The following is a 236,367-nucleotide window of genomic DNA, read 5'->3' as shown; positions in this document are numbered from 1 at the left end:
TATTACAGAGATGAAAGGATATTGTCCTTTAGAGAGCTTCCTTCGACACATCATCTTGATCCTGAAATAATCAGTAAATTGTTAGGCTGCTGTCTCATCAAATAAGAGTTGCATTGTATATCGGCTCTACTAGTGAATCAAGGGCCAGAATATTGCACAACTAAATGAGCCTTACACCAAATTGTCTTGTTAGACTAATTCTCAACTGTGTTAGAATGTGTTTCTGGATTTCAGGAGGCCTACCTGTTACCGTTGTGGTAACATAACGTAGCAGGCATAAAAGAAACTGGAACATCCGGTTGTTTAGGACATGGCAGAGGCTACCATTGTGGTGTTCTTATCAAACACTTTCATGCAGGAGTCTTGAGTTTCAGAGGTAGCTAAATGATTCCGAGGAGGGAGGGAGGGAAAATTGAGGCTGAATTTCTGGCTCTGGAATGCTGAAGTTGATGTAGTTGCATAGGTCTGTTGCTGTCCTTTTCATAGGAAAGCCTAAGCGAGTGGGAGAAGCACAGAACAGAAACGGACACATTATAACTGACTGAGAAACAGCCAGTTCAACTTATGAAAACGCACTAAAATAGAAAACATTATTATGGACATATTTTATTGAACACTATAGGTAAACAAAAACATCCCAAATAATTTTGAAACAATGTCAGTAGTAGCCTATATGAAAACCACAACAATATAATAGAAAGGCCATACAATTGTTGTCATCGCATGTCCAGGGGGCTTTGTGCTCTCAGCTGTTTCTCTCTTCACAAGGGACCTTCCACGCGCAGCTGGACAATTCCTTGTCAACTTCTCTCATCTCTGTGACTACAGAAGTCTGGGTGTTGAAATATGAGGATGTCTGTTCTGGACCTCCTGCGTAGAATACATGTCATACATGCATAATATCACAAATGCATTGGAGATGTAATGGCCTACTTGGGGGGGAAATGCAGGCACTCACCTTACCATCTTAAAGCCATTTTGTTAGAAATGGAGAGGTCCACATTCGTTTTCACTTCATTTTCATAAAACACATGCAGTTGATCATCGCTCCACTGCAGTGGCATATTAATCATGAAATAGGTGAATTAGTTAATAGGCTCGTACTATAGTCTTGGGTGATTGTTCAGATCAGACATGGTTAGCTAGTTTTCGGAAACAGCAAAAAGCCTGTATGACCTCCCCTACAATGCCTGGGCATGCTCCTGATGAGGTGGCGGATGGTCTCCTGAGGGATCTCCTCCCAGACCTGGACTAAAGCATCCGCCAACTCCTGGACAGTCTGTGGTGCAACGTGGCGTTGATGGATGGAGCGAGACATGATGTTCCAGATGTGCTCAATTGGATTCAAGTCTGGGAAACGGGCGGGCCAGTCCATAGCATCAATGCCTTCCTCTTGCAGGAACTGCTGACACACTCCAGCCACATGAGGTCTAGCATTGTCTTGCATTAGGAGGAACCCAGGGCCAACCGCACCAGCATATGGTCTCACAAGGGGTCTGAGGATCTCATCTCGGTACCTAATGGCAGTCAGGCTACCTCTGGCGAGCACATGGAGGGCTGTGCGGCCCCCCAAAGAAATGCCACCCCACGCCATGACTGACCCACTGCCAAACCGGTCATGCTGGAGGATGTTGCAGGCAGCAGAACGTTCTCCACGGCGTCTCCAGACTGTCACGTCTGTCACATGTGCTCAGTGGGAACCTGCTTTCATCTGTGAAGAGCACAGGGCTCCAGTGGCGACTTTGCCAATCTTGGTGTTCTCTGGCAAATGCCAAACGTCCTGCACAGTGTTGGGCTGTAAGCACAACCCCCACCTGTGGACGTCGGGCCCTCATACCACCCTCATGGAGTCTGTTTCTGACCGTTTGAGCAGACACATGCACATTTGTGGCCTGCTGGAGGTCATTTTGCAGGGCTCTGGCAGTGCTCCTCCTGCTCCTCCTTGCACAAAGGCGGAGGTAGCAGTCCTGCTGCTGGGTTGTTGCCCTCCTACGGCCTCCTCCACGTCTCCTGATGTACTGGCCTGTCTCCTGGTACCGCCTCCATGCTCTGGACACTACGCTGACAGACACAGCAAACCTTCTTGCCACAGCTCGCATTGATGTGCCATCCTGGATGAGCTGCACTACCTGAGCCACTTGTGTGGGTTGTAGACTCCGTCTCATGCTACCACAAGAGTGAAAGCACCGCCAGCATTCAAAAGTGACCAAAACATCAGCCAGGAAGCATAGGAACTGAGAAGTGGTCTGTGGTTATCACCTGCAGAACCACTCCTTTATTGGGGGTGTCTTGCTAATTGCCTATAATTTCCACCTGTTGTCTATTCCATTTGCACATGTGAAATGTATTGTCAATCAGTGTTGCTTCCTAAGTGGACAGTTTGATTTCACAGAAGTGTGATTGACTTGGAGTTACATTGTGTTGTTTAAGTGTTTCCTTTATTTTTTTGAGCAGTGTATATTAGTAAAAAAATATGTTTTATTTTTAAGTAGCGCACTAGGCGTTTACTATTATTAGCAGACCAAGCAGACCAGTCTTTAGCATGGGCCCCAAAACAATTCAGCATTTCTGGTAGTTGTAGAATTAAGAACAGTATCTTACAGGATTCAATAGTTGGAATTGTAAGAGTTGTTGTCCTGTCTCTTTCTCTGTGATGTCATTCTAATGGAATCCAGAAAGAACAAAACCCTGTCCTCAAACATTTACATCAAAATATGCAAAGTTATGGGCAAAGACACAAAACATAAAATAAAAATCTTGATCAAATAACATGGAAAACAACCACTTTCTATACAGTGTTAATTTGCCATCCTTACAAACCACTTAATGTAAATGTACATTACTGTATTGTACATAGGCTGGTCCTCTAGGTTTGTACCTGTAGACTTTCCATCACCATGAAGAAAAACAATGCACAATACAGTAACTGAGTACATTGAGACATCAAGTGGTTTGTTGTGATGTGATGTGATGATGTAGTTCAGTTGGTAGAGCATGGCGCTTGCAATGCTAGGGTTGTTGGTTCGATTCCCTCGGGGGACCAGTATGAAAATGTATGCACTCACTACTGTAAGTTGTTCTGGATAGAAGCATCTACTAAAAGGAAAAGGAATGAATAGACCATTTCAGTATTCACATAGAAATAAGTTGCATTTGCTAAATATTTTTATAGTCCACAAATATTATCAGAATAACTGTTGTGTAGAGATAATTATCAGACTCTGGTTACAAATGCTGGTAAACACTCAAATACATTTAGTTCAAGTTTCACAAAAGTAGTGTACTGGGCCTTTATTAGTCCTGTATTAGCCGACCTATATAGACATCTTCAGCACCGGCAATTATATATTTTTTCCTGCCTCCCCCAGCAAAAAAATCGCAGCACCCCCAACAGCCAAAAACATCGCCGAATACAACAGCTGTAGACCTTTCAGTGAAATGCTTACTTACAAGCCCTTTAACCTAACCTTAACCATTTTAAATGTCAATGGGGTAGCGATGTCCCAAGGATCCCGATAGCACGGACCATAAATGTATCTCTTCAGTGTTTCAATCATTGCGTGTACACTGTGCGACACAATGTATGCAGTTTGTTGATACAATATCTTTGGCCTTGCATCATGATACTGCTGAATCAGGCAGCAGAGGGCAGTAGTGCAAAGGGTTAGAGGTGACCTAAAAAACATGAAAATATAAATAAATGCAATTTAACAGTGGAAAGATAAATAATATTTATTTCAATAATTGATCAGGACCTTTTTGATTCACTGCAATAGATTTTTTAATTTTGATTTTTTGCTGAGATCGTAGTGGTAGCCGAGAGAGAAAGACAGAGAGAGAGATTCCCAAACCTTCCATAACAAAGCCATCACCTACAGACAGATGAACCTAGGGAAGAGTCTCCTAAGCAAGCTGGTCCTGGGGCTCTGTTCACAAACAGACCTCATAGAGCTCCAGGACAGCAACACAATTAGACCCAACCAAATCATGAGAAAACAAAAAGACAATTCCTTGACACATTGGAAAGACTTAACCAAAAAACAGAGTAAACTAGAATGCTATTTGGCCCTAAACAGAGAGTACACAGTGGCAGAATACCTGACCACTGTGACTGACCTAAACTTAAGGAAAGCTTTGACTATGTAGACTCAGGGAGCATAGCCTTGCTATTGAGAAAAGCTGCTCTAGGCAGACCTGGCTCTCAAGAGAAGACAAGCTATGTGTACACCGCCCACAAAATGAGGTGGAAACTGAGCTGTACTTCCTAACCTCCTGACAAATGTATAACCATATTAGAGACACATATTTCCCTTAGATTACACAGACCCACAAAGAATTTGAAAACAAATCCAATTTTGATAAACTCCAATATCTATTGGGTGAAATACCACAGTGTGCCATCACAGCAGCAATATTTGTGACCTGTTGCCACAAGAAAAGGGCAACCAGTGGAGAACAAACACCATTGTAAATACAATCTATATTTAAATATTTTGTGCTTGAACTATTTGCACATCATTACAACACTGTATGTAGGCATAATATGACATTTGAAATGTCAATTGTTTTGGAACGTTTGTGAGTGTAATGTTTACTGTTCATTTTTTATATCTCACTTTTGTTTATTATCTATTTCAGTTGCTTTGGCAGAGAGAGAGAGAGAGAGAGAGAGAGAGAGAGAGAGAGAGAGAGAGAGAGAGAGAGAGAGAGAGAGAGAGAGAGAGAGAGAGAGAGAGAGAGAGAGAGAGAGAGAGAGAGAGAGAGAGAGAGAGAGAGAGAGAGAGAGAGAGAGAGAGAGAGAGAGAGAGAGAGAGAGAGAGAGAGAGAGAGAGAGAGAGAGAGAGAGAGAGAGAGCCAAGGTCTATTAAGAAGGAAATGAGAGTTGACATGGGGGATCTATTCTCAAAACAAATGCCTTCATTTAAAAGGGACAAAGACACATACTGGACATTTTAGTGTCTCAGATTTGAATGTATACTGTAATGTTCAGAATGATGCATGAATGATTGCAAAACCAAAATGATGGCAGTATCCTTTTTGCCCTTGTGAGTGCTAACTGTAGCTCAAACAGAAATAAATAAGCATAGGAAATTACTGAAATAATATGTCACAGGAAATTAAATGTCTGTGAGAGGGACACTATTATATCCTCCATAATTAATAACCTGGAGGGGTTGCTGGGGGTTTGTTTTGGTAGGGGTAGTGGTGTTAATGACAGTGGTAGTAGTGTGACTCCATTTGGTTAACAGCCTTTGGAATGTTATGATAAAGGGACACAAAATCACCTTTGTAAGAAGCACGAGAGAGAGAATGAGAGAGGGAGAGAATGAGAGAGAGAGAGAATGAGAATGAGAGAGGGAGAGAATGAGAGAGGGAGAGAATGAGAGAGAGAGAATGAGAGAGGGAGAGAATGAGAGAGGGAGAGAATTAAAGAGGGAGAGAATGAGAGAGGGAGAGAATGAGAGAGGGAGAGAATTAGAGAGGGAGAGAATTAGAGAGGGAGAGAATTAGAGAGAGAGAGAATGAGAGAGGGAGAGAATGAGAGAGGGAGAGAATGAGAGAGAGAGAGAATGAGAGAGGGAGAGAATGTGAGAGGGAGAGAATGAGAGAGGTGGGGCAGACCACAGGTAAAGAATTCAGAGTGAATTAGCCCTATGTGACCACAAAAAAACAACATGGGAGTATTTTTTATAATATTTTATAATAATATGTCATTTCATAATCAGCATATCTCTATACCACATTCACAGTATTGTACACCCTGACCCATTAGATTCATATAAACACTTTGTTCCTCTGTTTGGTTCCCGGTACTCAAAGAAATAGAAATGTCCTCTCCAGGATCCTCATATACAAATAAATGTACAAGAATAAGAAAAATACTCTCCATATTTTACACATTTATAAAATGTTATTTTACAAAAAATCTCCCAGTTAATCAAAAAATCCCTTGCTTATATGATTTTTAATTTGTATTTATAGTTTCATAATTACATACATGAAAAAATGATTCAGTACAGTATGTGGTAGCTTTTCTGTTATAGATGATAGCAGTTTCCTATAAGTAAATTAAAAGACAATATACTGTATCTGTGAAGACAGGTGATTCTGCTGTATGTTCTACAACAGGGGTGTCAAACTCATTCCATGGAGGGCCTAGTGTCTGAAGGTTTTTGTGTTTTCCTTTAAATTAAGCCCTAGACAACCAGGTGTAGGGAACTCCTTACTAATTAGTGACCTTAATTCATCAACTAAGTACAAGAAAGGAGTGAAAAACATGCAGGCACTCGGCCCTCCTTGGAATGAGTTTGACACCTGTGATCTTATGATGGCCTCTTTCCTCTTTGAATAAATAATTGTCCCTCCCCATATTAAAGTGAGCAACATAATTATCAGGTTAATGAATGTATCATGCTACCTGGATACAACTGCAGCGCTAGTAAAACAATAACAACCAGGCCACAGGAGGTCCTCATGCTCTGCTGGTTTTGCTCTGTCTTATTGGTCAATTCAATAATCTAAGTCAACATTAAGATGGAGAGTTATTGAATGGATGTGTTATTCCAGCTGGTTCCAGAGTGAAAGAGATGACCTACAGCTACATCATGTCCATGTAAAACACAATATTATCTCTCTGTTGTGGTAGGTCATCTGATGCTCCTTCTGTCTCTATGGATCACTCCAGACACAGCCCACCAACCAGCCTGGAGGTCTTGGGCATTGCTAGCTGTGAGGGCCGGCAGCTCTCCCTCCAGTCCAGTACTAACAGAGAGTCAGGGGGCCCTTGTGTTCGGGTGCAGTGAGGGTAAGAAGCAACAACAATAAGCTTGGAGTTTTGAGACTGTCTGCCTCACAGCTCTCACTGCAAGATGATACCCTTGGCCTTCAAATTAAGAGGAAATCTCTCCTCCTTCCCTCGCCATGCCCCTCAGGTGTAGATATCAAGAATGGAGTAAAGTGTATGAACAAGGTCCCAATGTGCAGAGTTGTAGGCTTTTTAAACATGAAAGGAATTTCCTTATTTTACACAACAACATGGCAGTCACAAGTGGGCCTGAAGACAGCTGGGTCTATGAGAGGCCGTGACCTTCTGGAGCAACAGCACTCCATGTTATTTCTGTTGTGTTTACTCTTTGTCAAATTTTCAGGGGAGAGAAACCTTGTCCTGAAGCAAAATGGAATTGGCTTCTTTAAAAGCAAGACAGCAAGTCTGCCAGGGAAATTCTCCCGGGTCTAATGTTTCATCCTGGGACCTCTGTAACTCCAGTCAACCACTGACCTATACGAATATGAAGTCAAACCATCTGACTATGTTTTAGATGAAGAACATGCTTGGTGGCTGTGGAGTACATTAAAGGAGAAAACTGCCCGTGTTGTGATAAAAAGGTGGTGTTCTCTTGAAGATGGTTCCGAGACAGAATCAATTGGATAGATATACTGGTATGACGCAGCCCCATTCCCCACGTCAATGTGTAAATGTAGTTAAACGTAGGCTTCGTTTGTCGCTACTGCATGTAAAAGTCTAATAAATATGATGTACATCGACATGGGGGAGACAGAGGAGCATATATCACTCCTATTTCCTATACTAACACCATGATGATCAACAGTAGTGTTACATATTTTCCTATAGAAGGTTATGATATGCCATAACTGTGTGTATCAAATGAGAGTAAGGATGTTCAAGGGCTGAATAAAATCTTTAGTCCTGTCCTGTTCTGTCCTGTGGAGGTCAGAGGAGGCCCTTGGATCCAAGCACACATATTGTAAAAGCCTCACTTGACTTTGTTGTGTTGTGTGTACAATAATGCCATGACATCTTTGTGGTAACTGAGAAGAGGGAACAGGTAATGTATGTTTCGAGATGTGCTGTATGTGAACACACTTGGACAGAGGAATAAAAGCTATTGTTTGTTAGCTAAGCAGGCTAACAACCGGCTAACAGGCTAACAACCGGCAGTGATTGTCACAGTCCCAGAAGAGAACACACTGCATGGACATTGAAGCATTGCAGAATGCAGGATCAAGTAGGCTAATACCATGTTGTCTCTAACACTGTGTCCACATAGATCACATGTCTCTCACAGACTCTCACAGTGAGATAGAGTGTGAAGTATTGTCTGCTTCTCCTCCTGCCAGTATTCACCTTTTCACTGACACCCAATGACACTGTCTAGAATTGAACAGATGGTCCTGTTAGAAAGTCAAATAAAAGTGATAAATATAAGGCGATTTGAGCGGAAAGCCATAAGGCACATCCAGTATGGTGATGGTGACAGCCATTATCATGTGTGTTGTAGTAAGTAGGCTCTCAGGATTGACACCACACTGTCCACTGAGTTCCTTACATGATGGCTGCTAGTTCCGCTGCGTTTAGTTGCATGGAATACACATCGGATACTTTTAAGGCAAAGTCATCATCATTGCCTGCATGATTGTTGTGTGTTGTTTTCTGTAGTGAGGTAACAATTAAAATTGTTGTTTTGTGGTCTGCTAATGTTCGTCATTTGTCTTGTTTTTCACATGAGACAAACTGTGCATGTTTGGTCTTCTCTTGTTGATGTCTCCTCAACACCTTAGTAAAATTAGTACTATGACAAGGTTTTATGAGACAAACTGTGCATGTTTGGTCTTCTCTTGTTGATGTCTCCTCAACACCTTAGTAAAATTAGTACTATGACAAGGTTTTACATTGTGATGATGTTCCCATCCTCTCTCATGCTCTCCTGGCTGCTGCTGGTCTTGGTGGGGCTGCCGTTGTGAGTAGGAGTGGTCAGGGAGTTCAGAGAGGCCTTGCTGTCTGACAGAGAACCACTACTGGGCAGGAAAATGCTCTGGGGGAGGGGCCGTTTCCCCAGTGACGAGGACAATGGAAACTCCCTGTGGCTGCCATTACCATTGGACACACAGTGGTGGGGCAGGTATGGCAGGATGTCACTCTCAATGATAAGGTCTCCATCCTCGTCGCTGTCGCCCTCCGCCACACTGTTACTGTTGCTATAGTGACTGACACTTTGAGAGGCGGGGCTGGGGGCCAAGTCATGGGAGATGGTGGAGCCTATGGATCCAGAGGAGCTGTTCCCCCCTACCGAGACCTTGCTTCCTCGAAGAACCACGTTATTGCGCTGGTTGGCTGGCTTCACCGTCACGATCAGGTTGTGGCTGTTGGCCACCATCATGTCTGTCACCTGGTCCAGAGACTTGCTGTCCACATCAATGCCGTTGACCTCCAGGATCTCATCGTTAACCCCCAGCAGGCCTGTGCTCTCAGCCAGGCCTCCACGTACCAGCCGGGAGATAAAGACACCAGGCACCTTCTCCACTCCCTGAGGCGTGACCCGCACGCTCACCCCGTCCCGGATATAGAAACCCAGGGGCTTGTGGGTACCGTGCTTGTGCAGGCGGACGCGCCGGTGTGTCTCGGGCAGGATGTCGACATCGATGATGGAGGAGATCTGCCGGAAGTCCTGGGGATGGCCAATCATCAGTCCTGGTTTGGTTTTCTGCTGTGCCGGGCGCAACCCTGCCAGACCCTTTTTCCTCCTCTGCAGGGAGTTGGTGGCAAAGACCACAGGCTCATCCACATCTACAGGACAGAGAAGCCATGTCAGAAATACACATACTGTATGACAAGGCAGCACCAGGGTCTCAGTTCATTCCAAACATGGATAATAAAACACATCAAAATATGTTCTGCCGTGTCATCGTGTCACCTTCTGGTGTCAACAGCTAACCTGAAGGTAAGACATGGATTCAATTGAGTTAGTTTAGAGTGTGAACGGTGGAGAGACATAGCACAGGTTTTAAATCTACTCTAATCTTTTCCAATGCCTCCGTCTGTCTTTCCGTGTGTAAACCGCCAATCTCAAACGCTCAGAGCAGGAAAAAGCTCACCTTTCAACTCTCAAGAAGGAAGTTTAATTTCGCTACTATATAAATACACATATTGATATAGAATGCAGTGGTCTCACTTCATCCTGCTGTATGTTTCTTTTGGCATTTCTGCGAGAGATTCATTAAGATCCAATATTATGTCAACCATAGAGATCCTATGAAGTTATACACTAATTTTTATGATGTCAACAATCTGAGCTGAGTGTAGGATTTCCAAAAACATTGAGTCTCTATTCCACACTGTTTTCATAGTTACGGTTCCCAATGCCCTCTATCCCACTTCTCCTTTTCCACTCCCTACTCTCCACTCCACCTCTATCTACATCTCTCTGTCTGTCTCTCTCACTCACATCTTCCCTGTGATGATTGAGAGCAGAGGTTGCTGGCAACAGGAGAACAGTATTTCAGAACCTGCCCCATAGACAGACGGAGACAGACTGAGTCTGAGAGATGGAGAGATGGAGCAGGGCTGCTGGGGTAGGTGTAAGGACACAGTGAGGATTTCCATAACTCTCTCTCAGCCCCTACTGAGGGGTCAGAGGTTGCGAAACAGATTCAGATTACATAGCAGGCAGATGAATCACAGCTTTAGTACCCACTGTTAAGATGAAATAGACCAGGCAGCCTAGATCCATCATCACACACACCTGACTTATCCACTGGTGACATAGTCATGTTTTTAGTGCTAGCAGGCAGGTAGCAGCATGGGGAGGAACCACTCAGGGTTCAAGTCTAATGACAAGCCATGCTCGCTGCGGAAGAGAGAATATTTTAAGTTATTTTTAAACTGCGGAGAAGGGCGTGCTATGTGAACCTGTTCCTCAGAGAGAGACAGAGATATGTAGGAGAGTTCTAGATGTGGCTCCGGTGGGTGGAGACTAATGCGGGGAGACTTCAAACCGTTCTGCCTCAGTTCTACCAACACGTCTCCTGTGCCACTAGGGGCCCTGATAACTCTAGACCACTTTTATTCATCCCACAGAAACGCATAAAAAGACCTCCCTCACCCTCCCTTAGGCAAATCAGACTATGACTTTATTTTCCTGCTTCCTGTTAACAAACAAAATGTCAAAACAGGAAGTATCAGTGGAGCGCTCAATACAGAAGTGGTCCGATGAAGCTAGTACAGACTGAGATATGTTCCGGGATTCATCCGATAGCATTGATGAGTTTACCACATCAGTCACAGGCTTCATCAATAAGTGCATAGACAACGTCCCCCCCCCCACAGTGGCTATACTATATGTCTTGTAGATATGTGGTAGTAGAATAGGGGCCTAAGGGCACACACTTAATGTGTTGTGAAATCTGTCGTGAATGTATTGTAAATGGTTTTAAAATTGTATAACTGCTTTCAGGAAGAGTATCTGCTGCTAAATACGAACGTATCCAAACCAAAAACCTTGGATAATAGGGAAAATCCTCGCTGGGCTAAAGGCTAGAGCTACCGCTTACAAAGAACGGGACACGGACATGGACACATACAAAAAAGCTCGCTAGGACCTCCGACGAGACATTAAACATGCAAAATTGACAATATAGGAGGAAGGTGGAATCCTATTACACTGCCTCTGACGGATGTTGCAGGGCTTGCAGACGATAACGGATCACAAAGGGAAACCCAGCCTTGAGATGCCCAGTAATGCAAATAACACAACAATTACATACTTAATGATGCTGGGTCATGCAGAAAGACAATCTAAACCACACAAACAAGTCTACATAAAAATAGCTAAAAAGCAACAAATTTGAAGTTTTGTAATAGCCTAGTCAAAGTCCAGACCTAATCCCAATTGAGATTTTGTGGCAGGACGTGAAACGAGCAGTTCATGTTTGAAAACCCACAACTGTCGCTGAGTTAAAGCAGTTCTGCAAGAGTGGGCCAAAGGTCCTCCACGGTGATGTGAGGGACTGATCAACAACTACAGGAAGCTTTTGGTTGGAGTCATTGCAGCTAAAGCTGGCAAAACCAGTTATTGAGTGTAAGGGGGCAATTACCTTTTCACAAAGAGGAATTGAGTGTTGCATAGCTTAAATAATTAAAGTAAGTATTCATTTTTTTTGTTATTTGTAAACGCAGGTTCCCTTTATTTAATATTAGGTTTTGGTTGACGATCTGATAACACTCACTATAAAAATATGCAAAAATCAGAAAGGGGGAAATACTTTTTCACAGCACTATATTTCTGATTTTTGCATATTTTTATAGTGAGTGTTGGAGTTGAAGTCAGAAGTTTACATACACGTTGGAGTCATTAAAACTCATTTTCAACCATTCCACAAATTTCTTGTTAACAAACTATCGTTTTGGCAAGTCGGTTAGGACATCTACTTTGTGCATGACACAAGTCATTTTTACAACAATTGTTTACAGACAGATTATTTCACTTATAATTCACTCTATCACAATTCCAGTGGATCAGATGTTTACATACACTAAGTGGACTGTGCCTTTAAACAGCTTGGAAAATTCCAGAAAATGATGTCATGGCTTTAGAAGCTTCTGATAGGTTAATTGACATAATGTGAGTCAATTGGAGGTGTACCTGTGGATGTATTTCAAGGCCTACCTTCAAACTCCGCGCCTCTTTGCTTGCCATCATGGGGAAATCAAAAGAAATTAGCCAAGACCTCAGAAAATAAATTGTAAACCTCCACAAGTCTGGTTCATCCTTGGGAGCAATTTCCAAATGCCTGATGGTACCACGTTCATCTGTACAAACAATAGTACGCAAGTATAAACACCATGGGACCACGCAGCCATCATACCACTCAGGAAGGAGATGGGTTCTGTCTCCTTGAGATGAACGTACTTTGGTGCGAAAAGTAAAACAAGTCCTATATCGACATAACCTGAAAGGCCGCTCAGCAAGAAGAAGCGACCGCTCCAAAACCGCCATAAAAAAGCCAGACTACGGTTTGCAACTGCACATGGGGACAAAGATCGTACTTTTTGGAGAAATGTCCTCTGGTCTGATGAAACAAAAATATAACTGTTTTGCCATAATGACCACAGTTATGTTAGGAGGAAAAAGGAGGAGGCTTGCAAGCCGATGAACACCATCCCAACCGTGAAGCACGGGGGTGGCAGCATCATGTTGTGGGGGTGCTTTGCTGCAGGAGGGGCTGGTGCACTTCACAAAATAGATGGCATCATGAGGGTGTAAAATTATGTGGATATATTGAAGCAACGTCTCAAGACATCAGTCAGGAAGTTAAAGCTTGGTCGCAAATGGGTCTTCCAAATGGACAATGACCCCAAGCATACTTCCAAAGTTGTGGCAAAATGGCTTAAGGACAACAAAGTCAAGGTATTGGATTGGCCATCACAAAGCCCTCAAAGTATGTAAACTTCCGACTTCAACTGTGTGTGTGTGTGTGTGTGTGTGTGTGTGTGTGTGTGTGTGTGTGTGTGTGTGTGTGTGTGTGTGTGTGTGTGTATATATATATATATATATATATATATATATATATATATATATATATATACAGTGCCTTGCGAAAGTATTCTGCCCCCTTGAACTTTGCGACCTTTTGCCACATTTCAGGCTTCAAACATAAAGATATAAAACTATTTTTTTGTGAAGAATCAACAACAAGCGGGACACAATCATGAAGTGAAACGACATTTATTGGATATTTCAAACTTTTTTAACAAATCAAAAACTGAAAAATTGGGCGTGCAAAATTATTCAGCCCCCTTAAGTTAATACTTTGTAGTGCCACCTTTTGCTGCGATTACAGCTGTAAGTCGCTTGGGGTATGTCTCTATCAGTTTTGCACATCGAGAGACTGACATTTTTTCCCATTCCTCCTTGCAAAACAGCTCGAGCTCAGTGAGGTTGGATGGAGAGCATTTGTGAACAGTAGTTTTCAGTTCTTTCCACATATTCTCGATTGGATTCAGGTATGGACTTTGACTTGGCCATTCTAACACCTGGATATGTTTATTTTTGAACCATTCCATTGTAGATTTTGCTTTATGTTTTGGATCATTGTCTTGTTGGAAGACAAATCTCCGTCCCAGTCTCAGGTCTTTTACAGACTCCATCAGGTTTTCTTCCAGAATGGTCCTGTATTTGGCTCCATCCATCTTCCCATCAATTTTAACCATCTTCCCTGTCCCTGCTGAAGAAAAGCAGGCCCAAACCATGATGCTGCCACCACCATGTTTGACAGTGGGGATGGTGTGTTCAGGGTGATGAGCTGTGTTGCTTTTACGCCAAACATAACGTTTTGCATTGTTGCCAAAAAGTTCAATTTTGGTTTCATCTGACCAGAGCACCTTCTTCCACATGTTTGGTGTGTCTCCCAGGTGGCTTGTGGCAAACTTTAAACAACACTTTTTATGGATATCTTTAAGAAATGGCTTTCTTCTTGCCACTCTTCCATAAAGGCCAGATTTGTGCAATATACGACTGATTGTTGTCCTATGGACAGAGTCTCCCACCTCAGCTGTAGATCTCTGCAGTTCATCCAGAGTGATCATGGGCCTCTTGGCTGCATCTCTGATCAGTCTTCTGCTTGTATGAGCTGAAAGTTTAGAGGGACGGCCAGGTCTTGGTAGATTTGCAGTGGTCTGATACTCCTTCCATTTCAATATTATCGCTTGCACAGTGCTCCTTGGGATGTTTAAAGCTTGGGAAATCTTTTTGTATCCAAATCCGGCTTTAAACTTCTTCACAACAGTATCTCGGACCTGCCTGGTGTGTTCCTTGTTCTTCATGATGCTCTCTGAGCTTTTAACGGACCTCTGAGACTATCACAGTGCAGGTGCATTTATATGGAGACTTGATTACACACAGGTGGATTGTATTTATCATCATTAGTCATTTAGGTCAACATTGGATCATTCAGAGATCCTCACTGAACTTCTGGAGAGAGTTTGCTGCACTGAAAGTAAAGGGGCTGAATAATTTTGCACGCCCAATTTTTTCAGTTTTTGATTTGTTAAAAAAGTTTGAAATTTCCACTTCATGATTGTGTCCCACTTGTTGTTGATTCTTCACAAAAAAATACAGTTTTATATCTTTATGTTTGAAGCCTGAAATTTGGCAAAAGGTAGCAAAGTTCAAGGGGGCCGAATACTTTCGCAAGGCACTGTATATATATATATATATATACATACATACTTTTTTTGTGTGTATAATATGCATATTTATATTGTATTATACAGGGCGCATTTGGAAAAGAGACCTAAGTCTCAATGTCTTCCCTGTTAAAGTAAAGGTTCAATGAAAAAAAATCTTCCAAGATTCTAAATCCCAGTATCTCCCATCGTCTAATTTACATCACTTTGCGTGGCACAACACATTAACACAAAAGGCAGATAACTTCTCACACATTCTTGAATCTTATCACCACACCTCAAAACTGTATGATAGCGTTGCGCTCCTGTGTCGCTCCTCTTTGAACTGATTAACACCATTTCCCTGTAAAAAAGGAATCCAGAGCAGTACAATAAAACATATGAAAATTGGTAACTCTTTATGAACACCTGAAACAATCCAATCCTTCACACCGCCAACGGTGTCCATGCTCCCAGGGTTCTGTGGGAACGTCCCGCCCCGGACAAAGCCACAGATGAGGTGTGTTTGACCTCTGTGATAACCCACAGATGGTCAGCCATCCAAACAATGTCATAAATCGTGATTGAGTCATCATGTGGGCCTCGGCCCTTCATCCCTGGCCTTCATCATCGTTCACATTTGTTAATTCTCTCTATTTTTCAACAACACACACATACTGTACACACACACACTTTCACATACTGCTGCTACTCTGTTCTTCATTACTATCATCACCACCATCATCGTCATTATTATTATCATCATAATCTATTCTGATGCCTAAGGGCAACAGACAGGAAATCGAGAGGAGGAACAACAGACAGACATCTTACAGTGACTGCCTTTATGTATATATCTACCTCAAATACCTCGTACCCCTTCACAATGATCTGCTACCAGATCATATATAGCTGTATATAGCTTAATTCCCTGTATATAGCTTACTTCTTGTGTATTTTATTCCTCGTGCTACCATTAAAACAATTTAACTCTGCATCGTTGGGAAGGGCTCGTAAGAAAGTATTTCACAGTAAAGTTGTATTCAGCCTATGTGAATAATAACATTTGATGTGGTTATGAGGAGCACTGTCTGCTGAGAGGGTGAAAAACAGGAAGTCATCAACACCTCAGTGAGGCCATGGAGAAAGAAAAGAGAGCTTTTCCCACTCTGGCATTCTGATTTTACTGCCTGTTTGGTTATACCTTTGGGAGATCGGTGTACAACCACTATATATCATAAAGGATGCAGTGAATATGATCCTCTTAATACCGTTATAAAGTCACATTCAACACAGTGGCCGCTAGCCTAGCAGGGCCAGTAAGCAAAAGGTTACTGGTTTGAATCCCTGAGCTGACTAGGTGAAAAAACTGCCGATGTGCCCTTCAACAAGGCACTTAACCTTAACACACTGAGCTATAGGCTAGTCACTGCAAAGAGGTTTTACGGATGACAACATAAACTGATTCGACCAAAGCCACAGGCTGTTGTATGGCGGGATAAAAGGGAGATTTGATATATATCCAGGCTCAACTAGAGGGCATGAGACATAATGGGCGGGTGACTGTCTGGCCAGACTAGCGGTGATCCCTGACCTCAACACTATGAAGGGAAAACAATCATCTGCTCACCAACAGAAAATCTCTTCCATCATGGTGACCGAAAACCCACTGCATTCACTGCATGTGCATTAAATAGATATTTATATGTTCCTATACTATATGAATTTCCAGTTATGAAAAGCGGTATAAAAGTGGTATAGTTGACATTTCTTTGTTTGTTTGAGTTCATAACATATATGCTTGAGTGTCTGTCTGTTTGTGTTTGTCTGTCTGTTTGCGAGTGTCTGTCTGTTTGCAAGTGTCTCTGTCACACCCTGACCTTAGAGATCCTTTTAATTCTCTATTTGGTTAGGTCAGGGTGTGACTAGGGTGGGCAATCTATGTTTTCTATTTCTTTGCTGGTCAGGTATGGTTCCCAATCAGAGGCAACTGTCTATCGTTGTCTCTGATTGGGGATCATACTTAGGCAGCCTTTTCCCACCTGTAGTTTGTGGGATCTTGTTTTTGGTACTGTGCTGTTTAGCCCTACTAGACGTTACGTTTCGTATTTGTTGTTTTTTCTGTGTTCATTTAATCAATTAATATGTACGCCTACCACGCTGCACCTTGGTCCGATCCTTCCATCGACGAACGCTACAGTCTGTCTGTTTGTGAGTGTCTGTCTGTTTGTGAGTGTCTGTCTGTTTGTGTGTGTCTGTCTGTTTGTGAGTGCTCCACACAGAGCTGTAGCCTGCCCTGCTTCCCTCCCTGTCACCTCCATTAGGCTTATTGTCTGGACCCCCACAAAGAGCAAAGCAGCCTCTGTTATTAAACCCACTCAGGGGCTGGAGGAGGCGGGCGGGAGGGAGAGCCCATCCAGAGAGCACATGGGGGGAGGACTGGAAATGAACCAGCCAGACTGGCGTGACAGCCAGGCACCCAGGAGGAGGGGTAGGCTGGGGGCCGAGGTTACAGACCAGGGGGTTGGGTCTGCTCAACGATCTAGCTGTCGATTAAAAATATTAAAAAGTCAGCAGATCAGGGAGAACTGCAGTACCTTCTGAATGATGCTTCCTGTCCACATCATCCCCACAGAGAGAATGCCAGAGTTCATTACAATGGTCTGTTAAAGAGTCTGGACAGAACGGCTAACACACAGAGACGTGCAGGTTAACGGAGTAGGTTATTGAGGGCATGACCTTGTCTATAGAGAAAAGAGGGAAACGTCTGAAATGCTACTAGCGATAACCCAGGACATAAAAACAGCTGGAGCTAGACTCATTTCCCTACTAAATCCATTTCCCCCTTTTTCTTATTATCAATCTCTGCTTTGCTTTCCCACTCGGTTCTTCTTTCCCTTGTGTCTCTGTGATTGTATTTGTACACAGTGTAAGCATTGCACGCCCAGGGATCTGTGTGGTCTATGAGCACGTCTACACTGTTCCGAGCAGTATTATTGACCAACTGGGCTATAATGTGGTTTAACGGTGAGTGAGATCAGAGGCTAATGTGCAGAGTGGCTAGCTACAGAGATACTGTCTCCCTAGTGTGTGTGTGTGTGTGTGTGTGTGTGTGTGTGTGTGTGTGTGTGTGTGTGTGTGTGTGTGTGTGTGTGTGCGCGTGCATTAGTGCTGATATAAGAAGGATCCATTGAAACCATCCCTTCCCCCGGTCCTGTCCAATATAAATAACACACACACAAACATGTACACATTTCTAGGTATGCCTGTATGCAGAGCCTGTATTGCACAAAGACAGACTGGAACATCTATAAAGTTGTCCTCTCCCTGCCCTGTCTCCGCCCTCTGGTGAGGGGTTGTCGGATTCTCCAACACATTCTAGAATACACTGCTCTGGTTTCCATAAAGAACAGATGACGAATACCAAATATGCTTCCCTCACTAGATGAAATCAATCAACTACGCTCCTCTCTATATCATGTGATCTCTGTAGGCTACCGCATGAATCACCTGACTCATGTTATACATTACATTAAGTTACTGCAGCACAAGAGCCAGTAAATGCCTGTTAATGAAATGAATAACCAGCATCAGTAGGTCAACTCAGTTCTGAATCACTGCTGACATCTTACATAACCTTGAGCATGTTGAGTTTAATACAATGATGATTTGTAACAATGCTGGTATCATAAGGTGAGATACTGATTCAAAGCCAAGCAGTCATTGGATTGAAACACTGGGAAGAAAGGCTGAGGTGGGAGGGGTCAGCAGCACTGGGCCTCAGGAGAGGACATTGAAATGAAGTCAGCAGTGGAGGGGTGGGCTTTTACAATTAACAAAATTATAAACGCAACATGCAACAATTTCAAAGATTTTACTGAGTTACAGTTCATATACGGAAATCAGTTAATTTAAATAAATGAATGAGGCTAATCTATGGATTTCGCATGACTGGGAATACAGATATGCATTTGTTGGTCACAGATACCTTTTAAAAAAGGTAGGGGCGTGGATCAGAAAACCAGTCAGTATCTGGTGTGACCACCATTTGCCTCATGCAGCACAACACATCTCCTTCGCATAGAGTTTATCAGGCTGTTAATTGTGGCCTGTAGAATGTTGTGCAACTCCAATGGCTGTGCGAAGTTGCTGGATATTGGCGGAAACTGTAGCACGCCAGTTTCTCCGATCAGGAGCATCCCAAACAATCTCAATGGGTGACATGTCTGGTGAGTATGCAGGCCATGGAAGAACTGGGACATTTTCAGCTTCCAGGAATTGTGTACAGATCCTTGTGACATGGGGCAGTGCATTATCATGCTGAAACATGAGGTGATGGCGGCAGGTGAATGGCACGACAATCGGCCTCAGGATCTCATCACAGTGCATTCAAATTGCCATTGTTAAAATTAAATTGTGTTATTTTTCCGTAGCTTATGCCTGCCCATACCATAACCCCCTCTGTTCACAATGTTGACATCAGCAAACAGCTCGCCCACACGACGCCATGCAAGCTGTCTGCCATGTGCCCGGTACAGTTGAAACTGGGATTCAGCCGTGAAATACACACTTCTCCAGCGTGTCAGGTCAAGACCCTGGTGAGGATGACAAGCACACACAGATGAGCTTCCCTGAGGCGGTTTCTGACAGTTTGTGCAGAAATTCTTTGGTTATGCAAAGCCACAGTTTCATCAGCTGTCTGGGAAGCTGGTCTCAGACGGTCCCTCAGGTAAAGAAGCCGGATGTGGAGGTCCTGGGCTGACGTGGTTACACGTGTTCTGCGGTTGTGCCAAATTCTCTGAAACGACGTTGGAAGTAGAGAAATTAACATTAAATTCTCAAGCAACAGCTCTGGTGGACATTCCTGCAGTCAGCATGCCAATTTCACGCTCCCTCAAAACTTGAGACATCTGTGGGATTGTGTTTAGTGACAAAACTGCACATTTTAGAGTGGCCTTTTATTGTTCCCAGCACAAGGTGCACCTGTGTAATGGTTGTGCTATTTAATCAGCTTCTTGATATGCCACACCTGTCAGGTGGATGGATTATCTTGGCAAAGGAGAAATGCTCACTAACAGGGATATAAACAAAATGTGTACATTTGAGAGAAATAAGCCGTTTCTGTGTATGGACAATTTCTGGAATATTTTATTGCATCTCATGAAATATGGGACCAACACTTTATGTGTTGCGTTTATATTTTTGTTCAGTATAGTATTCATGACTCTACCAGAATTGAAAATAACTATAACAGAGCCAGTTGTCTGCAGCCTACAGGCATAGAGCATCTCAGGCCTCTCTCCCACTGGATCCATCAGACATGCTGATTTACCCACTTCCGCAAGCCCCTCTCAGACTCACAAACAGAAGACAAGGAGGAATGGGTATGAGATACAGAGGGAGGGAGGGAGACAGATAGCTTTTCCATCAATTTGCCTCCTGCCCATGTATAGTCTATAATGACAGGTCCGTCTACGCTGCCATTCATGCTAACCTTGGAGGGGGTCCCGAGAGAATTCACTGTTGGTCTGCACAGAGAGGTGTGTGTATTAAGTATCGATGGGTATAGAGTGAACATCTGTCTCTCTGCTCTGCCATAAAGAACCCTCCCCCAACGTGAGCAAGATAAAGAAGCTGATCGTGGACGACAGGATAAGGAGGGCCGAGCACGCCCCCGTTCACATCGACGGGGCTGTAGTGGAGCGGGTCGACAGCTTCAAGTTCCTTGGTGTCCACATCACTAAGGACCTATCATGATCCGAACACACCATCATAGTCATGAAGAGGGCACGACAACGCCTATTCCTCCTCAGGAATATATTTGGCATGGGACCTCAGATCCTCAAAAACAGCTGCACCATTGAGAGTATCCTGACTGGTTGCATCAATGCTTGGTACGGCAACTGTTCGGCCTCTGACCGCAAGGCACTACAGACACATACATACTGACCCCCCCTCAAGTAAAAGTCACCCAGTAAAACACTACTTGAGTAAAAGTATAAAAGTATTTGGTTTTAAATATACTTCAGTATTTAAAAAAAAATCAAATTCCTTATGTTAAGCAAACCAGAGGGCACCATTTTTGTGTTTTGATTTAGGGATATCCAGGGGCATCATTTACAAAACAAAGCATGTGTTTAGTGATTCTGCCAGATCAGAGGCAGTTGACCAGGGATGTTCTCTTGATAAGTTGCGTGAATTAGAACAAATTCCTGTCCTGCTAAGCATTCAAAATGTAATGAGCATTTTTGGGTGTCAGGCAAAATCTATGTAGTAAAAAGTAAATTATTTAGGAATATAGTGAAGTAAAAGTTGTAAAAGGTAAAGGTATTCATAGTAAAGTACAGATACCCCAAAACAACTACTTAAGTAGTACTTTTTACTTAAGTACACCACTGCACATAGACAAACACACACATTCACATTCCTTTTACACCCTTCACATACGCTTCTGCTACTCTCTGTTTATTATCTATGCATAGTCACTTAACCCCACCTACATATTACCTCAATCACAGTACCTCGACAAACCCGTTCCCCTACACATTTTGTATTTTTATTTAACCTCAGCTAAGAACAAATTCTTATTTACAATGACGGCCTACCCTGGCCAAACCCTAATGACGCTGGGCCAATTGTGCGCCGCCCTTTGGGACTCCCAATCAAGGCTGGTTGTGATACAGCCTGGAATCGAACCAGGGTCTGTAGTGACACCTCTAGCACTGAGATGCAGTGCCTTAGACCAACCACTACGCCACTTGGGAGGCCACATTACACCACTGCGCGTGCGCACACACACACACACACACACATTAAAGTAATAACCTCTGCTTCCTGTTGTTGGCCTTCTTATTGGTCTACGATTGGTCATCTCTAGGAGACAGAACGCGTCTCCTTCCTGAGCGGTATGACGGCTGCGTGGTCCCATGGTGTTTATACTTGCATACTATTGTTCGTACAGATGAACGTGGTACCTTCAGGCGTTTGGAAATTGCTCCCAAGGATGAACCAGACTTGTGGAGGTCTACAATTTGTTTTCTGAGGTCTTGGCTGATTTCTTTGGATTTGTCCATGATGTCAAGCAAAGAGGCACTGAGTTTGAAGGTAGGCCTTGAAATACATCCTCAGGTACACCTTCAATTGACTCAAATTATGTAAATGAGCCTGTCAGAAGCTTATAAAGCCATGACATAATTTTATGGAATTTTCCAAGCTGTTTAAGGGCACAGTCAACGTAGTGTATGTAAACTTCTGACCCATAACAATATTCAACAACTGAGACATAAACTGAACAAGTTCCACAGACATGTGACTAACAGAAATTGAATAATTTGTCCCTGAACGAAGGGGGGGTCAAAATCAAAAGTAACAGTCGGTATCTGGTGTGGCCACCAGCTGCATTATGTACTGCATTGCATCTCCTCCTCATGGACAGCACCATATTTGCCAGTTCTTACTGTGAGATGTTACTCCACTCCACTCTTACACCAAGGCACCTGCAAGTTCCCGGACATTTCTAGCCCTCACCCTCCGATCCAACAGGTCCCAGACGTGCTCAATGGGATTGAGATCCGGGCTCTTCGCTTGCCATGGCAGAACACTGACATTCCTGTCTTGCAGGAAATCAAGCAAAGAACGAGCAGTATGGCTGGTGGCATTGTCATGCTGGAGGGTCATGTCAGGATGAGCCTGCAGGAAGGGTACCACATGAGGGAGGAAGATGTGTTCCCTGTAACGCACAGCGTTGAGATTGCCTGCAATGACAACAAGCTCAGTCTGATGATGCTGTGACACACCGCCCCAGACCATGACGGACCCTCAACCTCCAAATCGGTCCCGCTCCAGAGTAGAGGCCTCAGTGTAACGCTCATTCCTTCGACGATAACCGCGAATCCGACCATCACCCCCGGTGAGACGAAACCGCGACATGTCAGTGAAGAGCAATTTTTGCCAGTCCTGTCTGGTTCAGCGACGGTGGGTTTGTGCCCATAGGCGACGTTGTTGTCGGTGATGTCTGGTGAGGACCTGCCTTACAACAGGCCTACAAGCCCTCAGTCCAGACTCTCTCAGCCTATTGAGGACAGTCTGAGCACTGATGGAGGGATTGTGCGTTCCTGGTGTAACTCAGGCAGTTGATGTTGCCATCCTGTATCTGTCCCGCAAGACATTTTTTTTTATTGTAGACCTCCACCGATCAGGAAGGAGGTGCGTTCCGACTCCTTGAGATGAACGTACTTTGATGCGAAAAGTGCAAATAAATCCCAGAACAAGAGCAAAGGACCTTGTGAAGATGCTCGAGGAAACAGGTACAGGAAACAGATATCTATATACATACATACATACACAATGAGTCCTATATCGACATAACCTGAAAGGCCGCTCAGCAAGAAGAAGCCACTGCTCCAAAACCTCCATAAAAAAAGCCAGACTACGGTTTGCAACTGCACATGGGGACAAAGATCGTACTTTTTGGAGAAATGTCCTCTGGTCTGATGAAACAAAAATAGAACTGTTTGGCCATAATGACCCTAGTTATGTTTGGAGGGAAAAGGGGGAGGATTGCAAGCCGAGAACGCCATCCCAACCGTGAAGCACAGGGGTGGCAGCATCATGTTGTGGGGGTGCTTTGCTGCAAGAAGAACTGGTGCACTTCACAAAATAGATGGCATCATGAGGGAGGAAAATGTGGTGGATATATTGAAGCAACATCTCAAGACATCAGTCAGGAAGTTAAAGCTTGGTCGCAAATAGGTCTTCCAAATGGACACTGACCCCAAGCATACTTCAAAAGTTGTGGCAGAATGGTAGTGGAGTGGCCATCACAAAGCCCTGACCTCAATCCTATAGAAAACTTGTGGGCAGAACTGAAAAAGCGTGAGCGAGCAAGGAGGCCTACAAACCTGACTCAGTTATACCAGCAGGAGGAATGGGCCAAAATTCAAAGCTGGGGAAGGCTACTCGAAACGTTTGACCCAAGTTAAAAAATTTAAAGGCAATGCTACCAAATACTAATTGAGTGTATGTAAACTTCTGACCCACTGGGAATGTGATGAAAGAAATAAAAGCTGAAATAAATAATTCTCTCTACTATTATTCTGACACATCACATTCTTAAAATACTTCCGACTTCAACTGTATATATATAATATATATAATATATATATATTGTTGGTTAAGGGCTCGTAAGTAAGCATTCCACGGTAAACCTGTTGTATTCGGGCACGTGACAAATACATTTTGATTTGATTACGCTGCCTTTTCAAATAGAATAGGGTGAAAAGGGCACTTAAACTGGTTAAGTTTGCCTCCATCTTGATACAATATCTTCTTGTCTCTAGTTCAGAAAGACATGCTATTCTAGAGTATGCTAGCTTACTGACAGTGTTACACCTCTGTATGACGTGTTATTGCCGTGTTACAGCTTATTGGCTGTGAGTTTGCACTTCATAATGTTGTGTTATTGCAGAGGGGAACAGCTTATTGACTGTGTATTCATACATCACTATGACAGGTTATTACTGCTGGTGTTATAAGGCTGAAGAAATCTAGTCGCTTATTTCTGACCATATATACAAATACTACAAATGTGATTCCTTTTTCTGCAGAAGTGTGTGGCTTTTTTTTATATTGTTTACAGACAATTTTCACTTCCCACCACAGCTGACACAAGTAGTGTTGTTATGCACTCTATTAGCTGCCTGGGTTCCTTTGAGGATTAGCTGATCCGCTGATTTCACGCTCTAATCAGACAGACAGCAATAGTCCATTGACTACCTGACTGTTCAGTCACATCACATACATCTGACAAGGAGAGTCCTGCCTTAAGGCACACACCGGCACTAATACTGCCATGTGCCCTTACAGCAGCTTTGCTGGTAGGTCATTGAGGAGTAGGTTGTTTTTACTTCACCATCACTGCTCTTGTCTGCCTCATTATTGAGAGTACGAAGATGTTCATCAACCTGCTGGTCACCATGAATATGCTAGTGAGGTCCCTGAAGGGGTCCCACTCTGAGCCCATTGTCAGACCCTTGCTATCAGATGAATTATTCCCCCGTGAAAAGGCCAGGCTGTGGGATGGGAAGCCTGGCCTGGCCTGGCGGCACTAGCACCAGCAAGCCCCTGTCCTCCAGAGTAGATGGATACCTGATGCTGCCAGCGGGAAGCTGATCACAGTGCTGTGGAGGGATCTCTTTGCTACCACAACTCCTGGATCCCCTTACAAGGCTGCAATGTAGTGCTGCTCCAATAACAAACTATTCCTGTCTACAACAGCTGAGCTCTGTTGTCTATCAGTGTTCAGATATGATCCTGTCTTTAAGTATGTGCTCCAAATACAGATCATATATAGGACCCAGGAGTTTTAATTGACCCTCTGATCTAACCAGGAAGAACTCTAGTAGACTATTAAGAGTTATTTCCTTGTCAGGTCATAAGGTCAGGAAAAACTTGCCCTACCCATATAGTGTGACTGACCTCTCCTGACAGGTCTCCATCTGTGTGTGTGTGTGTGTGTGGGTGTGTGTGACCATGCTGTCCCCGTCCTGAGCCTATGATCTCACCCTGTCTGCACTCCAACCATCTGGAGGCTGAACTGAAGCCCTGCCATATGGTCACCACAGCAACCCTTAACGCACCACTGTTTCCAGGAAGAATAGGCTTCAGTTGAACTTCCCTCTGCCATCTACAAAGGGTTCAGCAAAGTCTAGCTAAACTAATTGACAACACATTCAAAACATGTACAGTGCCAACACAGAAGAAAACACTCATTTTCTGATTGAAAGACTCGATGACAACACAGTGTGTTAGTGGAGCAGCAGATCAGATCAACAGCAATGTGCCGCGCGTGAGGTGGGAGCATCAACAGGCCTCGTACCTGTGTGTGTGTATGTGTGTGTGTGTGTGTGTGTGTGTGTCTGGGATTAACCTTTAAGGTTGAGGGCAGCTCTAATCCCATCCCAGGATTATTACTGAGACACAGACACATGAGAGGGACCTGGTCTAACCGCTATTTATTTAAACCCCAACCCCACCCCCACTAACCCTGATCACACTATAAACCTCTGAAAGCTGGAGGATGGAGAACTATAGCTTTAACAAAACAGGCTCACACAGGGCACTGTGAGCCTCATTCATACAGGTACATCCTCTCAACCACCAATTGCTTCCCTGTCCTTGAAGACACAAACACAGGTAAAGGGAAGTTTACAGTGTAAACTTCTCATGTTTTGAGCACAGACTGGAATATGTTCCGGGATTCCTCCGATGGCATTGAGGAGTACACCACATCAGTCATTGGCTTCATCAATAAGTGCATCGATGACGTCGTCCCCACAGTGACCGTACGTACATACCCCAACCAGAAGCAATGGATTACAGGCAGCATCCACACTGAGCTAAAGGCTAGAGTTGCCTCTTTCAAGGAGTGGGACTCTAACCCGGAAGCTGCTATGCCCTCCGACGAACCATCATACAGGCAAAGCATCAATACAGGACTAAGATCGAATCGTACTACACCAGCTTTGACCCTCGTCGGATGTGGCAGGGCTTGCGAACCATTACAGACTACAAAGGGAAGCACAGCGAGAGCTGCACAGTGACAAGCCTACCAGACAAGCTAAACTAATTCTATGCTCGCTTCGAGGCAAATAACTATGAACAGCACCAGCTGTTCCGGAAGGCTGTGTGATCACTCTCTCCGTAGCCAATGTGGGTAAGACCTTTAAACAGGTCAACATTCACAAGGTCGCAGGGCCAGACTGATTACCAGGACGTGTACTGCGAGCATGCGCTGACCAACTGGCAAGTGTCTTCACTTACATTTTCAACCTCTCCCTGTCCAAGTCTGTAACACCAACATGTTTTAAGCAGACCACCATAGTGCCTGTGCTCAAGAACACTAAGGTAACCGGCCTAAATGACTACGGACCCATAGCACTCACGTCTGTAGCCATGAAGTGCTTTGAAAGGCTGGTCACGGCTCACATCAACGCCATACCGCCCCAACATATCCACAGATTATGCAATCTCTATTGCACTCCACACTGCCCTTTCCCACCTGTACAAAAGGAACAGCTTTTTCTACCTATGTGAGAATGCTATTCATTGACTACAGCTCAGCGTTCAACACCATAGTGCCCTCAAAGCTCATCAATAAGCTAAGGACCATGGGACTAAACCCCTCCCTCTGCAACTGGATCCTGGACTTCCTGACAGTCCGCACCCAGGGTAGATAACAACACATCCGCCACGCTGATCCTTAACACAGGGGCCCCTCAGGGGTGTGTGCTCAGTCCCCTCCTGTACTCCCTGTTCACTCATGACTGCACGGCCAGGCACGACTACAACACCATCATTAAATTTGCCAATGACACAACAGTGGTAGGCCTGATCACTGACAACGATGAGAGCCTATAGGGAGGAGGTCAGAGACCTGGCTGTGTGGTGCCAGGACAACAACCTCTCCCTCAATGTGATCAAGACAAAGGAGATGATTGTGGACTACAGGAAAAAGAGGACCGAGCACGCCCCCATTCTCATCATCGGGGCTGCAGTGGAGCAGGTTGGGGGCTTCAAGTTCCTTGGTGTCCACATCACCAACAAACTAGCATAATCCAAGCACACAAAGACAGTCGTGAAGAGGGCACGACAAAACGTATTCCCCCTCAGGAGACTGAAAAGATTTGGCATGGGTCCTCAGATCTTCAAGAGGTTCTACAGCTGACTGGTTGCATCACTGCCAGGTATGGCAACTGCTCGGCCTCCGACCGTTCGGCACTACAGATGGTAGTGCGAACGGCCCAGTACATCACTGGGGCCAAGCTTCCTGCCATCCAGGATATCTATACCAGGCCTTAAAAATGGTCAAAGACTCTAGCCACCCTAGTCATAGACTGTTCTCTCTGCTATCGCACGGCAAGCGGTACCGGAGCGCCAAGTCTTGGACCTGCCAAGACGCTTCTAAACAGCTTCTACCCCCAAGCCATAAGACTCCTGAACATCTAGTCAAATGGCTACCCAGACTATTTGCACCCCCCCCCCCCCCCCCACACCTCTTTACACCACTGCTACTCTCTGTTGTCATCTATGCATAGTCACTTTAATAACTCTACCTACATGTACATACTACCTCAACTGACCGGTGCCACCGCACATGACTCTGTATCAGTACCATGTATATAGTCTCGCTATAGTTGTATACTGTATATAGACTTTCCTTTCTCTACTGTGCCATTGACTTGTTTGTGTTATTGGCTTGTTTGTTTACTCCATGTGTAACTCTGTGTTGTTGTCTGTGTCACACTGCTTTGCTTTATCTTGGCCAGGTCGCAGTTGCAAATGAGAACTTGTTCTAAACTAGCCTACCTGGTTAAATAAAGGTGAAATAAATAAAATAAATTTAAAAAGTTATTTTCCTGCTGCTCTTTAATTACTTGTTACTTTTATCTCTTATTCTCCATATTTTTTTGAAACCGCATTGTTGGTTAGGGGCTCGTAAGTAAGAATTTCACTGTAAGGTGAATACACCTGTTGTATTCGGCGCATGTGACTAATACAATTTCATTTGATTTAGCTGCACCTGCGTTTGTCAATTTGACAAAATTGTATTCTTCTCTTCTGTACCTACTGTTGTATCATTTCATTATGAGCTCCCTTACAGACTGCTGTTTCATGCCTCTGTCTGTCAACACTGCGCTGGATCACAAAACAGTATGACGTCTCCATCAGTATGAGTTGAGTCATCTCCATCGTAGGCGTACTGTAGTGTACATACGTACACATTCCATTCAGAATCCAGAAATGGGCTGTGGACAGCTGCCAATACCAGCAAGAATTCGTGCAAACCCTAAACAACGCCCACATACCCTCTCTGAACTCAGCAGGCAGCAAGCTCACAACTGTCCCTTCAATGTCTCTCTCTTCCTCTTGCCTCTGTTCATGCGTCTGCTCTGTCTTTAACCAGCCATATTGCTCGTTTCTGGACAAACAAACACAACTGAATAGAATAGACCCCTGTGCTGCTGTTCAGTGAACCACTGGGTCTTTGATCAAAGGTTAGATCAAAAATCACATGCAATCTGGGGAAAAGGAATTCCATCCTGTACATCTGAGTGGGAATTCCATCCTGTACATCTGAGTGTGAAACTGGAAATAGAAAACTCTATTTTACTCTTTCACACTACACAGTGGTTTACAGTTTCTCCATCGTTATTTATTTGATGAACTTGGTAACTGCACCTCTATATCAACTAGTCAATACTGCCCAGGTAACTAGTCAATAGCCCTGGATCATACTGCCCTTTATTCACACCACTGACAGCCTATTGATCCTCAGTGGCATGGTCACCCGCAAACCAACCACGCCAACCTGTGGTTGGTAACCTCCTGTTCCCACACCTCCAGTGAACCTGCTGCATGCCAGTACATTTCTCTCACTGCCTACACTCCGCCCTCAGCCAGGCTCTGAGAATGTACCAAACAAGCCATGCACCAGGCTGGCTGTTTCACAGAAACAAGAAATCCCAGCAGTTCTCAGAAGTCTAAGAAGCTGAAAGACATGGAGAAAGACTTGGCTAGAGAAGAAATTCAGAGTCTGCTCTAACAGTGGGTGATCTGTGTTGCCTCAGAGCAGGTGTTTTGTCTCGTGATCTGACATGGCATGCAGTGCTCCGAGGTGAGAGAGAGAACGCTATACAGAACCCTGCCCAACACATACACCTGCACAGCAGATGTTCCTAGCAGTACTCACACTCTGCCTACTTTCCTCATCTCTTTCTCTCTCGCTCCTCTAGCTCTGCAATCCTAATATACGCAACATGACCAAAAGTGTGTGGATTCGGCTATTTCAGCCACACCCTGTGCTGACAGATGTATAAATCGAGCACATAACCATGCAATCTCCATAGACAAAACATTGGCAGTACAATGGCCTTACTGAAGAGCTCAGTGACATTCAATGTGGCACCATCATAGGATGCCACCTTTCAGACAAGTCAGTGTGTCAAATATCTGCCCTGGTCAACTGTAAGTGCTGTTATTGTGAAGTGGAAATGTCTAGGAGCAACAACGGCTCAACCGCGAAGTGGTAGGCCACACAAGCTCACAGAACAGGACTGCTGAAGCGTGTAGCGCGTAAAAATGGTCTGTCTTCAGTTGCAACTCTCACTACCGAGTTTCAAACTGCCTCTGGAAGCAACGTCTGCACAATATCTGTCTGTCGGGAGCTTCATGAAATGGGTTTCCATGGCCGAGCAGCCACAGACACAAACCTAAGATCACGGCGCAATGCCAAGCGTCGGCTGGAGTGGTGTAAAGCTCGCCGCCTGGCAGTCTGACGGAAGAATCTGGGTTTGGTGGACACCAGGAGAACGCTACCTGCACCAATGCATTGTGCCAACTGTAAAGTTTGGTGGGGGAGGAATAATGGTTCGGGCTAAGCCCCTTAGTTCCAGTGAAGATAAATCTTAACACTACAGCATACAATGGCATTCTAGACGATTCTGTGCTTTCAGCTTTGTGGCAACAGTTTGGGGGAGGCCTTTTCCTGTTTCAGCATGACAATGCCCCCATGCACAAAGTGAGGTCCATACAGAAATGGTTTGTCAAGATCAGTGTGTAAGAACTTGACTGGCCTGCACATACCCTGACCTCAACCCCATCGAACACCTTCGGAATGAATTGGAATGCCGACAGCGAGTCAGGCCTAATATCCCAACATCAGTGCCCAACCTCACTAATGCTCTTGTGGCTGAATGGAAGCAGGTCCCCGCAGCAATGTTCCAACATCTAGTGGAAAGCCTTCCCAGAAGAGTGGAGGCTGTTAGAGCAGCAAAGGGGGGACCAACTCCATATTGATGCCCATGATTGTGGAATGAGATGTTAGATGAGAAGGTGTCCACATACACTACATGACCAAAAGTATCTTCCTCCTTTAGTCCACCTATATTAAAAACTCCATAACTATTAATATTTGATTTCACTCTGTCACTAATGACAGTTATTATCCTTGTTTAAATGTATTTTTGATGTATTTAAACAGGGAAATCCCATTGAGACCAAGGCCTCTTTTACATGGGAGCCCTACACACAATCATACAATTAAAAATATTTACAATTCCTATGGCGGGGTAGTACAATATTTACAAGCAGTTAAAAAAATGTTACTTACAAAACACGTTTATGAAAAACAATCACATTCCCCATGAAAAAATAAGCTATTGCCCATAGTAAAGTGTACGCTCTTAAAAAAAAAAATGCTCTGTAGAACCTAAAAGGGTTCTTCGGCTGTCCCCATAGGAGATTCCTTTTTGGCTCCAGGTAGAACCCTTTTTGGTTTCATGTAGAACACTTCCCACAAAGGGTTCTACCTGGAACCAAAAAGGGTTCTACCTGGAACCAAAAAGGGTTCTACCTGGAACCAAAAAGGGTTATCCTATGGGGACAGCCGAAGAACCCTTTTGGAACCCTTTTTCCTAAGAGTGTAGTGTGCTATGAGAAAGTGCGTCCAATGGCACAGTGGCAGTGTACAGTGGCAGCTGCATGGCGATATCACCACAGTCTAAAGCCAGAATGTATGCCGACTGAATGATTTGTTTTCTGCTATTTAACTCAGGCATGCCCTATTCCTAAAAGGAAGCCCATTTTAATTCTTAACTAACGTTAACTCATCAACATGTTTTTGAAAGATAGCTTTTAGTCAATCCAGATAACCACATATTTATAAGCGAGGACACGATCAATGTGGGCACCGTGCAATGTACATCAATCATAAATCATCAGATACATTTGTAAGCATTTGCATTAAGCGTGCAAAGACAGCAGGATTGTGGGGGCATAAATTCACTGTCTCTCTCCCAGTCCTATACATAACACAAATGCATTCCCAGGCACACACAAACTCACACAACAGTACACACAACAGTATACTCAATGTACACACACACACACACACACACACACACACACACACACACACACACACACACACACACACACACACACAGAGTTGCTCCTCGGGGTATTGAGCAGCTGGTGCAGCCTTAGTTGAGCGTGTGCTGGGTGAACACAAGGGAATCTCTCTGACTATGCTAAAAACAGGAGCACAGCCAATGGGCTTTACACCAGCATGCCAACCCACAATAACACCACTAAAACACTACCTAAAGCACTCCTGCATGACTACATCGGAGCACGGTTTGAATTTGCATATTGTTTTGAATGTAGTAGCAGTGTGTGTTTGTGTTTGTGCATGAGTGCGGGTAAGGGAGATGGGGGGGTTGACTTTTAATGTTAGAGGAGATCTTACTGGAGGCGTCTTCAGGTCCCTCTCTGGAGAGTGAGGAGAGAAGAGAAAACCCTTTCTTCCCTCTTTTCCCTTCTCCCTCTGTGTTTCTCTATCTCCCTTTTCCCTCCCTCCTCTCAGCCTTTCTTTCCATGTGAATTCGCTGATTAAACCCCAGCTTATAAAGCAGTTTGCTGAAATAAATCTTCAATGAAGTAGATTGAGCAACCACAAAGAATATATTATTTTCACTAATCTATGCTTCTTGGACTGCCAGCTATAGCCCAGCTAATTCCCCAGACCTTTGCTACTGGCCTCTTGTGACTGTACCGAGAGATTGTGGAGGGATGTGGTAGCTAGCTAGTAGAGAACGGCAAGGATGGGCTAGTGGACTCACTGGGCTGACAGATATCATAGGTGTTTTGTGCTGGGATTATGTACGGGTGAGGATGGAAGCGAGCGTTGGATCATTTCTGTATGGAATCCCATTTGCCAGCCTGTCAATGGCCACTCTGTGTGATGAGCTCATGCTAAAAGCCCCATCAATCTCATCAGTGTTTCGGTGAACCAGCAGCACTCTGTGACATCAATGCCCCATAGAGTGGCAGTGGACAAGGGAGGATCTGGTTAGAGACTTTTAAAAAATGGTTCCACCAGCACAATGTGTCCATCATGCCAGTAATGTGTCAATGGACCAAAGCTCTGTCATGTAGCAGCCTCTGGGGGAGGTTAGATAAGAGTCAATCTCTGGACAGCAGCTTTTTGAGCTTTCAATAGCCAGATGGGCCAGTTGTGCTGGTCAGAGTGGTTGACCAGTTTCCTAGGTGTGGTCCTAGACTAGTATCACCACTACCTACGGTCTGTTAGTATCACTACAACCATTTACATTAAGCTGACAACAGACAGGGACTCCAACCCCCATGTTGACTCTCACCATTTGATATGATTGCCCATAGTCCTCTGAGGTTATGATTCAAATATGTCATGTGTCTGTACTGTATGGCAAGGATGAATAGTCTCTCTGTATAGATGGTCTCTCCAGAGATGAAAGGGAGATGAGAAATAGAATACAAAGAGAGAAAAGCAAGCAAGTAATGTTGAGCGAAATGTGGTTGACTGAATAACGACCGTGTAAAGCAGTTCAAGTGAATGAAGAGCACTGCTCTAATGATTTGCTACTTATTTGCTCTCACAACAAAACTTGTGAGCGTAAAAGCCATTACTGTGGAAAAATGACATTTCTTCCATGGAGAAGATGAAGCTGTAATCACGTAGCGCCAGACCCTGCACGGGTATGTCTGTAACAGCGATAAGCCCTCTCTGGAAATGTGCATTTCTGTTCCCCTCAAAACATGGTTTTATCAAATAGATCCTTTAAGAAAGCTATGCTAGAGAGAGGGAGGGAGAGAGAGAACGAGAGAGAGAACGAGAGAGAGAACGAGAGAGAGAGAGGGAATGAGAGAAATGAGAGAGAAATAAGAGAGAAAAAGAGCTGAGATTGAGGACCAGGGGCTAATCTGCCTTCTTATTCTCCTTTAAATAGAAATACAGGCATAACTCATGAAGATTTCACTAGCCGCATAGTGTAATCTTAAAAAGAAGAAAAAACACTAGCACATGCAGTAGTATTGCAGAGGGTTACCAAATAAAATGAAACTAAATGAAACTGCATTTTGATGAGGGAACAAACATATTTCCTGTTACCATACGGTTAGTAAGTGGAACTATAGCCAGACATTTAGCCCGTTGAAAGGCTGACAGGTGTTCAGCTATCCAGGACACTAAAGAGCATCCCCCATGAGAACAGGAAGTAGCTATGTTGTCAGTCGGTGGCAGCCGAACAGAAAAACTCCTGCTGAGTGAACAAATAGAGCTCAAAGATTCTGATTGCTTTTGTCTCCTGAGCCATTCAAATTAATGATCAGAGTTTTGTCTGTAAAGCGAGGAGGCTTTTTCCAGCTAATGAGTAATTAGCAGGTGTGCTGGATCTCCTGGAGCATACAGGGATGATGGCTTCCTGTTTATACACAGATAAACATTCACTGTGCAAGCTATGGCTTTGTTATTCAACTAGATGCTGTAGATGAGAACAGGTAGCAAACACTGAGATGGATTGTAAAAAGATATCCCTATAGCAGTCTCTTTCTCTCCTTCTCATTATATTTCAATTTCCATTCCTCACTTTTCATCTCCATCTTTGGGTTTTTCTCTTGAAGCCTAATTCTAGGACCACAGGGCCATTCCCATTAGCTACATTCCTCGCTCCCCTGGTCTGTGCTGAACGTAAGGCTCCCTCTGAGCTTCCCTCCCCCAGCCGCCAACCCTCAAAGCCGTACCTCTCAGTGCACCTCACAAATGGCATTTCAATTGCTCTTCCTGAAATGTACTATTCCAGCATGCCACTCTAAGCATCCACGTCATCTTTGTCCAGCCAGTGTTATTGCTCCTAACCACACCCGTGTTGACCTCATCTCAGGCCCCAGCAGGGAGGTTTCTGTGCTCCCCACAATGACAGGCAGAGCAGGGCCCTGGCCCTGGTGCTGATGCAGCAGGAGTCACCCCCACAGAGAGCCATGGACAGAGGCAAAGCTGCACAGCCTCTCTCTTTTCTGACTGACACATAGCACACTAAACCATTAGAGATTCAGCGACCACACAGAGGGGGGTTGAACTACAGGGCACTACAGGGAATCTCCTCTCTACCCACAGCTGAGCACATACCAAAGATGGTTAACTAGAATACCCATCTATACCCACTGGCCTGTATAACATTGTGAGCCTGATGGATAATTATATAAAGTGGTAATTGAATCATGGACTCTATCCTGTAGCAATCACAAAGCAGCTGGACTTGGCTAATAAAGAAGGATAATAATGGGAATTTCATTAAGCTTTTTTTATGTTACAAAATAAAACTGATTATGGAACAGGATGGTCCTCTAAAACTGGGAACAATAGGAGCCATTCTCCAGATTAACATTTCCAAATGAATTATGCAAACAAACAAAACAATAAAACAACATGACATAGAAAGACTGGACTATAAACAATAGGGGAGTGACTTTTAAGAGCATTAATGGGCGATATCCAGAATGCAGAATTGGTTTTGATCAAACTCACTGACCGTGATGGGGCATTAGGAATGGAGGGGTATAGATGGAGATAAAGAGATAGAAACAGAGCGTGGTGGGGAAGAGAGGGGAGCATCCGAGGTATAGTGTGTTTCAGGGCAGGCTGGGTGAGATAAGGGTGAGGAGTCAGCCCCAGACCCAACTCCAGCCCCAACTTCATCCCCAGCTCCATCCCTATCCCCAGCTTCAGCCCCAGTCCCAGCTTCATCTCCAGCTCCATCCCTATCCCCAGCTCCATCTCCTCTCAGCACAGCACTCTGCCTCTGCATTCCTGAGGGCTGGCACAGCACCAGACAGCCCCACCCACTGAGGCAGGCCAGACTGGCAACAATGAGCAGAGCCCCAGACACTCATCCACTCACAATACAAACAACAACGTCATCACCATTGCCATACTGACTGACTCTCATATTTCCATCATCAGTCACAATAAGAAATGCAGCTGTCAACAGCAGAACCCTTTCTGCTAACAATTAGACAACAGCATTGGACATAACACAGTATTTAATCATGAACACACACTACACACTGTACTACTCTAGACTTTTCTGCTAGCTCACCTCAAAACTAATTTCCATGATTGACAACTGATTTAAAAACACATCAACAGCGCTGATAACAAACAAGCATCAACAGTAGCACTGGCAAACAACTCACTTCAACACAACAGTCAACAGCCATTGGAACAAAAACACAGTGACTCCATTTGCAATAAGGTCAACATCAATAGCTGAGAGCTTTAGCCAACAATGTAAGCTAAAAATGAGGTTTCCCCTATAAATAACTCTCCTCTCCTCTCCCACCCCATCCCTCTCTCCCTTCCCTTCCTCCCCTCCCATTCCTCTCTCCATGCCACAGCCTCACCTCTTTTCTGGATGATGATCCTGAGTAGTGGATTGGCTGAGGACAGGGCCTTGTAGAAGTTGTCATCGTTGTTGATTGGCAGCAGGTCACCATAGATGTCCGCATATCCCAGCAGCACCTCCACACTGGGGATGCGGTGAACAGTCTGCAGCAGTCGGTAGAACTCCTGAAAGCCACCTGTGCCGCTCTTCTTCAGAGCGAAACGTCTGTACTCCGCCTCAAACTAGAACACAAAGGTCAGAGAACATTGTGTCATGAAAACAATACTGCAAACTCATAACGAATGGTGCAGAAACAAACCCAAAACAATTGATCTAGACTCCAATAAAAGCCTCGGCCATAACATTGCTCTTCACTAAATAATTTAAAATTCCCCTCTATTGCTTTTCATGAATGCATTCTGGTCCTCATAACATAACATAACCTAGGTATTAATTTGACTAGACATAGAACTAAACCTATAGACATGGTCCAGTATGTAACAACTAGGACCATGTTCTGAGATGTCTCACTAGGTGCGACACGGTGGAGTGTGGGTCAGCTGTGTAGCACAGATACATAAAGATTGTTTAGGGGACAACACAAGCTGTGAGATATGCTTGTCTGTCTGGAGCTGCTGCCCTGCAAGGCCAGTGAATTTATCTCTGTTGCGCGTATCACATGGAAACACACACAGAAGATTGTGTCACTCCTCTCACATAATGTGCAATCCCATCCTTGTCTGGGGCCACAGACTTCCTCAATCACAAAGACAGGGAGACAGATAGAAAACAGATTGGCAGACAGACAGATTACAGAGGGAAGGAAAAACAGGCAGGCAAGCAGAGAGAGGACGGGAAAACAGGGCTAGACAGTCTGGAGTGGACTGAAGAGTACTGGAAGGTGCACCATCAGCTTAAGTCTATTGGGTGTTTTCATAATAGCATGATTGACTGGTTTGTGTGTCCAACCATATTGACAGACTGAAACAAATAATGAGTACTTGAGAAAATGAGTGGTCCAGGGCTTAATCATCTTTTCCTCTCACCACTCTACCTCTGCAGGGGTTTACTACTGAAGAAGAAGAATATATTGCATGCGTTACTGGACAGAAAGGGCGACTGATTATGCCATTTCCACCCATTCACCTATAACACAGCTTCTGAGCTTCAGTCTATTTCACAAAGATCAGAGCAGAGCTGCAGGGGAAATCACCATATTTATAATGACCATCAGAGATACAATGCACACTCTCATCTCAACTCTCAACACATCATCTCTGTTTGCTCTTTATCTCCTCTGATGGTGGTATCTATGGGGACATGGAGTTCTCATTTTGTAACAATATCAAGGAATGCACTCTGGAGAACGAAGTCAAACATTATAGCTTCAATTCCTTAGTTCTCTTCATACCTTAATGAGCCATTTGGGTGGATACAGTAAACTACGTATGGGCATGATGGCTTCTATCAAGTATGATCAACTCTGCCTAAATATCACCTTCATACCAAGTAATCAAGTGAAAGAGTATTTGAGTGTGAGAATATAGAAGGTGACGGTAAATGTGTAAGAAAACAAATCAATGAATGAGTGAGTGCTGGACAAGTTAGTGTAGAAGATTCTACTGTATTCCCAACCGTCCTGGGGCTCCAATGTGCAAAACATCTTTGCTGAGTGAAGAAAGTTCGTATTAGTTAGCCGAGGCCAACCCTCTGGAGAACCGTGTAAAAGGCTGTAGAACAGGGGAGCTAACGATGGGCTAACGATTTGTCTTCAAACCATTTTGAGATGCAGTGCTTCAGCTGAGGCACATAACTGAAATACTAACAGAATTAGAAAGAATCCACTGTCAACAAGTTAAAAATCACTGCTGAGGAGAGCCAGACAGACAGTGAGGCAGTTAGTTGCACATTACACTGCAGAGATATTGCCTGTATAGATTTCCCTATTAGAGTTTAACATCACAATCAGTAGCATATTGTTTGAATTTGATAAACACACATGAACTATGCATTCAGACTAGCGGTCGACCGATTATAATTTTTCAGCGCCGATACCGATTATTGGAGGACCAAAAAAAGCTGATATCGATTAATCGACCAATTATTATATATATATTTGTAATAATGACAATTACAACAATACTGAATTAACACTTATTTTAACTTAATAAAATACATCAATAAAATTAATTTAGTTTCAAATAAATAATGAAACATGTTCAATTTGGTTTAAATAATGCAAAAACACAGTGTTGGAGAAGAAAGTAAAAGTAAGAAAGCTAACGTTTAAGTTCCTTGCTCAGAACATGAGAACATATGAAAGCTGGTGGTTCCTTTTAACATGAGTCTTCAATATTCCCAGGTAAGAAGTTTTAGGTTGTAGTTATTATAGGACTATTTCTCTCTATACCATTTGTATTTCATATACCTTTGACTATTGGATGTTCTCATAGGTACTTTAGTATTACCAGCCTAATCTCGGGAGTTGATAGGCATGAAGTCATAAACAGCGCAATGCTTGAAGCACAGCGAAGAGCTGCTGGCAAATGCAGGAAAGTGCTGTTTGAATTAATGCTTACGAGCCTGCTGCTGCCTACCATCGCTCAGTCAGACTGCTTTATCAAATCATAGACTTAATTATAATATAATAACACACAGAAATAAGAGCCTTAGGTCATTAATATGGTCAAATCCAGAAACTATCATTTCTAAAAACAAAACATTTATTATTTCAGTGAAATACGGAACCGTTCCGTATTTGATCTAACGTGTGGCATCCCTAAGTCTAAATATTGCTGTTACATTGCACAACCATCAATGTTATGTCATAATTATGTACAATTCTGGCAAATGAATTACGGTCTTTGTTAGCAAGAAATGGTCTTCACACACTTCACAACGAGCCAGGCAGCCCAAACTGCTGCATATACCCTGACTCTGCTTGCACAGAACGCAAAAGAAGTGACACAATTTCCCTAGTTAGAAGAAATTCATGTTAGCAGGCAATATTAACTAAATATGCAGGTTTAAAAATATATACTTGTGTATTGATTTTAATAAAGGCATTGATGTTTATGGTTAGGTACATATTGGTGCAACGACAGTGCTTTTTTCGCGAATGCGCTTGTTAAATCACCTGTTTGGAGAAGTAGGCTGTGATTCAATGATAAATTAACAGGCACCGCATCGATTATATGCAACAAGGACAAGCTAGATAAACTAGTAATACCATGAACCATGTGTAGGTAACTAGTGATTATGTTAAGATAGTTTTTTTTATACAGATAAGTTTAATGCTAGCTAGCACCTTTCCTTGGCTCCTTGCTGCACTTGCATGACAGGTAGTCAGCCTGCCACGCAGTCTCTTCGTGGAGTGCAATGTAATCGGCCATAATCGTTGTCCAAAAATGCTGATTACCAATTGTTATGTAAACTTGAAATCGGCCCTAATTACTCAACCATTCCACTTAATCGGTCGACCTCTAATTCAGACCATACTAGATTGTTAAAGGTCCAATGCAGCTGTTTTTATCTTCATATCAAATCATTTCCGGGTAACAATTAAGTACCTTAATGTGATTGTTTTCAATTAAAATGGTCAAATATAAACAAAAATAGCTTCTTAGCGAAGAGCAATTTCTCAAGCAAGAATTTTGCTAGGACTGTCTTCGTGTGGTCTGAGTGGGGAGGGGGAGGAGAAAACTAGCTGTTTTGGGCAGAGAGGTTTGGAACTCTCTTTCTTATTGGTCTATTAACTAATTTACCGCCTGGTGGTTCCATGTGTCAGGCCAAAACTCTATCCCACCAGAACAGGCTGAAGTTTCAGGTGGTCTTTTCAAACAGCTCTTACACTAAAAGGGCATTATCATAATTTTCACAATTTCACAGTATTATTCCAGCTTATAGTGTGGAAATATACATAAAACACAGGTAAATCGTGTTTTTAACTGCACTGGGCCTTTAATGATTTTGACATCAAATCAAATGTTATTTGTCACGTGTCGAATACAACAGATGGACAGTGAAATGCTTACTTACAAGCCTTTAACCAACAATGTATTTTTAAGAAAAATAAGTGTTCAGTAAAAAATAGACAAGTAAAAAAATGTAATTAAATAACTAATAATTAAAGAGCAGCAGTAAAATAACAGTAGAGATCCTATATACTGGTACAGAGTCAATGTGTGTGTCATGTCCTGATCTTAGAGATCCTTATTATTCTCTATGTTTGGTTAGGTCAGGGTGTGACTCGGGTGTGAAAGTCTATGTTTTTCTATTTCTTTGTTTTTGGCCGCGTGTGGTTCCCAATCAGAGGCAGCTGTCTATCGTTGTCTCTGGTTGGGGATCATATATAAGTTTCCTTTTGGGTTTTGTGGGATCTTGTTTTCTGTTTAGTGGTTTTTGCCTGACAGAACTGATCGCTTTAGTTTAGTTTTTTGAATATTAAAATCATGAACACTTTCCACGCTGCGTCTTGGTCCACTTTTCATTCAACAAACGAGAGCCGTTACAGTGTGGGGGCACAGGTTAGTCGAGGTAATTGAGGTAAAATGTACATGTAGGTAGAGTTAAAGTGACAATAAATAGATAATAAACAGAGACTAGCAGCAGTGTAAAAGGGGGGGTGGACAATGCAAAAAGTCAGGGTAGCCATTTGATAAGCTGTTCAGGAGTCTTATGGCTTGGGGGTAGAAGCTGTTAAGGAGCCTTTTGAACCTAGACTTGGTGCTCCGATACTGCTTGCCCGTGCAGTAGCAGAGAGAACAGTCTATGACTAGGGTTGCTGGAGTCTTTGACAATTTTTAGGGCCTTCCTCTGACCGCCTAGTATAGAGGTTCTGGGTGGCAGGAAGCTTGGCCCCAGTGATGTACAGGGCCGTACGCACTACCCTCGGTACTGCCTTGCGGTCAGAGGCCGAGCAATTGCCGTACCAGGCAGTGATACAACCAGTCAGGATGCTCTCGATGGTGCAGCTGTATAACCTTTTTGAGGATCTGAGGACACATGCCAAATATTTTCATTCTCCTGAGGGGGAATAGACTTTGTTGTGCCCTCTTCATGACTGTCTTGGTGTGTTTGGACCATGATAGTTTGTTGGTGATGTGGACACCAAGGAACTTGAAGCTCTCAACCTGCTCCACTACAGCCCCGTTGATGAGAATGGGGGTGTGCTTGGTCCTCCTTTCCTGTAGTCCACAATCATCTCCTTTGTCGGTGATCAGGCTTGCCATTGTTGTGTCATCGGCAAACTTAATGATTGTGTTGGAGTAGTGCCTGGCCAAGTAGTCATGAGTGAACAGGGAGTACAGGAGGGGACTCAGCATGCACCCCTGAGGGGCCCCTGTGTTGAGGATCAGCATGACGGATGTGTTGTTACCTACCCTTACCACCTGGGGGCGGCCCGTCAGGAAGTCCAGGATCCAATTGCAGAGGGAGGTGTTTAGTCCCAGGGTCCTTAGCTTTGTGATGAGCTTAGAGGGCACTATGGTGTTGACTGCTGAGCTGTAGTCAATGAATAGCATTCTCACATAGGTGTTCCTTTTGTCCAGGTGGGAAAGGGCAGTGTGTAGTGCAATAGAGATTACATCATCTGTGAGGCGGTATGCAAATTTGGGTGGGTCTAGGGTGTCTGGGATAATGGTGTTGATGTGAGCCATGACCAGCCTTTCAAAGCACCTAATGGCTACAGATGTGAGGGCTACGGGTCAGTAGTCATTTAGGCAGGTTACCTTAGTGTTCTTGGGCACAAGGTCTTACTCACATCGGCTACAGAGAGCGTGATCACACAGTCATCCAGAACAGCTGATGCGCTCATGCATGCTTCAGTGTTGCTTGCCTCAAAGCGAGCATAGAAGTCATTTAGCTTGTCTGGTAGGCTCTTGTCAGTGGGCAGCTTGTGGCTGTGCTTCCCTTTGTAGTCTGTGATAGTTTGCAAGCCCTGCCATGTCCGACGAGCGTCGGAGCCGATGTAGTACGATTCAAACTTACTCCTGTATTGACACCTTGCCTGTTTGATCGTTCTTCGGAGGACATAGCGGGATTTCTTATAAGCTTCCGGGTTAGAGTCACGCTCCTTGAAAGCGGCAGCTCTACCCTTTAGCACAGTGTGGATGTTGCCTGTAATCCATGGCTTCTGGTTGGGGTATGTACGTACAGTGACTGTGGGGACGACGTCATTGATGCACTTATTGATGACTGACTGTACTCAATGCCATCGGAAGAATCCCAGAACATATTCCAGTCTGTGCTAGCAAAACAGTCCTGTAGCTTAGCATCTGCGTCATTTGACCACTTCTTTATTGGCCGAGTCACTGGTGCTTCCTGCTTTAGTTTTTGCTTGTAAACTGGAATCAGGAGGATAGAATTATGGTCAGATTTGCCAAATGGAGGGTGAGGGAGAGCTTTGTACGTGTCTCTGTGTGCGGAGTAAAGGTGGTCTAGAGTTTTTTTCCTCCTCTGGTTGCACATTTAACATTCTGGTAGAAATTAGGTAAAACGGATTTAAGTAACCATGCACAAGTCCCCGGCCACTGGGGGCATCGCCTCTGGATGAGCATTTTCCTGTTTGCTTATGGCCGGATACAGCTCATTGAGTGCGGTCTTAGTGCCAGCATCGGTTTGTGGTGGTAAATAGACAGCTACGAAGAATATAGATGAAAACTATCTTGGTAAAAAGTGTGGTCTACAGTTTATCATGAGATACTCTACCTCAGGTGAGCAAAACCTCGAGACTTCCTTAATATTAGATTTTGTGCACCAGCTGTTTAAAAATATACACAGACCGCCACCCCTTGTCTTACCAGAGACGGCTGTTCTATCTTGCTGATGCAGGGTAAAACACCGCCAGCTGTATGTTACTCATGTTCAGCCACGAGTCGGTGAAACATAAGATATTACAGTTTTTAATGTCCCGTTGGTAGGATATACGTGATCGTAGTTCTTCTATGTTGTTATCCAATGATTGTACGTTGGCTAAATGGACTGATGGTAAAGGCAGAGTACCCACTCGCCATTGGATCCTTACAAGGCACCCCAACCTATGTCCCCGATATCTCCGTCTCTTTCTCCTGCGAATGACGGGGATGAGGGCCTTGTCGGGTGTCTGAAGTAAATCCTTTGCGTCCGACGCGTTAAATAAAAAATCTTTGTCCAGTACGAGATGAGTAATCGCTGTCCTGATATCTAGAAGCTATTTTTGGTCATAAGAGACAGTGGCAGAAACATTATGTACAAAATAAGTTACAAATAACACAAAAAAACACACACAATACACAATTGGTTAGGAGACCGTAAAACAGCAGCCATCTCCACCGCCGCCATTGTATAGGATCTGAGTAGTGAACAACAACAGTAAAATTGAAAACCACTATTGAATTTGAGCTCTTGTGACAGCTATAATTAGATATTATTTCGCAACAACTTTATTCCTATTGAATATCTAACTCTGAGTACTCTTTATCTTCGGGGGATCCATGGAGCCATTGCAAGTTGTACATTTGCAAAAACATGTGTTGCCAGGACAGACAATGTGTGAAAGAAGTATTGTCCTCACTAATATTTTAATAATAAAGGACACCTTAACCAATATGTCAGAGTATATTTGACAGAAGGTCAATTGGTTTTAAGGTGATACACTGATGAAGATGAGAATGATGATGATAAATGATAATAAATATATAATTTATTATCTTCAATGTTTTTTTTACAGTTAGGCTAAGGTATTGTATTGGCTATTACGGCCTATTCAATTATGGGCAATTCTTAAGCATTGGGGTTCCCGAGTGGCACAGCGGTCCAAGGTACTGCATCTCAGTGCTAGAGGCATCATTACAGACCCTGGTTCGATTCCAGGCTGTATCATAACCGGCCGTGATTGGGAGTCCCATAGCGCAGAGCACAATTGGCAACAAGGCTGGGGTTGGCTGTCATTGTAAATACGAATTTGTTCTTAACTGACTTGCCTAGTTAAATAAAGGTTAAATAATTTTTGCCATATGGTTTGTAGGTTTCATGCATAGCCTAATTAACTAGCCAGGCCCTATATTCTAATTAACCACGTACAGTTACGCTCCATTCTGCACCATTGCAGCGCGCTACAATGCATAACAAAAATCACAGAGCAGAGAGCGACTATGCAAACTGTCATAGCCTCCTAGCGTGCATGGATAGGGTTTCTTTCCACTAGTTACCAAAGCCACAAAGTAAAAATTGGCTATATCGTAAAACTGTATGAAAACAAAAATGATATTTTTTGTCTTAATTTAAGTTTAGGATTAGGTATACTATTAGGTATAAGATTGCCATTGTGGTTAATATTAGGGATAGGTTTAAAATCAGATTTTAAGTAGATACATATTAGAAATAGGCGGGGTTTACGACTTTGTGACTGTAATAAACTAACGACGACCCCCATGGATAGAGACAGACCCGCTCGCGCCCGGAACGTCGTGATGACAAGCATAAATCAAGGACACGAACATCAGTGTTTCGCGCTCAGATATTATTAGTTTAGGGGGATTCAAGAGCGCCGTTGTGACAGGTAGTGCAATACGGACAATCCCATTTATAGGCTACATCCTGATTTTGTTAGCCCTGTGCCTGATACGGTAGCCTACCAACCAATAAACCGCGGTCTACCGGTTCGTTCCACGGTAACCGCATTATGAATGTGAAATGAAATAGCCAGCCACTTACTTTGCTTTTGACCTCGACCACATTGTTCGTGTTTTTCAATGGGGTCCTCTGATGCCTTGACATGTTTGCGCGTTGAACCCCGGTGGATTGAACCATCCACAGGCTTTCCTCTAAGCAGGTTTGAGTAGATAGTCACTTCGTTGTAAACCAATTTTCCCGCAGTAACATGGGGCTAGATAGACGCACAGGTAGGAGTCCTGGTGCTGTAATAGGAATCAGATCTGTATCTGTTCTCCTCACTATGGGCAGAGCAACACCACTGCCTCAATAACAATGACGTCAGCTAGACACGCCGCTTGAAGGCGGGGATAGGGTCGTGCGTGGTGTCAGATGAAATGTTTCAGTTGGTGTTGGTTGCCCTGGAGACCAGGAAGCATAGAGCAGGTGAGACAAGGCCAAAGATGGAGGATAAATGAAGATAGTTAGCGAAGCGACAGGATTTACTCGGCCCAAAATCTGTCAATGAGATAAGCCCTTTTTTGTATGGTCTATGAGAGAGTGAAGTTACGTGAAGCTTATTTGATCGAATATAAGTTTCTTAATGTTTTTTAGGCTGTACAAAATGTACGTATAACAGTTGATGCACGTGGTATTCTGGCAACTTTAAGAAAAAACATATAATGCTTTCAAGTAGGATTTGTTGTATTTTACCTGTTGAAAAAATGGCAATGTTTATATGACCCTACAAACAGGCCCATTTTTACCACATTATTGCCCGCATACACATTTTATGTGCACGCATGCCGAGGAAAAGTGTTGGTAGTGGTGTGCAGATGTGGGTGGGCATCTATTTTAATCAATCAATTGAGAATATACCCCATCAATAAGTAATCCATTATTAATTTATTGAGGCAGGTAATACAATTGTTCAAAATAATAGATTTTATTTTTATTTGACCTTTATTTAACTAGGCAAGTCAGTCAAGAACAATGACGGCCTAGGAACAGTGGGTTAACTGCCTGTTCAGGGGCAGAACAACAGATTTGTACCTTGTCAGCTCAGAATAGCAAAATTTGGTTGAATTAGGCATATGTTATGGGCTGTGCAGCCATGACTGCACCATCCAAATGAAATCAATAGTTTGTTATTTTGTTCATTAACAAGACAAATCTACCCGATCACAGTCAAAACACGTATTTTATTAAAAAAAAGTGATATTTTGAAACAGAGCTTGCTTTTCTTTATGCAGGTTTCATCTCTTTTGTACCCTCAATCCACTTTGTTAGGGAGCATGAATAGGGTCTTACCTTCATCATGACCTTGTGTAATCAGTATCAGTCTGGGCATCTCTGACGAAGGAACGTGGTTTTGGTATGGCATGGACCCTACTAAGTTATGTAAGTGCCTCAAAAGCTTTCCAGATTAGGATACTAAGGATTAGATTGTTCATTTTGTGTTGTTAAATTCACCAACGAGATGTTTGTGATCTCAACCTTCTCTGTTTCACCCCTGTATTTTGTATCATATTTATCTTTATTCACAGTTCAACCTGTTCAGACTGGGACAATGACAACATCCTGACTAACAGCTAAAAACCTAACCAGATCTCTAGAAGCAAATGTATTTAGTGTGGAGGTCCCTCCCGGGGCCCCACAGTGTCTCAGATGATGGAGAGAGCTGGAATGCAGGAATGTGGAGAGATAATCCTGCAACCTCAGTGGATACTGCTCAACGCCTGCCAGTGCTTTGATCTTCACACCGCTGCCAAGGGGGACAAGCAATTTCCTGAGCTCTTCTCAGAGGAAGGTTCCTGTAAATGCATGTTCCATGTCAGCACGCAGGTATCCAAGGAGCCTACCCACATGAACACAAATCTATTTAATTTGGTTAATGCTGCTGATAAACAGATTCTGCTCATAAAACTCCTCCATCACCCGGGAGGAAAGGGTGCATGTCAAAGAAACAGTTTCACCTCTGTAGCCGCACCCTTGAGAGTCACAGGACAACTTCCATCAGAATTTCCACTAGTTGTTGCCTAAGAATGTAAGCTACTGTATGTGAGTCAGCCATGTCAGGTTTCTGAGCAGTAATGTTGATAAGATATATAATGCTCCCACCACTGACTCCCTGTCCTTCTGGCGACTGCCCTGGAAAAACATTCTCATCTATCAGGAATGTAATTCACTCTATAGTGACGGAAAATACTACTAAGACAAGGTTTTCTCTGTGAAATATTAAATTAACTGGTATCCTGAAATGCAATATTTTTCTAGAACAAAGTGATGTATTTGTCTGACGTCTCTAATTTGGGGAAACTACAGTAAACTACTGGGCAAATGTTAGAGTTTCGAGTAGCATATGTCTATCAGAAGCACAAGCACGGAAATCTAAAGCCCTGTGATAGCTGATAGATAGAGGGGTGGGGGGGACAGGTACAGGTGACGACGCTCAAGTGATGTTACCTCTTTGAGATGCCTCTATTCATATCCTGCTACCAAATAAGACAATGGGGGGCGGTTTTCAGTCTCATGTTTGTTATTCCTGTTGCAATATTCAATAGCTGCCACAGTCCCCCTGTTGTGGTACTTACTACCTTTCCACGGCCACCTCTCTGGTTATGCACCTTTTCACGTCCTCTTCGAAGATAACATTTATAAATTAGATGAATCTACTTAATTGCCAACAGTTGTCTCCTCCACACCTTTTCTCTGATAAGATTTTATATGGAAAAAAATATGCTGTACCTTTACTGTAACTTATCTGAGCAATAATACATATTCAAACTTGTACCAATAGTACTGAAGACTTGCCTCGGTTAAAGAATTTAAGAGAGACACCCAATGATAGTGCAACAGAGCAAGCAGCAGATGTTTAAATGATTCATGAGATAGAACTGGCGGCCTTTTTTTTCATTGAATGAAAGGATCTATTAGTACTGTAAATATACATAGGCAAGCCAACCCCCAGTAAACACAACACAGTGTACCCACGGTGGATGATGCAGGTGGAACCTGTGCAGTGCTCTAAATTCTGAAGAAAGTCGTGTGGAATGCTGTAGAAGATTCCTGGGGCGGTTGAGTAATGTTGTCAGACCAGCCTGTCTGCTCTGGGTCATGCATACCCTCAGTTCTATGACTCCCACACCTCAGCAGGTTACCAGGCCCGATCCACTGGCTCAGAGCAGCTTGGCTACCTACCCAGCATTCCTCTGGCTTTAGTCAAAGGATTCCGGCATGGTGCAGGGAAAGTTGCTGTAGAGGTCCCACACGTCTTACTGGAGGATTCAAACATTTCTGAGTCAAGCATCAAAACAAAAAGAGACTTAACTCTGTGAGGAATGTTTCACGGTGATAGGGGACTCTAATATACTTTGAAGGAGACACTAGTGCAGAGACAGTCGTGAGAGAGAACCACTTAATGTTGGCCTACAATCAGCCATGTGCATTCATAGCCCTAAGGAGAAATACAAGCTTGTGCACATTCTTTCTTTAAATGTATTTTTGTCTGGTCGAAATGCCAAGCATGACACATCATATATAAGCTTGTTTAGCTGTTTGTGTCCCTTGAAGATAAAAAGTACCTAGCTTATTTGAATGCTTGTTTTATCTATTTACTCATCCATAAATCCATAACATTTCAGTGTGATTAATCATGACTGTGAGGATTTAAGATTGACATAACTTAAATAAATTAGACTGGTGAAAACAAGTATTATTCTTGAGATTTGAGTACTGTAACTGGAATGTGAAAGGTCACCATGATCACCTGACTGAAACGCATGCTCTTTATTCTCCAGTTGAGAGGAGATACTGTCTGTGTGTGTTCGCGCACGCATAGTGTATTCGTTTTTACAATGGCCTTGTTGTGTTTCAATGAAGTCATGAAAGTTCCTTATCTGATATCAGCACATAACATACCTTTCTGAGACGGCGAGATTGTGAAAGGAAAAAGCATCCATTTATGTCTTGTAGATATCATTGGTCTGTCTTCTCACCAATTCTATTCATCAGTTGTCATGCTTCCCATAGTTCTGCTATTTGTAATGTCCCAAAGCCATTGGTCAAAATAAATGCCAATTCCAGATCCATTTATATATGTCTCTATGTTTATTTTATTACCAGGTGATTGAAGATCAAAATAGTCCATCACATTTCCTATCCACCACATATCCAATGTGTTTTGGGGAATTTTCTGTTGCAAGTGGTCTCACAGCATACCATTGCTCTGAACAATTGGTCACTCATGCCACCTTGTGGACATAATGCATTATCTCCCTTTGGCGAAGTATTTTTTAATTATTTCACAACTAGGGTCTTCTGAGGGTTCCACTGCTTAAATTGTCCATGTATTTTGTCTTCTACTGGTCTTGCCATGAAAAATTTACTGCCCAATTCAGCTACAGATTGCAATACAAAAGCATTAGATAAATGCTAGTCTATATGTTTGCTGAATAGTTAGTAGGCAGGCCAGCCATTGTTGGGGAAAAGGGTTGGTTCTAAGGTGCAGCCCAGGAAGAGTAAACATGAACATAGGTAAAGATGCATGAACTAAAGAGAGCATGAACTATGAATACTGTACTCCTTCACACATACATTATCCATATGTGATCTCTCGGTCCCATCTCCCAAGTCAGTGAGTCAACACAAAGGAGTGTTGGATGATAGTTAATTTATTGCCAAGCTGCAATGATGGGACACAGTATAGATGAATGTTCAGTCTTTAAAGGGTTATTAACAGCACTCCCATACCAATTATCCTTATAGTTGCTGTTTAATATATGTGAGCGGACCAAGTAATTGGGCGTCCCTCTAAAGCGGGAAGGTGGAATAAACGAGTCAGGAGTAGGTTTTCTTGATTGAACACAGTTCTCTATTGAGGGCATTTGGTCAACACAAACACTCCAACATAATCAATGAAAATCTTCCAAGGAAAAACATACATCTTCCCCTCCAGATGAAACAGGAACACAATAGGATTATCTTCAAACTACAACAAAAGTCACAGGATTGTCACTGTCTTAGTGGTTCTTCCTAGATAGCTCCTCTCTCTCGGTGGCCATCTTCCAGAGATAGTTTTTCCTCTCTCTCGGTGGCCATCTTCCAGAGATAGTTTTCCCCCCCTCTCTGCTGGTTCCATTCTCTCTCTTATAGGGGAAGGAGAGTATGTCATTAGTACCGTCAGCTGTGCTTAATTGCCTCTGGTTACCTTGTCTCCCATGCCTTGTTGGGCTACTATCCGTGAGCCCAGCCTGCCCTCTGGTGGTCCTTCCACATATACTAACAAAAAGGACATCTAAATGCCTATAAAAGTTACAGTGATTGTAATAGTGGATTAAACTATTTCTAGTAATTCCTAGTTTACTATAATAAAAACATATACATCATTTTCAAATGTTCTCATGTGTACAACAGAATAAACTACAATCATCCATTTTAGTATACAAAATATATCAAATGGACCTGAAAAGTGACTTAAAGTGACTCTTGTGATGAAGAAATAGAATGCACCACACAGTACTTTCTGGGCTAACAACCAGGCTAACAGGCACAGCTAGCAAGCTAGCTGGTGCTCATGAACTTATAAAAACATTTATACTTCGTACAATCGTCAACAAAATATTACCTGCAATAATGGGACACAGTATATTGATGAATGTTCAGTCATCAAAAGGATATTAACAGCACTCCTAAAGAAGATGCATTTGAGTTACAACGGGGCAAACTTACCTAGCATAAAACCCACATGGGAGAGATTAGATTGTTATGACCTAATGACAACTTTATGACAGTTTCTATCCCTGAGCCATTCAACTTTCAAGTCACCCACAACAAATCTTTATAGACCTGCTGTGGATTACCCAGAATTTGTTTTTTCTTCAATTAGGTTTAATGGTGGTTGGCATCCAATATGTTGCATTACCGCCACCAACTGGTCTGGTGTATAAATCCATTATACTTTGTGACATTAAAAACGCACCACCCTATTCCACTAAATTAACCAACGGCCTAGGAGGACGGGTCAGCACACCCTGTAACTCTTCTGGTACAGCCAAGTCTGGTACACCCAAGTACTTCTCTGCAGCTGCCACCACAACATCTGTTTTCTGTGATTTACTTTCCATTCCTGCGGTATAATTGATATCCATTGCTGTGAACGCTAAGAAGCTCATTGGCCTATCTCTCTGTGCTGGCAGAGATCTACTAGTCACAGGAATCCTGTCAAGATCCCTCACCCTTGACCCATCCTCCTCTACTTTCTTCACTGCTTCAGCATAAGACACCCTCTGCACTACTCTGACCCTGGCCACCTCAACCTGCCTCTCTCGCACCGGACACTTCCGATTCCCAGCAACATGGGCACCCCTAAAGTTGACACCTATAACTTTTCCCACCGAAACTACACATTCATCTATCCCATGCCCTCCTGCACACTTCCCACATCTTGGAACCTCCCTCCTACAAACTGCTGCAACATGATCATAAACATAACACCTGAAACACCACAGTGGGTTCGGCACAAAAGCTCTAACAGCATAACTGATATATCCTAACATGACTTTGTCAGGTAAAGACTCAAAGCTCAAAAGGACAGACTGTGTCACTTCTGTATCACCACGCTCCCCACTGAGTCTGTGTTGCACCAAATGGCGGGCGTCACAAATACCGGTAATTTAAAAAAATTAAGGGGGTAAAAACAATACGATAAAACACCATGAATCTTCAACTTCAATTGCTCCACTGCCACACTTAACTCTTCTCCAGAAATTGCTCCTTTCAATGATGCCCAAAGCAAGAAACAGATGATTGACCCGAGTTGCGTGGCACGGAGTGCCCGCTCCCTTTGGGTGGAAGAACTACAAAAAAACATCACAAGTCCCCTTCAGGTTATTTTCCACCCAACCACCCAACTTGATACCACATACAGATCAGCCAAAAGGTCTGGATCCACTTTCTCCAAAAATCTCACTCCCACTGGGCCAAACTCATCTTTATCATCCTCCCGAGTGGCGCAGCGGGCTATTCTACAAGAAATCTGCCTCCAGAAATAAAGCTTTTCCCAAGCTTCTCACACCTACTCCCATTGTCTGCTGCACTGCTGCTTGGACTCCACCTGGCGATCTCTTCACCGTCAGCCCTGTCTGCTTTCGCTCGCCTCCATCACACAGGCACTGTTGGGGCGAGTGACTCTGATCTTACAATGACTAGTCCCAAGTTGTTATCATTTTATTTTTTTCTTGTGCATTTTGCTATTTGCCTCATGACTCCTGCATGCTTTGTTGACTACGAATTTTCTTTACCCAAACACAGACTGTGTTTGTTCCCACACTTGGGGTTCTGACTCTCTATTGGTTACACAGACTTTTGGACTCCCTTCCCATTCTAACCACCTCTCGCCGGCTTTGTATTCATGTTACCTAATTAAATTGTTGTACAATATGATCTTGTTGCCATCTGATGTGCATTCAGATGTCATAAATCAGCACTGCAGAGTTCTCCCTGTCCTTTGCCATTCCTTGATTGTATTACTAACGATGATATCTGGAAATGTGCATGTACACACTGGCCCATCTACTATTTCTAGCCCCAATTCTGACTTGTGCTCTGTTATCTGCATCACTGATTTATGCTCTTGTAAAAGCCTGGGTTTTCTGAATGTTAACACTAGAAGCTTTTTACCTAAAATGGATGAATTGAAAGTGTTGGTTCACAGCTCCTGTTGTGTTGGTCATTACTGAGATGTGGTTAAGGAAAAGTGTTTTGAATACTGATGTTAATCTTTCTGATTATAACTTTTTTCAGCAACACAGATCTTCCAAAGGTGGGGGAGTGGCAATCTTTACCATGGATCACCTTCAGTGCTCAGTTGTCTCCACCAAGTCTGTCCCCAAACAAATATTAAACTTTCAAATAGCTCTTTGTTGACTGTTGCTGGGTGCTATCGTCCTCCATCAGCACCCTACCTGCTCTAAGCTCTCTCCTGGCCCCTTACACAAACACACTTGCTAGATGACCTAAACTGGGACATGCTTAAACCACCTGACCAAGTCCTAAAGCAATGGGACTCCCTAAATCTTTATCAGATTATTCCCAATCCCACAAGGTATGACTCCAAACACCCAGAAAAGGCTACTCTTCTTGATTTTATCCTCACAAATAATCCTGATAGGTATCAGTCTGCTGTTTTCTGTAATGACCTTAGTGATCACTGTTTTTACATCCTGTGTTTGTAATGGCTGCTCAGTGAAGCAACCTGTCCTGATTTGTCATAGACGCTTGCTAAACAACTTTAATGAGCAAGCCTTTATTCATGAACTGGCTTCTGTAAAACGGTATAGAATCAGCTTGATCCCCTGTGTCGAAGACACTTGGACCTTCTTTTTTGATATTTTCAGTGGTATTGTTAACAAACACGGACCCATAAAGAAAATGAAAATTAAAAACAGGTTCAGCCGCTGGTTTGACCGTGATCTTGCAGAGTTACTCCACCTCAAGAATTTGCATTTGGCGAAATCACACAGCTACAAGAATGCACTTTCATGCTAGTTTTAGGACATCATATTGATGCTTATAGAGACCCCAACTCATGTAACAATCTTAAAATTATCCACTTTGGTTTAAATACAAGCATCATGAAACCTCTAAACACAATAAATTCATTTGACTTGGTGAAAATCTGTTTAGGACCTAACTAGCTCCCCACTTTTTCCATGTGGTTTCTTCCTTCACAGACTCCATGAAATGATTACCTCTTCCTAACTATTTGATCAAATTATTCATTTTGGTAAATAAGGATGGCTCAATTTAGCCCTTTAGCTCAATTTACCGCACTCTCCCTATTTTTTAATCCCATACATTTTCCCTGATATCCAAAAGGACTCGTTACATTTGAAATGCTTAGCATGACAGGAAAATTGTACAATTCAAACACTTTTTAAGAGAACAAGGAGTCATTCCTACTGCCTCTGATCTGGTGGACTCACTAAAAACAGAAATACTGCATTTGTAAAATATGTCTGAGTGTTGGAGTGTGCCCTTGGCTGTCCATAAATAAATTTAAATAAATTAAAAAAATGTGACGTCTGGTTCCTCCTTTAAAAGTTCCTTCCGTGCTGCTGCAGTATTCTGTGGCACGTCATTTAATTCTCTGACAATTTTTCTGTTACTGCAAGTTATTGCTAGTTTGACCACCAAAGGGCATCTGGAAGCATTTGATAATATTGAGAAGCATTTGATAGTATTCAGCATTGGCATTACCAGATAATGTAAAACCTTTTTGTAATAACATAGTATATGGGATTGATTTTAAGAAATTTGGCTTAATTAATTTGATTAATATTATTGTGTTTCTATTCAGAGAAAAATGAAAAACAAATCCCTCAGGGTTTCTATGGCGCTGTGCAACGTGATGTTGGGAGTAGGCTACATGATCGGAGGATTCTAAATTGTTTGCCTTCATTAGACAACTTTGTTCCAATATTTCTGTAAATCAGTGATATTTATTCCCGTAGTAATTTGTTATGGGTCCATAACTAAATCAACATCTGCATTTTGAAAGTGTATTTTTTATCATTATTTTATTAACAAAATGTGTTTGTTTGTTTATTAGGCTACTGTGCAGTCTACAATACATACTGTAGTAAACATGAGAAAGTGCCTAATTCCTTACATAAGGGAGAGCAGGCCATGTCTGTACTACAGAATGCGGGGCAAGTGGAAGACCGGGGTTCAAATCCCCGTTTGGGAGGAAGGAGTAGGCAGTCATTGTAAATAAGAATTTGTTCTTAAAAAGTAACTATATTTTGGAGATCTCGTTTTCATTTAACCTAGAGTGAACGAGAAAAAGGCAAAAAAACAGACATCACTTGCTTCAACACATATCTCAAAAATATGGCATATTTGAACAAGTAATTCGTTGTGGATCCATAACTAAATAAACATCAGCATTTTGAAATATTATTTGTATCATTATTTTTTAAACAAAACATCGCATACAGTACATACTGTAGTAAACATGGGAAAGTCCTTACATAAGGGAGAGCAGGCCATGTCCAGACTTTCTCTGTGAACTCAAGTACTCATTAACTCCGTCTTTCATTATTTTTCGGGTTGCATCAGTCATGGACGGAAACTCCTGAGACATCGTATTAATGATGAACATCCGGAGGTTCACTGGTAAGCCACATTTGCCTCGGGATCCAACCAAGTTTGTATTCTGTGCCCACTTTTGGTATCTCTCTTCGGTTACACATCTCCGCCTGACTCTCCACTAATGAGGAGTGACTCTCCACCAATACCACCTGGCTCTGGACCAATGCATCAGCTTTCGCCCGTATCTCTGCCCTCAGATAATGTTTCTCTTTCTGCTGGTCTCCCTTCAATGACTCGATCTCGGTCTTCAAAGTTTGAATCTCACCCATGAGCACCTTCATCAGATGAGCAGAATGGTACCGCCCTGAGCCCCCATCAATTACAGTGGCCTATGATAGAAACGGTAGATCAATTAAGAATTAAAAGTGACTCCAACACACAAATGCTGCCTACACATTAGGAATCTAGCTTAACTAACCTCTTTCTTGGCAAACATGCGTTTTTTTTCAGTGCGACCCGTTGTCCAGCCCTTTGTCCACTGATCTCCACGGATCGTTGTCGGCATGGTTGAAGCTCTGCAAAAACACATTCACGTTTTTAATACATAATTATCGATTTTATTATACAGTACGCCTACACATTGATAGGCTATATACCTTCTCTTTTTTTATATAAAATGCTCTGAAACCAAAATACCTTTAGTTTTGGTGATCCTCTCAGCTCCGGCTTATTTTCAAGTCCTCTGGTGGTTACAGTTCTAACCCTGGAACGGGTAGCACCATAGAAAGAAGCTGGTGGTTACAGTCCTAACCCTGGAACAGGTAGCGCCATAGAAAGAAGCTGGTGGTTACAGTCCTAACCCTGGAACTGGTAGCACCATAGAAAGAAGCTGGTGGTTACAGTCCTAACCCTGGAACAGGTAGCACCATAGAAAGAAGCTGGTGGTTACAGTCCTAACCCTGGAACGGGTAGCACCATAGAAAGAAGCTGGTGGTTACAGTCCTAACCCTGGGACGGGTAGCACCATAGAAAGAAGCTGGCTTGATGAAAACGATGACCATTCCGTCTGTTCTCTTTGGTCTGATTGTGATTTTTACATTTTTATTTACAACTCGTTTTTGAATAGTAACTGTGTTTAGGGTGTAGTTTTGGGCGGGGTGAGGAAAGGCATGACTTTCAGGTTACAATAGGCTATAAGTATACAGCAGATTGCAGATTGTCCTCACTTTGATTATACTGTAGCACCATGGCCAGGATCTCTTCATTTAAGTGAGCAGATTAGACCTTCAGGAGGAACGGAGAATATACTGGAGACATTTCAAAAATACTGGTAGACTTTGAGATTTTGGTCACGGACAGTGCTTTTCGCAAACACTATCATCAGATGCCTGTTTAGCGCCGAACTCGAAAGCCCAGGAAAATGAACAGGTACAGTAGGCTACGATAATGTAGACATAATAATGCTAAAAATAATGCTTAATTAAATCGTCTACTGGTCTTTACTGTATACTGCACATTTTCACATTTTAAAAAAATTATCAGAACATTAACCATGTGTGTTTGCTTGTTTTGTACTGTTCTGTAGTTTCAACCCAATGATTCGTCTGACAAACATAGAACTTCGCGTCCTGCAGGCCCAGGCATGGATCAAAGCTGAATAAATATTGTACTGCTGTTTTGAGTTAGAAATGTAACACTTTAGAGTACTTAAGCATCGAATACTTTGCAAGTTGGGGGATTTTTCCCAACAGTAGCCGGGTTATAAAAAGTCTATTGTCCTGCTAATAGGAAACATTTGCATGATGGGCTACACCTGCTACAGTTGTGAAAAACAAGTGTTTGAAAACCTGTTTTCAAAATGCCTCCAGTTGTCCATCACTACTGTAAATAAAAACACAGCATCTTGTTTACATTCTTTATTGTGCCACACATCATTTGTATCTACCTTTACAATTACTTTTAGATTTTGGGATTTACAAATGTGCGCTTTTAATTATTAGTTACATTGTTTAGATCTAACATGCAGACTTTTTTTCTTTAAATGATTGTTTTACAATTGGCTCATTCATGCCCCTCCTCTCCCCTGTAACTATTCCCCAGGTCGTTGCTGCAAATGAGAATGTGTTCTCAGTCAATTGACCTGGTAAAATAACGGATACATTTAAAAAATAATAATAATAATTGTAGATTGCTACATTTTTGACCAGTTGCAATTGTAAGGTGGCCTAATAATGCCTCATAGCCTGCCAGTTAAGTTAATTTATATAGGTCTAGGCCCAGAAGAAATAGACTCCAATTAAGCCCACTTGTTGTTTGTAAAGTCAAATTAAAATTAAGATTATGTCACACCTAGCTCGGCTATTAGACAAGTCTTTAGTAAAGGTTGAATAGTCTATTGTTCAGCTAATAGCCCATCTTGCTATGCTTGTGAAAAACTAGTAATAATATTTTTCACCCTTTCCACATGTTAAAGATTCCAATAGATGAAGTGTTTTATCCACAATCGGCCCCAACCCCAATTTTAATACATTTGGGCACAGTTGATAGCGTGCTGGACTTCGGGCTAGAAAGTTGAGTGTTCGAAACCTGCTCCCTGCTTGTTTCATTACATTATTATGCCGGTCTCAGAGCAAATAGCCTGGATTGCTACTCCCATCTCATTCCTCGCTCTCTTCCACGTGTCATTGCAGGATGTACTGTTTTTATTCTGTATCTATGAATTACAAAATAATGTTTATAGTCTATTGCATAGCTTGTCACGCCCTGGTCTAAGTATTTTGTGTTTTTCTTCATGTATTGGGTCAGGCCAGGGTGTGGCATGGGGTTTTTGTATTGTGGTGTGTTTTGTCTTGGGGTGTTGGTGTGTATGTATCGGGATTGTAGCTAGTGGGGTTATCTAGCAAAGTCTATGGCTGTCTGGAGTGGTTCTCAATCAGAGGCAGGTGTTTATCGTTGTCTCTGATTGGGAACCATATTTAGGCAGCCATATTCTTTAAGTTTGTCGTGGGTGATTGTCCTGAGTGTCTTGATGTCCTTGGTTGATGTTAGTTGACACAAGTATAGGCTGTTTTCGGGTTTCGTTTATTGTTTTGTAGTGTTCGTGTTTAGTCGTGTTTACGTTTGTTTAAATAAACATGGATCGCAATCGACACGCTGCAGTTTGGTCCGACTCTCCTTCACTATATGAAAACCGTTACATAGCTACAATGTGTAATCATTGCTGTCCCAGGAGCAGGAGTGGTAAACACTGTTGAAGTGTATAATTGTAATACATACTGTACATGCAGACACAGCATCATTCACAGAATGGAGTTTAATACACCTGGTTTTGGATATGACAGAAGGAAAAACTTGCAAAATAGCGATTTTCGTAAACTAACTTTATGACAAAAAAATATGCACAATCGTTTGTTTCTACATTAACTAACATATTCCTCTCAATTGTAAATTTTTTGCTTGACTTGTTATGACGTTATAACTACTTACATTTGCCACCGCGTAATGTTTTGTCAGCAATCTTTGCTGAAGAAACTCACCAGAGAGGGGGTGGCTCAGTGTCAAATTCGTCATTGGAACCACTCGATATAATTGGTCATATAAAAATCTTGGGACCCAAATGCGTAATGAGCGCTCTAACTCCCCCTTGTGGTGGTCTGGAGCAATGAAGCCGTGACGCTGGGCACCTCTAAGTCCCGCGTTTTAAGTTCGCAACTTTTGTAGGAGGGACCACTGTAGAGGTTGACAAACAATAAAAACACCAGGGTTTCTGTTTTATGTAGCAATATTTGAGTTGAATATAATTTTTTATACGTAGATTCTCATAAAGTACAATAAAATGTTACTAATTCTCAATTATACTGTATGTTGTGAATTTGTATTAGAAAGATACATTAGTACTCTACTTTGTATTTCCATTTAATTATCTCTGGAAATTGCCAGAGTGAATCAGGGTACTGGAATTTAGCCTGCCCTGAACCAACACCTATGTTCCTGCTTCAAGACACTGAAGGAGCTGGCGCAGAGGTATCCACAACTGCTACACTGGCTTTATAAAAACACAAAAAACAATTAAAATGTCCCTCTCTTGCTGTTGCCATGAGCATTTTGTAAAAAAAAAAGCCAAAGGTGAGGCTAGGTTGGTGAGGCTTTTATTTTGCCCATTACTGACCTGCCATGAAAATACACAGAAGCGATGACTTTGTGCAGAAAATGTAATTCTTACAGGGTGACAAGAGCTGAGTGACTTTTTCCTCTTCCTAATCCTCAAAATGTCGATATTTTTGTGTTGACATGTTGCAGACCCAGTCAGTATTTCCGAGGCCTCCAGGGTGGTTGGTCATAAATGGATTGACGGCAGCATGAATCTGATAATTAACAATTACCGTTGTGGTGAACAACAAGAACAATCCCCCAGGCACACTAGCAGTGATGGGCAAGAAGGAGATGGTGGATTTGTTTTTCACCAATGCAGTGGCACCCATGGTCATCGCTAGAGTACATACAGACACTTTCACATGAACTTCTGAAGACTTTTATCTTACGGTTTCATTGTTTACCTACACCCTGCTCAGAAATGTTGTTATAGTGTTCTTCAGTGGAGGCTCCTCAGAGGAGGAAGGGGAGGACCATCCTCCTCAGTGAATTTTATAACAATAAAAATAGTGAAACATTAAAGTTATCCTTTTTAGATAAAACTATACTAAATATATTAATGTCACCAAATAATTTATTAAAACACACTGTTTTCAAATTGTCTACAGTAGTCTTAGCAGCACTCTGTAGGGTAGCACCATGGTATAGCTAGATTCTGTCGTCCTATGGGTACATTGACTTCAAAACAAAACCTAAGTTGGTCTTGGTTCTCACCCCCTTCCTTAGACTTACACAGTAATTATGACAACTTCCGGAGGACGCCCGCCAACCTATCAGAGCTCTTGCAGTGTGAACTGACATGTTGTCCACCCAATCAAAGGATCAGAGAATGAATCTAGCACTGAAAGCATAAGCTACAACTAGCTAACACTGCAGTGCATACAATTTGGTGAGTAGATGACTCAAAGAGAGAGAACGACAGTAGTGGAACAGTTAAGAAATTAACTTCTGAAATGGTTTCTGACAGATTGTGCAGAAATTCTTTGATTGTACAAACCAACAGTTTCAGCAGCTGTCCAGGTGGCTGGTCTCAGACCATCCCGCAGGTGAATGCCGGATGTGGAGGTGGCGTAGTTACATGTGGTCTGCGGTTGTGAGGCCCGGTTGGACGTACTACCAAATTCTCTAAAATGACGTTGGAGGTGGCTTATGGTAGAAACATTTTCATTAAATTATCTGGCAACAGCTGTTATGGACATTCCTGCAGTCAGCATGCCAATTGCATGCTCCCTCAAAACTTGAGACATCTGTGGCATTGTGTTGTGTGACGAAAAAAATTTTAGAGCTACCTTTTAATGTCCCTAGCACAAGGTTTACCTGTGTAATGATCATGCTGTTTAATCAGCTTCTTGATATGCCACACCTGTCAGGTGAATGGATTATCTTGGCAAAGGAGAAATGCTCACTAACAGGGATGTAAACAAATTTGTGCACAACATTAGAAAAATAAGCTTTTTGTGAGTATGGAACATTTCTGAGATCTTTCATTCCAGGTTATGAAACACTCTACATGTTGCATTTATATTTTTGTTCAGTATACTTCCATGCTGAATAATAATAATAATAAGATGTGGATAAAATGTTTGTCCTATTGTCCACTAAGCGGTGCTAAACATGCTGAACACTGTCTTGTGGAGTACTTCAAGTGGTGGTATTCTGGTCATGGCCATCCACCCTGGCTGGGTGAAAACTGGCATGGGAGGCCCACTTATGAGTAATGGAGGCGGGGAGAAAATGACCTGGTTTCATGGATTATATCGAGTGCTATTTGCATGTTTATGTAAAATAAAACTATTGCTTAAGAGCACACAATGGCGTTCTGCACAATGCACTCTACATTACTCTGAAGTAGCAAAACTCATATGATAATTACATATTTGTTTATAAGTGTAGAATAAGGTAGGACTAGAGTCATATGGGATTGGCATAAATCTGGTAACTGTCCGTCTGTCTGTAGTGTGTTTCTGTTCGACAGGTGCCGATGAGGACTGAGGACAGTGCCAAAGTCATGCTGAATGTGATGTCAACCCTCACAGAGAAGCACAATGGCAGCCTTCTGGACTGGGAAGGGAATGGTATCCCATGGTGATGATGTTCCAGGCCAACGGTTCAGTCTCTGGGACCAATAGACTTCTGAGATCAGGGTTCTATGAAAGACTCTCTTAGTACAACAGTACTGAATACTGTTTTGTCTTCTTAAAAGGGAAATCTGGGATTCGAAAAACAACAAAGCGGCACCCCGCTACTTGTTTTGGTTAGCAGCTGAAGGATGGGGCTGGAGAAATGGAACCACTCTCAAATTCAGGCTCAAATCTCAAATCTCTTGACAAGGTCGCAAGTTGTTGTACTCTCTACCGCACCTACTGTCTCTAACTCCTGAATGCTCAACTATGAAAAGCCAACTGACATTTACTCCTGAAGTGCTGACCTGTTGCAACCTCTACAACCACTGTGATTATTATTATTATTTGACCCTGCTGGTCATCTATGAACGTTTGAACATCTTGGCCATATACTGTTATAATCTCAACCTGGCACATCCAGAAGAGGACTGGCCACCCCTCAGAGCCTGGTTCCTCTCTAGGTTTCTTCCAAGGTTCCTGCCTTTCTAGGGAGTTTTTACTAGCCCCCGTGCTTCTTCATCTGTATTGCTTGCTGTTTGGGCTTTTAAGCTGGGTTTCTGTATAGCACTTTGTGACTTCGGCTGATGTAAAAAGGGCTTTAGAAATACATTTGATTGGTAATTTGATAAATAATTTTTATTCGCTCACCTGCCTCCCTTTTCCAAAAATGAAATCCGTTAAACTTTAAATAGAATGTGGATGGCCTAATGGAAACAATCTGCATAATATTTCCACTGTAGGATGTCAAATGTTTCATTCTGATTCAATTGCTGGGAATTTCTTAACTTAATAAACTGGCAGCAACTCTCATGGATAATTTATCATCCTCTAATAACAGCTTATCATTATTATGGACACAAAACAAAATGTGTCAACAGCATATATTGTATTATCTGTTCATACAATAACTTATTCCTTTACTTTGTCCGACTTCCCCAAAAGACAGCTCTAGTTATGACTGTATACAGTGGGGCAAAAAAGTATTTAGTCAGCCACCAATTGTGCAAGTTCTCCCACTTAAAAAGATGAGAGAGGCCTGTAATTTTCATCATAGGTACACTTCAACTATGACAGACAAAATGAGAAAAAATATCCAGAAAATCACATTGTAGGATTTTTTATGAATTTATTTGCAAATTATGGTGGAAAATAAGTATTTGGTCACCTACAAACAAGCAAGATTTCTGGCTCTCACAGACCTGTAACTTCTTCTTTAAGAGGCTCCTCTGTCCTCCACTCGTTACCTGTATTAATGGCACCTGTTTGAACTTGTTATCAGTATAAAAGACACCTGTCCACAACCTCAAACAGTCACACTCCAAACTCCACTATGGCCAAGACCAAAGAGCTGTCAAAGGTCACCAGAAACAAAATTGTAGACCTGCACCAGGCTGGGAAGACTGAATCTGGAATAGGTAAGCAGCTTGGTTTGAAGAAATCAACTGTTTGGAGCAATTATTAGGAAATTGAAGACATACAAGACCACTGATAATTTCCCTCGATCTGGGGCTCCACGCAAGATCTCACCACTGGGATCAAAATGATCACAAGAACGGTGAGCAAAAATCCCAGAACCACACGGGGGGACCTAGTGAATGACCTGCAGAGACCTGGGACCAAAGTAACAAAGTCTACCATCAGTAACACACTACGCCGCCAGGGACTCAAATCATGCAGTGCCAGACGTGTCCCCCTGCTTAAGCCAGTACATGTCCAGGACCGTCTGAAGTTTGCTAGAGAGCATTTGGATGATCCAGAAGAAGATTGGGAGAATGTCATATGGTCAGATGAAACCAAAATATAACTTTTTGGTAAAAACTCAACTCGTCGTGTTTGGAGGACAAAGAATGCTGAGTTGCATCCAAAGAACACCATACCTACTGTGAAGCATGGGGGTGAAAACATCATGCTTTGGGGCTGTTTTTCTGCAAAGGGACCAGGACGACTGATCCGTGTAAAGGAAAGAATGAATGGGGCCATGTATCGTGAGATTTTGAGTGAAAACCTCCTTCCATCAGCAAGGGCATTGAAGATGAAACGTGACTGGGTCTTTCAGCATGACAATGATCCCAAACACACCGCCCGGGCAACGAAGGAGTGGCTTCGTAAGAAGCATTTCAAGGTCCTGGAGTGGCCTAGCCAGTCTCCAGATCTCAACCCCATAGAAAATCTTTGGAGGGAGTTGAAAGTCCGTGTTGCCCAGCAACAGCCCCAAAACATCACTGCTCTAGAGGAGATCTGCATGGAAGAATGGGCCAAAATACCAGCAACAGTGTGTGAAAACCTTGTGAAGACTTACAGAAAACGTTTGACCTCTGTCATTGCCAACAAAGGGTATATAACAAAGTATTGAGATAAACTTTTGTTATTGACCAAATACCTATTTTCCACCATCATTTGCAAATAAATTCATTAAAAACCCTACAATGTGATTTTCTGGATTTTTTTCCCTCATTTTGTCTGTCATAGTTGAAGTGTACCTATGATGAAAATTACAGGCCTCTATCATCTTTTTAAGTGGGAGAACTTGAACAATTGGTGGCTGACTAAATACTTTTTTGCCCCACTGTAAGAACGGTTAAACCAATGGGCAAAAGGAGCCACCCTAAAGTTGTGTTTTCATGCAGCTGTCCCTGTGATGGGCCTCATGCTATCACAGCAGATTAGTGGCAGAACGAAATGGAAAACAGAGTAAAATACGGAAGGAAGGGTGAAAGACAGATGATGGGAACATAAAGAGGACAATGCAGATGGATTCCTATTATAGCTTGTGTAAATTAATCTGGTGTTGATATGTATCGATTGCATTTAGATTACCGTTACAGTGCTGTCTGTGTTGTTAATTGGATTCTTTCGACATTTCTTAATTTCTTTCTTTTTACTTTTTGGATTATGTGTCTATTGTTTTGTTTTACTGCATTGTTGGAGCTAGAAACACAAGCATTTCACTGCACCTGTGATAACACCTACAAATCTGTGTACGTGACTAAAAAACGTTGATTTGGATCACAGGTTTCCGATTTACACCCCTCTATCTCCCCACTCTTACTGAAGGCCAACCTGATCTCCAGGGGCCAAGCGGATGTGCGTGCTGGGGGTCATGACAGGGGAGAAAGCGCTAGTGTTAGAGCAAACAGGAAGTGTGGACTGGTAAAACTGCTGACTGAAGCTTAAAGGCAGATCAAATCCAAGGGGCAGGGGCTGATGGCTTATAAGCACTAACATTTTAAGGGCTTTGCAATATTGCACTCAATAGCAAACATTAAAAACCACAACATTAAATCAGTTTCTTCAACATCACCAATATAGTCATAACCCAGTTGTCATAACCTAATAATTACAGTGTCTGTAGGGTGAGATCAAGTAATGTGTAAGATGACCCTTCCATGGTGACACAGAATATTTTAGAAATGCTGAATGTTACACCAAAGGGACATGTGTTGCCAGTATGGAAATGTTGTTCCTTGTGTTGGTGGTACAAGTTTAGGCACAGCGCTTTTTGGTGTGTGCACCAATTGTAGTGCAGTCACTCACTGTCCATACAGAAAGGTGCGACAGTCTTCTTGTTTGACATGGATAAAGCTATGGGACATCTACTAGGCAGTTGGAGACAACAGAATCGTGTGTGTAAGTGAAGTGAAGTGCGTTTCAATGTCCAGCTGTTAACCCTTAATCACTTTATCGGATTGCAGATATCATGCATTCACATATGGTTTAGTATTGTGTCAACAAATGGTATAGGATTTAGACGAAGGGTTAACTGTCCATCACATGTTGAAATTAACAAAGACAAAACGGGCAGTTGCATTTATCGGGGCAGGTCACTCCTCAACTGTCTGTAAAACAAGCGTGAGAAGGGTAGCCAATAATGCAACTTACGTGGCTCATCAAAAGCGCAAAAGAGGTGGGACATTCAAGGGGAGTTCTGCTGTACCACTTGCATGGGAGTTTGAACTTGAAAGACTTATTTTGTCTCTACTGTGTTGGTGCTACTCATTATTGTTCTTCTGCTTACATTTCGGACTAAAGTCAAGGTAAGGCAGTGCTATTTTTGGGGTTTTGATCAGTATCTGTAACCAGGTTTCCCTTCAACCTTTTCATGCGAGTGAAGTACCCCAATGGGCACAGACATCATCAGTTCAATGTCTAGTTTTGATTTGCATAGTTTAGTTGTCAACTAACGTGAATTCAAGGTGAAATCAACAAAAAATGTCACGATGCCATTGGATTTAAAAAAAAAGCTGCAATATGTAACTTTTTGGGCGACTCGATCAAATTCACACAGAAATGTTTGTTATAGATCTATCATTCTCATTGAAAGCAAGTCTACGAGTAGATATGTTCTATGTGTTTTATTTCTATGCTTCCCGTTCTTAAGTAAACATTTTGCGTCTTTTAATTTCGTTTTTATACGTCAGCTTCAAACATAAATATAAACATTTTTGAAACACATTTTTGTTTATGGAAAATAGATTTCACAGAGGTTTAGATGGTACAATGATTCTCTACACCCCCCATACTCAGTGGACTGCTGACCAGATCCGGACCCAGAACAGGGTCAAGATAGACAGCAGGTCCCGATTAAAATATATATATAATATATATACAAAGACCAGGGAGGTTTGCCATTGCTTCGCAAAGAAAGGCACCTACTGGTAAATTGGTAAAAAAAATAAAAAAGCATACATTGAATATCCCTTTGAGCATGGTGAAGTTATTAATTACATTTTGGATGGTGTACCAGTACATAGAGTCGCTACAGAGATACAGGCATCCTCCCTAACTCAGTTGCCTGAAAGGAAGGAAACTGATCAGCGATTTCACCATGAGGCCAATGGTGACTTCTTTCGATTTATAACACTTATTTTGTGAGAAAACCATCAGTAGAATTGAAAATGCGATGGAAACCCATTTAACTTGAAGTTTGTATTTGGTACATGGGAATTTCACCGCAAAATAAGTTAATTTTATGTGCACGACGTCATCACGCACAGACATTTATCTGCAACAAATCAATTTGATGGAAACACATCTGGTGGGAAAATCCGTATATTGTTTTTATGTGGATTTTAGCATATTTGCGTTCAAATCTATCGCCAATTGGATGGAAACCTAGCTTGTGATGTGCTCCTAAACTTAAGCACACCACTATGTGCCATACAATATCTCTGTGTTGGTTGACAGCTGCTGATTCACAGACAGTTGTACTCTAGTCTAGATACAAGGACTGTCACTCTACATTGTTTGTTTGATGTTTGTAAACAATTAAACCATATTTGGGGTTATGATAGGAAAAAAACGAATTGGGAATTTATTTGTATTCTTCCAAAATGAATGGGTAGGCCTAAATATCAACAATCAAAAATACCATTGAACAGATACCCAGATCCCAAATATAAAGGTATTCTTTGCTACTCAGACATCAAACTCCACAACCTAAACACAGTAGCCTACACTTTTCTTATGGCTTTCCATCTTTTGGTATTTGTTTCATTAATCCATTGTTGATACAGTCCCAAAATGTTTTGCATGTCTGCAATCAAGGTTTCAAGATATAGAAATGTAAAAATACAGAAAGTGTCACAGTATGATGCAAAATATATTTTTAAAGTGGAATTTTCCTTTAACTAACTATGTGGTAACTGAGAAATTGGACTGTTTTTCTGTCCCACAGTCCTGTTGTTTAATCATTAGCTCATTGGTATTGGTTGGTTCTGAGCCAGCCTGGGACATTCCCAGTGGAAGAAGCTGAACTGACAGTGCCCACCTCACCCCTCCCCAGACTTTCGTTGTTGTACACAAGCACTCTCGTTGCCCAGACAACGGATAGCTTTTTGGGGAGGGTTTCTCAATATCAGGAGGGCTTTCATGGAGGAGAAAGGGTGACAGCCTGTCTTCCAGCCTCCCACATGGATAAAATAACATTCAGAAAGTTGTTTTCATCCAGGGAATCTGTGCCGTGTCTAAGGGAATACATGTTGTATCCATGAAAACTGTATCTTACAGTTTTTTTTATTGCTTTGGTGCAATTTTCACAATTATGTGGTCAGTTTTCACAACTCTTAGTACAAAAGTCAAAACGAACTTTAAGCACATTTTCAACTGACTGAGTACATCACACCAATTCACCTTTTCACCAAACGTTTCACATTGCAATAAATGTTCATAGAGTACTTGTTTTTCACAATGTAATGCTCACATTACTTTGATGTGATTGTTTTCTCATGTGTTAACACATTTCACTATTATTTAATCCAACTTCTCTTAATTGATAATCACTTAACCGTTTGGTAAACCTATACATTTTAAACTGGTTTGTTTACTATAGATATTTTGAGACCTGCACAATGAAAATGTATGTTTGTAAAGTATAAAGATATAAAGCATGATTTATACCACAATGTTCTATTATGATGATTACTATTATGATTTTACTTCAGAGTAAAAACAAATAAAATCTGATATTGACAGGAAGAGACATGTACTGCATGTAACAAACGCATCCCTTATACAGTAAGTATGTATCCAAAATGAAGTTGCTGGGGTCTTTTGGCAGCTAGGTTTTCACACTGCTTCACTCATTGCATTGGCCAATTATTCCGTAAATGATTCCATTTACAAAGCAGACACTTTAATCCAAAGCAGTCTAAGGCACTGCTGTGGCCGGGGGTCCCATAGGACGGCGCACAACTGGCCTTGCGTCATATGGGTTAGGGAAGGGTTTGGCCGGTGGGGCTTTACTTGGCTCATCGCAATCTCCAGCGACTCCTTGTAGCGGGCCGGGTGCCTGCGGGCTGATCACGGTCGCCAGTTGAACAGTGTTTCCTCTGACGCGTTAGTGCGGCTGGCTTCCTGGTTAAGCTGGTGGGTGTTAAGGAGCGTGTTTAGGCGGGTCATATTTCGTAGGACACATGACTCCACCTTCACCTCTCCGGAGCCCGTTTGGGAGTTGCAGCGATGAGACAAGATCGGAAATTGGGAAGAAAAACAGGGCGTAAAAAAAAAAAAGATGAGGGAAGATTATTATTTTTTTATGAACATGGCCTTATTTCTATTACATCATATTAGTTGACTGTCATTCATATTCCATTCACCCAGTTCAATGTAACGTCAATAGGTTTAGGCTACTACATGATACTCTAATTTTCCCTGTACCGATTATGAGGTTGCTACAACCTAGCCTATGAATGAAAGTTTAATTCGTAGGTTCATAGGTCGAGAGAAGTTTGAGTAATCAAGGTGACAGACAGTCACACATTCAATAGCGCTTTGCACACTCTTTTCTGCATCTAGTTGATCTAGGGTGCAATCATTAGTCCAACAGTTGCAAGCGAGAGTGTTTCTCTGTTTTGTTCCGTTTGCTTCCGTTTAAGAAACATTTTTCAACAGGATCAGTGCAATGAATACACCCCCGATCACACACAAACAATTCACTTTCCTAGCAGCCACATACAAACAGCTCGTTGTACATATAATTCCTTCTCGCATCCATCTACGCACTCTCTTCCACTCACCTTTTCCATTCGTTTTGTGGACTTCAGTGCACAACACATCAGCTGTCTGTGAACAGGCAATTGTTTTTTATCCAAGCCAAACCAAGCTAACACACAGCCTACATCGTTGCCACATCATAGTCAACATATCTACTAAAACTAACTCGTTAGAAAACCCACTAAAATCATCAATCATGCAGTACAGCAGCAAGCAGTTTAGCAGTTACACCGGTGGGCCCTGGTGGCAGTAAATTAATTAAACCAAAAGAGTACCTTGACTTGGAAGAGTTCTAGTGTTGCATAGCAATAATCAGCTACCTCCCCTTCCCCTTCCTCTCTGTTTGAGCAGGGTGTTTGAGTAGGCTAAACTAGGTAGCTGCATTTGATGCTAGCTAAGTAAGTGAAAATGAAAGTGAAATAAATATATATTACGAAATATAGCTAACTCTCTCTCTCTTTTCTCTCTCTCTCTCTCTTGCTTCTCATTAATTTTGGAAGAAATTCATTTGTTCAAAACTGTTCAACTATTGTCTTTCTCTCTCTTTGAGTCAACTATTCACCACATTTTACGCACTGCAGTGCTAGCTAGCGTTCAGTACTAGATTCATTCTCTGGTCCTTTGATTGAATAGACAACATGTCAGTACATGCTGCAAGAGCTCTGATAGGTTGGAGGGCGTCCTCCGGAAGTTGTCATAATGACTGTGTAAGTCTATGGAAGGCGGTGAGAACCGTGAGCCTCCTACATTTTGGATTGAAGTCAATGTGCCAAGAGGAGGACAGAAGCTAGCTGTCCTCTGGTTAGAATATGGTGCTACCCTAGAGAGTGCTGCTGAGGCTACTGTAGACCTTCATTACAAAATATTGTGTTTTAATCAATCATTGGGTGAGGTGAATATATTATAGTTTTATCTAAGAAGTCTAACTTGTTTTATGTTTCATTATTTACATTTTTCAAAATTCACTGAGGATGGTCCTCCCCTGAAGAGCCTTCACTGAGTGAGTCCATACAAAGTGAGTCCATACATTTTCATATGTGACCACAGTGGGAATCAAACCCACAACCCAGGGCCCAGTTTTTCCAAAGTTATCTATCCGTATTTCGGCTATCAGATAGGATTAAATGCATAAAAATAGAATTAATAGAACATGAGTCCCCGTTCAAGTCAATGATATGTTCGGTCTATTCATTATATTTCTATGCATATAATCCTATCTGATAAGCAAAATAGATAACTTTTGAAAAACTGGGATTGGCAACAACACCTCCACCACACTGACTCTTAACACAGGGGACCCCCAGGGGTGTGTCCTCAGCCCTCTGCTGTACTCCCTGTTCACCCACGACTGTTTGGCTTTGTACAACACCAACTCCATCATCAAATTTGCTGATGACACCAGAGTTGTAGGCCTGATAACCAACAATGACCAGTTAGCCTATAGGAAGGAGGTAAGTGGGGTGGCAGGTAGCCTACTGGTTATAGCGTTGGGCCAGTAACCGAAAGGTTGCTGGATCGAATCCCCATTACCATCGGGCAGGCGATCTGATACCAATTGGCTCAGGGACAGTTTCTATCTACAAGCCATCAGAATGCAGAACAGCGGTAGTGTGGACTGGCCACCTGCTCTGATTCTCCAGACCTTAGCGCACATGCACTCCCTCACGCACACACCAGGGTTGGGGAACACTGCTTTATGCCAATGACAAGGTGGATAGTTAGCCAACAAGCAGAGATCATATGAGGAGCTAAAAACAGGAGATTCAAATAAAAACAGGAGATTAGCCCAAGTTAACTAGCTGGCATAGCCCCCTCAGCCCCCTCGGTTAATACTTGTGAGCCCTCAGTTTTAGGATCCTATATAAAAATGTCAAAAAAGTTAAAATGACTGAGTAATAGGTTGCCGCAAAATCTGTATCGGTTTTCTTCCGTTGAAGGAGAGGACCAACATGCAGCGTGGTTAGAGTTTAATAAAGACCATACACGAGAACACTACAAAATAACACATGTGAAAACCGAAACAGTCCTATCTGGTGCAATGACAGAAGACAACCACCCACAAAGTACCCACAGAATATGGCTGCCTAAATATGGTTCCCAATCAGAGACAACGATAGACAGCTGCCTCTAATTGAGAACCAATCTAGGCAACCATAGACATACAAACTACCTAGAAAGGCCACAGCCCCATAAACATACAAAAACCCCTAGACCAGTCAAAACACATAAATCCCCCATGTCACACCCTGACCTAACCAAAATAATAAAGAAAACAAAGATAACTAAGGCCAGGGTGTGACAGTATCTCTGCTGCACTGTGTCAGCAGCAGTGGTGGAAAAAGTACCCAATTGTCATACTTGAGTAAAAGTAAATATACCTTAAAAGTAAAAGTGAAAGTCACCCAGTAAAACACTACTTGAATAAAAGTCTAAAGTATTTGGTTTTAAATATATTTAAGTATCAATAGTAAATGTAATTACTAAAATTACTAAAAAGTAAAAGTATAAATAATTTCGAATTTCTTATACTATACAGCACCATTTTCTTGTTTTTGTAATTTATGGATAGCCAGGGGCACACTCCAACACTCTGTAACGTTCGAAGAGTGATGGGTGTGGAGTCAGGCTCAGAGAGCAGAGGACTCGGAAAACGCTTTAATGTCCGTACAGGAATAGCGCACAAATGGGTGACTCCGAAAACAGGCGTAAAACACTCTTCCCGAGTACAAACTGGTACATACGCTGGACAGCGACAATCCCAACAAAAAATAGGAACACCTCTTGACATAACAGCAAACAAGCCGGCACAAACACAGGCGGGCTAATAGAACTTAAATAACCCCAACCCAAAAACCCCAACAAGGAACAGGTGAAACCAATTAGACAAAACCAAGCGAAAAGGGGAAAATGGGATCTGTGGCAGCTAGTAGACCGGCGATGACGACTGCCGAGCGCCTCCCGAACGGGAAGGGGAGCCACTTTCGGTGATATTCGAAAACTCACATTTCTCCGCCTTAACGTACAAGTCATGCTCCAGCAGTCGCCCAAGATCCTAGCGCACCAGAGACCCATGCTCGGCGCGTGTGGCGGAGTAGATCTAGATATCGTCAATATACACCACCACATCCTGTCCGTGCAGGTCCCTGAGAATCTCGTCAACGAAGGATTGAAAGATGGCTGGAGCATTCTTTAACCCATACGGCATGACGAGGTACTCATAATGGCCAGATGTGGTACTAAACGTGGTTTTCCACTCATCTCCCTCCCGAATACGCACCAGATTATACGCGCTCCTGAGGTCCAGTTTTGTGAAGAACCACACTCTGTGAAATGATTCCACCGCCGTAGCGACAAGAGGTAGTGGGTAACTAAAACCCACCGTAATGGAATTGAGACCTCGATAATCAATGCACAGACGCAAACCTCCCTCCTTTTCCTTCACAAAAAAGAAACTTGAGGAGACGGGTGACATGGAGGGCCGAATGTACCCCTGTCCCAGAGCTTCCGTGACATATGTCTCCATAGCCAACGTCTCCTCCTGAGACAATAGGTACACTTGATTCCTGGGCAGTGCAGCGTTTACCTGGAGGTTTATCACGCAATCCCCCTGTCGATGAGGTGCTAATTGGGTCGCTAATTGGGATAGCCAAATCGGCATACTCAGCGGGAATGTGCACGGTGGGCACCTGGTCTGGACTCTCCACCGTCGTCGCACCGATGGAAACTCCTACACACCTGCCTGAACACTCATCAGACCACCCCTGGAGAGCTCCCTGTCTCCATGAAATCCTAGGATTGTGACTAGCCAGCCAGGGAACACCCAGCACCACCGGAAACGCAGGTGAATCGATAAGGAACAGACTAATCCGCTCCTTATGATCCCCCCACGTAATCATCTCCAGTGAAACCGTGGCCTCCCTGACCAGCCCTGACCCTAACGGTCGACTATCTAAGGAGTGCACGGGGAGGGGGGGGGGGGGTCTATCTGCACTAATGGAATCCTCAACCTCTGGGCGAGTCCGCAATCTATAAAGTTCCCAGCTGCGTCTGAATCGACTAGCGTTGTGCTGGAGAGAAGGAGAAAACTTGGGGAAACAAATTAATAAAAATATGTGACCAATAGGAAGCTCTGGGTGAGTATGGTGCTGACTCACCTGGGGTGACCGAGAAGTGTTCTGCCTGCCCTCTCGACTCCCAGATGGACTCCTCCAGCACCAACCAGAAGTGTGCCCTCTCCGGCCACAGCTGGTGCAGGAGGAGCCTCTTCCTCCGGTCTCCCTAGATGCAGCCCCCCCTAGCTCCATAGGTATGGGAGCGGGAGGGCCAGGAGGTGGAACAGACAGGACCCTTTCAGAACATCTGTGAGCAGCCAGCAGATTGTCTAGCCGGATCGACAGGTCTATGAGCTGGTCCAGGGTGAGCGTAGTGTCCCGACAAGCCAGCTCCCTGCGGACGTCCTCTCTCAGGCTACACCTGTAATGGTCTATTAGGGCCCTGTTGTTCCACCCCGCCCCAGCGTCCAAGGTCCGGAACTCCGCACGAAGTCCTGCGCGCTCCTCGTCCCCTACCTGAGATGGAATAATATCTCACTCCGGGTAGTGGCCCCTCGCCTAGTCGGGCCCGTTCCAGACGGCATTGGCCCACTCCAGGGCTCTACCCGTCAAGCAAGAGACAAGGACACTCACGCTCTCCTCGTCCGAGGGAGCCGGCCGAACGGTGGCCAGGTAAAGCTCGAGTTGGAGCAGGAATCCCTGGCACCCCGCCGCCGCTCCATCGTACTCCCTCGGAGGCGCAATACGCAGGGCGCTGGTACCGGATACCGCTGGAGGAGGTTGTAGCGTTGCAGGTAGGGGGGTTGGAGGGGAAGTAGGGAGACCACTCCTCTCCCATCGGTCCATCCTCTCCATCATCTGATCCATCGCTGATCCGATGCAATGGAGGATGGACGTGTGATGAAGGACACGCTCCTCCATCGTGGGGAGAGGGGTGGTCGCTGCTCCTGCTGACTCCATTGTAATGGTGCGGGCTTCTGTAACGTTCGAAGAGTGATGGGTGTGGAGTCAGGCGCAGAGAGCAGAGGATTCGGGAAAACGCTTTAATGTCCGTACAGGAATAGCGCACAAACGTGTAAGGGATTTCCTCCTCTTCCTCCGAAGAGGAGAGGCGAAAAGGATCAGAGGACCAATATGCGGCATGGTAAGTGTCCATGGTTCTTTTAATACGAGAATGTACACATGAACAACCGAATACAAAAACAATAAACGTGGAATGAACGAAACCCAAAACAGTACCGTGTGGTGAAAAACATAGAAACAAACACCCACAAACACACAGTGAAACCCAGGCTACCTAAGTATGATTCTCAATCAGAGACAACTAATGACACCTGCCTCTGATTGAGAACCATACTAGGCCAAAACATAGAAATACCCAAATCATAGAAAAACAAACATACTGTAGACTGCCCACCCCAACACGCCCTGACCATACTAAATAACGACAAAACAAAGGAAATAAAGGTCAGAACGTGACAGTACCCCCCCCCCCCCCCCCCCCCCAAAGGTGCGGACTCTGGCCGCAAAACCTTAACCTACAGGGGAGGGTCTGGGTGGGCGTCTGTCCGCGGTGGCGGCTCTGGCGCGGGACGCGGACCCCACTTCACCATCGTCTTAGTCCGCCTTATTGTCCGCCTCCGTGGCTTTCTAACCATGGCCACCCTTCTCAATGACCCCACTGGACAGAGGGGCAGCTCGGGACAGAGTGGCGGAAGCTCTGGACAGAGGGGCGGAAGCTCGGGACAGAGGGGCAGCTCGGGACAGAGGGGCTCTGGCGCCTCAGACTCCGGCAGCGCCGGACAGGCGGGAGACTCCGGCAGCATCGGACAGGCGGGAGACTCCGGCAGCGCCGGACAGGCGGGAGACTCCGGCAGCGCCGGACAGGCGGGAGACTCCGGCAGCGCCGGACAGGCGGGAGACTCTGTAGGGAGGAGACAGAGAGACAGCCTGGTGCGTGGGGCTGCCACAGGAACCACCAGGCTGGGGAGACCTTCAGGAGGCTTGGTGTTAGGAGGAGGCACCTGAAGGACCGGGCTGTGTAGGAGCACTGGAGCTCTGGTGCGCAGCCTTGGCACCACTTCCCCAGGCTGGATCACTACTCTAGCCCGGACCCTCCAGAGTGCAGGCACAGGTTGAACCGGGCTGTGGATACGCACGGGAGATCTAGTGCTTACTACGCGCACCTCTCCCTTAGGTTCCACTCCCACATTTGGCCGGAATGAGCGGAGCGCAGGCAGAGGACGCACTGCACCCTCCCAGCGCCCCGGAGACACAGCACGCAGAGCCGGCGCAGGATACCCTGGACCAAAACTGCGTACCGGCGACCAGACCCGCTGAGCAGGCACCATACGCCCTGGCTCGATGCCCGCACTCGCATGACACTCTCGGGGGGCTGCCCTATAGCGCACCGGGCTATGGGCACGTACTGGCGACACCGTGCGCTTAACCGCATAACACGGTGCCTGACCAGTAACGCGCTGCTTATAATACGCATGAGGAGTGAGCTCAGGTCTGCTACCTGGCTTAGCTTCACACCTCGTGTGCCCCCCCCAAAAAAATTCTGGGGCTGCCTCTCGTACCTGTCGCACTGCCGTGCTGCCTCCTCATATCGCCGCCGCTCAGCCTTCGCTGCCTCCAGCTCTGCTTTGGGGCGGCGATATTCCACAGCCTGTGCCCAGGGTCCCTCTCTGTTCAGTATCTCCTCCCATGTTCAGGAGTCCTGTGATGCTGGCCGCTGTTGTTGCTGCTGCTGTCGTCGCTGTCTTTTACCACGCCGCTTGGTCCTTGGTTGGTGGGTGTTTCTGTAAGGGATTTCCTCCTCTTCCTCCGAAGAGGAGAGGCGAAAAGGATCAGAGGACCAATATGCGGCGTGGTAAGTGTCCATGGTTCTTTTAATACGAGAATGTACACATGAACAACCGAATACAAAAACAATAAACGTGGAATGAACGAAACCCAAAACAGTACCGTGTGGTGAAAAACACAGACACGGAAACAAACACCCACAAACACACAGTGAAACCCAGGCTACCTAAGTATGATTCTCAATCAGAGACAACTAATGACACCTGCCTCTGATTGAGAACCATACTAGGCCAAAACATAGAAATACCCAAATCATAGAAAAACAAACATAGACTGCCCACCCCAACTCACGCCCTGACCATACTAAATAATGACAAAACAAAGGAAATAAAGGTCAGAACGTGACAAAACGGGTGACGCAGAACACAGGTGTAAAACACTCTTCCCGAGTACAAACTGGTACATACGCTGGGCAGCGACAATCCCAACAAAAAACAGGAACACCTCTTGACATAACAGCAAACAAGCCGGCACAAACACAGGCGGGCTAATAGAACTTAAATAACCCCAACCCAAAAACCCCAACAAGGAACAGATGAAACCAATTAGACAAAACCAAACAAAAAGGGTAAAAAGGGATCGGTGGCAGCTAGTAGACCAGCGACGACTACCGCCGAGCGCCGCCCAAATGGGAAATGGAGCCACCTTCGGTGATATTCGTGACACACTCAGACTTAATTTACAAACGAAGCATATGTGTTTAGTGAATCCGTTAGATCAGAGGCAGTAGGGATGACCATGGATGTTTGCTTAATTAGTGTGCGCTTGGACCATTTTCCTGTCATGCTCAGTACTTCTGGGCCTCAGGGAAAATGTATGGAGTAAAAAGTACATTATTTTCTTTAGGAATGAGGTGAAGTAAAAGTTGTCAAAAATATAAATAGTAAAGTACAGATACCCCAAAAACTCCTTAAGTAGTACTTTAAAGTATTTTTACTTAAGTAGTTTACACAATTGACAGAGCGTGCCGCGGTGTGTGTAGGGGGGCTATGGAAAAGCCACTGGGGTGGTTGGGTTTCCATAAAAAGTGGGGAAAAAGTGCTTCTCATCTATGGTAGGCTAAGTGAATAATGTGATACGCCTCCGCCTGTAATATTTGATTTTGATTTATATGGCGGGGTCAAGTTTACTGTTGAAGCTGCTTCACTCAACTCTGCCTCACGCCCCACCACTACACAGATTTGTTCACTTCTTAGCGAGCTGTAAAGAGCGTAGTGTTATTAGCCTTTGCGTATTTAGCTAGCTCGAACCAGCTAATCTGCCACTGCCACGGTGGATATCAGAAATTGGCTTTGCCAAGGTACCCAAACAAAGCCAAAGGAAAATGATAGCAACTAGCAGCAGCAGCAGCAGCAGCATCAAACCATAGAGGCTGCCACCAAGCCCAGCAGCAATGATGCTGCCGAGCTTCAGATAGCTTTGCCTGCAGAGCCTACCCACCCTTCCATAAGTGCCGCCAGGATAATGGCTCCACAGCCCCCTACACCTCCGACTGTTCCTGACGATCTTGGAACAGAGGAAACAGCTCTGGTTAGCCTAGAATCCTACCCTAGCTGCAGGTTTTCTGTCCAATTTGTTTTTACATTTAATAGCACCTGGTTCATAGGAAGAGAGTAGCTGGAATACTCGGTTACTGCAGATTTTGTTTCCCATGTTGAAAGTTCTGAGTTGGGTCCAATGCTAACGCAGACAAGGACTTTACACAAGCTGGGTACTCTAACTGTGTCACGACTTCCGCCGAAGTTGGCTCTCCTGCCTGTTCGGGCGGTGCTCGGCGGTCGTCGTCACCGTCCTACTAGCCACCACCGATCCCTTTTTCGTTTGTCTGTTGGTTTTGTCTTATTAGTTTCACCTGTGTGTATTTTAGTTTAATTAACGTCCTTATATGTAGTAGGTTGTCCCGCCCTTGTTTTGTGCGGGATTGTTTGTATTCATGTATTTGGTGTAGTACGTGTGTGTTATTTCTCCGGTTTATTTTTGATCCTGTGTTGGATTATTCACCCTGTATGTTGGGTTGACCGTGTTTTTTGTGCACCGGAGAATAAACTGTCGAATCACTGAAACCTGCTCTCTGCGCCTGATTCCACCCACCTTGATAATACGTGACAGAATCCCGCACCAGTTGTGGTCGACGAGGGCACACGTCAGACCGGTGCTGGAGGAACTCGTCTGGGAGTCGTGAGGACAGGCGGAGCACTGCTCGATCACCCCAGGTGAGTAAGCACCAGACTCACCCAGAGCTTCCTGTCGGTCATGTGTATGTATCGACTTCTTTCCCTGGGTTTTTTCCCTCTCTACAGCATAAGGCGCTAGTCGATTCAGGCGCAGCTGGGAATTTCATGGATTGTGGGCTTGCGTTAAGGCTAGGGATTCCCCTGGTGTCGTTAGACCTACCTTTCCCTGTGCACTCCTTAGATAGCCGACCATTAGGGTCAGGAATAATTAGGGAGGCTACGGTGCCGCTGGACATGGTAACGCAGGGGGATCATAAGGAGCAGATTAGTCTGTTCCTTATAGATTCACCTGCGTTTCCAGTGGTGTTGGGGGTTCCCTGGTTAGCTCAACACAACCCGGTGATTTCCTGGCGACAGGGGGCTCTTAAGGGGGGGTCAGAGGAGTGTTCAGGTAGGTGTATAGGAGTTGCCATTGGTGCGACTACGGTGGAGAGTCCAGACCAAGTTTCCACCGTGCGCATTCCCTCTGAATATGCCGATTTGGCTATCGCCTTCAGTAAAAAGAAGGCGACCCAATTACCACCTCATCGTCGAGAGGACTGCGTGATAAACCTTCTGGAGAACGCTGCACTTCCTAGGAGTCACGTGTATCCATTGTCTCAGGAGGAGACGGTAGCGATGGAAACATATGTTGCTGAATCGCTGGGACAGGGGTACATTCGGCCCTCCACATCACCCGTCTCCTCTAGCTTCTTTTTTGTGAAGAAGAAGGATTGAGGTCTGCGTCCGTGCATTGATTATAGAGGTCTAAATTCCATCACAGTGGGGTTTAGTTACCCACTACCTCTCATCGCTACGGCGGTGGAATAATTTCACGGGGCGCGCTTCTTCACAAAACTGGACCTGAGGAGCGCGTATAATCTGGTGCGTATCCGGGGAGGAGATGAGTGGAAAACCGCATTTAATACTACATCTGGTCATTATGAGTACCGCGTCATGCCATACGGGTTGAAGAATGCTCCAGCCGTCTTCCAATCCTTCGTAGATGAGATTCTCCGAGACCTGCTCGGGCAGGGAGTGGTAGTGTACATCGATGACATCTTGATCTATTCTGCCACACGCGCGGCGCATGTGTCTCTGGTGCGTAAGGTACTTGGGCGACTGGTGGAGCATGACCTGTATTGCAAGGCGGAGAAATGTGAGTTTTTCAAACAGTCCGTTTCCTTTCTGGGATATCGTATTTCCACCTCCGGGGTGGTGATGGAGGATGACCGCATTACAGCCGTGCGTAATTGGCCGACTCCGACCACGGTGAAAGAGGTGCAGCGGTTTTTAGGGTTTGCCAATTACTACCGGAGGTTTATCCAGGGTTTTGGTCAGGTGGCTGCTCCCATCACCTCACTGCTGACGAGAGGACCGGTGCGCTTGCGCTGGTCAGCAGAGGCGGGCAGAGCCTTCAGTCGTTTGAAGGAGCTGTTCACCAATGCGCCCGTGTTGGTGCATCCGGACCCCTCTTTAGCGTTCATAGTAGAGGTGGATGCGTCCGAGGCTGGGGTCGGAGCCGTGCTGTCCCAACGCTCGGGCGTGCCACCCAAGCTTCGCCCGTGTGCTTTCTTTTCGAGCAAGCTCAGCCCAGCGGAGCGAAACTATGATGTGGGGGACCGGGAGTTGTTAGCTGTAGTCAAGGCTCTGAAGGTGTGGAGACATTGGCTTGAGGGGGCTAAACACCCTTTTCTCATCTGGACTGACCATCGTAATCTCGAGTATATCCGGGCAGCGAAGAGACTAAATCCACGTCAGGCTAGATGGGCCATGTTTTTTTACCAGGTTCCGGTTTACCCTCTCATACCGGCCAGGCTCCCAAAACACCAAAGCCGGTGCGCTGTCCCGCCTCTATGATACCGAGGAGCGGCCCGTTGAGCCAACTCCCATCATTTCACCGTCATGTCTCGTGGCACCGGTGGTATGGGAGGTGGACGCAGAGATAGAGGAGGCCTCACGGTCAGAGCCGGCCCTCCTAACTGTCCAGTGGGGACTCAGTACGTGCCGAGGGGGATCCGGGACAAGCTGATTCGGTGGGCTCATACTCTCCCCTCCTCGGGTCATCCTGGCATCGAGAGGACAGTGCGGAGTCTGAGAGGGAGATACTGGTGGCCCACGCTGGCTAAAGACATGAGATTTTATGTCCCCTCCTGCTCAGTGTGTGCTCAGAGCAAGGCTCCTCGGCACCTGCCTAGAGGGAAATTACAACCCCTCCCCGTTCCACAACGGCCGTGGACACACTTATTGGTGGACTTTCTTACCGACCTTCCCCCGTCCCAGGGAAGTACTACGATCCTGGTCGTTGTGGATCGGTTTTCTAAGTCCTGTCGTCTCATCCCGTTGCTTGTTTCTGATCGGGGTCCCCAATTCACGTCCAGAGTATGGAGGGCGTTTATGGAGAGACTGGGGGTCTCGGTCAGATTAACCTCAGGTTTTCACCCCGAGAGTAATGGGCAGGTGGAGCGCGTAAACCAGGATGTGGGCAAGTTTCTGCGGTCCTATTGCCGGGACCGGCCTGGTGAGTGGGCATGGTATGTTCCCTGGGCTGAACTAGCTCAGAACTCCCTACGCCACTCCTCAACTAACTTGTCCCCTTTTGAGTGTGTGTTAGGTTACCAGCCGGTCCTGGCCCCATGGCATCAGAGCCAGACCGAGGCTCCTGCGGTGGAGGAATGGGTACAGCGCTCCAAGGACACCTGGAAAGCCGTTCAGGACTCACTACGGTTAGCGGGATAACGGCAGAAGAGGAGCGCTGACCAGCACCGCAGTGAGGCCCCCGTGTTTGCACCGGGGGACAGGGTCTGGCTCTCGACCCGAAACCTGTCCCTCCGCCTGCCCTGTCGGAAGCTGGGGCCGCAGTGTGTGGGGCCGTTCAAAGTCCTGAGGAGAATAAACAAGGTGTGTTACAGGTTACAACTTCCTAGGTATTATCCTATTAACCCCTCGTTTCATGTGTCTCTCCTCAGGCCGGTGGTGGCTGGTCCCCTGCAAGAAGGTGAGGTGCCTGAGGTCCCTCCGCCCCCTCTGGACATCGAGGGGTCCCCGGCGTACACAGTTCGGGGCATTCTGGATTCGAGACGCCGGGTGGGGGGCCTACAGTACCTCGTGGACTGGGAGGGGTACGGTCCGGAGGAGAGATGCTGGGTTCCGGTGGGGGACATTTTGGACCCTTCTCTCCTGAGAGATTTCCACCGTCTCCACCCGGATCGCCCAGCACCTCGTCCTCCGGGTCGTCCTCGTGGACGGTGGCGGCAGGGGGGGGGGGGGGGGGGGGTACTGTCACGACTTCCGCCGAAGTTGGCTCTCCTGCCTGTTCGGGCGGTGCTTGGCGGTCGTCGTCACCGTCCTACTAGCCACCACCGATCCCTTTTTCGTTTGTCTGTTGGTTTTGTCTTATTAGTTTCACCTGTGTGTATTTTAGTTTAATTAACGTCCTTATATGTAGTAGGTTGTCCCGCCCTTGTTTTGTGCGGGATTGTTTGTATTCATGTATTTGGTGTAGTACGTGTGTGTTATTTCTCCGGTCTATTTTTGATCCTGTGTTGGATTATTCACCCTGTATGTTGGGTTGACCGTGTTTTTTGTGCGCCGGAGAATAAACTGTCGAATCACTGAAACCTGCTCTCTGCGCCTGATTCCACCTACCTTGATAATACGTGACAAACTGGAAGAATTTTATTGATCGTACCAAAGGATACGCTCGGCATGCATCAAGCAAAGAGCATTTGAAAAACAAGTTTGAAGTCCTATGGGAACATCAGTGTCAACACTTGTTAATGATGGGTGCTGGCAAGAAATCACATGTTTGTCGGCGATTGTGGACATCACTGAATTCCTTGTTTCAAACCAGTAACCACTGAGGGGGACATTGAACACGATAGAGTCAAGAGGGGAGGGAGGCAGTGGATTTTCTCTGTCAATTATGAAATATACTCTCCGAAAAGACAAGGAACTTTCCAAGGTGCTTAGCACAAGGCCACATACATGTCACACAATATTCAAAATGAAATCATAGGGCTCATGAGTGGGGTTTCCACAGCTAAATGCGAGAACTTATTTTCTACTTTGACAAACGTGTTCAGTCAGCACAAAATAAGCATTCTACACCTGAGGAAAGCTCAGCTAATCCAACTGGCATTTGAGGGGTATCTTACAATAAGATTTCAGGAAGAATGGAGTGATCGATTACTCAGGAAGTTCCACAGAGCATCAAGGAGGCTGCAACTCTTCTGAAGAGGTAATAAAAATCTAGCTGGTTGGTTTTTATCACTTATTGGTCAAAAGCACTCAATGGCGTCGGCATTTGAACTTTTATGTTTATTGTGGTATAGTGTAAAATAAGCATAATTCAATATAATTCCAATGCAAGAACCCAAATGATGCCCCTGGGTATAGTTACATATCGGTATGTTTCATCATAGAAATAGATATTATGGTTTTCTTGGTAGGCTATTGGTATTTGTGGTTGTAAATTGAACTGTACTTATTGGAAAAATGTTTATGGTAGGCTGGCATTGCTTAATTGATTACTTGGGTCGAATTTGATCCACGCCGGGTCTGCTACAAACACCACACCCAGCTGCCCTCTGGCGGCCATTTTAAATATTCAATATTAATTTAAATCCTCCTGCTGCAGGATTAGGGGTAAAACCTGTATGCAGATATGAACGTGTTATTTGTTTTGATTTCATGATTTTCATCATGTGTTAATTTAGGGGTTTTCCACTTTTAAAAAAAATGTCTCCTGCATTAACCTTGTTCAAATACATCATATTTCCTGGATCATCCAGTGGGTCAGCTGTAGAATGTTTGTTTTAGGTTACAGCCAGCAACTTTTTTAAATTTTATTTCACCTTTATTTAACCAGGTAGGCAAGTTGAGAACAAGTTCTCATTTACAATTGCGACCTGGCCAAGATAAAGCCGTTCGACACATACAACAACACAGAGTTACACATGGAGTAAAATAAACATACAGTCAATAATACAGTAGAACAATAAGTCTATATACAATGTGAGCAAGTGAGGTGAGATAAGGGAGGTAAAGGCAAAAAAAAGGCCATGGTGGCGAAGTAAATACAATATAGCAAGTAAAATACTGGAATGGTTGATTTGCAGTGGAAGATTGTGCAAAGTAGAGAAAGAAATAATGGGGTGCAAAGGAGGTAAATAAATAAATACAGTAGGGAAAGAGGTAGTTGTTTGGGCTAAATTATAGATGGGCTATGTACAGGTACAGTAAGTTGCTCTGACAGCTGGTGCTTAAAGCTAGTGAGGGAGATAAGTGTTTCCAGTTTCAGAGATTGTTGTAGTTCGTTCCAGTCATTGGCAGCAGAGAACTGGAAGGAGAGGCGGCCAAATTAAGAATTGGTTTTGGGGGTGACCAGAGAGATATACCTGCTGGAGCACGTGCTACAGGTGGGTGCTGCTATGGTGACCAGCGAGCTGAGATAAGGGGGGACTTTACCTAGCAGGGTCTTGTAGATGACCTGGAGCCAGTGGGTTTGGCGACGAGTATGAAGCGAGGGCCAGCCAACGAGAGTGTACAGGTCGCAGTGGTGGATAGTATATGGGACTTTGGTGACAAAACGGATGGCACTGTGATAGACTGCATCCAATTGATTGAGTAGGGTATTGGAGGCTATTTTGTAAATGACATCGCCGAAGTCGAGGATTGGTAGGATGGTCAGTTTTACAAGGGTATGTTTGGCAGCATGAGTGAAGGATGCTTTGTTGCGAAATAGGAAGCCAATTCTAGATTTAACTTTGGATTGGAGATGTTTGATGTGAGTCTGGAAGGAGAGTTTACAGTCTAACCAAACACCTAGGTATTTGTAGTTGTCCACATATTCTAAGTCAGAGCCTTCCAGAGTAGTGATGTTGGACAGGCGGGCAGGTGCAGGCAGCGATCGGTTGAAGAGCATGCATTTAGTTTTACTTGTATTTAAGAGCAATTGGAGGCCACGGAAGGAGAGTTGTGTGGCATTGAAGCTCGCCTGGAGGGTTGTTAACACAGTGTCCAAAAAGGGCCAGATGTATACAGAATGGTGTCGTCTGCGAAGAGGTGGATCAGAGACTCACCAGCAACAAGAGCGACATCATTGATGTATACAGAGAAGAGGGTCGGTCCAAGAATTGAACCCTGTGGCACCCTCATAGAGACTGCCATAGGCCCGGACAACAGACCCTCCAATTTAACACACTGAACTCTATCAGAGAAGTAGTTGGTGAACCAGGCGAGGCAATCATTTGAGAAACCAAGGCTGTTGAGTCTGTCGATAAGGAGGTGGTGATTGACAGAGTCAAAAGCCTTGGCCAGGTCAATGAATACGGCTGCACAGTATTGTTTCTTATCGATGACCAGCTCTGAAACCAGATTGCATAGTGGAGAAGGTATGGTGGGATTCGAAATGGTCGGTAATCTGTTTGTTGACTTGGCTTTCGAAGATCTTAGAAAGGCAGGGTAGGATAGATATAGGTCTGTAGCAGTTTGGGTCTAGAGTGTCTCCCCCTTTGAAGAGGGGGATGACCGCAGCTGCTTTACAATCTTTGGGAATCTCAGACGACATGAAAGAGAGGTTGAACAGGCTAGTAATAGGGTTGGCAACAATTTCGGCAGATCATTTTAGAAAGAAAGGGTCCAGATTGTCTAGCCCGGCTGATTTGTAGGGGTCCAGATTTTGTAGCCCTTTCAGAACATCAGCTGACTGGATTTGGGAGAAGGAGAAATGGGGAAGGCTTGGGCGAGTTGCTGTGGGGGGGTGCAGTGCGGTTGACAGGGGTAGGGGTAGCCAGGTGGAAAGCATGGCCAGCCGTAGAAAAATTCTTATTGAAATTCTCAATTATAGTGGATTTATCAGTGGTGACAGTGTTTCCTATCTTCAGTGCAGTAGGCAGCTGGGAGGAGGTGTTCTTATTCTCCATGGACTTTACAGTGTCCCAGAACTTTTTTGAGTTAGTGTTGCAGGAAGCAAATTTCTGCTTGAAAAAGCTAGCCTTGGCTTTTCTAACTGCCTGTGTATATTGGTTTCTAGCTTTCCGGAAAAGTTGCATATCACGGGGGCTGTTCGATGCTAATGCAGAATGCCATAGGATGTTTTTGTGTTGGTTAAGGGCAGTCAGGTCTGGAGAGAACCAAGGGCTATATCTGTTCCTGGTTCTACATTTATTGAATGGGGCATGCTTATTTATTAAGATGGTGAGGAAGGCATTTAAAAAAAATAACCAGGCATCCTCTACTGACGGGATGAGATCAATATCCTTCCAGGATACCCCGGCCAGGTCAATTAGAAAGGTCTGCTCGCTGAAGTGTTTCAGGGAGCGTTTGACAGTGATGAGTGGAGGTCGTTTGACTGCTGACCCATTACTGATGCAGGCAATGAGGCAGTGATTGCTGAGATCCTGGTTGAAAACAGCAGAGGTGTATTTAGAGGGCATGTTGGTTAGGATGATATCTATGAGGGTGCCCGTGTTTACGGCTTTGTGGTGGAACTTTAGTGTAGAGTTCTCAAAAGGTTATACAGCTGCATCATTGAGAACATTTTGCATTGACTCTTCCATTTTATTTCAATTTTTGCACACTGTCTCTATGCACATTCACACACTCACTCTATGCACATTCTAAACAGTCACTCACACTGACACACCAACACACACACACTCACACAATTAATTTGCTCACTTACACATTTGACCACATATTCATATCGACTCTACCCACACGCACTCACTCACTCATATATGCTGCTGTTATGTCTAGTGACCTTACCTCTATGCTGTACATACAGTGGCAAGAAAAAGTATGTGAACCCTTTGGAATTACCTGGATTTCTGCATAAATTAGTCATAACATTTGATCTGATCTTCATCTTAGTCACAACAATAGACAAGCACAGTGTGATTAAACTAATAACACACAAATTATTGTGTTTTTCTTGTCTATATTGAATACATAATTTAAACATTCACAGTGTAGGTTGGAAAAAGTATGTGAACCACTAGGCTAATGTCTTTTCCAAAAGTTAATTGGAGTCAGGAGTCAGCTAACCTGGAGTCCAATCAATGAGAGGAGATTGGAGATGTTGGTTAAAGCTACCTTGCCCTATAAAACACACGTACAAAATTTGAGTTTGCTATTCACAAGAGGCATTGCCTGATATGAACCATGCCTCGGACAAAAGCGATCTCAGAAGACCTAAGATTAAGAATTGTTGACTTGCATAAAGCTGGAAAGGGTTACAAAAGTATCTCTAAAAGCCTTGATGTTCATCGGTCCACGGTAAGACAAATTGTCTATAAATGGAGAAAGTTCAGCACTGTTGCTACTCTACGTAGGAGTGGCCGTCCTGCAAAGATGACTGCAAGAGCACAGCGCAGAATGCTCAATGAGGTTAAGAAGACTCCTAGAGTGTCAGCTAAAGACTTACAGAAATCTATGGAGCATGCTAACATGTCTGTGGACAAGTCTACGATATGTAAAACACTTAACAAGAGTGGTGTTCATGGGAGTCCTGACCTCAACCTGATTTAAAATGCTGTGTCATGACCTCGAGCTGTTCTCAAAAGACATCCTAAGAATATTGTTGAACTGAAACAGTTCTGTAAAGAGGAATGGTCCCTAATTCCTCCTGACTGTTGTGTAGGTCTGATCCGCAACTACAGAAAACGTTTGGTTGAGATTATTGTTGCCAAAGGAGGGTCAACCAGTTATTAAATCCAATGGTTGACATACTTTTCCCACCCTGCACTGTGAATGTTTACACGGTGTGTTCAATAAAGACATGAAAACGTATAATTGTTTGCGTGTTTAGTTTAAGCAGACTGTGTTTGTCTATTGTGACTTAGAAGAAGATCAGATCCAATTTTATGACCAATTCATGTAGAAATCCAGGTAATTCCAAAGTTTTCACATGACTTTTTCTTGCCACTGTATCTAGCCCTACCACTCCTGTATCCTTGCACATTGTAAATATGGTAATGGCACTGACCCTGGACCTGACCCTGTCTATAGCTTACTTACTTTCTCGTGTTCTTCTTATTTCTATTTCTCCTGTGTTTTTGTTCTACTTAACTTTTATTTATTTTAATTTTATAGTACTACTGATATTGATTACTGCATTGTTGGGAAAGAGCAAGCAAATAAGGCATTTCACTGTACTAGTGCACGTGAGTAAAGACCTTGAACTTTTGTTGTTTTGCAGGTGAAATAGTCTATTGATTCCTAGATCGAATGATAACTGTGTGTTGTGGCCATGCAGCCTTGGACGATGAATAACTTGCCTGAGACTGAGAAAGTCAATTGTCTCTCCTGAATAGGAAGCTAGCTTTTCTTTTTTTGTTTATGTTTACCACCTCCACCCACTGTAGTGTTTGTCCTGGGCCTTTGGGCCCTCCAAGGCTCCAATGAGTTAAACATATAGGGAAAGGTAATTCATTCAGAATCTGTGCTTTCAAAGCCCATACAAACACTGAAATTACAGAATATGTTTTCATGGGTTTTGAATTGAAAACCCTAGACCTTTGCTCATCTGGTACAAAACTCCTAAGAGAACCAGTGGACTGGGACCCAGTGCACCAGTTTAACTATTAAGTACTCTGGTCAGAGGAGTAGTTTTTGCTGCCAGCGGCATTGATTATGTAACAAAGTATTCACCCATCCTGTTAAAAACATTGTTTTGAACCTGCCATCTCTGAGTGGCCTCTGTCTCTCAGTCCCAACCTTTCTCTGTTTTCTGACACATAGTTACTCTGCTCTGTTTTTTACTCACTCACTCACTCACTCACTCACTCACTCACTCACTCACTCACTCACATCGCTCTATTCTCCTCTCTCCCTCTATCTGGGCACAAACACACATACACAAAATAGTCTCAAGGAAAGTTGGCAGAAAAACCTCCATTGTCTGTAAAGAGATACAAATATGCCTATCAAAGGGGAAGTGTTTATTAGTACAGATGTACTTGGTCTGTAATGGAGAGAGAGAAAGTTGTGTTAGGGATGCTGCTTTTCCCATCTGAGAGCTTGCCAAATGGCAAGAATGAGGCATAGGGCATTGAATGTGTCTCATACTCACAAATGTCAGAATGTGTCAAATCAAATCAAATCAAATCAAATTTTATTTGTCACATACACATGGTTAGCAGATGTTAATGCGAGTGTAGCGAAATGCTTGTGCTTCTAGTTCCGACAATGCAGTAATAACCAACAAGTAATCTAACTAACAATTCCAAAACTACTGTCTTGTACACAGTGTGAGGGGATAAAGAATATGTACATAAGGATATATGAATGAGTGATGGTACAGAGCAGCATAGGCAGATACAGTAGATGGTATCGAGTACAGTATATACATATGAGATGAGTATGTAAACAAAGTGGCATAGTTAAAGTGGCTAGTGATACATGTACTACATAAGGATACAGTCGATGATATAGAGTACAGTATATACGTATGCATATGAGATGAATAATGTAGGTTAAGTAACATTATATAAGGTAGCATTGTTTAAAGTGGCTAGTGATATATTTACATCATTTCCCATCAATTCCCATTATTAAAGTGGCTGGAGTTGAGTCAGTGTCAGTGTGTTGGCAGCAGCCTCTCAATGTTAGTGGTGGCTGTTTAACAGTCTGATGGCCTTGAGATAGAAGCTGTTTTTCAGTCTCTCGGTCCCAGCTTTGATGCACCTGTACTGACCTCGCCTTCTGGATGATTGCGGGGTGAACAGGCAGTGGCTCGGATGGTTGATGTCCTTGATGATCTTTATGGCCTTCCTGTGACATCGGGTGGTGTAGGTGTCCTGGAGGGCAGGTAGTTTGCCCCCGGTGATGCGTTGTGCAGACCTCACTACCCTCTGGAGAGCCTTACGGTTGAGGGCGGAGCAGTTGCCGTACCAGGCGGTGATACAGCCCGCCAGGATGCTCTCGATTGTGCATCTGTAGAAGTTTGTGAGTGCTTTTGGTGACAAGCCAAATTTCTTCAGCCTCCTGAGGTTGAAGAGGCGCTGCTGCGCCTTCTTCACAATGCTGTCTGTGTGAGTGGACCAATTCAGTTTGTCTGTGATGTGTATGCCGAGGAACTTAAAACTTGCTACCCTCTCCACTACTGTTCCATCGATGTGGATAGGGGGTGTTCCCTCTGCTGTTTCCTGAAGTCCACAATCATCTCCTTAGTTTTGTTGACGTTGAGTGTGAGGTTATTTTCCTGACACCACACTCCGAGGGCCCTCACCTCCTCCCTGTAGGCCGTCTCGTCGTTGTTGGTAATCAAGCCTACCACTGTTGTGTCGTCCGCAAACTTGATGATTGAGTTGGAGGCGTGCGTGGCCACGCAGTCGTGGGTGAACAGGGAGTACAGGAGAGGGCTCAGAACGCACCCTTGTGGGGCCCCAGTGTTGAGGATCAGCGGGGAGGAGATGTTGTTGCCTACCCTCACCACCTGGGGGCGGCCCGTCAGAAAGTCCAGTACCCAGTTGCACAGGGCGGGGTCGAGACCCAGGGTCTCGAGCTTGATGACGAGCTTGGAGGGTACTATGGTGTTGAATGCCGAGCTGTAGTCAATGAACAGCAGTCTCATATAGGTATTCCTCTTGTCCAGATGGGTTAGGGCAGTGTGCAGTGTGGTTGAGATTGCATCGTCTGTGGACCTATTTGGGCGGTAAGCAAATTGGAGTGGGTCTAGGGTGTCAGGTAGGGTGGAGGTGATATGGTCCTTGACTAGTCTCTCAAAGCACTTCATGATGACGGATGTGAGTGCTACGGGGCGGTAGTCGTTTAGCTCAGTTATCTTAGCTTTCTTGGGAACAGGAACAATGGTGGCCCTCTTGAAGCATGTGTGTGTGTGTGTGTGCGTGCGTGCACTCACTTGTACGTTAAGCAATTCACATTCTTTATCTTGGGACCATATTATGCAATACTGAGTTGAGTTGAATGTTGAGTGCTGCATGCGAAGCCATAGAAACCATGTAGACTACAGGAAGACTATGAATCATACATTCCACTGAGGTTTCTGGGTGGGTTTAAAGTAAAAACCTTTATTGGGTAAGGTGCCTTTCCATGGTCATAAATACTACCCATCGGACACTCAACACATTAACACACACCCTCCTTTATGTTAAATAAGTCCTTTCTGGTGTTTAGTCTTTACGTGTGGTCCGCTCTACTGTTTTCTGCTCAATTCATAGTAAATGTGCACACCAAGGAACTTGAAGCTCTCAACCTGCTCCAGTGCAGCCCCGTCGATGAGAATGGGGGCGTGCTCGGTCCTCCTTTACCTGTAGTCCACAATCATCTCCTTTGTCTTGATCACGTTGAGGGAGAGGTTGTTGTCCTGGCACCAGGGGTCTCTGACCTCCTCCCTATAGGCTGTCTCGTTGTTGTCGGTGATCAGGCCTACCACTATTGTGTGGGAAAGGGCAGTGTGGAGTGCAATAGAGATGACATCATCTGTGGATCTGTTGGTGGCGGTATGCAAATTGGAGTGGGTCTAGGGTTTCTGGGATGATGGTGTTGATGTGCCTTTCAAAACACTTCATGGCTACAGACGTGAGTGCTATGGGTCAGTAGTCATTTAGGCAGGTTACCTTAGTGTTCTTGGGCACAGGGAACATGTACTGCATCCCATGCACTGCTTATCTAAATCATGTCGCTATATTTTAAAAATTAAATCTTAAAATGTGAACTCATTGACTTGACTGTCAATATTAGAGGCTGTTGTATTCGAACCTGTTGGTAGTTCTACTTACCTCACACATCTATTCAGATGGGGCTTTGAGTTACAACATGATCTCACAATCACAGGAAAAGATAGGGGAGGTTATATTGTACACATAAGGACAAATGTTGCCCTTTATATTAATTTTGACACCTACATTTTTTAGGAGAAATGCAAAAATAATCATGTTATCGATGCTCCAGCAAAAACAGGCATTTGGGGTTAATTTTACATACGCGTATTATATTTGATAATCTATTAATTTGAGTTCCTTTACAGTATGATGTTGATAGAGGGTAGGGTTGAAGGGCTGTGATGACAGTACAATCACAGGAAACGAGTGGTCAGTGTTTCCGCTTACTGAACTGCTCTTGAATGTCTGTGTGAGTCTGGCTGGCACTTCCTGGTGAAAAGGCCATTCAGAGCTAGTGTTTTTCCCACCTGGCCACTGGTGTCTGCCCTCTCCATTTAGGGAGTGTTGCAGAATTGAAGAGATTTGCCCCAGGGAACTGTCTGGTCCCCGTCCCTGTAAAATGGTGTGATGAACTCTGATAAAATATTAATCAGAGTCGGGACATCTTGTCTGGAGGACTCTCCACACACTAACATAAATCTCATCATCTGTCTCCAAGCAGAGTAGCTGGTCCTGTCACTAGATGCTTGAAATACAGGGAGAACAAGGATCTTATCTCTTATTTTTTTTACGTTTATTTAACTAGGCAAGTCAGTTAAGAACAAATTCTTATTTTCAATGACGGCCTAGGAACAGTGGGTTAACTGCCTTGTTCAGGAGCAGAACGACAGATTTTTACCTTGTCAGCTCAGGGATTCGATTTTGCAACCTTACGGTTACTAGTCCAACGCTCTAACCACTAGGCTACCTTCCACCCCTATCTGCAAAAGTAGAATCCCTGGATTCTCTGGCTGAACTGATGCGTGGTTGGGGGCTAAATGAAATGGTCCTGATGCGCGACTTAAACTGGGATTGGTTATCTCCAAACTCTGAGGCCATAAGAGGACTATGCAATATATTACATTTTACTCAAATTATAAATGCGGTTACAAGACTCAATCCCAAAGATATCTCTAAATCAACACTCATCGATGTAAATCCAACAAAGAATCTGCATAAATACTCGGCCATTGGGATTTTCGCAAATGATTTAAGTGATCATTGTACAGTTGCTTGCATTAGAGACACCAAAATCCCCAAAGTGCCCTCTCGGTTCATTGTCAAACTAAATTTTAGGCAGTTCTATGAGCAGGCATTCAGGCATGAACTTTATGCATGCAACTGGGATAGGATCACACTTATTCCAGATATCGAAGAGGCATTCTCCTATTTTCATTCAATGTTTTCTACTATCTGTGATAAACACACCCCTCTCAAAAAGTACCTGGTAAGAGTTAGAGACAATCCCTGGTTTACAGGGGAATTATCTGATGGGATCCATAAACGAAATACACAATGGGCCAAAGCCAGAAAGGTGAGGCCAGTTACAGTATTCAGGGCACTGAGAAATAAGTGCACCTTGATAATACGGAAATACAAATCTAGCTTCTATTATGTATCTACCAAGGCAAACCTCAATAACCCGACAAAATTATGGAAAACATAAAATCCATGAATGCTAACACAAACTCCACTGGTCTTCCGTAGAAATGTACCTCAAATTCAATGGATGTGACTGACAAGAATAAACTGCTTGGCATGTTTAATGAGCATTTTGCTAAAGCTGAGCATTTATTAGATAATGAACTCCTTCCAAACATCTCAAATGAGGCTGTGAAGGAAACTGCCACACGCTGGCCTACAGTTCATTTATTTAATTTTACAGAGGTCGAGCTCTCAGAAGTTGTAAAGAAACTCAACTCTATAGATATTAAGAAAGCAACTGGCCTGGATGAATTAAACCCACATTTTCAAAACATTAGGGCAGAGATCATTGCTGCCCCTCTCACTCATATATTAAATATTTCACTGGCGAGTAATACCATTCCAAAAGTCTGGAAAGCAGCCTATGTCATGTCTTTACATAAAGGTGGAGATCCATCCCAGTTGGATAACTATCTAAACGGTCTGCACTGGCAAAAGTTCTGGAAAACCTGGTGAACTCACATGTCAAAGACTTTCTTTATAATAACTCAGTTTTATCTCAATTCCAGTCGGGCTTTAGAGCCAAACATCGTACAATTAATGCTGTAAGTAAGGTTGTAGGTGATATTCTAGATGCTCAGGACAAGAAAAATCACTGTTTCACTTTTTATTGACTTATCAAAGGCCTTCGACACTGTTGACCATACCCTGCTGTTGTATAGACTAAAAAAAGGTTGGTTTGGGTGTTGATGCATTGGAGTGGTTCCAAAACTACCCTAGGGAAGCCTGTTGACTCTGCAAATCTCCATCTGTATGCTGATGACACAATTATTTATTCTAGCATGTCTAATATTGAGAAGGCTTTTCAGGACTTACAGTTGGCCTTTGATGTTATTCAAAGGCAGCTTTTCCAATTGAAACGTGTGCTTAATGAAAGGAAAACAAAGTGTATGGTTTTCTTTGTCCTGAAAGTTAACAGATGGAGTCCCTTTCAGATTTGAACTATAACAGGCCAGCAACTTGATAGGGTCACCTCCTATAAGTATCTTGGGATTTGGTTAGATGAAAAGTCGAGTTTTAAACAGCACATTGATACCTTGACCAAGAAACTGAAGTTGAAATTGGGTTTCTATTACAGGAACAAATGTTGCTTTTCAATGTTAGTCAGAAAAGATCTTGTTCAAAGCACATTTTTTAATCAGTGCCGGATTATGGTGATATTGTCTATATGTCTCAGCAAGTACCTTAAACTCTGGACACAGTGTGTCTTGGTGCTTTTAAATTCATTACAAATGCTAGATTACTTACCCATCACTGTGATTTGTATGCTATAGTGTAATGGGCCTCTCTCTCCACCAGGAGGCTAAAGCACGGGTACACTTTTGTGTACAAAGCATTGATGGGACAAATCCCTTTGTATCTCTGTTCTTTACTGACCTGATCAGTCACTCAATACAGTCTTCATTCACAGTCGCTGCTGTCCTTGTCTGTTCCCAAGGCTAGAACTGAGATGGGGAAAACATGTTTTTCCCATAATGCCCCTTAATCCTGGAACATGCTTCAGAAGATTGTAAAGTTAGGGGAGTTAGTGTCTTTGCCTGTTTTTAAGACTCTGATCAACAACACCGCTTGTGAAAACTGCAGTTGGTTCTATTCTTCAATTGTATATTTAACTTGTGACACTTTGTCTTTTGTGTGTATTCTGTATTTTTCTGTATTGTTTTATGGACACGCTGCTATTTCCCTGTTTTGCCTTCTTGTCAGGTCACTCTCGCAAAATAGGTTTTTAACCTCAATGGGTTTTACCTGGTTAAATAAATAAATAAAAATACCACCTGGGGGCGGCCCTTCAGAAAGTCCAGGATCCAGTTGTAGAGGGAGGTGTTTAGTCCCAGGGTCCTTATCTTAGTGATGAGCTTTGAGGGCACTATGGTGTTGAATGCTGAGCTGTAGTCAATGAATAGCATTCTCACATAGGTGTTCCTTTTGTCCAGGTGGGAAATGGCAGTGTGGATTGCAATAGAGATTGCATAATCAAATTGGAGTGGGTCAAGGGTTTGTGGGATAATGGGGATGATGTGAGCCATGACCAGTCTTTCAAAGCACTTCATGGCTATAGAAGTTGAGTGCTACGGGTCGGTAGTCATTTGGGCAGATTACCTTAGTGTTCTTGGGTACAGGGACTATGGGTGTCTGCTTGAAACATGTTAGTATTACAGACTCAGTCAGGGACAGGTTGAAAATGTCAGTGAAGACACTTGCCAGTTCTTCAGTGCATGCTCGGAGTACACGTCCTGGTAATCCGTCTTGTGAATGTTGACCTGTTTAAAGGTCTTACTCACATCGGCTACGGAGAGTGTGATCACACAGTCGTCTGTTTGATGGTTCGTCGGAGGGCAAAGCAGGATTTCTTATAATCCTTCACTCATACTGTCAAATATACCCTCGTAAAACTGACTATCCTACCGATCCTCGACTTCGGTGATGTCATCTATAAAATAGCCTCTAACACTCTACTCAACAAACTGGATGCAGTCTATCACCGTGCCATCCGTTTTGTCACCAAAGCCCCATACACTACGCACCATTGCGACCTGTACGCTCTCGTTGGTTGGCCCTCGCTACATACTCGTCGCCAAACCCAGGTTATCTACAAGTCTCTGCTAGGTAAAGCCCCGCCTTATCTCAGCTCACTGGTCACCATAGCAGCTCCCACTCGTAGCACACGCTCCAGCAGGTATATCTCACTGGTCACCCCCAAAGCCAATTCCTCCTTTGGTTGTCTTTCCTTCTAGTTCTCTGCTGCCAATGACTGGAACGAACTGCAAAAATCTCTGAAGCTGGAGACTCATATCTCCCTCACTAGCTTTAAGCACCAGCTGTCAGAGCAGCTCACAGATATCTGCACCTGTACATAGCCCATCTGTAAACAGCCCATCTATCTACCTACCTCATCCCCATGCAGTATTTATTTATTTATCTTGCTCCTTTGCACCCCAGTATCTCTACTTGCACATTCATCTTCTGCACATCTACCATTCCAGTGTTTAATTGCTATATTGTAATTACTTCGCCACCATGGCCTATTTATTGCCATAACTCCCTTATCTTACCTCATTTGCACTCACTGTATATATACTTTTTGTTTTCTTTTTTCTACTGTATTATTGTTGACTATGTTTTGTTTATTCCATGTGTAACTCTGTGTTGTTGTATGTGTTGAATTGCTATGCTTTATCTTGGCCAGGTTGCAGTTGCAAATGAGAACTTGTTCTCAACTAGCCTACCTGGTTAAATAAAGGTGAAATAAATAAAACAAAAAATAGCCGTCCTTGAAAGTGGCAGCTCTACCCTTTAGCTCAGTGCCGATGTTGCCTGTAATCCATGGTTTCTGGTTGGGGTATGTATGTACAGTCATTGTGGGGACGACGTCATCGATACACTTATCGATGAAGCCAGTGACTGATATGGTGTACTCCTCAATGCCATCGGAAGAATCCTGGAACATATTCTAGTCTGCTTGTAAGCAGGAATAAGGAGGATAGAATTATGGTCAGATTTGCCAAATGTAGGGCGTGGGAGAGCTTTGTATGTGTCTCTGTGTGCGGAGTAAAGGTGGTCTAGAGTTTTTTTTCCCTCTGGTTGTACATTTAACATGCTGGTAGAAATGAGGTAAAACAGATTTAAGTTTCCCTGCATTAAAGTCGTCGGCCACTAGGAGTGCCGCCTCTGGATGAGAATTGTATTGTTTATGGCCTTATACAGCTCATTGTGCCAGTTTTAGTGCTAGCATTGGTTTGTGGTGGTAATTAGACAGCTATGAAAAATATAGATGAAAACTCTCTTGGTAAATAGTGTGGTCTACAGCTCATCATAAGATACTCTACCTCAGGTGAGCAAAACCTCGAGACTTCCTTGATATTAGATTTTGTGCACCAGCTGTTGTTTACAAACATACACAAACCACCACCCCCTGATTTGATTTGATTTGTCTTACCGGAGGCAGCTGTTCTATCTTGCAGATGCAGCGTAAACTCCGCCATCTGTATGTTATTCATGTCGTCGTTCAGGCACGACTAGGTGAAACATAAAATACTACAGTTTTTAATGTCCCGTTGGTTGGATATTCGTGATCATAGCTTGTCTATTTTGTTATCCAATGACTGTATGTTAGCTAATAGGACTCATGGTAGAGGCAGATTACTTACTCGCCGTCGGCTCCTTACAAGGCACCCCAACCTACGTCCCCGATATCTCTGTCTCTTTGTCATGCAAATCACAGGGATGTGGGCCTTGTCGGGTGTCTGAAGTAAATCCTTTGCGCCCGACTCGTTAAATAAAAAATCTTTGTCCAGTACGAGATGAGTAATCGCTGTCCTGATATCTGGAAGCTCTTTTCAGTCATAAGAGACGGTGGCAGAAACATTATGTACAAAATAAGTTACAAATAAAGCAAAAAAACACACACAATAGCACAATTGGTTAGGAGTCCGTAAAACAGCAGCGATCTCCTCCGGCACCATTCTGACATTCTCACAGGTTCAGGAATGGTTAAAAAATCATAACATTCTCTTAAAATTAACCTTATAAATAGAAATGTCAGGCGACTTGGAAAGTCATAGTCAGTCAATAAATAATATCAAATCAAATTGTATTTGTCATATACACATGGTTAGCAGATGTTAATGCGAGTGAAGTGAAATGCTTGTGCTTCTAGTTCTGACTGCAGTAATATCTAACAAGTATTCTAACAATTCCCTAACAACAACCTAATCTAATGGGGTGAATGAGAATATGCACCTGTACTGACCTGTACAGGCAGTGGCTCGGGTGGTTGATGTCCTTGATGATCTTTTTGGCCTTCCTGTGACATCGGGTGGTGTAGGTGCCTTGCGGTTGAGGGCGGCGCAGTTGTCGTACCAGGCGGCGATACAGCCTGACAGGATGCTCTCGATTGTGCATCTTTAAAAGTTTATTAGGGTTTTGGGTGACAAGCCAAATTTCTTCAGCCTCCTGAGGTTGAAGAGGCTCTGTTGCGCCTTCTTCATCACGCTGTCTGTGTGAGTGGACCATTTCAGTTTGTCTGTGATGTGTACGCCGAGGAACTTAAAACTTTCCACCTTCTCCACTGCTGTGCCTTCGATGTGGATGGGGGGGTGCTCCCTCTGCTGTTTCCTGAAGTCCACAATCATCTCCTTTGTTTTGTTGACATTGAGTGAGAGGTTGTTTGCCTGACATCACACACCGAGTGCCCTCATCTCCTCCCTGTAGGCTGTCTTGTCGTTGTTGGTAATCAAGCATTATATAATAATACTCGTAGGAAAGGTTTTCATCTTTAGCTCACTATCTGTGGATACTATATATGATTAGAAATGTATGTAAAACATCACAGCACAATTGAAAAATATATGGCACATGGTAACCAAACGAGGGTGGTCTATGGTGATAGGTGGGATGGGCTGAGGAGTGGAATTAAAGAGCTTATGTTTGGTAATGAATCATTTTTTTGTAATTGCTTTTTATAAAAGTAGCATGTATGTAAAATGTGTATGCAGAATATGTATGTAAAATGTCTGTGTAAAATGTCTGTGTAAAATGTATGTACTGTATATGTCGCAGAAAAGCTGTAAAAAACAACAACAAAAAAACACCCCTCTCCTCCGAAGAGGGGTGGCGGTGGATGGGTTAATAATGAATCATATATTTTTTAATACATTGAAGTTACAGCTGAAACCCTAACCCTAGATTCGGATTACATTGCATTTACAGCATGAAACCCTAATCCTAACTCGGTAGTCTCTCTAGACAGACGGTTTTCCTCCCACAATGTTACCAATGTTTCTGAGACTACTAGATTAGTACTACAGTACACTTAGAGATGAAACTCTGACCCTGATTTATAGTACTTTTATCCCACTTTTTATCCTACTTTCCTCATTGGGGGTGGGGGGTGGGTTTGCCTGTCTCTATCATTAACCCAAGGTGCAAGAGCCTGGCTCCATATAGCTCCAGCTCAATTTAACCACTAATTATAACATTGATACAATTCTATCCCCGGGTAACATTTATTGTTTGGGAGGCCTTTAAAAAAAAGTCTACTCAGACAGACTCAGGCAGACAAGGAACCCTTTTAAAATCTCTTTATTCATTTACAGTGGATATGCTCTTGTCCAGGCTCACAGTTGATTTAAGGGATGTACAGTATTTTTCTCAGTAACAGGGTTGTAGGCTAGTTTATTATATGAACCAATCATTGCACACCATAACATCTGCCTCTGCCCAGGATGCCAACTGACTTATGTGTCAATGCTTTGTTAAAGAAGCAAAACAACTGACTAAGAATGTTAATATAAGTAACTAACATCTTTTTTTTAAATGATCAAAATGATTTCAGTACCTCGTTTGCTTATATATCAGGGTTGCACAAGATGAACTCCGCTAACCTTGCTAATAGTGTGTAATGTCAGAGTTCATTTGTGGTGCATACATCTACAGTGGACGAGTAGTGAATGACTGGTGATTGGCGCTGTTGTGAATATAGGTTAGTCATCAACCTATGGGAATCCAGTTTAGTAGCCTGTGTGTCTCTCTTACCCTCAGTATGTTTGTATTATTTTTTTCCCACATTTTGTGTCAACATGCAGTGAAGTCGCAGCCCAGTGTCGTTGTTCTACTCTGGTACTGAGCAGGGGGAATAGGGTCAGAGAACAGCCTAAACCAACCTTCCATTATTCCTATGGGTCCATTTTACAGGCTGCAGTGAACTCTGTAGTGACTATTGATGTTTTGTGTTGACTATTGACTATCAACATTTTACTGTAACACAGAGCAAGTGCAGCTCATTGGCATGACATAATCATATACATTAGATCAATGATAAAGGGTCAGAAAAAGTTGGAAAAATTACATTTCATAGCGTCGATTCTATCTGTGCCCAAAGAGAGACCCCTGGTGACCTGTAAATCCAGTGAAACCAGAAAATCACCATTACGGCGTTCTCTGAATAGTGTCACAGTGCCACTCTCCATCCATAGGAGGGCAGTGTTTAACAAGGATAGAGTTTCTGTTAACTGCGTTGACCTGTCTCTCTTTGAGTTTTGGTGAAAATACAGATACATTCCTTTTCTGGAACAATCAAGAAGCTGTTGAGTACATGATTACTACCGATAATGTGGACGCCCCCCGCACCTCTCTGATTCAAAGGGTTTGGGTTAAATGCGCAAAACACATTTCAGGTTGAATACATTCTGTTGTGCAACTGACTAGGTATCCCCCGTTCCCTTTCCGACTGTTTTTTTCTCCATCAACATACCAATGTAATAACATAGCATGTTTACATACATCATGTTTAATCATGTACATCGCTTCACCCAATTCTTAATTATACAGTAGCCTAAATCACATTCAAAGGAGTATGTAGTATTTTTTTTTTATGTCTGTGCTCCAGCTGTAGATGATGTTAGCTGTCTGTCTCTTTTCCTACTTGTCCTCTTTCCCCCATCCTGGTCCTGCGTCAGAGAGTATGGAGGTAATTATCAGGCCTCATCATCAGCGAGCTGTGTGTGGGTGCCACTCCAGCCCTCTCAGCAGAGCAAAGATCACACACATTATTTATATGCTTAAGAGGCGAGAGAGGAGAGGGCCATTCTGTTTGTACCTACAGTAGAACAAATACACATGACTCACATTAAAGAACACATTAACAGCAACAAATTAGACACGGACAGATGGTTGACAGAAGATAAACCTTATACACTGAGTGTACAAAACATTAGGTACACCTGCTCTTTCCGCCAGTATAGACTGACTAGGTGAATCCAGGTGAAAGCTGTTAACCCTTATTCATGTCACCTGTTAAATCCACTTCAATCAGTGTAGATGAAGACAGGTTAAAGAAGGATTTTTAAGCCTTGAGACAATTGAGACATGGATTGTGTACGTATGCCATTCAGAGGGTGAATGGGCAAGACAAAAGATTGAAGTGCCTTTGAACAGGGTATGGTAGTAGGTGCCAGGCGCACAGGTTTGAGTGTGTCAAGAACTGCAACATTGTTGGGTTTTTCACTCTCAACAGCTTCCCATGTCTATAGTATGAAGAATGGTTTTACCACCCAAAGGACATCCAGCCAACTTGACACAACTATGTGAAGCATTGGATCCAATATGAGCCAGCATCCCTGTGGAAAGGTTGACACCTTGTAGAGTCCATGCCCTGAGGAATTGAGGCAGTTCTGAGGGAAAAAGGGGGAACAACTCAATATTAAGAAAATGTTCCTAATGTTTTGTACACTCAGTGCAAATAACATACGGGCTACATTTGCATTCATTGTATCCCCGAAGAGTATCCCAACCATGCCTGGTATATTTGAGAAATGTGGAAGTGGTAACTCTGTTCAGTCAGGAATTACTCTATGTGCCTTTGTGACAAAAGAAACACACTGTATCTATAACTTGCTTGGACAGTTTCCTTCCTTACTGGCGCAGTCCGCCAACATTATAAACATTGTCATATGAGTCTGAATAAGTGCTCTAGATGGGTCAGAATGAGCAGGAAACGACAGCTCCAGGAAACGAGCAAAAACACCAATAGCCTCTTTGTGCAGTCTTCCTTATTTACAGTTGTTTACTGGCCACAACTACATTATCAGCAGTTATTTCTGACCCTTTCACAGGGCCATGTGCTGCAGAAATAAAAATATATATCACAGCCTCTGTGCAGATGAACTAGCCAGACAGACACAGGGTGAGTCTCTAAAGGGAGGAAGGTGGAATTAAATTGGATGCTTTTCTACAAATGCATGAAGTTTTCTTTGTCTCCACTGAATGGTTTGTGTTTTGATTAGATGGTCAGCTGAGGTAAAAGAAACTCTGAGCAATGATCTCATCGCTGGTTGTGTTTGCTGGAATGGAAACCTGGAGCATGTTTAGGCCACAGGAGGTTGGTGGCACCTTAATTGGGGAGGACGGGCACATGGTAACGGCTGGAGTGGAATTAGTGGAATGGTATCAAATACATCAAAACACATGGGCCTTTATTATGAGCCTTCCTCCCTTCAGAAGCCTCCATTGGTTTAGGCATCTTTGACCCCATCTTTTCTCTGTCTACCTCTCTCTTCTTTCTCTCTTTCTTTCTCTCCCCTCAGTGTAACTGACACTCAGCACTCTTCAGTTGCTTGAATGGGATCTTTAAATTGGAGCTTCAGGGAGAGGCCCTTAGCTGGCGTTTAATTACCTCAGGGCTCTGATCAGCTCCATGCGTCTCTTCTCAGGCCCAGCACCATTGAAGAGGTCAGACTGGACAGTACCCAGGCCCAGCACCACTGACCAGGCCACTCAGTGGTGGAACACTGACAAAAACTACCTCAGAATGACAGGTCCACACAGGAATACATCATTAGCATTTTAACCACAATTACATAAGAGGTGGATTGAGGTGACCATATGCTCAGAGAGTGAATACATGCGCCTACCCCTTCATCAAGGCCAACGTAGATGAGATGCCATCTATTCCACCTCCTACCGCAGAGATGCATGGCTTGGGGATAGTGGTAATCAGGAGATCGGTCCTGAACCAACGTGATCCCACCCTACTCTAATGGGTTCAGGTCAGGAGAGCGGAGGAATTTGGGGATGGGAAATAGATTTGCCAGGGTAGTGGGGCAGGGGGATTCTGTACCCGAAGCATGAGTTGGAAGTGTAAAGGGTGACTAGGGTCATCTTGTGGAGATCCTCCAGGCTGCCACTAGCCACTGTCAGCCAGCTGCCCTAGAGCAACTGTCAAAATCGGGGAGAAAGCCCCCTACTGTATGTCAATGTAAAGCGACAGATTGTTACAAATGACGTACAGTCATTTGTAACAAAGTGGTTGTCCTCCATTATGAGTCAGCCCAAGGTACTGTATACATGTCAAGCAGTTGGCCTCAGGAGGATCAAGAGGGAAAATAAAGGAAAAGGGAGTGTTGATGTGCTGGGTTTGGGGAGGAACCATTCCTTCCTATCTACCAATCATACTACTTTCCTTTTGCCAATGTGTTTACCAAATTCATTGACAATGCACATGTTTTAGATGCCTGCTGACAGGAAGTGATCTGCAGCTCCAGGCTTTTAGTGAGGTCTTTCTGTGGTAAAATATGCCCCCCCTGAAGAGAGAACCAAACTTTACACAGTAAACAAACATGTAAATACTGTCTCTGTGTTTCTTTAAATGTTTCGGAATTCCTGCATTTTACCCCCGTTTTACTAAGTGTCATAGAGAGTCTTTGATTTTCTGTTCTTATAAGTGGATAAACATGTATTTAGGCTGTACTGCTCAGGGACAGCTAATTCTCTCCATATGTGTGTTTCTGTGTTTGTGTGTTGCTTTAGGAGATGGTCAACCCATTGGCTTATACTCCTAAATGATTACCATGAAAGACCAGTTTATTGGATCTGCTGATTATCAGTTATATTTCTTTCAATTACGTTGTCTATTCATGTATAGTACCATTTAAGTTTGGACACACCTCCTCATTCAAGGGGTTTTCTTTAGTTTTACTATTTCCTACATTGTAGAATGACAGTGAAGATATCAAAACTATGAAATAACATGTAGTAACCAAAAAAGTGTTAAACAAATCAAAATATATTCTTCAAAGTAGCCACCCTTTGCCTTGATGACAGCTTTGCACACTCTTGGAATTCTCTCAACCAGCTTCACCTGGAATGGTTTTCCAACATTCTTGAAGGAGTTCTCACATATGCTGAGCACTTGTTGGCTGCTTTTCCTTCACTCTACGGTCCAACTCATCCCAAACCATCTCAATTGGGTTGAGGTCGGGTGATTGTGGAGGCCAGGTCATCTGATGCAGCACTCCATCACTCTCATTCTTGGTCAAATAGCCCTTACACAGACTGGAGGTGTGTTGGGTCATTGTCCTGTTGAAAAACAAATGATAGTCCTGCTAGGCGCAAATCAGATGGGATGGCGTATCACTGCAGAATACTTTGGTAGTCATGCTGGTTAAGTGTGCCTTGAAATCTAAATAAATCACAGTGTCACCAGCAAAGCACCCCCCACTATCCCACCTCCTCTTCATGCTTCACGGTGGGAAGCACACATGCGGTGATCATCCGCTCACCTACTCTGCGTCTCAAAGACACGGCAGTTGGATCCAAAAATCTCAAATTTGGACTCATCAGACCAAAGGACAGATTTCCACCGGTCTAGTGTCCATTGCTCGTGTTTCTTGGCCCAAGCAAGTCTCTACTTATTGGTGTCCTTTTGTGGTTTCTTTGCAGCAATTCAACCATGAAGGCCTGATTCAAGCAATCTCCTCTGAACAGTTGATGTTGAGATGTGTATGTTCCTTAAACTCTGAGAAGCACTTATTTGGGCTGCAATTTCTGAGGCTGGTAACTGTGACAATATTGCTTGTACGAACTCGAACCCAGGCGCAGAGAAACACAGCAGAGGTAGGGGTAAATCCAGGAGGAAACAGCACAAGAGCACACTAACAAAACATGAGACCAAAGCAACAATACAGGCCAACTGAGAAACCTAAATAACCAGGCCACCTGGTGAACAGAGAAGGTAATTAAACACAGGTGAAACCAATAAGAAATAAATCAGGGTAACCTGAAAACTAGAAAACAAAGGGTGCCTTCCAGCGGTAACCTAAGGACACACTCAAATAAAACAGAACCTGTGACAGTAACTCTAATGAACTTATCCTCTGCAGCAGAGGTAACTCTGGATTTTCCTTTCCTGTGCCAGTCCTCATGAGAGCCAGTCTCATCATAGCACTTGATGGTTTTTGCAACTGCACTTGAATAAACTTTGAAAGTACTTGAAATGTTCCATATTGACTGACCTTCATGTCTTAAAGTAATGATGGACTGTCGTTTCTCTTTGTTTATTTGAGCTGTTCTTGCCATAATATGGACTTGGTCTTTTACCAAATAGGGCTATCTTCTGTATACCCCCCTACCTTGTCACAACACAACTGATTGGCTCAAACGCATTAAGAAGGAAATTCCACAAATTAACTTTTAACAAGACACTCCTGTTAATTGAAATGTGTTCCAGGTGACTACCTCACGAAGCTGACTGAGAATGCCAGAAGTGTGCAGATGTCATGATCGTCGTAATGAGCGGACCAAGGCGCAGCGTGATTGAAGTTCCACATCTTTATTACGGTGAAACTTTAAACAAAACCAATAACGAACCGTGAAAGTAGTGGTGCACATGCACAAACAATATCCCACAAACACAGGTGGGAAAAATGGCTACCTAAATATGATCCCCAATTAGAGGCAACGATTACCAGCTGCTTCTAATTGGGAACCATACTAAACACCAACATAGAAATATTTAGCTAGAACACCCCCTAGTCACGCCCTGACAAACTACACCATAGAGAACCAAGGGCTCTCTATAGTCAGGACGTGGCTACTTTGAAGAATCTCAAATATAAAATATATTTAGATTGTTTATCACTTTTTTGGTTACTACATGATTCCATATGTGTTATTTCATAGTTTTGATGAATGAGTAGGTGTGTCCAAACTTTTGACTTGTACTATGTGTACAAACTGAGTTCACTTGTCCGTTAATCATATTAGTGTGGTGATTAATAATTGAGAGAGATCTACGTCAGCATAAAATATATGAAACACCCATAATCTGTAACCACAGCAGCCATTTATCACAGGGTCTGTAGAGCCCTGCATGGTGTTCTGGCCGGTTTCAGTTGGGTGAGGCTCCTTTATTCATTAGACATCCTGAATTATTCACAGAGGAGAGAGTGATGAAGCCTATTCCCCCTCCTCTTTTTTAATGTTGTTGTCCTCCTTTTCCTCCTGTCTTTCTCCTCCTCCTCTATCTGCACACCTAGTCCAGTTTAGACTCCTAGGGTCAGGACATTGCCATTGGCAGAGCAGACTCTCAGGATGGTTAATGCTCCGCAAGTCTATTCTCCTTGATATGATTACGGTACACTTATGTAACGTGAGCACTAGAGAATCAAGCACAGCCAGAGCCAAACAGAAGCAGATGAGTCTCCAAGATTTTCCAGAAGGTCAAATGTTGGTTCCTACGGAGAGTATGACAACGTGGGGGTAGAGTGTGCATTTGAATTCCTTCAGACACCTGTCCTCTCATGAGCGAGTATTCTCTGAGACTACATGCACATTCTCCTCCAGTCCTGGAATAAGGGCCCTAGGACTGCTTGGCCCAAATAGGGAGCACCATGCCTCGGGGAGGGTCCCTAACACACAGCTCCCAACTGAGCCAACAAATCAGTGGGATATAGAGGGTATATAGAAAGAGGGACTGTGTGTGTGTGTGTGTGTGTGTGTGTGTGTGTGTGTGTGTGTGTGTGTGTGTGTGTGTGTGTGTGTGTGTGTGTGTGTGTGTGTGTGTGTGTGTGTGTGTGTGTGTGTGTGTGTGTGTGTGTGTGTGTTTTATTATGAACAGTTGGAGCAAACAGGTGGCATATAGTGCATGTAGCGAAGTCTGCCTGTTTTCTCATGTGTATCACCATGTTTCGGTGGGCGTTTGCGTGGACATTCTGTTATTCCAAATGGCCTTCATTTCAAAGGTCTCTGTATACAAATGGATGGCTTACATAATAACTATGAGCTCTCTTTCTCAGAACACTTCATGGATTTATCTTTCTGCTTGTTCTCCGCTGAGTTTTTATGTAACATATCTACAGACTTCTCTCCCAGCCATGCTAATTCCTTCTCCCCTCTCTCTGTTTCTCCAGGCAGGAAAGGAAACAAGGAGAAAGGAGGAGGGAAAATGAGAGGGAGAGAGAGAAAGAGACAGAAAATACACAAGTGGGATAGTAGGAGAGAGAGTGCCTTGCATGTTTATAAATACATTCAGATTCATGGCTTTTCTCTGACACGCCCAGCCAGATTAGAAAAAGGCATGTGGCCCTGTGGAATAGAAACTAGGGCACGTCTTTCACTCAGCGGCATGGGAGGCATGGCAGATCACTTAAACTGACACCCCAGAGAGAGAGAGAAGGGGCTGTGGGTGGGAGCCAGAGATGAGCAGAAAATGGTGATCAAAGAGTCCTTCTAGCCATGGAACCCGGGGTGGGCTGAACCTCCCCCAAGATCCAGAGACAGGACCCAGAGACAGGACCCAGAGACAGGGCTGCACATTCAGGGGTTCAGACAGCAGTAAGGGAGCTTGGAAGACCTGTCAACATGATGCCCAGACAGTCACAGAGTCTAGTTTTACAGTGTGTTTTTTTATAGTGAGTCCTTTGGTTGCTCCCTTGTGGAGGACACAATGAACACATCATCGTGGTTTCACTCAAAAAGAGGGGGGAAGAGAGAGAGATAAAGATATTAGATATTTATGAATTAACATTTTCCTTCATGTTCCCCATCCATACTCCTGTCCTTTTACTTGAATCATTCATTCAGAAACCCATTCATTCAGTTACTCACCATGTTCAATATAAAAACAATGTACCTTTATCATGTCTATTTGAAAATGTCATTTGGAGCTTTTTTATTTAATCTTTATTTAACCAGGAAGGGCTCATTGAGATTTAAAATCTATTTTCCAAGAGTGTCCTGGCCAAGATAGGCAGCACCAAGTCATTACAAAAATTACAGACAGACAACATGAAAAACTACAAGTAATCTAATAAAAACCATTGAATTCACAAGAGTATAACAAAATCAAAAACAGCATATTAAAAACATTGGCAGATCAGGGAATCAGCCTCAAAATCCTTCATCAGTGATTTAAAAACACCAATCGAGACAAGTTCTTCCAGTTTAAAATAATTTTGTAAGGTGTTCCAAGACGATGGCGCAGAGTACATTAAAGCCCTTTTACCAAATTCAGTTTGGACATTTGGAACAGTTAGCAGGATAAAGTCCAGCAAACGAAGAGAGTACCCACCAGATTTCTGAACAATAAAAATGCCCAAATAAAAAGGTAGTAAACCCAAAATGGCTTTGTAAATAAAGTATTCCAGTGACTGAGCCTACGAGTGACTAGAGAAGGCCAGCCAACCCTGGTATACAAAGTGCAGTGGTGCGTAAGGGTTTTGCAGTTTAAAATAAATCTCAAAGTGCCATGGTAAAGAGTGTCAATTGATCTCAAACACTTAGGGCAAGCATTAATATATAAAATATCCCCATAGTCTAGTAAAGGCATAAATGTAGCTGATACTAGCCTCCTTCAGGCGTCAAAAGAAAAATAGGCCTTATTCCTAAAATACAATTTTTTTGTAAGTTGTTGAATATGCAATTTAAAAGAGAGGCCGTCATCAATTAAAATTCCAATATATTTATATGAGGTTACAACCTCAATCTCCTTGCCCTGACAGGTAGGTGAAAGGTTCAGAGGTCTATTTATTGCATTAGAAAACACCATTAGTTTAGTTTTGTCAGTATTGAGAATAAGGATAAACTAAAACACACCAAAGCATATGTCAAATTCACAAATCCTTATATTAAATTAATCTTCATATTAAGACTGAACATACTTTCCTTGGCTTGGACTCAAAAAACTTCATATCATACTATATCTAACTTGAAATAATTTGTAACATTTTAACCCAAAATAAACCACACTATTAAAACCAGATTAGCTCAGGCAGCAGAATACTCCATGATCTCATTACATTGCCTGAATAATTGTCAGCACAGCACTGCATTATGTCCTGCTGTCCAATCCCTTGGACATAAAATAGGTTTGCTGGGATTGCACTGAGGTGGATTAAATGGGGGGTGATGTGGGTTGGAGGGGTCGTGGTGGTGATTGAAGGCGACAGAAGAATTCAGATAACTATAAATGGGCTGGTGGGTTTCAATAGAGGGTGCAGGGAGTGTCGAGGGGTGGCAGGGCATTGTGGTGAATGGCAGACCTCTATTGATCTTTTTTTCCAGTCTTGGCCTATATCACACACGGAGAGGGCCATGCAGACTCACTTTCCAAATGCATGACATCACCCAGGGTTGCCAGGTTAACAACTGCCCAGGGCCTGTGAGAGGAGTCATTCATCTCTACTGGGAGAGCGCAGTCTTTGAGGGCTCGGGGGCTTTTGTCACTGTCATATACACTTACTCTGACAACTCTGTGTGTGTGTGTGTGTGTGTGTGTGTGTGTGTGTGTGTGTGTGTGTGTGTGTGTGTGTGTGTGTGTGTGTGTGTGTGTGTGTGTGTGTGTGTGTGTGTGTGTGTGTGTGTGTGTGTTCCTGCGTGCGTGCGTGCGTGCGTGTGAGAGAGAGAGAAGAGTAGGAGGAGATGCCGGCTCTGAGAAATCTCTTCCCTGGACGGAATTATTTCACACTCAAACTTTTCCTATGCTTTCACTGAGTGTGCTGTTAGCATCTTGGTTCAACTAGTGTTCTGCAATCAGTTGAATAAACTGATTGCAGGCTAAATTGAATGACAACAGAGATAGAATACAATATGTAATTTTATTGAATAGTTTGGGGTAGGCGTAGGCCTCGTCTCAGAGGAATGCTCCTCAGATGCTGGGCAGCTGGCATCGAACCCCCTCACTGGGAGAATGGAGATCCGATGACGGGCCTTCAGTTAGTGGTGGTGGGGAGGTGGAAGGTCGTTGGAAGACTGTTGCTGCAAAACAGAAAGTGGGAGACACAAGGTTTGAGTTGACATACAGTTTCAGTCAAAGGTTTGGACACACATACTCATTCAAGGATTTTTCTTTATTTTGACTATTTTCTACATTGTAGAATAATACTGAAGACATCAAACCTATGAAATAACATATATGGAATCATGTAGTAACATAAAAAGTGTTAAACAAATATATTTTATACTTGAGATTCTTTAAAGTAGCCACCCTTTGCGTTGATGACAGCTTTGCACACTCAACCAGCTTCACTTGGAATGCTTTTCCAACAGTCTTGAAGGAGTTCTCACATATGCTGAGCACTTGTTGGCTACTTTTCCTTCTCTCTACGGTCCAACTCATCCCAAACCATCTCAAATGGGTTGAGGTCGGGTGATTGTAGAGGCCAGGTCATCTGCTGCAGCACTCCATCACTCTCCTTGGCCAAATAACCCTTACACAGACTGGAGGTTTGTTGGGTCATTGTCCTTTTGAGAAACAAATGATAGTCCCACTAGACGCAAACCAGATGGGATGGAGTATCGCTGCAGAATGCTGTGGTAGCCATGCTGGTTAATTAAGTGTGCCTTGAATTCTAAATAAATCACTGACAGTGTCAACAGCAAAGCACCCCCACACCATCACACCTCCTTCTCCATGCTTCATTGTGGGAAGCACACATGCGGAGATCATCCGTTCACCTACTTTGCGTCTTACAAAGACACGGCGGTTGGAGCCAAAAATCGCACATTTGGACTCATCAGACCAAAGGACAGACATGTTTCTTGGCCCAAGCAAATCACTTCTTCTTATTGGTGTCCTTTAGTCGTGGTTTCTTTGCAGCAATTCGACAATAAAGGCCTGATTCACGCAGTCTCCTCTGAACAGTTGATGTTGGGATGTGTCTGTTACTTGAACTCTGAGAAGCATTTATTTGGGCTGCAATTTCTGAGACTGGTAACTCTAATGAACTTATCCTCTGCAGCAGAGGTAACTCTGGGTCTTCCTTTCCTGTGGCGATCTTCATGAGTGCCAGTGTCATCATAGCGCTTGATGATTTTAGCGACTGCACTTGAAGAAACTTTCAAAATTCTTGAAATGTTCAATATTGACTGACCATGTCTTAAAGTCATGATGGTCTGTCATTTCTCTTTGCTTATTTGAGTTGTCATAATATTGAGCTGCCATAATATGAACTTGGTCTTTTACCAAATAGGGCTATCTTCTGTATACCACTCCTACCTTGTCACAACACAACTGATTGGCTAAAACATATTAAGAAGGAAAGAAATTCCACAAATGAACTTTTAACAAGGCACACCTGCTAATTGAAATGCATTCAAGGTGCATGAAGCTGGTTGAGAGAATGCCAAGTTTGTGCAAAGCTGTCATCAAGGCAAAGGTTGGCTACTTTGAAGAATCTCAAATATATTTAGATTTTTTAAACACTTTTTTAGTTACTACATGATTCCATATGTGTTATTCCATGGTTTTGATGTCTTCACTATTATTCTTCAATGTAGAAAATAGTTTAAAAAAAATTGACTGTTACTGTATTAATACTCCCATAGATGCATGGCCAAGGAAAGCATGAGTGAGCCCATAGGTTAATCAGCAATTGTGGTGGAATTGCCTTAGTTTGTCACACTAATATCCTGAGGTTAATAGGTGAATGACATTTTTCACGCTTGCTAATAGTAAAGGAGGAGGAGAGATGTGACGCTATACTGATGAGTTAACATTACAACACTACTCTATAAATAACTGCTATTCTGACGAGGGAACATTGTAGACACTACCATAGACTCCTGCTATGCTTATGAGGTAACATTGTAAATGCTACCATATCAATACCTGCTACAGTATGCTGATAAGTGAGATAGGAAGTAATGTGAATTATATTAGTTTACTAGATGAATGAAAAGTTACGATTCATTCAGACCGGCCTGACTGAACTACATATCTATCTAATGTGCACACGGCTGTATTGGAAACCAGGCTATTCGGTGTACAGTGCAGTATATCAAAAGGCACATGGAGCTAGTTTTATTTGAAGTCTATATTTGATTTGAAAATAAGTGCAAGCATCAAGGAAAATAGAAGATAGGAAAAGCAGGCTGCTGTTGTGCAAATTTTGCACAGGGACACTCAAAGTCAATCTTAAATGAATCATTCTTTACTATCAGCATGCTGGAGAGGTTCCAACCAACTCAATGCACCAAGTACACATGTCGATCAGGAGCTCCAACGGGGCAGTCCCGTTAGATCTCTTAAAATGACGACAATTTATATTTGCCTGATTTAGCTCATTGATCATGCATAATTAATTAATCATTAAGGTTTGTTTCATTCATTTGACCGACCAATATTGGGTCATGCATGTGACAGACCAATACCTCACGAGGCTTCTTCTCTACGCTGAGACCTTGAAACGGATATATTTTAAGTTCTCAAAAAAAGGGTCTGGGTGTATTGCCAAATTGTAGATACTGATAGTGAGGATTCATTCAGTCAGTCACTTACATGAACACATAAATTGGTTATTAGAAAAGCACAAAAATAAAATGTTCCATCACACAGCCTTCACAACACTTTTCATTTTCAGAGGACGTAGTGTTTGAAGAGAAGTACTGTCAGCATCAGAGTAACATGATGTTCTCTTCACTGAAGCAGCTGACTCTTGGGGCAATATCGTCCTCAGATTGCACAAAATAAGAATGTGGAATGTATGTACAAAATGTATGCACTCACTACTGTAATTCGCTCTGGATAAGAGTGTCTGCTAAATTACTAAAATGTCAAATGTCATCATGGTAGCTGTTAGCAACTGCTTTTGGTGGAGATTAAAGTTATCATATGCCATAGGAAGGATCACTCTAGTGGAGTTCTCCCTAGTAACATCAACTCGGAGGACTGTGCAGCTTCATCAGTCTATAATTATTCATGCATATGAGCAAATTATGGTGAGAAATAAACTGTCAAGAAAATGTGGGCAATAGAATACATCTACCGACCTTACCTTGTGGGTCCTGTTGTGGAGATGTGACCAGTTTAGGATATGGCATCAGTTTCTGGGTCCTTAGTTTGAGCAAAGACTACACATTCCCTGTCAACAACTTTATATACTGTGTGTATTTCCAAGTAGAGGTCTTCTTGGGTCCCGGACCCGAGGCCAATCAGACCCAAACCCAAATGGACCCGACGACCACCATACCTCGAACCGACCCGTACCCTAAAGTCTAGACCAGACCTGATTGGACCCGAGTGACAAAAAATGTTTATCAGCCAAGTTATGCTTCTGGTTAACGAATAAGTCTTTATATGTTGGCTAAGTCAATAAATTCAGCTTATTAGCATAAAATAAATATGCTATAGGCTATTCAGAGCTGCGGTCGGGTCCATTCGGGTCTATCAGCTGTGGTTACATAGACCCAAGACCAGATAACAATCAAATAACAACAAACAGGACCCGACTTGGACCTGAGGGAAAATTGAATTTTGGACCTGTCCTGGACCAGCTGAAGTCTCGGGTCGGTTCTCGGGTATTGGGTGGACCCATGAAGACCTCTACTTCCAAGTGCAGTTTGCATGCCAAAGCCCATTTGGGTAAGCGCAGGGGGTAAATGGGAGACGTTTATTTTCCAGCTCACAAGACACAAGAGGCGCACACTGCTGAAAATCCCACGTGTCCTTCCCTCCTTTCTTTCACCAGCACATTGCTGCCATACCCAGAACCTCTTAGTTGAGTGAGTGTATCGGTCTGTGTTTGTGGTTACACCCACGGATAAACTCTCGAGCACTTAACAGGAGTTGGTAGGCTACAAGGCGCAAAACTGTGGCGCCTTGTATGATATTGTTGCCTGTTTTCGCCATTTTTCCAAAAAGCCCCTGAGAAGTCACGGACCCAGGTCTGCTTATGGACGACTTTTTCATCCTCATTGGTTTGTCCACACCCCTTCGGAGATAAGGACAAGAGCAAGCCTTCAGCTTTGCTTGCAGGAGAGGGAGAAAGTGACAATCGAGAAATTGGAGGGCAAATGACAAGGGAGCGTCACAGCATCGCGTGAAGAAGTCTCTTTTAAATTATTTATATTTCTGATGAAGGAACTCGCGGAATTAGTTTCCTTTTTATTGATTTGACATTTTCATTTGAAATTCGGATTCCACGATTTGGAGTGACTGACAAGGCTACCTACCCTGGCGGCAGACATGTATGTTGACTTTGTGTTTATCTTTTAGTTCAATCCTGTGTCCCAAGTATGGCATTTCGGTGTGCATTTAAGAAGTGTGTATCTTTAATTCTATTTTCACACGATTTTTTGCATAGCCTTCTACATAGCCTGGCTACAAGAAGTCATGTGAAGCACCATTTTGAGACCATTTAAGCACACAACGGTCTGTATATAAACTAGAGGCCAGGCTATTTACAGTCAGATGTTATTTTATAGGAAATTGTCTATTTTGTGTTGGTGGAATCTTCCAGCAGATTGTCATGGGTGACGCAGCTGTGATAGACCCATGATTCGTGCAAGGGTATACGGAGAGTGTTTTATAGTTGCTCCGCGTTATGATGACAAAGAGAGCCTTGTCTGTTAACTGGGCTTTGTTTGATATTTGAAATGAATGCGAGATAAATGCCTGGTAAACACGGGTATTAATTACTCAAGCCGCGGGAAAGGCTTTTTTTTATTAAACAGGTTGACATACACATGTCAGTGCACAATTATGTGTTTAATATGTTTATGGATACACCAATACGCTAAAATTTCAAATGTATCCGCTGTCAGTCTACAAGTGCAACGCTTCTGACGCTACAGTGTAACATTTTGTTTCGCGAATTTTCTCTTTGCCTTTAATTCGTTGCTGCTGCTTGCTGATAGCTTCTTATATAGTTAATCTCCTACAATCTAATCCTTCTGACTTGTTTTAACATCCATGCAAGGGAATGTAACCTATCTCTGTCAACGATGAAACCTGCCTTACACTGGCCGCAAATTTCGACATTTTCAATAGCTAGAAAAAGCATCTGGATAAAATGGGCAACGACATTCCGAGTTTGGAGTAGAGCCGTTTTATAGTAAAGGTTCTGCTTGTAAACATAGAAGTTTCCAGAACTAATATTCACTTGATAAATGGTCTCCTTCAATTTAGTGTTCTCTGCAAACTCTGTCTTGTGGGAAGTACCCAGCCAGGGCCACACAATCTGCCCTTTGTGCAAGGGCTCGACCACCATCAGGGGGCCTAATTTAGGTGATGATTCGATCAACAAAAACAATTATGATGAAAAGGATATGCAGAAGGAAGTAGACGAGGAGTCTTTTTCTCTCAGTGGTCTGTACACTCACACACAAGAGGCTGACCAGGCTGGTAGGGCAGTAAAAAAAACGCCCTGAGTTTTTTTTTGTTTTTTTGTGTGTGTGAACATGATAGCATGTAGTGGTTTTGCAGTGACAGGGGTCCGGGGAGGAATGAGAGTGGTGTTATGTTGGGATATGAGGAATGTGTCTGTGTTTCTGTCTTGTCTGGCTACACCATGTGCATGTGCTCGTCAGTGTTGGTCTTGCACAGATATTGAAATGCACATAACATATATCTCTATGGCCTGTTGTAATTCACCCAAGTCATACATGTGCTTGTTTGTTGTGGTAGTCTCACACCCATTGCCCTGTCCAGAGATCGCAGGATCCCTTCCCTGTCTGACCCTGCTTCCCTCTAAAGGTGTCTGCATGCTTCCCAAACAAGAGTTTGTGCATATGTTATGACATTTTGTGACGTTTCTTGTTTTCTGGTGTAGGTATTTTAAGTGAGAATGTGAGCACACTCGGAAATGTTGTTTGTCTTGTACATCTATCGGGAAAATAGCTATGCTTGTGCCCAGGATAGAATAAAGACCAGCTATGCTTCTTCCCTTCAATCTGTGATGCCAACTAGGAACAGAGAACTGTTGATCATGCAACAAAACATTGCATGATCGTGTATATAGACTTTCTGTTTTGTTGGAGATTTGTATGTGGACAAATCAATCCAACTATGTCTTCAGCAATACTCCTATTATGGTATAGTATACATGTACCGTGTTTAATAGGGTCAAGTGGAAACCGTCTAACAGAGCTTAGATGAATCTGAGGTTGTGTAGGAGGAAGAATGATGTTCCAATGTCATGCACCTGGTTTCTGTTTGCTGTATGAGTCGGTAATGAGGAACCAGCCAGACCACTTTAGGGTCCTTCAAATGACCATCCACATACATAAAATACACAGCCCATCTGTCAACCTTAGTAGGGTGCATTTGGCCTAACATTCTTCTCCTCGCCACCAGGACCTCTGCTGTTAATGACTTCCTGTGGGTGACTGTCAGGGCTCTACAGTGTGACAATTTTAATCATATGCGCCTAAATATGAAGGATTCTAGCTTTATTAACTCAAATATTTATCATTGTGCTCCTAAAATGTCTTTGTGTGCCAACATTTTTCAATTTAGGTGCCATGACCTTGTAAAAAAAGGTCAGCGTATAGCCCTGGCTGTGTTCCTGAAGTCGGACATGCAGCCAATTAAATGTCATCGCTCTCTCTTGGTCATACACATACACACTTTTGTTTTACTATCCTTGTGGAGAACAAACAATTGATTCCTATTCAACATCCTATTTTCCCTAATTCAAACCCGTACACTAACCCATCAGCCTAAAATAGCCTTTTTCCTTGTGGGGACCAGCAAAATATCTCTAATTGTCAGAATTTACTGTGTTTTACTATCCTTGTGAGGACTTCTGGTCCCCACAAGTATAGTAAAAACACACACACACACACACACACACACAAACGCACTCAAGCTTGCCCACAGGATAATTGCTTGTGTGCACACAGTCATATCAACCACTTTAATTAAGGACACAATTAGTGTTTGTTGATGTGTTTGGCTCTTGTTGAGTGTTATGAGTTTGGGGGGGGGTGTTGGTTCACTGTCATTCATTACTTCAACACTAATCTCTTTATTATTATTTCATTGGCACAAACCCTTTAGTTCTGAGACATTGGGGGGAACATTGAATACTCTGCTCAGAATGTCATGGAACCCACAGAATTGACAGAGTGCAGGGTAGCCCAGCCCAGTCTATTTCAGAACACTGCGACAATAAGGCAGACAATAGTATTATTCAGAACTCACAGAAAAAAACAAGAGACCACAGTGTAGCTGTCAAGCTCCCTGAGCTTGTACAAACAAGAAGCTGCAGGAATTATCGTTATGTGGTGGCGTTGCGGTGATGTCTATGAAGTATGACAGCTGTATAAAAGCCTGTGCAGCTAACCTGCACTCAGATGCCCTAATTACTGTTCTGTGTGTAGGTGTAGTTGTTTACAGTGTTTCTCTTACTGGGTTTAATTGTTTAGATAATGCAGTAAGTTATATGAGCAGTATCTAATTGTGGGGAGTAAAGAAATGAATGATCAATAATGAATTTACATGATCTATGCTGTGAGTGTAGTTCGAAATACTGTCTTCATTCCGGTAGTAAAACACAGTAAAAAAAAAGAATAGGAGTCGGAAATCAACAATGTAATCCAAATGTTATTTTGAGAAGTTTGAACAGTATGATAATGACATGATCGTGCAGAGAGGTTCAATGACAGGCTATGTCATATGGCTGAACTGCAAGGTATCTACTGGATGAGTACCATTAGGTGTGAGATGTTTTCTGTTTCTCTGCAGTGTATATTTTCTGTGTGATTCAGCAGTCTGTTTCATCTGTGTATTTCTCCAGTGTATCATTACTCTGTGTGGCAAGAGCATGCTATTATAGAGCAACTGCACTAGGTGACTCACTCTGTCCGGGCACAGTTATGATGCAGGCGCAAACCACAAGCAAATATACACTGAACAAAAATATAAACACAACATGTAAAGTGCTGGTCCCATGTTTAATGCGCTGAAATAAAGATCCAAGAAATGTTCCATATGCACAAAGTGGTTATTTTTCTCAAATTTTGTGCACACATTTGTTTACATCCTTGTTAGTGAGCATTCTGTCCTTTGCCAAGATAATACATCCACCTGACAGGTGTGGCATATCAAGAAGCTGATTAAACGGTATGATCATTACATAGGTGGACCTTGTGCTGAGGACAATAAAAGGCTACTCTAAAATGTGCACAAACAACACAATGCCACAGATGTTTCAAGTTTTGAGGGAGTGTGAGGAATGTCCACCAGAGCTGTTGCTGGAGAATTTATGTGTAATAAAGCCCTTAAAGCTCATTCTGATTGGCTGGTCCTGGCTGCCAAGTGGGTAGGCCTATGCCCTCCCAGGCCCACCCACGGCTGTGCCCCTGCCCAGTCATGTGAAATTCATTAGATTAGGGCCTAATTGATTGATTTCTTTACATGAACTGTAACTCAGCAAAATCTTTTAAATTGTTGCATTTATATTTATGTTCTGTATATACAAATACAGACCATCACATTCAATGCTTTGTCCACCCATGGTTATGCTGCACATACGAAGGCTAGATGTGTTCATGAAGTACAACAGAACAAGTGTAAATTTAAACACAGATTAACTAGGTATTGACATTCAGAGTCCAGACAGCTTTAAGTGTGCCACGTTCTCTGATGCCAATGGACAATTCCACAGTAACAGAATGATGCTGAGACTGATTTTTCACTTTAAAATGTATGCGAAACAAATAACGATTGCAAAGTTAAACAAACCATACAACACTATGTACAAGGACTACTTATCAATTCTCCAATATTTTTTGTTACGAAAACACATTTACTTGAAGAGTGCAGATGCAAAGTTTGGTAACAAAATGGTTTTCAGTGGAAATTGTTAACACTAGTCCTTGGGAGTTGTATAGTTTGTTTAACTTTGCAAACATTTTTTTTTTTTTTTTTTTGGCATACATTTTAATGTGAAAAATCTGAGTCTCAGCATCATTCTGTTAGCTTAAAATTGCTACTATGTAGGGCGGCAGGTAACCTAGTTGTTAGACCGTTGGGCCAGTAACCGAAAGGTCGCCAGTTCAAATCCCCAAGCCGACACAGTGAATAATCTGATGTGCCCTTAAGCAGGGTAGTTAACGCTAATTGTTCTAGCTTTGATAATGGCTGGCCGTGACCCCACTCTGAGGGTATCTCAGGGGGAGTTGGGATATGCAAAGAACACATTTCCAATTCACACTTGTAAAATAAACACGTCTTGACATCATGGGAAAATCAAAAGAAATCAGCCAAGACCTCAGAAAAAAAATTATAGACCTCCACAAGTATGGAAATTGCTCCCAAGGATGAACCAAACGCCTGAAGGTACAACTTTCATCTGTACAAACAATAGTACGCAAGTATAAACACCATGGGACCACGCAGCCGCCATACCGCTCAGGAAGGAGACGCTTTCTGTCTCCTTGAGATGAATGTACTTTGATAAAAGTGCAAATCAATTGCAGAACAGCAGCAAAGGACCTTGTGAAGATGCTGGAGGAAACGGTTACAAAAGTATCTATATCCACATAACCTGAAAGGCTGCTCAGCCAGGAAGAAGCCACTGCTCCAAAACCGCCATATAAAATCCAGACTACGGTTTTTCCAAAAAACATACTTTTTGGAGAAATGTCCTCTGGTCTGATGAAACAAAAGTAGAACTGTTTGGCCATAATCACCATAGTTACGTTTGGAGGAAAAAGGGGGAGGCTTGCAAGCCGAGAACGCCATCCCAACCGTGAAGCACGGGGATGGCAGCATCATGTTCTGGGGGTGTTTTGCTGCAAGAAGGACTGGTGCACTTCACAAAATAGATGTCATCATGAGGATGGAAAATGTTGTGGATATATTGAAGCAACATCTCAAGACATCAATCAGGAAGTTAAAGCTTGGTCGCAAATGGGTCTTCCAAATGGACAATGACCCCAAGCATACTTCCAAAGTTGTGGCAAAATGGCGTAAGGACAACAAAGTCATGGTATTGGAGTGGCCATCACAAAGCCCTGACCTCAATCCTATAGACACTTTGTGGGCAGAACTGAAAAAGCGTGAGCGAGCAAGGAGGCCTACAAACCTGACTCAGTTACACCAGCTCAGTCAGGAGGAATGGGCCAAAATTCATCCAACTTATTGTGGGAAGCTTGTGGAAGGCTACCTGAAACGTTTGACCCAAGTTAAACAATGTAAAGGCAATGCTACCAAATACTAAGTTAGTGTATGTCAACTTCTGACTCGCTGGGAATGCGATGAAAGAAATAAATCACTCTCTCTACTATTATTCTGACATTTCACATTCTTAAAATAAAGTGGTGATCCTAACTGACCTAAGACAGGGAATTGTTACTCTGACTAAATGTCAGGAATTGTGAAAAACTGAGTTTAAATATGTTTGGCTCTGGTGTATTTAACTGTAGATACAAATCGAGCTCCGTACTGCATCGCCATGCACCTCCCTTATTTTGTAACTATGTGGAGGGCTGCGTGGGGGTGTTACATCCTGTAGAAAACAAACTCACTTCCTTGACTACCGCTCTGCACTGCTCTGTGAAGCGCAAGAAGTATGAATGCCCTGACTTCTGAGTCCATATCACCATAAATGCTGCATGGTCAATGCAGAAGTCAGATTGACCATGTGCCCAGATGCACAATACACTTCTCTCTCCAGAATGCGCTCTCTCCCTTCCAATTTGCACATTCATTCATAACTTCATTTGTGTGAATTGTTTACGTTTGGATTGTTAGTGTATATCAATTCCCCCTTACATATATCACCAGTAGTACATTTACTGTTAATTACTATAATTTCTAATCTACAGTGTTTGTTACTTTGGTTATGGTAATTTCTGTTTATTCATGCAGTATTATTATTCCACTTTTCCAGTTATCATTGTCGGAGTGGACACAGGTTGTGCACTTTGCAAGCAATGCTATACTTGTGAGAATCAAGTTTTGGTTTATTTCATTACATGAGTTTTGTTAATTTAGTCATTGCCTTTTGTTTGGAGCGCTCCTGCCAATGTTGAGTAAGCATGTGCATGCATAGAAGTAGGCCTATAGGCTACCAGGCCTGTGCACAAATGTAGGCATGTAAATGTGCCCATTTGCGGACCTGATAGTATTTCTGATTGGCTTAACTCCACAGGTCATTAGTGGTGGTGTGTTTTCTTCACCAAGCAAATGGTCTTTTTTTACATCCATTGAGAATTACAACAGTTCCTCAATGTATTTGAGACATCTTTCCAGCTCTCTCCCTTTCGATAACTACTCAGTGTGAAAGGGAAAAATGTCATGCTCTGATCCAGTGGAAATGTCATTAAAATAGGTCTACCTGATTTACTTCTTATCAGTGCTTGACTTGGACTGAAATAGGTTCCGGTACTCATTTTGGGTGCTGGTACTGTTTTTTATATTTAGGTGCAGGATCTCCACAATACTTTTGAGTTAATATTCTACAAGAGGAATAGGAGATCAAGCCGTAGAACATTTGAGGTGCTGGTACTCAGCTCCGGTGAGCTCCTGCCAAATCAAGCACTGCTTCTAATTCCTTGAGCAAAAAACATACAGCAGCGTCTGCCTCGAGCTCACTGGTGCAGGTACTCTGAGGGCCCAGAATATTACATACAATGTTGCAAGTTCGCTAGCTCAATCAAGCTTTGGGCCAGACCCAAGTTAATGGTTTATACAATGTTTAAAGTTTGTTGCAGACAGACCATGTGTCGCCAATGTGATATATCGGATATTTGTTTTTATCATGATATTTTCTACCTGCAGGCTGGAATGTTTTTATTTTTTGGATTTATTTAGGCTATTTTTACATTGTTGGCAATGGCAATAGAAGTTACTTTTTAGGTTTATCATTTTCATTTAGATTTTGATAGAATTTGGATTAACCACATGACATTGACTTTGAGATATGAAAATGTGTATATAAAAACCATAACTGGCACACAGCTCGATAGAAATGGTAAGATAAATTGGCATTCCACATGAGGAAGGTTGCCGACTCCTCGTGTAGCCTATTACCAGCAACTTCAAGAGAGTAATGGCAGAATATGTGAAAGCCAGCAGGAGCGAGATGAGAAAAGTTGGGTCAGGTTAAGATTTTATTCTTCTGGTTATCTATTTCTCTGGTGCCCTCCTTGAGGCATTTTTCTTATTTCATCAAACCATAAGCTTAAAGCATCAGACAAGCTCAATGCATATATTTGATTTGAACACATTGGGTGTGTCTATATATGGAAAAATACATGTTTAAAAATTCTGACCGGCCTCCCGAGTGGCACAGCATCGCAGTGCTTGAGGTGTCACTAGAGACCTGGGTTTGATCCCAGGCTGTTTCACAGCAGGCAGTGACTGGGAGACCCGTGAGACAGTGCACAATTGGCCCAGCGTTGTCCGGATGCTGGCCTTCTAGGCAGAGTTCCTCTGTCCAGTGTCTGTGTTCTTTTCCCCATCTTAATCTTTTCTTTTTTTGGCCAGTCTGAGATATGGCTTTTTCTTTGCAACTCTGGCTAGAAGGCCAGCATCCTGGAGTCGTCTCTTCACTGTTGACGTTGAGACTGGTCTTTTGCGGGTACTATTTAATGAAGCTGCCTGCGTTCCACAGGGATCCTGGCCCATTTTGACTCCAATGCTTCCCAAAGTTGTCCTTTGTGGTGGCCAGTGTCTCATGGAAAGAGCAGGTGTTCATAATGTTTTGTACACTCTGTGTATATTTTATTATTCTATAAAACAGAAACCTGCCTGCATGTCTTGGCAGGTTCTCTCTCGCAGGCAGCATCAGGCAAGGTTGGGTAATCAGCTTACAGTCTCTGTGTAGCGAATAGTTTGACTGTTGAGTGAAGAGGAAGGTGTCCAAGTCACCCTCATCCTCACTGACTGAAATCACATTTTATTAGTCACATGCAGATGTTATTGCGGGTGTAGTAAAATGCTTGTGTTCCTAGCTCCAACAGTGCAGTAGTATCTAAAAGTAAAAGAATGGAGTTACGAAATATATAAATATTAGGATGAGCAATGTCAGAGTGGCATTAACTAAAATGCAGTAGATTAGAATACAGTATATGCATATGAAATGAGTAGAGCAGTATGTAAACATTATAAAGTGACTGCTGTTCCATTATTTAAGTGATCAGTCAATGTAGAGCGTGAAGGCACACAGTAGTCTGTAATTTTACCAGCCTAAGTGCAGGCTTCGACCACAATTTTGATTAGTTCATTACTTTGCTAAAAATGGAACAACTAGATGTTTAGTTTTTTTTTTTTATACAAAAAAAGTATTCTGTTTTCCTCAGCCACTAGCTTAATTCTTGCTGTGTACTCTGCACATTCTGTAGTTCATCTTGGGGTGTGGCAGCAGTGGACTAGGTCAAAACCCCTTGACCACGCCCATCCTGTAATGTTCTTATAGATTTAAGGTTAGTGTTTCAGGTCACATGTCAGGGTCAACAAAATGAGAGGTTGTTGATTGGAACATGACTATCATAACATAAGTAAAGGCTTAGTTTTCTGGATAAACAAATGGAAAAGGGCTCTTTTTTTAAAACATTTACCAGAAAAAGTCTTAAGGTATCAGTCACACAATCATGTTGCCAACTCTTATTTAGGTTTGGGGAAATTGGAGAAATTGTTTACCTTCTGTAAGTTTAAGAAGCATTGCCTTGTACCTTTCCATGATCAAAAACACACATTTTCTAATTTCTCTCACTCATTCACTGAAGTAACAAGTACTAATTAGTTATAGTGATTTTACTGATATAGTCACAAACCACTGGCATACTATTATTATGTTCAGCTCATAACTGTTTTCTTTGTCTTTCTGTTGTCTGGTCGTCAAACAGTCTGCGTCTGGACAAACCCCTCCCTTTCTCTCTACACTTAATGTCACCTCTCCCAGCTCTTACTGACACCTACCTCTCCTTCCATTTACTGTATTTAACTAGGCAAGTCTGTTAAGAACGCATTCATATTTACAATGATGGTACCGGGGAACAGTGGGATAACTGCTTTGTTCAGGGCAGAACAACAGATTTTTACCTTGTCAGCTCGGGATTTGATCAACCTTTCGGTTACTGGCCCGACGCTCTAACCACTAGGCTACCTGCCGCTCCTGTAACCAGCACCGACTGAGCACCTGACGTCCATAGACATTGAAAAGTGCAACCTTGCCTTGATGTTAACATCCACAGACGGACCAGACTGGACAAATCTGAATAGTATTATGTACTGAACTGTACTGGACTCTGCTCTGCTCTTCTGTGCTGTATTGTACTCTGTGCTGCGCTGTCCAAACTTGTAAAACATGAGGTGAATGACATTCATATCCATAATTATGCATTTCTGTGTAGTACAGATCAGGGACCCATGATTTAATTCTGTTACCGTAAGTTCAAAAACTCAAGGTGTCATGTCATAGCTGACACCACCATTATTTTTGCAGAAATTGTTTAATCTTTATTCAGAGCAGATATTTTAAGAGTTTTTGGAAAACGTGGACACAAAAAAACTGAGGGAGATTTTTACTGTATTCCTGTCACCAAAGTTTGCATTTGCACAGTTCTTTCACTAAATTTGTTTTTGTAAATGTTTCTGTGGAAAAAAACTGATTCTGTTACCATGGAATTTTTTGTCAAATTCTGCTGCCATATTTCATATTACTTATTAGATTGACACATCAGTTGAATCTAACAATCTAACAATGTGAATTTATTGTTTGGAGAAATGCCTTACACCACCAGCAGCCTCCTCCAGATTCTTCTTGTGTAAACCTTTACTGACGTGATGAGCAGTGATGTCCAGGTTTATATGCATAGGTTGAAGCCAGTTAAAGGCATAGCCAAGTAATATTATGGTAAAAAATGACAACTAAAAGGGTTGTATGGGATAAGTGTCTGTCTGGGAATCGTAAATGGGCAGTGTTTTCCATTTGATTTCTAATTGACATAGTAAACAGTTCAAGAAAAGAACATGAACAGGTGTAGAGTTAGAGAATGGTGTGTTGATATACTTAGTAATTGGGAAATTAATCAAATTGCATTTGTCACATGCGCTGAATACAACAGGTGTAGGTCTTATAGTGAAATGCTTACTTACAAGCCCTAACCAACAGTGCAGTCTAAAACAAATCAACGAATAAGAAATAAAAGTAACATAATTAAAGAGCAGCAGTAAAATAACAATGGTGAGGCTAAATACAGGGGGTACTGGTACAGAGTCGATGTGCAGGGTTTTGTATGTCCAGGCTGCACATAGGGTAGCAGGACTGTAGTGCTACAGCATTGAGTGACACATAAGCCTCTTAGTGGCCAGCTCGGGATTAAACAGGTCTTGGGTTCAGGGAGGTCCAAGTCTCTCACTGTGCAACGGTCAGCTGCGCTGCTCTACCACGGTCACTGGACGATGGAAATTGTCACTTGACATTCTACAGTCTCACTGGTCCCATACAGTCCCATCCCCCTTTCATGAGCATGTCTATAGCTCTGTTAAGGTGTCCTCATGCATCCCAGCCTAAAACAGTTCGGAAGAGTTTGTGCATATATTATGATATTTTTTTTATATTTTGGACTTTGGTGAGGGTTTTTTCAGCGGTTCGGGCACATTTTTTCTGGAGGCAAGCTGAAATTCAGAGCCGAAGTCTATGCCCCTTCGTCGGTGATTGGCCAACAGTAGGGGTTCATCAATAAAGTCTTCAACAAGAGACGACTCGTTATCATGCAAAAAAAATGTATTAAGAAATACTGCACCAAACATCTTAGTTAGATGTACAATTCTGCGACTAAGTTCTCCTTGGTAAAATCATCAAAACGAATGACAAATTTCTAAATTATCTTTAGATCAATTATGACTATTTTGAAGAAGTGTATACTGGCTACGGCGTCTCAAAATGGACAAACAGTACTATTGCCTCTTCTCGGCTAGACGTCAGCATACTTCTGTTCGGCTGGTGTCTTAAAGCCGGCCATTTCAGGTATCAGCCCAATTATCACATTTTTATTTGTCACATGCTGATTACAGCAGGTGTAGACCTTATTGTGAAATGCTTACTTACGAGCCCTTAACCAACAGAGTTTTTTGATTTTTTTAAGAAAGAAAAATTTGCTAACTAAACTAAAGGGAAAAATAGTAACACAATTAAAAAAAAAATAATAATACAATAACGAGGCTATATGCAAAAGGTACTGGTACTGAGTCAATTAGAAGAAGGGAAGACCAGTGGCTAGTTCTGTCAGTTGGTCTGCGCCAGATTTATTTTGCTAAAGTTACAGTACCTGGAGTTGAGTGAGCTAATACAAATAAGACACTGTTATGTCATTGGATTTGAGTGGATTTTGTTGTCAACTATGAAATCCTTTTGAAGTAGTTGATCCCAATTTAGCTCAGCAGTAACAAGGGAGAAAAGACCTTAGCAAATGAATACAATTGCAAAGCACGGTAAGCTTTTGCCACTCAACACATTTTTAAAGGGTCAGTAAATTAGAGCAGTATTGATGTGTTGGCCCCACTTTCCTGCTCCCTCTCGCCCTTATCAGTCTGGGAGCAGGCTTGGGGAAAAGTATGTTCTGTTGGCAGATCGTTTATTCAGGGACTTTAATGGCCTCGTTAAGAGGGATCAGTCGAATGGCTGGATCCTAAATCTTAAAGTGAGAGACCCTATTGTATCTTCAACGTAATATTAAATATATTTGTATTTAGATACATACCGTAAATGCATTGGTTGATACTTTTCAAGCCAGGTTGGAGAAATTGAATTTACAACTCTTCGGCTAGCAGCCCTACCTACCTGCATCCTGCTAGTTTATAGCTGAAGATAAGCTGGGTTGGGCTTGGATGACCAAGGTCATAATGATGTAGTCATTGCACTTTTTGTCAGGAGTTGACCTCAGTGTCCTGACTAAATTCTAATCCTGGCCCTTCACACTATAATGGCTAGTGAATCATCCCCAAGGTAAATTTAGCCCAGTCACTCCCAACCTCTCCACCATGATAGCTGTGTGACGATGAGCTCTCAGGGCCAAATTGGCTGCTATTCCTCAATGCCGCCTACACACGTTTCTGCTGGATAGGGAGAGTAACATGTACTATATTAATTATGCATTGTCCATTCACATCATATCAGCATAATGTCTGGGCAAAACAAATGAACTGAAACAGTGTTCTCTAGCCTCGTTCACCAGACAATTCCTGCCAAAATAGCCTGGAGACAAGGTTAGCCACACTCTCTCTAGGTGTGTGTGTGTGCAGGTTCAGGTCTACTACACACATGAAGTGATACGGCCCAGCTACACCACGCATGTGAAATCCATGTCCGTGAAACTTTGAGTGAAATGGAGTTGATAGAGTCCTACTGTAGTGAATGTCACCTGCTACATTGTCACGTGTGTAAAGCGTAGATCGTGCGCCGGCTGCTGTAGCAGCAACGTAAAACTAGGTTTGGAGTCTATTTTTCTCAGATCCACTCATTCATTCAAAATGCCTGAAATAATTGGTATAAACTCTTTTTTGACACTTAATCAATAAAATAGCAGTAGGCCTACCTGTATGAAACAAATATATAAACGGAACTGTAGTCTTCCTGGTTCATAATTCAAGGTAGGTTATTATATCTATAGTATCAATGCTTGTTAGATACTTCTTCGCTGATGAAAGGACAGGCAGTTGCAGATGATAGTTTAGCTTGTATTAATGTTTTTGAGGATTCTATAGAGTCGACCCCTTACCCTCCTTGGAAGATATTCCGATTTGACAGGACAAAGTTGGCAAAATGGATGACACCCATTTGATCTTTGAACTAAAAAGCTCACTATGCTGTATGACCCTAGCAACCTCCAATACAAGTACGGTTTGACCAAAGAAAAAGCATGGAATGCTGTATCATCCGTCCTCAGAGATGTCTCTGTGAATGACACCGGTGGAGATCGCTGCCGTTTTACGGGCTCCTAACCAATTGTGCTATTGTGTGGGTTTTGTCACGTTGTTTAACTTTTTTTGTAAATAATGTTTCTGCCATGGGCACAACTTTGGTTTTAGAAGTGGGGGGGGGGGTTACTTATATAAGTGGGGGGTTACTTGTATATATTTTCCTTTATTATCCCTACAGTCATCAAGCTAGGTAAGAGTATTGAATTTGTTTGTGATTGATAAGACTGAACTAGATCCATGATAATGTAATAATCAATATTGTGTTGCACCTTTAACAAATTCCTCATATGTTTGTTATACATGTTTCTGGAAAAGCCTGTATCAACCCTTGATACAGTTTGGAAATCAACTTTGGAGGTTTGTCAGACTGCCTTTAAAATAGCATCTGGCTTATCCAGTGTTTGCTGGACAGAGAGAATAAAATGTTGTATCTGAAAAGATTCACCTCACCTCAGACTGGTCAGACTGGTCTTCCCTGGCCTGCCGGACCCTGCTGAGACCCTTGTCACCATCTGATCCTCGTAAAATGAGGCATGACAAAGAATTTACTTTGGTGAGCATTTATACATTTTATTATCAAAGAATAGATGTTTCAATAATTGAAATAACCATTATTCCCAGATCTCAGACTGTAGCTTTAAGCTTAAGCTGCTGTCATGTCGGTCTACCCATCAATTCAAGATGGAACTTTGTACTTCCCACTCCTAAAAGGTAGGCTATAAAAATAGCTCAAGAGAGAGTGCAGGTCTCTCCAACTATGCTCTCTTCAATCTAGCATATTGGCTCATATAGCCCAGTAATACAATGTAAGGGCCATGTGAGAATCTCCGGTAATTTAACCTATTTAAGAGTGTTTTTGCGCATTTCATATTGCCTATAGGGTGTCAAATTGCTGGGACCATGGCTGGCAAGTGCGCTGCGTCACATACGCCTAAAATAACATTGCAGGACCGCGGTTGGGTTTGGGACCAGTTCTTGTGGTAACGGGTGGGAGTAGGACGAAAAGCCAGTTGGCGGGAGCGCAAACCTCTTCTGTGCACCATGACAGTGAAGCCTTTAACGTTAAAGCTGTTTATTATTGACTGTGTCACTGTAAAAATGAGGGAATTATCTAGGGAGACTGACAGATCAATACAGTTACATTGTCGGACTGACTAATACAACTCGCATTGCACTGAAAAAACCGTCAGAATATCAATCTTCAATCGTTTGGCCGATCGTTTGATTCCGGTCTAGTTTGATTGAGGAAAAATAATAGCTAATATAAGCCAATTTTGGCTGTCTCTCTCTAATGGTATATTAACCGGTGAATGGTATATTAACCGGTGAAAGCTTGCCACGGGACAAAACAAAGGCCACAAAACATTTCCATACAAAAAAACAGCTGTCATCTGAGGTGGCTATTATTACTATCTGACAGATAACTAGAGGCAAGAGCTGACCTGGCTGTGGTAGCTACTCACTAGCGTAGCTTATTCATTCACCTCAGTTGAGAGGGGATGAAACATTAGCTAACGTTACATGTCAGTAACAATACTAATTCAGCCCTGTGAATAAACACCTTATTTATTTTTCTGTTAAGTTAAACAGCAGTTACCTTGTCTGCCACAACAGTCAACTAAAGAGGAGCCAGTTTCTGTTCTGCTACGTTTTGCAACTCGGTGAAAGAGCCCAGCACGTACACACTGTACCATGCTCAACTCTCCCGTGCTTGTCCAGCCAGCCTCCCAGAAGCTTTGCTTTCGCACAGCCTGTCAGCCCGCTCTGTGGTGTCCACGCGGTCCTAAATCCAGTCAAATAAACACTCCAAACAGCCTACCCGACCACTCGGAGGCATCCGCATGGTCCTAAAGCACACAGTTGTCGCGTTTTGTATCACATTCCAATGCTAAAATGGGGGTGGGGACAAAAAAATGCAATTTCAGAATGTGGGGGAACATGACCCCCCGTCCCCAGTGAAAGTTGCGCCCCTGGTTTCTGCCACCAACTCTTATGACCGAAAATAGCCCCTGGACATCAGAACGACTCCTCCCGGACCTGGCCCAAATCCCTATCATTCGCATGAAGAGGAGCTGCATATACAAGGGCCACTTCTCTCAGAATTCGTCAGCGAATGGATAATCCGCCTTTAGCATCCGTCCTGGCGAACATGCATGAATAATATACAGTTGGCTGGGTTTTACGTGCATCGGCAAGACGGAACAGCAACCTCCGGTAAGACGAGGGGTGGTGGTTTGTGTCTATTTGTCAACAACGGCTGGTGCACGATCTCTAATATGAAGGACGTTTGAAGGTTTTGCTTGCTTGGTCATATCAAAATGATTTATATAGCCCTTCGTACATCAGCTGATGTCTCAAAGTGCTGTACAGAAACCCAGCCTAAAACCCCAAACAGCAAGCAATGCAGGTGTTGAAGCACGTTGGCTAGGAAAAACTCCCTAGAAAGGCCAAAACCTAGAGAGGAACCAGACTATGAGGGGTGGCCAGTCCTCTTCTGGCTGTGCCAGGTGGAGATTATAACAGAACATGGCCAAGATGTTCAAATGTTCATAAATGACCAGCATGGTCAAATAATAGGTCTAGGACAGGTAGCACGTCCGGTGAACGGGTTAGGATTCCATAGCCGCAGGCAGAACAGTTGAAACTGGAGCAGCAGCACGGCCAGGTGGACTGGGGACAGCAAGGAGTCATCATGCCAGGTAGTCCTGAGGCATGGTCCTACGGCTCAGGTCCTCTGAGAGAGAACGAAAGAGAGAATTAGAGCGAGCATACTTAAATTCACACAGGACACCAGATAAGACAGGAGAAGTACTCCAGATATAACAAACTGACTCTAGCCCACCGACACAAACTACTGCAGCATAAATACTGAAGGCTGAGACCGGAGGGGTCAGGAGACACTGTGGCCCCATCCGATGATACCCCCGGACAGGGCTAAACAGGAAGGATATAACCCCACCCACTTTGCCAAAGCACAGCCCCCACACCACTAGAGGGATATCTTCAACCACCAACTTACCATCCTGAGACAAGGCTGAGTATAGCCCACAAAGATCTCCGCCACGGCACAACCCAAGGGGGGCGCCAACCCAGACAGGAAGATCACATCAGTGACTCAACCCACTCAAGTGACGCACCCCTCCTAGGGACGGCATGAAAGAGCACCAGTAAGCCAGTGACTCAGCACCTGTAATAGCGTTAGAGGCAGAGAATCCCAGTGGAAAGAGGGGAACCGGCCAGGCAGAGACAGCAAGGGCGGTTTGTTGCTCCAGAGCCTTTCCGTTCACCTTCACACTCCTGGGCCAGACTACACTCAATCATATGACCCACTGAAGAGATTAGTCTTCAGTAAAGACTTAAAGGTTGAGACCGAGTTTGCGTCTCTCACATGGGTAGGCAGACCATTTAATAAAAATGGAGCTCTATAGGAGAAAAGCCCTGCCTCCAGCTGTTTGCTTAGAAATTCTAGGGACAATTAGGAGGCCTGCGTATTGGGACCGTAGCGTACGTGTTGGTATGTACGGCAGGACCAAATCAGAGAGGTAGGTAGTAGCAAGCCCATGTAATGCTTTGTAGGTTAGCAGTAAAACCTTGAAATCAGTCCTTGCCTTGACAGGAAGCCAGTGTAGGGAGGCTAGCACTGGAGTAATATGATCATTTTTGGGGGTTCTAGTCAGGATTCTAGCAGCAGTATTTAGCACAAACTTAAGTTAATTTAGTGCTTTTTCCGGGTGCTGGAAAGTAGAGCATTGCAGTAGTCTAACCTAGAAGTAACAAAAGCATGGATGAATTTTTCTGCATCATTTTTAGACAAAGTTTCTGATTTTTGCAATGTTACGTAGACGTTAAACAGTCTTGATATGTTCGTCAAAAGAGAGATCAGGGTCCAGAGTAACGCCGAGGTCCTTCACAGTTTTATTTGAGACGACTGTACAACCATTAAGAGTAATTGTCAGATTCAACAGAAGATCTCTTTGTTTCTTGGGACCTAGAACAAGCATCTCTGTTTTGTCCGAGTTTAAAAGTAGAAAGCCATCCACTTCCTTATGTCTGAAACACAGGCTTCTAGCGAGGGCAATTTTGGGGCTTCACCATGTTTCATGGAAATGTACAGCTGTTTGTCATCTGCTTTGCAGTGAAAGTTAACATTATGTTTTCGAATGACATCCCCAAGAGGTAAAATATATAGTGAAAACAATAGTGGTCCTAAAACGGAAACTTGAGGAACACCGAAATTTACAGTTGATTTGTCAGAGTACAAACCATTCACAGAGACAAACTGATATCTTTCTGACAGATAAGATCTAAACCAGGCCAGAACTTGTCCGTGTAGACCAATTTGGGTTTCCAATCTCTCCAAAAGAATGTGGTGATCAATGGTATCAAAAGCAGCACTAAGGTCTAGGAGCACGAGGACAGATGCAGAGCCCCGGTCTGATGCCATTAAAAGGTAATTTACCAACTTCACAAGTGCAGTCTGAGTGCTATGATGGAGTCTAAAACCAGACTGAAGCATTTCGTATACATTGTCTTCAGGAAGGCAGTGAGTTGCTGCGCAACAGCCTTTTCTAAATTTTTTGCGAGGAATGGAAGATTCGATTTAGGCCGATAGTTTTTTATATTTTCTGGGTCAAGGTTTGGCTTTTTCAAGAGAGGCTTTATTACTGCCACTTTTAGTGAGTTTGGTACACATCCAGTGGATAAAGAGCCGTTTATTATGTTCAACATAGGATGGCCAAACACAGGAAGTAGCTCTTTCAGTAGGTTAGTTGGAATAGGGTCCAGAATGCAGCTTGAAGGTTTAGAGGCCATGATTATTTTCATCATTGTATCAAGAGATATAGTACTGAAACACTTGAATGTCTCTCTTGATCCTAGGTCCTGGCAGAGTTGTGCAGACTCAGGGCAACTGAGCTTTGAAGGAATACGCAGATTTATAGAGGAGTCTGTAATTTGCTTTCTAATAATCATGATCTTTTCCTCAAAGAAGTTCATTAATTTATTACTGCTGAAGTGAAAGCCATCGTCACTTGGGGAATGCTGCTTTTTAGTTAGCTTTGCGACAGTATCAAAAATAAATGTTGGATTGTTCTTATTTTCCTCAATTAAGTTGGAAAAATAGGATTATTGAGCAGCAGTAAGGGCTCTTCGATACTGCAGAGTCTTTCCAAGCTAGTCGGAAGACTTCCAGTTTGGTGTGGCGCCATTTCCGTTCCAATTTTCTGGAAGCTGTTTCAGAGCTCGGGTATTTTCTGTATACCAGGGAGCTAGTTTCTTATGATAAATGTTTTTAGGGGTGCAACTGCATCTAGGGTATAGCGCAAGGTTAAATTGAGTTCCTCAGTTAGGTGGTTAACTGATTTTTGTCCTCTGACGTCCTTGGGTAGGCAGAGGGAATCTGGAAAGGCATCAAGGAATCTTTGTGTTGTCTGTGAATTTATAGCACGACTTTTGATGCTCCTTGGTTGGGGTCTGAGCAGATTATTTGTTGCAGTTGCAAACATAATAAAATGGTGGTCAATTTTCCAGGATTTTGAGGAAAAACATTAAGATCCACAACATTTATGCACGGGGGATATGGTCACTAGTGTAACCAGAAGGCCTCATTTAACACAGTAAATCATCAGGCTTAAGTCATGTTTCAGTCAGGCCAATCACATCAAGATTATGTTCAGTGATTAGTTCATTGACTATAATTGCCTTTGAAGTAAGGGATCTAACATTAAGTAGCCCTATTTTGAGATGTGAGGTATCACGATCTCATTCAATAATGACAGGAATGGAGGAGGTCTTTATCCTAGTGAGATTGCTAAGGCGAACACCGCCATGTTTAGTTTTGCCCAACCCAGGTCGAGGCACAGACACGGTCTCAACGGGGATCGCTGAGCTGACTACAATGACTGTGCTAGTGGCAGATTCCACTAAGCTGGCAGGATGGCTAACAGCCTGCTGCCTGGCCTAACAGCCTGCTGGGTGAGTCCCAGAAAGAGGGCCAATTATCTACAAATTCTATCTTTTGGGATGGGCAGAAAACAGTTTTTAATCAGCGATTGAGTTGTGAGACTCTGCTGTAGAGCTCATCACTCCCCCCTAACTGAGAGGGGGCCAGTTAGGGAGGGGGCCAGATGTAGACTACCTCATGATAAGCTGTAGACCACACTATTTACCAAGAGTTTCATAGTTTTTGAGGCTGTCTATTTACCACCACAAACCTATGCAGGCACTAAGACCGCACTCAACGAGCTGTATAAGGCCATGAACAAACAAGCGAATGCTCACCCAGAAACGGTGCTCCTAGTAGCCTGGGACTTTAATGCAGGAAAACTTCAATCTGTTTCTACCTAATTTCCTCCAGCATTTCACTTGCAACCAGAGGGGAAAAAAACTCTAGACCACCTTTACTCCACATACAGAGATGCTCTCCCTCGCCCTCCATTTGGCCAATCTGACCACAATTCTATCCTCCTGATTCCAGCTTACAACCAAAAACTCAAGCAGGGAGACTCGCTCAGTATGGAGGTGGTCAGATGACGTGGATGCTAATCTTCAGGACTGTTTTGCTAGCACAGACTGGAATTTGTTCTGGGATTCATCCAATTACATTGAGGAGTATACCACATCAGTCAACAAGTGCATTGACGATGTTGTCCCCAAAGTGAATGTACGTACATATGCCAATCAAAGCTATGGATTATAGGCAACATCCGCACTGAGCTAAAGGCTACAGCTGCCACTTTCAAGGAACGTCACACTAATCCGGACACTATAAAAAATTTAAAACCATGCAAAGCGTCAATACAGAACTATTACGGATTACAAAGGGAAACCCAGCCGCAAGCTGCCCAGTGACGCGAGCCTACCAGATGAGCTAAATGCCTTCAATGCTTAGGCAAGCAACACAGAGCCATGCATGAGAGCACCAGCTGTTCCGGTGATCACTGTGATCACACTCTCCGCAGCCTATGTGAGTAAAAGTTTAAAAAAGGTCAACATTCACTGATTACTAGGATGCGTACTCTGAGCATGCACTGACCAACTGGCAAGTGTCTTCACTGCCATTTTCAACCTCTCCCTGACCGAGTCTGTAACACCTACTCTACCATTCAAAAGTTTGGGGTCACTTAGAAATGTCCTTGTTTTTAAAGAAAAGCTTTTTTTTGTCCATTTTAAAATCATTTTAAAAGGCTAAATTATTATTTAGAAAACCCTTTTGCAATTATGTTAGCACACCTGAAAACTGTTGTTCTGATTTGAAAAAAGCAATAAAACTGGCCTTCTTTTCAACTAGTTGAGTATCTGGAGCATCAGCATTTGTGGGTTCGATTACAGGCTCAAAATGGCCAGAAACAAAGACTTTCTTCTGAAACTCATCAGTCTATTCTTGTTCTGAGAAAGGAAGGCTATTCCATGCGAGAAATTGCCAAGAAACTGAAGATCTCGCATAACACTGTGTACTACTCCCTTCACAGAACAGAGCAAACTGGCCCTAACCAGAATAGCAAGAGTGGGAGGCCCCGGTGCACAACTGAGCAAGAGGACAAGTACATTAGTGTCTAGTTTGAGAAACTGGCAGCTTCATTAAATAGTACCTGCAAAACACCAGGCTCAACGTCAACAGTGAAGAGGCGACTCTGAGATGCTGGCCTAACATACAAATATGTGGACCCTTCCTCAATGTTCTTGTCAACAAAAATAACTTGATGTGCATTTGTTCTGGCCTGCAAAATACTGCCAGCCAGCTGCCGTTCTATTGTTAATTAATGAACAAGGTTTTTATTTTTTGAAGTCGGAAGTTTACATATACACCTTAGCCAAGTACATTTAAACTCAGTTTTTCACAATTCCTAACATGTAATCCTAGTAAACATTCCCTGTTTTAGGACCGTTAGGATCACCACTTTATTTTAAGAATGTGAAATGTAAGAATAATAGTAGAGCGAATGATTTATTTCAGATTTGATTTCTTTCATCACATTCCCAGTGGGTCAGAAGTTTACATACACTCAATTTGTTTTTGGTAGCATTGCCTTTAAATTGTTTTACTTGGGTCAAAAGTTTTGGGTAGCCTTCCACAAGCTTCCCACAATAAGTTGGGTGAATTTTGGCCCATTCCTCCTGACTGAGCTGGTGTAACTGAGTCAGGTTTGTAAGGCCTCCTTGCTCGCACATGCTTTTTCAGTTCTGCCTACATATTTTCTATAGGATTGAGGTCAGGGCTTTGTAATGGCCACTCCAATACCTTGACTTTGTTGTCCTTACGCCATTTTGCCACAACTTTGGAAGTATGCTTGGGGTCATTGTCCATTTGGAAGACCCATTTGCGACCAAGTTTTGACTTCCTGACCGATGTCTTGAGATGTTGCCTCAATATATCCACAACTTTTTCCATCCTCATGATGCCATCTATTTTGTGAAGTGCACCAGTCCTTCTTGCAGCAAAGCACCCCCACAACATGATGCTGCCACCCCTGTGCTTCATGGTTGGGATGGTGTTCTTCTGCTTGCAAGCCTCCCCCTTTTTCCTCCATACATAAAGATGGTTGTTATGGCCAAACAATTATATTTTTCTCATTAGACCAGAGGACATTTCTCCAAAAGGTACGATCTTTGTCCCAATGTTAAGTTGTAAACCGTAGTCTGGCTTTTTTATGGTGGTTTTGGAGCAGTGGCTTCTTCCTTGCTGAGCAGCCTTTCATGGTTATGTCGATATAGGAATCGTTTGCTGTGGATTTAGATACATTTGTACCGGTTTCCTCCAGCATCTTCACAAGGTCCTTTGCTGTTGTTCTGGGATTGATTTGCACTTTTCTCACCAAAGTACATTCATATCTAGGAGCGGTATGACGGCTGCATGGTCTCATGGTGTTTATACTTGCGTACTATTGTTTGTACAGATGAATTTGGTACCTTCAGGCGTTTGGAAATCGCTCCGAAGGATGAACCAGACTTGAGGGGGTCTACAATTTATTTCGGTTAGATCTTTTGATTTCTTTTGATTTTCCCATGATGTCAAGCACAGAGGCACTGAGTTTGAAGGTAGGCCTTGAAATACATCCACAGGTGCATCTCCAATTGACTCAAATTTGGTCAGTTAGCCTATCAGAAGCTTCTAAACCTCATTTTCTGGAATTTATCAAGCTGTTTAATGGCACAGTCAACTTAGTGTATGTAATCCTCTGACCCACTGGAATTGTGATTTAGTGAAATATTCTGTCTGTAAACAATTGTTGGAAAAATGACTTGTCATGCACAAAGTAAATGTCCTAACCGACTGACAAATCTATAGTTTGTTAACAAGAAATTTGTGGAGGTGTTATAAAATTAGTTTTAATGACTCCAACCTAAGTTTATGTAAACTTCCGACTTCAACTGTACTTGCAGTGAAACTGCAAAACTACATGACATTAGTCATTTAACAGACTCCCATCCAGTGCGACACACAGAACCAACCAGGGTGAATTCCCTGCTCAAGGGCACGTCAACAGATCAAAAACAAATAACATTTTATTCATTTACAAGCGCTGAATACAAAAAAATTACGAATAAGAAATAAAAGTAACAAGTAGTTAATAAGCAGCAGTAAAATAACAATAGCGAGACTATACAGTGGCAAGAAAAAGTATGTGAACCTTTTGGAATTACCTGGATTTCTGCATAAATTTGTCATAACATTTTATCTGATCTTCATCTTAGTCACAACAAACTTCAGACGTGCTGTAATGTTTTTTTGGACACCAGTGGCTTCTTCCATGGTGTCCTCCCATGAACACCGTTCTTGTTTAGTGTTTTATGTATCGTCGACTGGTCAATAGAGATGTTAGCATGTTCAAGAGATTTCTGTAAGTCTTTAGCTGACACTCTAGGAGTCTTCTTAACCTCATTGAGCATTCTGCACTGTGCTCTTGCAGTAATCTTAGCAGGACGGCCACTCCAGGGTAGAGTAGCAACAGTGCTGAACTTTCTCCATTTTATAGACATTTTGTCTTACCATGGACTGATGAACATCAAGGCTTTTAGAGATACTTTTGTAACCCTTTCCAGCTTTATGCAAAGTCAACAATTCTTAATCTTAGGTCTTCTGAGATTTTTTTTTATTTTATTTTACCTTTATTTAACCAGGCAAGTCAGTTAAGAACAAATTCTTATTTTCAATGACGGCCTGGGAACAGTGGGTTAACTGCCTGTTCAATTTGTACCTTGTCAGCTCGGGGGTGTGAACCTTCCGGTTAGTCAACGCTCTAACCACTAGGCTACCCTGCCGCCCCTGCCGATCACATGGTTGACATCAGACAATGCTTCTTGTGAATAGCAAACTCAAATTTTGTGAGTGTGTTTTATAGGGCACGGCAGCTTTAACAAACATCTATGGAGTCATTGATTGGACTCCAGGTTAGCTGACTCCTGACTCCAATTAACTTTTGGAGATGTCATTAGCCTAGGTGTTCACATACTTTTTTCCAACCTACACTGTGAATGTTTAAATTATGTATTCAATATTGACAAGAAAAATATATTTGTTATTTTAAGCACAATGTTTGTCTATTGTTGTGACTAAGATGAAGATCGGATCAAATGTTATGACTAATTTATGCAGAAATCCAGGTAATTCCAAAGGGTTCACATACTTTTTCTTGCCACTGTATTTAAAAAAAGAAAAAAAAATATTCCACCTTTATTTAACCAGGTTGGCTAGTTGAGAACAAGTTGTCATTTGCAACTGTGACCTGGCCAAGATAAAGCATAGCAGTTCGACACATACAACAACACATGGAATAAACAAAACATACAGTCAATAATACTAATAATAATACAATAATTCATGGCTGGCCCTCGCTTCATATTAATCGCCAAACCCACTGGCTACAGGTCATCTATAAGTCTTTGCTTGGTAAAGCCCTGCCTTATCTCAGCTCACTGGTCACTGCACCTGTACATATCTCATCTGTAAATAGCCCACCCAATCTACCTCATCCCCATTTATTTATTTATCTTGCTCCTTTGCAAGTATCTCTACTTGCACATTCATCTTCTGCACATTCTACCATTCCAGTGTTTAATTGCTGTATTGTAATTACTTCGCCACCGTGGCCTATTTATTGCCTTACCTCTCTTATCCTACCTCATTTGCACATGCTGTATATTGTTATACCTTTTATTTCAACAAGGAACACCGACTGGGCCCTGCGTATACATGTTTACACATACAGTTTAGGTACAATGATTAAAAAACTAAACAAGACAAACAAAACAATCACAGATAATATATTTAATTTACACACAGGTTATTCTACTAACAGCACAATAACTTGCATTTCCCGAAACAGTTACAAGCAATACAAAAATAAAAATGCTCCAATAAATATTTAAAATGAGCAAGGGGGACAAGAGTCTAAAGTTTAAGTTTAGTCTGCAGGCTATTCCAGAGGCAAGGAGCGTAACAGGAAAAGGCAGCCATACCCAACTCTGTGGAAATCGCATGGGCCTCAAGTGTAATCCTTGCTTGAGACCTGGTTTTTCGAATTATACTTCTAATATTGATGAGTGATGATAAATAAGAAGGTAGCTTATTCAGAAGTGCTTTATAGACAAACACGAGAGCATGTTGTTCTCGTCACACGGACAGCGAAGTCCAACCCACATTATGATATAAAACACAGTGGTGAGTTCTGTAGCTAACACCCGTAATAAACCTAAGTGCGCAATGATAAGTAGCATCCAGTGATTTAAGTGTTGATGCTGTAGCATGCATGTAAATAATATCCCCATAATCTATAACAGACATAAAAGTAGCTTGCACAATTTGTCTTCTATTTGTAGAGGACAAGCATGTCCTGTTTCTATAGAGGAAGCCTAGCTTGATTTTAGGCCGTTTACATAGTTCATCAATATGCATTTTAAAAGACAGTTTATCATCCAACCATATCCCTAAGTATTTAAATAAAGGTGAAAGAAAAATAAATAAATAAATACAGTAGAAAAAAAGAACACAAAGTCTATATACAGTGAGTGCAAATTAACTCCTATCAGAGAAGTAGCTGGTGAACCAGGCGAGGCAATCATTTGAGAAACCAAGGCTGTTGAGTCTGCCAATAAAATGTGGTGATTGACAGAGTCGAAAGCCTTGGCCAGGTCGATGAATACGGCTGCACAGTAATGTCTCTTATCGATGGCGGTTATGATATCATTTAGAACCTTGAGCATGGTTGAGGTGCACCAGATTGCACCAGATTGCATAGTGGAGAAGGTACAGTGTGATTCAAAATGGTTGGTGATCTGTTTGTTGACTTGGCTTTCGAAGACCTTAGAAAGGCGGGGTAGGATAGATATAGGTCTGTAGCAGTTTACAGCAGTATAGCAGCAGTATACAAGGGGTACCGGTACAGAGTCAATGCGCGGGGGTAACGGTTAGTTGAGGAAATTGAGGTAATATGTACATGTAGGTAGAGTTATTAAAGTGACTATGCATAGATAATAACAGTGTAGAAGTGGTGTAAAAGAGGGGAGTGGGGGCAATGCAAATAGTCTGGGTAGCCATTTGATTAGATGTTCACGAGTCTTACGCCTTGGGGGTAGAAGCTGTTTTAGAAGCCTATTGGACCTAGACTTGGTTTTCCGTGCGGTAGCAGAGAGACCAGTCTATGACTTGGGTGGCTGGAGTCTTTGACTATTTTTAGGGACATCCTCTGACACGGCCTGGTATAGAGATCCTGGATGGCAGGAAGCTTGGCCCCAGTGATTTACTGGGCCGTACGCACTACCATCTGTAGTGCCTTGCGGTCGGAGGCCGAGCAGTTGCCATACCAGGCAGTGATGCAACCAGTCAGGATGTTCCCGATGTTGCAGCTGTAGAACCTTTTGAGGATCTGAGGACCCAACGTTTTGTTGTGCCCTCTTCACGACTGTCTTGGTATGTTTGGACCATGTTAGTTTGTTGATGTGGACACCAAGGAACTTAACGCTCTCAACCTGCAACCCCGTCAGTGAGAATGGGGGCGTGCTCAGTACTCCTTTTCCTTTTGTCCACAATCATCTCGTTTTTCTTGATCACGTTGAGGGAGAGGTTATTGTCCTGGCGCCACAAGGCCAGATCTCTGACTTCCTCCCTATAGGCTGTCTCATCGTTGTTGGTTATCAGACCTACAACTGTTGTGTCATCGGCAAACTTAATGATGGTGTTGGAGTTGTGCCTGGTCGTGAAGTCATGAGTGAACAGGGAGTACAGGAGGGGACTGAGCACGCACGCAAGCCCCCCCAAACGCCAGCCCTCCAAGATCCCCACCACAGCCCCCCCCCCCCCCCCCCATTCCCTAGAATTTGTTTTAAAATAATAATAACCCATTCCCTACCATCAGTACCCCCCCCCCCCAGAATTTGTTTTAAAATAATAATAACCCATTCCCTACCATCAGTACCCCCCCCCCCCAGAATTTGTTTTAAAATAATAATAACCCATTCCCTACCATCAGTACCCCCCCCCCCAGAATTTGTTTTAAAATATTAATAACCCATTCCCTACCATCAGTACCCCCCCCCCAGAATTTGTTTTAAAATAATAATAATCCATTCCCTACCATCAGTACCCCCCCCCCCCCCCCATTCCCTAGAATTTGTTTTAGAATAATAATAACCCATTCCCTACCATTAGTACCCCCCCCCCCCCCCTACCATCCCCCCCCCCCCCCAGAATTTGTTTTAAAATAATAATAACCCATTCCCTACCATCAGTACCCCCCCCCCCAGAATTTGTTTTAAAATAATAATAATCCATTCCCTACCATCAGTACCCCCCCCCCCCCCCCCATCAGAATTTGTTTTAAAATAATAGTAACCCATTCCCTACCATCAGTACCCCCCCCCCCCCCCCTACCATCAGAATTTGTTTTAAAATAATAATAACCCATTCCCTACCACCAGTACCCATTCCCTACCCCCCCCCCCCCATGCACCAACAACCGACAAAAGAGAAAGACAAACGGAAAACAACAATGCAAAAAACAAAGACATCAGGGACAACAAAAATCAGAATAGCAAGGTCAACTGAATATGTTTGAGTGCATGTATGGCACTATTAACCTGTGTGTGTCCGTGTATGTGTGCATTTGGATGTGAGTGTGTGTATATGCATGTGTACAAACACCTGCACAGCATCTGCTGTAAACACACTGCCCCTCAGTGTCATTCAAACATACTTTTTGTTATGTTTTGTTTTTGTTTTGACATTCCTATCCATACTTTTATCTTTGACCGTTATTCTATCTGTCGCCCAGCCACTCCACTCCCCCTTGTCTCCAATTCCACATCCCAACCCTCAGCCCCCCTCAGCCCCTCCCACCTATCGCCACTGGCCACCCTCTTCGGATTTCTACGCACAATATATCTTTCAACTATGCTGTGATGTTTAATATAGATTGACATGTATCTAATAGAATCCACAGATTGCAAGTTGAAGATAAACGTTTTTACTAGGAGTATTAGTATATTAATCATTTACTGACCTGGTCTCACCAGATCTCCCAACAGTACTATTTCTAGGGTCAATTTTAGATCAATGTTCTGCATTTTCTGCCATTCCTGAATCTGAGACCAGAAACAAGCTACCTGAGGGCAGTACCAAAATAAATGGTCTATTGATTCTGTATCCTCACAACCAAATCTGCGGAGCTTTAATGGTTGAATGCCCCAAATATTCAACATTTTGTTGGTGGCAAGAATTCTATATAATAATTTTAGCTGTAAAGCACAAAGTGTTGAATCTTGTTGTTTTATATATCAACTCATACACCCTGTACCATGGAATCGGTACATCAAAAATCTCTTCCCAACTATTTTTCAATCTGTATGGCACAGCTGTCAACATCCTGGTCCTCAAATTAAACTGGTTTATTTTCCTATTTATGCTATTTTTATTCCTTCGCCAGGTTTGATCCTTTAAATTCCAGTTCTCTACCTCCTCCCATTGCCACCTGCCTCCTCCATTTTTGGGGTAATGCTGTAATCAATTGGTTGTACTCTTGGATTGAGCAGACCTTCCCATACAATCCTGATAACTCCATGAAAGACAACTCTACCATTCCGATTTATAATATAATTTTAAAACAAAATACCCTTTTCAAACATCTTTCCCATAAATACAGGTAATTTATCGACCAGCACATTTGAGTTCAGCCATAATATTTTTTATAATATTTGTTATATCTTTTCAGGCGGATGAAATTGAAATTGTAGCCAAATTGTAGCAAAGTATTTTTTTCCAATTAATCGAATGAGACATGGCAATCTGCACAATGGCAAAAAAGGCCATTTTTAAACAATGGATGAGCTTTTCTTAGTAATCTACTTGAGAACCATTTAGTGTTCAAGTAAAACTTTTGAATAAGTGAAGCTTTTAGGGAGAGGTTTAGTGCTTTTATATTTAATAATCTCAACCCACCCTATATTCATTATATAGATAGGCACGCTTTATTTTGTCTGGTTTAGTGTCCCTTGAACAAGGTTAATTAATTGACTACAGATGGTTATAGAATTGTATTTTTTATTTAATGAGAAATATGGTTATCCATATTGGACACAAACTCAATAGATTCCTTGCAGAAGAGACCAAGGGCTAATTCTTCTTCCACGCGTGCATCTGTTTACGTCTCTGGGGCAGCAGGTAATATTGCACTGACGTCCTGTTCACGGTTTGCACACACGTAATCCCAGTATAGCTCCTCTGTTATACCTGTCGTTTTCTCTGTGCATATGAAATTCCCTGGCACCTGCTCAAACAGCAGATTAAATAAGTAAAGCTCATTTTGATTTAAGAATCAGGGGAGGGGGTGTGGAAAACAAGCATGCCTGCTGTGTTTGAGACAAATAGAAGCCTAGTTGCATGTTAAGAATGGAAAGAACGTGTCCTCTGGGGTGGTTTTGGGGAGTAAAGTGCTTGTTGTTGAGTGAAGCTATGGAGGGGTGGGGGTCTCCACCTTAGATTGAGCTGCGCTAAAGTGGTAATTTCAATTTAAAAGGACCCCATGTAAAAGGACCCATGAGCACCAATGTGAAGTTTTATGGTTTGTTAAACTTTGAAAACAATGTTTTTTTGTTTGGCATACATTTTAAGTGAAATCTAGTTTCAGCGCAATTCCAGAATTACCCAGGTGGAAATGCAAGGAAGTACTGCTATATTTGGTTTTTCAAACCCCCTACTCTTTGAACTGTGTATGTGAGTTTGGTGTAATGATTAATGGTAGACTTAACAAATACAGCTAGTTGGGTAAATCCCCTGGGATATGCACCGATATCCAGGATCCAGTTGTCAGGCCTGTGTGCGTCTGATAACCCTGTGTCAGTGTGTTGCCAGGCATCTTATCTCTGTATGACCCAGATGACTTACATTGTCCTGGGATAGTCACAGTACCTTCGGAAAGTATTCAGACCCCTTGACTTTTTCCACATTACGAATTCAACCACCCCCTGGGACATTAAAACTCTGGCTGATTTCCTGGAAACTGAGGAGTACATTCACATTGAAGATGTCTTTCAAAGTATAAAAACTCTTCTTAGACCAAGGATCTGATATAAATGGTTTCTTACACATTAAGAATCATTTATTACGCCATATTGGAGAGTATGAATGCTATTTAGGATTAGCTCTCATGCCTTTCTGTATCTTTCCACACATTTACTGAGTATGCTATAACGCAGGTTTGGGTATGGGGCCCGGGACCTGATTTCACTACGGCGCGGCGGAATCATGCTCAGATCAAAGAATTTGCGATAGTAAAGTTTTGAAAATGTCTTTTATTATTCAAATGAAAAGCCCAATGAATTCTCACCTGTGTAATGATTTAACTCCCACCGCTTGTGGGACATTTATTTTTGAAGGCACGTATAAATAACAACTGCACGAGGACAGACAGTGACAGACAGGCTGAAACACACGTTAGTTAGAAATAGTAGCTCGCTATAAATTGCACAAAAATCAGTTTTTCAAAGAAAAGGAAAGTAGACAGTGAATTTAGGGTGTTCCAGTAAGAGAGGACATCCAAATATGTCTTTGTTGAGGTATCAAGGAAAGCTGTGTGTGAAGAGCAAAAAAAGAGAAAAGACTACAACTTGTCCCGACACTTCCAGACGAAGCATGCAGAGAAATACAGGAATATGTCTTCTGAGCAGAGGGCAAGTGCATCGAAAGAGTTGCTTTCTCAGTTGAAAAAAGCAGCAAGGACTTCTCACAAAACTGCAATCAGCAAACGACGGAATTGCGAGAGCTAGCTGCGTACTGTCCCACAAAATTTCTAAACATAGCAAGCCATTCGCTGAGGGCGAATTCATTAAAGAATGTTTAATTGACTCTGCAGCAATACTTTGCTCCGACAAGAAAGAGCTGTTTGAAAATGTCTCCCTGTCAAGACGAACAGTGACACGGCGTGTTGAGGACATCGCAGAGAATATGGAACAACAGTTGAAAGACAAGGTAAAGGATTTCACTTATTTTTCCTTGGCCCTGGATGAGGGCGGTGATGCACGTGACACAATGCAGTTGTTGATATTCTTACGAGGCATAACCCCAGACTAGGAAATGACAGAGGAGCTTGCTTCAGTGCAGTCAATGAAGAGCACAACCACAGGGAAAGATTTATTGGAGGAGGTTAATGAAAAGTTATCCAGTGTGACCACTGATGGGTGCCCAAACTTGACAGGAAAAGACTTTGGCCTTTTGAAAAGGATACAAGATCAAGTAGCTGAGCTGAACCCAGATCAGATAATTATTTTCCTGCATTGCATTATTCATGCTCTGTAAATGTGTTCTAAAAATGAGCCATGTTGTGGATACAGTCACTACAGTGGTAAACTTCATAAGAGCAAAATCTTTAAACCACAGGCAGTTTGTCTCACTGTTGAAGGATACCGAGTCGGGTCATGCAGATCTCCCCTACCACACAAACGTGAGATGGCTGTGTTTCGGGAAGGAGCTTAAAAGGATTTCACCTGATATCTGAGATTAGTGAGTTTTTGCAAAGGAAAGGAAAATATGTGGATTTCTCTCAACTGCAAGATAAAGAATGGTTGGCTGATTTTGCCTTCACCCTCATGGCCGTCATGAGTGATCTGAATTCCAAACTACAAGGGAAGGGCCTTTTTGCAATTCAGATGTACAGCCTTGTCAAAGCTTTCAAGGGAAAATGAGTCCTGACCCGCCAACAATCTCACCCACCTTCCGACACTACTAGTCTGTTCCCTATCAGATGACAACAATCTCACACACCTTCCGACACTACTAGTCTGTTCCCTATCAGATGACAACAATCTCACCCACCTTCCGACACTACTAGTCTGTTCCTTATCAGATGACAACAATCTCACCCACCTTCCGACACTACTAGTCTGTTCCCTATCAGATGACAACAATCTCACCCACCTTCCGACACTACTAGTCTGTTCCCTATCAGATGACAACAATCTCACCCACCTTCCGACACTACTAGTCTGTTCCCTATCAGATGACAACAATCTCACACACCTTCCGACACTACTAGTCTGTTCCCTATCAGATGACAACAATCTCACCCACCTTCCGACACTACTAGTCTGTTCCCTATCAGATGACAACAATCTCACCCACCTTCCGACACTACTAGTCTGTTCCCTATCAGATGACAACAATCTCACCCACCTTCCGACACTACTAGTCTGTTCCCTATCAGATGACAGCAATCTCACACACCTTCCGACACTACTAGTCTGTTCCCTATCAGATGACAACAATCTCACCCACCTTCCGACACTACTAGTCTGTTCCCTATCAGATGACAGCAATCTCACCCACCTTCCGACACTACTAGTCTGTTCCCTATCAGATGACAACAATCTCACCCACCTTCCGACACTGCTAGTCTGTTCCCTATCAGATGACAACAATCTCACCCACCTTCCGACACTACTAGTCTGTTCCCTATCAGATGACAACAATCTCACCCACCTTCCGACACTACTAGTCTGTTCCCTATCAGATGACAACAATCTCACCCACCTTCCGACACTACTAGTCTGTTCCCTATCAGATGACAACAATCTCACCCACCTTCCGACACTACTAGTCTGTTCCCTATCAGATGACCAGCGGGAGAAGTATACATCGCTGCTGCATGCTTTGAACAGTGAGTTTTCTCGTCATTTTCAAAGTGTTGTAAAATGACATACTGATGGTTTCCTCTCCTTTCACCTTCAATGTGGATTACAATCCCACTGACCTGCATCTTGAGCCTATCGATCTTCAGTCTGATGCAGTGATTGGAGAACTATTCAAAACAATGTCACTGACGAGGTTCTATGCATCTCTCGATGAACAAAACTTTCCAAAGATTAGGAGTTATGCTCAGAAGATGTTTCTACTGTTTGTTCACATACAGTTGAAGTCAGAAGTTTACATACACTAAGGTTGGAGTCATTAAAACTTGTTTTTCAACCACTCCACAAATTTCTTGTTAAACTATTGTTTTTTTGGCAAGTTGGTTAGGACGTTACTTTGTGCATGACACAAGTAATTTTTCCAACAATTGTTTACAGACGGATTATTTCACTTATAATTCACTACCACAATTCTAGTGGGTCAGAAGTTTACATACACTAAGTTGACTGTGCCTTTTTTAAACAGCTTGGAAAATTCCAGAAAATGATGTCATGGCTTTAGAAGCTTCTGATAGGCTAATTGACATCATTTGAGTCAGTTGGTGGTGTACCTGTGGATGTATTTCAAGGCCTACCTTCAAACTCGGTGCCTCTTTGCTTAAAATCATGGGAAAATCAAAATAAATCAGCCAAGACCTCAGAAAAAAAATGTAGACCTCCGACAAGTCTGATTCATCCTTGGGAGCAATTTCCAAACGTACCACGTTCATCTGTACCAATAATAGTACGCAAGTATAAACACCATGGGATCACGCAGCCGTCATACCACTCAGGAAGGAGACGTGTTCTGTCTCCTAGAGATGAACGTACTTTGATGCGAAAAGTGCAAATCAATCCCAGAACAGCAAAGGACCTTGTGAAGATGCTGGAGGAAACGGGTACAAAAGTATCTATATCCATAGTAAACAAGTCCTGTATTAACATAACCCGAAAGGCCGCTCAGCAAGGAAGAAGCCACTGCTCCAAACCCGCTATAAAAAAAAAAAAGCCAGACTACTTTTCGGAGAAATGTCCTCTAGTTTGATGAAACAAAAATATAACTGTTTGGCCATAATGACCATTGTTATGTTTGGAGGAAAAGGGGGAGGCTTGCAAGCTGAAGAACACCATCCCAACCATGAAGCACAGGGGTGACAGCAGCATGCTGTGGGGGTGCTTTGCTGCAAGAGGGACTGGTGCACTTCACAAAATAGATGGCATCATGAGGGAGGAAAATGTTGTGGATATATTAAAGCAACATCTCAAAACATCAGTCAGTAAGTTAAAGCTTGGTCGCATATGGGTCTTCCAAATGGACAATGACCCCAAGCATACTTCCAAAGTTGTGGCAAAATGGCTTAAGGACAACAAAGTCAAGGGATTGGAGTGGCCATCACAAAGCCGCAAAAAAGCGTGTGCGAGCAAGGAGGCCTACAAATCTGACTTACACCAGCTCTGTCATGAGGAATGGGCCAAAATTCACCCAACTCATTGTCGGAAGCTTGTGGAAGGCTACCTGAAACATTGACCCAAGTTATACCATTTAAAGGCAATGCTACCAAAAACAAATTGAGTGTATGTAAACTTCTGACCCACTGGGAATGTGATGAAAGAAATCAAATCTGAAATAAATAATTCGCTCTACTATTATTCTGATGTTTCACATTCTTAAAATAAAGTGGTCTCCTAAAACAGGGAATGTTTACTAGGATTAAATGTCAGGAATTGTGAAAAACTGAGTTCAAATGTATTTGGCTAAGGTGTATGTAAACTTCCGACTTCAACTGTACATATGTTGACCCAGACATTGTCAGTGATGAAATATAACAAGTCAAGGCACAAATCATCTCTTACTGACTCTCACCTCTCAGCAATCCTACGCATAGCAACACCAGAAACTATACCTGACTTCACTGCTCTAGTCAATGCCCATCAGATACTTCACTACTCACGCTGATTGAGTAATTTAAATGTAATGTTGAGCTCTCTCTTTCTTGTGTTTTTGTGCATATCCGCTAACGAGAGTTCTGTCCGTTGTGCTGATTGCACTTTGTGTACTTTTCCCTCTGTGTAGTTTGTTGCATGTTTAATAATGAAAATACCTACCAAAAGGAGAACATGGATATGGTTTATTTCTCTGCATGGTAAAATGTGTTGGATATCTGGACGTGATTTACAGTAGATATATCTGTCAGCACAGTCATACACATGATGTATAATCCTGTAATATGATTCTGGCCCGCGATGGCAAAAATATATTTTAGTGTGGCCCTCCATGGAAAATATTTGCCCAGGCCTGCTATAGTTTGTCCAAACACCAATGCAAAACAATGTAGTAGTCATTCCAGTAAATAATTAATATTGTAATCTATTTGATGACACCTTTGACTTTTCTATAACACGCCAAGGAACAGAAGCCTCTGGGCAGTGGTGTAATGTACTTAAGTAAAAATACTTTAAAGTACTACTTAAGTCGTTTTTTTGGAGTATCTGTACCTTACTATTTATATTTTTGTCTGTTACTTCACTACATTCCTAAAATAAATATTGTACTTTTTATTCCGTACATTTTCCTTGACAGCCAAAAGTACTCGTTACATTTTGAATGCTTAGCAGGACAGGAATATTGTCCAATTCATGCACTTATCAAGAAAACTAGTGGTCATCCCTACTGCCTCTGGTGGACTCAGTAAACACATGCATCTTTTGTAAATAGTGTTTGAGTGTGCCCCTGGCTAGCCATAGATTTTAAAAACAAAAAAATGGTGCAGTCTGCTTTGCCCCTTTACCCCTAACTACATGTATAGTACCAGTCAAAAGTTTGGATACACCTACTCATTCAAGGGTTTTTCTTTATTTTTTTCTATTTTCTAAATTGTAGAATAATAGTGAAGACATCAAAAACTATGAAAGAACACTTATGGAGTCATGTAGTAACCAGAAAAGTGTTAAACAAATCTTAATGCTACAACATACAAAAACATTCCAGACTATTCTGTGCATAGAACTCTGTGCCAACAGTTTGGGGAAGGCCCTTTCCTGTTTCAGCATGACAATGCCCCCGTGCACAAAGTGAGGTCTAAACAGAAATGGTTTGTCGAGATCGATGTGGAAGAAATTGACTGGCCTGCACAGAGCCCTGACCTTAACGCCATTGAACACCTTTGGGATAAATTGTAATGCCGACTGCAAGCCAGGCCTAATCTCCCAACATCAGTGACCAACTTCACTAATGCTCTTGTGGCTGAATGGCAGCAAGTCCCCGTAGTAATGTTCCACCGTCTAGTGGAAAGCCTGCCCAGAAGAGTGGAGGCTGTTAAATAAAATTGTATTTGTCACATACACGTGTTTAGCAGATGTAGCAAAATGCTTGTTTCTAGTTCCAACAGTGCAGTAATATCTAACAATACACACAATCTAAAGGAATGGAAATAAGAATATACAGTGCCTTGCGAAAGTATTCGGCCCCCTTGAACTTTGCGACCTTTTGCCACATTTCATGCTTCAAACATAAAGATGTAAAACTGTATTTTTTTGTGAAGAATCAACAACAAGTGGGACACAATCCTGAAGTGGAACGACATTTATTGGATATTTCAAACTTTTTTTAACAAATCAAAAACTGAAAAATTGGGCGTGCAAAATGATTCAGCCCCTTTACTTTCAGTGCAGCAAACTCTCTCCAGAAGTTCAGTGAGGATCTCTGAATGATCCAATGTTGACCTAAATGACTAATGATGATAAATACAATCCACCTGTGTGTAATCAAGTCTCCGTATAAATGCACCTGCACTGTGATAGTCTCAGAGGTCCGTTAAAAGCGCAGAGAGCATCATGAAGAACAAGGAACACACCAGGCAGGTCCGAGATACTGTTGTGAAGAAGTTTAAAGACGGATTTGGATACAATAAGATTTCCCAAGCTTTAAACATCCCAAGGAGCACTGTGCAAGCGATAATATTGAAATGGAAGGAGTATCAGACCACTGCAAATCTACCAAGACCTGGCCGTCCCTCTAAACTTTCAGCTCATACAAGGAGAAGACTGATCAGAGATGCAGCCAAGAGGCCCATGATCACTCTGGATGAACTGCAGAGATCTACAGCTGAGGTGGGAGACTCTGTCCATAGGACAACAATCAGTCGTATATTGCACAAATCTGGCCTTTATGGAAGAGCGGCAAGAAGAAAGCCATTTCTTAAAGATATCCATAAAAAGTGTTGTTTAAAGTTTGCCACAAGCTACCTGGGAGACACACCAAACATGTGGAAGAAGGTGCTCTGGTCAGATGAAACCAAAATTGAACTTTTTGGCAACAATGCGAAACGTTATGTTTGGCGTAAAAGCAACACAGCTGAACACACCATCCCCACTGTCAAACATGGTGGTGGCAGCATCATGGTTTGGGCCTGCTTTTCTTCAGCAGGGACAGGGAAGATGGTTAAAATTGATTGGAAGATGGATGGAGCCAAATACAGGACCATTCTGGAAGAAAACCTGATGGAGTCTGCAAAAGACCTGAGACTGGGACGGAGATTTGTCTTCCAACAAGACAATGATCCAAAACATAAAGCAAAATCTACAATGGAATGGTTCAAAAATAAACATATCCAGGTGTTAGAATGGCCAAGTCAAAGTCCAGACCTGAATCCAATCGAGAATCTGTGGAAAGAACTGAAAACTGCTGTTCACAAATGCTCTCCATCCAACCTCACTGAGCTCGAGCTGTTTTGCAAGGAGGAATGGGAAAAAATGTCAGTCTCTCGATGTGCAAAACTGATAGAGACATACCCCAAGCGACTTACAGCTGTAATCGCAGCAAAAGGTGGCGCTACAAAGTATTAACTTAAGGGGGCTGAATAATTTTGCACGCCCAATTTTTCAGTTTTTGATTTGTTAAAAAAGTTTGAAATATCCAATAAATGTCGTTCCACTTCATGATTGTGTCCCACTTGTTGTTGATTATTCACAAAAAATACAGTTTTATATCTTTATGTTTGAAGCCTGAAATGTGGCAAAAGGTCGCAAAGTTCAAGGGGGCTGAATACTTTCGCAAGGCACTGTATAAATATTTGGATGAGCAATGCAAAAGCGGCTGTTATAGCAGCAAAAGGGGGACCAACTTCATATTAATGCCCATGATTTTGGAATGAGATGTTTGATCATGTAGTGTATGTCCTGGTGTATGTGTTTCTGTGCACTGAATAGAAGTGCTCTAAAAGAGATGTAGAATTATGTGTCTTTCATACGTTGGATGCAGATCCCCCTGATATCTTGTTACTCTCCGTTTCATTGTGTAGACCGATGTTTATTTGGTGTATGTTGATTCCTGGTCAGCCAGGCTGAGACTCGGTGTGGGGTTTCCCCTTGATGCTAATGAGCTGATCTGATGTGGTTAACAGACCTTGATTTGATTCACCTCGACTGCCTCGCTTACTCCATTTACTGGATCTGACCAACTACTAATCGCCAAAGAAGCTACTCAGCCAATCACTGTCATCAAATATCAATGTCAGCTAGTCCTCCTGCACATTCTAGCGTGCAGAATGGGATTCTGCAGAGGTTGATCATGTCAGGACCTGTTAGAAACCCTTGGTGACAGTCGCGGTGGTGAATATGGGGGGGGGGGTGAACACGTTTATTGACAGTGTCTTTGTTTGTTTACTTCATTCTTTGTGGTGTGGGTGTGTTTTATGAAATCTAGATTTGTGTGCATATTTGTGCACATATTTTTATATTTTGAACTAAACACAAGTCTCCCCATGTGTGTAATGAAGTGGTACATTTTGGATCTAAGTGGAACACATGAAAGTCATTCGAGTTTAATCTGAGTGAAATCTGAATGCGCAGCGAGAGAAGCTGCTGGATTAACATGTCGATTAAGGCTTTCCTCTCCCTGTAAATGTGCAGCGCATACGGAAGGAGGTGTGTGTGTTGTTGCAACTGTTTGACTAATATCCTGCGTGTGCGTGATGTCGAAGACATTAAAAACAAGTCTGCCTCCAGGAGAAAGGCGCAGGCCTGGGTTATGGGGAAAAGCCCAATGAGAAACATCGTTGCGTAAACCAGTCTTACAAGCTGTTTGTATTTGCATATACCCATCTATTCTCACTCCCCTTCATCAGACTCTGTGCTCTACTGATTTATTAGTCACTGATTTTCAGCATGTTGTTGCAACTGTTTGACTAACATCCTGCTGTTTTTCTGATGGCATACTGCTGACAGTGACGGCTGTCCCTTGTAGGTTATTATTGACAACTTTCATTCCTCAGCGTAAAGTGCAGCCATATACCTAATCAGGTTAAGTACCTGAACTAGAGCAGTGTCACCTTGAGCGTGATCATAAGCTTGCAGCTAGGTTCTCAAGTCCCTTTTGCCAGTCCTGTCCTCTGTTAAACATTTTCAAGGTGCACTGTTAAGAATGAGACTTGGGGTCATCACACAAGTTTGACCTGATCACAAGGTTCACGTAGTGACTCATTTTAGTTAGAGGCTTGAGCTGACAAAAGGCAGTTCCACTAGATGTTTTTGTCTTGCGGAGTGAGACTATGCACGCAAGAGCCTCAGAATCTATGATGACGATATAGAGTAAGAACAGTGTTTCTGAGGGGGTTATGAGCGTTCATTTCCCGTTTGGTGCATCATGCTCTGGGGTGTCTGGGTACTTCTTGTAAACCGTTTACAACATCGATAGACAGTCTGGCATGCTAAGACCGGTAGGGATTTGTCATGGATGAATGACTCAAGGCTGATAAGGATCATCTCTCGTTGTGTTATTTCAGACTTTAGTTGTGATTATGAGGAAAAATATTAAGGGAAGAGTTGAGAAGTTAACATTTTTCTTTTCTTAGGGTCTCTTGAGTTTCCACAGTTTATTACTCAAAGCTATTTTGGGGTCCTATTCATGATATGTAATGGCAGTAGTAGAGAACACAAATGTTATAATTGCATACAGTACCAGCCAAAAGTTTGGACACACCGACTCATTCATGGGATTTTATTTATTTAAACTTTTTTCTACACTGTAGAATAATAGTGAAGACAAACTATGAAATAACAAATATGGAATCATGTAGTAACCAAACAAGTGTTAAACAAATCAAAATATATTTGAGATTCTTCAAAGAAGCCCCCCTTTGCCTTGATGAAAGCTTTGCACACTCTGGCATTCTATCAACCAGCTTCATGAGGAATGCTTTTCCAGCAGTCTTGAAGGCATTCCCACATATCCTGAGCACTTGTTGGCTGCTTTTCTTTCACTCTCCGGTCCAACTCATCCCAAACCATCTCAATTGGGTTGAGGTCTGAGGATTGTGGAGGCCAGGTCATCTGATGCAGCAACCCATCACTCTCCTTCTTGGTCAAATAGCTCTTACACAGTCTGGAGGTGTGTTTTGGGTCATGGTCCTGTTGAAAAACAAACGAAAGTCCCATTAAGCGCAAACCAGATGGGATGGCGTATCACTGCAGAATGCTGTAGTAGCCATGCTGGTTAAGTGTGCCTTGAATTCTAAATAAATCACTGACAGTGTCACCAGCAAAGCACCCCCACACCATCGCACCTCCCCCTATATGCTTCACGGTGTGAACCACACATGCAGAGATCATTCGTTCACCTACTCTGTCTCATAAAGACACAGCGGTTGGAACTAAAAATCTCACATTTGGACTCATCAGACCAAAGGACAGATTTCCACCGGCCTAATGTCCAATGCTCATGTTTCTTGGCCCAAGCAAGTCTCTTCTTCTTATTGGAGTCCTTTAGTAGTGTTTCTTTGCAGCAATTCGACCATGAAGGCCTGTTTCACGCAGTCTCCTCTGAACAGTTGATGTTGGGATGTGTCTGTTACTTGAACTCTGAAGCATTTATTTGGGCTGCAATTTCTGAGGCTGGTAACTCTAATGAACTTATCCTCTGCAGCAGAGGTAACTCTGGGTCTTCCTTTCCTGTGGCAGTCCTCATGAGAGCCAGTTTCATCATAGCGCTTGATGTTTTTTTGCGACTACACTTGAAGAAACTTTCAGTTCTTGAAATGTTCCATATTGACTAACCTTCATGTCTTAAAGTAATGATGGACATAATATGGACTTGGTCTTTTACCAAATAGGGCTATCTTCTGTATACCACCCCTACCTCGTCACAATGCAACTGATTGGCTTGAACGCATTAAGAAGGAAAGAAATTCCACAAAGGAACTTTTAACAAGGCAAACCTGTTAATTGAAATTCAACCTCATGAAGCTGGATGAGAGAATGCCAAGTGTGTGCAAAGCTGTCAAGGCAAAGGGTTCCTACTTTGAAGGATCTCAAATATAAAATGTATTTTGTTTTGTTACTACATGCTTCCACATATGTGTTATTTCATAGTTTAGATGTATTTACTGTTATTCTACAATGTAAAAAAAAAAAAAAAATCCCTTGAATGAGTAGGTTTTTGTCAAATTTTGACTGGTACTGTACATGCAATTTACGAGTTGGAAACAATGTGCTGGTCTTGCTGGAAGAGGGAGAGGCAGGAAGAGTGTGATGTCAGTCAGGGAAGAGTAGAGGAAGCCAGAGAAGGAGGAGGAGAGGGCTGCTGGCAGGGAGGTTGACCGCCTTCCCATTTCCTGGCGGCAGCGCCTCTGCTCTGCTCTCGCTCGCTCTCCTCTGAGTTTGAGAGAGGGGCCAGAGATTAAACTTCAGACGAGTAGACGCTGCTGGATCTCCTTCCGTGGATCTATCTCTCTATGTCTATCTCTTTAAGGTGGTTCTCATTAAACCCAAGGAGAACCATCTCCTGGTCTGGGTGGTCAACACTGAGAGGAAGCCACATATCGATAAAAAGATGTACAGTGGATATGGAGGTACCTTTTCCCCTTTAATCTGATTTAAAGTGGGGCTTGTGGACTTGACAATTTATACAAATATTATAGTTCTATTTTGTTCTAGGCTACGATGGAATTTTGAAGTACAGGATGTTAGTTTTGTCTATAGTGTTGTTACTCTTGTTTTGGAATGGTGGGGATTGTGGTGAGTCAAACGTCAGTCACTCGCTGCTTGTATTGGGTTTTGTAGTATTTCACACCGTGTGAAGCATTTTGTAAAATGTTACTTCTCATTTAACCATCACCAGTGTGTGTTCCCATTGATTGTCAATGTTTAGTTTTCATTTTGTGGGTGTGTTTTATCAGCCTGTGTTATTTCTTACACCCTCAATATATGGTCCCTCTCTATCTCTCTGTTTGAGGCTAAATTCCTTTGCTTTGGCTTCACATTGTCCTTTTTGTCAGGGATGAAGTTGGATGTGCCTTACACTGCCCTGAAAACAGGGGTAAGAAAACGTTCCTCCATTTCCTTCTCGTGGAGTCCATTATGAAACTGAAAGCCCTGGAGTTGGAGAATGATAGTGTCCCTCCTCCTCATAGCTATGGCCACATTGTCTGTCTATGTCCCTGGTGTTGGTCTATATAGGCCTATGGTTTGTGGACGAGGGGGATGACTGCAGTTTGTTATCATCCAGGTGGTCTACCACGACATGTCCAAATTAATGTGGTTTAATTCGGTCTGTGGGGAGGGAAAAAAACGCCGGCCCCACAGATCCATCTTTGGTGGTGTTGAGGTAGACCAGCTGTTCCCAGGGGTGGTGTGTGGACACGGACACCTCGGTGTTCAGTGCTGTGGCTAGGGGACGTCCATAAGTGTCTGTTGTGTGATTTCCCCTCACTTTAGGTGTGGTCACACTCTAGTCAGGTCCTGTTGCTGTGGAGATTTGAAGAACCTAATTTCAGTTTTCCAAACCAGTCCCTCATGGCCAGTGTTGTAAACATACCCATGGACTTTGAGACATTGAACAATGACTAGGGGGCTTGACTGAGTCAGTACTGAGATGAGTTGTAAACAGTTGGGTTATAATTACAAATCTCTTCATTTAGTGGAAGTGTTAGATAAGAGTCAAGCAGACGTGGAGGGCTGGAGAAGGGAATGGCGGTAAGGGATGTAGTGGGTCTTTGTTTAGGCGCTGGCAGAGAGAATGGAAGGGAAGGAAGGGGACACGTGTGCACACTTGAAGTCGGAAGTTTACATACACTTAGGTTGGAGTCATTAAAACTAGTTTTTCAACCACTCCACAAATTTCTTCGAATTTCAAACTATAGTTTTGGCAAGTCGGTTAGGACATCTACTTTGTGCATGACACAAGTAATTTTTCCAACAATTGTTTACAGAAAGATTACTTCACTTATAATTCACTGTATCACAATTCCAGTGGGTCAGAAGTTTACATACACTAAGTTGACTGTGCCTTTTTAAACAGCTTGGAAAATTCCAGAAAATGATGTCATGGCTTTAGAAGCTTCTACATCATTTGAGTCAGTTGGCGGTGTACCTGGTGGATGTATTTCAAGGCCTACCTTCAAACTCAGTACCTCTTTGCTTGACATCATGGGAAAATCAAAAGAAATCAGCCAAGACTTCAGAAAAATAATTGTAAACCTCCACAAGTCTGGTTCATCCTTGGGAGCAATTTCCAAACGTCTGAAGGTACCACGTTCATCTGTACAAACAAAAACGAGTCCTATATCGACATAACCTGAAAGGCCGCTCAGCAAGGAAGAAGCCACTGCTCCAAAATCGCCATAAAAAAGTCAGACTACGGTTTGCAACTGCACATGGGGACAAAAATGTCCTCTGCTCTGCTTTGGCCATAATGACCATAGTTATGTTTGGAGGAAAAAGGGGGAGGCTTGCAAGCCGAAGAACACCATCCCAACCGTGAAGCACGGGGGTGGCAGCACCATGTTGTGGGGGTGCTTTGCTGCAGGAGGGACTGGTGCACTTCACAAAATAGATGGCATCATGAGGATGGAAAATTATATGGATATATTGAAGCAACAATATATTGAAGCAACTCAAGACATCCGTCAGGAAGTTAAAGCTTGGTCGCAAATGGGTCTTCCAAATGGACAATGACCCCAAGCATACTTCCAAAGTTGTGGCAAAATGGCTTAAGGACAACAAATTCAAGGTATTGGAGTGGCCATCGCAATGCCCTGACCTCAATCCTATAGAAGATTTGTGGGCTGAACTGAAAAAGCGTGTGTGAGCAAGGATGCCTACAAACCTGACTCGGTTACACCAGCTCTGTTAGGAGGAATGGGCCAAGATTCACCCAACTTATTGTGGGAAGCTTGTGGAAGGCTACCTGAAACATTTGACACAAGTTAAACAATTTAAAGGCAATGCTACCAAATACTAAGTGAGTGTATGTAAACGTCTGACCCACTGGGAATGTGGTGAAATAAATAAAAGCTGAAATAAATCATCCTCTCCTACTATTATTCTGACATTTCACATTCTTAAAATAAAGTGGTGATCCTAACTGACCTAAGACAGGGAATTTTTACTCTGATTTAAATGTCAGGAATTGTGAAAAGCTGAGTTTTTAAATGTATTTGGCTAAGGTGTATGTAAACTTCTGACCTTCAACTGTATGTGTTTAGGGGCTTTCTCAGATAAAACAGACACATAATGCCTGGCTGGGGGCCATCAGGATCAGGAACCAACCTGCAGATAATATCCTCGATCGGGGGAGGGAGAGGGCAACAAGCAGCCTCTCATAAACCCAGTCATTTCAATATACACATCATTAGGTTCCTCATTAGTTTGTTATGCTTTCTTGTTTTTAGAGAAATCTGATGCTTTAGCCCTACTGCTGGGACATTATATTGTGTTCTATACAATACCAGCCAAAAGTTAAACACACCTACTCATTCATTTTCTTTATTACGGTTTTCTACATTGTAGAATAATATTGAAGACATCAAAACTACGAAATAACACATTTGGAATCATGTAGTAACCAAAAGTGTTAAACAAATCAAAATATATTTATATTGTAGATTTTTCAAAGTCACCACCCTTTGCCTTGATGACAGCTTTGCACACTCTTGCCATTCTCTCAACCAGCTTCATGATGTAGTCCCCTGGAATGCTTTTCCAGCTGTCTTAAAGGAGTTCCCACATATGCTGAGCACTTGTTGGCTGCTTTTCCTTCACTCTGCGGTCCAACTCATCCCATACCATCTCAATTGGGTTGAGGTCTGAGGATTGTGGAGGCCAGGTCATCTGATACAGCACTCCATCACTCTCCTTATTAGCCAAATAGTCCTTACACAGCCTGGAGCTGTGTTTTGGGTCATTGTCCTGTTGAAAAGCAAATGATAGACCCACTGAGCGCAAATGACATTTTATTTGTCACATACACATTTTAAGCAGATGTTAATGAGCGTGTAGTGAAATGCTTGTACTTCTAGTTCTGACAGTGCAGTAATATCTAACTAGTAATCTAACAATCCCACAACAACTCTCTAATACACACAAGTCTAAAGGGATGGAATAAGAATATATACATATAAATAGTGGATGAGCGATGACTGAGCAACATAGGCAAGATGCAATAGATTGTATAAAATACGGTATATCCATATGAGATAAGTAATGTAAGATATGTGAAAATGATTAAAGTGGCATTATTTAAAGTGACTAGTGATCCATTTATTAAGGTGGCCAATGATTTGAGTCTGTATGTAGGCAGTAGCTACTCTGTGTTAGTGATGGCTTTTTAACGGTCTGATGGCCTTGAGATAGAAGCTGTTTCTCGGTCCTAGCTTTGATGCACCTGTACTGACCTCGCCTTCTGGATGTACAGGCAGTGGCTCGGGTGGTTGATGTCCTTGATGATCTTTTTGGCCTTCTTGTGACATCGGTTGGTGTAGGTGTCCTGGAGGGCAGGTAGTTTTCCCCTGGTGATGCGTTGTGCAGACCGCACCACCCTCTGGAGAGCCTTGCGTTTGAGGGCAGTGCAGTTGCTGTATCAGGCTGTGACACAGCCTGACAGGATGTTCTCAATTGTGCTTCTGTAAAAGTTTGAGGGTTTTAGGTGACAAGCCACATTTTGTCAGCCTCCTGAGGTTGCAAGGAACTTAAAACTTTCCAGCTTCTCCACTGCTGTCCCGTCGATGTGGATAGGTGGGTGCTCCCTCTGCTGTTTCCTGAAGTCCACGATCATCTCCTTTTTGTTTTGTGACGTTGAGGTTGTTTTCCTGGCCCCACACTCCGAGTGCCCAAACCTCGTCCCTCTAGGCTGTCTCGTCGTTAGTAATCAATCCCACTATTGTTGTGTCTTCTGCAAACTTGATGATTGAGTTGGAGGCGTGCATCGCCACGCAGTCATGGGTGAACAGGGAGTACAGGAAGGGGCTACTTGTGGGGCCCCGGTGTTGAGGATCAGCGAAGTGGAGATGTTGTTTCCTACCCTCACCACCTGGGGGCGGCCCGTCAAAGTCCAGGACCCAATTGCACAGGGCGGGGTTGAGACCCAGGACCTTAAGCTTAATGATGAATTTGGAGGGTACTATGGTGTTGAATGCTGAGCTGTAGTCAATGAACAGCATTCTTACATAGGTATTCTTCTTGTCCAGATGGGATAGGGCAGTGTGGTGGCGATTGCATAGTCTGTGGACCTGTTTGGGCGGTATACAAACTGAAATGGGTCTAGGGTGGCCGGTAAGGTGGAGGTGATATGATTGCTGACTAGTCTCTCAAAGCACTTCATGATAACAGAAGTGAATGCTAAGGGGCGATAGTCATTTAGTTCAGTTATCTTTGCCTTCTTGGGTACCAGAACAATGGTGGCCGTCTTGAAGCATGTTGGCACAGCAGAGTGGGACAGGGAGTCATTGAATATGTCCGTAAACACACCAGCCAGCTGGTCTGCTCATGCTCTGAGGATGCGACTAGGGATACCGTCTGGGCCAGCAACCTTGCGAGGGTTAACACGCTTAAATATCTTACTCGCGTTGGCCACGGAGAAGGAGCAGGGGGAGGCCTACAGTCCTTGATAGCGCGACGCGTCAGTGTCACTGTATTATCCCTAAAGCGGGCAAAGAAGTTGTTTAGTTTGTCTGGAAGCAAGACCTCAGTAACGTGGCTGATTTTCTTTTTGTAGTCCGTAATTGCCTGTAGACCCTGCCACGTACGTCTCGTGTCTGAGCCGTTGAATTGCGATTCCACTTTGTCCCTATAATGACATTTTGCTTGTTTTCTTGCCTTGTGGAGGGAATAACTACGCTGTTTTATTTCATCCATATTCCCCGTCATCTTTCCATGGTCAAATGCGGTGGTTCTCGCTTTCAGTTTTGCGCTAATGCCGCCGTTTATCCGAGGTTTCTGGTTAGGGTAGGTTTTAATAGTCACAGTGGGTACAACATCTCTAATGCACTTCCTTATAAACTCACTCACCGAACCAGTGTATAAATCGATGTTACTCTCTGAGGCTGCCCAGAACATTTCCCAGTCCGCGTGATCAAAACAATCTTGAAGCGTGGATTCCAATTGGTCAGACCAGCGTTGAATGGTTCTTGTCACGGGTACATCATGTTTGAGTTTCTGCCTATAGGATGGTAGGCGCAAAATGGAGTCGTGATCGGATTTGCCGACGGAATGAAGGGGGTGCGGCTTGTATGCATCCCGGATGATAGAGTAGCAGTGTATTGCCTGCATTATAATCAATGTACTGATTGAATTTAGATTCATATTGCTGCAGAATGTTATGGTAGCCATGCTGGTTAAATGTGCCTTGAATTCTAAATAAAGCACTGACTGTGTCGCCAGCAAAGCACCCCCACACCATCACAGCACCTCCTCCATGCTTCACGGTGGGAACCACACATGCAGAGATTGTCCATACTCTACATCTCACAGACACTGTGGTTGGATTTTGCGCTCATCAGACCAAAGGACATATTTCCACTGGTCTAATGTCCAATGCTCATGTTTCTTGGCCCAAGCAAGTCTCTTCTTCTTATTGGTGTCCTTTAGTAGTGGTTTCTTTGCAGCAATTTGACTTTCACACTTTTTTGGTTACAACATGATTCAATATGTGGTATTTCAGTGTTGATGTCTTCACTGTTATTCTACAATGTTTAAAATTGTAAAAATAAAGAAAAACTCTGGAATGAGTAGGTGTGTCCTAACTTTTGACTGGTACTGTAGTTCCAGTCCATTTCCTATAATCTAGAGGTTTAATGGTTATGATAAGGTCAGTAAGTTATGTTTATACTGCATGTGGAGTTAGTGGATGACCCAAAACTGTCTACTGGGTGTGTTTTGAGGTGCTAAGTGCCGCTCTACTCTTGTGCTTGTTGCTCCGCTGTCTGTCCCCAGTGTTGTTTTTAGAGCCGACTAGCCCTTTCCCTGTCCATCAGCTCAGTGTTGTATTAGGGAACTGGCATGCCCTTCCACCCCGTCACCCTACCCCCACTGCTGTTGCTGTTCAGTTCTGCAGCACAGGCTGCTTCCCCCTCTGATCAGTGTACAGGTCCTGTGTTCATCAGGGCCTGTGTGCCCCTTGGTTAGGAGACAGTAGACCCTGCTTATCTCCACCATGTTTGGAATGTCAGAGCGGAGTGGGAGACGGGCTGGTTGATGAGGGGTGCAGCCTGTATCCGAAGCCTGGCTTCATCTCCATTGGCAATGTCATTAGGGCTTTTGTTACCCCAAATACCCTCTCTGTGGCTGATCACAAAACAACCAGTGTGTTTTTTTTTCTCTCACACTCATTCACAGACAGACACCATGTAAACAAACACCATGTTTATAAACACCCATGCATGAGACTTTCCTTTGACATGCAGGTGTGATATGCACATCGAGATGTTGAGAACAATGCTGAGCATGATCAGAGTGTGTGTGAAAGATGCAGTGATGTCAGGGTGTGGTGGGGGATAGTGGAGTGGCTGGCCCCTGTGTGCTTTGTTTTCTAGAACTGTCCTGGAACGAGACCAGCCAGGCAGCAGAACAATGAGCGTGATCGTGTCTATGGGCTTCGGACCCTGTCCAGCCATAACCACACTCATCATGGAAACCAATGGAAGCCTGTAGTTATGTGGCGTACAGCTCGCATGGTTTTATGTTTATGCCACTCTCAATAGATTTCCACATCGTGTGACCTCACTGTATTTATTCCCAGGCTGACCCATCTCTTCTGGGACAGGTAGGAACCAGGCATTACAGACTGGAGGTAGTGTTAGATTGGCTGACTGGGTCCTCACTGCGCTGATCTGTGTGTGGGTGGGGGGTGTAGCAGGGTAACCATCCGAGGCTGAACACTAGAGTAAAGGAAGGGTAATGTGTCGCTTACCTGTTTCCTGTTTACTGCATGATGCCCATGATGAGAAGGATCCTCTTGAAGGTCTGTGTATGTGGAATACTTTTGCGAATAGTGTTGTGTAATACCACTTATACTTAAGTTTTGACACAGTATATGATTTGTGTATATGAAATCGTAGTTATTACTATAAAATGTACTGCACATGGCACAGAAACTCAAGTAGTGCTTCATCAATTTGGTTAGTCCGAACTAGCGGTCTCGAAATTTCCTCAGCCAGTGATTGTCAAGCAAATAATTGTCGGTCTCACCGTAATTGCATGATGAGAGACTAATGATGATTTGAGAAGTTGCTTGAAAGACATGAGCTCTGCTTTGTTTTTTGTGCAGGCTGTACACACTACATCATTCTCTCATTCACAATTTGACAAGCACTTGATAATGTCTCGAATTTTACAGCAGCATCCCCTTTGTGGCCGTAATGCCCCCTAAAAAAATCCATGCCTTTTGCGGCCCTGAGTGCTGAGTTGTGTCCTTCTCCCTGAGTGAAGACAGACACATCGGGGACACAACTGGGCGCCTCCTTATCCAATTCCGAGGTGCATATTGAAGATGTTGGAAGAACTGTCCACATTTACTTTTCGTTAGCCAACAAGATGAGTACGCCTAACAAACAGCAAAAGCACTAGCCTATGTCAATCTACTATCCCCCATAGTACAAAGGTCGACCTGTTCTGTGCCAGGAAATAAATATTCCAAACATAGTCTGGGACAGTTGTGGGATGCGATAGATCCCAAATTAATACAACCACTAGCATCAAATCAAAAACCCTTTTTATGTAATAGGCCGTCATTGTAAATAAGAATTTGTTCTTATCTGACTTGCTTACTTAAATAAAGGTTAAAAACAATATGCAATGTGACTGACACAACAGGTCAAAACGTTTTAGCTTAAAATGTTGATAAACTATTAGGCAATTTCTTGACATTATAAGCACAGCAATGTGCACATGGTAGTAGGCTATAAGCGTGAATGTTCCATTAGCAGAAAACACCATTATCAAAAGTGACTGCAAATGCAATTATGCATGTAATGCTTTTAATATCTTCCCCAAACTTGAAACTCACATACTGCTTATATATGCCAGTTAGGCTCTTACTCCACTTGTAAAGCGGATTAATGTGCTTAATTATATTAAGTTATGTTTAGTTGTGGTACAAACCTCATTAAAACATATAGGCCTATGGGCTAGGCTACATGAGGTGTGTGACTAGGATTCGAACAAGTCGCAAAATAAAGGAATTGTTTCTTATGCTGGGCATCAAAATATAAGTCATAATATATAATTCACAGGTGATAGGCTAATATTGTCACCCATCAGACTATTCTTGATTTAATCTTGTTTTTACATATACTAAATATTGTGTATGACATTTTGATTTGGAATGGACCATTATCATGCACCTGTATCAAAACGGGCAGCGGGGAAAGAATATGTCATCTATGCACTTAAATAGCGAATGATGGACGCTTTTCCCCGTGGTTTATTTCCATGCCAGCCAGGTAGGCTATACCCCTGTTGTAAATATAAGCAATGTACTTAATATTAGGAAAGTTGAGAAATAAATATCATAGGCCTGTAGAAAGCTGATGGGATCCTCCTCTTTTTATTAGCGGACATCACTCTTTTTTTTTTTCTTGTGCATTTGCATAGCCTATAGAAATGTTGTGCGACATGAACTCATGGGCTCTCATGAAGTGTTTGATTAGATTTTAGAATACATTTGCATTGATGTCAGAGTGATAGAGGGACAATAGAGTGCTGAGTACCAGGCAGTTAGCAAGTTTGGTAGGCTATTAATGACCAGCATCAGAGGTTGGAGAAGCCGCGACTAAATTACCGTGACTAAACGGTCATGTGGAATTTGACTGCCTTCATGACTCGTGACAGCCGGTGTGGGGGTAATACGGTACCACAATGCCCTAGTCCAGACCAAGTCTCTTTCACAAGTTTGAACATCAAAGTACAGCACAGTAGAGTAGAGTAGATTACAGTAGAGTTTAGTACAGTACAATGCAGTACATTATAGTGTACCCAACTCTAATGTACTCTACTGAACTATACTCTACTGTACTGTTCTGTCCAAACTTGTGAAACCAACTGTGCTTTGACTACTATGATTTCCCATTGTAGCCAATTCAATTGCAGAAATTCTGTTATTGATTATGTAAAGCAATTTTGAGTTTGAATCACTTAATAATGAACCAGTAAGAACACTAACTAATTGCTAGGTCTGCCTTTTACTTCTGTGAACTTTCATTATTGTCACTCGTCACTAGGGAGAGAAATGAGGAAATATCTTAAACTTACAGAAGGCAGAGAGATGTCTCCCAAAATAAATGTGTTGCTATTAGTTGGCAGGGGTCTTTGCTTCCACATTATTTTGTTTTGATGTATTTCAAATACCTTAAGAGTTCTTTGGTAGAAATCAAGTCTTTCCTTATTCCACATTTGTAGAATGGTTGAAAATGTACTGTATATGTGCCTTTATTTCTCAAAAATATAGACTCTTAGCTTTCATTTGATACCCAATTTGACATGCTCATATGAACTTCACATGTTGGTGCTCATAGATGGAAATGACCAGCTGTGACTGCTGAATCCTGACTATATTATTCCTGCAAGTCCAAAATGAACCTTGGCTTCCTTCCTTAGGGCCGGGATGCATCTCTGTATCTAAGGAACTGATGTCAGTGCTGCTGACCAAACACGACAACACTGATAAAACTAAAGGGTCTGACCAAAACCACACTGCTCAGTAGAACTGTAGCTGCCACAGACTAAAACTACACTTTAGAATTCCATTTAATGTGTGGGTAACAGCCGGGCTGATCCTGTGTCTTGAAGCTAGAATATCTGTGCCTGAGGCCTGCCAATAGTTAGCTCACCCGAGGCTGCCTAACCTCACAGGGCCTGGCTCTCTGTGTTGGGCTCTTGTCCTGGCTGAGTCCCTGGTGATTGGTGTGTGTTTAATCTAGTCTCAATCACTCCCTTTTTTCTTCTTCTATCAAAGAGGACCTTGTTTTGGGCCCTGTGTGATGAAGATGTCACTAATGCTGCGACAAAGTCCCTAGTGTCAGGGCCTGGAACGCCACTGCTGAATACTCACAATGAACTCAGAGAGGCACTCACACACTGGAAGTTTATCTAGGAAAGCCCACTCTTCTCACTTATGTGTATTTTTCTCTCTGTCATCCCCTGCACTACTATCCTCGATACAAGTGCAGATCATGTGGTCAATACTTTGTGCTGTGTCAAGGCAGCTCTAGAGGAAGAGTGTGTGTGGTAGAGAACCGAGAGATGGTGGGCAGGCAGCTCTAGAGGAAGAGTGTGTGTGGTAGAGAACAGAGATGGTGGGCAGGCTGCTCTAGAGGAAGAGTGTGGGTGGTAGAGAACAGAGAGATGGTGGGCAGGCAGCTCTAGAGGAAGAGTGTGTGTGGTAGAGAACAGAGAGAATGGGCAGGCAGCTCTAGAGGAAGAGTGTGTGTGGTAGAGAACAGAGAGAATGGGCAGGCAGCTCTAGAGGAAGGGTGTGTGTGGTAGAGAACAGTGTTTGCAGTCTGCACTGTGTCACTGTTATCCCTGGATCTCCACTGGCCTTTGTTTCCAGTGTGGAAGCAGTGACACACAGTACCCTCACTGCTTCACCACAGGAAGAGGGAGGGAATATGAAGGTGCACAGAGCAAAGGGGACAGGGGAGAGGTAGGGCAGTGGGAGGGCAGGCCGACAATACAGAAACACTTCAACTGCCTTTGACATTTAACATTTTAGTTGCTTAATGCATTATGGCAGATGCATTAAGGCAAATTATGGCATGTTGAATGTTAGATAATCAAATGAATGTTGAATTGTAAGATCATTTGAATCTGCAGATTGGCTACAAACCAAAACTTGCTGGTACTTTTTTAATCTGAAAATAATGCACTTCTGTGTCTTATGCTAGAGTGGTTTTTGGACATCACTGTTCATGCAATAGAGAGATGCACAGAGCAACATCTCTGCAAGGCATTAGATTAGATTTTTCTTACATAATCTCTTCAAGAGCTCTTAGGGGTAGATTGATAATAAAATGCTTTGATGTGAAGAACTGGTATTTTGGCCCAGGAGGGTGCAGCCCCTGCAGCTTATTAGGTAACATGTTTAGGAAAAAAAGCCAGTTTGATTCACAAGGCTCAAGGTGTACCGAACGAAGAGTGCATGGACCTAACAAGATTTCAGGAACTTGTATTTGAGAAAAAAAACATTGCATAAGAGTTCTTGTGAAAGAACAATGCCAGTAGAAACGGGGTTCAATTATACAAATTCTGCTCTGCTCATTTTGTTGTGGTGTTTTCCTGCAGTTCCCGGACAGAGTAGCCAAACTGTCCCCCTTTTTGTGTGTCGTTGTGCAACCTCTAAAGCCTAACCCCTTCCTTTGCCTCTGCAGGGAGTCCCTCCAGAGCTGTCTCCACCATGTCCCTTTCCGTGCGCCCATCGCGCCGAGTCATCTCCAGATCCATCACTAGGAGCCAGTCCTTTGCCGGGGTCAACTCCTACGATAAGCCCTACAGGTGAGGACACTCCCTCTGATAAGGTCACGTGTACATTACTGTTATAAACCTTAATGGTGAGTACACTTCTGCGTTGACTTTCTACACATTCAACAATGCAGCTCTAGGCTACTGTTCTCGACATTGGAAGATTTGTGATACACACTCATCTATTTGACACACACACACACACCATAGACTGTGTGTCTACTTTCAAGCCCCACCTGACAGGACGTCCTGTAAAGCCCACACTTCCTGAGGCAGCGGCACTGGAGGCCTCTCCTTTAATGACGAGGGAAAAATATTTATTGTTCATTGTAATTTTCCTGCCTTCAAAGCTGAGTTTTTAATAGCAGCAAATGATCTACATACACGTATGTGTGTGGGGGAGCTTTGGTCTATCAACAAAGTGATCATCAAAGTATTCCCTATTTTCTGGTAGAATGGAGGAAAATGAAGGCCTCGAGTTATTTATTAATGAAGGTCCATCTGCCAGAAAACAGGACAGAATGGAGTCAGAATATTAAAGGAAGAACAGAGAGAGGAGAATGGAGTCAGAATATTAAAGGAAGAACAGAGAGAGGAGAATGGAGTCAGAATATTAAAGGAAGAACAGAGAGAGGAGAATGGAGTCAGAATATTAAAGGAAGGACAGAGAGAGGAGAATGGAGTCAGAATATTAAAGGAAGAACAGAGAGGAGAATGGAGTCAGAATATTAAAGGAAGAACAGAGAGAGGAGAATGGAGTCAGAATATTAAAGGAAGAACAGAGAGAGGAGAATGGAGTCAGAATATTAAAGGAAGAACAGAGAGAGGAGAATGGAGTCAGAATATTAAAGGAAGAACAGAGAGGAGAATGGAGTCAGAATATTAAAGGAAGGACAGAGAGAGGAGAATGGAGTCAGAATATTAAAGGAAGAACAGAGAGGAGAATGGAGTCAGAATATTAAAGGAAGAACAGAGAGAGGAGAATGGAGTCAGAATATTAAAGGAAGAACAGAGAGAGGAGAATGGAGTCAGAATATTAAAGGAAGAACAGAGAGGAGAATGTAGTCAGAATATTAAAGGAAGAACAGAGAGAGGAGAATGGAGTCAGAATATTAAAGGAAGAACAGAGAGAGGAGAATGGAGTCAGAATATTAAAGGAAGAACAGAGAGAGGAGAATGGAGTCAGAATATTAAAGGAAGGACAGAGAGAGGAGAATGGAGTCAGAATATTAAAGGAAGGACAGAGAGTGGAGAATGGAGTCAGAATATTAAAGGAAGGACAGAGAAGGAGAATGGAGTCAGAATATTAAAGGAAGAACAGAGAGAGGAGAATGGAGTCAGAATATTAAAGGAAGGACAGAGAGAGGAGAATGGAGTCAGAATATTAAAGGAAGAACAGAGAGAGGAGAATGGAGTCAGAATATTAAAGGAAGGACAGAGAGAGGAGAATGGAGTCAGGATATTAAAGGAAGAACAGAGAGAGGAGAATGGAGTCAGAATATTAAAGGAAGAACAGAGAGAGGAGAATGGAGTCAGAATATTAAAGGAAGAACAGAGAGAGGAGAATGGAGTCAGAATATTAAAGGAAGAACAGAGAGAGGAGAATGGAGTCAGAATATTAAAGGAAGAACAGAGAGGAGAATGGAGTCAAAATATTAAAGGAAGAACAGAGAGAGGAGAATAGAGTGTGTATGCTAGAGGAGTAACAGGAGCATGAGTTTGTACTAAAGAGAGACAGAGTAAAGAGAGTGCATCAGGAGATACCGAGGAAGAGAAAAAATACTAATATTCCTTCTGCAACCTACATATAAGAAATGCATTAATATAAAGCACTTACTAGAGTTATATGTCTGGAGGAAAGGTGTGTTGACTGATCAGGCAGTATCTTGCTGAAGAGAATATGAGCAGCCTAGACACACATCTCTCTTCCGTAGCCCATTGAATGGCCTGTCATCTGTGAAAGGGGAGTCTTGCCTCAAATCGATTACCTGTTGCATTTTATAAAGTGATATTGATCATTTTATTCATCAACTCAGAATGTTATCATCGCCCCTGACTGTGCACATCCATGCTTCACTGCTCTGGTAGGGTGGGTTGGAGATGGGACACTCCAAACATGTCTTTGGCCTGTTCTGTATGAATGAGACTTATCTCCATAGCATTTGAAAAGCATGTTAAAATCCCTCTTACTTGATTCCATTAACTCACCAACCGTCACAGTGATTGAAGCGCTACAGTTTCAGCAGCACAGTTAGTAAAAGGCTTTGTGTGTTGTGTTTTAGGAACCTGTCGGTGTTCAGCACCCCGAGGGTCACCAGGAAGCCCTCCAGAGCCAGTAGGATGTTCACCCTCTCCGCCAAATCCCCACCGCCCAAGGTGCCCCAGCCAGAGAGGCTGGATGAGGTCTACGAAGCTCTAAAGAGAGGCCTGCAGTGAGTACACATACACATACGCTTTTTCACAAAACATTATTGTCATGCATGCCTGTTCAGACAAACAGGAAATGTATCTACCATGTGTCTGTCTCAGGTCTTACCTGCAGGTGCACCAGATAGAGCTGGACAGCCTGAGCCGACAAATGAGGGAATCCAAGAGGAACTCTCGTCTGGTAGGTACCACCATATCTTGAATCTGCCATAAAATGGCTGTACGCTCACTTGACCTTGTAATGGTTTTTACTGGACTGTGTAGTCATGTGATTTTCTTGTTCTTTTTCAGGGGTTTCTCTATGAGCTGGATAAGGTGAGTTTGACCCTGTCTTCTATATTATTCACCCAATCTATTGTACAGTATCACACAGTAATCATATGAGCTTAATCCAAACGTTTAGGTCTTGTAAAATAATCAGACAGCAATCCATTTTTCCCAGATGACATTATATCCATTATTTGAGCATCATTTTGAAAGAGGAGTCCTTGTGTTTCTTCCAACAGCAAGTGAAGGTGGTTGAGAGGTTTATGCGACGGCTTGAGTTCCATCTAAGCAAGGTAAGCCGTGTGTGTGTGTGAGAGAGAACAGAAAATCATTGTGTGATTGATTAACTTGAACAAGCGCAAAGTTTATTTATCTTTGATGTGTCGGATAGAAATAGATGTGGGACGGCGTGTTAATAAAAATGATGTAAGCTACATACATTATGTAGGTTTTCAGTACCCACACACTACAGCAGGCCTCAGACAGAATGGGCCTCTAACACTGATTGTGTGGGTGTAACTGGCAGGCTTCAGTCTAGGGGTAAGGTCCAGCAGCTCTTGGCTTGTTTACTGTGCTTATGAATTAGTGACCATTAAGAGTGCTGCCCTTTAGCTTTTAAAACAAGCCCTGTGTTTGTATACACACACACACACACACACACAAACACACACGGTATGCCTGGACATGGTTCACTAGCAGGGGGCGGCCTCATGCTAGTCTCACATTCTTGGTTTATTTTCTGAGAGTTTTAACCCTATCCTGGGAGAGCAGTATACTGAACCGGCTGTTAACCTGACACAGCTGCAGCAACACAGGAACACATCCTCCTCCTCGTCTTCCTTCTCCTTGTCTTCCTCCTCCTCGTCTTCCTCCTCCTACCTTATTGATGTATGATTAGTTTTTGTTTTACAAGCAGGGGGAGCCTCACCTACTAGGGGTCAAATGTCATGGCCCATCACCTAGGTAAGGAGAACAGAGGGTTTATTTTGAATTTGAAAGTAAATTTAACCACTTGTTGACCTGCCCTTCCCTTTCCTGGTGACAGTTAGGCTGATTTCCCCTCCAGAAGGAAACAGCAGTGATTGGTTATCATTCTGAAGAGTCCTTGAGCGGTCTGTCTCAGGGCTGGTTGGAGGGGGGGGGTCGAGTGCAGATGTGCAAGATATTAAAATGTTTCTGGTAAAATAACAGTGATGACGGCTTTTAATCGACCGATTAGACTACAACAGATGTGTCATAGTTGAGATGTTCCTGAACAGGGCCTTCCTTGTGGGGCACGTAGTTCCTCTGGGAGAAAGAGAGAGAGAGCGGGAGGGAGAGAGAGAGAGCGGGAGGGAGAGAGAGAGAGCGGGAGGGAGAGAGAGAGAGCGGGAGGGAGAAAGAGAGAGTGGGAGGGAGGGAGAGTCTTGAGCTGGAGCAGTGTGTGAGCGATGAAGGCTGCCCGGCTGAGTCTGCCTCAGCCTCACAGTAACCATCAGTAACCACATCCAGATGGATAGAGGGGGCTGATTGAGATGACAGAGGAATCAATCTGGCTCTCCCTCACTCCAGCTCTGCCTGGCTCGGCCTCTCCCTGTACATTCAAATTTAAAGAGCTGCTTTTTTCTTTTTTTCTTCTTTTTTAACCCCCCCCCCCCCCCCCCCCGTGAAGCAATGGCGTCTCTGTGGCCAGCCCGATGTGTGTATGTTTACATTTATGTGCTCAAGTTTAATACTATGTGAGTGTGTGTTTGAAAGTGCAATACGAGAGCCTACGTATGTAAAGTTCTGTGCCAGAGTACAGTCATTTATTGTTTGTAATTATTCAGTCTGCTCTGCTCAGTGCTTCTGCAATGCAGAGGATTTGGTGGCTCCCCCTCCCTCTCTGCTCAGTCTCCCAGTCAGCTCCACGGGGGAACACTTTGGCTTTAATCATCACATCTCAATGGAGAAGCATTGGCCAAATGGCCATGCTGGACGTCTGCAGACCTGTCCTGTTAAATATGGTGATTTTCCGCTAGTCTGACCTTTGGTCCTGTTTGACCTCTACATACACAGTGACCTATGCCTATTGCCTACTTAGTGTAGCTGTATTCCAGGTTAACCTCTCTCTCCCAAAGCTGATGGGTTATGCAGGCTGTTCAGAACTGTGTTTCACTAGCTGGTAGTCTAGCAGGTGTCTTTGTTTTTGGCTGCTGTGAGTGAAGTTAGAGGAGAGACACACCATTACTCACTCCAGAAATCTGTTGTTTAATCTTAAACACACATCAGCTAGTGTTCCATCGTAAACACACATGGAGGGTAGTTTTATGTAACAAAGAGGATAGTCATCAAAGCAACATGTTGAGACCGTATGAGTGGGTCATCAGGAATGTAGTTACAGAGTGCTGTGTTGTGGAGTCGTGGCTAAGTGGACCAGACCAGTCAGGTGGAGCTAGCGCTCTGTGATCATCAGGAAATGGAGGGAATGTGACAGAAGTGTGTAGAAGGTGAAGAACGAGGGAGTGACGAGGGGGGGGGGGGGGTGTTGCTCTCAATGCTATCAGAATGAAAGGATTGTGATGCACCCTTTCACATACTTATAAAATACATCTCCCATGGAGTCAGCTTTAGTGAATGGAGCTCTCATGGTGTTTGTCTGTTTACTAATTCATTCAGGCTGATGTGTGAGTAGCAGCTCAGCGTATGTATCCACACAGACACAGTGTGGGCCTGACATTCTGGATCACTCACTGTGATGAATCAGGGTGTCTGAAAGTGGGGAGACAGAGGGGGAGATAGTGGGGTGTCATTTAGTGAATGAGGCTCCGTGCTGGAAGCGATGTGCACTGATTCAGAAAATCTGGGAAAACACACTTATCCTGTGACCTGAAAACAATTTGTGATGTTCTGGACAAGGTGAATAAAAGTTTAATCTGTAAGAGTCTGCAACAATGTTATTTGATGGGGCATGCAGACAGTGTTGTTTTTGTGTGTGTCAGAGGTTGTATGTTTTGTATTTTTTGAGGTTGTACGTTGTCAGCTTTTGTGTCACTGGGAGTTAGTATGCATTTTATTGAACCTTTATTTGAACAGGGAAGACCTAGGTCTCTTTTACAAGTGCTCCCTGTTAATACAACATCATTGTTTTAATCTTTTGTGTTTTAATATACATTAAAGCACAAATAAGTCCCCAATCAGTACTTTAAATTGCCCAAACTGCACCAGAACATTGAAATGAATTTTTAATTTATGGTGCATTGAAACTAAATGCAGATTTACCAAGCTCAGTGGATACCCTAGGAACTCAAGAGTTAACCAATCCTGTGAATGGGTTAGGCAACTCAGGCATCTATACTCTTCAACCAATCGCTGCCTGGACCCACCCGCCCGACTAGCATCACTACTCTGGACGGTTCTGACTTAGAATATGTGGACAACTACAAATACCTAGGTGTCTGGTTAGACTAAACTCTCCTTCCAGACTCACATTAAGTATCTCCAATCCAAAATTAAATCTAGAATCGGCTTCCTATTTCAAAACAAAGCTTCCTTCACTCATGCTGCAAAACACCCTCGTAAAACTGACTATCCTACCGATCCTTGACTTCGGCGACGTCATTTACAAAATAGCCTCCAACACTCTACTCAGCAAATTGGATGGGCTGTCACAGTGCCATCCGTTTTGTCACCAAAGCCCCAATTACTACCCACCCCTGCGACCTGTATGCTCTCGTTGGCTGGTCCTCGCTACATATTTTCGTTGCCAAACCCACTGGCTCCAGGTCATCTATAAGTCTTTGCATCCCCAAAGCCAACACCTCCTTTGGCCGCCTTTCCTTCCAATTCTCTGCTGCCAATGACTGGAACGAATTGCAAAAATCACTGAAGTTGGAGACTTATATCTCTCTCACTAACTTTAAGCATCAGCTGTCAGAGCAGCTTACTGATCGCTGCAGCTGTACACAGCCCATCTGTAAATGGCCCATCCAACCAACTACCTACCTCATCCCCATATTTGTTTTTGTTTTTCTGCTCTTTTGCACACCAGTATTTCTACTTGCACATCCTCATCTGCACATATATCACTCCAGTGTTAATTGCTAAATTGTAATTACTTTGCAACTATTGGCCTATTTATTGCCTTACCTCCTTACTTCAATTGCACACACTGTATACAGATTTTTCTATTGTGTTATTGACTGTACCTTTGTTTTTCCCATGTGTAACTGTGTTGTTTTAGTCACACTGCTTTGCTTTATCTTGGCCAGGTCGCAGTTGTAAATGAGAACTTGTTCTCAACTAGCCTACCTGGTTAAATAAAGGTAAAATAAAAAAAACGCAAGTTAGATAAGACAAATTTATGAAGTAGGGCCTTGTAAACTAAAAGGGAGTAATGTAGAGATCTACAGGTCTTTAGTGAAGTCTAGGCAACCCTTTGATACAGGATGCAGTGATGATTACAAAAACTGTCACCAGTAACAAAATAAAGGACACTATGTTAGATGGCATCCAAAGGTTTAAGAGTCGTAGCAGCTGCACTTTTATAAATAATATCGCCATAATAAAAAAACGATAAAAAGGTTAACTGGATAATCTGCTTCCTGCTGTTTAGAGAAAGGCACAATCTGTTTCTGTAGAAAAAGCCAACTTTAAATCTTAGCTTGTTAACCAGTTTATCTAAACTCAGAAACATCCTCTCACTGTCAACTGTTTGTTTTCAGCAAACTTAACGTGTAAATATTTGTATGAACATAACAATATTCAACAACTGAGACAAACTGAACAAGTTCCACAGACATGTGACTAACAGAAATTGAATAATGTGTCTCTGAACAAAGGGGGGGTCAAAAGTAACAGTCAGTATCTGGTGTGGCCACCAGCTGCATTAAGTACTGCAGTGCATCTCCTCCTCATGGACTGCACCAGATTTGACAGTTCTTGCTGTGAGACGTTACCCCACTCTTCCACCAAGGCACCTGCAAGACCCTCACCCTCCGATCCAACAGGTCCCAGACGTGCTCAATGGGATTGAGATCCGGGCTCTTCGCTGGCCATGGCAGAGCTCTGACATTCCTGTCTTGCAGGAAATCACACACAGAACGAGCAGTATGGCTGGTGGCATTGTCATGCTGGAGGATCATGTCAGGATGAGCCTGCAGGAAGGATACCACATGAGGGAGGAGGATGACTTCCTGTAACGCACAGCATTGAGATTGCCTGCAATGACAACAAGCTCCGTCTGATGATAATGTGACACACCGCCCTAGACCATAACGGACCCTCCACCTCCAAATCAATCCCGCTCCAGAGTACAGGCCTCGGTGTAAGGCTCATTCCTTCGACGATAAACGCAAATCCGACCATCACCCCTGGTGACACAAAACCACGACTCGTCTGTGAAGAGCACTTTTGTCAGTCCTGTCTGGTCCAGCGACGGTGGGTTTGTGCCCATAGGCGACGTTGTTGCCGGTGATGTCTGTTGAGGACCTGCCTTACAACAGGCCTACAAGCCCTCAGTCCAGCCTCTCTCAGCCTATTGCGGACAGTCTGAGCACTGATGGAGGGGTTGTGCGTTCCTGGTGTAACTCGGGCAGTTGTTGTTGCCATCCTGTACCTGTCCCGCGGGTGTGATGTTTGGATGTACTAATCCTGTGCAGGTGTTGTTACACGTGGTCTGCCACTGCGGGGATGATCAGCTGTCCATCCTGTCTCCCTGTAGCGCTGTCTTAGGCGTCTCACAGTACAGACATTGCAATTTATTGCCCTGGTCACATCTGCAGTCCTCATGCCTCCTTGCAGCATGCCTAAGGCACGTTCACGCAGATAAGCAGGGACCCTGGGTGTCTTTCTTTTGGTGTTTTTCAGAGTCAGTAGAAAGGCCTCTAGTGTCCTATGTTTTCATAACTGTGACCTTAATTGCCTACCGTCTGTAAGTGTCTTAATGACCGTTCCACAGATGCATGTTCATCAATTGTTTATGGTTAATTGAACAAGCATACAATTAAGAACTGTGCAGTTATTTGGATTTTTACGAATTATCTTTGAAAGACAGGGTCCTGAAAAAGGGATGTTTCTTTTTATGCTGAGTTTATATGTTTTTTAAACATCAAATCCATATAAATCCAAATGCCTAAGTATTTATATGCGGGAACACATTGATTGAAGATCCATTGAATGAGGGAACATGTACACTCATGCTTTGACAAGATTATTAACAACTAAAGTGTAATAGTGCCTAAACCAGACCTAAACCCTGATTGGTTTACATTCAAAATATATATCTCAGATAAAAAAGGAACAGAGTTGTACATTTACCAAGGATTCAAGAATATTAGCTAGACAAGGAAGCCATTGAAATGGGTTGATAATGATGAAGATCACTATTATCCCTGTCCTTATGGAGTGGCAGCACAAGACTTGATTTCCATACTTTTGGAATATTTCCTGATAATGTCAACAAAAAAAAGTTTTTTATGGGTTATTGAGCCAGCAGTGATGGTCGCTTCACACTTAAGCAGACCGGAATGCAATTGGTTGGCCCTTGTGGATTTCTTGTCTACTGCTAGCAAAGCATCCAGGACTTATTTTTCTGTAAATAGCCTAAAATAAAAGCTTTGACTAATTTATCTGATCATTTGTCAAGTTTCCCCTATCAGCATCCAGCTCAATGTCATTATGAATAGGCTTAGGAGTTATTTCAAAGAGAGAGCCCTCTGAAATAAATTGGTGATTAAATACATCAATGATGGTGTTTTTTTCCATAATGAGGGCAGTGTCTGAATTAATTTGTTGTGGCAGAAAGGAGGATATCACATTTTTCCAGAATTTAGCTGGGTTCCTATTACAATCTGAAAGAGCAGTTACATAAGAATCAGATTTATCCTTTGTCTTACACAATGATTCCTCAGTTGCTTAAAAGCTTGCCAGTCCGGGACTAAGCCTGTATTCCTGGCCTTGATCCAAGCATCATCTCTTTTACGAATGACTTCTGATAATTCCGGAGTGTTCCAGACATTCCATCTGCCATTAACCCTTCATTTTTTGAAGAGAGCATGATTGCCCACAAAGATTTGAAGACATATGCAAAAAGGCTCAAATATAAATCAGGTTCAGGGATAGCTGAACTACAGTCAAGGTCACTAAAATAAAGATCCTGTAAAAAGGCTGTTGACTGAAGGTTTTAAAGTTCCTCTTTGTGATGACACGAGGCTGATATTTTTGTGTTCTCACATTTCTAACACAAACAACTGGGGAATTGTCACTAATGTCTTGGGCGAAGACACCAGTAGAAACACAATTTCTCTTGTGTATTCGTTAAAATTAGGGTTGAGGTAGTGGAGGACTGATGGATCTTTAGGCTTAGTCACCAGCTGGGTCAGGTTTACATCATTACACATGTCTTTTAGATTGTCTGAAGCCTGCATTTCCCAATCATAATTTAGGTCACCCTGTATAGTATCTTCTGATTTAGTAAAAGAAGACAACAAACTAGTTAACTCCTCGAGTGCACAAAGGTTAGCGGAGGGTGGACGGTACACCCCTATAACGGTTATGGATACATTTTTCCCTAGACAAGGCTTGAAGATAATAGCTCTAATGTTTTGGGCAAGGGAAATATATTTGAGTAAAGAGACAGATGTTTTAATAAGAATGGCCACTCCACCACCTCTACCCTGTATGTCAGCTCTGAACACATTATAACCCTCAATATGTATATCAGAGTCCAGAATGTCCCCAGAGATCCAAGTTTCAGTCAATACCAGAATGTCCGGATTAGTCTGCTAGGCGCAGATCTTTGATGTAATCCAGTTTAGGAAGTAAGCTCCTAATGTTCACCCCAAGTCCTTTTTACAATTTTTAAAGCCACATGGAGTCTCCAATTCAAACGAGCTATTACTTTTCCACGGTTAGCACCATAGGGCCTGAGGCCGCAGCCAATGTCAATATGGGCAACTCTGAGTAACCAATGTTATAAACTGACTTACATGGGCTTTGGTTGCTATCGTGCAACAGCCCAAGCCCTCTACTTGATTTGAAAACCGAGGGGGTATTCAAGGTTATGACTCCTCATAAAGAGTCGTTGCTTCTTTATTCTCCAAGGGGGGTGTGGCGGCGGGTACGATGGGAAGGGGGGTGAAATGGGAGGGGAGAGGTGATTTCAATAGGGAGGACTCTCTGCAGGGCAGCCCTGGCCAGGCAGTCGGAGATTGTCAACACGGTGACCAGGCAGTGGCACGACGACCAGGCTGAGGAGTAGAAAAGGTAAAGGTCTTCGAGTGGGACCTATCCAGGATACACTGCACTGTCTGGATGTCATGCTCAGACAGACATGTACACTGCCGGTCAAAAGTTTTAGAACACCTACTCATTCAAGGGGTTTTCTTTAATTTGTACTATTTTCTACATTGTAGAATAATAGTGAAGACATCAAAACTATGAAATAACACATATGGAATCATGTAGTAACCAAAAATGTGTTAAACAAATCAAAATATATTTTATATTTGAGATTCTTCAAATAGCCACCTTTTGCCTTGATGACAGTTTTGCACACTCTTGACATTCTCTCAACTAGCTTCACCTGGAATGCTTTTCCAACCGTGTTGAAGAAGTTCTGGCTTTACAGAGTCCAATGGCTTTTACACTACTCCAGCCGACGCTGCTTGTCCATAGAAACCCATATCATGAAGCTCCCGATGAACAGTTCTTGTGCTGAAGTTGCTTCCAGAGGCAGTTAGGAACTCTGTAGTGAGTGAAATGGAATGGCCGAATCCACTAAATTGAAGGGGGTGTCCACATACTTTTGTACATATAGTGTATATGTGGGAAAATGAGGTGCAAGAGGAGGTCGTAGACCAATAAGAAAGCCAACAACAGGAAGCAAAGGTTATTACTTTGTGTGTGTGTGCGCGTGCGTGTGTGTGTGGGGCCAGTGGAATGTCACCATCTGGAGTTCCACTGTATTGCAGTCGCTTCTTAATTTTCCAGACACACTTTTTTTTTCCCCCAGAGGTCGTTAAACTGTCAAAAACCAAAGGAAGGATTATGGTGCAATGACATGCTTTATGGTTCCATGATAATGGAACTCTAATATGTCACCACTAAATGGATTACTGTTATTGAAAAAGATTCATGAAGAGTTTTAGGGTGTGCAGTGTGTTTTAATGTTTGGTGAATAAAACATTAAAATATATATATATATATATATATAATAAAGATATACAATTGTATAACCACTGTAAAAGTCAAATGAAAGTAACCATCCATGTGTTTTGTCCTCCTCAGATTGACGAGCTGTATGAGGCCTACTGTATGCAGCACCGGCTGAGGGATGGGGCCAATAAGATGGTGAAGGCCTACACAGTCTCCCAGGGCAGTCGCGAGGCCAGAGAGAGCCTCTCTGAGGCCAACAAAGGCTACAAAGAGTACACAGAGGTGAGGGGTGAGAGAGGAGAGTTGATCAGTGAGGGAAAGAAGGGAGGGAGTGCCAGGATCAGATGTACAGGAAGCCGAGGACAGAGTCATTGTCCTGAGACTGAGTTCAAAGACTGTAGGGTAACCGGACTAAGAACAGGTGCTCTCGTTCCACCAGAGCTGTGCTCTATGATATTAGTACAATGATTGTAGTGTTGACTGCCTAATGTTTTTGCTTTGAAGGCTTTTCCATAACATTCTCTCTCTCCTGCTTTTTGCAGAACATGTGCATGCTGGAGAGCGAGCTGGAAAACCAGCTGGGGGAATTCCATGTTAAGATGAAGGGTACGTTCATGTCAGTGTGTCCATCTTCTTTGTCTGTTGTGACTCTGGACCCCAGTGTATCTTCGCTTCCTGTTGGTCTATTCCAATCAAACGGTTGCATTGTAAGATTGTTTGTTTGCTTGTATGTGGTCTTGAAACATTTGTTGTTTGTTGCAGGTCTAGCAGGGTTCGCACGGCTTTGTGCTGGGGACACGTATGAGGTGAGTTTTTCTTTCTCTCTCCTTTTATCGCGCTCTCTCCCTCTCTCTGTTCCCTCCACTTTTGCTGTCCTTGCAGGAGTAGTTTCTGCATGGCTGCCACAGCGTCACCATTCTAAGCGTTAGTGCTGGTGGAGGGAGTGTATATGCCACAGTAACATGGCCTCTCAGAGCTGGGCTATCTGCAGACTGCAGGAGGAGGGTAATTGGAAAAGGAAAGGTGTTCATGTGTCAGCACTGCCTCCGTCTGTTTAACATGCATAGATTTAGTGATGATTGACAGCATAATCAATGTGAGTAAGTGTCACACTCCATTCCCTCGCAGGGAGAAAGCACCTTTAAACAGAACCTCCATAGCTTTACTCTGCATTCAGCACAAACACAAATGACTCAGCGAAGGCTTAAGAATGAGCAAATGTGTGAAGACTAAGATAAATGTGACAGTGACTGGCTCATTGTGTGTTTCTGTTATTCCATATTGAACTTAAACCTGACCCCTGACCTTTCAGATCTTTATGAAGTATGGGCGGCAGCGCTGGAAGCTGAGGGGAAGGATGGAGATCAATGGCAAGCAGGTGTGGGACAGCGAGGACATGGTCTTTCTGCCTCTCATCACAGAGTTCCTATCAATAAAGGTATGAAGCAGCAAATCCTGCCCTAAAACTAGTATACAGATAAACACACACACACACACACACAGATCGTCACTCTCACTCACATTCACTTTGTCACATCTGTGTGTGAAGCGAAGGCTCAGAGGTAATGGATATAACAGCTCAGTGAGAGGAGAGCAGCTGGATATGTGCTTGTTTTTCTCCCTCACTGATTTCATTACTTTCCCTAATCATGTCAAGGGATCGGAAAGTCAGAATGAATGAATAAGGGGGGTTTGGAGAGCAGGCATCTGGGATGGGGTTTGGAGAGCAGGCATCAGGATGGGGTTTGGAGAGCAGGCATCTGGGATGGGGTTTGGAGAGCAGGCATCTGGGATGGGGTTTGGAGAGCAGGCATCTGGGATGGGGTTTGGAGAGCAGGCATCTGGGATGGGGTTTGGAGAGCAGGCATCTGGGATGGGGTTTGGAGAGCAGGCATCTGGGATGGGGTTTGGAGAGCTGGCATCTGGGATGGGGTTTGGAGAGCTGGCATCTGGGATGGGGTTTGGAGAGCTGGCATCTGGGATGGGGTTTGGAGAGCTGGCATCTGGGATGGGGTTTGGAGAGCTGGCATCTGGGATGGGGTTTGGAGAGCAGGCATCTGGGATGGGGTTTGGAGAGCAGGCATCTGGGATGGGGTTTGGAGAGCAGGCATCTGGGATGGGGTTTGGAGAGCAGGCATCTGGGATGGGGTTTGGAGAGCAGGCATCTGGGATGGGGTTTGGAGAGCAGGCATCTGGGATGGGGTTTGGAGAGCTGGGATGGGGTTTGGAGAGCTGGGATGGGGTTTGGAGAGCTGGGATGGGGTTTGGAGAGCTGGGATGGGGTTTGGAGAGCAGGCATCGGGATGGGGTTTGGAGAGCTGGCATCTGGGATGGGGTTTGGAGAGCAGGCATCTGGGATGGGGTTTGGAGAGCTGGGATGGGGTTTGGAGAGCTGGGATGGGGTTTGGAGAGCTGGCATCTGGGATGGGGTTTGGAGAGCTGGCATCTGGGATGGGGTTTGGAGAGCTGGCATCTGGGATGGGGTTTGGAGAGCTGGCATCTGGGATGGGGTTTGGAGAGCAGGCATCTTGGATGGGGTTTGGAGAGCAGGCATCTGGGATGGGGTTTGGAGAGCAGGCATCTGGGATGGGGTTTGGAGAGCTGGCATCTGGGATGGGGTCTGGAGAGCTGGCATCTGGGATGGGGTCTGGAGAGCAGGCATCTGGGATGGGGTCTGGAGAGCAGGCATCTGGGATGGGGTTTGGAGAGCAGGCATCTGGGATGGGGTTTGGAGAGCAGGCATCTGGGATGGGGTTTGGAGAGCAGGCATCTGGGATGGGGTTTGGAGAGCAGGCATCTGGGATGGGGTTTGGAGAGCAGGCATCTGGGATGGGGTTTGGAGAGCAGGCATCTGGGATGGGGTTTGGAGAGCAGGCATCTGGGATGGGGTTTGAAGAGCTGGGATGGGGTTTGGAGAGCAGGCATCTGGGATGGGGTTTGGAGAGCTGGGATGGGGTTTGGAGAGCTGGGATGGGGTTTGGAGAGCTGGGATGGGGTTTGGAGAGCTGGGATGGGGTTTGGAGAGCTGGGATGGGGTTTGGAGAGCTGGGATGGGGTTTGGAGAGCAGGCATCTGGGATGGGGTTTGGAGAGCAGGCATCTGGGATGGGGTTTGGAGAGCAGGCATCTGGGATGGGGTTTGGAGAGCAGGCATCTGGGATGGGGTTTGGAGAGCTGGGATGGGGTTTGGAGAGCAGGCATGTGGGATGGGGTTTGGAGAGCAGGCATGTATGATGGGGTTTGGAGAGCTGGCCTCTGGGATGGGGTTTGGAGAGCTGGGATGGGGTTTGGAGAGCTGGGATGGGGTTTGAAGAGCTGGGATGGGGTTTGGAGAGCTAGGATGGGGTTTGGAGAGCTGGGATGGGGTTTGGAGAGCTGGGATGGGGTTTGGAGAGCTGGGATGGGGTTTGGAGAGCAGGCATCTGGAATGGGGTTTGGAGAGCAGGCATCTGGGATGGGGTTTGGAGAGCAGGCATCTGGGATGGGGTTTGGAGAGCAGGCATCTGGGATGGGGTTTGGAGAGCAGGCATCTGGGATGGGGTTTGGAGAGCAGGCATCTGGGAAGGGGTTTGGAGAGCAGGCATCTGGGAAGGGGTTTGGAGAGCAGGCATCTGGGAAGGGGTTTGGAGAGCAGGCATCTGGGATGGGGTTTGGAGAGCAGGCATCGGGATGGGGTTTGGAGAGCAGGCATCTGGGATGGGGTTTGGAGAGCAGGCATGTATGATGGGGTTTGGAGAGCTGGCCTCTGGGATGGGGTTTGGAGAGCTGGGATGGGGTTTGAAGAGCTGGGATGGGGTTTGGAGAGCTAGGATGGGGTTTGGAGAGCTAGGATGGGGTTTGGAGAGCTGGGATGGGGTTTGGAGAGCAGGCATCTGGGATGGGGTTTGGAGAGCAGGCATCTGGGATGGGGTTTGGAGAGCAGGCATCGGGTTTGGAGAGCTGGGATGGGGTTTGGAGAGCAGGCATCTGGGATGGGGTTTGGAGAGCTGGGATGGGGTTTGGAGAGCAGGCATGTGGGATGGGGTTTGGAGAGCAGGCATGTATGATGGGGTTTGGAGAGCTGGCCTCTGGGATGGGGTTTGGAGAGCTGGGATGGGGTTTGAAGAGCTGGGATGGGGTTTGGAGAGCTAGGATGGGGTTTGGAGAGCTAGGATGGGGTTTGGAGAGCTGGGATGGGGTTTGGAGAGCAGGCATCTGGGATGGGGTTTGGAGAGCAGGCATCTGGGATGGGGTTTGGAGAGCAGGCATCTTGGATGGGGTTTGGAGAGCAGGCATCTGGGATGGGGTTTGGAGAGCAGGCATCTGGGATGGGGTTTGGAGAGCAGGCATCTGGGATGGGGTTTGGAGAGCAGGCTTCTGGGATGGGGTTTGGAGAGCAGGCATCTGGGATGGGGTTTGGAGAGCAGGCATCTGGGAAGGGGTTTGGAGAGCAGGCATCTGGGAAGGGGTTTGGAGAGCAGGCATCTGGGAAGGGGTTTGGAGAGCAGGCATCTGGGAAGGGGTTTGGAGAGCAGGCATCTGGGAAGGGGTTTGGAGAGCAGGCATCTGGGATGGGGTTTGGAGAGCAGGCATCTGGGATGTGGTTTGGAGAGCAGGCATCGGGATGGGGTTTGGAGAGCAGGCATCTGGGATGGGGTTTGGAGAGCTGGCATCTGGGATGGGGTTTGGAGAGCTGGGATGGGGTTTGGAGAGCTGGCATCTGGGATGGGGTTTGGAGAGCTGGGATGTGGTTTGGAGAGCAGGCATCTGGGATGGGGTTTGGAGAGCAGGCATCGGGATGGGGTTTGGAGAGCTGGGATGGGGTTTGGAGAGCTGGGATGGGGTTTGGAGAGCAGGCATCTGGGATGGGGTTTGGAGAGCAGGCATCTGGGATGGGGTTTGGAGAGCAGGCATCTTGGATGGGGTTTGGAGAGCAGGCATCGGGTTTGGAGAGCTGGGATGGGGTTTGGAGAGCTGGGATGTGGTTTGGAGAGCAGGCATCTGGGATGGGGTTTGGAGAGCAGGCATCGGGATGGGGTTTGGAGAGCTGGGATGGGGTTTGGAGAGCAGGCATCTGGGATGGGGTTTGGAGAGCAGGCATCTGGGATGGGGTTTGGAGAGCAGGCATCTTGGATGGGGTTTGGAGAGCAGGCATCGGGTTTGGAGAGCTGGGATGGGGTTTGGAGAGCAGGCATCTGGGATGGGGTTAGGAGAGCAGGCATCGGGATGGGGTTTGGAGAGCAGGCACCTGGGATGGGGTTTGGAGAGCAGGCATCTGGGATGGGGTTTGGAGAGCAGGCATCTGGGATGGGGTTTGGAGAGATTTAGATCATACCAGAATCACTAATTGTGATGTCTTACTATGTTTTCCTAGGTGACAGAGCTGAAGAGCCTGGCCAATCATGTGGTAGTGGGGAACGTGTCATGTGAGACCAAAGACCTCTTTGCTGCTCTACCCCGGACGGTGGCTGTGGACATCAATGACCTGGGCACAATCAAACTGAGCCTGGAGGTCACCTGGAAGTGAGTGGCTATCACATCGGTGTGGTGACCACCACATCAGTGTGGTGACCTGGATACCACCACTAGTGCACGAACATGTATGTGTGGTGCGCATATATTTGTGTATGGGTCTAGTATTAAGTTTCTGTGCCCTTTTTATCTCTCTGTCAGCCCTTTCGACAAGGATGACCAAGCCTCGGCCGCCAGTACTGTCAACAAACCCCCCACGGTGAACAAACGCTTCTCCACCTACAACCAGAGTCCTCCTGATACCCCCTCCTTACGGGAACAGGCCTTCTATGTGAGTACCCTGACTCTAACCCTGTGCTCTAAACAGTGTCCTCTTTCTTAATATGGTCCATAATCCATGGAGTAATGAGCTGTAATTGAGGAATGGTTCTTCGAATGAATCTGAGTGATTAACCCATTTAATTTCCATCCATGGCACCGGAAGTCTCCTGCTGTCATCTCATCCATTCTACCTAAGAGGCACTCTTTGATGAATGATTTTTCCATCTGAGACAGTAACTGTCACATGATTCAAAACGCAGCATCATATGATGCAAAAGGCATTGTGCCGACTGTATTTCTGTATTTTGAAAGTTATATATCTTAAGCTTGATTGCTGACAGGCAAAACATTTTGGGACTATATCAATAATGGACTAATGAAACAAATACCAAAATAGTTATTGGGTGAAGTTTTCCTTTAAGGGGGTGTCTCAGCTATAGTTAACTATGTTCATAATGGCACACAAAGCTTGCTACAGTTCTACCAGCTGTACTGAGCCTTATCCTTTTCCTCCCTGGTGACTCACTGATAGCCTGCCGCAGGTTAATCTGCTGCCAAGTATCCAGGACATGTTCTGTAATGCAACATGTAGTCTGTCAGTGGTGGTTGTTGTGCTGCATCAGGAGGTTTTCTGTACACGTGTGCTGGTTCACAAAGCTAGCAGGATGTATTGGTCTGTTTTGTCAATGGGCCAGCTAAATACTCCAGCACCTATTTGTCTTTAATTCAATAACTTGATTGAGTTAGGGTGAAGAGAACGACTGTGTAGTCTAGCTGTGATGTGTAGTTGCATTGGTCCACTAGTGGACCTTTCTCACGGCCCTCTCCTACTTTACCTGGTGGTGTAAAGACGGCTCCGAGGAGTCTGTCAAGGAGCATGATGTCCCCCAAACACCGCTGGTCCCTGCTGGATGTGTTCCGTGACACTCTGGCTGAGAGACTGTCTCAGAGCTGCTCCTGCAGTGATGTCTCCTCAGTCCATCTGGGCTCTGCTAACATGCAGACTGACGTAAGTGCTGCTGGCCACTACAGACATCCCACTAAATCCCTCAGTAGTTACTAGTTAAAGGTGTGGTATTTGTGGGAGAGCATGGTAATAGAACCTCCGTAGAGGAACTCACAGTAGGTCTTTGTAGATTGTGTTGTGCTGTCAATTGTTTAGAACCTCTGTAGGGTTGGCCACTATAGAATCTCTGTGTTTATGTTTAGATGTTATGTTCCTTGTTGGGTTTTAAAATAGTCTTTAGTAGTATTCTCAATGCCGAGAGCGCTGGGAAACAGACGCAGCCTCCAGCTCTCAATATGAAGCGTGTATTTGTTCTTATTGTTCCATTGAGGTGGGGCCTGGATGCCCAGCGAAAGCAGAGGCCTGATAAATGAGATGTTAATTAAAGGGAGCAGGGAGTTTGTTTGCTTTCTGGGCCAGAGGCCAGGCAGCTATGCTCTGGTTTATAATGTTTGGCATGGGTTTACAGGGGCCCTCAGCCCTTTGTCTATCTGACTTTCAGTTATACTGAATGTCTGCTGGACTAGTCCCATCTTCAAAACTTGATGGTAGTGTCTCCATTTGACTTTGTCACCCTTGTGCTCTTCCTCCCTCCCTCTGTCTCGTTTTCTCTCTATTTTTTTCTCTCCCTCTCACTGTAGAACATGCTGAGGAGGCAGGAGGAGATGGAGAATGGCACAGCCTGGTCTAACTCCTCGGAGTCGTCAGATGACTCGTCCAGCCCCCAGCTGTCCCTGGGGCTGCGTCATGCCAACAAGAATCTGGTCCAGCTAGAGGTTCAGGCCGCCGCGCCCTCCATTGAGATCTCCTTTGCTCCCAGAGACTCTGCCACCTCCACCCCTACCCGCTTAGCCAAACCGGAGGATGTGCAGAAGGAGGAGCCAGACACTGGAGCAGCAGGGAAAGAGGAGGATTCTGGGAAACAGGCTGTGCCTAACGGCCAAACACGTTATTCACGCTCCCTCAGCCATATCAGTGAGAACAGTGCCGATGGCGTACTGATGGACAGGTCAACTTGCGAATCAGTGGAGCCCTCTGAGGCCACCTCCCTGCAGTCTGGGATCTCTATAAATGATATTGAGATGGAGATGCCTGCCAGGGCGGAGTCAGCCCCTGTCCCAGCTGAGACTGTGGTGGTCGGGGAACCATCTGAGCCACTCGCCCCAGCTACTGTCACCGTGGAGGAGAGCAGGCCAGAGAGCAGGTATTCTGCAGGGTCTATAGAGTCAGACATGGGGTTAGAGGTTGTTTCAGGGGCTGTTTCAGCGGTAGAGCCAGAACTCCAGAGCTCTGCACCCACTAGGACTGATGCTGTGTCTCAGCAAGGTACCTCTCTGGATCTCAGGGCAGACTCACAAGCACAGACCCAGAGCACAGAGGAAATATCATATACTGCCCACAGGGCAGTGGTGGAGGAGGCCGAGAAGCCTGGGCCTGTAGTAGTGGCCAACCCCACAGAGGGTGAGAAGCAGCAGGCTGTGGACAGTGAAGTTGAGGAAGCCCTGAGTGCAGTCATCGCCTCTCTGGATGACTACAGGGGACAGTTTCCTGAGTTACAGGTCCTGGAGCAGGAGCTCAGACTACTGGAGGAGACATTAACGGTAAGTTATAGCTGTGTGTGTCTGTGTAGTGTGTGTGTGTCTGTGTAGTGTGTGTGTGTCTGTGTAGTGTGTGTGTGTCTGTGTAGTGTGTGTGTGTAGTGTGTGTGTCTGTGTAGTGTGTACATATATGGCTCTGTCTCTTGTGTTTTATGTTGTACCTGACAATGGAAATGACCACTTCATAAGAGTGAGGGGGACGTTGGTGGGGGTTGAGTAGATTTCAGAGTTCCATAATCCCACAGTCCCCTGTGGGATTGAGATCAGGGTGCGGAACTTCCTGCCCTTCAGCTCAGTCTAAATGTTTCCATCTCACAATGCTGCAGCGGGAGATGTGTGTGTACTGTCGCTGGGCGGTCGTCAGCCTCTTACACGTACACACACCCACCTTCTTCCCAACTGAGACACAGATAAGCATCAGAGCTCACTGAGCCAAACCCTCTGACAAGGCGATAGGAAACACAGATGCATTTGAGTTTTTCTATTATTCTTCATTTCATCACGGCATAATTTTAGAACACACTGTTTTGTTCCCAGATACTTTCCTCAGATGATCCTTTTCCAAATTACAATCAGGACTTTTGGCAGTGATATGGTTTGCTGAAACATGTATGCTTTTGTTACTGTATGTGTGCTGTATGTCTGTCTGTCTCTCTATAACATGTGTACGTGTGTGTTCTGAAGGGCCATACATGCAGTTGTTCGTCCAGTGTCCAGAGTCTGGCGGTGGAGACGGCTCTCGGCAGCTTTGACTTCCTCAATACCTCAGACCTGGAGGATGAAGAGGCGGAGGAGGATGGGGAGAAAAGGAGTGTGACAGACGGGTCAGGGTCCATAAAATGGCCTCCCTCTCTATGTTCCTTCACAGTCAGTTTTAAAGATGAGAAGTTTTGCTGGTGGAGGAGCTAGTTGGATTTCTGTGTGGTTACTTACTACCATCTAGTGGCGTAACACACATTTAAATATGCTGGATGTTAGTAAGGATAAGAAAAGTTAATTGGTATTCTGAATGATAATGCCCTCATCTGGTCTAAAGGTGGCATGATATGCAGAGCCATGGCTCTACGGGGTACCACTCTAGGGTAACAACTTGCACTGACTTGCCTAGTTAAATAAAGGTTTTTTTTTTAAAGTACAAATAAACAACACTCCTGATGTGCTCATACCTGGGCTCCTGTGTGATTGTTGTTTAGTGAGCACCACAGCGCCCCCGGCAGGCCACCAGAGGAGAGTGCAGGGGAGGATGAGTGCTGTGAGGAGAGATGCTGGGAGTCCCACTCCTCTGGACCTGTGAGCACAGGCTGCCAGGCTCTAGACCATACACTACTGGTCCATCTGAAAAACTGCAGTGCACAACTTCTGGTGAGGAACATGACATACTCATATGAGTAACAAATCACCCCATGGTCCCCTTATGTATGAGACTAAACCAAATGAGTTTAAGAATTCAAATCTCAAACATAAGTTCTACTTGGATCTTGTGTTTGTGTTGCGCTATCAACATGATCGATAAGCAGAGCAACAGCTCCCAGTTGTAATGTAATAAAACAATTTCAAATTGACATATGTGGTCTTACCAAATGTCCTGATTTTGGCTATGTGGTACCTATGACTCCTAATGGCTGATGCTGTGCAGAGGCTGGGGACCTTTGGGCCTCTGCGCTGTGGGGAGATGTATGCGCTGGACCGCCTGCTCAGGGAGGCCCGCGTCCTCGAGCTCATCAGACGTGTTGCCAAGGAGACCCCTGGAGGAGCCACTCAGCCAGATGAGGGTGAGTTCATTATTGCTGTAAGGAGGACAATAAAACAGCATATTAGCTTAGTCACTGACAGAGCTAAGGCAATAATGACAAAGGTTAACTACTGTAATTGTAAATGATTCAATTACTACCATCTCTAACTTGTTTTCTTTTCCGTCTGCCTGCCTTCTACTGCCTCTCTGTCCTGGAGTAGTGGTTCCCCAGTTAGAACAGTGCCAAGGGGCAACATTGCTATGGCAGCAGTGTACGGATGATGGCAGTGTGTACAGCACCTCCACAGACGCTTTCCTCACAACTCTGGCCGCTGCTTACACCAACAGACTGCCCGAGAGAGGAGTTAGCCTGGCAGACACAGGTGTGATACGGTTGTTGTGTCTCTGTGTGTGTCTATCATGCATTATATGATTTATAATATGTTCCTTTGTAGCTCAGTTGGTAGAGCATGGCGCTTGTAACGTTCGATTCCCGGGCCCACCATACATAAAATGTATGTAAGTCACTTTGAATAAAAGTGTCTGCTAAATGGCATAGATAATATTTAAACATAGTGATACATGGTCTAAAACACTCCCTAAGGAGTTTGGATCAGCAATGCTCCTGGCTTTGGTTCCAGTGGCCTGTGATGTGCCATCTTGTCACATCTGACCCATCTCTCTGTGCTGTATCTAGTGTTCTTGCGTCTGGTGGAGAGAATTCTGGAGAGGAGGCTGCCCAAGCGTGGGGGCGTGGTGGCCAGAGACATGCTGACCCTCTTCCAGTTCTGGAGCTACCTAGAGGCCGAGGGAGTGAGCGATTTGGACACACACATCATTGAACTAGCGGAGGAGGGTTAGTGTCTGGGAGATTGACTATTGCGTGGAGTTAGTTTGAATGAATAAGTTAATGTGTACTAGGTTACAGACAGCCACTTGGCTCTATGCTCAGTCATGATGAATTTAAAAGGCTGATTGCTCTTGTTGTTGTTTCACCACACCCATTATAACATACTCACCTCATTCTATTCTCTTCTTTCTATCGCCATTCCATCCTTCCTCATTCACTCTCTTTTTTACTACCTTCTTCCTTCCACAACACACTGTCTACCCTGTTTCTTTTTCTTCTTCCCTGTCCTCCACCTCCACCCATTTCCCCCCCTCAGTGTGGCTGGTTCAGAGCCTGCAGTCAGGGGACCAGGAGGTACTGGTGAAGGCCCTGAAGAGGCCTCCAGAGAGCAGCCTGAAGAGGGACGGCCTGCATGCTGTCAGCCTGCTGCTCAGGGACCCACGGGGGAAGGTGTCTGCCTCTGCCAGCTCCCTGCTCCGGAGCCTCGCCGACCAGCCACGCCATCGAGAGAGGGTGAGACCGAGATGCATTAATTCAGGCCCTACTCACTGTAGCACTTTTAAAATGCACTTCTTAAAAAGTGTTATCTTGTTGCTAGGATCACCAGTGTGGATTTATGTTTGTTTGGGTAAGTTATAGTGTATTTTGGCAATTTACCCCAGGCCCTAGTAAGCTGTCTGGAGCTTCTGGAGAATGAGAGTGTGGAGACGCGAGTGTGTGGCTGTAAAGCACTTGCATGTCTGAAGGTCAGTCTCACCACTTATTAGTCACATCTCTTCAACAATCTCTATGCTCTCTGTTTTTTTACCTCTACCTACCCTAGTGTCTGGATTCAGACTGTTGAGTCCACTCTGTTTTTATGTTCTGCAGGCCAAAGAGAGCATCGACCAGCTGGTCTATCTCTGTCGATCAGACAAGGAGGATGTGAGGGATGCTGCCAAACAAGCGCTGCTGGTGCTTGGTGAGTAGAAAGATAAAAAATACATGTTTGATAAGGGAGATCTTCCAGTTGAAGTCAGAAGTTTACATACATTTAGGTTGGAGTCATTAAAACTCGTTTTTCAACCACTCCACAAATTTCTTGCTAACAAACTATAGTTTTGGCAAGTCGGTTAGGACATCTAACTTGTGCATGACACAAGTAATTTTTCCAACAATTGTTTACAGACAGATAATTTCACTTATAATTCACTGTATCACAATACCAGTGAGTCAGAAGTTTACATACACTAAGTTGACTGTGCCTTTGAACAGCTTGGAAAATTCCCCCAAATTATGTAATGTCTTTAGAAGCTTCTGATAGGCTAATTGACATTTATTGAGTCAATTGGAGGTGTATCTGTGGATGTACTTCAAGGCCTACATTCAAACTCAGTGCCTCTTTGTTTGATATCATGAGAAAATCAAAAGAAATCAACCAAGACCTCAGGAAAAAAAATGTAGACCTCCACAAGTCTGGTTCATCCTTGGGAGCAATTTCCAAACGCCTGATGGTACCATGTTCATCTGTACAAACAATAGTACGCAAGTATAAACACCATAGGACCACGCAGCCGTCATACCGCTCAGGAAGGAGACGCGTTCTGTCTCCTAGAGATGAACGTACTTTGGTGCAAAAGTGCAAGTCAATCCCAGAACAACAGTAAAGGACCTTGTGAAGATGCTGGAGGAAACAGGTACAAAGTATCTACATCGACAGTAAAACAAATCCTATATCGACATAACCTGAAAGGCCGCTCAGCAAGGAAGAAGCCACTGCTCCAAAACTGCCATTAAAAAAGCCAGACTACGGTTTGCACATGGGGACAAAGTTTGTACCTTTTGGAGAAATGTCCTCTGGTCTGATGAAACAAAAATAGAACTGTTTGGCCATAATGACCATTGTTATGTTTGACCTCAATCATATAGAAAAGTTGTGGGCAGAACTGAAAAAGCTTGTGCGAGCAAGGAGGCCTATAAACCTGACTGAATTACACCAGCTCTGTCAGGAGGAAAGGGCCAAAAATCACCCAACTTATTGTGGGAAGCTTGTGGAAGGCTACCTGAAACGTTTGACCCAAGTTAAACAATTTAAAGGCAATGCTACCAAATACTAAGTGAGTGTATATAAACTTCTGACCCACTGGGAATGTGATGAAAGAAATAAAGCTGAAATAAATCATTCTCTCTACTATTATTCTGACATTTCACATTATTAAAATAAAGTGGTGATCCTAACTGAGCTAAGGAATTGTTACTCTGATTAAATGTCAGGAATTGTGAAAAACTGAGTTTTTAAATGTATTTGGCTAAGGTGTATGTAAACTTCCGACTTCAACTGTGTATGTACTGTGCCTTCGGGAAAGTATTCAGACCCCCTTGACTTTTTCCACATTTTGTTACATTACAGACTTTTTTTTAAATTCCCCTCATCAATCTATATACACAATACACTTTTGCAAATAAAGTAAAAAACTCAAATCACATTTTACATAAGTATTCAGACCCTTTAGTCAGTACTTTGTTGAAGCACCTTTGGTAGCGATTACAGCCTTGGGCCTTCTTGGGTATGACGCTACATGCTTTGCACGCCTATATTTGGGTAATTTCTCCCATTCTCTTCTGAAGATCCTTTCAAGCGCTCAGGTTGGATGGGGAGTGTTGCTGCACAGCTATTTTCAGGTCTCTCCAGAGATGTTCGATCGGGTTCAAGTCCGGGCTCTGGCTGGGCCACTGAAGGACATTCAGAGACTTGTCCCAAAGCCACTTTTGCGTTGTCTTGGCTGTGTGCTTAAGGCCGTTGTTCTGTTGGAAAGTGAACCTTTGCTCCAGTCTGAGGTCCTGAGCTCTCTGGAGCAGGTTTTTATCATATCTTTCCCTCGATCCTGACTAGTCTCCCAATCCTGCCATTGAAAAACATCCCCACAGCATGATGCTGCCACCGTCATGCCTCACCGTAGGGATGGTGCCAGGTTTCCTCCAGACGTGACACTTGGCATTCAGGCCAAAGAGTTCAATCTTGGTTTCATCAGACCAGAGTCGCCCTTTAGTCCTTTAGGTGCGTTTTGGCAAACTCCAAGCGGGCTGTCGTGTGCCTTTTTACTGAGGAGTGACTTCTGTCTGGCCACTCTATCATAAAGGCTTGATTGGTGGAGTGCTGCAGAAATGATTGTCCTTCTGGAAGGTTCTCCCATCTCTACACAGGAACTCTGGAGCTCTGTCAGAGTGACCATTGGGTTCTTTGTCACCTCCCTGACCAAGGCCCTAATCCCCCGATTGCTCAGTTTGGCCGTGCGGCCAGCTCTAGGATGAGTCTTGGTGGTTCTAAAGTTCTTCAATTTAAGAATGATGGAGGCCACTGTGTTTTTGGGGACCTTCAATGCTGCAGACATTTTTTGGTTCCCTTCACCAGATCTGTGCCTCGACACAATCCAGTTTCGGAGCTCCACGGACAATTCCATCAACCTCATGGCTTGGTTTTTGCTCTGACATGCACTGTTAACAGGTGTGTGCCTTTCCAAATCATGTCCAATCAATTGAATTTACCACAGGTGAACTCCAAGTTGTAGAAACATCTCAAGGATGATCAATGGAAACAGGACGTACCTGAGCTCAATTTCGAGTCTCATAGCAAAGGGTCTGAGTACTTATGTAAAATAAGGTATTTCTGTTTTTTATTTGTAGTAAATTTGCAAAAATGTCTAAACCTGTTATTGCTTTGTCATTATGCGGTATTGTGTTTAGATTGATGAATAAGGTTGTAACGTAACAAAATGTGGTAAAGGTCGAGGGGTCTGAATGCTTTCCGAATGCACTGTATGTATGTATGTATGTATGTATGTATGTATGTACACTATATATACAAAAGTATTTTGTTTTTACCTTTATTTAACTAGGCAAGTCAGTTAAGAACAAATTCTTATTTTCAATGACGGCCTAGGAACAGTGGGTTAACTGCCTGTTCAGGGGCAGAACGACAGATTTGCTGACAGGTATATAAAATCGATCACACGGCCATGCAATCTTCATAGACAAATATTGGCAGTAGAATGGCCTCACTGAAGAGCTCAGTGACTTTCAACGTGGCACTGTCAAAGGATGCCACCTTCCCAAGTCATTTCGTCAAATTTCTGCCCAGCTAAAGCTGCTCCGGTCAATTGTTAGTGCTGTTATTGTGAAGTGGAAATGTTTAGGAGCAACAACGGCTCAGCTGCGAAGTGGTAGGACACAAAAGCTCACAGAATGGGATTACTGAGTGCTGAAGTGCATAGCTCATACAAATCGTCTTTCCTTGGTTGCAATACTCACTACAGAGTTCTAAACTGTCTCTAGAGCAATGTCAGCCAAAGAGCTGTTCGTCGGGAGCTTTATGATATGGGTTTCCATGGACTAGCAGCCGCATGCAAGCCTAAAATCACCATGTGCAATGCCAAGCATCTGCTGGGGTGGTGTAAAGCTCGCCGCCATTGGACTCTGGAGCAGTGGAAACGCATTCCAGAGTGTTGTCACGCTTCATCTGGCAGTCCGACAAACAAATCTGGGTTTGGCAGATGCCAGGAGAACACTTCCTGCCCTAATGCCAACTGTAAAGTTTGATGGAGGAGGAATAATGGTCTGGGGGTGTTTTTATGGTTCGGGCTAGGCCCCTTAGTTCCAGTGAAGGAAAATCTTACAATGACTTTCAAGACGATTCTGTGCTTCCAACTTTGTAGCAACAGTTTAGGGAAGGACCTTTCCTATTTCAGCATGACAATGCTCCTGTACACAAAGTGAACTTGACTGACCTGCACAGAGCCCTGACCTCAACCCCATTTAACACCTTTGGGATGAATTGGAACGCAGACTGCGAGCCAGGCCTAATCTCCCAACATCATTGCCCTACCTCACTCATGTGTTGTGGCTTGAATGGAAGCACGTTCCCGCAGCAATGTTCCAACATCTAGTTGAAAGCCTTCCCAGAACTGTGGAGCCTGTTATAGCAACAATGGGGGGACCTACTCCATATTAATGCCCATGATTTTGGAATGAGATGTTCGACGAGCAGGTGTCCACGTGTGTGTGTTTATTTATTTCATTGATTTATTATTTTTTACCCCTTTTTCTCCCCAATTTCATGGTATCCAATTGGTAGTTAGTCTTGTCTCATCGCTGCAACTCCCGTACAGACTTGGGATCGGCAAAGGATGAGAGCCGTGCGTCCTCCGAAACACTACCCAACCAAGCCGCACTGCTCCTTGCCAAAATGCCCACTTAACCTAGAAGCCAGCCGCACCAATGTGTCAGAGGAAACACCATACACCTGGCGACCGTGTCAGCGTGCACTGCGCCCGGCCCGCCACAGGAGTCCCTAGAGCGCAATGGGACAAGGACATCCCTGCCGGCCTAACCCGGACGATGCTGGGTCAATCGTGCGCCGCTCCATGGTTCTCTCGGTCGCTGCTGGCTGCGACAGCACCTGGTCTCGAACCCAGAATCTCTAGTGGCACAGCTATTATATATTTATACACACACACACACAGTATATTCCGGTCTCTGACATTACTCATACTTTCCGGATTATGTATATATTGTTAAAAAAATTATTGCTTGGTATTGCTGCACTGTTGGAGCGAGAAACACCAGCATTTCACTGCACCTGCAAATCTGTGTATGCAACCAATAAACTTTGATTTGATCAAGGGGTACAAGGGCACAGAGGGTGGGTTTTCTGTGGGAGGGATCTAGTGAATGAGGGAATAATGGGATAAGATGTTTGCGGGGAAAGAGAGGTGTGTGTGTGTGTGAGAGATTGACTTTCTCTGTGTTCCCGTCCAGGTGAGGAGGGGAAGTTGGCCCACAGACACATTGAGATATCACTGCAGGAGGGAGTGCCACGCCTCTTCTCCCCTGGCAGCATGGCCAGCACCGCCTTCTAATGCCACTAGAACGGAATACTGATACTGTCATGCCCATGTCAACACACTGTTACAGCCATTATGACATACACACATTAAAATATACACTGTCAAACAGGGTGCAATATACCCAGATGCAAAGAGGATGCTGACTTTTGCACATGCACTCACTAACACTGGGATGACATCTACAGCTTGACGCGAAGTCAGTGAACTAAACTCGCATATTACCAACCTGTGTGTAAATAAGTGATAACTACTCATGAAAACTGTGGAATTGTAGAAGTGATGAAGAGTGGTAGAAGTATTTTACTGCCTTACAGTATGTTTTGGTCTGGTGGTGTTGCCTTCTGAGTCATGTAATTATAGCTGGGATGATGAATGGATGGAAGGACACTGCAATCATTGTGTCAGATCAAGACATGGATAGAACAAAGTAGAAAAGTGACATGATTACTTTTCTGGGGAAATGCACTTATTTGCTTAATTTGTGAGGAAGCAGGTTGGCGTTGGTCTGTGTGGAGAATGACTTTGAGTGTTTGGTAGGAGTACTGAAGTAAGTCATGGGGATGGAAGGGATTGGGTTGTTCCTCAGGAAATAATGGTGGTGAAACAGTTCCAAATTCTAGGACCACAGTCTGATGAGGAGCTTGTTGCCATGCCAGTCGGGAAAGGATGCTTGAAGAAAGTTATTACAGTGCCATCATTCCATACTATCATTATATACTTTGTGGAAATATATATTCCCACTGGAAGTGTATATGTTATATAATTGTAGTGTAATTTGGTTGGCATTGTTGAGACAATTGGAGTAAATTCATATTTGGTTTGAGTGCTGATGCCTCAAGTCACCATGCACTTCCTGAGACTCACGCCACTGGCGATATAACTGAAGATTATTTCTGCTGTATTGGTGGTGGAGTTATTTTTTATTATTGAAAACTTAAAACTGTGCTGGACTGGACTTTGCCTTTTTGGAGCAGACAACTTCTCACTTAAACAGACAACCACACTGCTAGGACTGGCCACCTGCTGGCCATTATAGTGTGGAATCAGGGTGTGATGAGAACCTGCATTCACTGTATATTATTTACTTAGCAGATTCATCTGTTTTTTTATATATAGGACTTCAAAATAACAATATACACTGAAGGAGCTTTTTAAGTTGTCTAAGTGCCTCAAGTTAGTGGTGAGATGAGACTACGAATGAAGAGATCCGGTGCTAATAGAAACACTGCAGCAAAGTATATTTTCCATATGACTCAAATTGTGCAGCATTAAAATAAATGATTTTCTTTAGATTTTCTTTCTATAAAAGTATAGTCTGACATATCTTGCCTGGCAATAAATGTACATGAATTATTAATAAAAATGTGTTTGAGAATGTATAATTTCCCTATGTTAATTACGTTTGGCCATTGTAAAATAAACAGACCCATAGCTAATGATACTGTAGCCATGGCCTTTGGCGCAGCAATGAGGGGCAGACAAATTGTTCAAACTGATTACAGGTTTTCATTTTGGTACAAATACACTAGAGGCAGACACATTCAGATTGGGTTTATTATAGGCCTGTTAAATAAATATAGAGTACAACAGATTTTAACTTGACATTCATATGAAATACGATTAGATTTATGATAAAATTATCTATTCATGACGGTGTACGGTATTTCAAAAGTAGCGCCCCACATGGCCAATCCCCATAATTTAATGTCTACACTGGTTTACACCCACCCTTTCGCCACCGCCCCCCTTCACTCTGCACAGGCGCACAAACTTCACAAGGCCGCCATTTTGTGCGGAGCCTTTTCTGAAAAAGCGGGAGAGGATTAAAACCCCCGGAGTAGTAGGGCGTAATTCTCAGCCATCTCGGTCAGATTGAAGAACATACTCTGGGCTTTCTGTCAAATTCAGCGAGGAAATAAAAGACGAAGAGCAGGTAAAGTAAGAGTACTTTCCAGAAAAGGGGGGAGCTTTGCAGGAGCTTTAATCGGCCTCTAGGTGTCACGATGGGGCTCCCGGTCCAGGCGGCAGACGGGGGGTGTTTGTCTCCCTCTATCGTTATTGAAAATTTAGCAAAAAACATTTATAACCCAGAAGTTCAACACAATTTTGCAATAACGACTCTTTTTGGAGCTATATTAGTTTGCATTTCGGCAAGGATCGATCATTAAAGACTTCAACGTGTTGGTTTAGTTTTAAGGCCAGGCGTCCATTTTCTTTTTCTTCGTCTTTGTTTCCTGCCTTTTTACAGAGTCGAGATGGAAACTCGCGGCTGTGTATCAACTCAGCGCGCGCCAGATTGCAGCACAGAACAACGAATTTTCTAAATCGCACATGCATAATCTTGCTACAGTAACTATCATAGCTAGCTACATACAGTTAGCTAACTAGCCGTTCAACGTATAACTGGTTAGCTAGACCGCTAAATTAGCTATATAATGTCACTTTCCACGCCATTAACTAGTATTGTTAACGAACTATTAAAGCTATAAATTATCGAAACAATAGTAACAAAACTAAGTGTTTTCGACCACAATGGCATTCGCAAAAGCTAACGTTAGCAAACCCCTACCATTGGCCTAGCTAACTTAGATAATTAGCTAACCGTTAGTTTGATCTGTTACGTTATAGTTTAGCTAACTAATTATCATATATTAAAAGCTGGCAATTAAAACAAGGTCTAAGTCACGATGCAAAGACGATAACAAATTTTAGCAGGCGCCAGCATCTTACTAGCTAACGTTAGGTTACGTTACAGTAGCTAGCAACATAAACGTTAGGTAGACAAGGCTTCTAGCGCATGCCGAATTCAAACAATTAAGATGCATAACCAGCAAATGACCACGATAGCCATTTTCACTAGCGTTTCCAGTAAAACGACGTCCCCCTTCGCCCTACATTTAATGAGCACGTAGTCTAGATTTTTGTTTAACGAAATGTCTTCTACAAGCTTACTGCAGTTCATTTTCCACCCAGTGTCCGTTGTCTGTTTCAAAGCCTACCTTGAGCTACAACGACACTAGCTAGATAGAATTGATCAAAACAGGGTAGAGCTCCCTCTACAACCCAGCTGGTAGCGGTACATAAACATGACTAGCTGACGTTAGCTAGCTATATGACTTCATGTACACTATCAAAATTGCGGCCCGCAATTGCACCCTTCGTAGAATGGCCCAACTAGCTACGAATGTGTCTGTGCTTTCAATTCATGCAGTAGGTTTATGTAGAAATGTCAACTTGTTTGTCTTCCCCACAGGTTCAGTGTCAGGTAACAGTCAGGGGAGTTGAGTCAGAAATTGAGGAAGCCAAGCAGGTCTAGAAAGATGAAGTATTCCTTTCTGGTGCAGGTAACAATTTAGGAAGCTGAGGAAGTTGCATCAACTTTGTCTGAGATCTTGAGTGAGCTGAACAGTATGCCATTTTCTGTCTGTTAAGCCTAGCTAAGTTGATCATATGTCCAGGTACTGAAAAGGGATTTAAATTCCCAACAAATTGAAAAAACAGTTTCAACATTTATGAATAAATGGTTATGAGTTCACATTACATTGCTAGATTGGTTTTGGGTTGGCTCTCTCAGGTATTACCGATGGACGGCGGACCAACCGATGTTGTGGTTGAGGCCAAGGACAGCATCACCTATGAGGGGGAGGAGGTGGTGGCAGACCTGCTCCAGCAAGCAGCAGAGGGGGTAATGGACCAGCAGCCTGTGGGAGAGGGGGGCCTGGATCCCCAGGAGCTGGTGGATGGAGTCAATGTGGAGATGATGGTAATGGATTCCCTGGACCCTGCCCTGCTGCAGATGAAGACTGAGGTGATGGACGCCCCTGTGATCTCAGCCCACGAGGCCACGGTCACCACAGTGGATGAGACCCAGATCATCACTCTGCAGGTTGTCAATTTGGAGGAGCAGCAGCTTGGAGGCCTTGGGGAGCTACAGCTGGTCCAGGTGCCTGTCTCTGCTGTGCCTGTAACGCAGGCCACTGTAGAGGAGCTACAGGGCACCTTCGTGGACGCCACGGCCATGCCCAAAGATGGAAACCCTATGATCTGCCACACCCTGCCCCTGCCAGAGGGCTTCCAGGTAAGAACTGCACTTCAAGACTAGATATTACATCATTCAGAGCTAATGGAAGCATCTTTTCCCAGGGGTTTATATCAGCGGTTTGTGCTACTGGTACATATCTAGATGTACTACTTCTAAAGAAACTTAAAACACTACTCCTTCTTCAGGTGGTGAAGGTGGGTGCGAATGGTGAGGTGGAGACGGTGGAGCAGGATGAGCTCCAGCACCAGGAGGAGCAGCAGGTCCAGCCTGAGGAGGAGGAGGAGGAGGAGGAGCTGCACTGCGAGACCCAGCCTGACGACCCACAGTGGACCACAGACCCAGACTACCAACCCCCGGCCAAGAAGACTGCCAAGAAAGCAAAGAAGAGCAAGCTGCGCTACAACACTGAGGGGGACAAAGACAACATGGACGTGTCTGTCTATGACTTTGAGGAGGAGCAGCAGGAGGGGATGCTCTCTGAGGTCAACGCAGAGAAGGTGGTGGGCAACATGAAGCCCCCCAAACCCACCAAGATCAAGAAGAAGGGTGAGATTACTAGCACCACTGTTGCTGTGTCCTTTGTTTATAGTGAATGTTGTAACTCAAGTTGTGGTGCTGTTTGCCTCTGCAAGTGCTGACTTTAGGCATTTGTATGCTCCAGGTGTGAAGAAAACATTCCAGTGTGAGCTGTGTAGCTACACCTGTCCCCGCCGCTCCAACCTGGACCGACACATGAAGAGCCACACGGACGAGAGGCCACACAAGTGCCATCTGTGTGGAAGGGCCTTCAGGACTGTTACCCTGCTGAGGAACCACCTCAACACACACACAGGTATGGTGTCATCAGTCACATTAAAGGACAGTCCTATATTGTTAGTCCTGTCCATGTTGGATACCATTTATCGGTCTCTGTCTACAGGTACCAGACCACACAAGTGTCAAGATTGTGACATGGCCTTTGTGACCAGTGGAGAGCTGGTCCGACATCGTCGCTACAAGCACACTCATGAGAAACCCTTCAAGTGCTCCATGTGTGACTATGCCAGTGTAGAGGTGAGCAAGCTAAAGCGGCACATCCGTTCCCACACTGGGGAGCGTCCGTTCCAGTGCAGTCTGTGCAGCTATGCCAGCAGAGACACCTACAAGCTGAAGAGACACATGAGGACACACTCAGGTGAGGCACAGCCACAAGGATACTGTGTAAACACCATTAGTGATTGACCTGATTGTTGTGAACTTGTTCACTCGTGTTTTCCTTTTTTGTTTTCCAGGAGAGAAGCCGTATGAATGCTACATCTGCCACGCCCGTTTCACCCAGAGTGGAACCATGAAGATGCACATCCTGCAGAAGCACACAGAGAACGTGGCCAAGTTCCACTGCCCCCACTGTGACACAGTCATCGCCCGCAAGAGTGACCTGGGTTAGATACCTAGACGTTGACTTGGCCTGATCATCCCAATATGATGACAGCATGATTTGGACATCTCCACCGTAAACTTCATCGTGCTTGAACTTGCCTAATGTGTATACAGATGACATGTCTCTCAATAAGCTGGTTTTAACACCCCCTCTCTCCTCCAGGTGTCCATCTGCGTAAGCAGCACTCGTTCATTGAGCAGGGACGGAAATGCCGTTACTGTGATGCTGTGTTCCACGAGCGCTATGCTCTCATCCAGCACCAGAAGTCCCACAAGAATGAGAAACGCTTCAAGTGTGACCAGTGTGACTACTGCTGCAGACAAGTAAGAGGGCCTGCTGTCTGTAACCTGTTGTCTCTAACCTTGGATGATTGATGGATCTAGATGGGAGTAAATGCATAGTGTGTGATGCTATGGTGATGGAGTTAGCTCCTTTTGTCAGTAAATATCCTATCAAGGCCAATGGCAGGAAGGCAAGAGTGTATGGAAACTGGTTCAATGCTGATTGTTTTGAGATGGAGCTGGTACAATTTCCAGCAGTTTCTCTGTCCTTATGTGTGTGTTTCTTGCTGTCTTAACATTGACTAGGAGCGTCACATGCTGATGCACAGGCGCACACACACAGGAGAGAAGCCGTACGCCTGTAGCCAGTGTGAGAAGACCTTCCGTCAGAAGCAGCTCCTGGACATGCACTTCCGGCGCTACCATGACCCCAACTTTGTGCCTACTGCCTTTGTGTGCACCAAGTGTGGCAAGACCTTCACCCGCAGGGTATGGACACTTACTCAAACACAAATCAACTGAGTGGAAGAATACGGCCATGTTTTGGACATAGCCCTTCATTTAATTTGTTTAAATATTTTGTGTTCCTCTCCTTAGAACACCATGGCCAGACATGCAGAGAACTGTAACGGGGATCCTACTGAAGGAGAGAACGGAACCCCACCCAAGAGAGGACGGGGTGGGAGGAAGAGGAAGATGCGCTCAAGGAAGGACGATGATGATGATGACGACGATAGTGGTGAGGCCTGTTTTACAGAAACATATCTATTTGTAGTGTCATATTGACTTTGCTATAATAAGCTCTTTCAGTCCAAACCTCTACTTGCTATTTCTCGTTGAATGTAATGAGATCAGTGTTACTCTTTAACTGTTCCCTTTTCCAGAGGACAATGCTGATCCTGAGCTGGATGACATTGATGAAGAGGATGAGGATGCCGAAGAGGCACTGCTGGAGGAAGAGGAGGAGGAGATGGAGTTGGAGCAGGCTCCACCCACCAAGCCTATCCCCGCCCCTGTGGAGCCGCCCGTCAAGAGGAAACGGGGTAGACCCCCCAAGAATGCGCCCAAACCTGCCTCACCTGCCAAAGCTAGCAAGGCTGCCCCTAAGGGCAAGGCTGCTGCAGGTGAGTTACACCTCACTGGTCCTATGTCATGGAATGTCTAAATAAATGCCCATTTAATGCTGTGTTATAATGCCTGGTGTTACCTCTGTCTCCTCAGCAGCAGCCATCATCCAGGTGGAGGATGAGAATACAGGTGTCATAGAGAACATCATAGTGAAGAATGAGCCAGAGGCTGAGCAGGCTGCCATAGAGGTGGTGGTGGAGCAGTCGGAGGAGGCAGAGGCAGGGGTGGAGACAGTGGAGCTGCCTGTAGCAGAGGCTGCCCCCAATGGAGATCTCACCCCTGAGATGATCCTCAGCATGATGGACCGGTGATCTAGCCCAGACAGCTCAAAGACGTCCCCTTGTCCACCCTCTTCATACAATCTGCCATATTACAAACCACTCCGCTTACACTTTATTTTTATCATTTGTTTTTAACATCTGTTTCTTTTCACTCAAACCCACATCCTTCCATGCATTCACTGTAACAGTTAAAGTTGCTTTGGTCTGTAGAAATGTAGATTTGGTGAAATAATGGCTCCATTCTCTACTGTAATCTATTGGTGCATGGAGGGGGGTGGTAGCTGAGGTTTGACACATGGTGGACATTGGGACTTAATGCAGTGGTCAGTTGCAGCACCCCCCCCCCCCCCCCCCCCCAATCTAACAACTATTTTCGTAACCTGTTTGTGACCTTGACATGGCAACAGTGAGTGCCAAGTGAGCCTTGTAATCTAGAACCTTATATCTGCTGTAGACTAAAATTAACTTTAGCTCGGCATGTTGATAGGAATGGCTTTCTTTTAAAAACCGTTTTATTTACTGCATATTCCATATGACTTATTATTATACTTGTCACAGATTCTGAAGTTTGTAGAGGCTTCGATCAACATCAGGCCAGGGACAATGAGATTGTCCATCCAAAGTTTAAGACTGCGGTTGATATGTTTGTACAAAAGGTAGTCTGGGCTCGTTTTGCTTGTAAATACTTTTTATTTTAGTTTTATTACCAGCATTTGAATCTTTTTCTAGTGATTTAAAGCCCTTTAATGCTGGAGGAAAGGAAGTCAACCGTAGCTGTTTTGAACACAGGCTGTATATGGCTTTCTTATCTCTAATGTGGGAGGCTTTGCCTACTTTAAGAATCATGTTGGCTATATGACCTTCCATGTTTTGAGCTTTTTAGCCTGAGTATTTGTAGCGCATTTATGGGAGGTACATTACTCACTCTTATCCCACTGTTCATCCCAAACCACAGTCACTAATGCTCTAGTTTTTGAAAGATGGCCTTGTTTTGCATTTCAAGATGAGGTAAAGGCATTCATATTCTTAAAAGCTTTAGTAAAGATCTGTGAAATTGTTGAGCAGGGGTATTCAATTCTTCCACTATGAGGTCCAGAGCCTGCTGGTTTTCTGTTGTACCTGATAATGAATTGCACCCACCTGGTGTCCCAGGTCTAAATCAGTCTCTGATTTAGAGTGGAACAACAAATCAGTGATACTGGCTCCGGGGTTCAGAGTTGAATTTGACGGCTGTAGAAGGTGTCCAATTGGACTAGCTTCAGGTCTTAGCTGTAAATTAAATATGATTATTGAGGCTTTGGTAATCTTGTGAAGCAGAATGTTTCTCCCAGTTCACTGTTAATTTCTCAGACCATTTTGTCATAACTGCATAGTTTTATTGTGGGATGTGTACAGGAGAGAGCCTTGAGAAATTCTGATAATGACGTTCAAAAAGGGGAGGAGAGAACTGAGAGAAGGATATTTTGTATAAAGTTTGTTACTTGTTTAAGATGACTATTTACTTTCTTTCACAGAACATTTTTAATGCTGATACAACCTGACTTTTCCTCCTATATGTAATTGCGTTTAAATTGCTTTTTGTCAAGCGCTTAAATTCTGGGTTGATCATTTTTGTACCTGGCTGTACTGTGTGAATTTAGCAACGATCTGAAAACCAAAATAAATACATGTATTATGGCTGGGTTGGGCTGAGAGGGCATGTATGAGGAATGTACAGCTAATAAAAAGATATTGGCCTACAGTGTTTTTGTTCAAATGTTTATCTTGAATTTACTATATCTTGTCTCTGGGCTTGAAGCTTGCTGCTGGTTCACTCGTGTGACTGATTGACAGGTTTGCAAACCCTGCTACATGGCATTGGCTGGGGCTTGTTTATCTTTGTGCATTTGTTTGTTGTTGACCACAGAGGCTACTATATGAGCTGTGTTAGTGTGCAGAAGAGCAGCAGCTGGTTATCTGGAACCTGGTGTGTCAGCCTATTTTATGGCTGGAACAAAGTCCTTCAGAAGGGTCTCCAGACAGGGTTGTTCACCTGTATTTAAGCAGGTTACTGTTTTCTGTCATAAATCTTGTTCTGGGGCCCCTTGGGTGCGTGCTTAGTCCCCCTCGTACTGCCTGTTCAAACACAACTCCCAACACCATTACGTTTTCTGATGACAACAGTGTTAGGCCCGATCACCGACGATGATGAGACGGCAGCCTATAGGGAGACCTGTCAGTGTGGTACCATGACAACAACCTCTCAATGTGAGCAGGACAGGAGCTGATTGTGGACTACAGGAAAAGGTGGGCCGAACAGGCCCCCATTAACATTGACGGGCCTGTAGTAGAGCGGGTCGAGGGTTTCCAGTTCCTTGGTGTCCACATCACCAACAAACTATCATGGTCCAAACACACCAAGACAGTCTTGAAGAGGGCACGACAACGCCTTTCCCCCTCAGGTGACAAAATATTTGGTACATTTCTCCAGATCCTCAAAGTTCCACAACTGCACCATCGAGAGCATCCTGACAGGTTGCATCACCTGGTATGGCAACTGCTCGGCATTTGACCGAAGGCTCTGCAGAGGGTAGTGCGTACGGCCCAGTACATCACTGGGGCCGAGCTTCCTACCATCCAGGACCTCTATACTAGGTGGTCAGAGGAAGGTCCAAAGAATGATAAAAGACTCCAGTCAACCAAGTCAGACTGTTCTCTCTGCTACCGCAGGACAAGTGGTACCGGAGTGCCAAGTCTAGGACCAAAATGCTCCTTAACAGTGTCTACCCCCAAGCTTTAAGACTGCTGAACAATGAATCAAGTGGCCACCCAGAATATTTACATTGCCACGCCCCCCCCCCCCCCCCCCCCCCCCCTTGTTTTTACACTGCTGCTACTCGCTGTTTATCTATGCATAGTCACTTTACCCCTACCTACATGTACAAAATAACTTAACTAACCTGTACCCCCCCGCACATAGCCTCGTTATTGTTTATTTTGTGTTACTTTTTAGTTGACTATTTTTACTCAAGTAAATGTTTTCTTAACTCTTTCTTGAACTGCATTGTTGGTTTAGAGCTTCTATGTAAGCATTTCACGGTAAGACAGCTGTTGTATACAGAGCATCAAATTTGTTTTGATTTTCAGAGTGGTCACTAGCTGGCACAGCCAAAAAGTCATACAATCTGATTTTAAACCTAACCATAACCACACTCTTAACTTTAAATTAAGACCAAAAAGCAACAACAAAATCCATGAATTTGTACATTATAGCCCATTTTGACTTTGCAGCTGGCCTATCTAAGCGGGAAATCGCTCAGTTCTCCCTCCAGGGCAAGACTCATGACAAATGTCAACCTGCCGAAATGTACAGTGACTTAAAGTATTCAAGCCCCTTTACTTTTTCCACATTTTGTTATTACAAAGTAGGATAAAAATGGATTGAATTATTTTTTCAGCAATCTACACAAAATACTCTGTCAAGGTGGAAGAATGTTTTTAAATGTTTATGGAAAATACAACTAATATCTCTTGATTAGATAATTATTCAACTCTTTGACTCAATACATATTAGAATCACCTTTGGCAGTGATCTCTGAGTGCTTTTAACACCTGAATTGTACAATACTTGCCCATTATTCTTTTTTTTTAACTTCAAGCTCTGTCAAGTTAGTTTTTGATCATTGTATGACAGCTATTTTCAAGTCTTGCCATAGATTTTTAAGCCGATTTAAGTCAAAACTGTAACTAGGCCACTCAGGAACATTCAATGGGCCAATATAAATACTATGCATGCCAGTGTCTCTTGGCTAAGAGTTGAGGAGAGACTGACTGCATCACTTCTTTTTATAAGAAACAATGTGTTGAAAATCCCAAATTGTTTGCATAGTCAACTTACACACAACTCTGACACACACACTTACCCCACCAGACATGCCACCAGGGGTCTTTTCACAGTCCCCAAATCCAGAACAAATTCAAGAAAGCGTACAGTATTATATAGAGCCGTTATTGCATGGAACCTACATTCCATCTCATATTTCTCAAAAGAACAGCAAACCTGGTTTAATAAACAGATTAAACAACACCTCATGCCACAACACCTCTCCCTTTTTTGACCTAGTTTGTGTGTATTTATTGCTATGTAGGCTACATGTGCCTTTTACAATTGATTTAGTTCTGTCCTTGTCTATTAATGTGCTATATTAGATAATGTTTCATGTTTTGTGTGGACCCCAGGAAGAGTAGCTGCTGCTTTCGCAACAGCTAATGGTGAAAGGTGAATTTGTCTCCCAGTGTCTGTTGGAAAGCAAGTTTTCCTCTAGGATTTTGCCTGTGCTTAGCTCTATTCCATTTATTTTTATCCTAAAAAACTCCCTAGTCTTTGCCGCTGACAAGTATACCCATAACATGATGCATCCACCACCATGCTTGAAAATTTGAAGAGTGGTACTCAGTGATGTGTTGTGTTGGATTCGCCCCAAACACTTTGTATTCGGGACAAAATGTACATTTCTTTGCCACATTTTTTTTGTAGTATTACTGAAGTGCCTTGTTGCAAACAGGATTTAATACATTTTAAATTCAGGCTGTAACAAGACAAAACATGTAAAAAGTTAAGGGGTGTGAATACTGTATCTGTTTGCAATGTGGCTTAAGTTACCAGGTTCCACCTGCAAGTGGAGCTCTTGAGCTGATTCTAGCTCAAATTGACAGCTGGCAGTCTGAGCTGCTCTCTTTCTCTCTGTCTCAATTCAATTGCAATTGAAGGGGCTTTATTGTCATGGGAAACATGTTTAAACAATACAAAATGAACAGTAAATATTACACTCATAAAAGTTCCAAAAGAATTAAGACATTTCAACTGTCATAATATGTCTAAACAGTGTTGTAATGATGTGCAAGTAGTTAAAGTACAAAAGGGTAAGATAAATAAACATAAATATAGGTTGTATTCACAATGGTGTTTGTTCTTCACTGGTTGCCCCTTTCTTGTGGTGACAGGTCACAAATCTTGTTGCTGTGATGGCCCACTGTGGTATTTCACCCAATAGATATGGGAGTTTATCAAAATGTGATTTATTTTTCACATGATTTGTGAGCCTGTGTAATCTCATGGAAATATGTGTCTCTAATATGGTCATACATTTGGGAGGAGGTTAGGAAGTGCAGCGCAGTTTCCACCTCATTTTGTGGGAAGTGTGCACATAGCCTGTCTTCTCTTGAGAGCCAGATCTGCCTTCGGCGGCCTTTCTCAATAGCAAGGCTATGCTCACCGAGTCTGCACATAGTCAAAGATTTCCTTAATTTTGGGTTAGTAACCGTGCTCCGGTATTCTGCCACGGTGGACTCTCGGTTTCGGGCCAAATAGAATTCTAGTTTGCTCTGTTTTTTTGTAAATTCTTTCCAATGTGTCAACTAATTCTCTTTTTGTTTTCTCATAATTTGGTTGGGTCTAATTGTGTTGCTGTCCTGTGGCTCTGTGGGGTGTGTTTGTGAACAGAGCCCCAGGAGCTGCTGGCTTAGGGGACTCTTCTCTAGGTTTATTTCTCTGTAGTTGATGGCTTTGTTATGGAAGGTTTGGGAATCGCTTCCTTTTAGGTTGTTGTAGAATTTAACGGCTCTTTTCTGGATTTTGACAAATAGCGGATATCGGCCTAATTATGCTCTGCATGCAATATTGATTTACGTTGTACACAGGGGATATTTTTGCAGAATTCTGCATGCGGATTCTCAATTTGGTGTTTGTCCCATTTTGTGGATTCTTGGCTGGTGAGCGGACCCCAGACCTCACAACCATAAAGGGCAATGGGTTCTGTAACTGATTCAAGTATATCTAGCCAGATCCTAATTGGTATGTCAAATATTATATTCCTTTTGATGGCATAGAATGCCCTTCTTGCCTTGTCTCTCAGATCGTTCACAGCTTTGTGGAAGTTACCTGTGGCGCTGATGTTTTGGCCGAGGTATGTATCGTTTTTTTGTGTGCTCTAGGGCAAAGGTATCTAGATGGAATTTGTATTCGTGGTCCTGGCAACTGGACATTTTTTGGAACGTCATTATCTTTGTCTTACTGAGATTTACTGTCAGGGCCCAGGTCTGACAGAATCTGTGCAGAAGATCTAGGTGCTGCTGTAGGCCCTCCTTGGTTGGGGACAGAAGCACCAGGTCATCAGCAAAGAGTAGACATTTGATATCGGATTCTAGTAGGATCTAGAATAAATATATATATGTTGAAGAGGGTGGGTCTCTCTTTCTCTCACACACACACACACACACAGTGGTGGAAAAAGTATCCAATTGTCATACTTGAGTAAAAGTAAAGATACCTTAATAGAAAATGACTCAAGTAGAAAGGAATGCCAGTAAAGAACTACTTAAGTAAAAGTCTAAAAGTATGTGGCTTTAAATATAGTTAAGTATCAAAAGTAAGTGTAATTGCTAAAATATACTTAAGTATCAAAGGCTCCCGAGTGGTGCAGTGATCTAAGGCACTGCATCTCAGTGCAAGAGGTGTCACTACAGTCCCTGGTTTGAATCCAGGCTGTTTCACATCCAGGCGTGACTGGGAATCTCATAGGGCAGCGCACAATCGGCCCAGCGTCATCCGGGTTTGGCCGGGGGAGGCCGTCATTGTAAATAAGAATTTGTTCTTAACTGACTTGCCTAGCTAAATAAAGGTTCAATTAAAAGTAAAACTATAAATAATTTAAAATTCCTTATATTAAGCAAAGCAGTTTTTTTGTTTGTTTTGCAAATAGCCAGGGGCTCAGACATAATATACAAACGAAGCATGTGTTTAGTGTGTCCACCAGATCAGAGGCAGTAGGGATGATATGTGTGTGAATTAAACAATTTTCCTGTCCTGCTAAACATTCAAAATGTAACGAGTAGTTTCGGGTACCAGGGAAAATGGATGGAATAAAAAGTACATACTTTTCTTTAGGACTGTAGTGAAGTAAAAGTAAATGTTTTCAAAAATATAAATGGTAAAGTACAGATACCCCAAAAAACTACTTAATTAGTACTTTCAGGTATTTTTACTTAAGTACTTCACATGACTGCACACACACAGGTTTGTTTTCGTTTACATTTTCCACCAGGTGATGACTCTATGGAGAGCTTATGTTGTCCACTGCAAGCAATCTGTCAGGGTGAGTCACATATCCCCAATATTGTGTTAGTGCTTGTGTGTTTACTCATGTCTTAAATATTGTTTCTCTAAGTTTATCTGTACTACTACTACCAACTACTGTATATGCATACAACCTTACTTGAGCCTGGTTATGATCAGTCAGGACTAACTTCAGTAGGGCCTACACCACTAGCCTGATAGCTTGCAGAAGAATGAGGAAATTATTTAAACAGAGACTTTTGGTACACTGCAGGTATCTATCTCCCTCTAGAATAAATACCCAGCCAGTGCAAACAGAGTCCTAGCACACACAGCAAACACATGGAAACCTCAGGCTCGTGCCAAGTGTTAACTTACAGAGCAGAGGAAGGAAGCATAGTACGCTAGACAGAGAGGGTGGGTGGGAGATGGAGGAAACCAGGGAGAGAAAAATGGAGAGGATGGAACCTATATTAGTACATTTTAATCATTGTTTTTCTCAGTGTAGTAACACGAGTTATGCTGGCCTCAGTTTGTGTTGTTTGTACACTCACAAAGCAGAAATGTCTCACCAGACAAAAGGGAAGTAACACACCTGTGTGTTGGCAGATAGAATGTCATCTAATGTGACTGACAGGGTGCATGACCTCACGCTTACATCAGCTGTGTACCTAATTATAAACACAGTGGACATGGTTGGGGGGGTCTACTAAGATATATGGAATTGTTTTAAGAAGGTCATACCAAGGATAATTTAGCTATTTGATTTTGAATTGTAAGACCCCTTGAAGTATCAAAAAAGTATACAATAATTATACAGTATACAATATTTTTGGCCTTACTGCTAGCCCATACAAAGGCGTTGAATAACAGATTCACTACATGGAACCACTGAAGATGTCATTTGTGTTATCAGACATTAGTCATGGTCTGCAGATATGACAGTAAGGAATTTCAGTTATGCCATAAATATATATATTCACTCTTTGAACGTTACCTACAGGTAGCCATGTATGGAACGTAAAGTTTTTCGTAAATGTAAATGCTAGCTAACCTTAGCTACCTTAACTTATTTGAAATGATAACAAATAATAATAATTGAAATATCAAGTTGTGGAGGTTCTAGTAGTTATGGAATTCCAGCGCTTCTGATGTTAAATTGCTAGAAAATTCCCACTTCTCATTATATGGTTCCTTTCAAAACGTCCACTCCTTTCGACACCCCCACTTTTCCTGAGAGATGTACTCCACTGAGAGATGTACTCCACTGAGAGATGTACTCCACTGAGAGATGACATACTGTATCTGTTGTTTTTACATTGGATGCATCTCAATCCACTGCATCTGCCTGTGACACACTTCCGCATCTGCCTGTGACACACTTCCGCATCTGCCTGTGACACACTTCCGCATCTGCAGTGAAAGGTGACAGAGCTAGAGCATTGTTTGTCAGACGATGAGTCATCCCGAAAATCAGTCTTCTCACAAAATCGTCTGTAGCGTCCGAACGGTTTGGCCCCCATAAGCGTCTTGGGACTCGTCTGAAGTCGGTACAGCCGATCTGCTAACTTCTGTCTGTAGCGTCCGATCAGTTTGGACTACACACTACAAGCTTCACAGGACCTGTCTGTACCAGTTGAAAATATATATAAGTACAGTATATATAGTATATATAATGTTAAGTGCCAAAAATAATGAATAGAGTCCAGCTGCGACTTCATCTCTCAGAGCAGTCATCCCTCAGGGTCTCCATGCTGCCACCTACTGATATGTCATCTCTCAGTGCAGTGCATCGCTCAGGAATAGTGGGGGTGTCGAAAGGAGTGGGCGTTTCAAAAGGAACCACATAAGGAGAAGTGGGGAGTCTTTTAACACTAGAAGCGCTGGAATTTAATAGAGTCCAGCTGCGACGTCAGCTCTCAGCTCTCAGAGCAGTCATCCCTCAGGGTCTCTATGTTGCCACCTACTGATACACTATATATGCAAAGGTATGTGGACACCCCTTCAAATGAGTGATTTCGGCTATTTCAGCCACACCTGTTGCTGGCAGGTGTATGAAATGAGCACACAGCCATGCGATCTCCATAGACAAACTTTGGCAGTAGAAAGGCTTTACTGAAGAGCTCCGTGAATTTCAATGTGGCACCGTCATAGGATGCCACCTTTCAAACAAGTCAGTTCATCAATTTTCTGCCCTGCTAGAGCTGCCCTGGTCAACTGCAAATGCTGTTATTGTGAAGTGGAAATGTCTAGGAGCAACAACGGCTCAGCCACGAAGTGGTAGGCTACATAAGCTCACAGAATGGGATCGCTGAGTGCTGAACTCACTACCGAGTTCCAAACTGCCTCTGGAAGCAACATTAGCACAAAAACGGTTCGTTGGGAGCTTCATGAAATGGATTTCCATGGCTGAGCAGCCGCACACAAGCCTATGATGCCCATTCATAATGCCAAGCGTTGGCTGGAGTGGTTTAAAGCTTGCAGCAATTGGACTCTGCAGCAGTGGAAACACATTCTCTGGCGTGAAATGCTCAGTGAAATGCAACAGTGAAATGCTCACCATCTGGCAGTTCGACGGACGAATATGAGTTTGGTGGATGCCAGGAGAACGCTACCTGCCTGAATGAATAGTGACAACTTTAAAGTTTGGTGGAGGAGGAATAATGGTATGGGCCTGTTTTTCATGGTTCGAGTGAAGGTAAATATTAACGCTACAGCATGCTTCCTACTTTGTGGCAACAGTTTGGGGAAGGCCCTTACCTGCTTTAGAATGACAATGCCCCGTGCACCAAGTGAGGGTCCATACAGAAATGGTTTGTCAAGATCAGTGTGGAAGAACTTGACTGGCCTGCACAGAGCCCTGCCCTCAACCCCATCGAACACCTTTGGGATGAATTGGAACGCCAACTGCGCGGCAGGCCCGACTTCACTAATGCTCTTGTGGCTGAATGGAACCAAGTCCCCGCAAAAATGTTTCAACATCTAGCGGAAAGCCTTCCCAGAAGAGTGGAGGCTGTTATAGCAGGAAAGGGGGGGACCAACTCCATATTAATGCCCATAATTTGGGAATGAGATGTTCGACAAGCACATGTCCACATACTTTTGGTCATGTAGTGTATCACTATTTTAAACTGACAGATTCGATATCGTAATATTCGATATTAGATATCCATGGGGCACTGACATCGACCTTAGGGGGTTAACCTGTTTAGGTCAGTATGCCTTTCCTGTGTTTGTATCAGTGCTTCACTGTTGACCACAGTCTGGTCGCTCCCTGCAGGTGGAAAGCTCCTTCAGCTACTGTATCTAGAGATTTATGCCGTCAGTATTGAGAGCCTCAATCAGGTAAAACAAATGAACTTCTTCTATATCTGAAGTTACATATATTTTGTAGTATGTCGTTCCTTACTTGAATGATTTGAATGCTGTGTTTCTCAGTACTTCATTGACATATTTGAAAGCAGCCATGCAGTCGGATGCGTTTTTCTCTTTATTTTGATTAAATCCACCTCATATGTACATACAGTATGTAAAGGGAGGGGGCAGTGTTAGTGTGTTACTGGCTGAGCACATCCTTACCACCATGGTTACCTTTGCATGGGTGTTAAAATATTTATGTCCATTTGAAAATGAACAGCCCTTTTTGGCCATAGGCTAGCTATGATCACTGATCATGTAAATTATTAGGGTGGTGAATCAGAGAAACTGGGAACACAAAGCAAATTACCCAACTCAATGTTGTTACATGTGAACAGTCAAACATTCCTAATGTCCTGCAATCCATCAGCACCCATTTACTGTCAGTATTGGACCTACCACATAAGGAGATGGTAACTATTATACCAGTGGGAGATGAGGGAAAACTTCCGATTTCCATCCACTCATCTGAAGAATTCCCTCTCTCTGCACACCTCTGGTCCCAGTCCGTATGCACAGGACGCAATCAGGGCTCTGAGACTGTGGTGTTTCCTCTTCTGTAGCTCTTCAGAGGTTAACACTGTCCGTCCTGGGATGGGAAACATTCGTCACCACCACTGGTTCAGCTCCTCAGGGGGGAGGGAGCATGTGCAGATACTGTCATTCTCTCTCTGGCTGTCGCTTAGTGATACCATGATGACAGTGAGAGTGTAGAACCCCTGGTGAGAATGTGTGATGTGTCGTGGTTTGGTCACACTCACAGTGACAAGGAAGTGAGGGATCATCTGGAAATATTACTTGACCCTGACACTTGAAAAGGCTGCAGGGCCACAGACATGATTTAAAAACAGAAGTGGAGGCTCTGAAATGTTATGAAGCATAGGACTGTGTAGGACAGCAACAGATTTGTGTATATCTTACTCATCACTCACTACAACTTTCTACAGGTATTTAGTCACACCAAATGGACAAGCAGAGACAGAGTTCATGTGTGCAGAGTTCCTGTGTCTATGTGGCCACTAACGACTGTACTATTTTGCCAATCTTTCAGTCCGAATGTGTCTCTGTATGTCTGCATGGTGTCAGTAGTGACAGATAGATTCCTGCGTATGTACTGTTGACCATTCAGGTGGTGATTGAGTCGGACAGACTGACCTGCTCTCTCAGTCTGACGTCTGTTGAGGACCTCGAGGCTATGGTCAGTCTTGTGACAGCTTCTCTGAAGAAGATCATCCCTGATTCCTCTCCAGGGTGTCATGGCATGTAGTTGAACATACCCTCCCTCAAGCCTTGTGAGGGTTGTTTGTGATGTACTTATAGCAGAAACCCCTGAGGTCGACCCATTAACCAACTGATTAGGGATCCTTAGTGATCCTCTTCTATCCAAGGAATGGTGGTTTTCTAACTCACTTGTGAATCATATTCCAATCCAATACCAATAATGAAATAGATATAGTGCCTTGCGAAAGTATTCGGCCCCCTTGAACTTTGCGACCTTTTGCCACATTTCAGGCTTAAAACATAAAGATATAAAACTGTATTTTTTGGGGAAGAATTAACAACAAGTGGGACACAATCATGAAGTGGAACGACATTTATTGGATATTTAAAACTTTTTTAACAAATCAAAAACTGAAAAATTGGGCGTGCAAAATTATTCAGCCCCCTTAAGTTAATACTTTGTAGCGCCACCTTTTGCTGCGATTACAGCTGTAAGTCGCTTGGGGTATGTCTCTATCAGTTTTGCACATCGAGAGACTGAAATTTTTTCCCATTCCTCCTTGCAAAACAGCTCGAGCTCAGTGAGGTTGGATGGAGAGCATTTGTGAACAGCAGTTTTCAGTTCTTTCCACAGATTCTCGATTGGATTCAGGTCTGGACTTTGACTTGGCCATTCTAACACCTGGATATGTTTATTTTTGAACCATTCCATTGTAGATTTTGCTTTATGTTTTGGATCATTGTCTTGTTGGAAGACAAATCTCCGTCCCAGTCTCAGGTCTTTTGCAGACTCCATCAGGTTTTCTTCCAGAATGGTCCTGTATTTGGCTCCATCCATCTTCCCATCAATTTGAACCATCTTCCCTGTCCCTGCTGAAGAAAAGCAGGCCCAAACCATGATGCTGCCACCACCATGTTTGACAGTGGGGATGGTGTGTTCAGCTGTGTTGCTTTTACGCCAAACATAACGTTTTGCATTGTTGCCAAAAAGTTCAATTTTGGTTTCATCTGACCAGAGCACCTTCTTGCACATGTTTGGTGTGTCTCCCAGGTGGCTTGTGGCAAACTTTAAACAAAACTTTTTATGGATATCTTTAAGAAATGGCTTTCTTCTTGCCACTCTTCCATAAAGGCCAGATTTGTGCAATATACGACTGATTGTTGTCCTATGGACAGAGTCTCCCACCTCAGCTGTAGATCTCTGCAGTTCATCCAGAGTGATCATGGGCCTCTTGGCTGCATCTCTGATCAGTCTTCTCCTTGTATGAGCTGAAAGTTTAGAGGGACGGCCAGGTCTTGGTAGATTTGCAGTGGTCTGATACTCCTTCCATTTCAATATTATCGCTTGCACAGTGCTCCTTGGGATGTTTAAAGCTTGGGAAATCTTTTTGTATCCAAATCCGGCTTTAAACTTCTTCACAACAGTATCTCGGACCTGCCTGGTGTGTTCCTTGTTCTTCATGATGCTCTCTGCGCTTTTAACGGACCTCTGAGACTATCACAGTGCAGGTGCATTTATACGGAGACTTGATTACACACAGGTGGATTGTATTTATCATCATTAGTCATTTAGGTCAACATTGGGTCATTCAGAGATCCTCACTGAACTTCTGGAGAGAGTTAGCTGCACTGAAAGTAAAGGGGCTGAATAATTTTGCACGCTGAATTTTTCAGTTTTTGATTTGTTAAAAAAGTTTGAAATATCCAATAAATGTCGTTCCACTTCATGATTGTGTCCCACTTGTTGTTGATTCTTCACAAAAAAATACAGTTTTATATCTTTATGTTTGAAGCCTGAAATGTGGCAAAAGGTCGCAAAGTTCAAGGGGGCCGAATACTTTCGCAAGGCACTGTACCTCATGCAAATATCTGTAATATCTGAGGGTTCAAAATGTTTGACATCTACATGTGCATGTGTTTCTATCTCCTGCTCTCGAGAAGATCCTGAAGAAGATCCCTCCAGATCTGCAGGAGCGGATGTGGAACCTGGCAACCCGGGTGGAGGAGCAGCTGACTGGAACACTGGGACCCTGTGGTCAGTAGAATCAATCATACCACTGCAGCAGTGTCACGTCATTTGTGTGTATCATACTATGTGGACATGGATTTTTACAGTATCTGATCTCTCTGTCATTCCTCGGTTTTCTCCACTATAGGAGGCTTCTCAGAGACAAATGCTGCTCTATGTGACTTCAATGAGTTCCCCTGCAGGGAGGTCCAATAGGTCCGTAGGCTACTATCCACCTATGACACCACATTAAATGTTTCTGATAAATATTATAAACATCAACTGATGTCATCATACATGAATAATATTAGTGAATATATTTATTATGTATATTCTTTCAGGATGTTGACAACATTTACTATGCCCAGAATTGTTTGGAATCTCTCCTTCAAACAATGGTTCACCAATATCTCCAACAAAGACCTCAAACTAATAAACCTTTTAGCCACATCCTGATTTGTTTTTCCAAGTCCTGTTAGAGAGCACACTATCTCATGTTATTACACAGCTTGATACTCCTCTCCCTGAGTTCTCTTGCACTCTCTGGTTCTGTCATGGATGTCACATTCCTAAGTTTTGGCAGTGTGAGCTGAGGATGGGATCTTGTGGATGACCAAACTGTCCGACCAGGTCAACGCTGCAGGGTCTAGCAGGCCTATCAACAGTCCTCACATGTGCACACAGAGCACTGTGCCCTGGAGGCAGGGCGCCATACTGACTTCCTAATCTAGCTGCTGTTGTGTTACTGGTACTGCAGTGCTTTTAGACAATCACCTGGCTATGATGGAGGTCAGGGAAATGACCTTCATGAGGAAAGAGAATTTGTGTGTATGATATTATTTTGGGTCGATCCACCAATTCGGTGCCGTTTGAGTTCCCCAAATGTGTACATTCTGTCATAAAGAGCACATGTTCAATTTCATAAAAAACATATTTCCCATCTCAAGAAGTTAAATAATAAAATGAGTGTCAAGTAAAGTATCAGGGTTGACCGTATCAGGGTTGACCGTATCAGGGTTGACCGTATCAGGGTTGACCGTATCAGGGTTGACCGTATCAGGGTTGACCGTATCAGGGTTGACCGTATCAAGGTTGACCGTATCAGGGTTGACCGTATCAGGGTTGACCGTATCAGGGTTGACCGTATCAAGGTTGACCGTATCAGGGTTGACCGTATCAGGGTTGACCGTATCAGGGTTGACCGTATCAAGGTTGACCGTAACAGGGTTGACCGTATCAGGGTTGACCGTATCAGGGACCGTAACAGGGTGGGTTGACCGTATCAGGGTTGACCGGTTGACCGTATCAGGGTTGACCGTATCAGGGTTGACCGTATCAGGGTTGACCGTATCAGGGTTGACCGTAACAGGGTTGACCGTAACAGGGTTGACCGTATCAGGGTTGACCGTATCAGGGTTGACCGTATCAAGGTTGACCGTAACAGGGTTGACCGTAACAGGGTTGACCGTATCAGGGTTGACCGTATCAGGGTTGACCGTATCAGGGTTGACCGGGTTGACCGTAACAGGGTTGACCGTAACAGGGTTGACCGTATCAGGGTGGGTTGACCGTATCAGGGTTGACCGTATCAGGGTTGACCGTATCAGGGTATCATCAGGGTTGACCGTATCAGGGTTGACCGTATCAGGGTTGACCGTATCAGGGTTGACCGTAACAGGGTTGACCGTGTCAGGGTTGACCGTATCAGGGTTGACCGTATCAGGGTTGACCGTATCAGGGTTGACCGTATCAGGGTTGACCGTATCAGGGTTGACCGTATCAAGGTTGACCGTATCAGGGTTGACATCAAGGGTTGACCGTATCAGGGTTGACCGTATCAGGGTTGACCGTATCAGGGTTGACCGTATCAGGGTTGACAGGGTTGACCGTATCAGGGTTGACCGTATCAAGGTTGACCGTATCAGGGTTGACCGTAACAGGGTTGACCGTGTCAGGGTTGACCGTGTCAGGGTTGACCGTGTCAGGGTTGACCGTATCAGGGTTGACCGTATCAGGGTTGACCGTATCAAGGTTGACCGTATCAGGGTTGACCGTATCAGGGTTGACCGTGTCAGGGTTGACCGTATCAGGGTTGACCGTAGGGTTGACCGTATCAGGGTTGACCGTAGGGTTGACCGTAACAGGGTTGACCGTAACAGGGTTGACCGTATCAGGGTTGACCGTATCAGGGTTGACCGTGTATCAGGGTTGACCGTACCGTATCAGGGTTGACCGTATCAGGGTTGACCGTATCAGGGTTGACCGTAGGGTTGACCGTATCAGGGTTGACCGTATCAGGGTTGACCGTATCAGGGTTGACCGTAACCAGGGTTGACCGTATCAGGGTTGACCGTAACAGGGTTGACCGTAACAGGGTTGACCGTAACAGGGTTGACCGTATCAGGGTTGACCGTAACAGGGTTGACCGTATCAGGGTTGACCGTATCAGGGTTGACCGTAACAGGGTTGACCGTAACAGGGTTGACCGTATCAGGGTTGACCGTGTCAGGGTTGACCGTGTCAGGGTTGACCGTATCAGGGTTGACCGTATCAGGGTTGACCGTATCAGGGTTGACCATATCAGGGTTGACCGTAACAGGGTTGACCGTAACATGGTTGACGAAATGAAAGGGTTGACAATGTGACAGGGGTAACGGAAGCTTGTTGTTTGTAACCAGCTCAGTTTTCCACCACAAAACACCAGCAAATAGCCAAAAAGAGTAGAACCAGCTCACCTGCTCTATGATTCGACTGTTATATGTTCAATGTTTCTTTTCAAAAAAATATTTTAAAAGGAATAGGTTCACCATATTAAAACAAGAGTTCAGTTCATGTAAAAGGATTGTCCTGAAAATGAGGGAAAGATTGTACCTCTGTATATAGCCTCGTTATTGTTATGTACTGTAATTCTACTGTGTTACTTTTTATTTGTACTTTATTTGATTTAGTAAATATTTTCTCAACTCTAATTCTTGAACGACACTGTTGGTTAAGGGCTTGTAAGTACGCATTTCACGGTAAGGTCTACACGGTAAGGTCTACACCTATATTCAGCGCATGTGATTTGATTTGATTAATCACTAATCAAATGAAAAAAATTATAATCTTCTGAATTTTTTGAGTTGTCAAAGCAACAAAATAACTAGGGCTTTACAATGATGGGGAAACCTTGGATACACTTTGCGATTAAGTGGGTTGAAATCTTCCTAGAAGTGACACAGGGTTGACTGAGGGACATGTCAAAATGCAGAATTTTGGCACTTTAGCAAGGCTTTATATATATCAAAAATCTGAACAGGTTTTTGAAATTGGTGCACAATTTCTACTTAAAATATCAAAGGGACGCAAAAGGCACTAATTTTCTATAGGCTAACGGAATTTCTTAGAAATGAATAAATAGAAATGACCGTAGAAATTTCTGACACCGAAGATTCTCATGGAGATAAAATGGAGATTCTCATGGAGATAAAATGGAGATTCTCATGGAGATAAAATGGAGATTCTCATGGAGATAAAATGGAGATTCTCATGGAGATAAAATGGAGATTCTCATGGAGATTAGATGGAGATTCTCATGGAGATTAGATGGAGATGATTCTAATGGAGATTAGATGGAGATTCTCATGGAGATAAAATGGAGATTCTCATGGAGATAAAATTGAGATTCTCATGGAGATTAGATGGAGATTCTCATGGAGATAAAATGGAGATTCTCATGGAGATAAAATGGAGATTCTCATGGAGATTAGATGAAGATTCTCATGGAGATTAGATGGAGATGATTCTAATGGAGATTAGATGGAGATTCTCATGGAGATAAAATGGAGATTCTCATAGAGATAAAATGGAGATTCTCATGGAGATTAGATGGAGATTCTCATGGAGATTAGATGGAGATTCTCATGGAGATAAAATAGAGATTCTCATGGAGATTAGATGGAGATTCTCATGGATATTAGATGGAGATTCTCATGGAGATTAGTTGAAGATTCTCATGGAGATTAGATGGAGATTCTCATGGAGATTAGATCGAGATTCTCATGGATTCTCGTGTTGAATTGAGTTGTTCAGTAGATGGTTTTGGCTCTAGAGGGCCATAGCACTCAATAGCTTCATATCTCTTCCTGTCAGAACCTGTTTAAGTTACTTTCAGGGACAAATGCTGTGTCTAACCTGGACTTGAGTGGAAATGACTGCCCTCTGGATGCTGTAAGTGACCTTTAACATTTTACTTCTGGTCATGACAATAAACATAATCAGTCTCTGTAATCTTTGTTCATTTGAAAATGAATAGCCTGATATGCATGTTTGTGCCAATGTGAAATAATGCACTTTACATCCCCAACTTACTTCTCCCCCTAGCTGTTTGTATCTCTGTCAGCATGCTTCTTCTCCAACCTGGCTCACCTCAACCTGTCCAGGGACCCCTTCTCACACAGGTGAGAACCCTGCTTTCCATTATATATCTTGACCGGTGTTGTCAGACCCATCGCTAACCTCTTTCTGTCCCCATGAAGTTGAGGGAGGTGACAAGGACTGTAATGGAGTAAGAGCTCTGAGCTGTGGGACTGCTAGGAACCAGACTACCCCCAGAGTGGCTCTCAGGTGAACACTGACGGAATGCTATACCAGGAAATGTCTACATGATACATGTCAAACAGAATGTGAAGCCTACTTATAGCACTGGATGATAGTGTATAATACTGTATGTGTTTGCATTTTGATTTACACATGTATACAGCTGTTTGATACACATATTTTCTGTCTTTTATGCAGATTGTTGTTGCAGGGTCTGGCCAGAAGTAAGTACTCATCTGTGTGGGAAGGAGCTAGACCTGAGCGGCTGTGAGGTAGACACACACATACACACACACACGCGCACGCACACGCACACACACACACAGTATGTGTTTGCATTTTGGGCATTGACTGGGGACATTGCCCTGTGTAGGGTGCCATGTTTCAGATGGGCCGTTAAACAGGTGTCCTGACTCTCTGTGGTCCCTAAAGATCCCATAGAATTTATCATAAGAGTAGGGGTATTAACCCCAGTGTCCTGGCTAATTTCCCAATCTGTCCCTCATACCATCATGGCCACCTAATCATCCCCAGCTTCCCATTGACTCATTCATCCCCCTCCTCTCCCCTGTAACTATTCCCCAGGTTGTTGCTGTAAATGAGAATGTGTTCTCAGTCAACTATGTGTACGACAATGTATGCACTCACCACTTACTGTAAGTCGCTCTGGATAAGAGCGTCTGCTAAATGGCTCAAATGTCAAATGTAATGTGTATTATGTGTCCAGCTGAGGTCTGCTGGAGCCCAGATGATTCAGGAGCACATCTTTGAAGCCAAGGCCATCAGCATTCTGGACCTCTCTGACAATGGTACGATACCAAACCCACCCCTTATCTCTCTCTCTCTCTCTCTCTCTGGAGAGGTGTGGGTTAGATGGAGAGAGATGGAGAGCGCACAGACGGGTGGTGTCTGTGGGCTAGGTGGTGGTGCCAACCAGCAGGTGATAAATCACGCACCATTCAGATCACGTAACAGAGAGGGAGACAATGTGTTCCTCGTGGGGTGATCCCCTGCTCTCTAGCACAATGAGGAGATCTCAGGAATCAGCCCATGGATGAGGGGAGGTGGTTAGATTGGCTGTTCTGGGAACTGTCCAGGGAGTCTCCATAGGGGGCCATTGGGGGCATCATTAAGAGAAAGAAAACTCCAATTGAATAGAGTATTTTTCATATATTTCTATCTAGGAATCTCAGAGGGCAACCGAATGCTGAGGAAATGTATATTCAGGGGATAAGAAAACAGTTGTTTTCGATGAATAACCCTTTTTCCGCATCATTATAACTTACCATTATTTTTGGATCTACCAATAGAAAATGAAAAATATGTTTTTTCTTGTCCTACTATGACCTCTCTCAACCCTTGTTCTGGAAATACAGCAGAGCCAATAAAATGCTTGACCGCTGACAGGACCTCAAATCAGGCCATGTTATTTCTGGAGCAGGTAGACAAGTGCAGGCAGGGTTCCTAGCTTCCCACAGACAGTCCTCCATGCAGAACTGAGCAGCAAGGCCAGACATGTCAGTGTCAGTCAGAATAGACACAGCACTGCTGGGACACTGATGCTCTAACATCCAGCACCTGCCTGTCTGAAAACCCACTTCCTCGCCCCTCACTTCTGTGGATCGTACCACTGACGTCACACTGACTGGAACAAAGACTATAATGGCTCCCTGCTTCCTTCTACACCAGCCAGTGGCTCATATATAGAGACCATTCGTTTTCATGGGGAATGCAGCTGTCAAAAAGCTCCAGGGAATCATAATTTGTGTATTTATGACAAAATAGGCTCAACATGATTGAATTGAGCTTACTTGAAAATATAGCTTCCTCAAAGCATATAGAAAGACAGACAGAGAGAGTAACAAATATACATCTATCTATCCTCAGGTTTTGAGAGTGACATGGTAACCATGGTGCTGTCCATCGTACCTAGGCACTCCATCCGCGATCCGGCTTTGGGACTCAACTTTACCATGAAGTCCAGGTGAATAGATTGTTCTGTCACGCCCACTGTGTTTTCTATCCATCTATCTACTGTATATCCATCAACTGTCCCCTTCTCTCTCTCTCTGCCTCTCTCTCTCTGCCTTCTCTCTCTCTCTCTGCCTTCTCTCTCTCTCTCTGCCTTCTCTCTCTCTCTCTTTCTCTCTCTCTGCCTTCTCTACTTCTCTACTGTATATCCATCAACTGTCCCCTTCTCTCTCTCTCTCTCTCTCTCTCTCTCTCTCTCTGCCTTCTCTCTCTCTCTCTCTCTGCCTTCTCTCTCTCTGCCTTCTCTCTCTCTCTTTCTCTCTCTCTGCCTTCTCTACTTCTCTACTGTATATCCATCAACTGTCCCCTTCTCTCTCTCTCTCTCTCTCTGCCTTCTCTCTCTCTCTCTCTGCCTTCTCTCTCTCTCTCTCTCTCTTTCTCTCTCTCTGCCTTCTCTACTTCTCTACTGTATATCCATCAACTGTCCCCTTCTCTCTCTCTCTCTCTCTGCCTTCTCTCTCTCTCCACATAGCTCTAATAACAAACATCCTACAGTGTATCGTCCAGCTCATGCAGGAGGAGGAGTGTGTGAGTGTTCAATCTTGTCCTTTGAGTGACAAACTCACTTATTTACATTCTTTCATGTGTCATATCTCAAACACTTAACTTTCCTGTGTACCATGTGTAATTATAATCATTTGAGGGGTGCTTATATTTGTCCTGTTCCACATGTGTGTAATGGAAATGTTGTTGTTGTTGCATATCCCAACTCCTTCTGAGACACCCTCAGGGAGTGGGATTACGGCCAGGGTCGCCATTATACAGCGCCCCTGGAGCAATTAGGGTTAAGTGTCTTGCTCAAGGGCACGGCGACAGATACATTATTTTACCTTGTCGGCTCCGGTATTCGAACCAGCAACCCTTCTGTTACTGACCAAACATCAAGGCTACCTGCCACCCCATCTACCTGTTATAAACCTGTTCTAATAAGCTGTCGTAAACAACCATTGACTTAAACATCAGCTTAGCTCTGCAAAGGCCTCACTTACATCACATTCATCTCCTAGCCTCTGACAACAACAGTATATCCCAGTCTCCTTTACCCTCTCCTCAGTAGATATCCCTGCTCCTCTTATATTTTGACCCTGGCTCTACCACTGCCCCGGCCTTTTCTCCAGTGATGTCCCATTCTCTGTAATAGTTGGAGGCTCTGTGGCGGCACAGTCCTCAGGGACGTCGCCCTGAGTGAAAGCAATACTTTTAATTACCCAGAATCCTTCTCCAGCGAGACGCGGCCTGCCTCAGTAATTACACACTGAGCAGCTTAAACTCTTACAGTATACAAGGCTCATTAAAACAGGCAGCCATTTTCTCTCAGAATATCAAAGAGCCCTCTTATATCTGAGATGGAGATGTCAGGGTGAAGTTCATGTAAACCAACTGAAGTTCTTTCAGGCCTAGGCTCTGGGCTCTTATTGGATGGAGCTCTGGCTCAGATCAAATCAAATTTTATTAGTCACATGCGCCGAAATGCTTACTTACGAGCTCCTAACCAACAATGCAGATAAGAAAAAGAGATAAAAGTAACAAGTAATTAAAGAGCAGCAGTGAAATAACAACAGTGAGACTATATGCAGGGGGTTACCGATACAGAGTCAATGTGCGGGGGCATCGGTTAGCTGAGGTAGTATGTACAGTACATGTACAGTGCCTTGCGAAAGTATTCGGCCCCCTTGCGACCTTTTGCCACATTTCAGGCTTCAAACATAAAGATATAAAACTGTATTTTTTTGTGAAGAATCAACAACAAGTGGGACACAATCATGAAGGGGAACGACATTTATTGGCTATTTCAAACTTTTTTAACAAATCAAAAACTGAAAAATTGGGCGTGCAAAATTATTCAGCCCCTTTACTTTCAGTGCAGCAAACTCTCTCCAGAAGTTCAGTGAGGATCTCTGAATGATCCAATGTTGACCTAAATGACTAATGATGATAAATACAATCCACCTGTGTGTAATCAAGTCTCCGTATAAATGCACCTGCACTGTGATAGTCTCAGAGGTCCGTTAAAAGCGCAGAGAGCATCATGAAGAACAAGGAACACACCAGGCAGGTCCGAGATACTGTTGTGAAGAAGTTTAAAGCCGGATTTGGATACAAAAAGATTTCCCAAGCTTTAAACATCCCAAGGAGCACTGTGCAAGCGATAATATTGAAATGGAAGGAGTATCAGACCACTGCAAATCTACCAAGACCTGGCCGTCCCTCTAAACTTTCAGCTCATACAAGGAGAAGACTGATCAGAGATGCAGCCAAGAGGCCCATGATCACTCTGGATGAACTGCAGAGATCTACAGCTGAGGTGGGAGACTCTGTCCATAGGACAATAATCAGTCGTATATTGCACAAATCTGGCCTTTATGGAAGAGTGGCAAGAAGAAAGCCATTTCTTAAAGATATCCATAAAAAGTGTCGTTTAAAGTTTGCCACAAGCCACCTGGGAGACACACCAAACATGTGCAAGAAGGTGCTCTGGTCAGATGAAACCAAAATTGAACTTTTTGGCAACAATGCAAAACGTTATGTTTGGCGTAAAAGCAACACAGCTGAACACACCATCCCCACTGTCAAACATGGTGGTGGCAGCATCATGGTTTGGGCCTGCTTTTCTTCAGCAGGGACAGGGAAGATGGTTCAAATTTATGAGAAGATGGATGGAGCCAAATACAGGACCATTCTGGAAGAAAACCTGATGGAGTCTGCAAAAGACCTGAGACTGGGACGGAGATTTGTCTTCCAACAAGACAATGATCCAAAACATAAAGCAAAATCTACAATGGAATGGTTCAAAAATAAACATATCCAGGTGTTAGAATGGCCAAGTCAAAGTCCAGACCTGAATCCAATCGAGAATCTGTGGAAAGAACTGAAAACTGCTGTTCACAAATGCTCTCCATCCAACCTCACTGAGCTCGAGCTGTTTTGCAAGGAGGAATGGGAAAAAAATTCAGTCTCTCGATGTGCAAAACTGATAGAGACATACCCCAAGCGACTTACAGCTGTAATCGCAGCAAAAGGTGGCGCTACAAAGTATTAACTTAAGGGGGCTGAATAATTTTGCACGCCCAATTTTTCAGTTTTTGATTTGTTAAAAAAGTTTGAAATATCCAATAAATGTCGTTCCACTTCATGATTGTGTCCCACTTGTTGTTGATTCTTCACAAAAAAATACAGTTTTATATCTTTATGTTTGAAGCCTGAAATGTGGCAAAAGGTCGCAAAGTTCAAGGGGGCCGAATACTTTCGCAAGGCACTGTAGGTATAGTTATTAAAGTGACTATGCATAGAGTGAGTAGCAGTGGTGTAAAGAGGGGGGGGGGGGGGGGCAAATAGTCTGGGCGGCCATGTGACTAGATGTTTAGGAGTCTTATGGTTTGGGGGTAGAAGTTGTTTAGAGGCTTCTTGGACCTAGACTTGGCACAGTAAAACAAGTCCTATATCGACATAACCTGAAAGGCCTTTCAGCAAGGAAGGAGCCACTGCTCCAAAACCGCCATATAAAAGCCAGACTACGGTTTGCAACTGCAATTGGGGACAAAGATCGTACTTTTTGGAGAAATGTCCACCGGTCTGATGAAACAAAAATAGAACTGTTTGGCCATAATGACAATTGTTAAATTTGGAGGAAAAATGGGGAGGCTTGCAAGCCAAAGAACACCATCCCAACCGTGAAGCACGGGGGTGGCAGCATCATGTTGTGGGGGTGCTTTGTGGGCAGAACTGAAAAAGCATGTGCGAGCAAGGAGGCCTACAAACCTGACTCAGTTACACCAGCTCTGTCAGGAAGAATGGGACAAAATTCACCCAACTTATTGTGGGAAGCTTGTGGAAGGCTACCTGAAACGTTTAACCCAAGTTAAACAATTTAAAGGCAATGCTACCAAATACTAAGTGAGTGTACACTTCTGACACACTGGGAATGTGATAAAATAAATAAAAGCTGAAATAAATCATGCTCTCTACTATTATTCTGACATTTCACATTCTTAAAATAAAGTGGTGATCCTAACTGACCTAAGACAGGGATTTTTTACTAGGATTAAATATCAGGAATTGTGAAAAACTGAGTTTAAATGTATTTGGCTAAGGTGTATGTAAACGTCCGACTTCATGTATGTGTATAATCTGTATGTATGAGGATCTTTTCCTTTCCCATATTCCTTACTTTCTGGTACATTTGCCTTTGACAGGTGATATATTATAAATTGCTGTTCATATCTTTACTGTTTTTATTGCATTTTACCCTCTAAGTATGATTGAATTGTTTTTATATTTCCTTAGAGACTGAAAGTAGTGTTAGGTTCAAGCTGTTTGTGTATGAGAAGTGTAATTATTCTTATGACAGGGACAGTAAAAGTCCTCCTGCGTCTCTGTCTGACTCATCCTGTCCCAGCTGGTTCAGGGTCTCTGACAGAGGTTACGGGAGTGTCCTACCTTTAAACCCCTGCAATGTACAGTACAGGAAGTGCAGTCAGACATATTGGCTGCAGAGGAAGTGCTTTGTAATGCTAAGACCTCCATCACGGTAAGGTTTCCTTGATCCTTGAGTCTCATATAACAGATTTGTGATTGTTGGCTAGATTGACAATGTATATCTGTGCAACATAGGCCTAATGAGGAACTCATTTGAGGATGGTGAAACATAATAGATTGGTGTTCGCCCTCTACCTATTAAAAAACATGATCTGGCGCTCACACATAATTATTTTATACAGAGGTACAGACTAACGGTGAATAAACTCTATTTTTATAGCTTAGAGTCGCACACGCTATATATAAACTCCCAATAATTTATTGGGTAAATCACCAATGTTTCGGCATCACTGTGCCTTCTTCAGGGTAAAGTCATGAGTGCTTGAACCAGGTTATGTAGACAAACAGTGCAATTAGTGCAACCAATGACAATAGTGAGGGGTGTGTCATAATTATTAAGTTAATTAGAATGAATTGAGTGAAACTGTTAAAAAACAATAGGTTATAGCATATATAATATATTAGGCTATTATCATATGGATAATAATTAAATATTGTACATAATATTAGCACCAGCATACATTGTTTAATTCAATTTCACATATATATTTAATTGTTTCCTATTTCATGAAAACATTTTGTTACATGTAATTTTTTGGTTCAACCATAATGCATAATAAGCGTCATCAACAGGGGGAACATATTAGGTGTATGCTGATAAACTGTAGAAAGAATATATACATTTATAAGACTGGTTCATAAAGAGAGAATTGTTCATAAGAAGGACCTGAGATCAAAGTCAATATTCAGACCACAAGGGGACAATGTTTTTAGACAGGATATCCAGTAAGCCTCCCTTTGTAGTAGTAGGATCTCCATGTTACCTCTCCTTGATAGAGCAACATGCTCAATGCCTATTTATTTTAGGGAGGAGATAGGATGGTTAGCTTCAACAAAGTGAGCTGCTAATGGATAATCAATGTTCTTACATGTGATTGAGCCGCGGTGTTCAGCTATGCGTTGTTTTAATTATCTTATTGTTTGTCCTACATATACTTTCTCACATGAACAGGTGATGAGATTGATTACTCTCTTGGTCTTGCATGAGATGATACCCCTAACTGGGATTTTTCAACCTGTATGCAAGTGTCTGAAGAAGGATGTTTTTATAATGCTGTTGCACTCTGCGCATGAGCCACATTTGTAGTTCCCACTTGGAATGGGTGTCAAGAGTGTCTGAGTGAGCTCAGGGGGCATGTCAGATCTCGCCAAGCTATCTCCAATAGTGAAACCACGTTTGTAGACCACCAGTGGGGGTTTCTTGAAGAGGTGTGCAATTTTTTGTTGTTGTTTATTTGCAAAATATGCCAGTGCTTTTCAGGATTGCTTTACTTTTCTCTGAACACTTGGTTGAGTTTAGTAATTCCTCTCTTGGTTTTTGAGATATTTTCATCATTGCAGCATCAAGAGTTTTGTTCTTGTAGCCTCTCATTTTTTAGCATCATCCTCTAGCTATTGCCTTCACTTCATGAGCTGGGGAGGACACCCTCTAGAGGTGTAATGCTGCAGCATTTACTGAATGACTGCCAAAACAATTACTGCTATTTCTAAGTCTGTTATTGTGTTATTAATATTCTGTCAATGTAATAGTCCAGTGGCCATTTGATCAATTGTTCAGCAGTCTTATGGCTTGGAGGTAGAAGCTGTTAAGGAGCCTTTTGGTCCTAGACTTGGCGCTCCGGTACCGCTTGCCGTGCGGTAGCAGAGAAAACAGTCTATGACTTGGGTTGAAGGAAGCTTGGCCCCAGTGATGTACTGGGCCATACGCACTACCCTCTGTAGTGCCTTATGGTCAGATGCAGATGCCAGTTCTCTGACCTCCCTATAGGCTGTCTCATCGTTGTCGGTGATCAGGCCTACCACTGTTGTGTCGTCAGCAAACTTAATGATGGTGTTGGAGTTGTGTTTGGCCATGCAGTCGTAGGTGAACAGGGAGTACAGGAGGGGACTAATTACACACCCCTGAGGGGCTCCAGTGTTGAGGATCAGCATGGCAGACGTCTGTTTCCCACCCTTACCACCTGGGGGCAGCCCGTCAGGAAGTCCAAGATCCAGTTGCAGAGGGAGGTGTTTAGTCCCAGGGTCCTTAGCTTAGTGATGAGCTTTGAGGGCAGTATGGTGTTGAATGCTGAGCTGTAGTCAATGAACAGCATTCTCACATAGGTGTTCCTTTTGTCCAGGTGGGAAAGGGCAGTGTGGAGTGCGATTGAGATTGCGTCATCTGTGGATTTGTTGGGGCAGTATGCGAATTGGAGTGGGTCTAGGAATCCGGGAGGATGCTGTTGATGTGAGCCATGACCAGCCTTTCAAAGCACTTCATGGCTACCGATGTGAGTGCTACGGGGAGGTAATCATTTAGGCAGGTTGCCTTCACTTCCTTGGGCACAGGGACTATGGGGGTCTGCTTGAAACATGTAGGTATTACAGACAGTCAGGGAGAGGTTGAAAATGTCAGTGAAGAAACTTGCCAGTTGGTCCGTGCATGCTTTTAGTACACGTCCTGGTAATCCATCTGGCCCTGCGGCTTTGTGAATGTTGACCTGTTTAAAAGGTATTGCTCACATCGTCACAGTCATATCACACAGTCATCCAGAACAGTTGGTGCTCTCCTGTATGCTTCAGTGTTGCTTGCCTCGAAGCGAGCATAAAAGGCATTTAGCTTGTCTGGTAGGCTCGCGTCACTTGGCAGCTCACGTCTGGGTTTCCCTTTGTGGTCCGTAATAGTTTTCAAGCCCTGCCACATCTGACAAGCATCAGAGCTGGTGTAGTAGGATTCAATCTTAATCCTGTATTGACACTTTGCATGTTTGATGGTTCGTCTGCGGGCATAGCGGGATTTCTTATAGTCGTCCGGATAAGTGTCCTGCTCCTTGAAAGCGCCAGCTCTAGCCTTTAGCTCGATGCGGATGTTGCCTGTAATCCATGGCTTCTGGTTGGGATATGTACGTACGGTCACTGTGGGGACGACCTCGTCGAATCACTTATTGATGAAGCCGATGACTGAGGTGTTGTACTCAATGCCATTGGATGAATCCCGGAACATATTCCGGTCTGTGCTAGCAAAACAGTCCTGTAGTGTAGCATCCGCGTCATCTGACCACTTCCACATTGAGTGAGTCACTGGTGCTTCCTGCTTTAGTTGTTGCTTGTCAGCAGGAGGATCGATTTATGGTCGGATATTCCAAATGGAGGGCGGGGGGAAAACTTTGTATGCATCTCTGTGTGTGGAGTAAAGGTAGTTGTTACGTATGCCTCTTGAAGGAGGGAACGCAACACCCTGCTATACTCAACTCCCCATAGAGTGAAAGAGGTATGTGATTGTAGGTACGGGTAAGGATGACTAAGTCAGAGAATATGACCTCTTACCATGTTAAAGAAATACATTCCCAGTAATGTGGGGAAAAGGAGCTGGACAGAACCAAAGCAAATAAAGTAAAAGTTAGAGTACACTCTCCTACCTTACCTGCCTACCCACTACTTACCTAACCTTAACGCCACCTGGCACGCTAACCAAAATACAGGGGTTGGTCCGCCCAGGTTTTACCTAGTGTGCGTAGACGGAGTACATACTACGGGTATATGTATGCCCGCAGGTCTCTTGCCTAAGCAGTCACAAGGTGCCTTCCCCCCTGGGAACAAATGAAACAGAATAATACAAACTTAAAGTGAACAATTTCACTAATTAAAAACACTGAGTCCCATTGGCACACACATACCTCAGAAGTAGCAGCTACAAAATACTTTCAACAAAACTGTCTCTGAGCAACAACCAACACAGGACATCCAAGAAGCCCTCTCTTCTAACAAAGGAACACTGACTTTTAAAGCTGTCACAGTAATTGCCGACAGCTGTATCCCCTAACGAGAGGGCGGGATCAGCGCTCCAATCTACAATGGGGCCGACCAATCAGCTGCTTGGGGGAATCCAGGAAGCCATTTCCTGAAATACACACATACATATCCACAAACTCATAACACAGAAACTGGGGAACATAACAGTCGTCTAGAGTTGTTATTCCTCTGGTTGCACATGTTGGTAAAAATATGGTAAAACTGATTTAAGTTTGCCTGCATGTCCCCGGACAATAGAAGCACTGCTTCTGGATGAGCATTTTCTTGTTTGCTTATTGCCTTATAAAGTTGGTTGAGTGCGCTCTTAGTGCCTGCATCGGTCTGTGGTGGTAAATAGACAGCTACGAATAATATAGATGAGAACTCTCTTGGTAGATAGTGTGGTCTACAGCTTATCATAAGGTACTCTTCCTCAGGCGAGCAATACCTCGAGACTTCTTTAATATTAGACATCACGCATCAGCTGTTATTGACAAAAATACACACCCCCACCCCTCATCTTACCAGACGTAGCTCCTCTGTTCTGCCGGTGCATTAAAAATCCCTCCAGCTCTATATTGTCCGTGTCGTCGTTCAGCCATGACTCGGTGAAACAGAAGATATTACAGTTCTTAATGTCCCGTTGGTAGGATAATCGTAATCGTAGGTCATCCATTTTATTTTCCAATGATTGCATGTTAGCAAGTAGAATTGATGGCAATGGGAGTTTACTCGCTCACCTACGGATTCTCAAAAGGCAGCCCGATCTGCGTCCTCTTTTCTTCACCCAAATTACGTGGATCTGGTCCTGTTCCCGGGAAAGCAGTATATCTATCTCGTCGGACTCGTTAAAGGAAAAACCTTCTTCCAGTTCGTGGTGAGTAATCCCAGTTCTGATGTCCAGAAGTGATTTTCGGTCATAAGAGACGGTAGCAGAGCAGCAACATTAGGTACAAATAAGTAAAAAAACGAATGAAATAGCTAAATTGATTATGGGCATGTAAAACGTCAGCCATCCTCTTCGGGCGCCATTTTATCTATATGCCCTGTGTGTTCCAGAAGCTGGCCCAGGCCTTGCTACAGGCAGCCCAGACTCTCTGTCCCAGGGTCACACACAGGTCAAGCTGGCTGACTATGTGGCTAAGATGTCCAGACAGACAGACCTCTTCATCCGGGACACACTCATACAGCACACAGGAGAGCTCAGGTAAACAGCTGAATATACACACATCCACCCTGACACAAAAACACAGCTTATGTAGAACACAAACGATTACATCATACACGATCTTTGTTGTTTTGTGTCACAATCATGTCATACTCAATACTGTTAATTTTCCCCACCTAGGGGCCTCACACATATCTCATAAAGCTTACTGTAGTTGCTAATGGTTTACTTCTCCCCTCCCTTATTTATTTCTGCTTTTCACTCCTCTTTCAGTGAACTCAAACTGTCAGTTAGTGTCTCCTTGGTGGAAAGTATCATTGATGAGGTTCTGCAGGACTTGTTTGTGGCTCAGCAGCAATTGGTGAGAGTTTGTTTTTTGTGTGAGTTGTGTGTGTTTGTGTGTTTGATTAGTATGACTGATCACCACCCTCCCCCACCTCAGAACCGTCATATGAGGGAGCAGACCAGAAGAAATGGCCGTTAATTATTTTATTTTTTTACGTTTTAAATAGGTTTTGTGAATCTGTGCCCAGCTCCCTCAGCTAAAAGTAGTAGACCATGACTGCCCACTGGATGATGTAAAAGTTCTGACTAATATAAAACACACATATTCCACCATACTATACTGTATATGCCGAACCATTCTACCAGTCTACACAGTACCTACATGACCTGCATTAGTTCTTGTTTCTCCTATTCTCTTATTCTCCTCCAAAGTATGCTCATGTCATTTGGAGGAACAGCTATCCGTCAAGCAACCTCAGTGAAAAGTAAGAACCAGGCTTGTCATAAGTGTAATTAAGATTTATTGTAACAGACTATTTAGTTGGAAAGCTGGGAGTCTGGGATGAAACTAGGAAGATCAACAATGTAGGTTTGATGATTGGCTGCAGTCTGCTCCATAAAAATTGCCTCGACCTGTGATGTCAGTAGCTACAATCTTCTGCCACTGTGATTAGCTTTGAAAAAGGTTTCACCCAGAGTTCACAGTTGAAAGGTCAGAGGTCGTGTCTGAACCATTGCACTATCCAGTTAGGAGTGAGCTCTAACAAAAGAGGGTCAGAAGGGCAGTAATATGAAAATAATGGAGCAGTCACAACAAAGAGGGAGATATTGTCTAGAGCCATATGGTTCTGGATTGTTCTGCTCAAATCCCCCTAGTGCAATGTCCTCATAAGTGCATTTTAAATCCGATTTAGAATCAGTCCAAATTTGTGTCAGTGTGCTACATGAAAAAAATGACGCTAAACTTTTTAACCCCTTGTCTGCTGAAAAACATGTTCAAAAAAGGCACTTCTGTTTTACTGTGCATATGTTTTTGTGTTTGTATGTTTTACTGTGCATATGTTTTTGTGTTTGTATGTTTTACTGTGCATATGTTTTTGTGTTTGTATGTTTTACTGTGCATATGTTTTTGTGTTTGTATGTTTTACTGTGCATATGTTTTTGTGTTTGTATGTTTTTGTGTTTGTGTGTCATTGATGCGGTCTGGGACCCTAGAGGTGCTGTCCCTCAGTGTGTCTTAGGAGTTCCCCTCCTTGTGACAGTGCTGTGTCATGGTGCTGAAGGTTAAAGGACCCCATTGAAGGGGGAGGGGGGGGGGGGGGGGGGGGTGTGGGAGGGGGTTACTACTCTACCCTCAACAAAAGATAATCAGCAGTGCGGTGCTCTGCCTGTCCAATAAAAAGGGCTGTGGCTAACTGGAGCATGGCCGGGTTACTTTCAGACCACTGAGTCTCACTGGGGGGACGGGGATGGAGGGGTTGTGTACAATCATTACACAACCCCTCCCCCTCCTTTCTCTCTCTCTCCCTGTTTTGATGCTACCTGCGCTCTCTTTCACTACCATCTCTCTACTTGTATTTTTATTTTGCTCTCTCTTGCTCCCTCTCTCTCCGTCTCTTTCTTGCTCCCTCCCTCTCGCTTCCATTGTTTAGATTCAGTGTTAAAGGCATCCATCTGATTCCTCTTCCATCCATATTTTCTGTCGCTTTGCTCTCTGCTTTTTTTCTTTGTCCTCTTTTCCTCTCCCTTTCTTCATCAACGCTCTCTCACCCACCATCCTGCTCTCTCTCCCATTCTATCTCACATCCCTTCTTAGTGTGATAACACCACATTATAGTTAGTTGTCCTGTTTTTCCATGCATTCTATCACACACCCGGGGCCTGTGTAGGTTGGTACCATTCCCTCTCTCTGTCTCTCTCTGCAGGTCTCCTGGATGTAGACACGGAGCAGCAGGCGAGAGAGAGCATTTATTATCAGCAAGAAGTAGGAGGGGAGGTCTCAGGGGTAGGAGGGAGTGGGTGGGTGGGCGCTGTCGTCGACAACGTTATTGTCAGTCACAGTGGCAGGCCAGCTGAAACCTGAAGGCCCCTCCCACACAGGGAGGAAGGCGGATGCTGCCGCTGCTCTTGCTGCTGCCGCGGCTCTTAGCGACAGTGATCCCCGGCGCCCTGAGCCTGCACCTCCTCAGCCCCCTATGGACCTGCCCATCGAAGGCCACACACTGAGGCACTACACCCGCTCCAGGCCCAGACCCAACCGCCGGAACAGCAAGCCGCCCAGCAAGCCCCAGGTAAGAGGCAACACGACGATCACAGCCCAAGGAGGATGGGGATGGAGGGGAGAAAGGGAGGGAGGCACAGAGAGAGGAAGAGAGGGGGGATGCAGGGAGAGGATAATTGTAGCAACAGAGCTGCTTTCTGAGAGAGGAATAGATGAGAAGGGATGGAGAGAAATAGAGAGATGAGGGGAGAAAAAAATCAGAGCAGAGCAGAGCGAATGTTGGAGGTAGAGCGAGAGAATGTTGGAGGTAGAGCGAGAGAATGTTGGAGGTAGAGCGAGAGAAAGCGAGGGAGAGGGAATAGGGGAAGGAAGCAGTGTTCTGATGGTGGTTCTCAGGTTATTGCAGCCACAGCAGCAGAGGCAGTGTCAGTGGCTTGCAGCGCTAGACATTCTCTCTCATCTCCATCTCCAGCCTCTTTCCCTCTCTCTGTCGATCTGGTTCTATTTCACCGTCTTGTCAGTGCTGCTGCTTTAGCTGTTGATGTGTTGAGGAGCCATTTCTGTGTGTTTTTTCCATATTTTCCCCTGCATTAACGATGGTCCCTGTGGTTCTCAGTAGTTGGGGTGGGAGCTGTCAGAACAGGGCAATGTCTTTCCATGCTGATTCTGGACGGCTCTGTTCTGCTCTGTGTGACTGCCGTATCATTTTTATCATTCATGTTTTTACATCAAGGTGGGCTCACCGGCTCTCCGCCCCTCCCCCCCTCCACGATCACTCTCCCGTCAATGCCTTTAGGACAATCACTCTTTTACGGTGGAATATTGTTAAGGATTGTCAATGGGAACGAACTGGTCATGTGTCTGTGTTTGCATGTATGTATTCATTGTCGTGTTTGATTAAAATGTCCCACAAGGAGCAGCGGGTGCTCCGTGCTGATTGGTGGCAGTCTAGTGGTCTCTGTGTGTGTGTGTGTGTGTGTGTGTGTGTGTGTGTGTGTGTGTGTCTGTGTGTGTGTGTGTGTGTCTGTGTGTGTCTGTGTGTGTCTGTGTGTGTGTGTGTGTGTGTGTGTGTGTGTGTGTGTGTGTGTGTGTGTGTGTGTGTGTGGGTGTGTATGTGTTTTCCCCTGACACTGTCTGTTCTGCCAACTGATCAGACAGCTATCTCTCTGTTATGTGTGAAAAACAATGCTGCAGCCATCTTATAAGCAGAACTAGTTCAATATAAATGGCTGATATAAGGTGTTCTTTGTAACATTATATGTGTCTGTCTGTTTGCCTCCTGCCGCTGTCATTAGTGGTGCTACACTGGTGTTGTAGCGTGATTCATTCTTGTTATTGCAGGTAACACTGTACAATTGGGTTAATACCACATTAACCAGGTATCTGTATCCACTGTGTTGTATTTACTGGCACACAGTGCCATCACATTGTTATATAGACTGTATTCAAGGTGCCCCCAATTGTGTATTTCTATATTTCCTGTGCTCTTGTCCCTGGTTACCTGTGTGTCTGTAACGCAATTGAAACAGCATATCCATTGCTGTTGTCCATGGTTACCTGTGCTCCTGTATAGTAATTGTTAGTGTGTTAAACCCTGTGTTTTTATCTGGGTCTCTGGGGTCAGTGTACATTCAGGCAGGACGGGCGACCAGCTCTGATCA

General features: G+C 43.5%; 3 protein-coding genes across 21 annotated transcripts; 2 read left to right on the top strand and 1 right to left on the bottom strand.

Moving 5' to 3' along the window:
- Nucleotides 1–8,612: 8,612 nt before the first annotated feature.
- LOC139399014 (partitioning defective 6 homolog alpha-like) lies at nt 8,613–45,171 on the bottom strand. The gene is made up of 3 exons (XM_071144668.1): nt 44,914–45,171; nt 36,239–36,461; nt 8,613–9,586 (listed from the first exon to the last, which is right to left on the bottom strand). Exons 1-3 carry the CDS (start codon nt 45,007–45,009, stop codon nt 8,688–8,690), a joined length of 1,218 nt encoding a protein of 405 aa, XP_071000769.1. The 5' UTR covers nt 45,010–45,171; the 3' UTR covers nt 8,613–8,687.
- Nucleotides 45,172–65,112: 19,941 nt separating this feature from the next.
- LOC139397721 (rho family-interacting cell polarization regulator 1-like) lies at nt 65,113–196,604 on the top strand. 14 transcript variants are annotated; one of them, XM_071144215.1, is made up of 25 exons: nt 65,160–65,251; nt 104,218–104,327; nt 166,428–166,551; nt 168,801–168,950; nt 169,048–169,126; nt 169,237–169,260; nt 169,452–169,505; nt 171,021–171,197; nt 178,459–178,608; nt 178,869–178,932; nt 179,089–179,132; nt 179,639–179,764; nt 183,679–183,827; nt 183,978–184,107; nt 184,948–185,106; nt 185,745–186,704; nt 187,386–187,525; nt 187,895–188,063; nt 188,338–188,473; nt 188,655–188,816; nt 189,131–189,289; nt 189,600–189,796; nt 189,946–190,029; nt 190,154–190,244; nt 195,077–196,601. In XM_071144215.1, the coding sequence occupies exons 2-25, from the start codon at nt 104,267–104,269 to the stop codon at nt 195,175–195,177; spliced, it is 3,690 nt and encodes a 1,229-aa protein (XP_071000316.1). In that variant the 5' UTR covers nt 65,160–65,251; nt 104,218–104,266; the 3' UTR covers nt 195,178–196,601. The 14 variants fall into 14 exon arrangements, with proteins under 14 accessions (XP_071000721.1, XP_071000394.1, XP_071000547.1 ...); XM_071144293.1 differs by lacking the exon at nt 104,218–104,327 and having other exon boundaries at nt 65,130–65,251; XM_071144267.1 differs by lacking the exons at nt 65,160–65,251; nt 104,218–104,327 and adding an exon at nt 112,713–112,952.
- Nucleotides 196,605–196,914: 310 nt separating this feature from the next.
- On the top strand, nt 196,915–204,058 carry LOC139397144 (transcriptional repressor CTCF-like). 6 transcript variants are annotated; one of them, XM_071144110.1, is made up of 12 exons: nt 197,161–197,514; nt 198,419–198,509; nt 198,740–199,243; nt 199,393–199,753; nt 199,869–200,039; nt 200,127–200,381; nt 200,479–200,628; nt 200,790–200,950; nt 201,215–201,397; nt 201,506–201,647; nt 201,793–202,032; nt 202,130–204,058. In XM_071144110.1, the coding sequence occupies exons 2-12, from the start codon at nt 198,486–198,488 to the stop codon at nt 202,345–202,347; spliced, it is 2,409 nt and encodes an 802-aa protein (XP_071000211.1). In that variant the 5' UTR covers nt 197,161–197,514; nt 198,419–198,485; the 3' UTR covers nt 202,348–204,058. The 6 variants fall into 6 exon arrangements, with proteins under 6 accessions (XP_071000296.1, XP_071000287.1, XP_071000211.1 ...); XM_071144154.1 differs by having other exon boundaries at nt 197,162–197,514; nt 202,133–204,058; XM_071144195.1 differs by lacking the exons at nt 197,161–197,514; nt 198,419–198,509 and adding an exon at nt 196,915–197,098 and having other exon boundaries at nt 202,133–204,058.
- Nucleotides 204,059–236,367: the final 32,309 nt, after the last annotated feature.

The sequence above is a fragment of the Oncorhynchus clarkii genome, chromosome 1, assembly GCF_045791955.1.
Source record: "Oncorhynchus clarkii lewisi isolate Uvic-CL-2024 chromosome 1, UVic_Ocla_1.0, whole genome shotgun sequence".
NCBI classification, from domain to species: domain Eukaryota; kingdom Metazoa; phylum Chordata; class Actinopteri; order Salmoniformes; family Salmonidae; genus Oncorhynchus; species Oncorhynchus clarkii.
Note: the sequence above shows the minus strand (reverse complement) of the source record. Positions and strands in the feature narration are given on the sequence as shown.

What these genes read in the sequence shown, in the direction of transcription:
- LOC139397144 (XM_071144049.1), top strand. Translation starts at nt 198,686, where the DNA reads ATGGTTATGAGTTCACATTACATTGCTAGATTGGTTTTGGGTTGGCTC. An exon ending in CACCAAGATCAAGAAGAAGG is followed by an intron (nt 199,754 to 199,868) that starts GTGAGATTACTA and finishes TGTATGCTCCAG; the next exon opens with GTGTGAAGAAAACATTCCAG. An exon ending in TAAGGGCAAGGCTGCTGCAG is followed by an intron (nt 202,033 to 202,129) that starts GTGAGTTACACC and finishes CTGTCTCCTCAG; the next exon opens with CAGCAGCCATCATCCAGGTG.
- LOC139397721 (XM_071144215.1), top strand. Translation starts at nt 104,267, where the DNA reads ATGATCGTCGTAATGAGCGGACCAAGGCGCAGCGTGATTGAAGTTCCA. An exon ending in GCTCTAAAGAGAGGCCTGCA is followed by an intron (nt 168,951 to 169,047) that starts GTGAGTACACAT and finishes TGTCTGTCTCAG; the next exon opens with GTCTTACCTGCAGGTGCACC. An exon ending in AAAAGGAGTGTGACAGACGG is followed by an intron (nt 187,526 to 187,894) that starts GTCAGGGTCCAT and finishes ATTGTTGTTTAG; the next exon opens with TGAGCACCACAGCGCCCCCG.
- LOC139399014 (XM_071144668.1), bottom strand. Translation starts at nt 45,009, where the DNA reads ATGGTTCAATCCACCGGGGTTCAACGCGCAAACATGTCAAGGCATCAG. An exon ending in TGGTCGAGGTCAAAAGCAAA is followed by an intron (nt 36,462 to 44,913) that starts GTAAGTGGCTGG and finishes TTTGTGTTCTAG; the next exon opens with TTTGAGGCGGAGTACAGACG. An exon ending in GATCATCATCCAGAAAAGAG is followed by an intron (nt 9,587 to 36,238) that starts GTGAGGCTGTGG and finishes TCTGTCCTGTAG; the next exon opens with ATGTGGATGAGCCTGTGGTC.